At 43.5% G+C, this 223,854-nt stretch overlaps 5 protein-coding genes and 3 long non-coding RNA genes across 14 annotated transcripts in view; 4 read left to right on the top strand and 4 right to left on the bottom strand.

Annotated features, from left to right (window-relative positions):
• Positions 1-12,674: 12,674 nt before the first annotated feature.
• Positions 12,675-96,506, top strand: FOXK2 (forkhead box K2). The gene is made up of 9 exons (XM_053291899.1): positions 12,675-13,113; positions 51,683-51,877; positions 66,139-66,286; positions 68,501-68,647; positions 70,048-70,241; positions 78,683-78,858; positions 89,866-90,162; positions 90,473-90,682; positions 95,043-96,506. Exons 1-9 carry the CDS (start codon positions 12,728-12,730, stop codon positions 95,237-95,239), a joined length of 1,950 nt encoding a protein of 649 aa, XP_053147874.1. The 5' UTR covers positions 12,675-12,727; the 3' UTR covers positions 95,240-96,506.
• Positions 96,507-101,697: 5,191 nt separating this feature from the next.
• WDR45B (WD repeat domain 45B) lies at positions 101,698-124,513 on the bottom strand. 4 transcript variants are annotated; one of them, XM_053291900.1, is made up of 10 exons: positions 124,232-124,508; positions 115,073-115,147; positions 114,473-114,574; positions 113,053-113,140; positions 111,816-111,910; positions 107,455-107,645; positions 106,375-106,460; positions 104,525-104,626; positions 103,557-103,678; positions 101,698-103,071 (listed from the first exon to the last, which is right to left on the bottom strand). In XM_053291900.1, exons 1-10 carry the CDS (start codon positions 124,296-124,298, stop codon positions 102,965-102,967), a joined length of 1,035 nt encoding a protein of 344 aa, XP_053147875.1. In that variant the 5' UTR covers positions 124,299-124,508; the 3' UTR covers positions 101,698-102,964. The 4 variants fall into 4 exon arrangements, with proteins under 4 accessions (XP_053147875.1, XP_053147876.1, XP_053147878.1 ...); XM_053291901.1 differs by lacking the exon at positions 124,232-124,508 and adding an exon at positions 123,855-123,994; XM_053291903.1 differs by lacking the exon at positions 103,557-103,678 and having other exon boundaries at positions 124,232-124,513.
• Positions 124,514-127,748: 3,235 nt separating this feature from the next.
• RAB40B (RAB40B, member RAS oncogene family) lies at positions 127,749-166,812 on the bottom strand. The gene is made up of 6 exons (XM_053300612.1): positions 165,993-166,812; positions 138,306-138,366; positions 133,026-133,086; positions 132,307-132,384; positions 130,934-131,156; positions 127,749-128,835 (listed from the first exon to the last, which is right to left on the bottom strand). The coding sequence occupies exons 1-6, from the start codon at positions 166,132-166,134 to the stop codon at positions 128,564-128,566; spliced, it is 837 nt and encodes a 278-aa protein (XP_053156587.1). The 5' UTR covers positions 166,135-166,812; the 3' UTR covers positions 127,749-128,563.
• An 8,057-nt stretch (positions 166,813-174,869) lies between these two features.
• Positions 174,870-175,319, bottom strand: LOC128342898 (uncharacterized). The gene is made up of 2 exons (XR_008315241.1): positions 175,262-175,319; positions 174,870-175,153 (listed from the first exon to the last, which is right to left on the bottom strand). It is a non-coding gene; the product is annotated as an uncharacterized LOC128342898 (long non-coding RNA).
• Positions 175,320-177,067: 1,748 nt separating this feature from the next.
• Positions 177,068-183,254, top strand: LOC128345000 (uncharacterized). Its single transcript, XR_008316174.1, has 2 exons — positions 177,068-177,506; positions 180,280-183,254. It is a non-coding gene; the product is annotated as an uncharacterized LOC128345000 (long non-coding RNA).
• A 1,057-nt stretch (positions 183,255-184,311) lies between these two features.
• LOC128344999 (ketosamine-3-kinase-like) lies at positions 184,312-209,970 on the top strand. Of its 3 annotated transcripts, none has more exons than XM_053296210.1 (6): positions 184,312-184,452; positions 190,674-190,825; positions 191,554-191,645; positions 194,461-194,543; positions 195,637-195,759; positions 196,911-199,856. In XM_053296210.1, the coding sequence occupies exons 2-6, from the start codon at positions 190,683-190,685 to the stop codon at positions 197,247-197,249; spliced, it is 780 nt and encodes a 259-aa protein (XP_053152185.1). In that variant the 5' UTR covers positions 184,312-184,452; positions 190,674-190,682; the 3' UTR covers positions 197,250-199,856. The 3 variants fall into 3 exon arrangements, with proteins under 3 accessions (XP_053152185.1, XP_053152186.1, XP_053152184.1); XM_053296211.1 differs by lacking the exons at positions 184,312-184,452; positions 196,911-199,856 and adding exons at positions 188,573-188,864; positions 209,735-209,970; XM_053296209.1 differs by lacking the exon at positions 184,312-184,452 and adding an exon at positions 188,575-188,864.
• A 987-nt stretch (positions 209,971-210,957) lies between these two features.
• Positions 210,958-215,590, bottom strand: LOC128344311 (uncharacterized). The gene is made up of 2 exons (XR_008315782.1): positions 215,387-215,590; positions 210,958-211,535 (listed from the first exon to the last, which is right to left on the bottom strand). It is a non-coding gene; the product is annotated as an uncharacterized LOC128344311 (long non-coding RNA).
• Positions 215,591-223,464: 7,874 nt separating this feature from the next.
• Positions 223,465-223,854, top strand: part of ELAC2 (elaC ribonuclease Z 2) — a 29,637-nt gene continuing 29,247 nt past the window's right edge. The window contains exon 1 of one of the 2 annotated variants that reach the window (XM_053294198.1): positions 223,465-223,854. This exon is cut by the window's right edge and continues 8 nt beyond it. In XM_053294198.1, the coding sequence (XP_053150173.1) occupies positions 223,624-223,854 (231 nt within the window). In that variant the 5' untranslated portion in view covers positions 223,465-223,623. The other variant, XM_053294197.1, reaches the window with a different exon arrangement.

Raw genomic sequence — 223,854 nt, 5'->3', positions numbered from 1 at the left:
ACTGGGAGAGTTGAGCTGAAACTCTTTGAAGAACTGAATCACTCTCAAAGCAGCTGAAGGATCAGTCTGGAATTGAACCACCAGAACTGGATAGAAGGAGCAAGACCTGAGGTGAAGAAAGCCAGGCTCGCTACAGAAGCTGACTAATGGTGATGATAGACTCCAGGTAAGGACTCGGAGTTAGGGCACAGTATTATGTGCAGGTTAGTTGGATGCATTTTTAAAAATGTGTTTCTTATGCTCATTTGGCTGCTGTTTCTTTGTACTAAAAATTCCAAAAGAACTATTTAGAATTGAACTGTTTTAAAGTAAGATTTCTCTTTGAATTTAACAAACTCTAGCCTCTGTTTACCCCACCCCACACTTAGAAGCCTTTCCACCATACCTAGCTTTGAAGGAAACAAAGGTTTGGAAGGCTATGTTAATAGACAGTCTATTTTTAAAAAAGTCTACTTAGTCTAAAGTCTACTTAGTGGCAGTGGTGAAGCTTAAGATAATGGGGCTGATTGAGACCAGGCTGTGACAGCATTCAAATATATCTTCCTTGTGCCTCCAATATGATCTGTGCATCATCAGCAGTGTGCAAACACTCCAAACTAACTCCTGTAACTAATATGCTGGAGTCTTCTTCCAAAAGAGTGATTCTTTGCGACCTAAGTGTTGGAGCAGAATAGCTATTTCTGTGCAGCTATTTGGATGATAATAGTGAACTAAAAATATGCAAACATTATATGTAGTAATTTAGAGACAAATTCCTGTCTCCTCATGGTACTAGGTTTCTAGGAAAAGGTCCACTCTTTTTTGTAGATGCCTTTTGGTTCAGATTACATGCATCTTGTGGTGCTTGCAATCAAGAAATCAAGTTACAAATGCATATTATGCTTTTGAAGGCCTGGTTCTTTTTTTAGTGACAAAATAAATTTCCCAGAAAGACAAAGAATAATGCTTCAATCTTTAGGAGTCTCTATTATCTCTCTCTATCCTATTGGAAGGAAAACGTAAAATACTCTAAACCTTTAAATGGCTGACATCCAAACTGAGTTACTCAATATTACTACTCAGGAGCAGGCTTCCCTCTAAGGTACATGTGCACGGACCAACCCCCGGGCCCCTGCACAGCCGTTTCTGGCAGGCGCGCAGTCTCTGCTGCACCCACCACCGCTGCCCCGCTGCCCAGCACCCCATTTCCCCGGCCAGGAAGGGAAGCATTGCTCCATTTCCCCAGCTGGGCCACCACCACCACACCGCCTCCCTCCCTCCCCCCCCCGCCAGGCCTCAGCCTCTACCATTAGCCAGGGGAAGGAGCCCGGGGAGGATGGGTGGCAGCAGCTCCCCCTGCCCCTGGCAGCCCCGAGAGGCTGGGCTGGGGCAGGGCAAGGAGGAAGCCAGAGGAGGAGGGCGGGTGGTGGCTCCCCCCCACTGCTGGCAGTCCAGGGAGACCGGAGGTGGGGTATTAATTATTTCTGGGGGCCTGAGGAAATTAAAAAAAAAATTGATTCCTGGTGTGTGAGAGAGTTATATGTGCACATGAGAGAGTTGTGTGTGCACACTGCCTTGATAGTGCTGCCCAGAAAAAAACTCTTTCCGCTCACTGGTAATAAAAATTAGAGTGAACACTGTTCAGGAGTTACTCTAAAGGACTACTTAGTTTCATAAATAAATATGACTTCCATCAAGTCATATTTACTGTGGCACAAGCTTACAGTGATTAGATATATTAAGTGTTCTTTTCAATTGACAGCCAGTCAGCCAGATAGACATGAGTATAATGCGGGGGGGGGGGAGATGAACCATCAAGCCAAAAGACCACATAATATAAAACAGTCTGTGACATTTTAATGTACAAATGTAAGATAAGCACAGTGACCTTTCATCATATGTATGTTCTATACATATATATGTTTTATACGTTTATACATATACAGCTTTGCAGTGAAATCCCACAAGATTCTTTCTTTGTTTTCTGTAACAGATGAACTGGTGCCCATTTGTAAATTTTCCTTTTGTTATCACCTTTTTAAACTGCATGGTCTGTAGTTAACATCCCACCAGATCATATTAAAATAGTAATGATGAGCTGTCATTCTTCAATGGGCCCCAAGGTGGGTAATAATAGGTATACCAAACCATCTAGTTTGATTCCATCCCTCTATCCTTCACTCCTTTCCTTCAGGAACTATTTTCTAGTATACTACAGTACACCATTGTTGTTACAGGAGGCCAGATTTGATTAATAGTAAATTACAGAGCACTCCATTTCAGGCAACAGGTATACTGGAGTAGAGATTACTCCTGCATGTGAATAAAGAGCAGAAAAGTCACAGTGACCACATATCAGGTGTAATTTGTTTCAATTTTTGAAGACTTACCAGACCTGTCTTTTGTATTTAATGTTTTGAGTTTATGTAGATTAGAGAAATACTTTAGTTCCAGTTAATCTGAACTGCATTTCTTACCAATATTACGTTATGCTAGTGAATGCTTGGGTATTGGTTGTCATTGTGGGAGTATTATTGTAAAATAATATTTCAGAGGGCACAATAGCAACATACAAACGACTTTCTACTTAAAATATTGTTTGCTATTATTGTTTACATGGACCTTAGAAAATTAAGTCACACACAGCTTTGAATTTCATTTTTGAAATTGTTTCACTCTTGAGCATACATAATTTCCACATTAATAACCGGGGATGGCACATAAAACTGCTTTGAACTATTATTTTAAATTGCCTAGATTTCAAGTTGAGACTGTTCTGTAACCAGCCTTGTTTCAGCTGAATCACGTGATTTCTTGCCTTTGAAACATTTGCCAACTCGAAACAGCCTAACCTAGCCTCTGAAGCAGTCTCCTGAGGCATCGCAGGCACCAGTGCATCGATTTAACTGCCCTATACTCCAGTACCAATTGTTCTGCCTGCCCCACCCCCAAGGCCCTTTTCTGTATTTACAAACACTCTGCCTAGGTCACTGCCCAGACACTGAGGAGGATGATGTCATCTGGAAAGCACATGTCTTGCTGCAGCAACGAGGTTTTGTTCATTCTGCCCAGGAGGGAGCTGTCTGAAGTGCAGACTGAACTAGAAACAATTGAGATGGTATCTCGAAAGTTAAGTAGTTTCGTTGTATATTATTCAACGCTCCAAGACGACATAATTTAGTTAATCGGAGATTATTGCTCCGCACGTTGCCTCCTCCATAAGCTGCTTGCTGCCCGGAGAATTATGGGTAGGCATGGTTTGTAAACCAACTGCAGACATTTGTGTTGGACACAATAACTGGCAAGGATTTTTTCAAATGACTGGACTGGAATTTGCCCAATGTTCATAGCGAGAACCAACTGTACGCTTTTAATACTGAACACAGAACACTGACTTTAGAATACATTATACTCTGTAGTACATTTCATAATTAAAATGCCTATACATTTTGTGATTTAATCTTGGGTTTTCCCATGTATGTACATACATACAAAGTGAACACAAGCATTCTGTGTTAAGATCTTCCATGTTTTGATCCCATTATGGACTTCTTTGCCAATACCTATGCTTTTGAACTGTAATAATTTATAGGAAAGGAAACCATACAAAGTTATTATTATTCATTCAGTTTCAATACCGCCCCTCCAAAAATGACTCAGGGTGGTTTGCACAGAGAAATAATACATAAATAAGATGGATCCCTGTCCGCAAATGCCTCACAGTCTGAAAAGAAACATAAGACAGACACCAGCAACAGTCACTGGAAGTACTGTCCTGGAGGTGAATAGGGCCAGTTACTTTCCCCCTGCTAAATAAAAGAGAATCACCACGTTAAAAGGTGCCTCTTTGCCAAGTTAGCTGGGGTGGGGTGAAGTTGAGCTGTGTTAGCTTCTTCAGTTTCAGTGTTTCCCAAAGATCGGTATTTAAGCAAGGCTCGACCACCATGCTCACTAAAAAAGCAGGTAAATGACAAGATACAAGCCAATAGACAAGCATCGTCCCCCTCCCAAGAAGGTAAATTTATCAGGGAGGAATGCTGCTATCAGAAAACAATTACTGACTTATTTATTTTTACCCTAAGCTATGAAGGTACAGTGATTAATGACTGTAAGATATATGCAAAGATTAGGAAACATTAATGATTGCAAGAGATATGTAGATATTGGGAAAACATGCTTTATACTGGGAGTTAAACCTGCAATTTAAATACAGTATGCTACATACTGTCCTATAGGAAATGTCTGTTCATAATACAGCACTATCAGTATTGTGTTTGAATTTTTTGGGTTCTGACTCAAAGTACATTTACTAATTAATGCAGGGGTTCTCAAACTTGGGACCCTAGATGTTTGGGTTTTTTAAACTACAAATCCAATCATCCTTTGCCATCAGCAATTGTGGCAGGGGATGACTGGGTTTGCAGTCCAAAAAATCTGGGGACCCAAGTCTAAGAACCCCTTCACTGATCCTATTATTTTTAATAGGTTTTACAACTAAAGGGCTCAAGTTCATAGTCCAGCATTTGTAAGTGTAGGAAGTTCTGTTGTGACTGAATTTATTTAATTCCATGAAAATTGGTTTAAGATTGTAACATCAGGCTTCAGCACCAGAAATATTTACACAGATACTGTTCTCAGAGATTCAGCAACATATCTTCCATCTCAGTTGTATAACTGTAAAGTGCTCCTAAGCCCACTGAAATAAATGGTCTTAGGTGCATCTCTACAGAGGATCGAGCTGGGAGTGGGTATTTTTAGGATAGAGTAACCAGTGTATGAAACTACAGGAAAGATGGGGTATGTGTCCTTCAAACCAGGACCTCCAACAGTCAATCTCAAGTGCATTACCTCCAGTGCCGCCACTACCCTGGTTCCTTGACAATCCCAACTGACTGAGTGATATGAATCAAGGGCACCCTCTGGGCTCTGCACCAGCCTGAATATGGTCAGTTGACTTCCAAACTAAACCAGATCCGCCAGAGGTGTTGAGTTCTGATCAAGTTCCTTAGTTTGTGCAGTTAACTAGTAGGAGTAGCCACAGCAGACTCCTCTTGTCTATGCTTCACCTGACTTTCTCTTTGGACTTGACCAATGATCCATCCCTGACCACATCCCTGCCTTCTGGCCCTTGGATCCCAACTTATTTACTTTGGCCACAACCTTGCCCATTTGGACCTGCCCTTGTCTTGGCAGTCTACAACCAAGAGTAGAGCCCTCCTGGGCCTCACAACAACTGGATTGTTACTGTTCCTGGGTTAGCTAACATGCAAAATATTTTAATAATAAAAGTATGTGTCGCTGTATGCACACGTTAAGCTGTCCTATACTGAGTCAGACACCACTGGTTCCTGTAGATCAGTATTGTCTGCACTAATTATTTAGTCTACTGACTATGGCAGCTATTGGGCAGACTTTGAAAAAGAAAGGCCATATTTCTCTTTGGTGTTGGTTTGAAAAAAAATCTGGTCTATTATGGACACAATTTCTTTGCTGTTGAAAATTAATCAATCATATGATAAAAGTTTTTTATATTTTAGTAGATTGGTTCCTTTTCGGTCTTACATAGAGTATCACAAAATACCTTTTAATAAAGCTTCTTCTTTAAATTTTATCTATTCATTATAACAAGACCTATTGTTACCATTATCAGTGTAATAAGCATGTATCTTAACTTGAAACACAATCTTTTTCTCAATTCTAAAGATTATTTACTATGTAAATGAGCAGTTTATTTGTGGAAATTGTTTTCAATACGTATGTTTTTATTGACAAAAAACACTTAAATAAATAAATACAATTTTAAGTGTTGTGTACACTGACTGCAGGCAGAAGCTCTCCAGGATCTCAGGCACGGGTCTTTCCCAGTCTCACCAGAAGATGACGGGGACTGAACAAGGAATATTCCACAATTAAATCTCCACATAATAAAGTCCTGTAAACCAGCAATTATTAATAAGTAATATTAATATGTACATTTATAGACACTTATGACATTTATTGATGAGACTGAGTCCACCAGTACACAATTCCCAAGTTGACAGCTGCCCATCCCTAGAACTGAGATCTGATCTATGTTGCAAATTTTTGTCCAGGGTTCTTGCAAGATGAAAGTCCAGCTCAGAATGTATTGTTCTGCTCAACCTAGTAACAATTTCTAGTTGAGTCTGTTGTTATATAATGTACAAAATGCCTCTAATTTCCCATACACACAAATTGTAAAATGCAGGTGGGGGGAGGTACAGGAGGAGAAGGAGGAGGAAGAATGTTCCACACATAACACTTATGTTATGTTTAACACTTAAAGTAAAGGAACTCTACTTTAAAAGATCTCTAACCTGTACTACAGAGTACACTTCTAAGTGCAATCTGTAGGTCAGATTAGAGACCTTTTAAAGTGAGTTTAGCAGAGGAACACAATTATTGCAATGTGTTCACTATCTGAGTGTTATTTTGCTAAGGTCAAAGATGACATAATATGGCCATAATTGTTTGTCTAAACATTCTCATTTGCTCTCCTATCCTCTTCCCTTTTAAAATAATAAATAGCATTTATGGAAGATGTGCCATCTGGCTCTGAGTTGGATTTTTAAGCAAGAACCCTAGATAGATGTTTGCAACACAGACCAGATCTCAATGCTAGGGTTTGGTAGAGGTGAGCTAAGGAATCCCAAATACTTTTTATGAGACAAATTCCTTCCTTTCACATAAGGTGTTTTTTTTTTTTGTTTGTTTGTTTTTAATCTTTGGGCACACATCAGAACCTGCTAGAGCAAAATTAACCAGAGGAGCCTGGAAAGACCGGTCAACTGCAAAAGATTCACAGATTTGAATCTATATTTGTTGCAATTGGATATTTAATACCTTGATAGAAAATATACTATGTATTATATAGATATGTAAGATCTGCTGTTATTGCATGTGTACTGTATCTGTACTGATAATGTTGAAATTATATTTTATTTTAAATAATATGTACCAGTGAACTATAAAGACTTGCTCCATAATAGTGCAGATTATTTGCCCCTATCAAGAAAGCAATTCACACACATAAGCACACTAGTGTGTGGATCATCAATGTGATTATACATTTTATTTGTGCCCATGTCTCAATATTCATAAAACCATGTTGAACTGGTTGTATAAGAACATATGAGGAGCCTTGCTCAATCGGGCTAAGGTCCACTAGTTCAGCATCCTGTTTCCACAGTGGCCCGCAAGATGCCTTGGGAAGCTCATAAACAGGAGATGAAGGCAACAACCCTCTCCTCCTCCCCCCCCCCCCCCGCAACTGGAATTCTGAGGCATGGACCTGGAGGTAGCACATAGCCATCAAGACTAATTGCCATTGATAGACGTGTCCTCCTTCATCTTGTGTAATCCCTTTTTAAATCCATCTAAATTAGTGAACAACAATTTTGTGGCAGCAAATTCCAGAGATAAATTACGTTCTGTGTGAAGAACTACTTCCCTTTATCTGCCCTGAATCTCCTGCCAGTCAGTTTCTTTGGACGATTCCTGGTTCTAGTGATGTGAACGAGGGATAAAAACTTCTCTCTGGCGATCCTCTCCCCCCACCCGCCCCTCTCTACACACACACACACACACACACACACAGAGCGAGGGGGCATGTCTCACTATAGTTGCCTCTTTTCTAAATTAAAAAGCCCCAAATGCTGTAGCCTTTCTTTCCTGTCAAGGAAGGTGCTCCAGTCCTCCAATCATTTTGGTTGCCCTGTTCTGCACCTTTTCTGCCTCTATAATACCTTTTTTGAGATGTGTTAATCAAATTGGACATAGTAGTCTTTGTTCCAAATGGGAATGCAGCTGCATCCAGAACCAATAGCTGTTGCCCATGAGTATTATTGCAGCTGGATTGGGAGTACTGGATATTCTTGGAAGAGACATTAAATCCCTGAGTTAATGGAACTGTTACTGGAGAACCATAATCCTATTTTGGTTAAAATTTGTGTTTTCCTGTGTGGGTTTGGCCTCTCTTATAAAAATTGATTCGTTCAGGTTTAAGTGGCCCACCCTGATCAGTGGCAAATTAGCACATTATGGGTTCTCTACAGAGGAAATCCTTAAAATGGGTTATGACCAGGCCAGGAAGGAAATTAAGCAATGTATTATAGATATAGATCTCCAGGAGGAAGTTGCTCTTCTGCCTAAGAATGTTCATTTGGGGGAGCAAACATTTAGTTTTAACTCTGCAAGTTATCTGCGTCTTGTTATTGTCCCTAAATTTAGACGCGCTTTGACTTTAGCGTGATTGGATGTGCTTCCCTCCACTGTTTTGGAGGGTAGATTTAAAGGCATTCCTTTTCCTGCCTGCCTATGTCCCTGCAGAACAGGCCAAGTGGAGACCAGCGCACATTCTATTTTATTTGTATTATGATTTTTATAGGGATACCCGTTTAAGATTAATCTCCCCTTTATTGATTGATTTGATAGGGCATACCAATTATTTTTATTTGAAGTTTTTATTAGCCATTCCTGATGAGAATGTTATTAATAAAGTGGCCAGGTACTGTTATATAATTTGTAAAATCCAATCAGGCTTTTAAACGTTTTATCTTAGTGTGTGTGTGTGTGTGTGTGTGTGTGTGTATAATAATTTTTACTATGCTTTTTGTTACCACTATTCATCCTCATTTAAGATTTCTTTACTTCATGAGCTGAGCTTCAGTGAGGTGGGGCGGGGGCATTTTAAAATCTTGTCTCTGGGCCCACTCCAACCTTGCTACGCCCCTGCTATTTTGTATTATGATTTTTATAGGGATACCCATTTAGGATTAATCTCCCCTTTGTTGATTGATTTGATAGGGCATACCGATTATTTTTATTTGAAGTTTTTATTAGCCAATCCTGATGAGAATGTTATTAATAAAGTGGCCAGGTACTGTTATATAATTTGTAAAATCCAATCAGGCTTTTAAACGTTTTATCTTAATCTACTTGTATATATGTTCCTTGTCTTTGTGTGTTTGTTTCTTTTTCTTTTTGTATTCTGGTCTATGACCGTAATAAAGATTGGATGGATTTATATGGGAGATTACAAACATGGTGAAATGAACAGACCATGCATGAATACAGTATGTAATGAGAGGCAATAATGTAGATCTGTATGGTTTCTATCAACGAATTTATTTTTTATTTGTTGCATTTATATACCACCCCATATAAAATCTCAGGGCCATTTACAATCCAAAACAACAACCAAAACCTAAAAATCATATAAACAGATTAAAATTACTACAAATCAAACTTGGAAACATAATCAACTAAGAGCCTGATAAAATGGTTGTATTTTCACAAATCGTTTAAAAACAACCAGAGATGGGGAGATTATAATTTCATTTGAGAGTGTGTGCCAGAGCCTTGGGGCAACCCTAGAGAAGGCCCGGTTTTGGGTCGCCACCAAGTGAGCCAGTAGCAACCATAATTGCACCTCACCCAAAGATCTTATTAGGCGGTGGGGTTCTCAAAAAAGAAGGCACTTTCTTAAATACCCTGGGCTCAAATCATTCAGGGCTTTATAGGTAATAACCAACACTTTGTATTTTGCCCGGAAACTAATTGGCAGCCAGTGTAGTTCTTTTAAAATAGGAGTAATGTGGACTCTACGGGTGATTCTGTAGACCAAACTGGCTGCTGCATTCTGCACCACTTGCAGTTTCTGAACTACGTACAAAGGCAGCCCAGTGTAGAGTGCATTGTAGTAGTCAAGCCTAGAAGTTACCAGGAGCATTTCCAGGTGGGGCTTTTAGCTCGTTTCTCCTCTGGAATGGAGGGTGTGTGTTCATATATCGGCCAGATGTACCCTGAAGTCCCTGCAAGCTATCTGGGGGCACTCCAGACACGATTCAGGCTTTTCATTGCCCATTAGAGCATAGCCCAATGTATGTCCAAGGTAATAAATGCAGAGGAGAGCTAGTCTTGTGGTAGCAAGCATGACTTGTCCCCTTAGCTAAGCAGGGTCCACCCTGGTTGCATATGAAAGGGAGACTAGAAGTGTGAGCACAAGATATTAGGGATGTGCCCGAAAAGGCTTCGGCACCGGCGGGGGTACTACTTTAAGGGCGGGGGAGGGTGTTCTCACCCCCCCACACCGCATTTCCCCCTGCCGGCGCTCTCCAAATTTCAAGCCCTTCGGGGCGGCAGCGTTCCTCCCTGCCACCCCGTTCCCCCCGTCGTCCGGAAGTGGCCGGAAGTGGCGAGGGCGCATGCGCCCATCGTGCACGCGCGTGCCTTCCCGCCTGCCATGCGTGCGCACAACGGGTGCCCGCGCGCTTGCGACTTCCATCCACTTCCGGCCGACGGGGGGAACGGGGCGGCAGGGAGGAACGCTGCCGCCCCGAGGGGCTTGAAATTTGGAGAGCGCCGGCGGGGGAAACACGGCTGGGGTGTGTGAGTACACCCTCCCCCGCCCTTAAAGTAGTACCCCCGCCGGTGCCGAAGCACCGAATCCTGCCCCAGCGCCGAAACATTTCAGAGGCCTTTACAATGGCCTCCGAAACGTTTTGGGCACAAGCCTACAAGATATTTCCCTTGCGGGATGGAGCCACTCTGGGAAGAGCATCTAAGTTCGAAGTTCCTTCCCTGGCATCTCCAAGATAGGGCTGAGAGAGATTCCTGCCTGCAACCTTGGAGAAGCCCGCTGCCATTCTGTGTAGACAACACTGAGATAGATGGACCTATGGTCTGACTCAGTATATGGCAGCTTCCTATGTCCCTATGTTAAAACACACACACACACACACACACACTTTTTGCATCAGTTTTGGGGAGCAAGTCCAAACTCACAGTAAACCTGCAGTAAAGTCTGCTGTCTGGAAATGCTCCAGCATGTGTATCACTGGGTTAACAGAGAGGCAGAGTAGGCATTTGCCTATGGCGGCATAATTTCAAGAGCAGCAAATTTCCCCACCCCTCTCAGTGGGCAGCGGTGGCTGCAGCAAGGATGGAGTGATCGAGGAGAAAGTCCCCCCCCCCTTACCTTATTTTTTAAAAGGTAAACCTTTTTTGTTTAAGGTAAAAGGGCAGCAAAAGCCTTTTTCCGATGGGCGGCAAAAAGCTTAATCCACCCATGTATCACTGTTTTAAGGTTGTTGTCTCGAGAAATGGATGTAGCTGACGTTTCAGCTGAAGCTGATAAAATGTACTCCTGGCCACTGCCTCAACCTGAGATATCAAGAAGAGGTTGGGGTTTAGAAGTACTCCCAAGCTAGTACTGCTGGAATATTATTTGCAACTTGCTTCAACAGCCAAAAAGCACGATTGGTTTGAACAGCACTTAGCTAATTATGCTACACGCCTTATCAATGGCGCTTGCAGTTGTTGGTAGATCCCCACATGCCTTGAGGATATTTTATGATGACACTGCTTAAAAGTATGTCTCAACGGGGAGGAGAAACCAGGCCAAGGCTGCAAGCCAGATGTCTTGAGAAGTGTAAGTGGGAAATATAGCACTTGGAAGCAAATCAGAACCTTTGGGGTTAAAGTAACATGTTGACTTGTATAAGATGTGCAGGTGCAAAAGTTGTTTATGGCAGAGTATAAAAGATGGATGGCCTGCCAGACTGGGGGCAGCCACACCCAAAAGCTTTTGCTAGCAATGAAATAAAGCTTTGTTTGGAAAATTGATACTGGTGTCCGGTGAAAATACCTAACCAAGAGAGGAGCGACAGGGAGTAAATCTCACTATGCACCTGATCTTTCAGGGGGAGTGTAAACCCTTTCAGATCTAAACCACTTCCTGTTCCAATCTCCCACACCAAATACCTCTGTCTTGTTTAGGTTCAACTTCAGTTTGTTCTCCCCTCATCCAGCTGATTACCGATTCCAAGCAAGCATTTAGAGAGTTAAGCCATCTCCTGATAAAACTGATATGGAGAGAAATAGATCTGGGTATCAACAGCATATTGATAACACCTTGGCCTGCACCAAATCTCCTGACAATCTCTCAGTGGTTTCCTGTAGATGTTAAAAAGCGTTGGAGTGCGAATGTTCTGACTTATGTGGTCCGTGTATTGAATTAAATAGCAGCTACCCTTTTGCACATTAATAATACCCTTTTAGTTTACACAATTATGCTAAGTGTGAGGTAACATTAAGTATATTTTAGTTGGGTGTAAATACATATGAAGTTGATTACTACCATTATAGCACTGTCCTGTTGCTGAAATCCTGATGGGAAATCACCCCTAAAGGAACAAATGGGGAGAGTTTCTCCCCTGCTTTCCTGGTGTATGCAACGTGGATGAAGGATCGCGGACATTGGCATCTATATGGTTGGAAGCATGCACAGAGTTGCCCTACATTATTGTAGAGAATTTCCCACTCTTTGGTGGACAGTTTCTTCTAGCAAGGAGTCTAGCTGTGTGAGCAGCAGATTCCTCACAATCCGCTCCAAGGAAGTACACTCCAGCACGCGTTTTCTCGACGCCTAGCTGCCTGTCTGTCTCTTGTGCGGTACAATCTATCTTGTTGCCTTGTGCTGATCCCGGCGTAGTTTGCGATTGGCAGAAGGGGAATAGCTCCATGGGCGTGCAGTGCTCCCATTGGCTGAACCAAGCGCCCGTCTAGCTGGGGGCTGCGTGAGTGTGGGTTGCACCGTGGCGCTCGCTGCTGTGTCTGTCGGTGTCTGGGACCGGGCCGGTGGGCGGTGTGGGGAGGGGGGCGGGCGCGGGTGCGCGCGGGGGGGAGACCGTGGGGGGGCTGCTCGGTCCCGCGCGCTGCCTCGGCCAAGATGGCGGCAGGGACGGCAGCGGCGGCCGTGGCCCGGCTGGAGGGCCGCGAGTTCGAATACCTCATGAAGAAGCGCTCGGTGACCATCGGCCGCAACTCCTCGCAAGGCTCGGTGGACGTGAGCATGGGCCACTCCAGCTTCATTTCGCGGCGACACCTTGAGATTTTCACTGCCCCGCCCGCCCAGGCCCCAGCCACTGCCAACAGCAATGCCGGCCCCGCCTCAGCTCTCTCCGGCGATGGGACCGGGCCCCAGTCCCAAGCCGACTCCACCGCCGCTTCGTCTGGCGGCGGCGATTTCTATTTGCGCTGCCTTGGCAAGAACGGCGTATTTGTGGATGGAGTGTTCCAGCGCCGGGGGGCGCCACCGCTGCAGCTGCCCCGAGTGTGAGTGTGAGCCCGGCGGAAGGAGGGAGGGACGGACGGACGGACGGACACGCGCTCCGGGACCGGTCGCCGCCCCCGGCAGCTCCCGGCGTGTCAATGGGGGAGCGCGTGAGGAGGATGCAGGCATTTCAGGCCTCTCCAGGGGCTCCGAGGGAGGAGGGCACCACACCTCGCGACTCCTTCTAGTCACCGCACCCGGGCAAGGAGGCCTGTAGGGTGTCTGCAGCAAGTCGCGGCCCCAGAGCCCCGTTTCTTCGGCCAAGGTGGCCTAGGCAGCCCGCGTGGTCGCTCGCTGCTTTTCGTAGCCCTCGAGGCAAAGCTATTTGTGCCCCCAGCCCTCAGTAGAGACTTGAAAGGAACTCCTGTTGGGGTCCCCTAAGAACGTCCACATAAACTATACAGTTCTTAAGAACCACTTTTGTCATTATATGGAGCCCGGCAGAAACCTCCTTCGGTTTTAGGCTAGACACGATGCACACGACACTATCGATTTGTATTTTTCTGGTGCTACAGGGGCTCGGTTCCTACAAGGGAAAATGAGGCACTACTCTAAAGATAGGAGTGTCTCATGGCACAATGCGGAATGCCTCGTGGCAAAAATGTCATTGTGTTTTTAATTTTCGAAAGCGTGGGATGGTTATGAAATGTGCTGCTTCGAAAGCATGCTGTTGGTGAGGAAATTCTAATGTGCTATCATTTTTAAAAACTCAGCAGTTATTTTCAGAGGCTTAAAAAATTCGGGGGGAGGTGGAACCTTCCTTGTAACTAACACTTATAAAGGTTTATCTTAAGCCAGAATAATTTAGGCCCTTGTATGCATATTGCAACTGCTTAGTGTTGTGTTTGTTTCTAGTGCTATATTGTCAATATTGTAGAATGACTTGTTTGACCTCTAACAATTGTAACTTCCATTCATACTGATGGCAGTGACACACTTATTGCAAAAGAAGGGAAAGTAAATATTCTGCCCAATTCTGATTATGTATTTTTTTGAAACTCAAAATAATAGACTGGAGAAGCAAAGATTCGCTCTTTATTAGCATGATTGTTTGTTATCTCATTGCCATGTATTTTAATCTTAGAACGAATCAAGATTATCTTTAATGATATGACAGGTTGGTAACTCTTAATTTAAAATGTTTAAATGATCCTTGGGCTTGCTAGATGCTCCTGTTGACTTATAAGGAATCTGAATTCAGTTTTGAGCAAAATTCTCCCAACAGCCTAATTGGTCTGTGTTTTGACACTTGTCTGTCCCATTGTAACAATTTTGAGAGCATGCTCTACTTAATTTTGCAGCCTTTTGAGTGAGGATAGGTTTGCACAAAACTAATTAGTCTTCTGGGAATGCAAAAGAAGTAACATTTGGTTGAAATAGATTGTCCTGTGATTTCATTATCGTTTGTTGTTGTGCTGTCAGTGTACATGGTCTTTTACAGTGAAATACACTTCCAAATGTTGGATCTCTGAACCTAGAAATATAGGACGGTATCCAGACTAGTTAGTGGTGACTAAGGCCCCTGCATAGCCCACCTCTTGTGTGTCTTGACAATCAATGGAAGAATATTTATGTCAACTACATTGCGATTTCTTTTTAAAAGAGATATTGGGATAATTTGCAAAAATTAAAACTGATGGTGTTCTCAGTGTGCTGCTGAAAGGAGTATTCTTTTGAGAAAAACATGCTGATAGGCTTAGTGTGTAACTCTTGAAATTAAAGTTTGAATGCCTCAGGTGATCCCAAACACATTTACTTGGAATCAAGTCTGATTTCAATGGAACTTCCAAGTAAATGGCGTTAGAATAATAAATTAAGTCTGCCACTGTTAAGCTGGTGTGTGCTTAGTTGCAATTTGTTGTGAACAGCTCAGCTTGTGTGCAGTTTACTACAGTTATTGATCCTTATTCCCTTTTCTAAAGCTTTGTTATAAAGTTTTGCTGTGCTCATATTGCCCTGAGGATGACCAAAGACTTAACAAAACATTAAACAACATTTATAAAGTCCTAGATTGTCTCTGAGAATATTGTAAATAAGAAGGGATCTTAATCTTGTTTGTTTAATTTCAGAATTAGTGCTTAGGTAAGCTTGAGATCTGCTTACCTAGGGACCTGGGGTGAAATTCCACCCTCCTGAAGTCAGTCAGGAGCTTTGCCAGAGTTTCATCAGTGGTGTTTACATAGACTGTGCGGGGTGTGTGTGTGTGTCCTGTTTAACTGTAAGCAGTTTGCCCAGCTTTCATTTGTGCTCAACAGCTTTTAATGTGTTTAATATCCTGTTTCTGAAAGATGATGTGCAGAGCCTTAGTATTTTGGCAATTTTACCAAAATAATTATTCATTTTCAGTAAGAAAGTTGAGTGCACAAACTCAATTTGGTAAGTCAAATCCTTATCATAGTGGAAGGACATATGAAAAAGAGTAACCAACTTAGTTGTCTGGGAATGTGAGTAAATTGGTATAGAATAATCTTACAGTGTTTTATAAATCTAATGGTTATAAAACCATAGATATGGAGAGTTTTTATAAGTACAGCTTGATTCTTGCCTTGTTTTCTTCGATGTGATTCCTACTGATTTTAGTGGTTCTTATAGGCCATTTAAAAACTCCTGTAAAATACAAGGTATAGTGTTTTGCCACAGTATAGTACACACTTGGGAATCCCTCTGTAGGTGACAGCGGTTAAAGAACATTGCTAAGCCTGCTAGTCCTTTGAGAGGACTAACTGTATTCTTCAGTATAAAGACCACATTGAAATGTTACCATGACCCAGATAGCTGTAATTAACTGTATATTCTAAATATATAAATGATAGGACATTTACATTGGCATTTTATGTTACAGTTCATATGTGATGGATGTTTTGTTCTCACACTCTGTTGTTGTTTTGCCTTTTCTGATCTGACAGTCGGAGATTTGAAGTGAATAGCTTTATGTTGGTATAGTGATTGTCTCAATCACTAAAGACAGCAGTAAACATTTTTTACTTTTAATTCTGTGTTGCCAAAGAGTATTTTGAAATCTGGAGTTGTGCCATCTGCCCAAATATTAGTTGAATTTAATAGATAAGGTTGTCGATTGTGAATGGTATGTATTAAATTCTAGACTTACTAAATAATGTAGAAGTATAGCAAATAGTGGGTTGTCTTCATTTTAAACTGAGCAAACTTTGTCTCACATTGTAATTGCAGTTTGCTCCACAGGCAGCTCTTTGCTGTTGACTTGTGTGATGATGTTTCATCATGAGGAAACAGTTTGCAGCTTGTTGGGAAGTCTGACAAATCCCTTTTCACCAGCTGAGGGTTTTTTTAGACTAAATAAGAAGCCCAGGATAGTAATATGTCCAAATTAATTTCTGAGGACGATGAGAAGGGCTTAGTGATCGTAAGACTTGAAATAATACATAAATTGTTTTCTTCTGCATTTTGAGACTATACTATGCTACTAGCTTTTCTTTGAATGCAAAGAAATCCTCCATGGAGACTGAATTATGTAAATATTGGGAAATGTGAGAAGTGGTCATGAACTGTATGCATGTGGTGGAGGGCTTGTAGTTTATGGAGAGGTTATACTTTATCTGCCTCTTCTTTCTAAACAGTCAACATGAACATATGTAGAATGTATATCTACTATAGCACGTGATGAAGAGAAGTCTGTAGCACAAGAAGTAATGTTTTGTGGTTAAAACATCTAGACAAGACTAGCAAGCCTGCAAGTCTCGTGATGGCATAGAATCAGAGCTGAACTCCTGCTTTGCCGCCTCCTTTGTGGCAGCTATCTTGTAGGTTAAAAGCCAAACCACATCAAGAGTGGGCTGTGTATACAGAGCAGTGTGCACTAGAGTGGTGCTGTTTTATACTGTGGGCAAGATGTGTGGCATACTTGCCGAAAAGATTGGCCACCACTGCTTTAAACATTGATAATAGAAACATCAAAGGTTTCTTGGTTCTATAGAATTAATGTTTAGATATAATTTTTTTACTCCTAAATGCTAGCCTTTTAGTAGAAACAGGGAATTTGAAGTTGCAGTTTCCAAAATCGTATGTGCTTCTAAATGTTTTAAAAATAAGCATGCTTTTCTAAAAGAATAGCAAATAATGACTAGCAGTCATTGCATATTGGTTTTGATGACATGTTTCTGAAAAGATGTGTTGTTTCATTCAGGAGTAGTCATCAGTTTAAATATTTTTGTGTGTTGTTTTTTGTGTTAATTTAAGCAGTTCCCTACCAATAACTTCTTTTCAATAGAGAGGACTTTAAAGACATTATATTTAGAAATTTCCAGCTCAGAATATATCTTGTTAAAAAGTCTATCCTATTTTATTTAATCGAGTTCTTCTTTACTGAGTATAACTTCTAGTTTAACCTTTACCAGTGTTCTTGTTCACTATAGTGTAAACATCTCCAGAGTACAGTGGGATTGTTCATGAATTATTGGTGTCAGGATTGTATACAATGAATGAGGAGAGGAACTGGGCACTGATCCCAGTGAAACAAGTTGACTTAAACTAAATCTTATTACTTGACAGCTACAATGTTTAAAACTTGTTTGTACTGAGGTGAGATTTGTTTTAGTTTAGCACAGTATAAATTCAATATGAGTACAGAATATAATACAGTATAGTAATATGAGTTGTATGTTTTTCTTTTCTTTTGTATGTATGCTTTTCTGATTCAGTAACCAGTAGAACATCTTAGCTTTGTTTAAAAGGTTTGTTGAAGATGTAACTGATGTTGGAGACAAAATATATTACTTGAGAAATGGAAGAAGGCTTCAATTTACTGCTCCTCTCAGGGCCTGTATATACTTTACATGGGAGATTCATGATAAGTCTCCTGAGGTTGTTTTTTAAAAAAAAATTGATCTGGAGCTGTGGAGTGGATGCCAGTTTTTGTTTCCTGCTTAACAGGCAACTTTGCGGGAGGGCAATATTTGTTGGAGAATAATGGCACAAGGTGGAAAACAGCATGGGTTTAAAAAAAAACAAACCCAAGACACAGGCATACCCTGCTGCCTGATTGTGCATGCATGTGCCCATAAATAAAAAGTTGGGGAGATCAAGCATGTATCTCCTATGCATATGTAGTTTGGTCCTTGTCATATAAATAGGAAAAGAGCAGTACAGCAAAAAGCTTCAAATGCAGGAAGATAGAAACATTTCCCAGGCTAAGAATAGAAACAGCTTGTGAAAGTGCCTTGCTCTTGAATATTAGCCACCTATAGAAGGCAGTAGACAAGATACCAAACCATATGTGCAGTTTAAAAAAAGGGATCCCAACCTGTTGTGCTCCAAATATTGCTGAACTACATCTCCCATCATTCCCAGCTACAATTTATTGTGACTTGGGGTGATGGGAGTTGTAGTTGAGCAACATCTGGAGTACCACAGGTTGGGAACCCCTTGTTTAAAATATTAGGTGTTTTATTCAACACAAAACAGGCACCGAATAGGGATGTGCACAAACCTGTTCGGAGGCCCTTTTACGGCCCTTTTACGGGCCTCCGAACAAGTACGAACACTGGGAGGTTTGGAGGCGGGGGGCGGGTCGGACTTTAAGGGTGGGGGAGGGTGCACTTACCCCTCCCTCCACTTTTCCTCCACTGACACTCAGTTATGCAAGGCTCCTTCGGGGCAGCAGCATACCTCCCTGCCACCCTGTCCCCTCTTTGGCCAGAAGTGGCTGGGAGTAACTGGTGTGCATTAGGCACATGCGCTCCAGGTACTTCCAGCCTCATCTGGCCAAAGAGGGGATGGGGCGGCAGGGAGGTATGCTGCTGTCCTGAAGGAGCCTTGCATAACTGAGTGTCAGTGGAGGAAAAGTGGAGGGAGGGGTAAGTGCACCCTACCCCACCCTTAAAGTCCAGCACTTCCACCCCCACCTTCGAACTACTCCTGCCTGGTTCCGTGCCCATTCCTAGCACAGAATAGCATTGGTTTTCCTCAACCAGTGGTATAACCAGAATGTAAAACTTTTAAGAGGCAGGACAACATAGGGAAAACTGTTGCTGTGCATCAGTGAAAGAGTAAAAGTGGATTAATCATTTCTTGATACCTATTACATTTAATGGGAGATTCATGTTTGTTAATGTATATTGTCTGTATTCCACAAACTGTTTGTTCTCGTGCAATAACTATATCCTATACAGTTGCATATGTGGCTTTCATCTACACTCTATGAAGAGAATTGAAAGGTGTACAGTAGGGAAGTGCATGAACCTGTTTGGAGGCCCGTTTATGGGCCTCAGAACAGGTTCAAACACTGGGAGGTTTGAAGGTTTGGTGGTGGTGGGGATGACTTTAAGGCTAGGGTAAGGTGCACTCCCCCCCCCCCCAATTGCGTTTCCCCTACTGGCGCTTGCTGAAAAACTGATCTGGTGGGGCAGCAACATATCTCCATGCTGTCCTGTCTACTCTTCGGACCAGAAGTGACAGGAAGTAGCTTGTGCGCACACTACTTTCTGTCGCTTCCGGTCCGAGGAGTGGGGTGGTGATGTAAGTGCACCCTCCCCTGCCCTTAAAATTATCCCCCCGCCGTCTAACCGGCCCCCGCCAATTCCGTGCACATTCCTAGTGCACAGGAATAATTTTATGGTCCCAATGTGTTTCAAGTTAAGATTTTTTTTCTCCTCCCCTTCAGGGGCAGTTGAGCTAATTGCCCCTGAAGCTCTGCTTACATAAGAACAGCCCTGCTGGATCAGATCCAAGGCCCATCTAGTCTAGCATCCTGTTTAACACAGTGGCCCACCAGATGCCTCTGGAAGCCTACAGGCAGGAGTTGAGGGCATGCCCTCTCTCCTGCTGCTACTCCCCTGCAACTAGTACAGGTTGTTTAAGAAATTCTTCAGAAGAAAGTGTTTCAGCTGCCCCGAGGAAGAATTGCTTGACTTGAAATATATTGGGCCCAATAAACTGATTCTTGTGCATCTTTGTGGTCTCCTTTTCTTCATTTCCTGTATTGGTGCCTTTGCTCCCTCCCACCCTTTCAGTTTCCTTTCTTTTTCATCCACAGTCTGCCTTGATGATAAATTACAAAAGATCACCATAACTACTGTGCAAGTTTAAGCATATAGCTTGTTTTAGTTTAATTTGCAGAGACTTTGTGATTGGCAAAGGAGGGCTCTAAACAAAATACTGGACAGATAATTAGCCCACCCGGCCAATATTTTGAAACATTTCTTAGTTCTAACTTCTGTTTTTATGCACCTTCATTTTTGCTTGGATGAATAGGATTTTAACTTCTAGCTTATTTTTCTGTTGTAGTTTATGGTGTCTGAAAAAACTTTCCATATTAGCACATACTTAGTGTTACACATTGGGGGGGGGGGAATTGCTTGCGATACCAGAATCTGACATTTTGCAATTTAACAAAATAGATTATTTAAAAAGTGGAAGCCAAGCACAAGTAAAATTGCCCCAGTGCTTGTTAGTATAAACTAGTGCCAAGTTTGCCAATGGCACTGTAAATACATAAGCAAGATGTGCTTGCTTGTATACGAATATGGTGAATACTTGTTATATAGATAACAAATGAGTCTACTAATGCAAGATCAGTTGCTGTGAATTTGCTGACAAAAGAAATGTGTTTGATGTACATGGTACAGCAACCTTGCTGAAGAAGGAGAGTTGGTCTTGAAGCAGGCATGAATTGTCCCCTTTGCTAAGCAGGAGTCTGCCCTGGTTTGCATTTGAATGGGAGACATGCGAGGACTGTAAGATAGTTCCCTCAGGAGATGGGGTCGCTGTCGGAAGAGCAACTGCTCGCATGCAGAAGGTTCCAAGTTCCTTCCCTAGCACAATAGGGCTGAGAGAAACTCCTGCCTGCAACCTTGGAGAACCTGCAGACAATACTGAGTTAGATGGACCAGTGGTCTAACTTGGTATAAGGCAGCTTCCTGTGTTGCTAAGCTAAGCAAATCTGGGTCTCCATGGTGCCTGGATGGGAGGTGACCTGTATTTGCTGCCATGAATTCCATCATGGGAGAAGGCAGAATATAAACATAATAAAAGCAAAAGATTATGCCGGCGGCCATCACTCTGCTTGGGTTTTGTAGCAATTTCTGCAGATGTGTGTCATCTGATAGTTGTGAACAGAGCTTTTAGCCAAAAATGAGTGGAATTATAGTGGTAGCATGACTCTTCTTACTTTTGATCAATGAACCTCTTGGTTTATTTGATGAATACCTCTTCTTACTTTTGATCATTCCATGAGGCAATGCTTTTATTATTTGGGAGGAGGGTTGGTTTTAGCCTTTGCACTCTTCTCTCTTTCAAGTGGCTTTTGCCATTTTGTGTGACATAATGTAACAAAAAGATGCCCATGAATGTGACCACCTGAAAAAATGTGACTACCTGTGTGTTTTATATGTCTTGTCATCTATAGATTTAATTGTGTGAAAACAAACAAATCCTTGTGTTGGTCTCATAATGCATTTTGCCGATAGAAAGTGCAGCTTGGTCTGTTTAGAGTTTGGGCTGTTTAGGCTGTTCTAGTCAAGAAATTGTGCAGTGTGATCCTTAGAATGTTTATACAGAAATAAGCTACCCAGCATTCAGTACAGGGTGGACTGATTTAATCAAGATAGTTTAAAAAATCACATAAATTACCAAGAAAAAAGGCTGATTTAAATCACTGAGGTAAATGAAACATTTCCATTTATTATTTAGATACTCCAAAATAAAAGTGCATGCTGACTGGTTGTTATAATGAGAAAAACATGCTGAGCAGCATCCACAGTATTAGTTGGCTCAAGGTACTCCAGCAGAAGGCACTGTCCCTAAACCTCTTTTCCCTAGTGAGTCCTCCCAAAAGCTGTGGCTGAGAGTGCAGGGGACCTTCAGTATTGGCATGGGATGTGGGTGGGTGGGTGGGTGGGTGGGGCAGGGCTCCAGGGGAGAATTCTAGGAACTGCAAGGGAAATTGCTAGCAGAGACACTGCTCTGCTTGTGGTTTCTAGATTTCTCTGTCTCCCCAAGGTGTTCATGCTGTTGCTGAAGGTCCCTTGAGCCCTATTCATGGCTTTTCAAGGGGGCTCAGGGTAGGATGAAGAGGGGGTGGTGAAGGAGCTTTCCACTGGCACACCTTATGCTTGTTATACACTGGATGCTACCCATTAATGTTACATTGCTTCATTCTGAAAACCAGGAGTTCAATTTCTTAGTTGCTTTCTTTACATTTACCACATCTTTCTTCAAGTGAAGAGATTTCTTTAAAATCTTCCCAAAGGTTGGTTTATCTTACAATCTGCAGCCATGAAATATTTGTGTAGAAAGGTGTTGTTCATAATTAATGATGGAAAGTGCTGCTTCTTGTTTTTGTCTACCCCTTCTTCTTGGTCATATAACTGCCCTGCTAAGCGCCCCCCCCCCCCCCCAAAAAAAAAGAAGAGGAGGAGAAGAGCTGGTCTTGTGGTAGCAAGCCTGACTTGTCCCTTTAGCTAAGCAGGGTCTGCCCTGGTTGCATATGAATGGGAGACTAGAAGTGTGAGCACTGGAAGATATACTCCTCAGGAGATGGAGGCACTCTGGGAAGAGTAGGTTTCAAGTTCCCTCCCTGGCTTCTCCAAGATAGGGCTGAGAGAGATTCCTGCCTGCAACCTTGGAGAAACTGCTGCCAGTCTGTGAAGACAATACTGAGCTAGATAGACCAATGGTCTGACTCAGTATATGGCCGCTTACTATGTTGCTATGGATCAATGAATGGCACTTTTGCTGAAAAGAGTCCTTGGCCCCAGTATCAAACTGTAACATAAGTACATGAACTATTATGCTACATGACTGTCAAAGATGTTTCCTCCACAATTCTTTCATTTAGAAAGATAGGTTTTCAGAAACAGTTTTAAGATATTTTGGTTCACATAGATGTCAATGGAAGAAGAAGGTTAGTACAGGCAAGTCTCAGTGCTGCTGCAGCAGCCCTCTGAGCCTGCTGAAAAGGTATTTTGGCAAACGTGAGCTGTGCTGCAGGTGGCTACAGGGTGGGAAGAAGCCCAGAAATTGGGTAGAGGACCCCTTGTGCAATATTTCAGTTTCTGAGTCGCCTCCTTCCTCCTGCAGCTGTTCGTGATGCAGCCGATGTCATTCCCAAAGGTCTCTTGATGCTCAGCAATGTTTTTTTGGCAGGCTCGGGTGCTGCAGTAAGAGTTGCTTGCTCTAATTCAGGACTATGCAATTTTGGCCCTCCTGCAGATGTTGGACTGTAACTCCCGTAATCCCTGACTATTGGCCACTGTGGCTGGGAATGATAGGAGCTGTAGTCCAAAAACAGTTGGACAGCCAAAGGCATGCAGCCCTGCTCTATCTCTTCTTTTTGTTGTTGTCATTGGTATGTCATCATATATGTTTACATTGAAGTAAGATTTTAACCCAGGTTATTTTAAAGAGAGACACTTATTTGAGCGCTTAAAGTTCTTTGTAAGAACTTAAACAGATTTAAAATTCTAAAAAATCATGTTTGTATTTATAAAAACAAAATCATATTTAGCCATATCAGTTCAATTGGATTTACTTCGTAGTAAGTGTGCGTAGGATTGCAGTTCATTAGGTAATAATATAAGCCCATTACCGTAATATAAGCCCATTACAATCTGGTGACTGCTAATGCTGTTGATTGCTAATGGTTGTCTGCATTTTCTCTGCAGTAGTATTGTAGAGATGCCAGCAAATGCTATGTTCTAAACTAATTTTGGTTTTAGTATGAAACTTTGAATCAAAGCAGAAGTGAGTTACGTTCTTAGTATTCAGATTTTACTTAAGTTGCAGAATTATTCTTTCAGATCTGTAGATATTGCTAATCCTAATAAGCTGTAGATATTTACACCACAATTAGATTTGTCAGTTGAGGTCAAATAAAAATGCTTGACAACTGAGTGGAAAACAGATGTGCTAGGTAAAAACACAGTTGCATTTGTTTCCTAAAAAATGACAGTGTATCTGATTTAAAAAGAAAAAGAGACTTTGCTGTCTATTGCTATGTGATTCACTTCTAAACTTTAAAAGAGTAAATTCACTTAATGATGGGGTATATTGTAGCTGAAGAAAGCTTGAGCAGCCCTTGTCTAGTGATATACCCCTTGTTGTCAGCCAGTCATGTGTATTTGCTTTCAGATGTGAGCTTTTTGCACATCACCATAAATAATTTTGTTTTAAGTCTAGTGGCATACCAGAATGATATGCCACTAGAAGCAGATGGTAACAACTTGCTTCCATCTGACCTTGAGCAAGGAATTTCTTTCACTGGATTTTCAACTGCCTATTGTGAACCAGCCATTGGAACTTCTCAACTTTCAAATGGGTTGAATTCAAAAAATTCATAAGTTGGATGTTCATAACATGGAACATATATAGTTCCCAAGAATGACAACTTGGGTTTTTTGTGGGTTGGCATTTGTAAGAAATCCCAATATCATGGGTTTTCGCCTGCTATGCTTATTAGTTTGGGACACGACTGTGCTAGGAAACTGATCAAACAACGAATTTCTGACACCGATTTATAGACTGAAGTTGCTAAAATCCCAAAAGGTTTACACCTTGGAGATCAGCTTTTCAGCATGAAACCTGCTGCATATTTAAATAATACCACCTTTTCTAAGTTCAGGAGGGCACTATCTTTAGCTCGATTAAATGTGCTTCCTACAGCGGTGCTTTATGGGAGGTTCAGTGGGGGTTCCTTATGCATCCCGACTTTGTCCTTGTAGGTCTGGTGATATTGAGACTACTGAACATGTTATCTTATATTGTGACCTCTACAAGAATGATCATGCAACTCTTATTTTGCCTTATCTTGTGATGTTTCCTGGTCACTCAGACAAATTTCTCTTAAAATTTCTATTGTCAAATTTTAATTATAAGTACACCAACTCAGTGGCTAAATTCTGTTATATTTTATGTAAATTACGTTCTGCTGTGTGTGATAATGCTTCTGGTCAGTGACTGAAATAAAAAATGACTGGCACTTGTAAGTTTGGGACTTCCTTAACTTATTATATATTTTGAAAAGGTTGGTTTGTGCAAAATAAAGTCCTACTTCTCAATGACTTACAGATACCAAATTTTGCATACATAATCCTGCCACTGAAAATAGCTGAATGCACTACTTGTTACACTGGAATGTGCTTGGTGATTTAATGAAAAAAATAATTTAGAAGAAATTCTGAATACTTCCCAGTTACCTACAAATAACAAAGTTTGCATGAACAGCCCTGCCACTGAAATTAGCTCAATCCCCTTGTGCTGGGGGAAAGGTTTAAAAAATGTGTTCATTTTTTTTTTTTAGAAAAAAAATCTAAAATAATCATATTTTAAATGTTGCTGTTCTCAACAGATTTTCAACACTCAATCAGATCAATAATTCCAGAACAACATCATGCCCAACAGAAGCAGAAGATCTTTCTCAGATTCAAATTTACTATGATTCACATTTACCATATGTGGTGATTATTCAATTAAATGAATAGTATTTGAAATTGAAATCCTTCAAATGTTCAAACTGTTCTTTTTCTTTTGCAAGCACATTAATTTAAAAAACGCTTGACACAGACAGGTGGCCCTCAAATAGCAGGTTCGCCCATTCACGGGCCACCTCTCTACATAACAATTTACTGCAAGAGGTAGTTTTGATTATTTGTGGTTTTCTACCTGCCAACTAAATTGGTATACAGTTTAAATAGTCACTCTCTCCACTTCTCAGCTAGCCTGTGGGGATTTTTAAAGAAGCAGTGTGAGAGATGTAGACTCCTCCATCCTATCTCGCCGCTTGTGCTGCTTCCTTAAACCTCCCTATGTGTAAGCTGTGTGTCAGCTGAGAAGAGGGGAAAGTTACTTGTTTAAACTTTACTTTACATATTAGCCGATGCATGAGATGGTTTAACATTCAAATAGCCACTCTCCCTACACAGGCTGTTTCATCCTGGTCTTGTGGTAGAGCTGGTCTTGTGGTGGCAAGCATGACTTGTCCCCATAGCTAAGCAGGGTCTGCCCTGGTTGCATCTGAATGTGAGACTTGATGTGTGAGCACTGCAAGATATTCCCCTCAGGATGAAGCCGCTCTGGGAAGAGCAGAAGGTTGCACGTTCCCTCCCTGGCTTCTCCAAGATAGGGCTGAGAGAGATTCCTGCCTGGAACCTTGGAGAAGCCACTGCCAGTCTGTGAAGACAATACTGAGCTAGATAGACCAATGGTCTGACTCAGTATATGGCAGTTTCCTATGTTTCTATCTAGACTTGCTGAGATAGTGGATTGTTTAGCTTAAGGGACCTAACTCCATTGTTTGGGTTAGGTCAAGTGCTCCAATATCGTGGTTAATGTTACCCCACCGATATTAGATGGTCTCCTGGATTTCATTTCTTGAACTTTGCTAGCAGTGTAATCTAAGCAAAATTACTTTGCTTGTTCAACAGTGGGCCTCACTTGTATAATATGTTCTGGCATTTTGTTTGTATGTACAGATTTTTCTAACTTGGGGAGTGCCTTGTAACTTAGGGAGTAGCAGTTTCTCTTAATCCTAGAAAAACTGAACCAAATTAAAATTAAACTTGAACGTAGAATAGTTCAACATTTTTCCTGGTTGCCCAAGTTCATATGATTACTTGGACTACTAGGAGCCTTTGTAGTGAATCTGATATAGCTTGAGCCACATATTACATGTACTAGTACAACACACACCTTCTACATAGGAGGGGTGTGTGGTGTGTGGGGAACTGGCAGGACAGTTTAAAACAGGGTTCACCAGACTTAGTCCTAGATCAAATGAAGAAGCAAAAGAGAGCTTTTTCTTCATTACTGAGTAATTATAATCAGTCCTGATGCATCTTGCATTTAGAGGTTGAGCTTCAAGGGCAGAGAGTGCAATTTCAGGCATATTTGAGACTCAGCATCTCACGCTTCAGCACAGGAAGGCAAGGGTGATGGTCATAGTTTTACTTTCCCTGGAGCCCAAGTAGCAATTAATTGTCACAGCTGTTCAGAGGACCTTACTGCCTTAGGTAATTATTAATCTCTAATAGATATTGGGATTTCTCAATCCCTAATAGGTCTAAATCTAAATACATGAAACTAGTAAATTGCTAATTGCAGATAACCATTACAATATAAGAAGAGCTGTGCTGGATCAGCTCAAGGGTCCAGCATCCAGTTTTCAGCAGTGGTAGCCAGATAACTCCAGGCCCACAAGTAAGACATGAAGGCAGCAAACCTGCATCCAGACAAATGCAGAGTATTTGCATCTTCTTGAATTATTATCATAAAAGATAGTTCTTGTTATGATTTCCGTATTGCCTGCCTGGTTTGATGCAAGCTAATTCTCTTTTTGGTGGGGGCATAATTGAAAGCTGTTTTAAACTATGTTGTTGTTGTCGCAAAACTGCTCATCACTGTGTTGCTTGTTCAATTAGTTTTTGCTGTTAAACATGTATCAATAGTGCTCTGAAAAACATTACTGTTTTGTTTGACTGAGATGCCTATATCTACATATTGCAGTTGATCAATGTCAGTTGCAGTATTGGCATCAACGTGGAGGGAGCGAATTAATATGAAGTAAGGTATTGTTTCTAAGTTGCTAACCTTGATAGAGGAGGTTGCTATTTTTGTAAACTTGGTGGTGTTCAATTGCTATGTGGATTTGTGTCTTAAATACCTAGAGAGATGTTACTAAAGATGATAGCTTTAAGCTGTTCTAAATAAAGGCCAGATCTGATTCCCTGACACCCCCCCACCCTTTGATAGTATGGTCCAAGAGAAATGCTCTCAAACAGTTGGTTTTTTAAACTGGTGTCACTTTTCCTGTGGAAACAAAATATGAAATAGTTTAATTCAGTATTGGATTGTAGGGATGTACACAGCTGTTCATGTAGCCGCCGGCGGGGTGGGAAGCGGGGCAGGGTGGGAAGCGGTGTTCGAGCTCAGAGGCTGCAGGGAACAGTGCTGTGGCCGCACACAGCCTTCTGGAGAGTGGGCACTGCCAGCGAAGAAGGGGGGCGGGAACGAGCAATTACCTGCTTTTAAAGGGAACCACTCCCTGCCAAGCCAGTTCGAGCGTCGGCTCCCAAGCCAGTTCGAGCGTCGGCTCCCAAGCCAGTTCGAGCGTCGGCTCCCAAGCCAGTTCGAGCGTACAGGTGTCCATACTCTGGGCCAAAGAGTTGGTCCAGTTTATTCCACCAGAAAACACAAAGCTGAGCCAGGGCATAAACAAGTTAGTGAAGGCAAATAGCCTTTATGGCTGATTCCAGCCTGGACTGTCAGAAACATGCATCCAGGGCTATGGCTTCTGGAGCTGCCATGTGCAGGAGACTCTGGTTAAAAAATTGGCAGGCAGATTCCAAGTCTAAAATTACTCTAGCAGCTACTCTCTTCCTGGGAGCCAAATTTTTCGGGGAATCCTTGGATCCAGTAGTAGTTGAAACCAAGGACAAAAGGAAACTAATGCCATCACGATGTAAGGATTCTCAAAGACAGTTGAGTGTTCCTCCTCCTCCTCATCTTCCTTTCATCCCTACAGGGCCTTTACCTGGACTACAGGCAATCAGTTTCAAGATAATCAATACAGGGACAATGGTTCCTCCTTCTTCTGTCCAAATTGGTGACAATCTTGGAATCAGAGAGGCAGAGGTGCTCCCAGAGGCCAGCAAGGATGACAGTTTCCCCCTGCTTTCTCTCAATCAAACTGTATGCAATGATGCCCCCCTTGTCAGGACAGGCTTCTCCAGTTTTCACAGGTCTGGCCTGACACCACCTCAGACAGGTCGGAAAGGGAGGTTGTACAGGGCGGCTACGCAATAGACTTCACTTCACCTCACCCAGATTTTTTCTTGTAAACTCCCATTTCCAGAGACCAAAGAACACTGATGGATCAGGCCATTCTTCATCTTTTGGAGATCCAAGTAATAGAATCAGTGCCGTTGACCTCCTTATGTCAAGGCGTTTATTCCTTTTTATTTCTAGTCCCCAAGAAGGATGGGTCGTGGATAGCCATTCTAGATTTGAAGGGTCTCAATCGCTTCGTGTGCAAGACCACCTTCTGGATGGAGTCCCTGAGCTCAATCAAGGAGGCTGTCAAGCCGAAGGAGTTCCTCTCCTCAATCAACCTGTCTGAGGCCTACCTTCATGTTCCCATCCCGCACATTCCTGAGGTTTGCCTATGGACAGCACCATTACCTGTACAGGGCCTTGCCCTTTGGTCTCTGATCAGCTCTGGGGCTTTTCACCAAACTAATGGTGGCCTTGATCGCCCACGTTCGGCTCCATGGCATTCATGCCCACCTATATTGTTTGTTTGTTTTGTTTTGGCCCAAGGCCAGCATAAATACAAAAAAGAAAACAACAACAACAACAAAATACATAAAACAGTGATAACTTCAAATAATGTATACATGGCTAATTGCATTCAAATAAAACCGGTTAATCTGAAGTGCACAACCTGGCATCTCGTGCCTCAATCACTCTAAACTGAATCTTGCTTGCTATGGGGAAAAAAATTGGCTACTCTCCTGTAAACGTACTCTGGCTTAGCAGTAAGCAGAAAAAGAACCCTGTCCCCATCAGATGGGCAGTTAGAGTTATAATGAGTTAGTAATGAGGTGCCCACCTGTATTTGGACAATCTCCTCATTTGAGCATCGTCCAGAACACAAGCAACAAAGGATGTGCAGATGACTGTTCGCATCATATAACAGCATGACTTCGTGATCAATTTTCAGAAAAACCACCTGCGTCCATCTCGAACCAATACCTGGGCACGTACTTTGACACTCTGGAAACTTCCATGTCTCTTCTGTTGAAACACTGGCAGAAACTCGTTCTTCTGATGTCTCCTCTCCTATCCAGGCACAGGGCGGACCTGATGCTGCTGGCCCAGATCCTGGGCTCAATGATAGCTTGCATAGAGTGTATCCCGTTGGCACTCAAGGGTCCTTCAGTGGCATATTCTCCCCTTCCAGGAGGACATAATGGAATGACAACACATACAGATCTTATTGCTGAGCAAGGTTCGGAGGTCTTTCCTGTGGTGAAAGTCTGCAGCTATGGGGGCGGGTCTCCCCCTCGAGATCCTGGACAGGGTAGTGGTGACCACTGATGCCAGTCTGTCAGGATGGGGGGCCCATTGCCAGGGTCAGTATGCACAAGGCAGGTGGGAGGCTGCCAACCTACACCACAATATCAGTTGGCTCAAACTGAAGGCAGTGCAGCTTGCTCTTTTGCAGTTCCAGGTTCCGTTACAGAATTCATATGTCTTAGTCCACACTGACAATGTGATGTCAAAGTCACATGTCAACGATCAGGGCGACACAAGGTTGCTTTTGCTGATGAAGGAATCCAGTCTCCTCTTCGCCTGGGCAGAGGTGCATCATTTATCAATTCAGGCAGAACATCTCAGTGGCACAGCAAACCTATAGGCAGATTAGCTCAGCCGTCAGACTGTAGACCCTTCGGAGTGGGCTCATCACCCAGACGTCTTCACAGACATGACCGTCAACTTGGGGATAACAATTCTGGATCTTTTCGTGTCTCCCCACAATGTGCTAATAACCCGCTTTTAAACTAGGTTCCTATGTCACCAACTGGTGGAGTTAGATGCCCTTGTGCCACTTTGGCTGCGTGGTCTGCTATATGCCTTCCTTCCGATCAATTCATAAGGAAATTCATCCTGGAGAAGGTGGAGTTAGTTCTGGTGGCACCATGTTGGCCTTGTCGGCCATGGTTTTCGGACCTACTGATGTTCTCCATCCAGCCTCCTTGGAAACTTCCTCTTCACACAGACCTGTTGCCTCAGGGGCCACTAATACACCTAAACGCAGCATGTCTCCAGTTACACGCCTGGCTACTGAGTGTAAATGATTAGCAGATAGAGGGTATTTGGACACTGTCCAGAACACCATCCTGGCTTCTCGGATCTACCAGGCATCTTGAGCAGCCTTCTCCCATTGGAGTTGCAAGAAGTGCATCAGACCAGTGTCAGTTTTGGCCTTCCTACAGTACAGCCTAGAGTTGGGGCTTTGACCTAGTACCCTAAGACGTCAGATATCTGCTTTAGCCTCAGTTCTAGACATTTTTAGCCTGGGAACTAGGGATAGATTGGGTACCATCCACTGGGAACTAGGGATCTGTTGGTGTACTGTCCACCCTGCTGCCCAACTGACCACTAACTGAGCTGTCAGAGCCGGTCTCAGAGTTGGTGTTGGAGTCTCCCACACTTTTGGTCCTGGGGGACTTCAGCGTCCACTTTGGGGCTGGCTTGTCTGGTGCAACTCAGGAGTTCATAGCGGCCATGAAAACTATGGGCCTATCCCAATTAGTTTCTGAACCAACTCATGTTGTCGGCCACTCACTCAATTTGGTCTTCTGCTTGGATCAGGAAGGTGTTCCGTGGGTGGGGGATCCGGTGGTTCTCCCATTGTCATGGACAGAACACTACCTGGTTGTTTGGTTTCACATCCACAATTCCAGCCCTGCAAAGGTGGTGGACCTATTAGGATGATCTGTTGGAAAAGGCTGCTGGAGCCAGCAGGATTCCAAAAAGCCTTGGAGGGTTTTGACTTGGGTGTGGTCGGTGATTCTGTTGATGACCTGGAACAGGGAACTCAACAGAGCAGTAGACATGATTACTCCTAAGTGTCCCTTCTGACCTACTTCAAAAATGGCCCCTTGGTATACTGAGGAGTTTCAGGGGCTGAAGCGGTTGGGTAGGTGACTAGAATGCAAGTGGAGGAGAACTCAGTTCAAATCTGACAGGATTCAGCATGTGACCCATTTATGCGGTAGTGGTGCATACAGCAAAAAAAAAAAAAAAAGATTTTGTCTGCACGCATTGTGCCTGCAGGTTCACATTCTGCAGAACTATCCCGGATTGTGAGGAGTTCTGTTTTAAAACAGTTCCCGGAGTTGTTCTGCTGTCACACTTTTAATGGGTTCTTTGTGGACAAAATCTCCTGTATTCAGGCTGACTTAGACTCCACTATATCTGCAAGGTCTATGAAGGAGCTGTCCAGCAATCCCTCTTGCAGTATTAGGTTAGATCAGTTTCAATTTCTGACTCCTGAGGATGTGGACAAGCTGCTTGGGGTGGTGTGGCCTACCACTTGGTTTCTGGATCCTTGCCTGACTTGGCTGCTTCTATCTAGCAGGGAGATTGTTGGATGTGGCCTAGTTAATATCATAAATGCATTGCTGAGGGGAGGGTAAGGTGCCTCCTAGTCTGAAGGAGGTAATGGTTAGACTGCTTCTTAAGAAGCCTTCCCTGGATCCCTTAGCAGTGGATAGTTCTATTTCTGTCCATAAATAGATAGATAGCCAATCTCCAGTCTCCCTTGGTTGGGCAAGGAGATTGAGAGGGTGGTGGCCAACCAGCTCCATGCCATTTTGGAGGAAACCGATTATCTAGACCCATTTCAAACTTTAGAGCTGGCTATGGGGTTGAGACAACCTCTCCTCCTACAGGAGATGGGGAGTGTGACTCCTCTGGTTCTTTTAGATCTCTCGGCGGTGTTCAGTCGCCTGGGGAAGTTGGGTATAGGGGGCACTGCTTTGTGATGGTTCTGCTCCTGTCTCTTGGTATATTCCAGGTGTTGGAGCTTGGTTTGCTCTTCAAAACAGGAGCTGTTATATGGAGTCCCACAGGGCTCTATTCTGTCTCCAATGCTTTTTAATATCTACATGAAACCACTGGGTGAGATCATCAGAATATTTGGTGCTGGGTGCTATCAGTATGCTGATGACACCCAAATCTACTTCTCCTTTTCATCTTCATCATCTGGAAATGGCAGTCTTACTTTAAATGCCTGCCTACAGGCAGTAATGGGCTGGATGAGGACAAATTGAAGCTGAATCCTGAATTCCTGTACTGGATGGGGTTATGCTTCCCCGGAAGGAGCAGGTGCACAGCTTGGGAGTACTCCTGGACCCAGGCCTCACCCTGGTATCTCAGGTGGAGGCCATGACCCAGGAGTGCTTTCTGTCAGCTTCGGCTGATTCGACAGCTGTGCCCATTCCTTAAAGAGGATGACCTCAAAACAGTGGTGCATCAGCTGGTAATCTCCAGGCTCGACTATTGCAATGCACTCTACGTGGGGCTGCCTTTGTATGTAGTTCGCAAACTTCAGTTAGTTCAAAATGCAGCAGCCAGATTGGTCTCTAGGGCAACCAGAAGAGACCGTATTATGCCTGTTAGAGACCATATTATGCCTGTTTTGAAACACTCATACTGGCTGCCTGTCTGTTTGGCCTGGCCTTCCAGGATTTTTAATTTATTAATTGTTTTAACTGCTGTAAGTGTTCAGCCTGGTTCTCCAGGGTTTTTAATTGTTTAAATGTTTTAACTGTTAAAATAGTTTTATTCTGCTTTTATAGTTTTGATTTTAACTGTTAATTGATTTTGTTTTAATATTGATGTAAACTGTCCTGAGCCTTTTTTGGAAGAGCGGTGTATAAATCGAATAAATAAATAAATTTCCGTACCTGGGACTTCTAACTTACACCTGCATATTCGTTGTTTCCTGAGAGGAGCATCGAATCTGCCTCTTCCCCCAGTCCATAGATTCCCATCTTGGTATCTAAATAAAGTTTTGAACATTCTTACGTGATCTCCCTTCAGCCCATTGCGCAAAGTTCCTCTGAAGTTGCTTTCCTTTAAGGTTCTGTTTTTGGTGGCCATTACTTCGACCAAGCGGGTCCCTGAGCTTGCTGCTCAGAGTTTTGCATTGTTCAGGCGGATTCTGTGGGATTAAAATTAGATCCCACTTTTGTTCCAAAAATTAATTTGACTTTCCACAGAGTTCAGCAGGTGGTTCTTCCTTTTGTCCATCCAAGGGGGCGGGCTTGGCACACCTTGGGCATGCGCAGAGCTATCCGCATTTATATCAAATACACTAAGCAATTCAGAGAGTCCGATTCCTTTTTTATTTCTTTCCAGCCCTCGTCCTTGGGCTCCAAGGCTAACAAATAATCGCTTTTCGGATGGATCCGGGCATCTATTGCCTTGGCATACAAGTCCTTGCATTCCAGGGGGAACACCGTGCACGCCACCCGCAGTGCTTCTACTTCAGCAGCTTTTTTGGCTAATGCCCATCTTTCTGAGATTTGCAGAGCGACGACTTGATTGTCCATTACTCAATTCATAAAGCACTATAAGATTCTGTCTTCCCACGCAGCGCAAGCGGCTATGGGTTGCATGGTCCTGCAGCAGGTGGTCTAGGCCATCTGCTTCCCTCACTTTTTTCCATCTTAGTTTTCCACTTTGGCATGTCCCATCATTGAGGATGACCTCCCTCTAGCTGGAAAAAGAAACATTGGACTTAACATGGAGGGTTCTTTTTCAGCTATAGGGAGGTCATCCAGCCCACCTACAGATGGGTAAGGGTTGCCAGTTTGGATTGCTGTGTTGTGTTTAAGACTCCCAGGGAATCTATTTTTTTATCTGGTATTTTACCTTTGTTATTTCATAACTGTTGATCTCTAGTCTTTCTCTTCTCAACGGTCTCGGAACTGGGGCTTGAGGGAGAGCTGCATACTGGGTGACTAGCCTATCTAAATTTTCATTGGCCCTGTCTTGGAGCATGTGATGGATATTAACCCATCATTGAGGATGACCTATCTCTAGCTGAAAAAGAACCCTTCACAGTAAGTCCAATGTTTCTTTTGCCCCCATAATAGACTCGGAACTTTCTCCCATTGTATCTTTAAACTAGCATGGGCTAGTCATTAACTGGTCATCCATGTGGTCATTAATTGGTCATTCAGCTCCTGAATGAGCAACCTGAGAGGCTCAGGTTAAAGCTGGAAGTCTGCACTTCTCAGCAGAGGTGCCAAAAATCTTAAGTCTGGCCCTGATGAAGTCTTAAATATCTTCAGGCTCAGATTATCCTTCTCAGATTCTGCTTCCCTATCTGGTGAGCAGAAAGATTTAAATGGGCAGCTTCTTGACATGGAGTCACTGTTATGTTTCTCCTGACCTGTTTTTGGTGCTGGTTGCTGGAGGTACAGTAGTTGGTGTGGAAGGGACTGGTTCGTCAAAGGGCTCAGGCTGCAGTTAAGAGTGTTGGAACAGAAGACTCCTGACTGGCATACCTGGGTTCCAGTCTGGTGTTGGCGGCTGACTCATCCGCCCTGCTTGCTCCCTGCTTCTTAGGGTCATACTCTGAGCTACAGTTCAGCACAGGGGGTTATTGCAGCATCTGGACAAGTACCTCAGTCAAGAAACATAGACCCTGGGTGGCTGACCATGCTTCCTTCACTCTGTCTTTTTGGCAAGATCAGGGTGCAGTTGGGGGAGAACAGTCTTACCCTGTGCTTCTGATCTTCTCCCACAGAGACATCCAAGCAAGGATGTCAGATAAGCACCATGCCAGAAGGCATGGGTTTGAATGCATGGGACACTTTGATGTTGTTGTATTGCAGTTTCATGCTTTCTTCTGTGACTAGAAAAGATGCATGTGGGGAAGGGTGGGGCTGGAAGGTGTAGCTGCAGAGGGACAGAGCATAAGTGAATGGTTCAGGAGGTTAAAGACCAGTCACTGCTACATTACTTGCTATGTTGATTGAATTCTGCATTGATATACTTCTTCCCTATGTTGAGACCGGAATCACTTACATATTGTCAGTCAAATGCTATTCAAAGTGCTTCTAAATGTGTGAGAAAGGTATTCCTTCAGAGTTCCTTGTTCAATTATTTTATGCTGAGGGAGATATCCTAAGGGCAAAGGGAGAAGCAACAGAGAGATATCCTGTTGCTTCTAAACTTAGTATTTCTTGTCTAGCAAGAGCAGTGTGTTAACCAAGGATAAGAAGGGAAATGTCTTGTGTATTGCATTTGAATAGAGACATAATTTTGTATGATCTTGGTGAATGCCTGGCTAGAGTTAAGAAATATGTTGCATAAGAACAGGACTGCTGGATCAGGCCCAAGGCCTATCTAGTCCAGCATCCCATTTCATACAGTAGCTCACTAGATGCCTCCAAGAAGCCCACAAGCAAGAGGTGAGGGCATGCTCTCTCTCTTGCTGTTGCTCCCCTGCAACTGCTATTTAGTTATCTTTCCTCTGAGGCTGGAGGTAGCCTGTAGCCACCAGACTAGTAGCCATTGATGGACCTGTCTTCCCTGAATTTGTCTAAGCCCCGTTTTAAAGCCATCCAAGCTACTGGCCATCACCACATCATATTGCAGAGAATTCCCTAGATATATTGTGTTGTGTGAAAAAGTACTTCCTTTTGTTGGTCCTAAATTTCCTGGCCTTCAGTTTCATGGGATGCCCCTGGTTTTAGTGTTGTGTGAGAGGAAGAAAATTTTTTCTCTGTCCACTCTCTCTACTCCATGCATAATTGTATACACCTCTATAATGTCTCACCGTAATAGCCTCTTTTCCAGTCTAAAGAGCTCCAGATGCTGTTGCCCTGACTCTTAAAGAAGGTGCTTCAGGACCCTGATCACCTCGATTGCCCTCTTCTGTACTTTTTCTAGTTCTGCAATGTCTTCCTTAAGATATGATGACCAGAAATGCATACAGTATTCCAAATGTGGCCACACCATAGATTTGTATAAGGGCATAATGATATTAGCATTTTTATTTTCAGTCACCTTCCTAATGATTTCTAGCATGGAATTTGCCTTTTTCACAGCTGCCGCACACAGTCTACACGTTCAACAAGCTGTCTACCATGACCCCAAGAACTCTCTCCTGGTCAGTCACTGACTGCCCAGACCCCATCAGTGTACATAAGAAGTTGAGGTCACCTCCCAATGTGCATCACTTTATACTTGCTTACATTGAACCACATTTGCCATTTCATCACCCACTCACACAGTTTTGGATTTCACTACCCAAATTTAGTGTCATATGCAAATTTAGCCTTTTGCCTGGTTATCCCAACTTCTTGATCATTTATGAACAAGTTAAAGAGCATTGGTCCCAGTACAAGTCCTTGGGGGACCCCACTTCTTACTTCCCTCCATCTTGAATTCTGTCTATTTATTCCTGTCCTGTTTCCTGTCCTGTATGGACTAGTAATCCTCGTTACCAGTCCATACATGAAGCTGTCCCCTTATCCCCTGACTGCTAAGTTTACTCAAGAGGCTTTGGTGGGGAACTTTATCCCGTTGGAGGATCCATGACCTGCAACTGAGACAGAACTTTTTGACACTGGGCAGTACATTTTGCTCCAGAATGTCTTGATAGTCTTGAGATTTCATTGTTTCCTGCACAGACTCAAGGCACCCTGTGCCAGACGCAGCAAAGCAGCCCCAAAACATAACTGAGCCTCCTCCATGTTTCACAGTAGGTACAGTGTTCTTTTCTTAGAAGGCTTCATTATTTTGTCTGTGGACATTTGATCTCAAATTACGAATTTCTGTTGGGAGTGCATTCCATAGCCCAGGAGCAGCTACAGAGAAGGCCCGCCTCTGTGTCGCCACCAGATGAACCGCTGGCAACTGGAGACGGACCTCCTCAGATGACCTTAACGTGCAGTGGGGATCATGTAGAAGAAGGCGCTCTCTTAGATAACTCGGACCTAAGCCATTCAAGGCTTTAAAGGTAATAACCAGTACTTTGTATTTTGCCCGGAAACATATTGGCAGCCAGTGTAGCTGTTTCAAAACAGGCATCATATGGTCTCTCCGGGTTGAACCAGAGACCAATCTGGCTGTCCCATTCTGAACTAACTGAAGTTTCTGGACTATGTACAAAGGCAGCCCCACGTAGAGCGCATTGCAGTAGTCAAGCCGGGAGGTTACCAGCTGATGCACCACTGTTTTGAGGTCATCCTCTCCGAGGAATGGACGCAGCTGTCGAATCAGCCGAAGCTGATAGAAAGCACTCCTGGCCATGGCCTCCACCTGAGATACCAGGGTGAGGCCTGAGTCCAGGAGTACTCCCAAGCTGCGCACCTGCTCCTTCTGGGGGAGTGTAATCCCATCCAGCACAGGGAGATCTAACTCATCCCTCAGATTCTGAGCCCCCACAATGAGCACCTCCATCTTGCTTGTATTCAAGTTCAATTTGTTCTCCCTCATCCAGCCCATTACTGACTGTAGGCAGGCATTTAGAGAATGAGTGCAATTTCCTGAAGTAGATTTGGGTGTCATCAGCATACTGATAACACCTAGCACCAAACCTCCTGATGACCTCACCCAGCGGTTTCATGTAGATGTTAAAAAGCATTGGTGACAGAATGGAGCCCTGGGTGACTCCATATAACAGCTCCTGTTTTGAGGAGCAGCTGTCACCAAGCTCCACCATCTGTAATCCACCGGAGAGATAGGAACAGAACCACTGCAAAGCAGTGCCCCCTATCCCCAACTCCCCCAGGCAATCCAGAAGGATACCATGGTCGATGGTATCGAACGCTGCCGAGAGATCCAGGAGAACCAGCAGAGTCACATTCCCTCTGTCGATTCCCCGGTAAAGGTCTCAACCCCATAGCTAGCCCTAAAGCCAGTTTGAAATGGATCTAGATAATCAGTTTCCTCCAAGACTGCCTGGAGCTGGTCGGCCACCACCCTCTCAATCACCTTGCCCAACCAGGGGAGATTGGAGATTGGCCTGTAACTGTCCATCACTAAGGGATCCAAAGAAGTCTTCTTTAGAAGTGGTCTAATCAATCCCTCCTTCAAACAAGGGGGCACCCTACCCTCCCTCAGTGATGCGTTTATGATATTAACTAGGCCATCTCCAACAATCTCCCTGCTAGATAGAAGCAGCCAAGTCAGGCAAGGATCCAGAGAACAGGTGGTAGGCCTCACCGCCCCAAGCAGCTTGTCCACATCCTCAGGAGTCACAGATTGAAACTGATCCAAGCTAATACTGCAAGAGGGATTGCTGGACACCTCCTCCATAGACCCTGGAAAAAGAGTGGAGTCCAAGTCGGCCCGAATACAGATCTTGTTTGCAAAAAAACTATTAAAGGCATCACAGCAGAACGACCCCGGGGACTTATTTGAAGTAGAAGGAGCAGAATTCAAACTCCTCACAACCCGAGATAGCTCTGCTGAGCGCGAACCTGCAGCCGCAATGCGCGCAGACCAAAAGCTCTTTTTGGCCGCACACACCGCAACCACATAACTCTTCAAATGGGTGACATGCTGTATCCTGTCAGATTCGAACCGAGTAATCCTCCACTTGTGCTCTAGTCACCTACCCAACCGCTTCAGCCCCCGCAACTCCTCAGTATACCAAGGGGCCATTTTTGCAGCAGGTCAGAAGGGATGCTTAGGAGCAGTCATGTCTACTGCCCTGATGAGTTCCCTGTTCCAGGTTCCCACCAGGGCATCGACAGAATCACCGGCTGCACCAACGTCAAAATCCTCCAAGGCCTTTTGAAATCCCACTGGGTCCAGCAGCCTTTTCGGATGGACCATCCTAATAGGTTCACCACCCCTGCAGGGGTGGATTACGGCTGTGAGACCAACTTTAACCAGGTAGTGGTCCATCCATGACAATGGGGAAGCCACTGGATCCCCCACCCAAGGAACACCCCCCTGATCCGAACAAAAGACCAAATCGAGTGTGTGGCCGGCAACATGAGTTGGTTCAGAAACTAATTGGGATAGGCCCATAGTTGTCATGGCCGCTATGAACTCCTGGGCCACACCAGACAGGTCAGTCCCAAAGTGGATACTGAAGTCCTCCCAGCACTAAAAGTCTAGGAGACTCCAACACCAACTCCGTGACCAGCTCCATCAGCTCAGTTAGGGAGTCAGTTGGGCAGCAGGGTGGACGGTACACCAACAGAATCCCCAATCTATCCCTAGTTCCCAGCCGCAAAAATATGCACTCGATATAAGTCAGCTGTCTCACAGGGGCCCTGGTAAGGGAAATGGTATTCTTATGGACCATAGCCACTCCACCCCCACCCCCCGCCCACATCCTCTAGCCTGCTCCACGACAAAATAACCTGGTGCGAGAAGCTGAGCCCACACAGGACCACTCGCCTCCCCCAACCAGGTCTCAGTTATACATGCCAGGTCAAGCTCCCTCATCCACGATCAAATCGTGGACAATTTTGGTCTTATTCTGAACTGACCTGGCATTACAGAGGAGCAAGGCCAGACTGCGGGTCGTTGGGGCTGCTCCTTGAGGCCTGAGAGTTGACAGCGCAGTTGGAAGTGGAAACAGTCACTAAGTTACTACTTTCCCTTCCCCTGTAACGGCCAGCTGCTCTGTCTGTGCCAATTCTTCTATTCCCCACCACAACAGTAATAGCTGCCCCAGAAATGCTGGGTGCACTCCCAGCACCATCGCCCTCAAGAGAGCCCAAACACATATTTGATAAAGGCCAGGCCCAACCCAACCCCCCAGCTCTCAGTCCCACCCTTGAAGGCCCAGCCCCAAAGGCCGGCCCCCTTTGGCGGCCTGATGGCTACGCCTTTGGCGGGCCTCCCTGCTTTTGAGCCAACAAGCCTTGAGAGCCACACCTCTCACGTGTAGCTCCCAGAACAAGGCTCCAGGTGGATCTCCTCAACAGTCTGGGGGCTGGCAATCAGCCAGCTAGAACTTGGCAGCAGACAAGCAGGCTGCTCCCCGTCTGGGCTGGAAGCATCACAGGAGGCAGAGGGACCAGTTGGTAAGTCCCTGCAGGCACATGGAATGGCCTTTCAGCTCTTAGTCCCTGCAGGCAGATGGAATGGCCTTGCAGCTCCTTGTCACCTCTCGTAACTTATCCCACTGCCACAGAAGGCTGATCAGTGCCTAACGAGCAGCTGAGCTACTATCAGTTTTTAACAGCCTCTTGAGTTTTATGACAGGGCTTTTCAAACTCTGATCTTAAGCTTCCCCATTTAATCCTAGTCTGCCTCCCACTCAAACCCATCAACAAGCAATTGCATAGTCTGCTATGAAACCTTTGCACACAGTAATGTGCGTGTAGCTTACTATTATGAGCAATATCTGTTGATTGGGGCACTAAAAGTACATCAGCATTAGAAATGAGAACAGAGTAAAACATATCGGATCTCTCCTAAAACCACCAGCATTGGATCAAAGCAGCAGTTCATTCCAAATCAGATTGCATCAGGATGATGGGGGCAAATGGAGCAACAGTCATCCCCACAAATCCAATGTGAATCAGTGAAGATCTTCTACTAGGAGGCATTCAAACCACCTATGTCTTGGCTGGCAAGGGAAGGAAGATTCGATCTGCCTTAGAATCCTATTCTCTCTGGAACTTTGAGAATACACATTCCTTCTAGGCACACCCAAGAGTTTGAGAACTACTGCTTTGCAGTCCACAACATCAAGCAAAGAAGCATGAAGATATCTCACTTCTTTTCCTACCACACTTCCATATCAGCAGGTGGCCTGGTAGTGAAAGGCCCCAATATCCCTTGTCCTCTGAAGTAGGACTGATTCTTGCACACAGTTCTGTGAATTTCTATGCAAGGATCAACCTGAAGCACTCTAGGAAATCACAGTTAATGAACCAATTCCCTGAAAAAGGTAGATAGCATACTATCCTCTTTACATTATTATTTCTTGTTTACACAGTCAGGCAGGTGGTTTGTTTTATCCAGACACTGAGTCTGGACAAAGAGCCCCTGGTGGCGCAGTGGTAAAACTGCCGCGCTGTAACCAGAAGGTTACAAGTTCGATCCTGACCAGGGGCTCAAGGTTGACTCAGCCTTCCATCCTTCCGAGGTCGGTAAAATGAGTACCCGGAATGTTGGGGGCAATATGCTAAATCATTGTAAACCGCTTAGAGAGCTCTGGCTATAGAGCGGTATATAAATGTAAGTGCTATTGCTATTGCTATTGCTATTCCCAAAGACCTGGGATGGCTGAATTTTATTGTCAGTGTTGTTGCTGTTATTATAGATATTGTCACAGAATATAGGCTGTTCCGAGTAAAGTTGCTTTTTGTAATTGGCTGATGGTGATTTCTGTGGCCCCTATGGTGTTGAGGTGCTCTTCAAGTTGTTTTGGAATTGCACCTAGGGCACCAATTACCACTGGGATTATTTTGGTCTTTTTCTGCCACAGCCTTTCAATTTCAATTTGTAGATCTTTGTATTTTGTGATTTTTTCTATTTCTTTTTCTTCTATTCTGCTATCCCCTGGTATTGCTATGTCAATTATTTTGACTTGTTTTTCTTTCTTCTCGACTACAGTTATATCTGGTGTATTGTGTGGCAGATGTTTGTAGTCGGAAGTCCCATAATATTTTTACATCTTCATTTTCTACAACTTTTTCAATTTTATGGTCCCACCAATTTTTGGCTACAGGTAGCTTGTATTTTTTTTCAGATGTGCCAGTGTATCATCCCTGCTACCTTGTCATGCCTTTCTTTGTAGTCAGTCTGTGCAGTCTTTTTACAACAGCTGATTAGGTGGTCCACTGTTTCACCTATCTCCCGGCTTGACTACTGCAATGCGCTCTACGTGGGGCTGCCTTTGTACATAGTCCAGAAACTTCAGTTAGTTCAGAATGGGACAGCCAGATTGGTCTCTGGGGCAACCCGGAGAGACCATATTATGCCTGTTTTGAAACAGCTACACTGGCTGCCAATATGTTTCCGGGCAAAATACAAAGTACTGGTTATTACCTTTAAAGCCTTGAATGGCTTAGGTCCGAGTTATCTAAGAGAGCGTCTTCTTCTACATGATCCCCACCGCACGTTAAGGTCATCTGAGGAGGTCCGTCTCCAGTTGCCAGCGGTTTGTCTGGTGGTGACGCAGAGGCAGGCCTTCTCTGTAGCTGCTCCTGGGCTATGGAATGCACTCCCAACAGAAATTTGTAATTTGAGATCATTGCTGTCCTTCAAGAGAGCCCTTAAAACCTACCTATTTGGCCTGGCCTTCCAGAGTTTTAAATGATTAACTGTTTTAAACGGTTTTAAACTGTTGCCCTGATTTTCAGGGCTTTTAGCTGTTTTATTGGTTTTATTGTGTTTTAATAGTTTGATTTTAATTGTTAATTTGTTTTAATTGTTTTTATCATGTTGTGAACCGCCCTGAGCCATTTTGGAAGGGCGGTATATAAATCTAATTAAGTTTCAAAGGAGCTACTAAATATGTAGAGAAATGGTTCAAGTTCCCAACACAGGTTGAAGGAAATTATTTAATATAATGAACGTAGAAAATTACAGATCACCAGACTTCCGGTTCCGACGCTGACCGAGCAAGACGCTTCTCTTTGAGTATCCAAGTTCCGAGAGAAGACCTGCAGAAAGTAACTGGTGGGGGACTCTATAACTACCCCTCACCCCACCGGATTAAAGTGGGAGGTGTAGAAGACTCACCAGCCCGGAGAAGTCAGCTCCTGTTGTGAAGGGGCGTGGGGAAGCTGCAGTCTCTTCGCACCAGTCGAACGACAGGGCTAGAGTCAAGGAGAGTTCTGCAGTGTGGAGTTCAGGCTGCCTGAAAACCAAGCTCGGAAGCGTTGCAATTTCTACTAAATGCCAATGAGGTAACAAAGGAATTTATTAAGAATCTCATCTAAAAGAACAAGGAAAATAACTTGCGAGAGAGCCCTATCCAACAATGCTTCCTGGCTGCTTCTGGATGCCAAGGTGTGGTCGAGATACTATAACTCTATATAGAGAGTGACTAAAACTTTATAAGTATATCTACAGAGAAAAAGAGCTATACCTCTGCAGTATCTTTGGAAAAGAGGGATGTTTAATGCCAACTCTAACCTTTATGTTTTCAAACGGCTACCAATTCTGTTGAAGTAATTTAAAGTGAACTAATTTAGCCAAAGCTAGTCAAAGTTCCCTAAGACATTGTCAGTCTACAATTTTATTCTAAGTGTAAAGATTCGACGCTGGACAACACGGAGGTGATTACAGTGAACTTCTGGGCGTCTTGTGGTGCTTTGAAGAGCGTGAAGTATAGCTTCTACCTTCCTTTTGGTACAGCTGATTTTTTAGTGTGAGTCTACAAATATGAACTTGAGGAAACCTGTGACTATATAACAGAGTGAACAAACAGATACACTTTGAGTAAAGAAGAACTCAAAAAAGTTAAAGGGTGAATTGGATTCAAAGTGGAAACTATTCCTCCCCCTTTGAAGTTACAGGAGGAGTATATTGGCTAAAGAGTTAACCTTGTTGTAAACATCCAATTTGTTACTGTAGTCTTGTATATTAGAATGTCTAAGAATAAGAATACTCCAACTGGAACCCAAACCCATATGCCTAGAAAACTATCAGTGGGAACGATTCCCCAAGTGGAAAGGTCCACTGGTGAAATTTGGGAGTTACTTCAAGCTATTAATAGTAAACTAGATACAAATAATGAAGTAGTACAGTCTATGGTTAATGATATGCAAACTCTTAAAGAGGATATACAACAGATAAAAGCAGATTCACAGGTTTTAAAGCAAGATATGTTGCAGTTGAATAAGGAGGTACAAGTGATGAAACAAGGGATCACAGACAATTTAAACAAATGTAACAACTTGGAAGAAATAAGCAAGAGAACGATGGAGGATACTAAGTTAACTTCTAAAAAAGTAGAAGCTGTAAGCCAGGAGATAAAATAACTGGAAAAGGGAAAGGAAGAGTTAGCCGACCAATTTGCAATGTTGCAAATGGTGCAGAGGGAAAGAATGCTTAGAATAAGGGGAATTCCAGAAAGTACTACTCAAAATTTACTAGATGTTCTGACAAATGAATTAGCTAAACTCTTGCAGGTGGATATATCTAACATAGAAGGACTGGATGAAGATGCCTACAGAGTAAACAACACTTTTGCAGTCTCCCATAAAGTGTCCAGAGATTGCATAATCCAACTCAATTCCAAATCTACTCGAGATCGTATTATACAAGCCCATTTTCAAGATAAATCGAAAATTAACGGTCAAATTATAATGGTGATGAAAGAAATCCCAAGAAGATTTCTTATGAAACGAAAAGATTACAAAGATTTGACTGATATGTTAAAACAAAACAAAATCCCCTTTAGATGGGAGTTCCCTCAAGGGGTTACCTTTACTTTTAAAGATAAGAAACATAGACTAACCGAAGACTTAAAAGTAAAACAATTTCTTTGTAGGTATAGGAATGATCTTCAGATTTCAGACGACGTCCAAAAGACATAGGGCGCTAAATAAGGGAGGAATTAGCAATATAAACAAATAGTCAGTATGGAATTAAAACTCTTTTTTAAAAAAATGTAAATGGCTTAAACATAAAAACAAAACACCAAAAAATATTTCACGATTTGAGAAAAAGGAAACTGGATTTGATTTGCCTACAGGAAGTGCATATAAGAATGGAGAGATAGAAAGTATTTACAAAATAAAGCACTAGGTTAGCAATTTGAAACCCTAGACATTAAGAAAAAAAGGGGGCATAGTCTCTTATACAAAAGACCTTTTGGAGCCAAAATTGTTATATAAAGATGATTATGGAAGAGTATTGGTGGTAGAAATAAAGGTTGGAGATCCAAAGTACATAGTAGTGGGCATATATGCCCCCAATGAGGCAAAAGTAGAATTCTATAGAAAATTGAAAAACAGCTAACAGAGATAGATAGGCAACAGATTATATTAACGGGAGACTTTAATGGAATTGTCTCAACGCAGGCTGATAGAGAAAAAACAGATTTGAGGAAAAATGATGGGAAATCACCAAGAGTTTTTCTTCAATATGGTTGACATGACATATGGAGAATCAAAACTTAGATGTGAGGGAGTATACTTTCTTTTTAGATAGATATAAAACGCATATGAGAATAGATGATTTGGGCCAATGCAGACGTGTTGATAACAATTAAAGATATCGTTACATGAACTACTGGGGAGAGAATGTTTAACCTATAGGCAAGATCTTGGTTATTGTTAACAACACTTGTTCCAAGGATGAGATGGAAGTCCTTATTGTGTGTGTTTGTGAGTGTTTGTACTATTTGTGTTTGTCTTTTGATGTTGTGAAAATTGAATAAAAAGTATATGCAAAAAATAAATAAATTACAGATCACCAAATGCTCTTAATGGTTAGCCAGGGTATGGTTAATATGAAAAATGCTTAGCTGCACTGCTTCATGGGTGGTTGGGTTTAAGTGATATGTTGATCTTGTTGGACCACATGCTAACTGAGGTTGTCCAGGTGAGTGTGGAAGTAAGAGATTACAGATTAACTAGGCTTTAAACTGTTGTACAGTGCTGAGACTGTAAACAAGGCTACTTTCTTGTTGGATTGGCCATTGTAGCAGCCTGTGTTATTTGTAGATTCCTTTCATCTTTTGGCTGCTGAAGTAATTCACAAAAATAAATTATTCCACAAACTGAATAGTGGGGGGGGGGGGGTTGTGTGTTTTAAGAAAGTTGTTCTCTACAGAAGCTGGTGTAAATACGGGCCTGGTTTACATATAAGAGGAAGCCATGGTTTCTTGCTATGTGAACACTCCTGGGAGAGCCATGGGTTCTTGCACTTGCCCTTCTTTTTTTTCTTACTTGCAAATGAAAGGAGGAGAGTGAAAAATCCTGCACTCATATTAGAAAAAAAACTGTAGTTCCCTCTTGCATATGAACTTGGGGAACTGTGGTTTAACTGTGTCTGTTGAATAAACCAGGATATCAAACCATGATATGTTCTATCTGTAAGTAGCTAACAAACTGCAGGTCTCTGTGTAATAGGCAATTTGGCTTGTTTTTAATGTGGAAGCTCTATTTACCCCCTTGCTCACAAGCAAGGGGAAGGAAGTGGGGAGCGTAGGTGCCCATGGCTCTTCCAGACTCATTCATATCATGGGAAACTGAAGCTTCCGGTTGTGTGAACTGGGCCACTATGTCTAAATGAAACACTGAGTTTGGTTGTACATAACTTTTGAGAGCTGGAACAGATAAGTGTGAAATGGACTTGATGGTTATATTTGCAAATGAGTTAATGAGATTGAAAAAAAAAACCTGTTCATATTGCTGGGCAATGATAGCAAGGAAATGAATAGAATATATTTGGTATTCCTAACTGATTTCTCACTTCTAGTAGCCTGTGTTAGTAGATGGTGAAATGCAAGTTATCAAATGATGGAAAGATACATGTTCTTCCAAGTAGGTAGTATTGTGGCTTGAGGTACATACCTAGCCTTTGTTTTGGTATTTTATCTCTACTCTGTTGTATATGTGTATATAAATTAATAAACAAACTCAAATTTAATATTTCTGTTATATATGTCCTTTCAAACTCTACCTATAACTGATTGTAGTGCTTGCTGTTTACCTTAGCTGTTTCATAATAATACATGGAAAATGCAGCGTTTTAATATAGTACTAATTTGCAGGCAAATCATTAACCGATAGTATAAGTATTTGATAGTACTTGAATTGGTGCAATATGGTTGCACCATAGATTTGTATAAGGGCATTATAATAATAACATTTTTATTTTCAGTCCAGTGATCCCTAACATGGGATTTGCCTTTTTCACAGCTGCCACGCATTGAGTCGACACATTCCATGAGCTGTCCACCATGACCCCAAGATGTCTCTCCTGGTCAGTCACTGACAGCTCAGATCCCATCAATGTATATATGAAGTTGGGGGGTTTTGCCCAAAAATATTCATCACTTTACACTTGCTTACATTGAACCACATTTGCCGTTTTGTCACCCACTGACCCAGTTTGGAGTGAGCCTTTTGGAGTTCCTCACAATCTGTTTTGGATTTGACTTCACTATCTTAAATAGTTTAGTGGCATATGCAAATTTGGCCACTTCGCTGCTTAGCCCAATTTCTAGATCATTTATGAACATTTAAAGAGCACTGGTCCCAGTACAGATCTCTGGGGAACCCCACTTCTTACTTACTCCCATTGTGAAAGCTGTCCATTTATTCCTACTCTCTGTTTCCTGTCCTTCAACCAGTTACCAATCCACACATGGACCTGTCCCCTTATCCCTTGACTACTAAGTTTAGTCAGGAGCCTTCATGTTCCCTTCATGTTTCTAAAAACAATTTACTAAGTATCCTCCTTTTTAAGACCTTGGGAATGGGACCTGAATACTAATAGAAGAAAATGTTATCAGGACCTTGGTGGAAGCATGCAGAGCTGCTTGAGCTGTACTTGAATTAGTGCAATACTAGCCGACCCGCACAGAGCATCTTTATATTATATTATATTATATTATATTATATTATTATTTTATTTTTACATTTATATCCCACTCTTCCTCCAAGGAGCCCAGAGCGGTGTACTACATACTTGAGTTTCTCCTCACAACAACCCTGTGAAGTAGGTTAGGCTGAGAGAGAAGTGACTTGCCCAGAGTCACCCAGCTAGTATCATGGCTGAATGGGGATTTGAACTTGGGTCTCCCTGGTCCTAGTCCAGCACTCTAACCACTACACCACGCTGGCTCTTTGGAGCTGGCTTTTCCCTTCTCCCTCTTGCCCCACTCTCTCTTGCCCTCCCCCTCCCCGCACTGAGTTCTTTACCTCTGCTGCCACAGGCCTTACCGGGTGGCAGGCCGGAAAGGGCCCCGCTGCTGCTGCTGCTCCTCCTCCCAGGCGTCAAACAGGGAAGTTTTGCCACCAGGTTCCCTCCCACCCCGGCCTCCCACGGGTGCCTTGCCTCCACGGGCAAGCTGGGGCCACCACCACCACCTGGTCTCCGTGGCCCCCCGCCGCCTGGCCTCCGCGGGCAGGGCGGGCCGCTGGGCCAAATACCGGCTCCACGGCCCGCCACTTGCCTCCACAGTATACTCCCCCCCATCTTCTGCCCCAGGCCCCTCCCCCCAGGCCTTCTGCCCCAGGCCCCTCCCCCCAAGCCTTCTGCCACAGCTTCCTCCCCCCTCCGTTTTCTCCTCTTTCTCTCTCTCATTCGTGCTTCCCCACCCCGCTGCTTTTTAGCCTGCTTGTGTTTTCCCCACTGGCTGTTGCAGCCTCCTCCTTTCTCCAGTCCCTGGTGAGTCGGGCGGCCAAGCGTTCAGCCGGCTCCTTCCTGCACGGCCTTGCCTCTAGCGAGCGTCTTCCGAAGCAGCCAGCCATTTGTCTATGCTCAGCCAGGCTCCGCCACTTTCTCTCCCCACAGCTTCTCCCTCCCTTCTGCCCCAGTCCGTTCAGTTCTCCTCTCTGCTTGCCTGCTTTCCTTCCTTTCCTTTCCTCCCCAAGCGCCACTTCCCTACGTGGCCAACCGCTGCCCAGCCAATCTGCTGGGTTGCCGGGACGCATCCCCACAGAGGCACGTCTGCGAGAATTAATATAATAGATGGCCTAGATAGTGCTGTGTCCAAATCCCCCTAATCTACCTACCTGCACAGTATAGTAGAGAAGAGAAGCTGCCTAATGATGCAGTCTAATGCATAGTTGAGAGTAAGCCCCATTAAACACAATCAGGATAGAGATGCAAAGAATTATGCGGGAAATGTCTAATAGTCAAGCACAGCCTTTTTGGTAGGGTCACTCACTTGGAAACACAGGGCCATGCAGCTTTTTAAAAAGGGGTGGAAATTGTCCTGCTTATAGTATGAACTAATTTAAGAGCAGGAAATAATCCTATAGTGAAATTGGGGTAAATTGGCTTGATCTAAAAGAAATTGTGGTGTTAGATCAAAGTCACATAGGTTGTATAAGTTGCTGAAACAGCCATTTGTCAGTCCTAAGCAAGTGTAGACATGCAATCTGTTTCCACACAAATTATATTCATTCATGTTCTTAAGGTTGAAGATGAACTCTTGGAGACCACACAACCAGCCTGTGTTTAAAGATGCCAAATACCTAAAAAGTGCAGTGTTTCCATAGGCAGCGTTTCTTTTGTACTCTCAGACGATGGAGCCTCAAATTCCAGAAGCATTACATGGGCAGTTTTAATGAATTAGTGTCTGGTTTTCTTGCAGCTGATGTGACAAGCAGCTTTATAAGCTGTTTCCCATCGATCCTTGCTTTCCAGCTCTTTTGTGTCTCCTGCTTGGAGAAAAACGATGAAGAGCTTCGTTTCTACAGTAACTGCTGCCTGCAGGCAGATCTCTTTCAATATTCTTTTAGTTCATGCAAGGATGCTATGTTTGGTTTCTTTGGGGCTCTTCTCTGTGTTAGTCTTGGAGGTTTTAAATTTTACATGGTTTAATGTTGCAAAGGTTGGTGGGATTTGTACTTCTGATCAAAGGATGTTTCTTGGAATGGGCTAAGTCTGATGCTGTTACCAGTGATTCTTGATACTGCCGGCAGAAAAAATTATGCAAGCCAAAATTGTGGAATGGCACACTTGCAAAGTACATATTTTACCAAAGTAGTGTAGGGAGGGATGAAATGTCCTGTTTAGAGAGGAGCTAGTAGTTGTCTCGTTTTCAGTTTACATAAAACTACCAAACTGGAGCAAACCAAAGGTCCTTGTAATTCAGCATTTTGCTTCCAACAGTGGCTAGTCAATTGCCTCTGGCAGGCTCACAAGAAGAGTATGAAGGCAGCAGCGTCTCTGCCCGCCTCCCCCCCCCCCGCTGCACTTTAATCTGGTATATTGCTTCTGAACTTGTAGGTTCCACTTAATTCTAGTTAATATAGCTAAATAAAATCTCCAAGTTCAGAAGCATAATATAATGATCTATCCTTCATGAATTTGTCTAAACAAGTGACTGTGAATTTCATGAGTTAATTATGTATTGTATGATTACGGCGAATTTTTATATACAACTTTTCCACAAAAGTTCCCAAAGCTGTTTACATAGATATAAAATAAATAAAACGGCTCCCTGTCCCCAAAGGGCTCACAATCTAAAAAAGAAACATATGATAGTCATCAGCAACAGCTGCTGGAGGGATGCTGTGCTGGGGATGGATAGGGCCAGTTGCTCTCCCCCTGGTAAACAAAGAGAATAGCCACTTTTAAAAGGTACCTCTTAGTACAGTTAGCAGGGGCAGCCTTGTATGTAGAAGACATTTGGTCTGTCCTGAACCTACTGACCATCAGCTTCATTGGGTGACCCAGAGTTCTAGTATCATGAGACAGAGAAACATTAATCTTTATGCACACTGATTTGGTGAAACTTTGTGTCATTTCCCCATATTTGAACTGTCTTTTATAAACCCCAAATGCTTTAGCAGCCTCCTAGGGAAGCTCTTTAAACTCCTTGATCATTCTGGTTACCCTTTTTCTATACCTTAGCATTACAATGTGTCTTGGTGAGATCTCTTTTGGAGATATTTGCATAAGCATGCATTTTATGTATTGTTGAATAATTAATTTCCACATCCTTTGAAAGAATAAATCTTGAAATGCATTGGGAATAAAGAATATATCTTTCTATACAATGTTTTTTGTTGTTTTTCTTAGTCATTTTTTAGTCAGCTGTTGGATCCTCTGGATTGCCACAGAAGCAACTCCTGGTGATTGAAGGTAGCCCAACTGACTGTGTTTGAACAAGTTTTTTGGATTGCATTCATTCTTGAAAACTTTATCCACAAACATGCAATAAGGAAATCTGAATCCCCAGGGATTTGATTATATATGTCCTTGTTTATGTAATGTGGATTAAAAAAACAAACTATTTACATGGACCAATGGTACTAACTGATTTACATACAGTCCATATCACTGCTGTTAGTTTGCCAATTTTGGATTTTTTGTGTATTCAAGCTTACATATTAGGAGAGTTATTTTTACTGCATAGAGTTATACCATATGTTCTGTTCTTCCAGATAATATGCATTTCTTATTTTTCAGATGTACATTCAGGTTTCCCAGCACAAACATCAAGATAACATTTACAGCTTTATCCAATGAAAAGAGAGAAAAACAGGAGTCACCGCAGTCCCCAGTGAAACCTGTGCAGCCCCAGATCTCTCCGCTAACAATAAACATTCCAGACAACATGGCTCACCTGATCAGCCCTCTCCCTTCTCCCACAGGAACAATCAGGTATTTAAACATTGTAATACTGCATGCAGGATTAATATAGGACTGCAGAATTAATTTGAAGCCATGTATCCTCTGAAATGGTTTTACTTATGCAATACAGCTTGTGGCTCAGCTTAGCCTAGAAGTAAACTATAGCTTTGCATGTTTTCAATGACCACCTTATCACATTAGTCTGATTTTAAACTTAAAATACTATTCATGGCCAAGCTAGATGTGATGGCAGCAAGCCAATCTCTTCAAATGTGGTCTGCTCACATTCATATTGTATATAAAGCAGTGGTGGGAGAGTCCAGTTTTAAGAAGACAAACGTTGCAGGTGGATCGACACGAAACCCTCTCCACAGTCAGTTCTCCTGTCACCGCACCCCCAGTGCTTTTCTCCCAGTCAGACTAACTTCTTGTATTGAGGTCTGGCTGAGATAAAAAGACATCAATGGACAGCAAATAAGCTGTTGCTGTGAGGGAGGTTTCAGCACAGCCTCACCTGTATGCCTTTTTTGCTCATAAAAATGAACACCACTCTTTATATGTGATTGGGCAAAATGTGGATGTGTGGAAATTGTAGGTCTAAGAACATTGGATGAGCCAATGATTTCTATCTGCTGGGATACCTGGAAGTATTAGAATTTGTTCAAAAACCAGGGTAAATGATGGCCTAAATCTCCCAGTTGCAGATTTTATTCATGTGGTGTGCATATCTGAAGAGAGACCCATTCTGGAAAAAGAAATGTTCATGGACAAGTTAAACAGTTTAAACTTCGTTTTAATTAAAAGCCATAGAAAATAGATGTGTTTTGAGAGTCTTTTTAAAAGCTATCCGAGATGGAGAAGCTCTTGTTTTGTCAGGGAGTGTATTCCAAAGCCCTGGGTCAGCCACAGAAAAGGCCTGGTCCCGAGTTGCCACCAAACGATCCAGTGGCAACCATAACCTTACCTCCCCAGATCATCTTAATAGGCACAGGGTTTGTGACAAAGGAGGTGCTAATCCTGACTAGTACTTCTGCACAGAAATATTTGAATAGGAAAATTTTCTGGAAAATCTTACCATGCAAATTTTCCCCCTCATTTGCATTAACTTTTTTCTTTACAAAATGACTGTATACATTTTCCTGATGCCCTAAATAGATTGTGATCAGATTTGGCATGTTGTCTGACCTATTTTTATTGTTAAAAACTGCCTTCACCATATTTCCCCTCTCTATCTTAAATGTTTTTCTTCAAGTAATTGAATAGAAACTTTAGAAATGGAAAACTTTCCACAGAAAAATTAAGTATGGGAAAATTTTCTGTAGAAAAATTTCCACCCCACATCTCTGCTTCTGCAAGCCAGAAGAGGCTCAATTTTGTGTTGGGTGGGAGGGGTGATTTTCCCCTATACCCACCCCTTTTCTCTGCTGCCCCCTGCAGATCTACTTTTGAGGGCACAGGGGGCTGCAGAGGGAAGAGGGGAATAAGTGAACCCCTACCCCCTTTGCATGAGTTTGGGCTGCTACTCTTTGTGTGCAATGGTAAAACTAATTTAAATTTTGAACTAAAAAGAATGAGTTTAAGAATATTGTCTGTTTCAGCTTGCAGAAGCATTTTGTTGTAATGTGTGTTTTTGTTTTGGCATAAGCCACTTTAAATGTAAAATCCTAGAATTAGCTATGTTAAGGGGAAAGTAAAATGGCATTCTGCAGTCTTAATTGCTGATAGACAAAGGGAGCTTCAAAAGAGGTGTAAATATTATCAGACTAAACTTTACAGTGGGAATGCTTCTGATGTGATCTTTTTAAAGGTCCTGTGTGTCACACTTGTATCTAGGGATAGATGTGCAGGGAGTAAAACATAATGCAGTGTGAGGTCGGAATAGGAGTGCTGCTCTGATGTTCTTTCTCTACTGCAAAACTGGGGAAAGCAGCACTATAGATCTTGTCTTTGGAGGTGTAATTTTATAAAGAAAAGTGCTGGTTCTGACATGGGCAGAGGTTTTTGAGAGTGTACCAATGGGAGGGAAGGAGCAAGGTGGGAAACTGTTGCTGCAAGATATTTAGGGTTCTTATTGACTAGGTTGCTAACTGCAGCTCATTTACATCACTTTCACACAAGGAAAAGGAAAACATTTTGGGTAGCAAATTTCAAAATCAGTTGAGTCGCCATAGTCATAATGATGTTCAAAATATTGGAATTCACTTTAACTAGATTAAACGTAAAAGAAGGTAAAAGTATGAACTAGGCTGAAATTTTGCTTGAAATCATATGGTTTTAGGAATGCAACAGTATGTTTAACCTTTAAGACGTATCATCAAATTATAACTGTTTTAGTTGGTATAGTAGAGGGCTGCTCAACTTTGGTCCTTCTGCAAATGGCCTACAACTCCCATAATCCCTTGCTATTGGCCACTGCAGCTGGGGATTATGGGAGTTGTAGTCCAAAAAGGTTGGGGGGCAGGCAGAGTTGATCAGGCATGGTATAGAGTGACTTTTGTCCACATGCACAATCAGAAAACAGTGACAGTATTATTAATTGAGAAAAAAGCTAAAAGTATTGGTTGGAAGAATATTTATGTCTTAAACTATTGTTACATCAATTCTGGTAGGGCAGGGGGGGCTATTTTCAAACATTTCAAAATGTTAAATAACAACTTGCTAAGTCTTCAAAGTGCTAAATAACAGTATTTCCAAAAAGCATTTCCTAACTTTTTCACACAATGCATTCCTCACACAGCAGGTTTCATGTGATGTGCTATACTGTGTACACAAGCAAATTGCTGACAATTTTCACACCATTTGTGGCATTTCTGGTCAGCTGACTGTAGGCAAAAAGCACAGTGTAACATGCTTTCTGCATTTTTTGTTGAAGTGGGTTGTGGTTTTTGGTAATGCAGGTAAATAATAGCTGATTTGATGGGATACTGAGATGACAGAAATATAGCAGTCTTTTTATTTGTCCATTGATCAACTGCTCTCTAAATTTAGTCAAGAACAAAGTGGGAAAATAAGCTCATTTATATGAAAAGTGAAGAGGTGAGACATTTGACTTCATAGGGTTTTTTGCAAAGGGCAGATGACCTTGCATCCTGGAAACAAAAAAGCAAACAAAAAGCTGTTTTGCAGATTTCTTGGAAAAGCAGAATGTAGATGTCCATCAGTTTATGTTACCAAGGATCCCCGAAATGGTATAATTGAACTTTGAATGAACTGTGACCTATAACTAAATCATTGAAATCTGGTGAAGCATGACCAGGCAAATTCTATCAGCAGAATTCACATTGGGGTAGAAACTATTTGTGATAGCCAACTGTTCTTTGGGGCTGTTGTGTACTGGGGTGCCCATGATAATATTTTAAAGGTAACGTTAGAGACCCACTAACCTCTGTTATTGCACAAAATGTACATAATAAATGACTGGGCATACTGTTTTGATAAATTGGTTACTGTTGTCTTTGTTTTGCCTCCAGTATGATAGCTCCTCTACAAGACACTTCTTTTATAGTCTTAAAATTGGTGACAATAACCACTTTGAAAATGATTAGTAAATGAAGGCTGCAGTACACAAGTCAGGACCCAAAGTGAGTGGGGGTGTACGTCTTCTCTCTCTCTCACACTCACTCACTCACTCACTCACACACACTCTCTCTCTCTCACACACACACCCATACCCATTCATATTCTGTATGCATTCTGGACTTTTTAATTCTCCATTCATTCCCACTGTAGTTCATCACACCACCTGAAAAGACACTCCTGAAGTTTAGGAAATCTCCCAGAGTGACACTGAATGTGGCATGAGTGGCTGTAGCCAGAAAGATAAATAAAAAGCATCAGTGTGGTGCCGAAGGTGTAGTTGAGTCTTAATTAAATTACCTTTTTATACAAGTGTTATTACTTATTGGATGTTTTTAGTACATACTGTAATTTAATATGTGATACTGCTTGCTTGATTGAAGTAAAGCATGACCGGTTTCTGGTTTCTAAAAAATTGCATTGGTTATTTTTGGTATTGATACAAACATTCTTCTGTGCAACATTTAAAAATGTCCTTTCATATCAGAACAAAACACAAACAACATACATATCCCAAGAGAAGCAATTGTGACCATATACATCTTTTCCATGAGATAAGTGGCTGGAACTTCTGGATGTTATCCTCTACAAAAATGAATAAGGCAAAAGAAGACCCAGATATGCTAATTTCCCCCATGAAAGTTTGTTTCTAAGCCGCTTAGATTTCTCCTTAAAGTATAGTTTGCAGCACCTGTAGAGGGTAGAACTACATAAACATTTTTGAAATTGATTTTAGACAGTGATATGGGCAATCAAATGTGCCCCTGATTAATAGGGCAACACACTTTGGAGGAAAATTTATTTAATATAAGTATCTAAACAGATGTATGCTTTGTCAAGTATTCAGTTCTGTGTCAAGTTATACGTGTGATCCTACTGCAGTCAGTGAATATATGCATATGTGCCAGGGAGGATTGCAACTTGAGTGTGAATGTAAAGTTTGCCTACCCTTTCCCATATATATATATATATATATATATATATATATATATATATATATCCATTTGGTTTAATCCAGGCTGTAACTGCAAAATATGAATACCACCCATTAAAAACCACACCCATATTTAATGATCAGTCATGGCACCTAACAATGTTATCAGATAGGGATGTGCACCGGACTGGTCTTTAGCCATGGTAGAGGCCTCCGAACCGGTACGGATTGGGGCCGTCCGGCGGTGGGGGGCGGGGGGTATGGAGATTTAAGGGTGGGGGTAGTACTTACCCCTCCCGCCACTTTTCCCCCTCCCAGCGCTCAACTTCTTAGCAAAGTTTTTGGGGCGGCAGCGTTCCTCCCTGCCCCCGTCGTTGCCCGGCAAAAGGGGAAGTTGAGTGCACGCATGCGCCCATCGCCGCCATGTGTGCGCTGCACATGTCACACGTTGTGTGCGCACACAATGTGCAGCGATGGGCGTGCGCACGCCGCAACGGGCGCATGCGTGCACTCAACTTCCCCTTTTGCCGGGCAGTGACGGGGGCAGGAGCGGCAGGGAGGAATGCTGCCGCCCCAAAAACTTTGCTAAAAAGTCGAGCGCCAGAGGGGGAAAAGCGGCGGGAGGGGTTAGTACCGCACTTCCGTGGTTCCATGCACACCCCTATTATCAGAGCACAACCTGGAAACTGCATCTGTGTTTTCTTCCGAAGAAGAAACTTATCAAAAATGAGGGGACTGGTAAAAAGGAAGCTGAAAGGGAAAGTCAGGAGGATCAAATCACTTCAGAAAGCATGGAACTTATTCAAAACCACAATCATAATAGCTCAGTTGGAATGTATAACAAAAAGGAGGAAAAGTACCACCAAGTTCAGGAGGACACCAGCATAGCTAACAGGTAGAGTCAGGGAAGCTATAAAAGGGAAGAAGACTTCCTTCAGAAAATTTGAAGTCCTGCCCAAATGAAAAGAACATAAGCTCTGGTAAAGGAAATGAAGGAGTCAATAAAGGATGCAAAAAGAGAGTTTGGGGAGCATATAGCTAGAAGTGTCAAGCGGAATAACAAAAACTTCATTAAATGTATCAGAAGCACAAAACTGGCCAGGGAGGCTGTTGGACCCTTAGATGATATGGGTGTGAAAAGAACTTTTTCCTTATGGTGGATGGAGGTCATCAGCAACTTAGTACAGGTTATCAACCTTCACATGGCGCCAGAGAGGAATGGGTTAAACTTTTTCTAACCAAAACAGACTCTCTTCCAGCTAGTCCATGGGAGGCGCCAGAAACCCAGTTCCGTTCCTATCTGACTCCAAATCGGCAGTGATTATATCGAGTTCTGTTTCTTTGGGAATTTTGCAGGCTAGTCCGTGGATTGCTATCTCTTTCTTATTATTCTGTTTTCCAAGTGTGCAAGGGTGGGATGAGAGTCTTTTTTATTTTAACTACTAAAACCCAAACCATGTTTTTTCTTTTGCTCTTTCACTACCCTTACCTTCCCACTTCTTCCGAGTTATGGAGCCGGCAAACATGGGGGACATGCTAGTGGGTTCCCTCTTGGAAGATTCCCACACCAGCAAGGAGCACAGGCAAGAGAAAAAAGCCTCTCAGGGCTTCAGATGTTCCCGTTCCACTTCTCTCTTCCCCTGCCAATGTTTTCTTTAATTGTTTTCATCTGTGTGCGGAATGAGTTTTGTTCTGGGCGGCACTATCAAGGCAGTGTGTGCTCACATGCATTCAGAGTGGGGCCTTCCTGATTCAACCTGGTGGGATCTAAAATTGACTGAGTGGACATCAAGAAATGTGTGAGCTCACACACATGTGCACGCCTTAGAGAGAACACTGCCTCCAGCATTTCTGCCAGCATCCCGGCTACTGCCAAACAGCTGACTGCTGCAAGGGAGAGCCACTTGAAGCACAAAAGTCCAGGCATCTCAACAAGGAGAAAGGCACCAAACAATGCAAAAAGCTGCCCTTATTCTCCATGGTGAGGTTCAGTGAGAGGCTCCTGGTGCAGGCTGTCTACCTCAGCTTTCTCTCCAAGGCAGCTTGCTCCATGGGGCAGCTAACATCGGTGCCTTTTTAGCTCTGACAATCACCTTGGTGCCCACTCAGTAGGAGGAGGGAGCTGCGGCTATGCCGTTTTCACTCTCCATAGTCCCATTTTCCATCACAGTGGTGGCCTCACAGGCTAATCCAGTGCTAGATCAGGGCTCTAGATCGCTAGTCCCTGTTGTGGAAGCACTCCAAGAACTGCCTGGGGTTAAACCCATGGGGGTCTCCAGAACTCAAAACCAGGCCTCCACAACCATGAGTATGTGTCCTAGACGCATGAAAAATCCATTTACTGCAGATGTAGCAGACTGACTGAGGGAATTTATTGCCACAGAAAGCAAAGTGCTAGGGGCTATACCAGCCCAGCCTGTTCTTACTCAGCCATCCTCTCCTCCCAGGGCTAGACCCATGGGGAGTGATAACCGAGGGGCATCTTCTTCCTCCCCTTACTCCAGCCAGGCGAGAGGGTCTGTTCCTCTTACTGAAAGAGTACATTTCAGACCAAAATCCAGGGCCCCATGAGGGAAGAGGAAGGTAAACTGGGAACCTTCATCATCAGGGGGAATCTCTCCTCCCCCCAGAAGGCCAGCTCCTGGGCTTCAATTCCCTCCCTTCCTCCCCAACTGCCACCACAACCGGAGGCACCCCTGATACCAGGGTCTGCAGCACCACTCGCTTAGGAGTCATCACATGAATCTTCTGACCTTGATGAGGAGGGAGAGCTATCGGAGGAAGGCTCTAACCCACAGCCACCCACCCCTGCCCGTCTCTTTATGACATCAGATTTTGAAATACTGTTATCTAAAGCTAAGAGAGTTATCAAGGACGTGTCAGCAACAGAGAATTCCCAGGTCACTTCTGGATTAGACCTCTAGGTTTTCCCATCTGAACTAACACCTTCAGCCATGGTTCTGTTGCTGCCTTGGTTCAAAAACACTATGGTAGCAGAATGGAACACTCCAGTGTCTGCTAGACCTTCCACATCCTTTTCTTAAAAAGCTGTACAATCTCCTTTAAGAAATTATGGAATTGCTGGCGGTACCCAAGGTAGTCACGCCTGTGGCCCACTTAAATTCGGGGCAATTATGCATAGCAAGGGTGAAGAGCAATTGAAATCCACAGAGGATAAATAATGCAATGCCATATTAAAAAAAGGCTCATGAGGCATCAGCTGCAGTGATCAAAGCAGCCACTACAATTTTCATATTTGTACGTGCATCAATTTTCTGGTCAAAGGAGCTAGTTCAATATATATCTCCAGAAAACAAAAAATCACTGCAAGGGGTAAACAAGCTTGCTAAGGCAGCAGCTCTGATGGCTGACTCCAGTCTGGATTGCATACAGCACACTTCTAGAGCCATGGCATCAGGCGTAGCATTGCATCGAAGTCTGTGGTTAAAATCCTGGAACGCAGACTCTGAATCTAAGCTCAGTTTGGCAGCCACTCCCTCCACGGGGAGCAAACTATTTGGTGATTCCCTTGAACCCATCTTAGTGGAGACCAGGGACAAGAAAAAAGCCATGCCGGGGGCATAGGAACTCCCGTGAGCTTTCCATTTTAATAACAATTCCTTTCATTCGTACAGAACCTTTCCTAGAAACTCAGCACCAAGCTTCAGGGAACAAAGACCTATAGCCAACAGACAAGGTTGGTGCCCCCAGTGGCAACACTGACCTAGGGGATTATCTAGACCCTAACAATCTAGACAACTTACACCATACTCCTCCAACAAGGTAGTCAGAAATTTAATAGCTGTCTCCCCTTCCAGCTGTCCTGCCAGCTCTTTGACCTCGGGGAGCACTGCCAACAACCCACATAGCTCTACCTTACAATGCGAGGTCGTTCCAAAATAAGGCTGACCTCATCCATGATCTGATTATGGATGAAGTGGCCGACCTGCTATGTATAACCGAGACTTGGTTGGGGGAGGTTAGTGATCCAGTCTGGTCCCAGCTTCTCCCGCCAAGATACTCTGTAGAGGAGCAGGTAAAGGGATGTGGGCAGGGGAGGTGGAATGGCTGTTGTCTATAAGGATAACATCTGCCTTACCAGGGTCCCTGTTAGGGTATCAGACCATATTGAATGCATGTACTTAAGTTTGGGGACCAGGGATAGATTGGGACTTCTGTTGGTGTACCAATCACCCCGCTGCCCAATGGGATCCCTTACTGAGCTCACAGACTTGGTTGTGGAACTCACGTTGGAGTCTCCCAGACTTTTGGTACTGTGGGACTTCAATGATCATTTCAGGACCAATTTGTCCGGGGCAGCTCAGGAGTTCATAGCGGCCATGACAACTATGGGCCTATCCCAAGTAGTCTCTGGATCGACACATATTGCAGGTCACATGCTTGATTTGGTCTTTTACTCTGATCAGGTGGTGTTCCATGGGTGGGGACCCCTGTGATTTCCCCATTGTCATGGACGGACCACCATCTGGTTAAGGTTGGACTTACAACCAACTCCCACTTCTGCAGGGGCGAGGGGCCTATTAGAATGGTCCACCCAAAGAGGTTATTGGATCCAGTAGGATTCCAAGAAGCCTTGGAGGGATTCAGTGTTGTCTTTGCTGGTAATCCTGTTGATGCCCTGGTTGAGAATTGGAACAATTTGCTTACCAGGGCAGTAGACACGATTGCTCCCACACGCCCCCTCCGACCCACTTCAAAAATGGCCCCTTGGTATACGGAAGATCTACGGGGGCTGAAGCGGCAAGGTAGGTGACTGGAGTGCAAGTGGAGAAAGACTCGACTAGAATCTGACAGATTACGACATAGAGTACATTTAAAGATCTCTGCTCAGGCAATACATGCGGCAAAGAAGCAGTTCTTTTCTGCCCATATTGCCTTTGTGAGTTCATGTCCAGCAGAGTTGTTCAGGGTTGTGAGGGGACCAGTATCTGCTCCTCCTCCCTTGAACCAGAATTTGGAGTCATCAGTTACCTGCTGCGATGTATTTAAAGAGTTTTTTGCAGAAAAAATCTGTGATTCGAGCCGACCTAGATGGAGACTCCACAATTAATTTGATGTCTGAACTGGAGGTGTCCAACAACTCCTCTTATGTGATTCAACTGGATCAGTTTCAGTTTGTGACTCCTGAGGATGTGGACAAGCTGCTTGGAGTGATGAGGCCCAGCACTTGTTCTCTTGACCCTTGTCCAACATGGCTTGTTCTGTCTAGCAGGAAGGCTGTTGTAGGCGGCCTGGTGGAAATCATAAATGTTTCTCTGAGGGAGGGTAGGATGCCTCCTTGTCTTAAGGAGGCAATTATTAGACCTCTTCTAAAGAAGCCTGCATTAGATCCCACAGAGTTGAGCAATTATAGGCCTGTTTCCAACCTCCCATGGCTGGGCAAGGTAATTGAGAGGGTGGAGGCCTCTCAGTTCCAGGTGGTCTTGGAGGAAACTGATTATCTAGACCCATTTCAAACTGGCTTTTGGGTGGGCTATGGGGTGGATACTGCCTTGGTCAGCCTGATGGATGATCTCCAATTGGGAATGGACAGAGGAAGTGTGACTCTGTTGGTCCTTTTGGACCTCTTGGCGACTTTCGATAATATCGACTATAGTATCCTTCTGGAATGTCTGTTGGGGGTGGGAGGCACTGTTTTACATTGGTTCTGTTCCTATCTCTCGGATAGATTCCAGATGATGTCGATTGGAGATTGTTGCTCTTCAAAATCTGAGCTTAAGTATGGTGTCCCTCAAGGCTCCATACTCTTTCCGATGCTTTTTAACATCTCCATGAAACCGCTGGGAGAGATCATCAGGGGATTTGGAGCTGGGTGTTACCAGTATGCTGATGACACCCAGATCTACTTCTCCATGTCAACTTCTTCAGGAGTTGGCATAGCCTCCCTAAATGCCTGCCTGGAAGCAGTAATGGGCTGGATGAGGGAGAATAAACTGAAGCTGAATCCAGATAAGACGGGGGTACTTATTGTGCGGGGTCAGAACTCCAGAGATGATTTTGATCTACCTTTTCTAGATGTGGGTCACATTTTCCCAAAAGGAACAGGTTCTCAGTCTGGGAGTACTTCTGGATCCACACCTCTCCCTGGTTTCTCAGATTGAATTGGTGGCCAGGGGTGCTTTTTATCAGCTTCTGCTGATATACCAGCTGAGCCCGTTCCTTGAGAACAATGCCCTCAAAACAGTGGTACATCTGTTGGTGACCTCAAGATTGGACTTCTGTAATGTGCTGTACTTGGGGATGTCTTTGTATGTAGTCCGGAAACTTCAGTTGGTTCAGAATGCGGCAGCAAGGTTGGTCTCTGGGTCATCTTGGAGAGACCACATTACTACTTTGCTGATGGAGTTACACTGGCTGCCAGTAGGTTTCCGGGCAAAATACAAAGTGCTAGTTATAACTTATAAAGCCCTAAATGACTTAGGCCCTGAGTATTTAAGAGAGCGCCTTCTTCACTGTGAGCCCCACTGCCCATTGAGGTCATCTGAGGAGGTCCGTCTCCAGTTACCGCCAACTCGTCTGATGGCTACACAGAGACGGGCCTTCTCAGTTGCTGCCCCAAGATTGTGGAATGCGCTCCCTACTGAGATACGATCCTCCCCATCTCTGGCAATTTTTAAAAAACATCTTAAAAACCCATCTTTTTAACCAAACTTTCTCAGCCTTTTTAAATTTGTTGGTTTCAATTTTGTGATTGATTTTAAATTGTTGAATTATTTTAACTTTTTATATGTATTTTAATTGTCTTATGTTAACTGCCCAGAGATGAAAGCTTGGGTGGTATATAAATGTGATAGATAGATAAGACAGATAGATTAGATAGATAGATTAGATAAAACTTCCAGACGAAAACAATTACTCGGCCCTGGTCGGGAAGAGGCTCACACCACATTTCTTGCCTATGGCTGCAATAAAAGAACTACTACTACACTACATTCTTGAGCCTGATTAGCCTCCATTCCAGACAATTAGGTATTAGACACAATCCTAAACAGGTACGCCCTACTGTTGGAGGCTATCTCCCCCCCCCCCCCACACACACATTTCATTTCTACCTCCACATCCAGGAATCGGTCCAAACATCTGCAAATGAATATGGCAATTCAGCTTCTTTGACGTGGTCTCTGTGCTTTACATAAATGGGCTTTGCGCCTGCACAGAGATCACATTGGAGCTTCCAAGCTAGGGGAGGTATATAGGCGGCTGCGTGGGCTTCCCTCTTCAGTCTTTCTTCGTCCGCGATAGAAGACACATCGTTGAGCACTCCTTGCTAGAGCGTGCTGTTAAGTATCTACCCTTGCCGGTTTTTACCCTATATTTTGTTTAGTATTCCCCTTCATTAGTGTTTTTATTTTGTCCCCGGTACCCCCCACCAAAGTTTCCTTGGATTTTTGCCATTCCGTCGTGGCCCTCAGGCCCGCTGTGCTACTGTTTCCTTGGTCCTTCACTGGTCTGTGGCCAAAACTACAAACTTTAAGCATTGTGGTCGCTGCAGATCTAAGATCCCCTCGACCTACAGCCACAAACTTTGCCTTTTTTGTTTGGGCGAGGCCTATAAGGTTGGTTCTTGCCCACACTGTGTGGCCTTTACCAAACAGGCATGCAAGAATCGAACATTGCGTCTTTGTTCTTGGCTTTGGGAACAAGCCTTCAAGTGTTCGGGCTTGGACAAACCGCCTACTATGCAGGCCTCTTCGAGCGCTTCTCCTTTGGCCTGGGGCTTACAGCCCATTTCCTCCCCACCGGGGATCTCGGTGAACACACTAGAGGCCAATGTACCGGTTGATCCCATGGCTCGGTCTTCAACCTTGGTACCGAAGAATTCTGTGGCAGTGTCGATCTCGACAGTGGCACTCATTGAACCGCGCTCCGTCCAACCAGCCAAGAAGAAAATGAGAAAGAAGGCCCATCATGCGCCAGCGTAGCCCCCTAAGAAAAAGCATAGATTGACATATGATACCGATCCCATATGCTCCAGACGGAGACTATTCTAGATGCTGAGGTGGCTTATGCATTTAGTCCCCATGATCCCATTTACGGAGGGTAGAAATTAATGGATGGTTTTCACAGTGGGGGAAAGTAAGAAGTGGGGTTCCCCAGAGTTCTGTACTGGGACCAGTGCTCTTTAACTTACTAATAAATGATCTAGAAGTTGGGGTAAGCAGCGAGATGGCCAGATTTGCAAATGACACAAAACTATTTAGGGTACTGAAATCCAAAACAGATTTTGAGGAGCTCCAAAAGGATCTCTCCAAACTGCGGGAGTGGGTGACAAAATGACAAATGCAATTCAGTGTAAACAAGTGTAAAGTGATGCATATTGGGGCAAAAAACCCCAACTTCATATATACATTGATGGGATCCGAGTTGTCAGTGACTGACCAGAAGAAAGATCTTGGGGTCATGGTGGACAGCTCATTGAAAGTGCCGCAACTATGAAAAAGGCAATCCCATGCTAGGGATCATTAGGAAGGGAATTGAAAATAAAAATGCTAATGTCATAATGCCCTTATACAAATCTATGGTGCAGCCACATTTGGAGTACTGCATACATTTCTGGTCACTGTATCTTAAGGAAGACATTGCAGAACTGGAAAAGGTGCAGAAAAGGGCAAACAAGATGATCAGGGGCCTTGAGCACCTTTTTAATGAGTCAAAGCTACGGAATCTGGGGCTTTTTAGTTTGGAAAAGAGGCGACTTTGGGGAGGCATGACAGAGGTGCATAAAATTATGCATGGAGGAAAGAATAGGCAGAATAGAATAGGCAGAGACAATTACCACCACCCCCATAGCACTAGAACCAGGGGTCATCCCATGAAACTGAAGTCCAGGAATTTTATGACCAACAGAGGGAAGTACTTTTTCATACAGCACTTAATTAATCTATGGAATTCTCTGCTATGGGATGTGGTGATGGCCACTAGCTTGGATGGCTTTAAAAGGGGCTTGGACAAATTCATGGGGGATAAGTCTATCAATGGCAACTAGCCTCAGCTTCAGAAGCAAGATACCTCCAAATACCAGTTGCAGGGAGCAACAGCAAGAAAGAGGGCATGCCCTCACCTCTTGCCCGTGGGCTTCTCAGAGGCATCTGGTGTGCCACTTTGTGAAACAGGATTCTGGATTGGAGGGGCCTTGGGCCTGATCCAGCAGGGCAGTTCTTATGAGACACCTTATCTCACCATATCAATTGAGCTAGTTTTGTTACCCCATTTATTTGACTAAGCAGCTACTTAAAAGAGAAAAGTCCATGTGTGTCTAGTGCAAGATTCTGTGTGATGTGTTCATAATATCAAATCTGTCCTATTTGCATTTCACCCATGTTTCCCATTCTACCTATTGAACATTTTGAAGTCAATGAGTGCACAGCTGTGTCTGCCCTATGTTAGTTTAAAGCTGGTCTGTCCATCTTCAGTGGACATACTGTGTCCTTAAGTGAGATGCTGGGCTTTAAGTAACTTCTTCAAATGCTTAAATGCAAGTATGGTTCCTTCAGAGAAACTTCAATCAAAGTAAAATTAATTAAAATACTACTATGAATAACTGATAATTTCTTATTTAAAGAGGGCGTTTCCAGTGCAAAGCAGTTTCTGCAGCTACAAAAGGTGATGTTGAGATATTTTGCGCTACAAGGGAAAGCATGTATTTATGGTAGAAAATATGAGAGACCCTTAACTGTATGATTTATTTTTTGTGTAACCATAGTGCTTGATGTACAATGTGGTGGTGATATATCAGCAGGCTCTTCTTTTTATTCCACAGTGCTGCAAATTCCTGCCCATCTAGCCCCCGTGGTGCAGGTTCTTCAGGGTACAAAATGGGTCGTGTAATATCCTCTGACCTTCATCTAATGGCTGATAACTCACAGTCAGAAAATGACAAAGAAGCATCAGGTGGAGATAGCCCAAAGGTAAAATTTGATTAGAATCCTACTGCAGAATGAATCCTTGAGCTCAGTGTTACACAAATGGGAATGTTTTAATGGGTGGGGGGGGGGGAGACAAAGGTAGCATAACACAGATGTGACTTAACAATTAATAATGGAAGACAATTTAGATGTAGAAACATTTGTATGGATTTACACATCAGTAGCATGTCTGTTTTGGATTGGATCCACAGTAGTTTTCCCGCAAATTAGCAGCAATTGTCTCTCCCCTCTTGAGTAAATGGAAGGCACTTCTGTTTGCGGGGGGGGGGGGGGCGTTTTTGCTATTTTCTCCCCTTCCTGCTGTAGCCAATTGTGCCATCCTGTTCCGGAGGATTCTCCCTGCTAACTTGGCAAAAAGGCACCTTTTTACCATGGTGATTCTCTTTATTTAGAAGGGGGAGAGCAACTGGCTCTATCGACCCCCAGCACAGTACTTCCAGTGACTGTTGTTGGTGTCTATCTTATGTTTCTTTTAGATTGTGAGCCCTTTGGGGACAGGGATCCATCTTATTTATTTATTATTTCTCTGTGTAAACTGCCCTGAGCCATTTTTGGAAGGGCGGTATAGAAATTGAATTATTATTATTATTATTATTATTATTATTATTATTATTATTATTATTATTCTCAGTAGCAGATTTTCGGTGGATTGAGGTGGCTGCAGAGAGAAGGGATAGCTGCCAAAAAATGCACGCACACACACCTTCACAAACTGAAAAGTGCCTTCTGTTGGTGGGGGGGAATAAAAATTGTGGTCTTAAAGAATTTTTTTTTAATTTCAATCAGATTTTAAAATTTTAAATTTCTGTTTTTTATTTAAATTGGATTTTTATTTTTTAATTCATAAAAATAAGAACCTAATTCAAAGACACCGTCATGAATATTAATTATAACTTCTCATTATATTCTATGAACATGTTAAGAGCAGTATATGGAGATGAGAGATAATTGACCTCAATCGTATTCTGCAGGTGGTATACATCTAGTACATGCAGCACATACAGTCAAGCTCTTTCCCGCCCCCCCTCCCAAGTGCAAAGGCTAAAGTGGTCAGTAAATGAGTAGAGGATTTGGGGTGGGGGTGGAGTTGACCTGAGCGAGGAGGAGTCTGGATATACATGCATGGAATAGGGGAGGGGAACAGTAAGTGAAAACAAAAGTGAACAAAATCTAATTATGCAATCCTGAGAAAACATTTGGAGTGTATCCTCCATTGTAGAAGGGAAATGCCTGTCATGGCAGCAGGCTGTAAAGATACCCCATTTGGGAGTATTTAAATGAAGTTCTTGTATCTGTGGGTAAGATAGGCCTGCATGCAAAATGCAAACATTGCAACAAAGAAATGTAAAACCTGGTTGCCTGAATGAAACAACATTAAGAGAAGTGTGTACCTACCTTCCAAAAATGGAAACCAACATCTATCTCGGAATATGAATTAAGGTTATGTTAGACAACAAGAATATACTTTTACTAGAAAATGATTATTAAAGAGAATTTTCCTAACTAGTGATTTAAATCATTAAAATCGAGTCCTTCTGTGAAGTGATTTAAATCAATTTGATTTAAATCAAATCAACCATTAAAAAAAAAAAAAAAACTTAGAATCCAACCCGTTGTTTTTCTTAATTTTGGAGACAACCTAATGCCAAGAGAAGATGTCAAATGGGACCATCTTCTAATAGAACTGCTAAGACATTTAATTAAAAATTGCAAAAAAACATGGCCAAAGTGGAAGCCCTTTTTTCACTAGCTGGCATTGGGGTGTATTCCTGCCATATACTGCAAATCCTACCATATACTGCAACAGAATGTTGCCTTACTCAGCAATGATAAAGTTGTCTTACTGTATTAAAAATGTATGTAGCTTATGTTTTCTCTTGTGTATTGATAAAAAATCCTTCATATAATTTATGACCTCCATCTTTGCTTTTTAACCTTTCATATCTTTATTTTTCCTTATTGTATTATTTTTATATTAATATTTTTACTGTAATGTAGAAAATGCCGGAACATATTAAAATTAGTTTCAAATAGAAAAGGCATCAAATATAAATATATCTCCCATAACTGTCTGATATGTTCACACTTCCATAAGTAGTGTTCACAATTAAAGTTACGTTTTTTAATTTTACTAAATGATAAGCTGTTGTTGAATATTGTTGTGGAAATATTTTAATCTTCTGTTTCTTTTAATAGGATGACTCAAAGCCACCTTATTCCTATGCACAACTAATAGTACAAGCAATTACGATGGCACCTGATAAGCAACTTACACTAAATGGAATTTACACGCACATAACTAAAAACTATCCTTACTACAGAACAGCTGATAAGGGCTGGCAGGTAAAAGTAATAACGCATTGTTTTAAACAAAATTAATGAAATAAGACTCCAGTAGAATGCCTACATTGGCCACAATCTATTCCCCCCCCCCCCGATACGGTTATGTTTAACTTCTTGCAAAATAGATTTTGGAGGGTTTTAAAGAGTCAAAATATTAATTATCTCTTTACGGGGGCAGTATGCTATGTTAGCACCATTCTCTCTTTGTAGAGCAAAAGTTTTTAAACTAAAGCATACTTTGCACTTCACTTTCAATTACTTCTTGACTAAAGAATGCCATTCACCCTTCCACAAATAGTGACACAAGAGTTTTGGGGAGAGAAGGGTAAAAAGCAAGTGCTAAATCCAGAACTGAGAAATTGCAAAATGTCTAGTAGAAGAATATTGTATTTATATTGAAAAAACTAAACATGAATAGTGGTCCTATGTGTGGTATGTAAGCGATAATCTCTCCAAATGCTACTACCAGAAACCCCCAAACAGACTAACCTGTGCACCTTATCTGATAAAGCCAATTTGAATGTGCTTATTCTAGTCATCTTACTATAGTCTGACAATTATTAGGATGTTGCACAGTTTGGAATTTTCTGGCATAGACTAGAGAGTAGTGTAGCAGGTAGGAGAAGAGATGAGGCATTTTCTGTCAGGAATTTTAAAAATGGAGGACCATGGAATTGTAAAGAACTTGTTACTACCAAAGTCCATGGTCATCCTTGCATATTTGCTCACACTAGTTTAAACCTCTAGCAGTAGTTGCCTTCATATTTTCAATCTTTCCTCTGCAACTATACTGGAATTTAAGTTTAAAAAATCCCATATCTGATTCTGACAATACTGGAAGGCATTTCTGTATCTGTTCCAGGAGTGTAGTGTGATGTAGTGAAATAAAGTGGGGCAAGACCACGAAGACTTCAAAGGTATAGATTCAGATGAACACATATTAGTGAAGAGAAGCTCTAAGCTTGCGGTGGGAATGGGATTGAAGGAGAGAGACTCGATAGTGAAGGCACGGAGCAAGGTGAATCACTTGATTGAGGTATAGAGGAGAATCTGAAATACTTCAGGGAAGAGTCAGGGTAGGAAGAAACTTGAAAATCAAGAAAGCATGAGTTGAATTAAAGAGGGAAAAATGTGAAAACCATGTTTGTTTGTGGAAATACATTGTGTCACAGTTCATACTGTGTGTGTGTGTGTATGTGTGTGTGTGTGTGTGTGTCCGTCCGTGTCCCATGCCACCCACAACCAACAATTTCATACAATGAAAGATTACTTGAGTGCCAAACAAGTGTGTGGTGGCTGGAGTCTGATCTCTCAAATAATAAGAGACCTTTGTATTAGGCCACATTCCAGCTTGCTCCTGAAGAGATGGATGACTTCTATATATCTTTTATATCCCATAGAATTCAATACGTCACAATCTCTCTCTGAATCGTTATTTCATCAAAGTACCGCGTTCCCAGGAAGAACCAGGCAAAGGCTCCTTCTGGAGGATAGACCCTGCCTCTGAAAGCAAATTGATAGAGCAGGCTTTTAGGAAAAGGCGGCCGAGGGGAGTACCTTGCTTTAGAACCCCACTGGGACCTCTCTCTTCTAGGTAAGGAATTAAAGTTGGGGGCTTAAAAACAAACACTTTCAGAGGCTTCACCTTAAGTGTATATCAAGTTCTGTTGGGCATATAGGATAATCACAGTCTTTCTTAACTGATAATTTTAGCAAAAACATTGCTAAACTTTAAGATTTGTAACAGTAAGAAAGACTTTTCCCACATAGAGAAGAGGTGTTGTATGTGACTGGCTTGCACAAAGGAGCCATTAACATTTTTTCTTGAAGAGTATTTTTGGATTTTGTTTTGTGCTCTGGGTTAGATTACCATATTTGGGTCATGAACCATTTCATAAAATTGGCTAGCAGTACTGTTTCCACTTGTGGCCCTTTTAGATCCAGAATATCTTGCATTTCTCATCTAATTGTAGGCAGTGGCTGTTGCAAAGGGGAGGTACTGGTTTATACAATGCAAGTACTGCGCAGTCACAAATTTTGACATTCACAGATTGAATGTTTGCTCATAATATTGGAGCCGCACCTGCCAACTTGATCTCTTCCCTCACAGTGCTGTTCAGGGGTAATGTATAATAAGTGCATGTCCCCTTTACCCCAACTTGGTTATCATTTGGTAGCAACCAGTGAGCGAGCACACACCTCAACATGGCTTTTGACTAGATTTTCTTATTTTTGCCTTGGCCTGCAGTTTGATTCCTCTAGAGATGTGTACTCTGCATATACCTCTGGATCCAGTTGATGCCTTTTTTAAAAACTAGGAAAAACAGCTTCAGATTGTGGTATTTGGGAGGAGAGAAGCACGCCCTTTCTTCACTTGCTGTTCCTGTGCTCCAAATTGTTCCCTCCAACCAGATTTGTCCTCTTGAATGGTACATTGACACCTGAAAGGTCATTCTCCTCAGTGGTAGGGAGTGTAACCTGGATACTGGGTAGATCCTCCCACAGGGCCAATAGAAAACTTTACTTGCATCATATGCTGGGAGGAGCTACCCCCTTAGCTTTCAGTCTGATGCTCCTAATAGGACAAGCTCTGGGGCATAGAAAGAGAACATATGGATAAAAGAACAGAAAACAGTACAACAGTAAACAAGACTAATAACCTGAGGTAAGGAAAAACCCGCAAGGAATATGACTTAGAACTAGCAAAACACCCCAGGAGATACGGACCACCTGGAAAGGAAACTGCCCTAGAATTAGGATAGAGAAGAAGAATAGCGCCCCCCCCCCCAGCCGAAGTGAGGGAGGAGAGGATACACTCCCTACCACTGAGGAGAATGACCTTCCAGGTAAATGTCAACGTATCATTTTCTCAGTGGAGGACTGTATCCTGGATACTTGGACATTCTAAAGCCCCTAACTATAAGGTGGGACACGAAGCTGGATCTTCGGTAGACACCACCAACTGCAGGACACGGTGCCTGAAGGAGGCGTTCGCCAAAGTCAGTTGTTATCTTTTGTAATGCCTAATGACCATGGACAGTGAGGACCACATAGCCGCTCTACAAATATGAGCCACAGGCACCAACATAAAAAGGGCAGCAGAGGTCGCAACACTTCTAGTAGAATGAGCCATGATCCCCTTAGGAGGGGAAAGACCCTGGTTGGAATAGGCAAGGCGGATACATTGACATATTCAGTGTGCTAAGGTGGAGTTGGAAACTCTTTGACCCAAGGAACAGTCTCTAAACAAAAACGGATTCGGAACATCTGAAGGATTTAGTGCGTCTCGGATGTGAATTGCCCTACATATGTCCAGAGAGTGTCTCCCTTGGAGAAGAGGGTCTGTGACAGAATAAAGGAAGTATGAGCACTTGCGCTCTGTCAAATAGATAATTCATCTTTGGAGTGAAAGTAGGATCCGGTCAAAGGAAAACATAGGATAGACCAAGAACAGCTCCTTGCATACAGACAGCGCCCCCAGCTTGGGCACCCTTCACGAGGATGTGATAGAAATTAAGGCAACCTTGTAAGTTATGAATCTAATGGATGGGTTCAAAGGGGTCCTTGGTAAGGGCCTGTAGAACCAGATTGATGTCCCATGTGGGGAGTCTATGCACTTTGGGTGGGTTGAAATTAGAAGCCCCCCTCAGGAAACCTTTGATGTGGGGGTGAGAAGCAAGGCTGGGAGCCCCATGGCAGATCAGTACTGAGGAAATGGTGGCCACCTGGTGTGTTAAAGTATCTGTGCAAAGACCCATATTCAAGCCTTTTTGCAGGAAATAGACGCCTCCATGGGAGAGATTGCTTACACCAGTTAGCAAAGGCCTTCCAAGTGGCCTGTTAGATCTTTTTGGTGGACTTGCTTTTGAGAAGCCAGCAAGGTATCCTGAACGTCTGGGGCATAACTACACATCTTCAGAGAATCCCGCTCAACCTCCAGGCATAGAGCCTCATCCATTCTGGTTCCAGATGGAAAACCAGCTCCTGGCTGAGAAAATGGGGATCCGAACCCAGGAACAGCAGAGTCTCCCGTGATAGCACCAACAGGTCTGAGAACCATGAGTAGTGAGGCCAGTGTGGAGCTCCCAGGAACACTTACATGCGAAGAGTGTGTATTCGGCGGATCACCAGTGGTATTATAGAAACTCATAAAGCAGACTTTTTGGCCAGGGAGCTGTAAGAGCGCCCACCCCCTCCGCTCTCTGGGAGTGGTAACCGGACAGAAACAGAGGCAACTTGGCGTCTATTGGGGAGGCGAAGATATCAATGACTGGCTACCCGAACCATAGGGCTAAGAGATTGAATCCCTGAGGGCTAAGCGACCACTTGGTCTGGCCAACCTGAGTTCTCCTCAACCAGTCTACCATGGTGTTTAATTTCCCCTTTATGTGGTCTACAGCCGAATTCCCAGCAAGGTCAGTTCAATGTCTTTGGAAGCACCCCATACACAAATTTGGCTTTTCCTTCTGGATTTCACCTCATCCTGGTTTATATCTGAGTTCTAAAAATCCTGTATTTTAGCGAAATTTTTTACATTTACATGATAAGAGCAAATCATGCCTATGGAATGCAAAAAAAAAAATAAAAAAGCTGCTTAGCTGTCTTGCCTTCAACTCTTGAGACAAAGAGGTGAAAACCCAGTTTTCAGACTTTGCAATCTTTGCAGGAGGATTTGCAGTCCTGCAGAAAATGAGCATTTCCTTGCATGCAATACAAGCTGGGATGGGGGCTGCAAAAGCAGAGGCGATGCTGCAGGAGGGCTGACACATGCTGGGGATGTGTGTGTGTTGGGGTCGGGGTGGGGAATAGAAAGCCAAGGCTGATGGCTAACAGGCAGTCTGAGCCACAAACCAGTTAAGCAGAAGTGTGTGGGGGGGGGGGGCGGGGGGAGACTTCAACAGAGCTGGATCACAGAAGGTTCTTTAATTACTAAATCATTGAGGGGAAGGCGGGGCGGGGCGTCCTGCCTCCTCTTGGAAGCCATTGGCACAAGGAAAACATGGAAGCGAGCTGTGTGTGAACCTACACAAAAGAAAATTTGCAGTAGAGGGAGGGGCTGCTTCCCTAATGCTGCAAGTTTCATTCATAGTGGCTTCACTCAATGAATACTCCAAGAGCTGGAAGTCCTGTATGGGAAAGCTCAGAATTAGGATGTGCTTGTACTTTACAATGAGAATGAACTCCTGGAGTGCCAGGTGGATTGCCCACAAGTCCAGCCAATTGATGGTTTGCTGTTTTTCATTCTCTGACCACTTTCCCTGTACTATGAGATGCAGACACTGGGCTTCCCACCCCATCAGGCTGGCACCTGTGATTACTTGGACCTGAGATGTTGGAAGGAAATAGACCCCTTGAGTGTGGTAGGGGGTGTCCACCATGCAAGTGAGCCAATCGCCACCCTGGAAAGGTGCAGTATGCGACTGGATCTCTCCATTGTCCTGCCGTGGAAGGGAGTACCCACTGCAGTTGGCAGGAGTGAAATTAAGCCCAAGGAACCAACCTGATGATGGATATCAAGGAGCCTTGCAACTGACTCAATTTCAGGAAGCTTGCCCTCAGGCAGCATTAGAGAGCCTGGCGAGACTGGACTATTTTCTGCCTTCGAGGGGACGGTAGCGACACCATCCCTGTTAGAGTGTTCATCGTGGCCCCAAGGTGTAAAATGCTGGTTTGGGGCACCAATGAGCTTTTCTGTGTATTGACTATGAAGCCATGATTCCAGAGGCAGAGAGGGGTGTCCTATATATCTCTGAGGCTCTTTGATATAGAGGGTGACCTGATCAAGATGTTCTCCAAATACAGGTGGAGATTAATCCCCCTGGTCCTCAAGTGGTCCTTGAGAGACCAAAAGGAAGTGTTGGTATTGAAAGTTAACCCCGTCATACACGAAGAGCAGGTACCTTCTGTCCTGCGGATGAAATGGGATATACAAGTAGACCTCCTTGAGATCTGTTGATGTGAACCCCCCCCCCCCCTTCCTGGATAGTCATTAGAATGGACTGGACAGTCTCAATCTGGAAGCTCTTTCTCCTCAGGAAGCAGTTCACATACTTGAGGACCGGAGTTGTCCTCCATTCTCTGTTATTTTTGCGAACGATGAACAGGATGAAGTAAACTTATTCGTTTGACTGCCCATATAGCAGTAGCAATAGCACTTACATTTATATACCACTTTATAGCCGGAGCTCTCTAAGCGGTTTACAATGATTTAGCATATTGCCCCCAACATTCTGGGTACTCATTTTACCGACCTCGGAAGGATGGAAGGCTGAGTCAACCTTGAGCCCCTGGTCAGGATCGAACTTGTAACCTTCTGGTTACAGGGCGGCAGTTTTACCACTGCGCCACCAGGGGCTCCTACTTGGAAGAGATGCTGAATGGCCATAGACCTAGACTATGGCCATAGACATAGACCATAGACATAGGACATAGACTGTAAGAGATGCTGAATGGCCATAGACATCAATTTGTGTTTTGCTTTCCGTGAGAACTTGGATCTTGAGAACCTGTCCAGGGGAGGGGATCTGAGATCCAGTAAGTACCCCTGTGAAATGGTCTGGATAACCCAAGCATTTGTGGAGGCCTGGTGCCACTTGTGAACAAACTCTTGTAGCCCTCCACCCCTACTTGGAACATGGAGTCATTGGGGGTGGTTATGCCTGAATCCCTGTTTAGTTGGGATAGTGTTTTGGGAGCTCTTGTCACTGTTGTTCTGAAAGGAAAGTTGGGACTTAGACCAAGAAGGGCGGTCCTGCTCGGGCTGATGAGGACAGAAGGAAGACCATGTGCCCTTGAAGGGTGGGGCGAGGAGGCTTGCCCGTCCTTGGGTCCTCCTTTGTAGAGGCAGTAGGCATCACCTTTTTCTTGTCCTTTGTTTCCACAAGGACTGGTTCAAGAACTTCACCAAAGAGTTTTTCACATTTTAAGGCTGAATTGGCTAGATTGAGGTGTGGCTTTTGATCAACTCTCCAGTTTTTTAACCAGAGGATGTGGCACACAGAGACTTCAGATGCCAAAACCCTGATTGAGAGCTGCGTAGCATCAAGGGAGGAGTCAGCCTTCTCCAGTTTGGTTGAACCCTGCTTGAGTTTGAGAGAGTTATGTGGAACCAGGGGCAGAAGCTCCTTAATCCATAAGAAAGAAGCCCTGGCAAAAAAGTAGAATTTGCTATGGAGCTGCGCATGGAGGGAGTCATGGCCTCGTGGGACCTGCGGAGAGTCGCATCACTTTTTTTTTCCATCCTGGCCATCCCCATCTCTAGGTAAAATGTCTCCCACTCAGCCTGGATTATGTTGGGGGGAAACTGAGGGCAAGGGACCATTACTTCCTGAGTGTGGGCCCTTGAGAGTGCCTCTGGGTTCCCTCCAGGTTCTGTGGGGTTGGAATTAGAGTTGTCCTCCAAACCTAAAATTTTATGCGCCTTGTGTAGAACAGGAAAGTCACAAAGGGAGAAAAGGCATTGAGAAGAAGGTTGAGATGTATTTGCTTCATCTTCAGAGAGTTCCCTTTTCTCCCTGTCAGAAACAGAGTTCTTTGACTCCTAGTCTGGATCAGGATTCAGATGTGGATTAAGGGGAAGTGGGGACCTGGGATTCGGAGACACGTAGGGAGACAACAGTGGAGGGAGCTGATTGCCTTGTGTGAGCCTTTACCTCCTGTCTTGGGGAGGGGAAATGGGATAAGAACCGCTGGCCCTCCTATTACATTTTCCAGAACAGTGCCCCCTATCAGTCAGTGGATTGGCAGGCACTGGTGGTGTTTCCCACTCAGAGGCATTGGCAGGAAGAGCTGGGGTTCACAGCTTGCTGATCTCCTTTGCCACGAGTCTTCTGAGGAGGGCCTGGATATGGGCGGGGGTCTGTTCCTCTGCATCCTCCTCCCGTTCTCCCTCTTCCCAGTCAAGCACGCCCTTGCTGGGCCCAGAAAGCAGACTCACCGCAGTTTCACCGCTGTGATGCATTTCCTGCTGACTGGTGCTTTGTTTGGGCGCCAAGTTCATCACCATACCCTTGGATCACGTGTTGGGGGCAATCCCTTTGGTAGAAGGACTGTACAATCCTTGTTTCTTCGGCAGTGCCGCCACAGAAGAGCTCTGGCCAGACGGGGAATGTGGCCTCTTCTGCTCAGCCAAGCTTTTCCCCTGAGTCTTGCAGAGTGATTGGGTGTCCACAGGCATGGAGGGAGTTACAGTGGCAGTGGCTACGGCCTGCTGCTGCTCCTGTTTGTAAGTGGAGGCCTCCAGTGAGTCCTCAGAGAGGGAGGGAGAAACCTCCCTCTCGCAGCTGCCTGTGTGGGCTGCCATGCTCTTGTGGCCCTGTGTTGGAATGATCTGCTACTCTGTGCAGCAGACAAGCAGGCAGCCGCATCCGTCTCCTCTCTCCACGACTCACAGCTACTCAACACTGGGGATGGTTGTGAGGAAAGGGAAAATAAAGCAAAAGAGAGCAAAAAACAAGCACCAAGCAGCTGAGAAGGCCCCTGCTCTGAGTGAGACATGGTGAAGACTGGAAGCTAAGTGGGTAGATCCTCCGAGGATATGATGCAAGTAAAGTTTTCTATTGGCCCTGTCTCTGAGCAGGTGGGAGGAGCTACCCAGTATCCGGAATACACTCCCCCACTGAGGGAGAATTGTGAAAGCATTTTTGACACCTTCTTGGAACCCACAGGACTGAAAAACTATTTTGGGAGGGTGGGGGCATTTGAGAGTAGAGAAGTAACTAGCAGGAAAAGAGGCTATCCACCTCTTTCTCCCCCACCTTGCTTTTTTCTCTTCCCAATCACCTGATCCTAAAACCTTTTTTCATGTGTGCGTTGGGGCATGATGAGGAGAGCTGCAGGATTCTCTTACAAAAATTTGTATGTGATGTGTAGTTGATCCTCCAAACAAGATGCAGGTGTTTGTGTGTTCTGCTTTGGACACAGTATAATCTAGATGATTTAGGTGCTTACATGTATGGAAGGTGCATACAGCCTTAAGGCTAAGGGTTGGACTAGATGCCCAACTGGTCTTTCTCTGTCCTGTCCTAAGAATGTGACTTAAAATAGGTCTGCAAACTGCAGCTTCAGTTGGGATATATACAATGTGTGTGTATGTGTGGGTGTGTATGTTTCAATATAGTTATCTAAAATATTGCCAGTAGTTTAACTTGAAAGATGAGATTCCTATGTGTTATGCTTGCTACAGCTGACTAGTAGATATGTGTGGTTTTGGAGAAAGCTTGAGCAATGTTTATGTTTTGAAAACTCTTTGAATTAATAGCTTAATTTGTTCAAGTATTGGACTAGAATTTATGACTAGGCATTCATTTATTTGTGGATATGAAAAGTTACATGGTTTTCTAATTGAATACCACTAACCCCTGCCCTTACCCCAAGGCAAATATTGTTATGCAGGAATTTCTCTTAGAATGTGACAGAAGTTGCATACACTTGTAAAAATCCATTATTTAATAATGGATTGTTTAATAATGGTGGGCCACTGTGTGAAACTGGATGCTGGACTAGATGGGCCTTGGGCCTGATCCAGCAGGGCTGTTCTTATGTTCTAATAGCTAGGTATTAGTTCCAAAGTGGTATTTCTAGGTAAAGAAATATTTAAAAGAACTATTTGGATGTTGGAAAATCAAACAGTAATGGATATGACAAAGGAACCAAGATGAATGTGTCATGGGGGATGGGGTGGTGAGGGAGGTCCTGTATCTAATTATTCTGCAAGGCTTGTGGTTCTGTTACTTGAATAACTCAAGTAACCAAACTCATTTTCACTTGAGAGTGAATATTTTTCATTGCTTTTGTCCCATCCACCCCAACCCCCCACTTCTCATTCTGTGTTTCTAGAACAACCATTTAGTCTGCCCTTGAGTTGTCACTGCATTTAACTTGGTACAGAATCATGAATTTGTAGTACTGCTTAAGTAGCAGTTCAAGAGTTCCTCCTTGTGGAAACTGTGGGTATTGGATTGGAGGCAGATGATTAATCTTAACATTATTTTAACCCTCAGTCTACATGTTGCTGCTTTTGTTCTTTATTTACAGAAGTGCCCCAGCTTCTCCTAATCATTCTGGAGTGTTGTCTGCTCACTCAAGTGGTGTGCAGACCCCAGAGAGCCTGTCAAGGGAAGGGTCTCCTGTCCCAATGGATCCTGAGCCGAGCACTATCCAGCCAAAACTAGCAGTAATACAAGAAGCACGATTTGCACAGAGTGCCCCAGGTGAAATTTGTGTATAGTGAGTGAGTGTGTGTGTGTGTGTGTGTGTGTGTGAGAGAGAGAGACTTACTGACTGACTGACTGACTGACTACATTCTACTACATTATCCATCAATTGTGGTATAATGTAGGTTTTGCTTTGAAAGCCAGAACTGTTTTTCAGAAACAAATTATAAATGAAAAATAGTTCTTTTAAACATGCTATATTTTCTGAAAAACTAGTAGCCTCTTTGTTTTTGAATGTTTAGGTTGGATCACAGATGTATTAGTTGGAGTTGAAATGGACTTGTCATTCTGAAACTATACACTAAGGGCTTGTTCTGGTGTCTCAGGTGGCATGAGAGCTTCTGCAGTGAGACTCCATGCTACTTGGATGATGTTGGAAGTTCTGGATTGTTCCCATGCCAGAACTGCCTCAGCTTCAGCAGGAGCAATGCTAGCATGGGAAGGAACAACAGTGTGGTCTGTGGTTTCTGGCATTACTCCAGTAAGCAAGTGCTCACAACCTTAGTCTGTTTTGAGTGATCCCTGTTGATGTCTGAGAAGGGTACCCATGGAAGATACAGCAGCAGCTTGTGTGAGCAGATCCCATTGGGGATGTTAAAGTCTTTCCTTATGGAATCTGCCACTTGCATTCTTCACAAATGAGTTTCTCAGATTGTTACACTTCTCATGTGAGTAAACTACTCATATGTGCAAGTATATTCATATTTTGCAGCCCAGGTGTCCTATTTGAAATTTGTCAAGTTGCTACAGATCAGGGACTCTGCTGTCAAATCCTAAATATGTACCAGAGCTGCAGAAAAACCTGATCACAGAGAACAACTTAGTTCCATTTTAGAGACAAAAAACACTGAGGGAGAGAAATAAGTTATTGGCTTAAAGGCCAGCTGTTGAAATCATAGCAGAGAACTTGTTCAAGTTTACAACATATAAAAAGCAATTGCCTTGTACACTTCAATCATAAAGGCCAGTTTGGATGATGATTTCCAAGTGGCCTCACTCCCATGTGATTGGATTGAGGCCACTTGAATATCATAAGTGCATTGCTGAGGGAGGGTAAGGTGCCTCCATGCTTGGAGGAGGCAATAATTAGACCTTTTCTTCAGAAGCCTTCCCTGGATCCCTCGGCGATGGATAGTTATAGGCCAATCTCTAATCTCCCTTGGTTGGGCAAGGTGATCGAGAGGGTGGTGGCCGACCAGCTCCAGGCGGTTTTGGAGGAAACTGATTATCTAGACCCATTTCAAACTGGCATTAGAGCGGGCTATGGGGTTGGGACAGCCTTGGTCAGCCCCTACCTATACCAGGGAATCAACAGAGGAGTGTGACTCTGTTGGTTGTCTTGGATCTCTCGGCAGCGTTCGATACCATCAAACACGGTATCCTTTTGGGTTGCCTGGAGAAGTTGGGGATAGGAGGCACTGCTTTGCAGTGGTTCCGCTCCTATTGGGCAGATCCCAGAAGGTGGAACTTGGTGACAGTTGCTCCTCAAAATAGGAGCTGTTATATGGAGTCCCTCAGGGCTCCATTCTGTCACCAGTGCTTTTCAATATCTACATGAAACCGCTGGGTGAGGCCATCAGGAGGTTTGGTGCTGGATGTTATCAGTATGCTGATGACACCCAAATCTACTTCTCTCTTTTATCTGCTTCATCAGGAAATGGCATTCATTCCCTAAATGCCTGCCTACAGGCAGTAATGGGCTGGAAGAGGGAGAACAAATTGAAGCTGAATCCAAGCAAGATGGAGTTGCTCATTGTAGGGGTTCAGAATCTGAGGGATGAGTTAGATCTCCCTGTGCTGGATGGGGTTACACTCCCCCAGAAGGAGCAGGTACACAGCTTGGGGGTGCTCCTGAATCCAGACCTCACCTTGGTATCTCGGAGGCTGTGACCAGGAGTCCTTTTTATTAGCTTCAGCTGATTCGACAGCTGTGTCCATTCCTAGAGGAGGATGACCTCAGAACAGTGGTGCACCAGCTGGTAACCTCCAGGCTTGACTATTGTAATGCTCTCTACGTGGGGCTGCCTTTGTACGTAGTTTGGAAACTTCATTTAGTTCAAAATGCGGCAGCCAGGCTGGTCACTGGGGCAACTCGGTGAGACCATATTGTGCCTGTTTTGAAACAGCTGCACTAGCTGCCGGTATGTTTCCGGGCAAAATACCAAGTGCTGGTTATTACGGTACCTATAAAGCCCTGAACAGCTTAGGTCCAGGTTACCTTAGAGAGCTCCTTCTTCGGTCTGATCCCCACCACACGCTAAGATCATCTGAGGAGGGCCGGCTCATTTGGTGGTGCCCAGAGGCGGGCCTTCTCTGTAGCTGCTCCTAGATTGTGGAATGTGCTCCCTGCAGAAATCAATAATTTGAATTCTTTATTGGCATTTAGGAGAGCCCTAAAGACCTACCTGTTCGGCCTGGCCTTCCAGGGTTTTTAAATTGCTTTAAAGGGTTTTTAATATATTGGGTTTTTATAAGGTTTTGAATTGTTTTATTTTTTAGCTGCTTTATTGTATTTTAAATTTTCATTCCCGATCATTGATTGATTTTAACTGTTTTATCATATTTGTGAACCGCCCTGAGCTATTTTGTAATGGCGCTGTAGAAATCGAACAAATAAATAAATAAGATGTGAGTGCACATTTCTCCCCCTCAGTGTGCTGTTCACTAATCATATGGGGCCACCCCTCTACATGCACTTTAAATACTATTTTATAGGTGCATGTAGCAGGGTGACTTGGATGAACCCCACTTGATTAAGAAATGGCACCTGGGAGGGAGATGGGTGTGCTTGCTTCTTAATCACATGGGCCATTTGGAAATTATCGTCCAAACCAGACTTTATTATTGGAGACTACAAGGCAGTTATTAAAAAGAACATTCCCATTCATATTATATGGCTGAATGACTCTAGGAATCTACAGCTCCTCTTCTTTATCTTTTGCCTTTCTATGGCCTGCCCCTCCATCCGTTCCCTGCCTTCTTAAGACTCAGTCTCATTTTTAAATAATAAGATTGAAAGGATCCACTCCAATCTCACTATCTGTCTTGAACTCTGCTCCAGCTCTCTATCCTCATACACCTCCCCTGACCCTTTCTTCTGTCTCATTTGATGAGTCAACTGTCTTGTTTGTTCAATTTTAATTTTTATTGTTGTGCTTGTCTAGACCCATCACATGTTCCTTTGACCCTGTCCCCTCCCAGTTCTGGATTGCCATCTCCCCCCACCATTTCCCTGCTTTTGCACCACATTATCAACCTCTTGCCCCACCTCAGTTCACTCCCTACTGCTTTCAACCATGCAGCTATGTTGCCCATTCTAAAAAAACCTTAGCTGTCTGCTTTTTTTTTTTTTTTTGGCCATATTTTCTCCCTAGGTGATCTCATCATATCCCATGGCTTTCAGTACCACCAATGCACAGATTCAGCTCTACCTCTGCAATCCAGAACTTTCTCCCACCATCTAATCCTGCAGCTCCAAATGTGTGTCTTATATTTCCATTGGATGCTTTATTGGCAATCGCCCCGTGCTGCTACCACTTGTCATGGCCCCGTCTCAACCAGTCCTGAGACTTTTACATTTAATTTCTGCCACCAAGTAGACTTTTAGGTTTTCTCTGGCTGAGTCTACTACAACAACCTTTCTGTAGAGTGGTAAAGGGGTGGAGAAAATGGAGAGAAGCTACAGATACAAACAAGAAATCTTACTTTGAAATAGTTCAGTTTTAAACCAATAGCTCTCTTGAAAGGTTTAGTACAAAAACAGCAACTAAATGACCATAAGGAAGAAATGAAATGTGATCAAAATGTACCCAGACTGACCTGTCTAGCACTGGACCCTAACTCAGAGTCCTCTGCAGTCACCTCAGTTTTTCCAGCAACACTGTTTGTCCTTTGTTCAGTCTCAGATCCTGTTCTCCTTCACTGTTCTGGAGTTTCAGCCCCAAGACTGTTTCTTCTTGCTGCTGAATGATTTTAGCCATCAGAGAGTTTCTACTCTCTTCCAGTGATTGCTCAGCCCTTTCCATCCCCAGCTCTGATTCCTTCTAACTGTGCCAGCACTTCCTTCACTTGGACTCTTCAGTTTTGCACTTCTTCCTCCAACTTGTCCTGCACATAGACTCTTCTTTTCCAGCACCAAACTTGTACTCCCACTAAAGCTCTGCTGAAAGTAGCCTCCTTTTATAGACAAATTTCCCTCCCATTTTTCCAAACCATCCAATCAATATAACTTAAGCTCCCTACCATTTTTCCAAAAATAACCCGTGAAATCAAACCTCCACTTCGCTCCCAAATTTTTAACTGTCAAACTCTTCTCCCTCCAAAACCCAGCTGTAGAACAGGAGCTGTGAACTTCTGATCCCTGCATAGCTTTCTTAACACAGTGAATAGCAAGGCAATTGCAACCTAAAATCCTATATACAAAAGAAGAGGTTTAGGCCTCATTCCTTCACAGCAAGACCAGACTTCATCTTTCTTTTCAAGCCCTCTTCTCCTTATCTGTTGAAAGCCTCCTCATTCACCCTCTTGAAAATATGTATCATTTCTCCCTGTACAAAAATACAACCCTTGCTCTCTGTCCCCTTGACAAAAACTATGTTCCAAGCTGTGGTAATCCCTTGCCTTAACTACTTCAACTGTTTCTTCCTCTGGTCTCACCTCAGTCCTCTCACCTCTGTCCAGCATTCTGCTGTAAAAACAGTGTTACTACTCATTGCACTGACCATGTGATGCTCTTCCTTCAATCCCTGCACTAGCTTCCTGTACAAGCTTCTAGTTCTTAGTATAAAATCTGCTATGATCTTGCACTCTCTCTCTCTCCTGTCATATGCTAATACATCCCTACCTGTGACCTTCAGCTGTGCAAAGATATCCTGCTCCCTCCATCAACACTGCCATTTATGCAAGGTACTGCCTCCCAGAATAACTCAGTGATGCCACATATCCTTGAAATTGTACTGCAAAACCCACTTCTTTTTCATGGTCGTTGTGCATTTACATAAATGGGCCTAGACTTGTGCAGAGACTCTTGGAAAAATTCTAGAGCTCTATCCAAATGCTTTTACACCAGCCCTGCCCCTTCCCTTGTAGGGGAGATTTGGCTACACATGCCTAAAGAGTGTAGCTGGCAACTTCCTGCTAAGTTCATATCTTAGTCTTGGTAGCTCCCTCTGGCTCTAAATAAAAAGAGTTTGATTTTCAGACCTCAAGTCCTTGATATCAAGATTGGGCTTGAGTCCTCCTGCTTTGGGCTTGAAGTCTCAAAAGAACTGTAAAAGAGGAAAAAGAAGCATAAGTATTCATTAAACTCTTATGTCCAAATTATAGAATCCCACCTTCATCAGTATCTTTGGTACCACTGTATGAGCTGGTTTGTCAGTGCAGCAGCCATGAGGAGAAGCCCCCTGTCATGCTGAGTTTCAGAGGACGAAATTATCAATACTCCCTTCTCTGATTCACAGAGACCAGGACCTCAAAGTCCTGTGCCACCTCAGGATTACCTGCATCTTGGAGAAAACCTACTTGGAAATCAGCTAGCAACATCCAGATTCAACACTTGGAGATATACATTGGATAGATGGTTGAACTGATCTCCCTCTCCGTATAGAAGGGACAGATCTTTCCCATCAAGGCACTACTTTCTCTGTAGGAGACATATTGGGCCTATTTCCCCCAGAGATACTCTTCCAAGAACCAGTCTGACGTCACTAGGAATGTCATTACTCCCCATAATGAGGGTGGTGTTCCTGTTGTTCCTGCTAGTGGTGTGCGTGGTTTGGTTCGGAGGCCATTGGGAAAGCCGCCGGCCCGGCCCAGAATTCTGGCGGTTTGGAAGGGTGGGGGGGGTGTCGCTTCAACGGCGGGGTGGTAGTACTCTCCCCCCCCCCGGCCATTCTTCCCCCTCCGGCACTGGTGCTTTTAAGAATCTTCTTGGGGCGGCAGAGTTCCTCCCTGCCGCCTCTGCCCCCCTCGTTGTCCGTCAATGCCTTAAATGAAGAAGAGCTGGCGGAGCGCATGTGCCCTTTGTGGCGCGCGTGCCGCGAAGGGCACATGCGCTCTGCCAGCTCTTCTTCATTTAAGGCATTGACGGACAACGACGGGGGCAGGGGCGGCAGTGAGGAACTCTGCCGCCCCAAGAAGATTCTTAAAAGCACCAGCACCGGAGGGGCAAGAGCGGCGGGGGGGGAGTACTACCACCACCACCCTTAAAGAGACACCCCCGCAAGTGCCAGACCACGCTTCTGCCATACCATGCACACCACTAGTTTCTGCTCTCCATGGCCTGAATATAAATCTAGCTGGAATGAATGGAGAAAGCGCCAGTACTTTAGGGCTTATGATCCAAGCCAACATCCACTATTTCAAAACTTAAGTTCCTACCCCATCAATTTGGAGACTGTGTTCAATCTGCCCTCCCCACCACTGTGTGTGTGTCATTGACAACAGTACCACTAGTGTCTACAGTCACATCAGTCAGTACCAAAGCAAATTCATTGATTCCGTTTCTGCTGCCAGCTCCACCCAGTAGAACAGACCCCTGCTACTGTTCTACCAATATTACAAGTGCCACATGTGCTCCACCAACAGTGGCCCCTCTAATTTTTTTCATCTCTGTGCAAAATGAGTTTTGTTCTGGGCAGCAGTATCAAGGCAGTGTGTGTACACGTGCATTCATAGTGGGGCCTTCCTGTTTCAACCTGAACGGGTTCTAAAATGAACTGAGCGGACATCCAAAAACTTCTGAGCGCACGTGCAAAAACCTTAGAGGGAACAGTGTCCACCATTGTACCAAACACTTCTCCACAGACACATCTGGCCTTGCCAGTGCATTTAATTCCTGACTTGTTTATGTCATTAACCTCAGTGTGTGTACTTATTACTCCTCTTTTGGTACCATCATTTATCATTGTATCCTCACAGACCATACCAGTGTATACACTTGTTGATTCTGAACAACAGTCAACTGCTCTACTTCATCAAGAGATTCTGAATTAGACTCCATGTCTTTGGATGCTTTGGACTGGGCTACAGAACTACCCTGCAACCAGTGGCAGGATACATGTATTTTGCTTTTTATTCAATTACTTTTGAGTGTATGCGATATTGATAAAGAGGATGGCTATATTCCTTGGCCTCAAGGGCATAGCAAGGTTGGAGTGGGCCCTGGAACAAGATGGGCCCCGGCCCTCATTCCACTCTTATAGCATCTTCCAGAGGGCCACCACCTTCTAGTTAAAACTTACTAGACTAAAACTGTGAAACTTGTTCAATAGATTATTCTGGGCAATTACTGTGTCAGCTCTAGCTCCAAGGCCATTGCTAGAGCTGTCATCTTGCTCCAGCATGCTGCTCTCTAAAGGTAAATTGAAGATTAAGAACCTCCCCTTTGAAGGAGAGGGGTTCTGATGACACATTAGAAAAAGTGCATAAAACAAAATCTCTGGCACACTCACAGGTTCTTCAAAAGGTTTCATAAACCATACAGGCATTATTGCATCCATTCACAGTGACTGGACCCATCTCGGTCTTCTTCAAAACTTGCTTTCCAAAGACTTTTGTTGAAAGGGATATGCCAAAACTCCATCTATAAACAGTGAATGGCCCCAAAACCAGAGAGCTTTTTAAAAAGTCTTCACAACATATTTCCCTTCTCAGTCATTACCTTCAGGTGTGGGAAACCATTTATTAATGCCTTGTGTGTTTTCACTGTAATAAAATTAGGATATGTAATCAAATTCAACACTTTGCCACCCTTTGGAGTCCTTCAGTTTACAACACCATCCCCGCCTCTTTTCTTCAAGATGGAAATTGTCCTTCAGAAGAAGGTCATAGAGCATGTCCCGCAATCCTGTTCAACAAACAATTCCCAAAGATGTTCAGATAATCCTACAGCTCCCTTACACTGGAGATTGGATGGCATTGATGAATCTGAGGGACATTTACTTCCATATATCTACAGTGAACATTTTTAATTTGCTTGGGCCCACAAAATTTATCAGTGTCTCATCCTCCTGTTTTGAACTTTCAGCTGCCCAAAAGATATCCACAAAAGTCATGGCTGTGATAGTGTAACCTATGTGCTGGTGGGATATCAAAGTATATCCTAAGAAGACAAATTGGCACCTCCTCATGTCTTTGCAACCACTTGTCTCATACATGCTCATCACTTTCACCCTCCTTGTTACATTCCATCTTCATATCGTCAAAAGAAAGAATATAATCTATAGACTAAACAATATAGTTTATCAGAGCAGTTCTTGGCACCATGAGGGGCAGAACTTCCCCACCTGCTAATGCAGATGATAGGGAAAGGATGTTGCACTCTCTGGATCTGAGGAGGACTTTCATCTTCTGCATCAAACATGTCACTCCCTTCAGGACCAACAAGTTGCTCTTGATTTGCTACGGACTTCCAAAAAAAGGAAAAATGAGTTTACCCAGCATTTTGTCTGCTGCATTGTGGACATAACTCTTGTCTTACATTTTGACTTGTTTGCATAAAACCTTTCTACTTAGAGCACAATCTACTCAAATGGTAGCCACCTTCATTGCATTCCTTAGATGTCTCTTCAAGACCTTTACAAGACAGTTATGTGGGCTACAACTTTACAGAGCATTGTGTCCTAGATATTGGACACCCAACTGATGATGCATTTAGGTGTTTGGTACTCCAAGGACAACTTACTAGGACACTGCTCCCTATTTCTAGGTAAGACTACTTGCTAGTCTCCTATGCGTGTGAATGCATGGAAACCACAAAAGAGAAGGCAGGTTGTTTACCTAAGCATTCACAGAACCTACCATTCCATCCCCTATGCTAGTCTCCTCACTTGGTTTTTACTTGGCACCAGTTAAAAAGAACAGAAAGGACATGTGCACCGGACCTTCCCCTAAAAGGGGAAGGTGGCATTACAAAATTTGACCAAAGTTTTAGAATTTTTTGAAGGCTGCTCTGTGCAGGCACAGACCTATTAATGTGAATGAACAGATGAATACTCAACTTCAGTTACAGGTAAGTATCCTGTCCTTTCTGTGAAGTATTGGCCCTAATCCTCATACTAATGTACATGAAATAATCATGTATTCTTCACCATTTTGTCCCTGCCTCCCCTTTCCTTTCTCTGTTTCCCATGTGTCTGTGTTTCAACTGTGAGCCCTTTGGACAGGGACATTTCTTCATATTCTTAATAAAGTTGCATGCATAAAGTGGCACTACATAAACAAACATCAGAAGATAATATTTTATTTATTTATTTATTTTATTTGTCAGATTTGTACACTGTCTCTGGGCAGTTAACAACATCATAAAACAAGTTAAAACATACACAAAGATCTTAAAACAATTTAGGCAATCTAAAAAATAAAAACCAGATTAAAACTTAAAAATTTAAAAAGCTTGGATAAAGAGGTGGGTTTTCAAGTGCTTTTTAAAAATTGTCAGAGATCGGGAGGATCGTATTTCAGTAGGGAGCGCATTCCACAGTCTTGGGGCAGCAACCGAGAAGGCCCGTCCCCGTGCGGCCAACAGCCAAGCTGGCAGCAACTGGAGATGGACCTCTGTGAAATAATCACCTGAAACACAAGGCAAGATTTCTGTATTTTAGTAGTGGGGATTCAAAGACCTGCACTTGTATATATCGAAGTTGAGCTTGCCAAAAAAAGTGCATTAGGGAATCACATGATCTTTCCATACTTCATATTAATAACCAGAAATAGATGCTTCTAAGAAACAACCATTTGTAGTCTGCTCTGAATAACATGGGGAGTAAAAATAAAACTATCTGCCTTAGTATTGATCCTCATAGTTAATAAAGTAGCTAAACTCACTATCAGAAACCAGCCAGCCACACTTACATACGCCAGTCAACATTCTCACTGTGGTAGATAAATGGGCATTTGACTGTAACAGACCACTCCTGGTGGCTTATGCATTGATGCCTTTGCTTGGCAGTGTAACTGGGTGGACTCAGAAGTTCAGCAGTGATTCTTCCCTGGCTCCTAGTGTGTGCACATTTATACTTGATGATGCCCCATTTCCCTCTCCCAAGTCGTAGGGTGGATGGCCAAGCAGGTGGCATGTCAAGCAAGTGGGCAGCAACTGAATAGATGCTGTGGTGATGATGGCTGGCAGGATAATGTCTGAAGATGGCATTAGCCACTCCTTGCTGCTGTGTTTCCTGCCTCTTTCTGAGTTTGGAAAGAGGAAGGAAGCTGCTGGATCCCAGGACCTGCTCTAGCATGGCTGTCCTGCTGCTTTGACAGTTGGCCCTTCAGAACTGTCTCCTCCCCCAACCCCCAAGAATATTTGTTGCCACTACCAACACTCTCAAGAAGAAAGCGCCTTTGCTGCTCCAGCAGCAGTGATGCCAATAGCTCTTCTTCTGAGAGGCTGATGGCAACAGCTGGGTTCTGAATTGCCCTAGCATGGACATTCCATGGCTGGGAGAAGGGTGGTCTATCGGGAATTGACCAACAGTTGACCTGTGGATTTATCTTGTTCCTATCCTTGCTGTAAAGCAGAGTTGACAGTAAGCTCTGGCTGTGCAAATGTATAGTTTCACTTTGTCAGTGCTGGGAGTAAAAAATGAAGTTGAAAGAACTGCAAAGGAGAAGGCAAAGGTTTGTTTTAATACTGCGTGTTTTTAAAAAAATTCTGGTTCTGTTGTGTTAAGTATTGACATTTTGGCAGTACTTAATAAATATATATTTGTCAATTCTTTAAAAAATAACCATGTAGCTCCTCGGAGAAAGAGTGGGAATATAAGTGTACGTCTAAATAAATAAATAAATCACAGTTGACTTTTTGTGATGGAGCAATCACTTCTTGTCTGACATGACCGCTGAAGAGAGCCACAGTAATGTTCAGACCATCTGTATTGGTCCTTTGTGTAGCTGCAGGAGCTGTTGAAGGGACGGAATGGAATTTCCTCTTATTTTATATAAATATGTTCATAGTTCTATGGGAAGAGGATGATGCAATCAATTTCTCTCTCCCTTTCTTGTTAGGATCACCCCTATCTAGCCAGCCAGTTTTAATAACTGTACAGAGGCAGCTCCCACAAACGATGAAACCTGTCACGTACACTGTTGCAACTCCTGTGACAACTTCAACATCCCAGCAGCCTGTAGTACAGACAGTTCATGTTGTTCATCAGATACCAGCTGTGTCTGTCACAAATGTGACTGGATTAGCACCAGCAAATACTTACACTGTAGCTGGACAAGCAGTGGTCACGCAGGCGACAATGGTAGCCCAACCTAAGGGAGAACCTCAAGAAAATGGAGACCACAATGAAGTGAAAGGTGAGAGTTGGTTCTGTTCCCCATTAACCTTTGCACTAAAGCAGTCCAAGTATTTTTCTCTTCCTTATTTATTTATTTTATTTATTTATCAAATCTGTACATCACCCCAAACTTTTGTCTCTGGGCGGTTTACAATAGCAAAAAACCAGTTGAAAACATATTAACACACACACCCCCATGCAGGAAGCAAGAACTATTTTTATTTCATACTGATTTCTCTTAAATGCTAAAATTGACATTTGATTCACTAATTGTTGGTATGTTGTTTCAAACTTTTATCTAACCAGAACTTTTTTAATTTCTCCCCCAGTTAAAGTGGAGCCTATACCTGCAGTTAGCCATACAACCATAGGAGCTGCTAGTCGGATTATTCAGACATCTCAGACCACACCCTTACAGACGGTTACTCTAGTGCAACAGACACCTCTAGGTCAACACCAGCTACCAATAAAAACTGTAACACAGAATGGAACACACATAGTCCCCATCACCACAGCAATTCAAGGTCAGGCCAACACTGGTAAGCATTTGGTGTCTCCTTTGCCATAACTTCCTTTTATAAGAGTAAAATCCAGAGTAAGTGGATTACAGGAAATTGTTTTAGTATGCCGTCCTTTCCCTTTGGTGAACTTGAGCTGGGATCTAAATAACCGCTCAACAAATTCTGCTTGTTGAACAGAGCTTTGAGTTTTTCTATCTGGAAGACCCATGCCACATGGCAAGCTGCTTTTGAAACCAAAAGAGATTTTTCTGCCTAAAGTAATTCTTTGGATTGTTGATCTGTGTTACCTAAAGATTGCGTGGGGAGAAACTATAGCCCAGTAGCAGAGTACTTTGTATGCAAAAGGTTCTAGATTCACTCCCTAGCATCTTCAGTTAGGCCTGGGGAAATCCTCTGTCTGAAACCCTGGAGAGCCACTTCTGATCAGTTTAGACAGTACTAACCTAGATGCACCAATGGACTGTCTTGGTATAAGGCAGCTCCATAGGTGTGTGTGTCTCATTAAGATTCAAGCACCATCTAGTTGATAGATTAGATATGACAAAAAATATAGGAACATTAGGAAGCTGCCTTATACAGAATCAGACCAGCTCAGTATTGTCTACACAGACTGGCAGCAGCTTCTCCCAACGTTGCAGGCAGGAATCTCTCTCAACCCTATCTTGGAGATACTGCCAGGGAGGGAACTTGGAACCTTCTTCATGCAAGCGTGCAGGTTCTTTTCGCAGAGCAGCCCCATCTTATCCCCTAAGGGGAATATCCTACAGTGCTCACACATGTAGGCTCCCATTCAAATGCAAACCAGGGTAGACCCTGCTTAGCAAAGGGGACAGTTCATGCTTGCTACCACGTGCTTGCTGCCTTGGAAACAAGTCCTTAAGACATATTATAGCTATTTCGGTCTAAGATTGAATGTTAGTTGCATCCTGGCTAAGGTGTCTTGGAGCCTGTAAAGTAATTGTTAACACAGGTACTTTTAACAATGGCCTTTCCTAGTGGGCTCGTTATCTTTTTCTCATTTCTCCTAACACATTAACATTTGGGTCCTATGCACAGTTTTTTAAAGTAAGTTCCACTGCCCAACATGGTATGCTCTGTTATGGAGATGGTTCTGCAGGCTTGGAAGACAGCGAGGATGCTGCTGCTTGCACAGTCAAGCCAAATAGGAGACTGCTGGCAGCAGCCCCCTTGCTGCCTTCTGAACCCGCAGTGGGGTCTCCATAATACTCACGGTATTTGTAATCATGCACATCACATCAGCAACTATGTTCAAGGAAATTTACTATAAGAGTATAAAGCCTAAGTGAATTTGTCCGGTTACCTATCGAACAGAGCATGTTAGCCTTTCCCCATTCCATCAGTGGGGGTGGGGAAGCCAATGTACATGTGGAAGCTTCTTCTATCCACCCCCAGCACCGGACCTCCAGTGACTGTTTGCTGGTGTCTATCTGATGTTCTTTTAGATTGTGAGCCCTTTGGGGACAGGGAGCCATCTTATCTTATTTATTTAGTATTTCTCTGTGTGAACCACTTTGAGCCATTTTTGGAAGGGCGGTATAGAAATCAAATTATTATTATTATCATTAATTGGGGTGGCTGGAAGCTGTTTTGCTTGGGGTTTTTTGTTCACTTACTGCCAAAAGCACCCTGCATTGTGAACTTTGTGTAGCTTTTTTTTTTTTTTTTAAAGCAATAGTATAACATTTACTGCAGGGTGTAGCTGGCTGCATTGCTTTTCATTGAAGGAGTTACACAGCTGAACATGGTTCATTTCTCTATGTTGATAGAGAATGAGATCTTCTTTCTAATGAACCCTATTGCCTATTAAGATCATCTGGGGAGGTCCGGTTACGGTTCCTGCTGGCTTGTTTGGTGGCAGCGCAGGACTGGGAAGACCCTCAAGACACACCTGTTTTCTCAGGCTTTTAACTTAAATTAATTTAAACTATTTAATTGTTTTAATTCAAACTATTTAATTGTTTTTAGCTCATGAAATTGTTTTAACTTTTTTATTCTGTGAAATTGTTTTAATTATTTTTACTCTGTTTTATGTTTGTTGTGATTTAAATTGTGTACACCACTTAGAGATACACACATCAGGTGGTATATAAATATAAATAAATATTGCATATATGTTAGCCTAGTTATTTGGTAAACTGCTAAATTTGCTTAAATCTGTACTTCTACTTACTTTCTAATGCAGTGTTTATAGTTCAGTCAGATATTTAAAGAGATGGGGACCATCACTTGTATTTTCTGGTTAGCTTTAAGTTTAAATTTTTAATTCTATACACAATGGATGTAAGATTGCAATTTCTCAGGACAAAGTAACCCTTTCCTTTGTCAGTTACAAACCTATAAGAAGCATGGTTAGTTCAAGGTTTGTCTAGTTACAAAGCCTTTAATAAATGGAGTGTTTGTGCAAACAGAGGCCTGGTGAGCAGACTTAAAACATTCATTAATTAACTTTGAGCTGCACTTGTGGGAGCAAAATCTCAGAATTCCATGCACTTGCTTAGGCAAAGGCCATATTGTTGAAATCTACAAACGTTGCCAGAAACTCATTATAAAGGCATGTGGATTGTGGGTACAATAGCTTCAAGTCATTTTCTGGGGAAACCCTAGGATTCATTGACTACATTGATACAGCCTACCCCTTGTCAGGCATTCCTCAGCCCATTGTTAATTTTTAAAATTTATTTATTTTTACGTTTATATCCCTCTCTTCCTCCAAGTAGCCCAGAGTAGTGAACATGGTTGCTTATCCTCACAACAACCCCGTGAGGTAGGTTAGTCTGAGAAATAAGTGACTGGCCCAGAGTCACCCAGGGAGTTTCATGGCTAAATAGGGATTTGAACTCGGGTCTCTCTGGTCCTAGTCCAACACTCTGCCCATTACACCGCACTGGCTCAATGTGGAATATCCTTGCCCCTAATGTGTCACTAACCATTCCCCTAGTTACAACTATGCTCCATCAAAGTTCTTAGGGAAGGGTTCAAGAGTAATTAAGCCCCGATATAAATCCTGAGAGCTGGTGCATACATAACCTTATGCGGCCAGATTTCCAATACCCAGGCCAATAGGCAGAAGAATTACTGGAAGAGGACCTATGAAAATACATGCAAGTTTGAATCTCAGCTGTACTCTGTTCAGCCAGTGAGGAAGACCAATGCATCTGGCAGCACAGACTAATATTTGAGTTGCTGAAAGTGCGTTTGTAGCTTTACAGTGACCTGTTATGTCACGTGTTAAACCTGCCCATTAGAAAACAACTGCTTTGCATTTTTTGTACTATCTAACTGAAGAGTTTTAAGATGTGTGTATTGTTTTGGCTACTTTGTGTACATTTATAGTAGGGAGTGTTTGATTTATACTTAGAGTGTACATTTGGGCTGGGATGAGGAGCACTTTGCCGTTCCCCACCCCCCAGCTCTTGCTGCTGCTTAGAGCTGTTGTATTGTGGGAAAGAGGAGAAGTCAGGAGCTGCTCTTAATATGTAGCCCAATGGAGGAACAATCCTCCATCTGGTGGGCCTCTGTGTGAAACAGGATACTGGACTAGATAGGCCCTGGGCCTGATCTAGCAGGGCTGTTCTTGTGTTCTAATCCTGCCCCTTGCTGTGGTCTCCTGCTGCCAAGTTTTTCTTGATGGCAGCTTTCTTGAGAGTTATTTACTTTGGGCACCTTTAAGAACAAGCAGTAGCTACAGTCATCAGTGTTCCCTCTAAACGTAAGCATGCGTGCACTCACATTTTTTAAATGTCGGCTCATTTAATTTTAGATCCTGCCCAGGTTGAATCAGGAAGGCCCCACTCTTAATGCATGTGTGCACACTACCTTGATACTGCCACCCAGAACAAAACTGATTCCGCATGCAGATTAGATAGATAGATAGATAGTGAGAACACTCAGAAACCCGGTCACTTTATATATATATATATAGAGAGAGAGAGAGAGAGAGAGAGAGAGAGAGAGAACACTCAGAAACCCGGTCACTTTGGTTTTCTTTAATTGCATGTAAACTACTTTGAGAAGCCTTGACCTGAAAGGTGGTATGCAAATAAATTAAATAATATCTTTCATGTGTGTTTAAATTATTTAACAGTTTGGCTTGTCACCTTATCTTTTATGTTCGTTTTGCTTTTTGTTGAGTGTTCAGGTTATTCTTTGTTGGCCATATACTTCTGTTGGCCTAGTTGTGCAATAATTTGATGCTTTCTTTAGGGTCAGTTCTTTTATGTATGCTCCCCAAAGCTTAGTGTGATTCTAGAATGACAGGCTTTCTTAAAATGTTAGTGTTTCTTGTGGAATTAAGCTTACTCTTGTTTTGACTGTATGTGAATGTGTTTCTCCCCACCCACCCACCATTTTTCTACAGCTGCTGCAAGCCCCTTACACATGTTAGCCACCCATGCATCTGCGTCGGCATCTCTTCCAACGAAACGCCAGAATGGAGACCAGTCTGAACAGCAAGAATTGAAACGTATCAAAACAGAGGATGGGGAAAGCATAGTCATAGCTGTGAATGTGGAAACCCCCCCTGTGGCAGTGAATGAACAAGGCAGCCAGATCTAGGAACATAGAGGAATATTTCTTTTTAAAATAATGCTCCATGGTGCCAAAAGGAGACTTTGAAACACCTAAAATATTGAACATGTTCTCACACAGTGGGGAAAGGGGCCCTGTGATCAGACTTCAACTTTCAGCACTGAGAAAAACACAGGTGGCCTTAAAACTCCTTAATTTAAAACACAACAAAAACTGTCAAACATCTTGTTCCAGAGGCTGTGACCCTTCCCCCCACCCTCCTTGCCGTTCTGAAGTGACTCTTTATATGTTGAGAGATACAAAGTTGGAGAAGCTGCAACTTTAAAAACCTCTATTGGATTATTTTAACGATTGAGTATCTGATTATATCGTAGCATGATAAGCGCTTCATGTGACCGGATTTCAAACGATTGTATATTCCTCAAAGGGAACAGAGGCAAGGAGCCATTTCCTACATCTTGGCAGCTAGCCTTTCATAACGACCTACCCAATGCAGTTGTTGGTAGATATGCAGTATTTTGTTGTTCACATGTGAAATTAGAAATTTTTGATGTGTACTTTCATTTTCTTTTCAAAATAATGGGGTCTTTGACATTTCAAATCACTCCATTTCTACTCCAGAAACTTTGGAATCACACAATACTTTTCATGTGAAATTTTGTTTGGTAAAACTGAATGTAGGGTTTTTTAACCAATGGAATGATTTAATTTTGTCCTGTTAAAAGTTCAGATAAAGCTACTTTGTTACATCTGCAAATTTTCATATTTTAGCAGTTGCCTGATAAATTTAATCAAATTTTATTACCTTGTGTAGTGATCAAATGCTTCTTTGGGCTTGCATGTAACTGATTAGAAATTACAGTGTAAATGAGCCGTTAACTGACGTAAAGAACTGCTATGAATTTGACCAGAGCTGCACTTATCTGTTTCTCTTTCTTGCTACCTTTTTGCTGTTTGTTACTTTGTGTTGACTTGACTGTCCCTGGCATATTTTTCCAGTCTAAGGTAAAACCAGAGTCTCGCTTAATATTGTGTATGTTTAAAATGACAGACTGTTCTTCATTTAGAAAAGAGAAAATTCTTTATCACAAGTCCTTTTAAAAAAGAAAAATTATCTTGTCAGAGGTATATTCAATATTTTTAAGCATAAGCACCCACCAGTAGAAATTTAATCTGACGAGTTTATCCTTTAACTTTTGATGTCATACACAGACCTCCTGGGGTCTTCATTAAGAGTAGCTATTGTGGTTTTCTAACAGTGGCTACCATACTATAATAAATGTGTTTTTTTTAAGTGTGTGTTTTGCAGTTGAACATTTTAAAGGCTATCCCTCAGAGTTGTGATGATAGAATCCACCTAAAATTTCAGAACTGAACTGAAAGCTAGGGCTGCTCTTGTGTCTTTAATTCGCACACTATCTTGTCCCTTTGCATATTAAGGTGAGTTAAAGGTAAAGTCTGGGCTTTAACCTTTGATTTGTCCTTCTTTGGCAATACCATTATTTATATATTTTTTTATTTCAAGAAGAACCTGTATATTCATGATGGACTGAAATGGCTTGGAATGGCTTATATTTAGACAGTTTTTGGAACTCTGTTTATCTGAAGACCAAAAATGAGAAATCTGTACCAAGTATCATGTTAACCCACACAGTAGAGCTGTCACAGTGTCAATGCAGATAATACATATTAAAAGATTATGGAAAACTCGCTGTACACTAGCTGACTTTATAACAGCCACTATAAGATGGGCAAAACAATTCATGTAGCTACAGCATTCTTCTACTTATGCTGTGGTCACCTAATTCAACTATATTGAATTATTGGCAAAACATCTGGTTATAAACCTGATTCTTGAGTACTAGGCAAACAGCTGCAAGTTTTTGAATTTAAAAAAATCTGGTGAAATTCTCTTAAGTCAGTCAAAATTATTCACAGTTGAAGTTCTCTCACACATCCTCTACAGTCAGTATGGCTTGTAAGCTAAATAGAGAGACAAAATCCTAGAACAAGAGGTTAAGTCTCAACTGTTAAATTTTGAATCTGCCCCTAGTTCCATGGGAGAAGGGTCACTCCAAATAGGCTGTAAATTGGTTCCTGTTAAACACTGATCCAGTTATTTATTTATTTTATGCCCAGGGAATTACAGCAATCCTGTTCTGGGCCAAATTATTCTACACCATATGACTCTCCAGGATAGTTAGAGTAAAGTTAAATCTATCAAATTGCAATGATTAGGACTGTGTTGTGTATGTGAGATGAAGGCATTTTTAGGGCAAGTGCCCATTGGATTTAGGGGTTATACTCCTTTGTGCTTTCTGTACAGACATCATTCATGTGTGGCTCCTGTTAGAAGTTGGACAACACAGGTAATAAGGATTTGGCCCCACTCTTGCCCCCAAATGCAACATTTAGGGACAAGAAGTGAATTGCAACAATTCTGTTACATCAAAAAAAGTAAAGGGATTCACTTGGGTGTTAAACGAGCCACTCCTATACTCAGTGTTTGGGAGTGAGGAATGCATCTCCTTCCCCTCCCTACAATCTGAGACTGCAGCCTCTCATTTTGACTCTCAGAACTGTAGTGATTGTATCCTAAGTTCTTGTTCTATAAACAAAATATTCCATTCCACAGAAGGGATCCCTTACATTTGTGAATCAAAAACATATGATACAACCCAAGATTATCCCTTGCAAACAGAGTACTCCTACTCTGGATTATTTTTATGTGGAAAAGCCTTGGAAATGTGTTGTACACTGGTATTAAGAGACCATCCTGACAAAACTTTGTTTTTAGGCATGATCACTTGGCTGTAAGCTCTATTCAGGTATTAATAAGGTACAGTTAGCTGAGTGAAATACTCCCAGACTGTGTGCTGTGTCAAGTTTCAATGTGTTTGTGAATATTTGTGGTTATACATGCAGTGTGCACAGTTCTGCAAGGTACTCTTGTAATGGATGGGTTGCTGCTTGAACCACTCCTCTTGGCTCCCATTTGAAAAACAAAACAAAAATCACAGCAGTAGGGAAAATCTTTATTGTGGGTGAGTACTGATTGTACTGTACAACATGCAGTATTCATCTTCTGTAAACTTAAGTAGTTTGTACCAGTAAACCCTGAGACATATGTAATAAGTGCTTTGTACAGGATGAATGCACAAACAAAACGCGCTCTAACACTGGAAGCAAGATAAATGTAGCTTCTGTAGGACTGGAAACATGATTTTTAAACTGTCTACTAGTATTGGTGGTAAACAAATTGAAATATTTCAATCTTTGGACTGGAAATCTTGCTTTAAAGAAGGAATTTCTATAGTACCTTTATTTTAAGTTCCAGTATGCCTAATTCTGCACCTTTTTAAAAAAAAAAATTGTACACAGAAATACTAGACTTAAAGGAATGATGTATTGTGGATTTTAAAACTTGCTATAGCCTCTTCTATTGTAGCTGTCTGTTTCCTGTTCACATGGGACTCCTGTTCGAGAGTAATTCTAATGGAAATCTACTGTTATCAATGACAAGTCAGTTTAGGGATCCTTCAAACACTTGCGTAAAGTGGACTTGAGAATGCAACAGCAAGTAGTTTGTGTGCAGCAATGGCTTTCTAGCAGCAATTTAATTCACTCGAGTAAGTTGCTGTTGGGAAACAGTATAAGCTCTCTTGATACTTGATGTTCTCTTTGTAGCTGTGTTTACTCAGCTGCTGTGTGTGATGTAGCATAAAGTCTGTTAGCCAACCCTTAGAGGGATATGTAGCATGAAATATCACTTCGTCATTGCAGTGCTCTTCTTTAGTCTTGCATGCGACTTTGCTGTTGCTTTATATCAAAAGCACAAGTATTCCCAGTAATATTTAAATTGTGTGCAGTATTCACTACCATTACTTCAGTTGCTTACATTGGCCATATTTGCATGTAATATGAAACCTCAGTTAAAGGGGGCAAAGCTTGTCAGCCTGTCAAGCAGGAAAGTTACACAGGAGAATGCTCTCTTCCCACTCTGTCCCTTGTTCCCGCCCTTCCTGGCAAGCAGGAGAGAAAGGGGGTGGGATGGCAAGACAGGCACTAGGTACTTGGCTCTCTGAAAAGGACATACAGTTGAGGTGGTAACGTAAGCAGGGCAACCCCATGAAAGCATTGGGATGGCACCATATGGCAGGGCAGGGATAGCTGGGGTTGGGTTTAAAGCCCCAACCAGGAATTATTGAATGACCCTGCTCTCTCCCTGATTTATTTATTTATATATTTATTTTTGCACAATGATATTGGGGAAGTGGGGGCAGTCACTTCCTCTTGGGGGAATGTGTGGTCCCTAGGCTTACCCATGAGAAGGGTTGGGCATCAGCATTGTCCCCAGTGAGAGAAGCAATTCCTCTTCTCTGGCAATGGATACTGTTCCAGAGTGGACTACTCACTCATGAGAGGGTAAGGCCACTGGGCTTTCCCTTCACAACACATGAGAAGACCTGTCTGTGGGGACGGGTGTTGGCCTGTATCGCTGCTAATGTGTGATGTCCCTTCTGTGGATTGCTCTTATGAGAGTATCAAGCCATGGAGCGACACATGCTGCCCAACCTGCCCAGCCAGGTTGCTCTATACAAGCGAGCCACAGGGATGGGCACCCTGGCAACAGCTCTCCCTGTCTTGGTGGCTGCTGTGAAAAAGCTGTCGCAGCATGCCCTCTGCCAGCTCATCTGAACATATCTGTCTTTATTTTTGCCTGGAATGGCAACACCACTCTCCTGGGGCTGCTAGAAATTGAGTCTCCCCTCCTGCAATTCCCCATAGTGGCAGATCTGCATAGGGTGTTTGAAGGAGAGTAAAAATCTGTCCCTGGGCCTGGCGTTTCTGCACCCTGCTATGCCTGGACACATGGCGTACAAAAATCTCCTTTGGGTGCATGAAAGGCTTCCTTGGAGAGAAAGGGGTCACTGTGCAAAAGTTCTCAGGAAGAATGGGTTAAAGTACTTTATACCAGCTGGGCCTTTTACCCAACAAAGTGACCCCTCTGGTCCTAGGCTGTAGTCAGGCCAAGGATTGTTCCATCGGGGGGGAAAGAGAGAGAAGTGGGGTTCTTCTATAAGTGGTGCTGTAATCCCATATCTGCAGCCTTGACTCAGATAAATCTTATGCACAAGTGGGGGGCCCTTTTATTAGCTCAACTCATGAGCTTGCAGTCTGACAGAAGACCGAAGGTGGGCAAGCCTAAGTTGGTCTGCAGTAGACTGGCCCTTTCATGAGAGTGCTAGTCTCCTACTGACAAAGCAACCATGGGGGTAGGAGTGTGGTGTGGTCTCCATAGATTGCTTTGCTAGGTTGAGTCATCACTTCTCACTTTGGTCACCGAGCATGGGTGGGCCAGACCCAGATCCTTTACCTTCCCTCATAAACATATCCTTCCTAGCAAGTCATCATGTTCCCTTTCCTAAAGGAAAGGTCCTGTCAAGATTCTCCTCCCACCCCACTGCTAAAAATTGTGCTTGTGTGAGATAGGTGCTTCAGTTGCTACCAGAAGGCACAGCAAAGGGATTTAAATGCCCTTCGATTGCTGAGGGTGGGCAGGCCATTCTAAATAGCAATAGCACTTACATTTATATACCGCTCTATAGCCGCAGCTCTCTAAGCGGTTTACAATGATTTTTAGCATATTGCCCCCCAACATTCTGGGTACTCATTTTACCGACCTCAGAAGGATGGAAGGCTGAGCCAACCTTGAGCCCCTGGTCAGGATCGAACTTGTAACCTTCTGGTTACAGGGCAGCAGTTTTTTACCACTGCGCCACCAGGGACCTAAAGAAGCGCGATTGCATTCATCTCACCCCCCTTGCAGATCATGGCCAATGGCTACTGCCTACTGCCCTAGAGCCATGCCGACACCTTGCCCAGAGTCTGGCACCACAAGCATTGCAGAATTTGTTAGGATGTGGTCTTGTTGGACCAGGAAGAAGGAGGCATCATCTCATACTGCGTGTGAGATGGCAATGGAAAACCCCTCCTGTATTCTACCAAAGCCAACCTCAGGGCTGTGTGGTCACCAGGAGTCGATGGCACACTTTACCTTTAGGCCTTGACAATTACAGCAGCTGTACCTTGAACTTTATGGCATATCTAGTTCTGCACACTGGTATTTTGCCCTCAGTTTCCCAAGAAAATAAACTGTCTCTTTTTAAGATTTGGAGGTTGGGGGGAAGGTACACAGCATGCCTCGGCTATAGGCACTCGAGTTTCATCTCTTCCAAGGACAGCATAGAGAGGGCGTTTCTATGTTAACTACCCTATGATGGGTGGCCTTGGACATGCGAGAGAAGCTTTATGTCCAAGTTGCTCCGGTCGACGAGACTGCCTCTCACTTCAATCAGGCAAGTCTGCCATCATTACCTATGTTTAACCTTTCCAAATATGACCTGTTCTCTATTTAAGCAGTGACAATAAAACCAGGAATAGAAACTGACCATATAGACGTCCTTTTGATACCATAAAATGAATACAGTAAATTAGTCACTTTAATTAAAATATTACAAAAGGTGTGCAAAACAACTTCCATGATTAAATACACATTTAAAAGCAACATGCAAACTGACAAGCCTGAATACAGGTTTTAGTTAAATGATGAATTTGAATACCTTGCAACTTTGTGAACTAAGACTTCAATTAATTTTGAAGCACATGTGAAATTATCAAGGGAAGTAATAACCAAAGTTGTGCTTGTTGAAAGGGATGGTGGTGGTAATTTGAAATTAAGTGTCTACATACCTCCTTTTCCAAAACACCTGAAATGCAGTTGCATGCCTGATAACTTGCGGTTTAAATCGTGAGCAGCTTTGTTCCTACTGAACACATAGTAAGCTTGCTGAATGTGATAGGAAAGATCATCATTTTGCAGGCTAGGGAAGTACAGAACAGAATACTTCCTTTCAGTCATCACAGATTGCTTTTCTGTAGGCCCTTCACACAGCAAAAATGCAAACACACCAATGAGCAAAACTCAACTGTCTGGAATGATACGTTCATTATCAAGACAACCAACTATCAGCTTCACAACTCCCAACGTTATCCTATGCCACTTACTTCCTACCCTGCAGAATGTTTATTTGGGCCAACAGTATTTAATGCTGTTCATGGGATATATGGTTTGGCACCTCTGACAAATGACATTAACACAAATACATATTCATAACAGTATGGAAACAAGGACTTGAGCATTCTATCTATTCCTGAGCAAGTGCAACTCAGAGCAAACTTGCTACAATGCCTTTCTGTGTATTAGAAGGAGGAAAAAAGACATTTGTAAATGTAGAAGCTGCTGGTACAAATATTCCAAGTTGTCTGGCATGTCTCTCCCACCACCATGATGCTAGAACTCTAATTTTCATATCATTTTTAGGAGTTTGCTAACTGATTGACAGGTAACCAGCCTCCCTCTCCTTTCAGCCTTATGGTGTGGAAGGCACTAAGCTTCACAGATTAATTAGCGAGAGAGAAACTCAATAGGCACAGGCTATTGAAACATTTTTAAGGAAGTGGAAGGAACAGCCACCAAAACTAACATTTAAAACCAGCTGTTGACAGTAAACATATTAGTTTCCCGTCTTGTTCTGATCACATTAGCTCGGGCTTCTTAAGATCATCTGTCCCATCTTGAGCAGCACTGTCGACTGTGGGGTATTCAGAAGCAGTCTTTTCAGAGAGGGAGAATCATCCAAAGGGGGATCTGGACATTCTTCCCCCCTCCATATACTTCCTTCACTTCAGTCAAAGTTTGTCATCAGTCATTTCTAGGAACTGAGCGTAGACATCCCTGGAACATTCTCCTTTTTGGTTGAATAAAAATTTGTAGTAGCTGCCATCTGCACAGATTGCTGCAAGAAGAGAGAGATTCTTTTCATATTGGCAACTAGAGAGTCATGTGTTTACCTTTTGTTTCACAGAGCAGCTTCTGCTGTGCTATTGTGAGCACAGGAAGGAAAGGCACACTGCTTGAAAGTACTTGGCCAAAAGGGCTGTTTTTCTACACGACAGTTATGGCAAGGAACTAGTTAAGAAGTATAGCTTGACTAGATCTAGCCAAGTTCTATGGTTTGGCCTTGCCTCAGAAGCTTTCAATGGATTGCTTAGCTATTCTTCATATGCTGGGATTTCAAGAAGCAGTCAAGCTCTCAGTTTCCTTTGCATTTTCTACCTTTTCTATCTAGAACTAAACAACATTTAAATATATATTCCAGGTAAATAGGGTTAGAATGACTTTGTGAAAAGGGTGTTTTGGTGAGTAGAGCTGCCTAAATATAGGCTGTGTTTGGGGGCGATTCCCCCCGCCACCTGCTGCTATGCAGTTCTAGAACCTTACCTAGGACAGAATTCGGTTCTGTTCCAAAGGCACAGATGCAGGGAGAGCCTGAGGGAACTTGAAATTTGGAAAAACTCCACTTGGAACTGAAGTATTTGGGCAGGAAGCTGGCAGATGCTAAGCTGAAAGACAGAAAGAAAGCAGCCCCTTCAGTTCCAACTGAGGCTACAACTCCAAACATTAATGCTAGCAGCACCAGATCCCAGCAGCAGTTAATAAGGCTCCCAGCAGTTTCAAGGACTAGTTTATTGCCACTGATACATCCATTCTAATGGACAAGAAATAGAACTGCAAATACTTTGCAACGTAGAAACATTATAGATTTAGCTACATTGAATAGAAACAAGTAGCCAGCAGATTATTTGTAAGAATTTCAGGTACAAATCAAGAATATTAAATAAACTTGCTAAGGATACAACAGTTTTAAATTAAATTGCGTTAGATTAACTCATTCAGAACATTTGAAAAGCCAAGCCAATGCAAGTGCCATGTTCTGGTTTCTCTCCAGTGGGATTTCAAAGGTATTTTTGTTCTCTCTTACAGCATCTCCTCTTATTCAGTCAGAACTATGCTTTCATCTCTAAACAGATTTAAAGGTGTCATGCTGGAAATAACTACAAATCCCAAATTGCCTTTTGTGTAAGAATTCCTATATCCTACTACCAAGAAAACTATTGGGAGGGCCATAGCAGTTCAAATCTCGGATTGCGAGATGAAAGGGTTCTTGGGTAGCAAGGGGGAAGGATCTTTGCCTGAGATTTTGAAATCCAAGGCAGATTATGGGTTCTGGGTCAGACGCTGGACCAGACATCCATCTAAACTAGAATTCAGTCTCCTACAGTGGTCAGCTAGAGAAGTCTGGGAAGTTTACAGCCAAGCCATGGAGTATACCCATCTCTGTATGTGGAAGTTCCATTTCACTGTTGTGCCTAGCAGCCAACAACAGGCCTATCCTCCCAGTTTTTTACCTTGACTGCTTGTTCCTTTTAGGATCCTCCGCTGCAAATATGTGCACTGTGGCATGGTCACTTGACACACAGATGAGAGAAGCATCTTGGTTGAAGTTAATGCTGATGGACAAGTCAGAAACAGAGCTGTTTATATGAACACTGCAGGTGTAGGACAGATTGCTTTTTAAGAATTCTCTGTGTGTATTTCGAACTTTACAAAATACTCAAGGAAGCAGTTAGTATCACTGCTATTATTCTTCATGTAGTATATTCTTCAAAAAAATACTCCTACCTAGGAAGTTAGAACCTTTTACATAGGAAACTGCCATATACTGAGTCAGACCATTGGTCTATCTAGCTCAGTATTGTCTCCACAGACTGGCAGTGCCTTTTCCAAGGTAGCAGGCAGGAATCTCTCTCAGCCCTATCTTAGAGATGCCAGGGAGGGAACTTGGGAGCCTTCTGCTCTAACCAGAGCGGCTTCATCCCCTGAGGGGAAGATCTTGCAGTGCTCACACATCAAGTCTCCCATTCAGATGCAACCAGGGCAGACCCTGCTTAGCTATGGGGACAAGTTATGCTTGCTACCACAAGACCAGCTGTCCTCTCCAAATTTTAAAACTGCAGTTGCTTGGGAGATTATCTAAAGCAAAGGAATCTGCAGCAAAACGGCCAAGGCCAAATTAACAGACATCCAGCAAATTAAGCAGGCTAACCTTTATAAGCAAAAGCAGGCACAGAGGGGGAAATGAAAAAGCACACACCTTGGAAGCAAACAGAGAAAATACAATTCAAAAAGTGATTAGCAGATCACTAACAAGTGTGGCTCTGGGAAAGGACACATGAAGGTAGGGGAGGTGCAGACATTTATTGGTTAGTATCTTGCTTCCACAGTCAATATCAACCAAGCTGCAGGAACAAACAAACCTTAAATTTAAAGAGAAGTAATTTGGGGTGGGGAGAGAAGGATGCAGAGAGATTAAATCAAAAATCCTTACTGAGTTTAGAACAACGGATCCCAGTTTCCTCAAATTTGTGAGCTAAGAATACTGAAATGTATGTCTAACTTTGATATTTTTATTTTCTATCCCATGTACTTCTGTCTCCAAGCCTTAAAAGGAATCCATGCTTAACTTTAAACAAAATATTAAATCCCTTTTAAAGTGTACTACTGCTGACTGTATCTCCTTAAAGTTCACTCTCTTCAAAGATTTCAAACTTAACACTTCAAGCCCCGGAAAATCATCAAATACCCAGACTGTATATCTAGAGACTAGGCTGATGGATTACATGACATATTGAATTGGCTGTAGCAAGCCAGTCAACATGACCCAGTCCTCTTATACTGAAAGAAGATCAATATTCACATACAATAAAAGCCTTCCATATAGGCCAAGAGTGGACTTAGGTGGTTGAGTGCTTATCAGATTGGAAGCAAAACAGGAAGCAGGATGGTAATTTCTACCAAGTCAGGTGACTCCTTAAGTATGCAGAAATAATCAAGCTTGGAAAATAAAAGCAAAGCCCCCTCAAGACAGCCTGGTGCAGACTAAGCATGCTCAGTGGCCCCCAAAGCCATGGAACACGGAGGTGTCACCTGGGGGAAAAGAAACAGGAGAACACTGGAGGTAGGTAGGGAAACGAAGGCCTGCTTGAGCATTATGGCTGACTGAGGAGATGCAACATTTTGTTGTCACTCTCACTTGTGTCTCTTAATTGCAGAACCACAAGGAAGAAAGTTTAGAAGCATAACTTTGGATAGGTACACACCTCCCATTTGTACAAGAGCCACCCACTCGCCAATATCAAATGTAATGCAAGACAAAACATTATATCAGGGGCACACTCAACTCAAGCACAAACCTTACCAGTAGATATTGGCAGCCTGAGACCCTCTGCGCAGCTCCTGGATTAAATGCCCTGATGACGTATCAAATATTCTTATGAGAGTCCCCTTGAAAACCAAAACAAAACACTTTTTCAAAGCCATGCGGAAAGAGCCTTTTAGCATACAGCATTAGGCCTCTCAAGCACAACTCCCAACACATGGACATAGTTGCTTGCTTGAACAGGTTGTCTTTAGTTCTTTGACTACCACTGCACATCATTTGAACTTCTTTCTTGCCACGCATTATACTTTGCCTTAGTTTTCTCTTATTGTAGAAAGACTTGTTCAAAACTGAACACACACATTTGAAAATCCAATACTGTCCTTCTGGTGTGTCTGCATCAATATATCTGAGTTCAGTGCCAAGGAAATTACCATGGTGCGGGGGGGGGGGGGGGGGCGGACGACTATCTACTTTATTCTGAACCCAGAAATTCTATCCATTTGGAAAAAACTCACAAGCCATAAGAAAGCAGCAGGATGAGAAATTTAAGTGGCAACAGGAAGTTGGGGGATCAACTAGAAACAATGATGGTGGTTGGGTTATTGTTCAAGGGATAAACATCTCTTGGCCAATGTGTCACCACAACTATGATGGTTAGCAACCTTCATTAAAAATGTATAGTCAAGATTCTCAAAAAGCCATCCTATACCAAATATAACCGCTGCCCCCGGCATAAGAATATTTATATCACTTTTTCAGCAAGAGTTCTCAAAGCTGTTTATATGTAGTGGAAGGGATTTTTTTTAAAAAAAGAAAGATTCCCTGTACCATTGAGGCTGACAGGCTGGCTCTCGCTCTCACACAGCGACAGTTGCGGGAGGATTGCTATGCTGGACTGAAAAGGGACAATTGCTGTTCCCCTACTAGATATAAGAGGGCCATCCCCTTACAAAAAGGTGCATTTTTGTCCAGTTCTCTACATCTTATTAAATTCATTAATAAAAAATGACACCCACAGATTCTATGGAGACATCACTTGACACATTCACAATACTAAACTGCTAAGAACAGTTGTGTGGCTTTTCAGCCAATTGTGAAGCACACCCATTTGCTTACTTTTTCTGATGCTGTGGCAATTCTTGTTCCCTGCAAGTTTAGAGCAATACAGCTCAAGACTCCTTCATGAGCAGGTATATCTACAGGAGGTTTTTCTGTATTTGCAAGATCCACTATCTGCACATGTCCAGTATGTGTTCCAGGAAATGCAAGTAAGGAATTATTACTGTTTGGGCACAGGACGCAAAGACCTAAAATACAATTCAAAGCATTGAAAAGCAGCTCTGCTTATCATCAGATGTCTTCCCACGTGCCCCCAACCCTGATGCTTTGATAGTTCTTGGCAGCCTTTTCTAGGTAGACAAATATTTAGGCTTGAGAAGAAAATAAATTTGTGAACACCTGAAGTAGTAGTAAGCTAGGCAGATTCGTATATAAGCAAAGTTTATAACTAATACTGGCATGTCATCATGCAGCTAAATTTCCCTCACAAGAAGCTTCTAGGTGCCAGCTTCAGGAAGACGGAGGACAAGCTTTGTCAGTTAATGAAACTAGCAGGGGCAGAATGGCTCAGCAACAGAGCACTTGCTTGGCATTTAAGAAGGTCCAAGTTGTCTTTAAGGAGGGAAAAGAAGTATATGTGAAGTAGAGAGCAACAGAGAGCACAAGCATAAAGAAAGCAACAGAGTAAGCTATTTATTTGCCCTAAATACAGCCTTTACAATGGAAAAAGAAATACTGGACTTACTGTGAATAGTTCTTTTTCATAATGTGCAGGGGCCATCCTCAGGAATGGGTTGTTGACCTGACATGCTCAGGGACAGGATTTAACTTGCATAGCATTAGGTTCAGAGTCTTCTAGCCAGCAGAGGGTGCCAAAACCCCAGATCCAGAACAGTTGCAGCTTCAAACTTGGATAGTAGAAAGATAGACTCAAGAAGATAGAAGAACTTTAGTGAGGGAAATACCCTGACTACCTCCAGCACTCCCCAGGAGTCAAGTTCACCCAAAGAAAAAACCCTTCTTAGACAGAGAAAGATCCATGGGTGAGTTGGATGACCTCTGTACATTGTAAAAAAGAACCCTTCATGTTCAAAGTCCAAAGTTTCTTTTTCTACAGTGTAGGAGGTCATCCCTAGGAATGGAACATACCACAGCTGTGTCCAAGGGGGGGAGTGGATTAGTGCTGGAATACCTTTTCCCTGAGGTGAACAAGGAAAGGGCAAAAGGATGGTAAAATCTTTGTTGTGAGCCACACAGAGAACAATTTGTTATGGGGCAGCTAATAAAAAGTTTATGATTATTACTACTATTTAAAATAATATCCTTAGGCCTATACAATTTTATTTTTTATTTTTGGGAGGAAGATTTTATTTTTGGGAGGAAGGTAGGATCGATTTTTAGAACGTTCAAATCAGGCTTGGGAAGGCAAAGCTTTTTCCCTTGACTGAGAGAGCTCCTAGTTCCGAAATTCTACATGCAGAAGTCACAGCCACCAGGAAAAGTACCTTGTATGATAAGATTTTAAAGGGGAGTGAGCTTAGAGGTTCAAAGGGAGCTTGAGTGGGGTCATTGAGAACTTTGTTAAGGTTCCAAGATGGGATCTATGTATGGCAGGAAGAGGAGGATTGGATGTGCCTTGGAGAAAATATCTGATATGGAGATGAAGCGCTACTGAGCGGGAGATTTTTATAAGAGGAGAGCACAGAAGTTTGGCATTTTAATGTATTGGTTTGCGAACTTGATCAGGTCCCACCTGATGGTCAGGAAGTGTGGCATGCCTTCAGAGAGAGGGTCGATTTGGTTCCTCCAAGCCCAGCATTGAAAAGGCCACCCAGGTAGTTTGGTATAAGTGATTGGTAGAAGGTTAGTGGGCTGCCTAAATGGTATTTTGTACAGCATTGTAATACCCCTTTTTTGTGAATGCCAAGTGCTCAATTTCCACATGTGGAGTTGAAACCAGCTGGGATCTGGATGAATACCTGCCTATTATGAGATAGGGATGTGCAGAACCAGTTTGAATCAACCTGGGTTTGATTAGAACGGGCTCGGTTTAACCCCGAACTGGACTGCCCCCCCAAAAGGTGGCCAGTCAAAGTTCGATATGGACCCGTCCGACCTGGTTCGAGGGCTATGCTTGTATTTCTATCTATCTATCTATCTATCTATCGTATTTAAATACCGCCCCAAACCAAGGTCTCGGCAATAAACAAAACATTAAAATCAATTAAAATTTTAAAAACAGTTTAAAACAAATCAATACACAGTCTAAAATCCGGTGACGATTCCCCTTTACCAACAAAGGGGTGGGGGAATCCTTTAAAAAAGTGTTGTAAGGGCATCTGTGAGAGGACACCTTACTGGTTGCTGCAATCGCTCCTCTTAGCCTCACCGGGCCGGTTGCCTCCATGTATGCGTGGAGGCCAGAACTGGGCTGCTGCTGGCCCATGCGTCTGAAGGGGGAGGGGACTGCCAGTGGGGCTTAGAGGAGCCACTGCTGCAGAAGCCAGTAAGGGGTCCTCTTGCTGCCCCCATGGCTGCCCTTACAACACTTTTAAAGGATTTCCCCATCTCTTTGCTTGTAAACCAATTCCCCTTTACAAGCATAGCCTTCAAACCAGGTTGACCAACCAGACGGACTGCTGCCCTGTTTGATCGAACCAGCTCGTGGATAGGCAGTTCAGGTCAAATTCAGACTGAACTGCCTGAACTGGTTCCATGCACACCCCTATTCTAAGATTAATTTGTGTATTAAGGAGATTAATTTGTGTATCAAGGAGTGCTGTTGGTGGGGGGAGTAGAGCATACCAGCTGGCCAAGAGACAGTGGAGGCATCTGTGGTTTCTGCTTGGGGAGATAGGAACCTGGTGAAGCAGCATGGAAGGAGATAGTTGTCCAGAGAAGCAAATCGATCTGCTAGAGGGAGACCCACGTGGGGGGTGATAGCATCAGCCTTCCTGATGAAGGCTCCATTCCACTGGGTCCATTGACTGGTGGCTGGACGGTAGATTGGTTCTGCTACTTAGATGTTCTGTGGTTAGGGAAGCTAGATGAAGTTTCACCCAGTGGAAGAGCCAGTCTGATTCTGCCATCAGGGATCAAGATCTGGTGCCGCCCTGACTGTTTATGTGCGATTTTGCTGTGATGTCCATGTGAATGAGAAAATGTTGGTGATAAATGGAGTGGTAGGAAGTGCAACAGTGCCAGAATTCCAACCAATTGATGTTGTGGTGCTGTTCCACAGAGTACCACCTGCCCTGTGTGAACTGAGTGTTGCAGTGAGCTCACCAGCTAGCATCCAATATGTTGACTATCCCTCAGGAGCTTTTAATTGTTCATCCCTGTCATTAGTCATGACTGCACCAGATATCAATTGACCAATGGGGGTGTCAAGGAGCATAATCAAACCAACAACTGAGCATAGTGTCTTCAGGTAAACTGTTAAGCATTTTAGACTGAACGCCCATAGTTCTTGATTGTACCAGTGCATTCCCTTCTGCTACCATGGCATTTTGGAAGAGAGAGGGGAAAGGAGAAAGAAGGAAACACCTACTGCTAAGGTTGTAGTGGAGGGAGAAAGACTACAGTGAGTGACATCCTTAACTCTTGACTTTAGCCAGCAGCACTTCAGAGGTAAAGATGCAGGTGGAGAAAGGTAGCTGCTGAATAGAGTCTTCCTCAGATAGTTCTCCATTCTCTTTATCAGGGAGAGGAGCAGATTCCAGTTCCTCCAGAGAAGAGTCACTATAGTAAGATACAGGAATAAAAGGCTTTGCCGGAAATCTGAAAAGAGATGGGTCTCTTGGTAATGGTCTGGAGAAGGTCTTTTGTGTTCAGGGGCGAGGCATAAAATGACCATTCTCTATAGAGGGAATCGTGTTTCTATCAGGGTTAGACTCAAGTGATGAGGGGAGACATGGCCCTGTGGGAATATTGCCACTATTATCCCTCAGAGAGGCAGATGGACGAGCTTTGTTTCTGCAAAGGTCATCCTCTGTCCTCAGATTGTGGCTCCTCTGTGTGCTAGGAATCCATAGGTGGAAATGAAAAATAGAAGTACAAGAAAGCCAACAATACAAAAAGAAAAGGACCAATTACTCAAACTGAAAAAACTAAAAAAGCATTTTGTCTTTTTGGAAACATTCAAAAGGATTCGTTTCCCACTTGAGAGAAATAAGGGAGGAAGAAAGAAAGTTGAAAGGCAATGCAACAGCAGAGAAGATTTCCGAGACCTGCAGTCAGAACCAAGACAGGACTGAAAGTGGGGTTTTGGCACCGTCTATTGGCTGGAAGGAACACTGAGTCTGCTTTGCAATAAATCCTGTCATGAAGCATGCCAGGTTGACAACCCATTCTTAAGGAAAACCTCCTATGTTGTGGGGGCGGGCGGGGGGAGGACAAAAAACAAAAAATACTGCTACCTTTAGGGTTATAGCAGGTTTCAAAGACATGCAGCTGGTGAGGATTGTGCGTGAATGTGAAAACTTTAATCATAGAGTCCAAGACTACCACAATTCTGAAAGAGATAATGTAATACCACAAAACATTAACAATTAAAATGATTTAACACAATTAACAGATTCTATACATATAATTAACAGCCTAGATGAATAAATGTGTCTTCATAGCACCTTTAAAAGCTCTCAGAGATGGAGACGCTCTTATTTCTGCAGGGGGTGCATTCTAAAGCCTCAAGGTGGCAACAGAGAAGGCCCATCCCTGAGCAGACACCAGATTAGTGGTGGCAACTGCAGACAGACCTCCCCGAATGATCTCAGTAAGTGGGAGAGGGATCATAATAGAGAAGGTGTTCTCTTAAATATGTCTAGTTAAGTTGGGTCCAGCACCAAGTACACATTCTCCCGATTTAGCTGTGGCAATAGCAGGACCTTCAGCACTACTTTAATCTGACATTAGCACCAATATTCTTGACTGCAGAGGCACCTGCCTATTTCTTCAGTGCATGGCCCAAGACGTTACAGGAGAATCTTATCCTTTTGATATACAGGGTCTGATCCCAGCACACAAGCATCAGAAGTGTTCAAACAACAACAACAACTATTTATATACCGCTTTTCAGCAAAAGTTTTCAAAGCGGTTTACATAGAGAAACAACAAATAAATAAATCAGATGGCGCCCTGTCCCCAGAGGTCTCACAATCTAAAAAGAAACATAAGATAGAGACCAGCAACAGTCACTGGAGGTACTGTGCTGGGGGTGGATAGGGCCAGTTACTCTTCCCTTGCTAAATAAAGAGAATCACCACATTAAAAGGTGCCTCTTTGCCCAGTTCACAAATATCAAAGTTTAAAAGATTTCCACCCCCCAGCTGACATAAGGAGAGGGCACAGGAAATGCAATTGACTTGGACTTCTCAATTCCCGAGCTGCTCAGCTGTATCCAGAATTGCTCTTCTGCATCTCCTCCACCAGCATGGAGAAGTAAAAGCTATCCCTGAGATGGGAGCTTGTACATACCCCTGCCAGGGGATATGAGCAAGACTGAATGTAGATCAAAGGAGAAATGTGGGAAACAGATACTGCAAAGCAACGATGGTAGCTTCACAACATTCCTCCTTCCATAAAAAGCTGAGGCTATTGAACCAAGTGCACAGAAATAAAATGGCCCTCTGTGGAATAAACTGTGATCCAACTCACCTGTCTCTTCGCAGCTTGACTGCTTTGACTTCTGTGGAAAATTCTATTTCAATAACGGTCTTCTTTTTCAGATCATCCCAGATCATCACTGTAGTAGTGGAAATGCCCTTTATTAATCTTAAAGGCAACTGTCAACATTGCACAGCATTTCCAATGATGCCATTTTCGAAGTCTAACTCCATGAGGACTAGCTGCATCCCACAATACCTTGTTTGCATTGGCTCAGTTACAAAAGCAAAAGTGAAGCATTATTTCCCAAGTATGGGTCTTCAAAATCAGATGTACTAATTTTAACATTAAGCAACTTTTGGCTTTCCCTGCTCCAGTCTGAATTTGTCTGCCACACCATAACCAGCCCTTTGTAAGGCTTATGTGACCCCATTCTGTGACTTATTCCATTCTACCCCACTTCCTCAGCTACTACCACTAGCATTTTATTCCTACTGGAGGAGGCATTCTCTCATCCCTGCTTATCTAAAAAAACCTGTTTATCCTTTGACCAACTGGGAAAATACAAGTCACAGTGAATACCAAGAAACAGTAGGGCAGAGACTGGTCTAGTTACTTGCTGGTGTCAGAAGGCATAATTCCTCATTGCCCTCCTCTAGAACCAATTACATCATTTCCTACATTCAATTGCTCACTCTATCCCATCCGCCACCCCCCACCCAAAATCCAGGAAAATTAAATGGTTGAGATATAATTTAGAGTTCACCAAAAACCAAATAAGTTAAATAACTTAACTCCACATTAATGGTTCTATGTAGTTTCAAGTAGGCAATTCAGATTTCTTTTAGTATTTAGTGACTGAATATGGGGCAAGACAGGAAATAGTGGGATGCGTTCCTGTGACTCCAGGGGCGTAGCAAGGTTGGAGTGGGCCCAGAGACAAGATTTTAAAATGGGCCCCTCACTGATAAACACAAACACACTTCACAATATATAGTGCACTCACACTCACATCCCCATTATGAATACGGTGAATATCTAGTTCACATTGAATCTAGTTTTTTTACTGTCTGCTACTGTCGATCTCCAAGAGACTCAACATAATTCATAGGGGGTGCAACACGGGTGGGTGGGGAGTCATGTGACATGCCTCTGTGGGGCCCCAAGATGACTGTCTCCCTTTGCCTAATAGTAGTTACGCCCCTGTGTGACTCAATATCACAAGAAAAGTGATTGTGATAAGGGCATTTGGGAAGAGAGGGGTTCAACTTTTGCTGATGACATGATCAGGATATTTGCGGTGAGGTGGGGGGAGAACAGGCAGAAGGCAGCCAATGCATCTAGGAGTAGAGCAACAGCCAAGTTCATATTTATTCAAATTAAAAAAGCTACCCAGGCTGTCTTAGATAAAATGTGTTTGAACACCAGTCAACTTAAAACGACTTTTAAACCTTACCACTCAATACTGTACCTTTATTAGGTGGGTATTTGGGTTTTTTCCCTCCTCCAACCAAAGCCAAATAGTTGCAGCGAAACAACATTTCAACATGGCCAACGCCTCCTTCTAGAAATTCTGGAAGAGAAAAGGGTTTAAATAAATAAATTCGAACACATTCAATGCAACATCGTAGTGATGCCAGAACATTGCTGTAGAACAAGCATCATCTCTCTTAAGACTCATTAAAATGCAGTCTAGTTCAGGTTCCCACTCGGTGGCACTTCCCCCTGCCTCATTTCAAGAGAATGCTTCAGTTTCCAGCCATCAAACAAGGGTGCTCAGAGTTATCCTCCAGCTACACATGATGGCCAGAATATTATGGGTCAGGAAACTCTCCTGACACGAAACAATAAGTGGACACTGCCAACAGCTTTGAGCATCAGTATTCGAGTTTAGACAAGTGAAGTTTATATAAGTTGAAGCCCACAATCCTAGGTACGTTTACTTGAAAGGAAGACGCATTCAGCAAAATGTATTTTCAAGTAAACAAGCATAGGATTGTAATGCTCATGGATTATTAGAGATGAAGAGAATCACAGTAAAGCAATCATAGATATGGAGGAAGCATCTCACCTTGTTTCTCCTTCTCTTTGAGTGGATCAGCATTAAACACTCTAAATCCATTTTCCATCCCACATGCAAAGCACCCTAAACAAACAGAAAGAAAGGGATTACTACCCCAGACACCTATACAAGCTCCATTTCAATTAAGATTTCTACAAGAGGAAGTGTTCAGCTTCTTGACTATGCTGGAACACAAAGAGAGGCTTTTCTCTAGGTTTTGTTATTTATTTCTCAGAGGCCCTTCCTCCCAGAAACTAGGCATTACCCCCATTTTATCCTTACAGCAATCCTCTATGCATAAGTTAGGTCAAGTGAGCATGCAGCCCAAGGTCACCCAAGCAAGCTTCATAAAGCCAGATTGCATGGGTCCCAGCCCAACACTCTAATCATACAGACTGATGGACCAAACCACTCCTATTGTACCTTAAGAGGATGTGCAAGTCTCAAACAGCCCTGGAAGTCAGTACTAACCCTTATTTCCATGGGGCACCAAAGATGACAGGGAGTAACAGCAATAGGCCCAAGGCCTTGGCTAGAACTCAAATTTTATTTCACCCTAGGAGCCAGTCCCAAAGTTTAAGAGACAGACTGCCCATTGCTCCATGGGGTGTATATGCGCATGGACTTACTGCTTGCCTCCAGCAATGCCCTCCACTCCGGAGGTGGGGGGAGAGACCCACCACTTGCATTGCCATCGCCTTGCTTGCTCACATCCATCTGGCTCTGGCAGGTGATGAACCGACTGACCAGGAGGAGGGAGCAATCTGCCCCCACCTTGTTTACTCACTGCTCCTCCTCCTGGTTGCATCCATAGGCAGCTGTCATATACAGAGTCAGACCACTAGTCCATCTAGCTCAGGATTGTCTACACAGACTGGCAACAGCTTCCCCAATGTTGCAAGCAGGAGTCTCTCAGCCCTTTCTTGGAGATGCCAGGGAGGGAACTTGGAACCTTCTGCATGCAAGCATGCAGGTGCTCTTCCCAAAGTGGCCCCAGCCCCCAAGGGAAATATCTTACAGTGCTCACATGTAGTATCCTATTCAAATGCAAACCAGGGTGGACCCAGCTTAGCAGAGGAGACAATTCATGTTTCTTACCTCAAGACCAGCTCTCTTCCATCTATCACCTGGCTCAGACACCACTCTCAAATTTCCAGATGCGTGGTGAGCTGGTGCCTGGCACTGTTCCCTCTAAGATGCGCAGCTGCATGTGCACTCACACTCTCTAAGCACGCCGCGCAGAGATCTTTCAGAGCCGCTCACTTACCCTGGCCCTCTCAAAAAGTGCTGCTACCTCTGCGGCTGCTGCTCTCCCTGCACCACCTTTCCCCCATCGTCTCAGACTCTGGAGTCTGGTCCTTGCCTGGCTCCAGTTGCTTCTCCCACCCACCCCCTCCGCCATCTCTGTCTCTGCCTTTCCTGCCCACCATTGCTCCCAGCATTCTGTGTTCCTCGTAGAAACAGAAGAAGTCCAGAGTCAGATTATCTGCAGGCATTAATGACGCCCAGAAGGTATCATTAATGCCTGCAGATAATTTAAATCTAGACTTTTTCTATTTCTACAAGGAAGACAGAACGATCCTTTCTGACTCCAAATTCCAAACTTCCAGCTTTACTTTATGCCTATCTCAATATTTAACCCTCAATATTTCCCGAGACTTGGGAAATATTGAGAACTGAGTCCCTGCAGTTTTCTCTCACTCTTGTGTATCCGTCTTGCTTCCAGAGGCGCTCCCCCTGCCCCAGCTTGGTTGTTTTGAGTGAGCCACCCTCCCACCCTTGTCCAGCCAATCAGAGATGCCCGGGAGGGGAACATTTGGTCTTTCATGGCTGCCTGGTGTAGGTTCTGCATCTGAGGCATTTCTTCTGCACGTGCATTGGGGCTAGTGAACAGTTTTGCAGAGCGGCGGGTGCGCTAGGGGGATGGTGCATGCTCAGGTAAGGACTCTGCCCTTGGCTTGGCTGGTCTGAGGCATGGGGAGATCAGAGGTGGCTGCTGCAACCTTAGGTGTTAGGGAAAGGAGAAAGGCTCAAAAGAGCTTCTCCTCTGAATTTTTCCCTGTCACTGTCAGAGTTTCTCCCCCCAGGAAATACAGAGTACAGACTCTGCTCCTTCTTCCTGTGCTTTGAGTCTGTAGCCTTAAAAATAACCTTGGGTGGAGAGTGCTTTTGAACATGTGCAGAGCTACTCCTAACCGGAGAAAGCATTTTTTTAAAAAAATGTAAGAATAGTAGCCTTGAGTATATGCAAGCAGTCCGTTTTAAACAAAATGATCTGTTTCCCAGCCATTTGTAACATCACAATACGTTGTAAATAAAGAAGCATGCTGGGGAAAAAACCTAGTGCTATCTAAGCTGATGGGCTTATACCATCATATATGTTCCTTCTCTCCCTCCATCTCATTTCCTCATCTCCCTTTTGCCTCCTATGCTCCCACAGACTCTTCTCTTCACTTCCAATTGTGTGTTCCTCCCCGCACTCCCCATGGGATGAGCGAAGTATGCCGGGAGGTATACTCCCAGTAGGGTCACCCAAAGCGCGAAGATCATCCCAGCTGCCCAGCTAAAGCAAGTAGGCAACTATTTAGGGCAGCAGCGATATAGGAAGGTGCTGGAGAACATAAGAACAGCCCTGCTGGATCAGGCCCAAGGCCCATCTAGTCCAGCATCCTGTTTCGCACAGTGGCCCTCCAGATTCCGCTGGAAGCGACAGGCAGGAGTTGAGGGCATGCCCTTTCTCCTGCTGTTACTCCCCTGCAACTGGTACTCAGAGGCATCCTGCCTTTGAGGCTGGAGGTGGCCTTTAGCTCTCCAACTAGTAGCCAGACAATCACTGACAGTAGTAGTCAGACAATCACTTCAGTGACAACAACAAAGGCATCATTTCATATTGTGCGAGCGAAGGCAATGGTAAACCACTTGTGTATTTTACCAAGAAAACCACATGGATAGACAAAATTGAATGATTGTCGATGTAGTGCCGGATGATGGGCCCCTCAGGTCGGATGGTACTCAACATGCTACTGTGGAAGAGCTAAGGATCTCTCAGAGTACCAATAGTGTTTATGACGCGGTTAGAATAAAGACTTTTGGATGTCAAGTCCAGTCTGAAAGTGACAGAACATGCAAGCAAGATGTGCTGCTGGTGGTTGGAGACTGGAATGCCAACACTGGAAAAGGTAAGGAGGAAAACACAGTCGGACTGTATGGCCTAGTAAACAGAAATGAAGCAGGAGAATGACTTCTTAGTTTCTGCCAAGCCAATGATCTCTTCATTGCTAACACATTCTTCAAACAACCAAAGCGGCATCTATACACATGGACATCACCAGATGGAGTACACTGAAATCAGATAGATTATATTATTGGTCCAAGGAGGTGGAAGAGCTCAGTTATAACAGCAAAAACGTGGCCGGGGGCCAATTGTGGAACAGATCAGGAACTGCTCATGTGCAAGCTCCACGTCAAGCTAAAGAGGAAAAACAAAGCTATCCAGCTTCTACGATATGATCTTGAGAACGTACCCACCATTTTCAAGGAGAACATCAGGAACTACTTTGAAGTTCTGAACGCCATTGATAGGGAACCAGAGGAATTGTGGAATGGAATCAAAGAAGTTGTTAAGGACGAATGTGAAAAGAGACTGCCAAAGACCAAGAAACAAAAGAAAGCAAATGGATGTCAGAACAGACGATGAAAATTGCCAAGAAGAGGGGAGAAGCCAAAGTCAAGAAAAATAAAGACCTCAGGAAGAAATAGGGAATTTCAGAAAGCTGTTAGAAGAGACAAGGAAAAGTACTACAATAACATCTGTAAAGCCCTGGAGGATGGAAATAGACATGGAAAAGTAAGGCAAGTTTTCCAAAAGATCTCTGAACTCAGAGGGAGTTTCCAACCTCAAATTGGTATGTTAAGGGATGCCAAAGGACAGGTAGTAACCGATTCAGAGAAGATGAAACAGAGATGGAAGGAGTATACTGAAAATCTGTACAGCAGGGACATCAACATCCAAGATATTCTAGAAGATATTCCCTACTTGCAAGAACTTCTAGAATGGGAAGATGAAGTAAGATCAGCACTTCGGTCGTTACTAAGTCGGAAGGCTACAGGAATTGATGGAATAGCTACAAAAATATGGCAGGCAACAAAAGAAGAATCAGTCATGGTTCTAACCAAACTATGCCAGCAAATTTGGAGAACACAGTAGCCAACCGATTGGAAGACGTCAGTCTACATACCCATAGCAAAGAAAGGAGACTTAACAGATTGTGCAAACCATTGCACAATATCCTTAATTTCACATGCTAGCAAAATAATGCTCAGGATCATCCAATGCAGATTAGAGCCCTACGTGGAAAGGGAAATGCCAGATGTTCAAGCTGGTTTCAGAAAAGGCCGAGGAACAAGAGACATCATGGCTGATGCATGCTGGATAATTGAGAAAGCCAAAGAATACCAGAAAGAAGTCAATATGTGCTTTATTGACTACAGAAAAGCCTTCGATTGCACCGACCGTATCAAGTTGTGGAATATCCTTAGGAAAATGGGCATCCCAGAACATCTCATTGTTCTCATGAGAAACCTATACAGAGGACAGGAAGCCACAGTCCAGACGGAAGATGGTGAAGCAGACTGGTTCCAGATCAGCAAAGGAATAAGGCAAGGCTGTATACTTTCTCCTTCTTTATTCAACTTATATTCTGAACACATACTGAGAGAAGCTGGATTGGAAGATTATGAGTGCGGTTTTAAAGTTGGAGGAAGAAATATCAATAACCTGCACTACACTGAGGACACCATGCTGATAGCTGAGAATGTGGATGATCTGCAAGCTCTAGTAACGAAAGTCAAGAAGCACTGAAAAAAAATGGGACTATGACTAAATGTCAAGAAGACTAAACTAATGACAATGGGTACAGCAACCAGCCTCGGAATTGATAATGAAGACACTGAAGGAGTGGATAGCTTCTGCCTTTTAGGATCGGCCATCAACAGTAAAGGATCCAGCAGTCAAGAAATATGCCACAGACTAGCACTTGGTAGGGTTGCAGTGAAGGCCTTGGAAAGGATATTCAAATGCTGTGATATGTCTATACTTACAACGATTAGAATCGTTTGGACCATGGTTTTTCCTGTGACACTCTATGGATGCGAAAGCTGGACTTTGAAGAAGCAAGATAGAAAAAGCATTTACACTTTTGAACTTTGGTGCTGGAGAAGACTTTTGAGGATACCATGAACAGCCAGGAAAACAAATGGATCATAGAACAAATCAATCCAGAATTTTCACTTGAGGCACAAATGACCAAGCTCAAACTATCATACTTCGGACACATTATGTGAAAACCCAGCTCCCTTGAGAAGTCCATAATGCTGGGGAAAGTTGAAGGAAAGAGAAGAATAGGACGACCAGCAGAAAGGTGGATGGGCTCTATTACGACAGCAATGAATGCACCACTGACAGACCTTAAAGACCAAGTTGAAGACAGATCATCCTGGAGAGAATCTATGTGGTCGCTACGCTAAGAGTTGACACCGACTTTATGACACTTAATCAATCAAATACATTCATACATTTTGCTATATGAACACAAAAGTCATTATGACAGATGTGATTTGATCTTCAACAGTCCTGTACACGACATGCTTAAACTGAGAGTTCTTCCAGCCACACATTTATTCATTTTAGTCAATGCCAGTTTTTAAAGACACCACACACACACACCCCTACACCTTCCCTTCTCCATACCAGTGTTCCCTCTAAAAGGGATTCCCAGATGTTGTTGACTACAGCACCATGATCCCCAGCCAAAGGCCACTGCAGCTGGAGATGCTGGGATTTGTAGTCCAGAACATCTGGGGATCCCTGTTAGAGGGAACACTGCTCCCTACCTTTGCTAATTGCACATTATGTTTCTATTGATTTATTTTCCATGATTCTACAAACCAGTACATTTGCCTACAACAAATACCTTCCCTTTCAGCCAGTCCAAATATTCCTTTGCTATGCAACTGCACATAACTCATAGGTGAAAAATCAGAATGGCACTGAAAAACCTAACAGAATGTTTTGCTATCATCCATTCAAACTTCTACAACCAAAGGAGATAGATGTTTACTAATGGAAGGAGGAGTTCCAAAGATTCAAACAGGTGCCTGAAAACTGCAAGAGTATGCCATACATAGGCTGTAGGTGTCCACTCATGGTATAATAACCCATACAGTATATGCCATGCTAAGTCAACCTTGCAAAATATATGAGCATTTAACTAGCTTACAAGTAACAAATGATATGAAATACCCCTGCAAGTGACCACTCCTGCTAATCCCAAAGGCTGCTTCCAGATGCACTAATTACAGCAGCCCTCATCCACCCCACTGCTTCTGTGAGTCCTGCAAAGGATTCTTCAATAGGTAGTGCTGCCCACTGTAGACAAGTTCATTTTGCACTCATTTCTTTGCCTCTCTCAGCTTCTGCCTTTTAAGGTGCATCTTATATTCAATTTCTATGTTCCTAGTTTGACACAGAAGTACCACACTGGAAATGTAACAATCCCCCACCTCTAAAGCAGGGCTGCACAACTTCAGTCTTCCATCTGTTATTCAACTACAACTCCCATAATCCCCAGCCAGTGTCCAATAGTCAGGGATGATGGAGTTGTAGTTCTGCAACAGCTGCAGGGCTAAAGTTGAACAGCCCTGCTCTAAATAAAGTACAATGATGCACATGAGTCTGCACTAATGTTACTCCCATGGTGTCCATTCTACACATCTGCAATGCAGGTGAATAGGGAACAAGCACGGGCAGAGACTATGCATTACATAGCTTGAGATCATGGATAATCCTTGCAAAATGTCTCACAGTTGCTCCCTTACAACCTGACCCAATGCATATTTGTATTGGATCCAATATGAAGCAAACAAACAAGACCCACTGTTTCAATGGGCCTTACTCACAGGTAAATGTATACAGGACTGCACCAATACAGGCTGATCCTCTGCAAAGTTCAGTGTGTCTAAGTCTATTGATTTCAGTTACTTCCCTATCTGGAATCAGACTAATGTCAGTCCTTCCTTGCTATATTGCACTCACAACTCATCCAACAGTCTGGGCTTGCAACACCACTGTGAATGTCTGTGAATACACAAGTGATCCATGGTGAGCTTATGTTGCTGTCATGATCACAGCTAGAAAGAGTTGTTTTTAGCACAAACAGTGAAGTCATGCAGAATCAATGGAGGAAAGTTGGTCTTGTAGTAGCAAGCACGAATTGTCCCCTTTGCTAAGCAGGGTCCACCCTGATTGCAATTGAATGGGAGGCTACATGCAAGCACTGCAAGAAATTCCCCTTGGGGATGGGGCCACTCTGGGAAGTGCATGTTCCAAGTTCCCTCCCTGGCATCTTCAAGATAGGGTGAGAGGGACTCCTGCCTGCAAACTTGGAGAAGCTGCTACCCAATCTGGGTAGACAACAGTGAGCTAGATGGACCAATGGTCTGACTCGGTATGTGGCAGCTGCCTATGTTCCTATCTTTTTTCTAGAAAAATCTATACCTAGAAAATGGGGGGGGCCCCTAAGGTTAGTGATACAAGTTTAGACTTTTTCCACACATCTTTCAACCCTAAATTGCTAGTAGTAGATCCTCAAGTGACAGAACAGCATAGGACAGGCTATTTTGAAGAAGTTCCTATAAGGAAACAGATGCATCCTGATTTGCCTTACAGTAGTGACTCATATTTTATTAGTAACAAAAAAAGGGAGGAAGGAAAAAAAGAACAGTGGCTAGCTAAAGAGAATGTTTTTGCTAACTCACAAGGCAATTAGGATCACTTCACACATTACATTTTCAAGGTGCAATTATATACACTTTAAAGTGTGATTGTGACAAACATGCGTGTCATACAGGTATACTTGTCATGGCTGCTGCTCCCACAATTGGTCGATGGTCACAACTGAATGTTGTGCATACACTCTGTTGCAAGCAGGCTTACTTCAGTGTAATGTGTACAAATGCTCTACCAGGGGTGGGGAACTTTGGCACTCCAGCTGTTTTTGAACTACAACTCCCATCATCCCCAGCCACAATTATTGTGGCTGGGGATGGTGGGAGCTGTAGTTCAAAAACAGCTGGAGTGCCAAGGTTCCCCACCCCTGGCACTGAAGAACAGGAAAACACAGTAACACAGATGGGAGGCAACAATAAGCACAAGAGCATGCCTTCTCATACTGGGTCTTCTTAAGGCAATTCTGGGATAAACAAAATAACAAACCAAAGACAGACACTCAGTTTGCAAGTACAGTATAGGTACCAAACCAGGACAGGCACTTGTTTGGGACTAGCTTCCGTAACAGATAAAATGACAAAACACTTGCTACTGTTACTAACAAGGGATTATTGTAAGCATTAAAACTGAGTCCTGTTACAGGCCATAACACTGTGGAAAGTTCAACACAAGTTTCCTGCTGCCCTGCCAGTCTTCATGACTCTTGTATGCAAATTCACATCAATAAAAAAGCAGGCTCTTCTGAAATAGCTGCATTTTGATTAGGAATTCTTAAGTGAGTCTTAAGAACAGCAACTGGGTACACAGTGGGACAGAAGCAAATGTGATCCATCAAATTAGCAGTGCCTGGTTACCGGTCATTCTGGGATTGCATTTTGGAAGCCAAGTCTTACACCAGGGCCATACATCCCGTTCCAGCACCTGAGTTTTTTTGGTTTGTTTGTTTGTTTAGGTGAATAGTTAAATGCTGGCTAAACAGCTCAAAGCCCAGTCTGATAAACGTACCTAGCAGGACGCGTCTCAAGCTCACGATGTGCAGCTTCTTAATAGAAAGGCTAAATAAAGGGGGCCAGAAATAGGTCACGGGAGTATTGCTGTACAATAAGAGTCAAGGAGAGGATCGATGATGCATTTGATTGGGCAAGCTTTCTTGTTTTGAGACAAAGCCTCCGAGGCGGGTCCAGGAGAAGATGGGGCGAGACGGAATGGAAAGAAAAGAAGAAACATTCACCACCCCCACATAAGGAGACAGAGAAGGCGGGGGAGGGAGGAAGAGAGGACGCGGGCGAGGGCGCCTCCTCTCCCCGCTTCCGTCCACAGCGAGGGGAATCGAGTCCCCCTCCCCAATTCTCGCCGCCGCAGCCTCCCTGCGAATTACTCACCGTGGTCCTGGTTGAAACCGGCGAAGAGCAGCCCATTCCCGTGTGGGTTGGCCGGGAGCAGGTTCATGGCGCCAGCAGGCTCCGAAGAAGGCCGGGGGTCCTTCACAGCATCGGGGCGGGGGAGGGTCAAGAGGCCTGAGGGGGCGGCAGCGCCACGATCGCTTCCGGACTAGACAGGCAGCACGCCGAATACAGAGCACATCCACCAGGCTGATCCGCAGAGCGCCGCACTATCCAACGTCCGGCTCCTCCCTCCCGCTTTTCATTCCTGTCTCATTGCTCTTCGCTTTGCAGAGAGCAAGCCAGGGCACCAGATGGAGCGCCGAGCTAACGAATAGTCCGATTCTCACTTGTCTTGCGGCCTCTAGGAGAGGTTTTGCGAGGAGGGAACCGGCTCACAGAGACCGGTCACGTGGTGTGTTTGTTTCCTTTTCGCTGTTACAAAACAAGGCAACAATCGTAACCCCGCTCTTAGGGGATAAGAGTAAGACTCGCTGAATTCATTACTCAACATGGCGATAAGTTGCACCCGAACCTTATGCTGCATATTTTATTGATTTATATTTGTAACCTGCTTTTCTGACCACTATGCATAGGACTGAGCAGGAAAGCTATTTGATTTGTAGGCAGCTTTCAGCAGGGTGCTGTTCTCTAGGCTTGCCAGCTGTCAGTGCAGCTTTCCTTTTAAAAGCTCCCAAGTAGCAGGGTTCCCTAACCTCTTCCATACCGCCTGGACCGCCATATATAGTGTGAGAGACTCTCTTTTGTCCTGGCTGCTTGTGTCTCTTATAGAAAAGCATCCATTTGCAAACAGGAGAAAACAAAGGATAAGAAGGCAGCAGGATTAGAGCAAGCAGAGGTGCTAGGGGACTAATTAATCTCTTACAGAAGCACTTGTTTCAGTTCAGTCCCTGCTGCTCCCTAGTCCAAACAACCTTCAGCAGGTGTGCTTCCTCCAGCTCTTTCAAAAGCACTGACACATACTGCTTTAAGAAAGGGTGATCACATGCTAAGGGAGTTCTGCTAGAATAGTTGATCTTCAATAGGCATACAACCCACATGTCATAGGGGTCATGCCTTTCCATCATATATAAATTTAAAAATTGCTTGTCTCTCCCAGGTGAGCAGAGGTCTTCCACTCTCCGGACTGGATAGTGCATGGAAATAGGCCAGAAGGATAACACAAAACTGTCATTGGATAGCAAGTAGATAATAAGCCACTGCACTGATGTGGGGAAGTCTTTTGGGATTAGGTTTTCAGCACCTAAATGTTCACTAAGCAATTCCTTCTCTCCTGTATAACTGCTGCCAATATCTTGTCTGTTCTTTCCTTGATCAATGTGCTTGTACCTGAACTTGTCAATTCCTACTTCCTTTCTTGCAGCCCCAGCCCTTCTGGTAGCATTGAACTTGTAGATTAATATGGTGCAACCCATTCTGACACAGAGTTGAGTGTGCCTAAGTACACTTAATTCTATGGGTATTAAGGTATACCTAACTCCGCATATTTACTTTGTGTATTAGTATACCATAACATGACTTGATAGGGAAATAAATGAGAAAACTGTAACAGCACACCACTTATCAAAAACACATTATCAAAAAATTCTACAATATAAGCCATTTAAAATCAAAATATGAAGCATTTTAGAAATAGCAAAACAGAAAAGATACCCCCCAACTAAGTTATAAATGAATGATCAGCCTCATTCTCCACATAAGATCAAGTGGTTATTTTCAAGCTCCTTCCTGATGACCTCATAGTCTGAGCTGGATGGAGATCGTTCTGAAACCAAATCATGAATAAGTTGTAATGAAAGCTATTTTACTTTGAAGTCAGGTCTTCCAGATCGTAATAATGTATATTCCAACTTCAGTGCAAATTACAATGATAATTAAAACAAAAAACACAACACACAAGGACATCATATAATGTTCTTAGTGCCATCTGCTGACAATCTGCTGCAATCCGTGAATAACAGCCCCAGCCCCACCCCCACCCCCACCCCGACTAGAATAAAAGATTTTTTGTTCCACACTTCTTTTGTTCTGACTTGGGGGGAGGAGGACCATTTATTCACAGATTGCCATAGATGGCATCTATCTATATATATAATTCTCTAAGGCATACCCATAGCTAATCCCATGTGTGGCAGCTCTTGCAAGAGATCACGAGCAGAAGCACCATGGTGATTGGGCAGTGGAGATTCCATATGCAAATAGGGAAGAGGCACCCATGGCACCGTGGTGAATGGGCAGTGGGGATTCCATGTGCAGATAGGGAGGAGGAGCCTGTGATGCTTAAGGACAGTTGAAATGCAGCTGTTACTGGTCGGAAGATGTTCTTGATTGGAGAGGAGAGCTGGTCTTGTGGTAGCAAGCATGACTTGTCCCCATAGCTAAGCAGGGCCTGCCCTGGTTGCATATGAATAGATAGACCAATGGTCTGACTCAGTATATGGCAGTTTCCTATGTTCCTATGATTGTAGCAGAATCTCTCTCTCTCTCTCTATATATATATAGATAGATAGATAGACACACACACACACACTCTGTGTGTGTGTGTGTGTGTATAGTGAGAGAGAGAGTGTGTGTGGGTGGGGGTCTGCAAAGAGAGGGGTTGAGAGGGAGGAAAGAACCCCTTCAGGAGAAGGAGGCTGCCGTTGTGTGAATTAGATGAGGAAACAAGATGAACAAGATCTGTTAACTCAGGAAGGGAGAGAGAGAAAGAGATAAAAAGAAGGGAGAGGAAGAAATGGGGAGAGCAAGTGGAAGAGAGGGAAAGAGAAAGAAGGAAGGGCAAGGGATGGGCCTGAACCTGTCAGAGGCAAGGGCGTAGCTATAATTGAGCGAAAGGGTTCAAAGAACATGGGCCCCCAGCTCCTCAGGGCCCTCCAGCTCCATCCCTCCTTATTTTCTTCATTATCTCCCTCACTCTGCTGGGCCACCAGAGAGAGGGATAAACACGAGCCCCCTGCTCCCTAGCTACACCCCTGGGAACGAGCATCCATGTCAGCGCCTTTTGACACCAAGGAACGGCCCAGTCAACTGCTGCTGCTGCTGCTCCTGTGGAGGAGCAGGGCTCAGGTGAGGGTGGGGAGGTCTCTGGGGATAGGGGGCTGTAGCTTGGCCATTGGGCTCCAGCAACACTGCAGCCGTGACCAAGAGGCGTGAGGGGGATGGAGTAAAGGGATGGAGGAGTGACCATGACGGGTGAGGGGGATGGAAGCAACCAGATGGAGGAAGAGGAGCAGAAGTGTGGCTCAGGTGAGGGGGGCAGTGGCAGGGGGTGAGGGGAGCAATTAAGTACTAGCACACAGATGGTCTGCATGGGTTAAGCTAGTTAAGAATATTATACAACATCCTTGTAAGTTGTGTGGATTTTTTTGTTTGATTTATTGTTGCAATTTGCACTGAAGGTGGAATATATCACCATCTGGAAGAGTCCAGAGGTGTGAGAGTTCAGGGAAATGTTCAAAAGCTTGGAAAGAAAAAGAGGAAGACTTCACTGAAGGAACATGTTTTGCAGGGTTTAAGCAATTTATTTTTAAATAACACTGTCATTTCCTGATAAAGCAGCTTTTCAAACCACATTCTTCTTACCCCTGTGGCAAAAACAGTTGATGTCTTTGGCTTTTTCTCACTATATCACAAGAATATCTGATACAAAAATGTAGATTTACCAGAAAAATAAGCATATAAACCACAAATTAATCCCTAGAAGTAGTAAACAACATAGCAAAAACTTTATCAAATGTTTATACATGAATGAGACAAAATATTGTGCATATTACATATACACATTGGTAGCTCAAAATAGTGCTTCAAAATCACTGAGGAAACTGTACAAAACCAGAATCAGATGCTCTACTGCAACATCACTAGAATTGTTTCACTACTGGTATATCTTACAATGTATACAATACATTGTGGTTAAACTCTGCCTGAATCCACAGACTGACACTCATTCCTATCTAATTGCACTAATTGCAAATAAAGTTTTTGTGATTGAACAATATATAATGTAGCAATTTAAAATGAGTCACATCTGATATTTAGTGTCATTGAAAGCTCAGGTTTGTGATAAATTATTCCCTTTATAAAACACACAGTCTTCATGCACATCAAAAACTGATATATAAAAAACCCAACAGCAAAGTCTTGCATTCCTTTGTTTTCACTGAGTGCGACATACATCTGGAAGCAGCATTTTAAAAAACAAACAATTTTAAAAATTCCTTTATTCAGTTCATGTGATGCATACAACAGACCTAATTATTCAACAAGAGTCCTTGAGTTAAAGGCTCCAGCAACATTTTTCCAATAACAGGTTTAGGAGATTTTACAGCTGTTTCTGGTGCAGTGTTTTGGAGGGCTCTGGGGTGGACGGATAATTTTGGCTTTCTTCATACTGTTCCTTTTGTTGTTGTTGCTGGCAGTGAGGGAGTAGGAACGACCATGCATCATCCTAGCATTAAGACCATTGGCCATAGAGAATGATTTCAGATGGCTTCTTAAGGCAACAGGGAGTGGAAGTTTGTCAACAAGGTGCACAGGGGTGCATGAAACTATGGCACGGCAACAAAGATCTTGCAGGCTCAGGACTTAAACAAACAAACAAACAGAGTCAGAGATTAATTAGACGTAACAACATGGTTTTCAATAGCCAGATGGTGGCAGTGCACAACATCACTGAAGTCTGCAGTATTTTCAAAGCTCTATTTATTCATTTTTCCAGCCTCTCAAATTCTTTCCCAGCCCAAAGTTATCAATCCTTCCTATAACCATGACTTGCCTTTTAAAAATAAAGGCACGGTCTTGCAAGTTTGACTGTCTGGAGACTTCTACAAAGATTCAGCAAAGAGAAATATGGCAGAATCAGTTGAGAACCCTCATAAGGCCTGGGCTACTAAATCTATGAAACAATTTAAAACAATATTTAGATGGTACATCATTAATCTTTTTAGATATTACTGCATTTCTAGAAATCCTTCATGCACTTATCTCTAGTTTCATGTGTGCCTCAAGAGGCATGTTAAAGTATTTACAATTTCCCAGAAATTTTATTTCAGAGTTAGTCAGCAAGCACCCTCTTCACCTCAGCTTCTCTCCTGTCTCCAGGCACTTGTTAGAATTCTTTAGGAATGGCAATTCTCATCCCTTACCATTGTCTTATCTCAGAGAAGGAAAGGTAGATACACGTGCCCTGTCTGTATACAGTTCCAGTCTCACACAGATGCTATACTGTCTACCTGAAAAACAAGGGTACCCTGCTAATGAGGAGAGATTATGTGCTTGCCTCAAGTGGAGGATTGGCAAAGGAGGCACATTGGCTGCCTCTGCAGATGCACTGCCACCTTCAGCTGCCTCACTTACCCAAATATGTTGCTGCCCCAGAAACATTTTCCCCCACACGGTGCCTCAACCACCACTGCTGCTCCTGCTCCTCTGCCACATCCTACCTTCTGCCTGTTCAAAAGTCAGTGGGTGGGAAAGTTGAAGGGACAGAAATTGAAGACTCTGCCACTCTGACTTCCCCTATGCCCCTCTTTTTAAACAGGTAGAGAGCAGCATACAGTGAGCAAGAGGAGCAGAAGCAATAACTGCTGCTTTTTCTACCTGTTAAGATGGAAGGGAGTGGGGGCTCACTTTGCCTGCAAAGGCGGGACGGTACATTCTTGATCCAATCCTTGCAAAGCCTTTACAAGGGCTCTATGCAAGGAGGGGAACTGCTGGCAATCTTCTCTCCTCATGCACAGCACTTGCAAGGGCTACAATGGGAATTTCTAATGCAACTCCTGAAATGCCTTGCTCCATGTGAGGCTGCTGACAACCTTTCCTTTTCACATGGAGCCCTTGCAGAGGTTGAGCTGGGAACTCTGGTTCCAATTTTTCGAAGGCTTTGCTAAGGAGAAGAAACTGTGTGCTGGCAGCTTCTTGGTGCACTGGCCCATTTGCAAAAAGTAGTCAAGGCAACATGCAGAGGCTGTCAGCAAGCAGCCTATTCTCCTCAACCCCCACCCCCTTTAAAAATGCACCAAGAGGTAGGGAGGTGAGTCAGGCAACGTTTTTCCAGCTCGCCTCAGTTGCCCAAATACCTTGGGCCACCCTTGCTGCAAAGTTCCAGAGTTGCCAGAACCTAAGGGGTATACTCGTGGGTCAAATGGGCCGTAAGCCAGAATTTGGCTTTTTTAAGCTGCAAAACTGAGTGTTGCTAGTCAAGAGTCAGCCTTGGGAACTGTGATAAGCAGAATATGAAACAAGTGTTTGATGTGGGTTTGCCAACCACGGTTAAGGAAGCTGGTTAGGGTTAAACATGGTGCATGCTGGACTGTTGTATTGTTAAAAATGGTTAAAGTGGCCAGGTGAAAGGGAAGCAGAGTTAATGTTCCCCAAATGATGGTGTGCAGCTCTGCTGTAAAAACTTCAGCCCTCCAGCTGCCGTTGGATTATAACTCCCATTATCCCCAGCCATAGTGGACAATAGTTGTGGATGATGGGAGGTGTAGTGTATCCAAGAGCTGGAGGGCTCAGATTGTACAGCCCTGGTTTACAGGAATCTAGTATTAAGACCACACTAGGTCTCAGTAAAAGACTCAGCTAGGTTATTAAGAAAAAGCTCTTGTTAGAAAGTAATTTGTCTTCAGCTGAAGCCAAAATCTAAATATTAAGAATACATTATAGGAATAAATCATTACTCACCTTTGTTTGGCCTCCACAGCCGGTCCATTCCATGTCTCATTAACACAATCCTTGCGAGTTCAGTAAATGACTCTGTGATGTTGAAATTACAGAGTGGGCTTACTTCAAAGAAGGTCATGCTTAATTTTTCAGCATAGGCTTGTGCTTGCTCAGTAGACACTTGCCGTTTGAAGGCTAGATGCAGGCGGTTGCCAACCAGGATTTTGGGTACACCAGGAGCATGCTGAGTTAAGAGGAGCATCAAAATGTTAGTTGCCAAGTCACAAATCCTCTTCTTCTACAAAATACTACTGCAAATTATTATTTTTTTAAATTTATGGTACTAGTTTTTTATTCCTCATGTCCATGGTGCTCTAGGTGGTTTTGAATCATAGAACCAAGCACAACACATTAAAAGGAAAATATATAAACCAACACACTCCAAAAAACCAGTGGAGAAAAGAAGGGAATAAAAGGCAAGGTACAGCCAAATACATATGGCCACAGAATGTTAAAATCAAATTTCAAAATGAAACCTTCACAAGAGGTCTGTAAAAGCTTCCTGAAATGTAACTGCTTTTAGTAAGCTGCCCCCACAGCTCAGCCTGTCTGTAGCACCTTTTCCAACTTTTGCCGTTGGTAGCTGGGGCTGCTACTTGAGGAGGAGGAGCATTCCAGGAGCTTTGAGTTAACATCTACCTCTCTCCTGGGCATGGTTCTAGAGACTCTACCCCTACCACACTTAGGACAGGAAGGCCGTTCACACAACTGTTTGCCTGGAGTTGGGAAGAGCTGGGGGATGGCAAGATCCTACCCACCTTCCCCACACACAGTCCTTCCTGATCCGCATGCCACTGCTCATGTGCCCACATGATCGGCACTGTGGCAATCAGCACAACAATCTAGGGGCTGAGGGAAGGGCGCCCGGCCTCCAGATATCCCACAATAATATCCCATATTTTCCACAATTATGGAAATTCCTGAGGCTGGGCCGCTTCTTCCTCCGGCTTCTATGGTCATGATGGCTGCTGGCAGCCCATACACCCACACAACCAGGTCACGTGAGCACCCTCCGACCTCACTTTTAGCCTGGGTACAAAACCCGGGCTACCCAGTTGAAGAGCACCGAGATCTGGACCCGAGATCAAGATCCCAGCAGTCCTCATGATCAGCCTTACCCAGGCTAGCACTGCTCTATCCCAGTACAGCTGGTCGTGAGAATAACCTCAGAGTTTTTTGTTTTAAAGATTGTGAGCCCCTTGGAAACAAAAGTATTAATATGTAGGAAAAATTGTAAGCTACAGCCTATGGGATATAAAACAAACAATCAGTCAGACTTGCCTAATTCCAAACATTTTTTTAATATACTGTGCAATATTCTAACATGTGCCTACCTCATCTATTTCCTTTATCCATCTATCAATGCCATCAAATGACCAGCGATTTGTTATGTCATATACCAGTATCACACCCTGTATGAATAAAGAGCATTATATTAGCCTGAGGCATAGATGAGGAACACTTCTTTGTATGATCTTATGTGATCATCCTTTTATTTGACCTGGGAGTTATTCACATGTGGCTTCATGCTGTGGGTTAAATGTTGAGTGAAACCACTTAGAATTACACTCACGACATTGAGGGAAGCAGCCCCTCCCCTCATTGCATGCCTCCATTTTCAGAAAAAGTTGTTTAAAACCAGCATTTTAAAAACCAATAAATGCATCGAGTTAAACTAGAATTCAGAAGACAAAGCCCGATTTGTGTGTGGAGTGCTTCCTCCTCCACCTCCTCCTCCTCCTGCAATATGATTGGTTGGATAAAAAACCCAGAGCAAGCAGTGGGAACGCGCACAGGAGAAAGATAGCAGGGAATCCCCCAAATTAAACTGCTTCGAATCTGCTCCGAAGCAGATTCGCTCTTTGGATACCCTGGGGCATAAAGCCATGTGTGAATAACCTCCAGGAGGAGGAAACAGGACACCCAGGACTGAACAAGTCTCAACATTCTTCATGCCCCACATCTCAGCTCAACATTAAGGAATTTTCCTTAAAATCCAGGCATTTTATCTCAGTAATTTACATTCTTCAGAAATGACATATTCTGTGCTTACCTGAGCACCTCTGGAATAGGAACGAAATATGGTGCAGAATCTGCCTTGCCCAGACGTGTCCCTGAAGAAGATACAAACTATATTCATAAGCTATATTTCTGAAGAGTAAGGAGTTCATGGGCAGTGCAAATTAACCGATGTAAATCAATGCTTTCCCATCAATAACCCACCAATAGCAACCATGATTAATCTTTTTTTAATATGAAGTTATCCCCTCATACCTTGAAAATGGACACAAAGAGGAGAGGACATATTTTTTTCAAGTAGGATGGATAAAAATGAATGGGTAACATCCAGACTAGTATTTGCATGGAACTTGGAACTCTTCTGCTTGTGCAAGGGGCAAGTTTCATCAGTCCCTCCTTCTCACTACAGCCCCAGTGTCCCTTTAAAATATGCAGGTCCCTCAGGGCCACATATTTGGAAGGCATAGGGGACTACAGAGGGAAGGTGGAGAAGAGGCAAAAATCACCCTCCCACCACATGAGAAGAAAGTTTGACTTGTGACAGTATAAATAGAAGAGATCTCTGCCAATTGTGTGGGCGTGCAGCATGGCGGAGCATTGGTGAGCCTTGCTCATATGAGGGAAGGTAGGTATAGTCTTGCCTTCTCCCCAGTCCTCCCTAACCCTAGGGATTTGGGTTGTGTGCACAAACTTAGTGTATCTTTAAAAATAAGCTAGTTTATAAATGAGATCTATATTTAATACAAACATATTTCAATCTACAAGTATCTTTTCATGAGCTTCTGCTAAAGACACTACGTTAATGATTGCTGAAATGTAGGGCTGTCTGTCTACCAAATAGCATGGATATTTACTTTCCCCTCTCAGAGAGAAAGTGTTTTTCTCCCGAGCAAGTACCACCCCTTGTTTGGGGGAGGTTCCGGACACAAGTGATTTTGCTTAGACTCCTTGCATATGTACAGAGTGCCACACTGAAATCCATTGTTTTACCATTACTTCGCCTCCTGTTTCTAAGCAGATACAGTGCTGTGGTACAAAAGACATGTGGACACTGCATGGCACTATCTACTTTAAAACTACATTTTAGGTAATGATTGTTGATACACTACTTTTAATGACTGAAATACAAAATTAGTTCCAGTTACTTTTACAAAAATGTAAGTACTTAAAACTATCCCCTCGCCTCTCCCACTCTGACACTCCACTCACAGACACTCAGACACTCCACTCTCAGCCACCCCCACTCTCAGCCACCCCCTCTCCTTCACTCCCCAACTCTCAGCCACCCCACTTGCAGCCACCCCCTCTCCTCCACTACCCCCCCCCAGCTCATTCATCTGCGGGTGGGTGGCGAGGAGGGGGCGTAAGCGGGCAGGCAAATGGCGGGGGGGGAGTGAGAGTGGGTGGCTGATACCAAGCAATCAAGCAGGGGCTGGGGTGGGGGCAGGGAGCAACAAAGCCTTGGTGCACAGGTGCTCTGTGCGCGTTCAGCTAGTTTAAGCAGTTTCAACTACATTTTTAAATAACTATTTTCCTTCCTCTCTGGGGCTGAAAACTAAAAATATTTTAAACACAGTATCAAATAGGTCAAACAAAACAGTTTACTGGACTAGACATTTGCTCTACTCAAAACAATTTACTCAAATGATAATCCTATTTCCGGGACATTTGAGTCTTGAAAATATCAAAGCAAGCCTGCAAAAACGAAACTTCACGAAGGCCTTTCCAGCCCTTTTGTGCAACAGTTCTCTTCCTGAGATAGGCGGAACTACTAACATATTCTGAGTGCAGATAGCTCCCTTTGAAATGCTACATATTGAGCGTGCTCCTAGCAAACAGCTGTAGGAATTGAAGCGAGGAAGGTTTACTTGCCACACCCTCTGCTGGTAATTGCGTCCCTGCCTGTATTTTTCTTAGTGACTGATAAGGTATTTTTATTTGCATTCAGACATTCTCAATATGATAATAAATCATGCATTATTTAAATAGTTATTTTCCTAACAGATGAATAATTATTGCTGGTAGTTAAAAACAGTAGAATTATCAACAAAAGTAACTACTTTCATAAACTAGTTGTAATTATTGTTCAACTACATGAAGTTTAGGTTAACAAATAGTTTAATTATTCAGTGGTGTCGCGATGCCGGTGGCAGCCTGTATTCTAAACATGGCTGCTGTCTAGGGTTGCCATATTCTGGCTTTCTAAATCTGGGTACCTAATTTGCATATTATGTAAATTGGCTTGAAAATAACTTTAATGACTGCATGTTTTGCTCCATAACTCCATTTCCACAATGGTTACAGATTAGCTTTTTTTTTTGCTTTTTTTAAAAATGAAAGCTGAAATCCAGGCGAATCTGGGTGGGCTATGCAATCTGGGTGAGATGCTTAAAAACTGGATGAAACTCGGATTTTTGGGGGGCATGGCAAGTCTACCGCTGTCACAACCACACCACCAATTCCTTTCCCCCTTCCCCACTGCCCCAGGCCCCATAGCCTCCTTAGCTGCCGCCTCAGTATCGGCGTACTTCTCTGGTCACTGAGCTTCTGATCACATCCTCCTGCTGCTGCCACCACAGTAGCAGAGGCAGCTCTTAAAGCTCCAGAGCAACAACTTCTAAGCTTTGCCTAGTTGCCACGTGAAAAACATCACAGCCAGGAAAAATGTGCTGGGCCATGATGGTTTTTTTTAGTGCCAGCAGCCGAGCAAAGCTTAGGAGCTGTGCTGCAGCACCTAGAGTTTTAGAAGCTTGTTTTGTGGTAGCAAACATGACTTGTCCCCCAAGCTAAGCACAGTCCATTCTAGTTGCATTTGAATGGGAGACTACATGTGTGAGCACAGTAAGATATTCCCCTCGGGATGGAGCCACTCTGGGAAGAGCAGAAGGTTTCAAGTTCCCTCTCTGGCTTCTCCAAGATAGGGCTGAGAGAGATTCCTGCCTGCAACCTTGGAGAAGCCGCTGCCAGTCTGTGAAGACAATACTGAGCTAGATGGACCAATGGTCTGATTCAGTATACGGCAGCTTCCTAAGTCCCTATGTACTGTGGTGGCACCTAACACTTTTCCAAATTACATGCTGCAACATACTCGCAACATATCTGCTAAATGCCCCTCCATATTGCCTGTGTTTCCACATCGGTGTCACTGTGTTGCCGTTCACATTTCTCATGCCTTGATTTGAATTTTAATGATGCGCTTTTGCCCTACAATGTTGTAAATGTGCTGCAGGAAAGTAGATGTATTTCCCCGTATTTTATGCATTATGCATAGCCTTTCCCCGTATTTTATGCATTGTAGCATTTTGCACTATGGACAGTTCTTTGTCCCCTGCCTGTGCTTGCTTCCTCCACCCCCTCACCATGGGGAGAGAACAGGGAGAAATCTCAGCTTTCCCCTCCTTTCCTCCACACAGATCCCAAACCACACACCTTCCTCCTTCTCCACTTGCTTCCAACATAACTTGAGCTTGTCAACACAGAAGGGGAGGGGAGAGCAGCTGAGCAGATTTCTGAATCCAACCCTTTCCTGTGCACTTTTTGCTGAAGAGGAAGCCCACTGAACTAAATCATTAACTTCTGTGCAATCCCACTTGCTTAAGAGCATCCCCATCTCTTACAACTTTAAAAAAGGCAGTCAAGACACATTTGTTCACCCAGGCTTTTAATTAGATACTGTTCTAATTGTTTGATGGTTTTTAATAGTTTTAATATTTTAAATTGTAATGTTTTAACCTTTTTGTTTTTATTGTTTTGTTGTAAACAGCCCAGAGACTTGCATTTTGGGTGGTATACAAATATGTTAAATAAATAAATAAATAAATAAATAAATACTACAAGGCAAAGAGCAGGGAGAAAGAACAGTCACCTACTTAAAAGGAAGCCCATTGAACTTAATCATGATTCATTTACTTCTGTGCAATCCCAGAGCCCTCACTGGAGGAGCGCTCGCCTCCCTTCCTCCCCTTCCTTCATATTTATTTATTTGTCTGGAGGCATGCTGCCACCATCCTCCCTCCTCAGGAGAAGGCCCGTCAGGAGGGAAGCAGCAAGGACAGCAGCAGAGAGGAGAAAGGTGTCCCACCACTGCCGCAAGGCTCCCTGGCCCTAGTGAGGCTCCGCCTCAGGCACCAACTTAAGAGTGGTGGAGGCTGCTGCTGCTATGGCTGCCCCCAGCTGCTACGGTCGCTCCCAGCAGCCCTTGTGGGAGAGCTGAGGGGCCACTGGCTGCCACCACCACCATGGAAGAGAGCGCCCACCTGGGTGCGCCAGTCCCTCTCTTTCCGCCTTCCAGGCTCACCACAGGATTCCTTTTTGCTCATGACTCCATTGACCCAAATGGAGCAGGAGAAGGGGCAGATAAATGTGTTTCAATGAGAATATGAACGCTCCTGCCTGGAAAATACGTTCCAGTGGATGGAAAATATAAATGGCCACCAGCTTACAACAAAGCATTAAACAACCCTTTAATTTTGTTTTGAAACTGTTGCACTATTCCGTCACAGTTTGCAATGCATTAACCGTTGCAAATCTAGTAGGCCAGAAAACGCCCAGGAACCACAGTGATGGCTTCTAAACTTTGCCTGGCTGCTGCACACTATAAAAATGACACAGTCAGATAGAAGGTGCTAAGCCATGATGTCTTTATAGCACCAGTTGCCAGTCAAAGCTTTGGAACCATCACTGTGGCTCCTAAAGCCATTGGCAGGGAAAGGGAGGGGGAGAGAGGCAGCAAGCAAGTGACACCTGAAGGCAAGTGGTGCATGTTCTTAGGATGCATCTGCTCAATTGTAGCTGTGCTCCTGGAATTACTTGTAGTTTAATGACTATCCCTGATTGCATGTGGGCTGAATTATCAAAAGTTGTTTGTTTTTTTAAATCACAAACCAGTATTTTTAATTGTTAAAGCAACCACTTGGGGTGTGTGTGTGTATATACTCGGAAACTATGGTGAATTACAAATAGAAACTTTTATTTAAATTAGTCCTGGCAACTTAGTTCAGCAATTTAAACTGTCTTGCTTTAAATCAATTCACCCTGCTTCCAAAGAAATATAGTTTTCATCAGGATGCTCATCCTTCAACATCAGACTAATGCACTAGCAATACTGTAAAATGACAGACTTGCAATTTTGAGACAATCCCATGCAAAATAATTCACTCTATCAGAGATTTCTTTAAAATCAAAGTTTCCTAGCCAACTTTTAAAAAATTAATATGACTTATCTACATCCAAACTGTGCTGCTTTCAACATGAATTAACAGTTTTCAGTTTATGAGAACATAATCCAGAGTAAATGCATAATATAAATACTTACCAGAGCTGCAGCTTTATTCTGCGACCATCTAAAAGAATTGTTGTCGTCTTGTAATCAATACCTGTGTGGGGATGGGGGGGGGGAGGGGAGGCAAGGCAAAACTTTAAAGTAAAAAAACATATATTTTTTCAGTACATGAGACCACTGAAAAGAAAGAGAACATTTGTATGTTAATGAAATATGATAGTACTAAGATTCTCTTTAGAGTCCAATCCTCAAGCTCTCCTACAGATGAGGAAGATCAAAAAACATCCACAGATGCCCAGACTTTCAGAGGCTGAAGGCTTATTCAGATGAGGTAAAAGTATACATGATGTACTATAGTTTTGGTTTTGTGTAGGGATGTGCACGAACCGAGGTTCGTGCACAGGTTCGGCACTGCGGGGAGGGGAGTGGGATCTTTAAAAAAAACTAAAGGAGAGCAGGACCTGTTCTCCACCACAGCATGCAGTTTCCTGTGGCGATGGAGAGAACCCCCAAACACTTGGCTCAAGAATACCCATGCAGCACCAGCATGCACATGGCATCCCATACATGTATGGGTGCTATTTGCATGGTCAGCATGGTGTGGCAGAGAGCAGGTAAGGACCTACTCTCGCTCTCTCTCTTCTTTTAAGATCCCGCTCCCTGTTCCCCTCCATGCAGTGCCAAGCCTGTGCATGAACTGAGGTTCGTGAACATCCCTAGAGTCTGGCACTGGTTCACCTAGCTCAGTGCTTTCTACACTGATTGGCAATGGTTCTCCAGGATATTTCCCAGCTCTGCTATTTGGAAAAATTTTAAAAATATATATTTAATTTTTTAAAAAATTCATAATATAACATTTCCCAAAAAATGAAAATAAAATAACTTCATTACAAACAAAACCTAATGTAGAATACAAAGCATTCCAGTCACAAAGTTATGTAACTGTAGTATTTGTCATGTATCAATAGAGGATTTATCAAGTAAGCATTGCCAAATGAATTAACCAATATATTATTTGCTGTTCAAATGTCATTGGTTCAAAGAAAGAATATAGTCTCAAACAGCATAACCCTCTATGGCACTTCCTATCCCAACACATCCAGCCAAAAAGAACTTTGACTAGAAGGTGGTCTTGGGCAATCCTGTGTATTGCTGACATGAGTAATAAAGACAAACCATGTATTAAGGACCTGTTATCCGCCTTGGTTATTCCCTTAGCTATTCTTAGTTGTCTGTTTTTCCCTGCTAATGCAATTGCTCATATTCTAGCATACCATGCATTCAATGGCCCCATGTCACCTGTCCTCCATTGCAATGTAACTTCCATTCTAGCTGCTTCCAGAGGATGTATTATTAAATCTTTGTGGAGGAGGTCTGAATCTAGATGGTAGGAAATTGACAGTAGAGCTAGTTGGGGACGAGGGGGTCTGGAGAGATTTTTTTTGGTCTTGTAATGGTTGCTACTTCCTGAAAGACATCCTCCAAGTATTTTGCTACCACTGGGCATTCTTACCACATAGGAATGTAGGATTCCTTCAATCTGCACCCTCTCCAACACATGGAACCATTGGATTTATTTATATTGTGTAATTTCGGAGGGGATAAATACCATCAAATGGCTGATTTAAGTAGAGATGTGCACAAATTGATTTTTTCAATTCAATTTGTGCCCGAATTGAATCACCCCTGATTTGTTTTGTGCCCAAATCTGTCCCCCCAAATCACCCCAGATTCAATTTGGATTTGATTCAGATTCGGATTGATTCAGACCACTTATAAAGGTCCTGGGGACCAAATTTGGGTGGTAGGTAGGTCCCCATGGCTGCCACCTACCACACACATTTCAAGGCAATGGGATACTTGGTTGATGTGTGTGTGTGTGTGTTTTAAGTTTTTACTGATTTTGTATATTTCTGCCATAGGAAATAATGGGGATTCAAAGTCACCCTATCCTAACCTTAACATGGATCCCCAGCTTTCATTTAAAAAAAATTAAAGCCCTAAATGGCTTAGGCCCTGGGTATCTAAGAGAACGTCTTCTTCATTATGAGTCCCATTGCCCATTGAGGTCGTCCGGAAAGATCCATCTCCAGTTGCTGCCAGCTCAGGGCCACACGGGGACAGGCTTTCTCGGTTGCTGCCTCAAGACTGTGGAATGCGCTCCCTACTGAGATACGATCCTCCCCATCTCTGACAACTTTAAAAAAGCATTTGAAAACCCACCTCTTCACCCAAGCTTTTTCAGTTCTTTAAAATTTCAGTTTTAATTTGTGGGTGATTTCTAAATTGTTAAATTGTTTTAAGTTTTTTTTATAAGTTTTAACTTGTGTTAAGTAATTGTTATCGCTCAGAGATGAAAGTTCGGGTCAGTGTACAAATTTGATAGATAAATAAATAAATAAATACCTATGCTCTTTTCTCCCTTGTAGAAATGGAGCTATGGATCAAAATGTGCGGTCACTATTTTTCAATTGTTTGTATTCTTTGGTGTATAATAACTTTTCCCCAGAAGGAACAGGTGTGCAGTCTGGGGTGCTTTTGGATCCAAGCCTCTCCCTGGTGTCCCAGGTTGAGGCAGTGGCCAGAGGTACCTTCTATTAGCTTTGGCTGATACACCAGCTGCATCCATTTCTTGAGATAAACGACCTGTTGGTAACCTCTAGACTGGATTACTGCAATGCGCTCTATGTGGGGCTGCCTTTGTATGTAGTCTGGAAACTACAGCTGGTTCAGAATGCGGCAGCCAGGTTGGTCTCCAGGTCATCTTGGAGAGACCATATTTCTCCTGTATTGAAAGAGCTACACTGGCTACTGATAAGTTTCCGGGCAAAATACAAGGTGTTGGTTATAACCTATAAAGCCCTAAATGGCTTGGGCCCTGGGTATTTAAGAGAACGTCTTCTTCATTCTTCATTTCCATTGAGATCATCAGAAGAGGTCTGTCTGCAGTTGCCACTGGCTCGTCTCAGCTGCTGCCCCGGAGCTGTGGAACATGCTCCCTCCCCATCTCTGACAATTTTTTTTAAAAAATTAAAAACACATCTGTTCACCCAGGCTTTTAATTAAATACCATTTTAATAGTTTTAACATTGTTTTACAATATTGTTTTAAGGTTTTAAATTGTTGTAATATTTTAACCTTTTGCTGTCATTTATTTTAACCAATATTTTAATTTATCTGTTGACATTTATTTGTTTTAACTAATGTTTTAATTTTTCTGTTGTCATTTTTTGTTGTAAACCGCCCAGAGACATAAGTTTTGGGCGGTATAAAAGATATGTTAAATAAATAATGAATCCCTATGAGGATTCATTGCACATCTTCATTTCTTCAGTTCATTTTGACTGTCATTGGACAGTGCCAACTGTCATGTGCCAACTACACCCCCTGCGCACACACACACTTGCAAGGCAGGGGGGTACTCAGTTTAGATTCTTTGGTGTCTTCATTACACACCTTCATTTCTTCTGTTCATTTTGACCCCACTGCTTTGCAGGTAAAGGTAAAGTGTGCTGTCGAATTGGTGTCAACTCTTGGTGCCCACAGATCCCTGTGGTTGTCTTTGGTAGAATACAGGAGAGGTATACCATTGCCATCTCCCATTGCAGTATGAGATGATGCCTTTCAGCATCTTCCTATATCGCTGCTGCCCAATCTAGGTGTTTCCCATAGTCTGGGAAACATACCAGCAAGGATTCGAACCAGCAACCTCTGACTTGGTAGTCATGTCATTTCTGTGAATACCATGTGCCTACTCCCCAACCCGCAGGCTACTGGGTAACCAGTTTATATTTTAGGAATTTTTGAGATGTTTAGATTCTTTGTGTAATGAATTCTCACAGGGATTCATTATGAGGAAAGGTTATTAGACACCAAAAAGTCTAAACACTTGAAAAAATTCCTAGAACATAAACTGAGTAGTACCCCACTGCCATACAGGTGAGAGGGGGGTGTAGTTGGCACATGGCAGTTGACAGTTGGCATCTTCCAAATGAAGGTGTGTAATGAATCCTCATAGGGATTCATTGAGGAAAAGTTATTATATGCCAAAGAATCCAAACACTTGAAAAATAGTGATCACAAATTTTCTCCATAACTCCACTTCTACAAGGGCTAGAGCTTAGCTTTTTTTTTTTTTTTTTTTAATGAAAGCTGGGAATCTGGAGAAAATAATAGGAGGAATCAGAATCTTAAAGCAATTCAAACAGAATCTGGTGCGATTCGAGTTGGACCTGAATCTAGCCAATGGACCACAGGGGCGATTTGTTCAGTCTCCAAATCACCTGAATCAGCTAGATTTGGGGACAAATTGATTTGTACCCAAATCAGTTTGCGCATCCCTAGTTTTAAATGCATTTTTCTCTTAATTTGGATGACACAGATCTCCATGGCTGTTTGGACCATATTTTACTACAGCCCTGTGGTAAACATTTCATCCCTCATGTTTTTTACAAAAGAAATTGGTAGATTCTGGAACTAAAGGTCAGCTTTTAGCCTCTGGCTTATCTGCAAGCATTTCAAGGGCTGTTAAAGATCTTGTGGCTTGTTCTCAGATGGTGGGTTTTAGACCTGAAGTATGTGAGCTGGAATAACTGGAATTGTTGTATTAGAAGCAGGGGTGTACCCCACAGCCTCTGAGGGGCCCACCAAGGTTCTCTGTGACTCCTGATTTCTCTTTTGTCAGTTGGGAGGAGAGCAGCCGCAGCAGCAGAGAAAAGAAACAGCCCTGTCTTTCCCCAGCAGCAGCTGTCTCTGATTGGTCCTCCTCATCTTGAGCTTCTCCCCTGCTCAACAACAAGTTGCTGAACTAAGGACGAAACTTTGCTGCCTGGAAGCTAGCTGTTCAAGTGGAAAGGAAAGTCAAACAAACAACCCTATCTGTATGTGTTTTGTGTGTGGTTTTGTGTGTCCCCCCCTCGCTTCCCACATTTATGGTCTGTGTGTGATTCTGTCCCCAATTTAAAGCCTTCCTTTGTGTCTGTGTCTCCCCCCACCCAAGCCCTTGTTTGTGCCTGAGCTATTTTTAACTTTTTAAAAATGATTTTAAATGATTGGGTTCTTCCCTCTAAGTCCTCACCCATGTGATCTTCCCCTTGGAACTTGCAATGAGTCATTTTCCTCTCTGTGGAAAGGAAAGAGGGGGTGGTGGCAGGGGGTTTATTGGTTGGTTGGTGGTGGTTGTCGAAAATATATTCAATTGTTTTTCAACCAAACAAGTTCTAAAAAAATAATGTTCCCTGCTCCCTGAATGGCTCACAATACTTGAGATCTGGGGAAAGTGGAGCTAGCCTAGGCATCCTGGATTGTTTGCTAATTTTAAACTGGTTTACCTGAATATCCCTTCACCTGCCTTTTCCAAATGAAAAATATTATTGTTGTTGTTCTTATAAAACCCACCATACTACAGCCCTGACAAAAATTGTTAAGCTTGGAACACAAGCTTCCTTTGGAACCCACAGAAGGGAAGGAGAGCTGGGCTTGTGGTAGCAAGCATGAATTGTCCCCTTGTATCAACAAGCTGATATTGTTGTATTATTTGGTTATGCTGTTGTTTACACCTTGTAACTGTAGTCTCCTGTCCTCTGTGTAGAAGCCTTTTGTCTAGAAATAGCCTTTGTTAATGTAGGTGTCTGACATTCCACATCACCTTGCAGTATTTTTGTGTAATAAAGCCCAGAACTCACTTCCTTTCTCCTTTTCTAATATGAAAATGTATTCCTCTTTCCGTAAGCACAATCCTTTGCAAGAGGTATCTAGAATCCTGGGCAGATGCTCTCCAAAAGACAGATGAAAGAGTGTTTGCTCATTTACATTTGACCTTGCTCCAAACAGGTTTCATTTAATTAAGGCTCTTAATATGGATTAGCAATGTTTACGCAAGGGGCTAAACTGTATTAACTAATCTGCATTAAATTAACACTGCACAAGACTATCATGTTCTCTGGTTACTATTGGACCTGAACGCTGCTGGACTTCTGTATGAGGGAAGCTAATGGTGGCTGTCTTCCATAGTCATCGTTTTCCTTTTGGACTATAAGAAAAAAAGTTAAACACATTGCAAGAGGGTTGTCCTCCACCCCCACCATATAATTAGTGTGGCTCACTTCTAGTCCAGATTTTGGCAATGTTTCAGACTGCATTAAAAAAGCTAATGAAATAAAATCCAGATATTACTTTAACATGGTAACAGGTCTACATATGCTCTTTTGTCCCTTGTTTAATCCCTTGTAACAAGAAACTAATCATTTTGCTGCCAGCAAGCAAACATGCAGGTTATTAACTAAAACGTTTTGGCACACACTTTGAGCCCAAAATCAACTGCATGTGTAAGTTTAAATAAGTGAATGTCATTCAAATCATAGAATGCTATTGAGCTGGCAAACGGATTTCACCCTGACAAGTGACCATCCGCCATTCATTCATCTCCCAAAGGTATGGAGAATGACACTCAGTTCTGATCAGATGTTTCCACTCTAGTTATGCCCATCTGTCAAATTGAAGCTTTTATAACTGCAGAACACTTAATTATTTAGTTTGCAGAATGCAAATGAAACAACTAGAAGGATAAAACATTTTTGGTATTATAATCCAGCATTCATAGGATCTAGCAGCCTGATTCTCTGGCTTGGCTAGCAAAGGTCTGCCAGCATTAGCCCTGTTTAAATGACTAATGAGAGGAACAATGCCACATCCTGCAGAAACTGCTAAACTGGAAACAGTACAACAGGCCTTGCTAAAGGAAAACAGTGAGGTCATTCACACAATCAAAAACTGTGTTCTACTCGGGTTTGGGAGCTGTTTGTGCTCTCAGTTTTTGGTTGTGTGAAAGCAAGGTGAAGGAATATCAAAAGGACCTTTATATGTGCTTCATTGATTATACAAAGGCTTTTGATTGTGTTGATCATGATAAGCTCTGGAATTGCCTCAGAGAAATGGGAATATCATCACATCTCATCCAGCATGTACAGTCACTATACTCTGATCAAGAAGCCATGGTAAGAACGGCATATAGAGACACAGAGTGGTTCAAGATTGGGAAAGGCACTCGTCAAGGTTGCATCCTGTCTCCCATACTATTTAATATGTACGCAGAAATGGTTATGAGAAATGCACATTTTGAAGAAACTGCTATTGGAGTGAAAATCGGTGGTAGGAATATTAACAACCTTTGTTATGCAGATGATACGACAATGCTCGCAGAAAGCAAGAAAGATCTAGAATGGTTAATTTTAAAAATTAAAGAAGAAAGTGAAAAATTTGGATTGCACCTTAATATCAAGAAAACAAAGATATTGATGACTGCAGAGAATACACAAGTCAGAGTGAAGATCAATAATGAGATAATTGAGGTAGTAAAGGAATTTATTTTTCTTGGCTCTAAAATCGATCAATGTGGTGACTGTAGCCCTGAGATCAAGAGGCATATAGCATTTGGAAGAACCGCAATGATCAGTATGAGTAAAATTTGGAAGAGGAAAGATATTAGTTTCCTAACCAAATGCAGATGGGTTAATGCAATAATATTTCCAATAGCCACATATGGCTGTGAAACTTGGACTTTGAAGAAGGCAGATAGGAGAAGAATGGAGGCTTTTGAGATGTGGTGCTGGAGGCGATTGTTGCGTATTCCATGGACAGCAAGAATTACAAATAAGGAAGTTTTAGATCGAGTTAAACCAATAATATCGCTAGAAGCTAAGATTACCAAACATAGACTGACATATTTTGGTCATGTCATGCGAGCTGACTCACTCGAAAAGACAATTATGCTGGAATTGATCAGCAAGAGAAGGAGAAGGGGACGGCCTTGTACTCGATGGCTGGATAAAGTGACCGAGAGTCGGACACGACTGAATGGAGAGAGGGAGAGAGAGAGAGAGAGGAAAACCTGGGTAGAAGAAAACCTGGGTAGCTTTTCCTCCAACCTTTCTTCCACACAATCATGTCTACCCAGGTTTTCCTTTTACCTTACTTCCACACAACTGAAATTTGAGAGCACACACATCCCAGGGGGAACAGTTTTTGATTGTGTGAATGACCTCAGAGATTGTCATAATATGTTTCCCTCTCCTTGTTATTTAGGCTTGTTATTGGATGGGGTCACACTTCCTCAGAAGAAACAGGTATACAGTTTGGGAGTGCTTCTGGATCCAAACATCTCCCTGTTGTTCCAGGTTAAGGTGGTGGCCAGAGGTGCTTTCTATCAGCTTTGACTGATATGCCAGCTGTGTTTGCTTCTTGGGATAAATGACATCAGAACAGTAGTATATATGCTGGTAACCACCAGACTTGACTACTGCAATGCACTCTATGTGGGGCTGCCTTTGTACATAGTCTGGAAACTGCAGTTGGTACAGAATGCAGCAGCCAGGTTAGTCTCCAGGTCATTTTGGAGAGATCCTATTACTCCTATACTAAAATAACTACACTGCCTACTTTGTATTTTCTGGGCAAAATACAAAGTGCTGGTTATAACCAGCTTAGGCCCTAGGTATTTAAGAGAATGAGGCTATTCACACATACATGCAAAAACAGGCTAAGAACGCCCAGCACAATTTTGCATGCATGTTTGTCCCACCGGGATCAGGCAATCCTGGCGGCACTGTGGCAGCAAACCCACCTATGGAGCCTCCCTCTAAAACGAGGTTAAGAGAGCAAGAACTACCTTTATCACTGGTAGTGAAAAAGGGCTCAATGTTCTCTTCACCATAAGCCCCATTGCCCATTGAGATCATCCAGAGATGTTCACCTGCAGTTGCCACCAGCTTGTCTCGTGACTACACAGGGACGGGCCTTCTCTATTGCTGCCCTAAGACTCTGGAATGTGCTCCCTGCTGAAATAAGGAGGGGGGAAACCCATCTTGGATAACTTTTTAAAAGTCCTTAGTCTCATTTTTTTCCACCCAAGCTTTTTAACTTGACTGTGGTTTAAATTGTTTTTAAGGTTTTCATTTTTGTCTTAATTTTTTGTTGTTATAAACGACCCAGAGACAGAAATTTGGGGTGGTCTACAAGTTTGATACATAATAGAATAAATATTCTATGCACACATGCACATGCACACACATCTGACCAAAGATTTCAGCACATTAGCAGGTTTTTCTGCTCCATAGCACAAACCCTTAGCCTCCCTAAACCAGCACAAATATTTGTGTGCATAAAGGCATGGGATCCTTGATTCACATGAGTCCTGTGCAGGTTCAAAAATCCTAGGAGTTCCATGCAATGGGAGGCAAGTTGTTTTCATTATCCAAGTGCATGCAAACACACACCAATTCTGTTGGCCCAATGTAACTATAATCAGAGGACTGGACTGCCCTGATGCATTTAAGGAAACATGCTGAATACTAATCTGAACTAGCTGGGAAATACCTTGAAAATGTTGACACTAGGATCCTGGCAGCATCAACTCTCAGCTGCAGTATCTCATAGTGACCACTGTGGGGGGCATGTTTTAGGATAATGGATAAAAGTGCTGGACTCCTCCTCTCTTTGTTCTTCCAGTGTTAATCTCCATTTTGTCTCTCCAGAGATGGCTGCTTGTTTTGGTCTCTCCCTTCAGCCATGAGCTACAGCTGAAATTAAGCTGCAGGCTTTTGTTTGTAACCTTCTCTTTAAATAAATCCTTGTAGTTCTTCAGTACTAAAGAACTGTCTCAAGACCTCATGCTTTGCTGCTTTCTCACCAAACTGGTTTTGCCTTGCTCTTTGGGGACTGAACTGCCATTCTTCCCCTATAGAAAATGAATCTGTAACCATCAGCCAGTAACAGTCTCTCCTTCCCCCAAAGAGTTAACCAGAAGTGAAACCTGTCCTGACTGACAGGCTGGAGACAGTGGGGAAACCTAGGGAACAGCCAATCAGCCCACCATGTGGGTGAGACCTAGAGGGCCATGAGCAGGAAGAGAAGGGTTTCTTTGTGCAAATGAAGCTAAGCTGGGGTTGCAACCAGATGTGTGGCCATGGAAACGGCTGCAGAAAGGAGGACTGCAATTCTTGGAAGACAGGATTGCAGGGGCTTGAATTCTCAATCTTGGAGTTTGGGGTGAGGGAGCTTTTTGGCTTCTGGGAGTTTAGCCTAGGGAACAGTTTGTTAGTTTGCATTAGATTTTTTAATTTCCTTTTGTGTGCTCTCTATATCCTTGCAACTGGTCTAGGACTGTGTACCTGTAACATAACTAAGCTAAATAACATCCAAGGTGCTGCAAAAGACTCTGCAAGCTTTTAAAGGTGCTTTTGTATTTATCTACATCCCTGTTCCTTGCAACTGGGGTGCTTGTTGAAGTAATCTTGTAATTGCGGAGTGGTTCTTTTACCTGTAACTAAAAAGCTGAGAAAGCCTCAGATGGAAACAGTCTGTAGTATTTTAAATAATTTGTTTTTCTTTGTTTTGTTCTTTACAATTTTAACAAGCCTCTTGAGTGGATTTTTAACTCAGGAAACAGGGCTTATTCTGATGCAAAGCACATCTCAATTGGATCGTTCAGCAGTTCTACCAATTTTCTCACCACGTGCAAGCTTGCACATGGAAGGTTTTTGTATTTTTCTAATAGTAAGAGAAGGAGAGTCTCTCTGGAATTTCACCCAAGCCCAGGGGTGTGTGTGTGTGTGTGTGTGTGTGTGTGTGTGTGTGTGTGAGAGAGAGAGAGAGAGAGAGAGAGAGAGAGAGAGAGAGAGAGAGAGAGAACTCTTAATAATTTGGGTGTGGTGGCAGTGAATAAACTACGGGACGTACAGGAAAATTTAAGGGAAAATTTGTTCTGAAAGCATGGAGGGGATAATGCAGCGTTTTTCTCCCCTCATGTGGGCTTGCTCTAAGACAAAGGCCGGGTAAATCCATTACAACAACATAATAATATAAAGGCCCTTGAGATTTAAATTGCACTGGTTGACCAAAGTATTACTTTGTTGTCCCACACACTCTTTTAGAACAAGTGTTAAATTTCAGCTTCTTTCTATGATATCGTTTAGTAATGGACCTATGTTCTTAAAATACTGCATTTCAGCCTTTCATAAGCAATTTTAAAATTGTTTACTATAGGTTTTAGTACACTGATACCCAGTCCTAAAAACATTTCCTCAGAAATAGGTCCAAATTATTTCAGTTTGCTTAGAATCAGACTTTTCTAAGTGGAAGTTTTGTACTACTGGCAAGAGGTGTAGGCTTCAACTGTTTTAAATACATACCTTGCAGGTGGCATCAGATGTCAACCAGATGAGGCAATGACCGACAGCCCTGGGCCTTTGGGGCGGCAATGGGGCCCACACAGCCCACAGCTCCTGATCTGGCCCTTGCAGGCTTTGGAAGAGGAGGAGCAAGGTGAAAAGAAGTTGCCAGCAGCCTCCTCTCTTGACCACTTTAAAGCTCACAACATTCAGGTTGAGAATTGTGAGCACTGAACTACTAGCATCCTCTTCTACTTATCCCATGACACTTTAAAGTCTGCAAGGATCAGACTGAAATCTCCCAGCTCTCGATCCAACCTTTTCAAGCTTAAGAATTCCAAGGTCCTAAGGCAACCCTTGCAATATGTGAAAGGGGTACCAGGTGAAAGAAGAAGCCACCAGCAGCCGAGTTTTTTGGGTTTTTTAATGTCCAAATAGGGCTATTGTGCTGTAATACTCAGTGCATTCAGTTTCCTTTATCCTTTATTTTCCAACCAATCATGGAAAAATGGGAAACTCAGTCATTTGGGGGTATTCCGAGGCCCTTTTTAATGTGAGGCCCTAAGCAAATTTGCTACAGATCAATTGTACATATTTTTAACTGGCATTAATTGAGATATACGTATTTGCTACTTTCAAATATCAGACACAGATTTTATGAGCTAAATTATGTTGTTTTCTTCTCTCTCCTGGGCTCATATGCTGTTAGTCATTATCCCATTTTGAAGCATGATTCATTGCACCTATTTCAAAATTCTGCCACATTTGGCAATTATGCCGAGATGAGACAATCTGCATCTGCAAAAGACTGCAACATTCAAGACAGTATAAGAAGTGAGGCGCAAGTAGCTGTTTGGCTCATGTTGTAACTAGCAAAACCATTTTTAATGAAAAATAGTGTGTGTGCCCAGGCCTGTGCTCTGCTGCCAGAAGTTCAGCTGTTTTTATAACAGCAGTAAATCACCAGTTGTCAAGCTCCTTTATATTATTACTATTATTGTTGTTTCTATAATACCATCTGTGTTCATGGTGCTTCTTTATGAGAAGATGGTTTCTAATTCCTGCCTGCCCCAAAGGGGCTCACAATCTAAGAAGAGAGAAAGGGGAGAGAAGGGGAAAGGGGAATTTGCATTTCAATATATCACTCCCTCTTTGCAGATGTCTAGGAAGCGGTCTCTAAACACAGTAAGGAATTCTTCATGAGATTCATAAAGGTCCTCTTAGCACATGGTTTGAAAGCACATGATACATCAAATTGTTGAAGCTAAACAGATTTAAGGCTGGTGAGTGCTGGATCAGAGACCACCTGGTTCATATGGTCCAAGAAGAGGGTGTGTTTTAATTGATTAAAAAACTATTAATATAGAACCGTTGTTCAACTTCTCACATAATACCAGAAGGCATCCAACAAAATTAACACATACTAATTTTAAAATATAAAAAGATAAATGTTCTTTGTACTGTGCATAGTAGGGATGGCCAAGAGTACAAGTGAATTCAAAATAGGAGTAAAGAGATTACTGGAAGATAAGCATATTGGTATCGGTTATACAGGATACTCGATAAGCCTCTGTTATCAGTGGAATTTACTTTCAAGTAACCATGCATAGGATATCCAAATTTTAAACTGCTGAAGAATGAGCGTGGACAATAGGGAATGAGAACCCTATGCTGTTATACAGTTCCTTTAATAAGTGGCTTTGCCTGTTGTCAATTACGGCTGCAGCCATAACAACAGAGAGCCAGTGGTTAGTGTGTTGAATTAGGACCAGGGAGACCCAGATTCAAATTCTCACTTAGCCATGTAGCTCACTGTTTGACCCTTGGCCAGTCATCTATCTCATCCTAACCGACTTCACTGGGGTTTACATAAGGATAAAATGGGTATGGAGACCCACATATATGCTCCTTGGAAGAAAGATACCATTTCTATCCTATCTCATAGCCCTAATCAAGAAGCTAATCAAGTTAACCGCCCAGAGACGAAGGTTTGGGGTGGTGTACAAATTTGATAGACAGACAGACAAGCTGGAGCATCATCAATATACAATGTCACAGATGCTCATTAAGCCCTGCTAACTGGGCAAAGAGGCACCTTTTAACATGGTGATTCTATTTATTTAGCAGGGGGAGAGTAACTGGCCCTATCCAACCCAGTACAGTACTTCCAGTGACTGTTGCTGGTGTCTAACTTAAGTTTCTTTTTAGATTGTGAGCCCTTTGGGGACAGGGATCCATCTTATTTGTTTATTATTTCTCTGTGTAAACCGCCCTGAGCCATTTTTGGAAGGGCGGTATAGAAATTGAATGAACGGATGAATGAATTCCTGACAGGAGGAGAGAAGGGTTCAAAATCAAAGTTTCTAGTAGCATAACTATGGCCAGATAATAATCATTTTCCTAGGAGGCAACTGCACAGAAGGTGGAGTAAGATGCTCATCAGTATAATAAAATTTGATTTCCTGAGGTAGTTGGATCGTTCCTGGAGTGGCCGCTTCAAAGATAGTTCAGGGAGATGCCTTGGCCTTTGGCATACCACAGGGTGGCATCTTGTTCCCTTTGTTATTACATAAAACTGCTGAGAAATGTTCTCCAGGGTTTTGGAATGAGATGCCATCAATATGCAGAAAACCAGCTCTATTCTCCTTTTTCTCTGGAACCAGTGAGGCAGTTGAGGTTCTGAACCAGTCAATGTCTGAGACGGGTAATGCATCAGATGAGAGCCAATTAACTGAAGGTTAATCCAGATAAGACAGAGGTGCACCTGGTCCGTAGGACTGCTAATCTGGGAATAGGAATCCAAACTGTTATGGATCAGATAGCAACTAGCCTGCCCAGAGCACAATAACTGCTTTGAATGGCCCTGAAACATTCCAGTAACTGCACTTCTTTGAGCATCTGGTACATGTAAGCGTCTCACATTACAATTTCATATACACACATCCCCACTTATATATATATGAATTCATAATATAATAATATAGACATGTTTTTCTTTGGCCCAGTACATGTGACTAGATGTAGAAGTAGGCTGTCCTGTGGTGATCATGAGTAGGTGCCCATGGAGAGAGAGGAGAGCTAGTCTTGTGATAGCAAGCATGACTTGTCCCCTTAGCTAAGCAGGGTCCACCCTGGTTGCATATGAATGGGACACTAGAAGTGTGAGCACCATAAGATATTCCCCTCAGGGGATGAAGCCACTCTGGGAAGAGCAGAAGGTTTCAAGTTCCCTCCCTGGCTTCTCCAAGATAGGGCTGAGATATTCCTGCCTGCAACCTTAGAGAAGCTGCTGCTAGTCTGTGAAGACAATACTGAGCTAGATGGACCAATGGTCTGATTTTTCCAAGAAGTCAGCTTCCATATGGAAGCTGGCTTCCTATGTTCCTAAGAGGAGATGGGTGGCAACTGTAGATAGTCAACAGGACAGCTACCATCAGGGAGTGAGGTAGGGACAGGCTGAGTTACAGGACCTCAGACAGCTCCAAGCAGACAATTTGCTCCCATATTTCACACTCCTTGGCCATGATAGCCCCTCTCCGGTTCTGTCCCCTTGCTGTGGAGTGAAGAGCCTTATAGGGGCGGCTGTCTGGTCTGGAGCCTAGCGTTCCATTGCCTCTTCATAAATTTCTGCTGGGGTCATTACCTGTTTTGTTGTAATGCTCTTGGAGGCAAGGAGTCAGCTCTAGGATAGAATGTGGCTTGGGGACTGCTGTTTTTGGAGTTCCTGGCTTGTGTGTCTCAAGATGCTCCAAGCTGGGGTTAAGTGCTGAGGCCCAAGTCTAGTCTGTTCCTGGTCCTCCTGCCTTAGTGGGCTCCTTGTCCACTTGTCAGACAGACCACGTGTCAGTGGTCAGGAGACTGTTTGTAGTTGGAGTTATGACACAGTCATAATTTTCCATGTGTGTATATGTACACCAAAACAAAACATGCCTGCACATCCATTCCCACATTACAAAAAATTGATGTCTTTATAGCCTCAGGCTCTGACACAAGAGAAGAGCTTTCCAGATACATGAAGACTGCTGAAGAATTAATGTGAAAGTCATGCTTGAGTTAAATTTATTAGAAACAACTATGTATCAGGACAATTGGTTTTTAGAATGCTATTCCAACACAGCAACTACAGAATCACTTCAAGTTTGTATCATAAGAATATTTCAAAGATAGAAAATGCTTAAATGTTTTTTAAAAGGGGCAAACACGTCACACTCATTTTATTTCTGTTATATAGGGTGAATATTAAACTCAAGTATTGCTGTAGCTCCACAAGCCTCTGTTATAGTGGACTTCCACCTTCTTTGGATTAAACACTTAACAAGAACTGAATTACTTGTTTTAACACAGCCCCTCAGATAGTGTACTTAGTATGTAGTTAGTATGAAAGAAGAATTGGATATTAAATAAGACTTTGAGATACAAAGTTCCTTTTTACTTGTATCTTGTACTAAATTGTGCTACCAACTTCAGATCCCCTTTCTTCCCCCTCTTATTTATTTATTTATTTGCTAGATTTATATACCGCCCTTCCAAAATGCCTCAGGGCGGTTCACAACCTGCTAAAAACAATTAAAACAAATTAACAATTAAAATCAAACTATTAAAAAGCTAAAAGCCCTGAAAATCAGGGCAACAGTTTAAAACAATTAATCATTTAAAACTCTGGAAGGCCAGGCCAAATAAGTACATTTTAAGGGCTCTCTTGAAGGACATCAATGATCTCAAATTATGAATTTCTGCCGGGAGCGCATTTCATAGCCCAGGAGCAGCTAGAGAGAAGGCCTGCCTCTGCGTCACCACCAGACGAACTGGTGGCAACTGGAGACGGACCTCCTCAGATGACCTTAACGTGCGGTGGGGATAATGTAAGAGAAGGCGCTCTCTTAGATAACTCGGACCTAAGCCATTCAGGGCTTTAAAGGTAATAACCAGCACTTTGTATTTTGCCCGGAAACATATCGGCAGCCAGTGTAGCTGTTTCAAAACAGGCATAATATGGTCTCTCCGGGTTGCCCCAGAGACCAATCTGGCTGCCGCATTATGAACTAACAGTTTCCGGACTATGTACAAAGGCAGCCCCACGTAGAACGCATTGCAGTAGTCAAGCCTGGAGGTTACCAGCTGATGCACCACTGTTTTGAGGTCATCCTCTCCGAGGAATGGACGCAGCTGTCGAATCAGCTGAAGCTGATAGAAAACACTCCTGGCCATGGCCTTCACCTGAGATACCAGGGTGAGGCCTGAGTCCAGGAGTACTCCCAAGCTGCGCACCTGCTCCTTCTGGGGGAGTGTAACCCCATCCAGCACAGGGAGATCTAACTCATCCCTCAGTTTCTGAGCCCCCACAATGAGCACTTCCAACTTGCTTGGATTCAGCTTCAATTTGTTCTCCCTCATCCAGCCCATTACGGCCTGTAGGCAGGCATTTAGAGAATGAGTGCCATTTCCTGAAGATTAAAAGGAGAAGTAGATTTGGGTGTCATCAGCATACTGATAACACCCAGCACCAAATCTCCTGATGACCTCACCCAGCGGTTTCATGTAGATGTTAAAAAGCATTGGTGACAGAATGGAGCCCTGAGGGACTCCATATAACAGCTCCCGTTTTGAGGAGCAACTGTCACCAAGCTCCACTATCTGGAATCCAGAAGGATACCATGGTCGATGGTATCGAACGCCGCCAAGAGATCCAGAAGAACCAGCAGAGTCACACTCCCTCTGTCGATTCCCCGGTAAAGGTCATCCATCAGGTCGACCAAGGCTGTCTCAACCCCAAGCCAGTTTGAAATGGATCTAGATTTCTCCAAGACTGCCTGGAGCTGGTCGGCGACCACCCTCTCAATCACCTTGCCCAACCAAGGGAGATTGGAGATTGCCCTGTAACTGTCCATCACTAAGGGATCCAAAGAAGGCTTCTTTAGGAGTGGTCTAATCAATCCCTCCTTCAAACAAGGGGGCACCCTACCTTCCCTCAGTGATGCGTTTATGATATTAACTAGGCCATCTCCAACAATCTCCCTGCTAGATAGAAGCAGCCAAGTCAGGCAAGGATCCAGAGAACAGGTGGTAGGCCTCACCGCCCCAAGCAGCTTGTCCACATCCTCAGGAGTCGCAGATTGAAACTGATCCAATCTAATACTGCAAGAGGGATTGCTGGACACCTCCTCCATAGACCCTGCAAAAACAGTGGAGTCCAAGTCGGCCCGAATACAGGAGATCTTGTTTGTAAAACACCCATTAAAGGCATCACAGCAGAACGACCCCAAGGACTGATTTGAAGTAGAAGGAGCAGAAATAAAACTCCTCACAACCCGGGATAGCTCTGCTGAGCGCGAACCTGCAGCCGCAATGCGTGCAGACCAAAAGCTCTTTTTGCTGCACGCACATAACTCTTCAAATGGGTGACATGCTGTATCCTATCAGATTCTAACTGAGTTCTCCTCCACTTGCGCTCTAGTCACCTACCCAACCACTTCAGCCCCCGCAACTCCTCAGTATACCAAGGGGCCATTTTTGCAGCAGGTCTGAAGGGACGCTTAGGAGCAATCATGTCTACTGCCCTGATGAGTTCCCTGTTCCAGGTTCCCACCAGGGCATCGACAGAATCACCGGCTGCACCAACGTCAAAATCCTCCAAGGCCTTTTGAAATCCCACTGGGTCCAGCAGCCTTGTTGGACGGACCATCCTAATAGGTCCACCACCCCTGAAGGGGTGAATTGCGGCTGTGAGACCAACCTTAACCAGGTAGTGGTCCGTCCATGACAATGGGGAAACCACTGGATCACCCACCCACGGAACACCCCCCTGATCCAAACAAAAGACCAAATCGAATGTGTGGCCGGCAATGTGAGTTGGTTCATAAACTAATTGGGATAGGCCCATAGTTGTCATGGCCGCTATGAACTCCTGAGCCGCACCAGACAAGCCAGTCCCAAAGTGGATATTAAAGTCCCCCCAGCACTAAAAGTCTAGGAGACTCCAACACCAACTCCGTGAACAGCTCCATCAGCTCAGTTAGGGAGTCAGTTGGGCAGCAGGGTGGACGATACACCAACAGAATCCCCAATCTATCCCTAGTTCCCTGCTGCAAAAATACACACTCGATATAAGTCAGCTGTCTCACAGGGGCCCTGTTAAGTGAAATGGTATTCTTATGGACTACAGCCACTCCACCCCCGCCCACATCCTCTAGCCTGCTCCACGACAAAATAACCTGGTGGGAGAAGCTGAGCCAACAAGCCCCGAGAGCCACACCTCTCACGTGTAGCTCCCAGAACAAGGCTCCAGGTGGATCTCCTCAACAGTCTGGGGGCTGGCAACCAGCCAGCTAGAACTTGGCAGCAGACAAGCAGGCTGCTCCCCATCTGGGCTGGAAGCTCCACAGGAGGCAGTTGGTAAGTCCCTGCAGGCAGATGGAATGGCATTGCAGCTCCTTATCACCTCCCCTTAGCATTTGCAAGGAGATCATCTTGGTGGATGCCAGACACTCCACTCGCAACCACTGCTACTTGGAGCAGTGTCTTTTGCTTTTCAGGATTGCAGCCTGGCCACATGGAGAGGAACAGGCATTGCACAGGGAATGCAACTCCCCACAGAGGAGGGAAAGGTCTTATCTCAACCACTATCTCCCAACAGGGTGGCAGGGTGACTAAGACTGGAGCAACAAGGGTATCCCTACATGCGCTCTCCAACACCAACACCATTCAAACAATGACCATGCAGTCAGGTTCAGACATCATGTGTTGCTGCCACTGATCTATTACTCTTCGTGTGTCTGTCTGAGATTGCGAACCATGTCATAGGTCTTTCTTCCAGATGGTGCTCCACCTCATGTTGCCACAGTAAAAGCTTTTGTCACAATCATTATTTCATTACCAGGATAAGCAGATAAATCCCTTCTCCTCATCTTTGTCTCATACCTCAGGAGGTCGCAGGATGAAGGACAGAATCAATTCTTGGGCTCAGAGTCTGTGACTGTACTGCTCTCTGACCCCCTGTTGTGGGAGTGGAGCAGCCTACTTAGGGCTCATAAGCAGTCACATAACAGCTGGCTGCTATGGTGAATGAGGCAGTTAATTGGGGAGGAGGGTAGAAGGATGTGAAGGCCTCCTGGATGGCTAGGCCATCAAGCAAATGAGCATGGGGTGTGTGTAGCTAGATGAGATGGCTGGAGAAAAAAGATGAACCAGGTGACGTGGGGGCTACATTGGCTGCTGCAGTGCTTCCACTGGTTTAAGGGTGTCTGTTGTTGGCCTACAACTCCCATTATCCCCAGTCACAGGGCTAATAGCCAGGGATGCTGAGAGAGTTGTAGACCAACAATAGCTGGAGGGTTGCAGCTTGACACCTCTGCTCTGGTTGGCTGAAACACTGAAGTCTCTACTGGGACCTCTCCTAGCCTTTTCCATGGGAGATCACATCCACAGTTTACATCTGTGACCATTTGTCTATGAGCAAAGGAAGAAGTGTGTGGGATGACAAATGCCCCATTGGTGTTTTTCTTTTGTCTCCTGCTGTGGCTGAGTTGCAAGAGAGCTGCAGTATGGGTTAGAGTCCTTCTCTTTTGCTTCTGACATAGTTATTGCTGATCAGTCAGGCAAAAGGTGAGTCTGGATTTATCATTACCCCTCACTGATGTTAAACCTGGCTTGCCTGGTTCTCATGTTGGATCTCTGTACACTAAGCCACCAAAATTCTTACTTGCCCAAGAACAATTGGGATTCCTTTTGTGGCATGTCCCAGTTCCTTCTCTGACCAAAAAGGATAGTGTTTTTTGCAGATGGGACTTGAACAACCCTTGTCACAGGGTGGTTTGTGTGGTTGCTGTACATGCCTATCCCCTCTCAAGGGGGCTGTCCCCTTTGTGTAGTGTGGTCAAAGAGGTGGTTATTAACAGTGCACATCAGTGTAAATGGTATAAACAGGAGTCAGCTCCCAATGGGGTCTTGCTGCCTACACCACAGGCAGTAGAAAGTGCTAGGGCATCCTTTTGGTAGGCAGTTTCACATAATGGAAGCATGTATAGATTGAGGTCTTCCATGCCTGCTCCAACTGAGGGCATTGTCAGCATTTCACTCCAAGACTGGTGCTTACTATTAGTGCTGCCATGGACGCTGCGCGAGTGGCTAGCAGGGTTGTGTATTTCTGCTTTCCTCTCAGCTCCTTTTCACTCCTATCTTGTGCTAAACTGGAATAGAATAGAGAGAATTCTGCCGTTTTAGGCCAGGGTTGCTGGTTCACTGCCCTAATTAGAGTATAGGATTACTTGGACAATCTTTTAAAAGAGCTTTGTTTACTCTAATTGTATTGAAAGGAGGAGGATGCTTTCTCTGAAGAGTGAATTTCCCTTCTTAACTCTACCATACATTACTCAAGAGTTAAACCAGAAAAACCTGTCAATGCAGTCTAACATCTGATGACAATGCACTGCATTTAACATTTCTGCTAACGGTAAAAAAAAATTGCTACATAATTTGGCATAAGGCTCAAAAGCATGTCTCTCACACAAGCAAGGAATCACAATATTGAGGAGAAAATGATAAGCTTTTGCAGTGTTGTAAAACTGTACTCCTAAGTGATGGTTGACTTTTTTTTAAAAAGTGTTGAACCTACACACCAGTCTTTCTGACACATGCCCCAGCCACACTTTAGCCTTTGTACACGACTCCCACAAGTTTCTTTCCTGTTCCTACAGTGGGATATTCTGTCTCTATGAAGCAGCATTTCTTTTGCTTTGCTGCTGTCCTCCCTTCCTGCCTTTTAAAGAAATCTGACTACATGTGTTATCAGTGAAGGGAGTAAGATGCACAGCCTTCAGTGATCGTTTAAAAAAAACCCCACAACTAAGCCAAAACATCACAAAGTGGCAGGGCACTACTGATGGAGGACAGACTTATTACTCTGACTTCACCACCTACAAAAAGAAACCAGTAGATGAGTAGGAGAGGAGAGCAGAGCAGAGCCAGTCTTGTGGAGCCTAGCTAAGCAGGGTCCACCCTGGTTGCATATGAAAGGGAGACTAGAAGTGTAAGCACTCTAAGATATTCCCCTCAGGGGTTGGAGCCGCTCTGGGAAGAGCAGAAGGTTCCAAGTTCCCTCCCTGGCAGCATCTCCAAGATAGGACTGAGAGAGATTCCTGCCTGCAACCTTGGAGAAGCCACTGTCTGTCTGAAGACAATACTGAGCCGGATAGACCAATGGTCTGACTCAGTGTACGGCAGCTTCCTATGTTCCTATGTTGAGTGCTCCCATGCTACAGCTGTACAGCAGAGGAGGATAACACCTTCAAAGAACTATTTTTAAAAAGTAAATGATGTGGGCTGAAGGGGGCATTGCATTACTCATCACTAATTGCATCACAAACAATATTCAACAGGTGTCCATGATACTAATGTAACCCACAAGATTACTATTTCAGGCTTCAAGGAAGGGGATAAAAAAATCTCAGCAGCAGAAGCTAGATTTATAGCCAGGTTCAAAAATGGAATTTGGATATGTTCAATATTAAATGGGGGGGGGTTTAAGAGTATGTTTTATGGTTACTTTTTATACCTCATAATAACTACAGTATATACCCCCCCCCCTCTCTCTCACACACACACACACACATCTGAAACACAAGATGGTGAGATGACTGGCCCCTGCTCACAGAACAGAATCACTTCAACCACATACCACAGAGCAACTATAACTACAATTAATGCATTGAAGGAAGGATCATATTTTTCAAGATTCAAGACCATTTCCTTTTAGTATTGGGAAAATGTGAGGACTATGCAAGAAACAAGCTTGAGAGAAGTGGTATAGGCTGGGCACAGGACAAAAACTATGTATTGGGATCTATATACCACACCATTAACAATAAAGATCCATCAAACTGTACAAATATTTAATTTACCATATAAGCACATGGTAATCTATGATGTGTTTATATGGTAAGTTAAATATTTGAACAGTTTGATGGATCCTTATTGTTAATGGTTTTGTAGACTGGGCACAACCAATAAAGAACAAATGTGCATTTATTGTAATCAAGACAGAAAATTTGGTTAGTATAAAAACTTTGGCTTTCCCCCTGCATTATTAGCACAAAATGTTCCTGGTCATGATGGTGCCACTGCCAACTATTAAATAATGCAAATACCCTCTGTGTGCTGTTTGCCCTTCAAATGTTACCCTAAGGGAAGCCCCTTTCCTGTAAGCATCTCCTGTGCAGTGTGTGTGTGGGAGGATTAAGTGACCCAACTACATGAGTCCGTACTATGAAATCAGCATCTTGCCAGGGAAAGACCCATGCATTCAGCCTCTGCTCATGCAGTTTGGCCATTTAAATGTTATCCCAGCCACACAGGAACTGCTCATGGAAAAGGGCTCCCATGTGGCTAGCATAACTTGTAAACGGCCCTGGTGTTAATATTAAAAAAAACACACACCAATATTTGAATTACATGACAGTTGGCACCACCATGACCAGAAAAACTCTATACTAATAATGTAGGGAAAAGACCCAAGTTTTTATATTAACAAGCTGTTGTCTTGATTATGCCATTATACATTCAAGAGTAAACAATTGACTCAATTCCAACATCACATTTGTGATCTTCCAAAGCATGGCTTGGAGAACTGGGGAACGTGCCAATGGCTTATGTGCTCCTTCATCCCCCTCACTCTTGCTCACAAATTCCCTCCACCCTTTTCTAGTTTGCCTAATTAGAGTTTGCTGCGACATCCAAATTGGGCAGGGTATACAGCAGTTAGTATTAACCATCGTTCACCTCCAAACCATTATTTAAAACCATCATTTGAGATGGTTTTCAAACCATAGTTTGGAGGCAATCCTGCTTAGTAGTAACTGAAGCTTGCCCTATTTGGATCATATTCTGGTCAAGCAAACCAGAAGTGGGAGAAAGGAATCAGCACACAAGAGAGGGGGGGGGGAGTAAAAGAACCCAAGGTATGTTCTTGATTCTCCAAACTACTGCTAACATGACATCTACACAGAGCCAATGTGAGCCAGTCCTCTCTTAAAATCCTTCTCTCTTCTATGCTACTTAAATACAGAGAGATGACCTGGGTTAACTTTTCTATTGGGCTGTGTATACATGTACATTTATGCTGTCTTTGCACTACTGAAGGTAAGCACTTTCCTTGAAATGTCTTTCCCAAGCATCTCCACCATGCCCTTTCCCTCGCTCTATACCTCCAGGCCTTTGGCAAACAATAGGGAGTGGGTGCATCACATAAAATAATTACCAGTTCTGCCTTCAATAAACAGATGTAACAGATTTCAGTATTTAAATAGAACAGATAACACTTTTCCCAAGTATAAATCAAATGAAGAGTTTCCCTTTGAAAGAAGACTGGCATGATCAGCAAAATGCCAAACTAGCATGCAGGGCAACATTAAGCACATATTAGTCTAACCCCCACAATTTCCATTGACTTAAGTATTCATCATTAGCAGTTTTGTTATCCATGGTTGTAGGACAGAACAAAACCCCTGCAAATAATAAGGGCAACCTTATCTGCTGAATGAGTGGCAAGGTTTCTAGGGTTTCAGACAGGGGTCTTTCCCAGCCCTTTCAGGACATACCAGGGATTGAACTGGAGCCTTCTGTGTGCATGAGGTTGCCGGTTTGAATCCCTGCTGGTATGTTTCCCAGACTATAGGAAGCACCTATATTGGGCAACAGCGATACAGGAAGATGCTAAAAGACATCATCTCATACTGCGCGGGAGATGGCAATGGTAAACTCCTCAAAGAATGGTAAACTGCAAGGAAGCAAAGAAGCAGCACAAAATTTGATCCATTTCAAATAAACAAACACAGAGGAGTGTGTGAGAATTAAGGAGTGAGAGAAGAATCAATTTTCAATGGATAATTAAAATTCTTAATTTAAATTGGATTTTAATTGCAATTTAAATTAAATACAGTACTGTAATTATCAAAATTTTAAAAAATTGAATTTAATTAAAAATAAAATGTAATCAGAAAAAATAAACTTATAAAAGCGATAATTAGCATCTTATGAGGGTAGCACAATACTGCAAGAGGCTCCAGAAAATGGCTCCAAGAATGGCTCCTCAAGGCTTCCAATGGCTCCCTAAGGATACCAAAGGCTACCCAAGGCTGCCAAATGCTACCTAAAATGGCTTTTAGAAGAACAAAATATTCTAAGCATGAAGACCAAAGCACTCCCCCACCCTCCTCTCACAACCCATGAGCACATGCAGCAAGAGAACAACCATGGCACTTTCCAGATTACACCCTGCAACAGGGTCACATCATATCTGCGTACAGCAGGGTGCCATTCACATTTCCAATGCCTTGTTTTGAATTTAACTGCTGCAATATAGAGCTAGGACGTCGTATATCTGGCATTAAAAAGTTGCTGTTTTTTCAGGTTGTTATTTTCCACAAGACTGCTTCCCCTGCTGCTTATGTTCTGAATGCGACTTGCTTGAATAGAGGCATTTTGTTGCTGTTGAGCAGCTCATCTGGAAAGCGCCCATGTAAGGGCAGAACTGCAGTGCCAAAAACTGTGGATATGTGAAAACTGCAGATACATACTGCAGATATTGAGGTGGGTATATATTGCCCAACTGCGGATATGCCAAACCGCAAGTGCCAAAACTGCAGATAACAAGGGCCACCTGTACTGGCTTAGATAGGCCAATGGTCTCAGTAGAAAGCAGTTTGGTATACATATACTGGGGGATTATTCATCATTCAAAGAATGAATGAAGGGGGTTAGTCTTCATGGAGAGTTATTCATTCAAAGAGGAGCACAAGGGGGAGGGAGCAAAACTCACTGATGTTTCATCTTACCTCGCTATGCTCCATAGCTTTAAGCAATTCCCCCCCCCCGTCTTGTTCACTTCTGGTATCTATGTGGTTGCATTCCAGCACTCCAAGATATGTCCTGAGAACTGTTGGTGCACAGCTTGTATACATCCCAAGTGGAGTCACTAAGTATTATTTCACTTCCTTGTGATGTATCACATGATGTCTCAGCAAATATAAAGAATAATAATGGATCTGCTTCTAACCCAAGTCTCCAGCAGCCTGCTGCTTAAAACTGAGCCCTTTTCAACTGCCAGCAGATCTGAGGGAGTATTTCTTTGGGGCAAGTCAGCTGGATGGCAAGGGTTAGATTTCAAATGACAGACTGAATTTATTCACAAGTCATCCTTGGGCTACCCTGTGAAAATGTGAGTGGCATACCTGTGGAGAGCAACATAAAAATGTGCTGTGGAGAGAAGGGACAAGACAGGATACCACCCCCTGCCCCCATCTCTCGGAAAAGACTAGGGAGTTTTACTTACACACACACACACACACTCCAAAATGCTGTAGTTCCAAGCACATTTACAAGGGACTTACTTATGAGTAAAAGTGCTTGGAATCTGAATGCCAGTGTGCAATCCTGATCTTACTGAAGTCAATGAAAATATTTTATTGATGTTGATGGTGAAGCCTTAGTAAATAATAAATTCATTTAAAAGGAATTTGAACGACGAGTCAAATTCCAAGGAAGGAAATTTTTATTTTTTTTCTATATCAAGTTAAAAATTTGCAAATATTCAGGTTTACAGATTTATCTGACACAGTGTGGACCTCTCATTCCTTAACCAGTTAAATGAAGGAACAAAACTAAAAATAAATGTTCCAGTGTTAACGCCAAAAATACCCATCCTATCCATATCGGTTCTTCAGAAATGCTCAATAGTGCTATTACAGTCTTGTGCTAAACTACTACAACTTATTTTTAATCACTCATGCTCATAACCACTTTTGTTGTTTTTCTGGGATACACAAATGTCCTGCACTGGTCCATTTTGGTCATATTAGGCTAAAAAGAAGCGTCGTATTCACAGTTGTATAGAAGACAGGGAAAATCTTCACTCCCTATGTGCGAGGCTCTGAATTGTGCCACCCTTATGTTTAACCTCCAGTCACAAGAAGAAAACATGTTTACAGTCAAAAGAAGAAAAACCAGCTTTTTAAAAAAACTGTATATAGTCATACATTCGCAATAATAGAACAGACACAGCCACCTGCAAGAACTGAAAATGTGCTTCGTGGGGAAGGAAGGGTCTCTTCCTGAAGGAAGGGTCTCTTCCAGAAGAAATGTCCCATGGTTGTTCTAAGCAAACTGCTAAAAGCACAGATTTGCATAGCAAGCCTTTCCAATCTCTAGTTTTTGATTAACAAAAGGTGTTTCTTTGCGACTTCCAGGAGCAGCTCTGCAGCACAGACTCGCAGGCAAGGAACACAGAACCAAAATAGAGAATGATTCCGTTCCTCAAAGATGTGTGCAGCAGAATGTCACATCTCCACTTACCGGGCACCCTTTCTACTTTGATATGAATGTGAACACCATTGGCTTGATCTCAAGAGAACCAAACGGATGCAGAGATTCAGCATTATCAGATCTGCACTAATTAATCATGCTATATTTCCTATCTTCCAATCAGCTAGAATGCTTGAAATGACTTTAAGAAGCTCAAACCAAATAGTTCCTCATTGCCACTGCACTTACTCCTTAGGTTGTGTTTTCCTGTACCTATGGTTCCTAAGTTGGGCCTACTGAGTAATCTCTCATTTAAGTGCACCAAATGAGTCTCATTTGTGTCCATTACATCTACCTGACCCGATAAATGTCCAAAATAGACAATCCCTACTCAGGAAATCTTACGTGTACTTTATGTCTTGGGCACAGGGGCGTAGGAAGGTTGGAGTGGGCCCAGAGACAATATTTTAAAATGCCCCCCCCCCACTGAAGCTCAACTCATGAAGTAAAGAAATCTTAAATGAGGCTGAATAGTGGTAACAAAAAGCATAGTAAAATGTATATATAACCTATGTGCCACAATAGAACATCATTCTAAATTATTTTTAAAATTGTGGGCGATGCAAGTCATTTAATGGTACTAGAGAAAGTCATGCTGTTCTGGTAGCTCCAGGTCTTAATACTCACATTGGTTTTAGAGGATGAATACAACTGAAGGAAGCCCAGGCAGGTGTGCGCTGGGGTCAGTCATGTGACTTGCTTCTGGGGGCCCCCCAAGGCAGTGGGCCCCCAGACAACTGTCTCCCCTTGCCCTATTATAGTTACGCCCCTGCTTGGGCATGAACACTCTACCAGAGTGGCAGAGTAAATCTTTTGACACAGAAGTCACTTCTTAGTAATGCAAGAAGAGATGGCTGAAACTAGATTCTTAGTCATAATGCAAGGGGTCAGAAATATAATAAGCAAGGCAGGTGGCATGTTAGCCTGTAGTCAATGGACGCTCCTGTTAGTTCTTTGTTTCTAAAGAAACCAGAGCTCATGTCAGCTGGCAAAACAGGTTCCCTGTCATGGAAGCCATGCCCTTCAACTACCAATATGTGTGAGGTGGCTGTGGTGACTCAGTGATCAAGGAGGGCCATCCTCCATATGCACAAAAGCACTGTCCTATTCACCCGATCTACAAGTACAGGAAAGAAAGAGAAGTCCCTGTTCAAGATTGAGCTTGGCGCCGATGGGCGTACGCATACAGCGAGTTGCGACTTACCCATATTGTACCCATAGGGCGACTCCGTGGCTCCATCCTCCAGGCTAGCTAGGATCTCCCCTTTGCCCACGTCGCTGTCCCCCACCAGCAGGAATTTCAGCAAGAAGTCATAAGCTTTCACAGGGCTACCCACGTGGTTCATCCTCTTTCACCCCTTCCTGGTCTCACAGAAGTCTCTGCGGAGAATCAGCTCCCAGCAGCGCCCATGACCGGCACGGAGCGACCAGATGTGGTGGCACCAAAAGGGCGGCAGCAACAGCAGCAGCAGGAGATGAAGAGCGGCGGCAGCGGCACAGATGCCAAGGCATGTTCACACAACACACACACACACACACACACACACCCCAGTGGGGCACGTCACCAGAGGAATCGTCGGTATCTCGACACTCAGGCTGGCGCTGGCGGGCGAGGGCCAGGGGTGGGCGCGCTTCCCCACAGCCGCGAAAAGGGGCGAGGGGCTGTCAACGGCGCCGTCCGCCGCAGGGCACCCAAGCCGGCATGACGGTAGTGGGGTCGGCTTGCGCAGCCCAACAGCAGAGACCGAAGCCGAGCCGTGTCGTCGAACCAGGGCCAGAGGCAGCGAAAGAAGGCAAGGGAGGAGGAGTGGGAAGCGCCTGTCACGACCGGGGAGGGAGGAGTCGGTGGGGGCCAAGTGGCCACACTGGGATGGCGGGGGGCGCTGCTCCAGACAGAGCAGAGGTCGTCGAGGGGAGGCAGGGAGCCGCAGCGTCCCGACGAAGCAGCAGAGACCCCCGCGGACTCCTGTCACCACCACAGCACGTTGCGAGCCCGCCTCAAGCGCAACACCCAGTGACAGCCTCGCCCACCCGCCCCCACCCCCTGTTCCCATTGGGGCGCGGCTCCGGAGGTCACGCCTATCCCATCGCTGCTGTTTTTCATTGGTATAGCGGGACTCCCGGACCCCGCCCTCTCTAAAGCTATTAGTAAGCGCGAACCCACCTTTCGAGGCCCCGCAGCTCAGTTGCTGGGGTATTTCTTCGTCTTGTATTGGTTGGCTCCCGTGTCCGTCATAGTGGCGCAGGGGGGTGGGTGCGGAACGGCTGTGTTTATACCTCGGAGGATGAGGCATGTGCTGAGCAATTGAGCGTGGCCGCGGTTTGACTCAGCGCTGGGGCGCTACAGTTTCGATCCCAGCCAATACCAACCCTGGCTGGTGTGACAAGCTGCTGTGGCCGATTATTATAGCCAGAAAGAAAGAACGAACGAAGTCTCATAGAACAGGGAAAATTATGTCCTGTGCAATAGAATGGCCTCTGTGGGAAGTGGGAACTGCAGTGTAAAGAAGGAAATACGCCGATTAATACGCATAGATTAAGACTATGGGGTGGCGGGGGTGGGTGTCTTCTCCCCGGTGTTCTTCCTCCAGAGAGTTCAGGGTAATGTAGATGTAATTTGTCCACAAAACCACACTGCTGTGAGGATCATCTCTGACTTAGGAACATAGGAAACGTAGAAACATAGGAAACTGCCATATACTGAGTCAGACCATTGGTTCATCTAGCTCAGTATTGTCTTCACAGACTGGCAGCGGCTTCTCCAAGCTTGCAGCCAGGAATCTCTCTCAGCCCTAGAAAGGTGATACCACTTTACCACAAAACTGGAGACCAATAACCCTCACAAATATTGATTACAGAATCTTTGCCAAAATCCTAAATAATAGATTGGCGAAAGTGGCCCCTAAATTGGTCCACAGCTTGCAGACAAGCGCTATCTCGGGAAGAAAGATGACAGACTCACTGTGTCTGCTGAGAGAACTTTTTTACTCTATACAGAATGAAAGTTGGAAAGGTCACCTCCTCTTATTGGATCAAGTTAAGGCCTTTGACAAAGTGAACCACAATTATCTGTGGACATTGTTGAAAGCTAAAGGTATACCACCCCTATTCGTTACTTGGATACAGCTGCTCTATACGAATGCAAAGGTGACACCACAGATTAATAGATGGCGGGGCGACCCAATCATTTTGCAGTCGGGTGTTCGCCAAGGATGCCCACTGAGCCCATTACTTTATGTTTTTGCCCTGGATCCAATCCTGATCAGGATTCAGAGAGAACCCCATCTGCAAGGACTCTCGGTCTCTATCCCTCCGCCCTGTGAGATCTTCCCGGGAGGGAGGAGGAGGAAGAGTGATGGGATAGCTGAACCACCTGTCCACTCAGAAACACATTCTGAGTTTAGGGTAAAATTTGTAGCTCATGTCGATGATGTTACATTACTGTTATCGAATGAAAATGAAATCTCTGTAATACTAGACCTCTTCTGGGAATATGGCAAGATCTCAGACTCAGAATTAAATGCTGACAAAAGTATATTTGTTAAAATGGACCCCGGACGCCAGCAACTCTCATGCCTACCCATCTCTGAATGTAAAAGCGAAGGGGCCCCAGAGTCCAAACTGAAGTGGGTAGATACAGTAAACATTTTGGGGATTGAATATGGGATTAAGGAAAAAGTCAGGGGGGGGGGATTGGACAGATTGGGAAGAAAAAGTAATGCTTAAAATCACCATGTGGAAAAAATAGAGCCTTGCTATGTACCAGAAAGCGGTTTACATCCGGACTTACCTGACTACCCCGGTGCCTAACCTGGCGGTAGTCTATCCTCCCCTGCTCGATCTCCTTCGGAGAGTTGAAAGCCAGATCTTCCGTCTAGTATGGCACACAGCGTCCTTCCCTTTGACCCGTGCGGTAACATTTAAGGAGGTTGAGCGGGGAGGCCTAGCCCTACCTGCCCTGCAACCCTATTTTGTAACTGAATTCATGTCCTACAATTTTTGAAACTGGATTTTCATGAATGTCCATAATATGTCCAACCTCCTGCAAAAAACCTGGGTCTTGCTTTTCGCTCTGCGTTGGCGCAAGTCAGCATGGGGCATAGCATGGTGGGGGAAAGGATCTTTCAATGGTAATATCACACAAGTATTAAAAAGAGAACACCCAGACTACTTGAGAGATTTGTTATTCACACTTAAAAAATGGAAGGTTGAACCGGATCTATTTAAAGGATCCTCCTCAGTTAAGCAGCTAAGGAAAACAATTTATGGAGAGATTCTAGAAGTGAGTTTCTTAAAACCTGATTTAGAACGTAAACGTGACAAACACCGCACTTCACAGTACTTGTTGCAACCCGATCACCCTATCGCTCTCTTTAAGGAGAAAAAAGTCCCTTTCCATTTATGGGAAACAAGGTGGTGCTTATACCACCAAGTACTACCACTTAATGCAGCTAAGCCATGGCTCCCAGAGGACGAGCAAGAGTGTCCTAAAATCACCTGCAAACAGAAAGCTAGTGAGCTAGGTAAAACATTCAGGGAAACCCACTCACATTTCTTAAAAGAGTGTGTGGTAGCCAAAAGAGTGTGGCAGGGAGTAAGCAAGCTGTTAGAGTGGCCTGATTTGGAAAAACAGACTTGGATAGAACCAACCTCGGGTTTGAGCGATAGAACCTCTTTTCGAGGTCCCAGAAAGAAACCTTAAAGGAAACGGGACGGAACGGGTGCCCTCATACTAGGGAATTGGAATGTTCCCCTTCTCGTAATCAGGTTAGTAAACCTGTATGTCATTTATGCAATGCTCCTGCATAGGAATAGGGAGGGAAGATGCGACCAAGAGGTTCACACAGATGAGACAGTAAATCTCTTCTGGAAAAGTTTGTATGGTTATGTGCAAAAAGACAAGAGTATCTCTTCTAAACAGCAATGGGACAAATTATGGAAATGGATGTTGGACGTAAACCCCCCCCATTACCTGATGTGCCTTGTAATCCCCCACCCCTGAGTTACAGTACTACCTGCATATACTTCATAACCCTGTGGGTTTCCAAATCCTTGTGTGTAAATCTTTGTAGATATATCATGTACAAACAACCACTTTGTATATAATTGTGCTTTGGCAACATACTGTATGCTTTGGTAGTTTGTTGGTTCAATAAAAAAATCTTGTCCTATAAAAAATTCTTGTCCTATCTTGGAGAAGCCAGGAAGGGAACTTGAAACCTTCTGCTCTTCCCAGAGTGGCTTCATCTCCTGAGGGGAATATCTTGCAGTGCTCACACATCAAGTCTCCCATTCAGATGCAACCAGGGCAGACCCTGCTTAGCTATGGGGACAAGTCTTGGGGACAAGTGCTTGCTACCACAAGACCAGCTCTTCTTTCCTGACCTGCTCTCCTCTCCTAAGACTTGCCACTATTAGAGCCAGAATCCTGGATTAAAAGAATATTTGGTCTGCTCCAGCAAAGTTGTTTTTATAAATGACATCTAAAATTGTTTGACAGGCAGCAGGATACTCTTATCTGCGATATATTATTAGTTACTAAACCTATTTTGCTTTATTAGCAAAAGTGTCCTGTAAAACTTTTAAAGTTGTTTTAGCTTATTGACCTTGAACTGAACTGGACCGTTATATATATATTGTATCACTTTAAAGCAGGCACTGCAGGGCCATTTGAACACAGACACCTTATTTTGCCTCCTCCAACAGTGCTTTCCATGATTGTAAGAAAAGAACATATAGCAATAGCACTTACATTTATATACCACTCTATAGCTGGAAGCTCTCTAAGTGGTTTACAATGATTTAGCATATTGCCCCCAAACATTCTGGGTACTCATTTTACCGACCTCAGAAGGATGGAAGGCTGAGCCAACCTTGAGCCCTTGGTCAGGATTGAACTTGTAACCTTCTGGTTACAGGGTGGCAGTTTTACCACTGCGCCACCAGGCATATATGCATGTTAGGGGAAAACACTATGTACTATAAACCAGGATTCAGAGGATGGTCTTACAGTTAGGTTCAGGATCCAAATCAAGCAAATAAATATCCGTGTTACTCAGCTTTCTTGCATTTCCCCTACAATAAAATCTAACTCTTTTTGATGTAAATAAACTCATCTCAAGCCTAAGAACAATTTGACAATGAAAGGGGAATTATAAAATCTCTTTACACTGACGAGAGGGAAAGGATGAACCTATCTGTTGGGGATGGTTTAGGGCTAGGACATTTTGTGATTGCAGGCCTCCAAGTGGAATTCTCTGATAATCCTTTTAATGTGGCCACAATGCACTATAACCTTGCATGAATTGCAAATATTAAATCACTTTTTCTTCATCATATTAAAATCTCAGGCTATTAGTACTCAATAGTGAATAGTGCATTGTCCCCTGGGTATTATCTAGGTCTGTGAAAATATATCCAGAAGATTCCAGTCTATACATTATTTAAGTTAAGCAGTGGGTTTTTTTAAAGAACTAACATTATTAACCATGCACCTTGTGCCTCTCAAGATAGCAAACTTAAGTAAACAGATTTCATAAACTAAAACTGTTCACGTAAGCACTTTGTACTAGTTTGATTTGAACATTTTAAATAAAAATATAATAATGCAATTTCTGGTGTGCAAAACAGGAACAAAATAATAACTAATGACATGGTTACTATTGCACATGAAATGTATCTTCATAACACTTTTTAAATTTCTGTCAATGTTGTGCACCATTACATATTGCTTGCGTACTTCTCTCATGTTAGTAGTTTCTTTTCTAATAGGTCCTTACCTGAATGTCTACTTTTCAGTATCCTCCTGGGAATACAATAGATTGTTTCCTGAATAAAGTCCTCTTCCAATATTTTAGGAATTTTTTTTTTCCAGGATAATAGAGTCTATGGTAGTGTCTTCAGTGACAAATTAAGTTTTTGTCTGTGATCTAGTTCTGCAGGTGCATACACATACCTGATCACGTATACATGGAAACTGTACTATATATCCATGTCACCTGTTTTTCCTTTTTAATCTGGACAGCAACAGACTAAAATGTGTATTTAATTTTCTGCAGACATATGCCTGAAGGTAATATTCCATTCTATAAAGCCCATGCCCAAATATCACATTACTAGATTCCTCTCTCTTCTCTGATACCAATACGTATTGATTGTAATCTTAATGTCAGTAGTTACCAAATGGGGGGAGGGAGAGCTATGTTATACTTGAGGATATGCTTATGTTTGATCAAAATTTAAAATATAGTATCACTGGGAAATATTAATGATGATAAATTATCTTATAATATATAGAAATATATGCAAGTCAAATTATTATAAGAACTATAATCTTTTTATAGCTCATCTCTTTAGTTTCCGTGTTGGGTCACTTTATTGATATTTTAAAATTTCCAGCTATTGGATATTGTGATTTCCAAAACAATTGCAAACATGTAAAAATAGCTAGTATTAAAATTGCAAGTGTTTTTATTATTATTATTATTATTATTATTTTACATTTATATCCCGCTCTTCCTCCAAGGAGCCCAGAGCGGTATACTACATACTTGAGTTTCTCTTTCACAACAACCCTGTGAAGTAGGTTAGGCCGAGAGAGAAGTGACTGGCCCAGAGTCACCCAGCTAGTTTTATGGCTGAATGGGGATTTGAACTCGGGTCTCCCCGGTCCTAGTCCAGCACTCTAACCACTACACCATGCTGGCTCCTGTATCATTTTAGTGATACAGCAAAATAATTTGACAAGCAACTTGGCCTAAGCAAATATATTCTGAAGTTCCATTTATTTATAATAAAATAATTTCTAGTTTATTAATTTAATAATAGTTTATTAATTTAATTTTCTAATATAAATTTTAGCAATTTTAATTTAATTTTCTAAATTTAACATTTTCTAATTTTAATTTCTAGTTAATTAATTTAATTTTCTAGTTAATAGTATACTTAGGTCACAATTGTATTTTAAAACAACAACAACTGTTTGAATGTCAAAGGATTGAGTGTAAGCCTCTTACTGCCAGCAGAATCTGAGGTACACCTTCACCTTCTCAGGTACACTGGTGTAAATTCAGCTGGTGGAGGTCCCAAAATGGCTGGAGACATGGGTGGGGGGGGGGAGAAACATGCAGTCAGATCCAAAGACCATGTGTTTTATTTTGCCACTGACCAGTGTGTGTTACTCTCTATTTGCTCTCTACAGTCAACCCCATAAATGAGGCAGCAGAGGGTCAGACATATGCCACATGTCTCTACAGAGGGTTGTCGTTGTTGTTAAGCATAGAGGTCAAATAAGAAAATAATTAAAAATATATATGTTTGGAATGGCTGGCTATGGAACTCTGAAACCAGGCACAGTGGTAGCACAGGACAGCAGGACTCTATGTACTAAGTTTGAAGCTGATTGGTCAAGTGGTTTATTTTTAATATTTTTTTTAGACAGGGAGGGCATTTCACTATTTAAAATTTTCCATGTCGATCTTGTGCCAGGCTGCAATTAGCCACCGGGTGTCAAGCTTGTGCATGATTGACAGAGAAATAAAAGAACAAAAAAATGTGAAGCACCCTCCCTGTCTAAAACAATTATTAGAAATCAAACAATTGACCTATTGGCTTCAAATTTAATATACAGAGCCCTGCTCTCTTGTGCTACAACTGTGCCTGATTTCAGACTCCATGGTCAGCCCTTCCTAACTTACATTTTTTGTTTCTTGTTTTCCATTGACCTCTATGTTAAAAAAAAAAAAACTTGTGGCTGGCTAGAGACATGTGGCAGCCTTGTACAAGACCCACGACAAATTCATTTTTAAAAAGATGTCAGGTTTTTCAGGAAGGAAGAATTTTTAAAATGACAGAAATTACAAAAATAGAAATGAATGAATTAAAGTTGGTCCCAGGGCACAGGAAACAAGTTTGCCCAGAGTGCTAAGATGATATCATGTCATCAGACTCGCGGCAAAGTCACATCTCCATCTCATCTTGATCCACTTTATATGTGGGGTCTCTCCACGCATCAGAATCATACTCTGCAGAATGACAAGGTATCCCAGGAAAACATTTTTTGGACACAGATATGTTGAGTTAAGCTCCATTCATAAAGATAAAACCTGAATAATTCCACTTGCTATATGAACAGTAATTTGCTTTCTCAGTAATGAATTCAGGCTTAATCCTGCCCTCATATAAATGTATGTGTGCAAAAGTTTTGTAAAAGCCCTTTGTGAAAAAGCTCCTGGTGAGAGTGGGTCAGCCTATTCACGGCTCATAAACAATCATGTGACTACTAGCTGCCTTAGTGAATAAGGAGATTAGATTGGGAGGAGGCTGGAGGAATAATAAGGCTGCGGGATGGTCCCTCACAAAATAGATGGTTTTGCACAATTGCGTATTGCTTCCCCATGGGGGCTTGAACTCTTGCCTGGAGGAGGCCTGTGCATTTGCTATATATGCCTGCCCGCCCCTTCCCAAGGGGGCGAATTTCATTTGCTTTGTGTTGTGTGATCAAAAAGGTGGTTATTTGCAGTGCATGTATGTGTGAGCTTATGGAGGATTCAAACCCACCTACTGTATGTTGGGGCCTTGTCAGTTCTCTATTTCCAGACTTTTGCTACCTGCACCACAGTAGCTCAGGCAATAGGAGGTGCTGTGGTGTGGCATCCTTGCATAAGGCAGCTTGGGAGTTATTCACACATGGCTTCATGCTGTGGGGTATCAAGTAGACTCAAGAAGTGAATCTACTTTGCAGTAGATTTGAGGCATTTTAATTCAGGGGATTAAAAGGACCATTCACATAGCCGTCAGCTCCTTCCCGCATTCCCTGCAATCTTTCTCCTTTGTGCGTTCCCACTGCTTGCTCTGGGTTTTTTCAAGCTGGCCTCTCAAGGAATACTAGCTCCCCACACTTAACAGGGAAACGACATCTCTAGGCAGATTCTTGGGGATCGCCTTGATGTCTCTGGTGCAGGAGTGGCTGGGGGGCAGGGGGGAAGTAGGAGTCAGCCCCACGCAGGCCAGGCCCAGCAGGCAGGAGAGAAGGAACTGCCCCTTGGCAGAGATAGAAACAATGCCAATATACGTATGAATGGAACTTCTTAAATCACTTCATTAATATAAGTCACTTATTATAATAAAACACTGAATATACATGAATCACTTTGACAAGGTTTCGCAATAAGTCCTTGTTTCCCAATGAGCTTCCTCAGAAGTGAAAGAACAATTGTTGTGTCCCAAACATGATAAACTTTACATCCTCCCTGGTGTATAGAGTTCTTCAAAATATCCTCTAAAAATGTTTCTTCAATTCCTCCAAAGGGAGTGTAGGTTGTATCCAAACATTCTTAGATTTCACCAAGGGAGTTAAACAGAGTCCTTATAAATACAAAACACAAACCATACATAAAAGAAAACATTTACAAAACATGAGAGAAAACATTAGCAACATACTGAAATTCATATGTTTACATCAAAGATAATTACCCAAAAGGTGCAGCAGGTCACAAGCTGCAGCCCAAGCTGACACCCAGTCTTATCAAGCCTGATTGGATGAACTGACCAAGCTGTCTTACTCCAGTTTTATAACACTCTCAATCATTCTCAGCTGCTGAACCTCCTAATCAGCCACTCTCTGGCACTCATCACACTTAATTAGGGCACCACAATTACAAAAAACAGGATAAGTCTAAATTTGTGTTTAAACCATAAGGTGACAGGGAATTTAATCTGTGTATATAAAACGATTCTTGTCTGTTTAACCATCTTACTGCATCAACGTTACAGTATCTAAATTTTTCTTTTCTAAAGGTGGAAATCACCACAAATTTAAAATCATCAGGCTGATGACCAGCTAGCAAAAAATGTTCTGTGAGTGGTGCCTCTAATACTCCGTTATTTATTCTGTAGTAATGTTCTAAAATACGTTTTTTAACCGGATGTATGGTGCAGCCAACATATAGCTTTAAACATGGGCACATAATAACATATATGGCATAAGCAGAATTACAATTGGAGAAATCTTCCACAGGCTTAACATAATTGCCAGTAGGGTGTTGAAAGACTTTAGTGGGCAATGAACACTTGCACACAGCACACGTCCCACATTTGAAATGGCCCTTAACCCTTGACATAACTAACCTCTCCTGTGGCATATCAGAGTGTATCAAATAGTTAAACAAACTTTTATTTTCCCTGAAGCCAATCAGCGGTGGTTCCTCACAACCTGGAATAATATTAACCAATGGCCAATATCTGAGAACCACTTCTTTAATTTTATTACTTAGTAAAGAATAATTCAATCCACATGTAATTCTGCGTGGTATGGACTTATCTTTGGTCTGAAATAAACATCTCCTCTGAATGCTATCTGCACATAGTCTCACTCTCTTAATAATATGCCAAGGATAATCCCTATTCAGCAATTGTACCTCAAGCATCCTGTCAGATTTCTTATAATCAGAGTCCAGGGTGTTATTTCTTTTTAATCTGAGGAACTGCCCATAAAGTAAATTATCTTTTAAATAAGATGGATGAAATGATCTATAATGTAAATATGTATTACGGTCAGTCTCCTTGGTATACAATGATACAGAAATACGATGGTCAAATCCAATATGTACATAGACATCCAGAAATGAAACTCTGGATGAACTTATATGACTCTCAAATTTAATCATTTCATGAATGTGATTAATCCATTCAATAAACGCCTGGACCTTCTCTTTATCCGAAAAAATAATAAAAATGTCATCAATGAAACGCTTATACAAAAGCAAATTATCAAAAAATGGATTATTATCCTTATTGCAAATAATATGGGATTCCAATCTTCCCATGAAGAGATTAGCCAAAGATGGGGCAATAGGGCTACCCATCACCACACCCGGAATCTGCATAAAAAATTGTTGATTAAATCTAAAGTAATTCTTCTCTAAAACTATATCCAATATTGTAACAAAAACCAAGTGGGAGGATTTTTAACATGTCTGGAGTCAAATGTGTCTTCTGCCACTGACAGAGGGCTTCTGCCAGCACTGCAGCTCAGCCATGGCCTGGCATGGAGAGGCACACTTCCTCCTGCCAGCTGCTGGCAGAGTTTCCCTGGGAGAAGGCGGGGGCTGGAGCAAGATGACTCCCTCTCAGTGGAGATCATGCAGCGGCTGCTGCTGCCGCCTCCTCGGGCTGCTTGCTGGACCTCCTGCCCCCCTGCAGAAAGCTGCACTCCTTTCTGCCAGGCGTGGGGGTAAGAGCAAAACTGTGCAAGAGATGGAGCACGGGCGGTGGGGGGAGCCTTGCCTCCTGGGGATTGTCACCAGGGCTGGGTAGAGAAGGAACATGGGGCTCTGGAGGTATGGAACATGGCAGAGGGGAACCTGCAAAGAAGGCAGTCCTTTTCCTTTGGTTAACCCTTTCCCTGTCAAACTCAGATCAGTGAGTTTGGAAAGAAGCCGAATTATTGGCAATGGCCCCTCCACACATCTCAGAAAAGCGTCGGGACACAACAGAAGCCTCAGGGTTTGTTTGTTTTTGAAAGCCGCTGAAGATAGAGGATTTTTTTTAATGCCAGATGACATACTTCAGGCTAAGCCAGAATGCGCAGCCATAATTCGTGGAAAAACAGAGTCCTGTCTGTATTGGTCCCCGATAGCCCGCAGTGACTTCTGGATAAATGCTGCTAATATGTGGACTGGCACACTGAATTCCAGAGAAGATTCAAACTAACAGCCATGTGAGTAAAAGCTGCAGGTTTTTCTTGTGTGTGGTGTGTTTTCCTGTTACTGTTTGTGGGGGTCCAATCAGCATACTCCCCCATGATTGGTGCATGCTGTCAGTGTGGTCATGGAAGCTTGAGGAGTGGCTGGGGGTTGGGCCTTTCTTGGTTCCTTTCTTCAGCCCTTCTTTACTTCTCCAGTCTTGTGCCAGACTGGAAGGATCCTGACTGCATTAGGCTAGCTTAGCTGGATTTCCCATAATATTTAACTGGAGATAAGTGTATTTAAATGGTGGTTATATAATTGGTCTTTTCTGATGTCCTTTTCATGCCAACAACTCTACACACTGGAATGTTTCCTTTTTCCTGAGCTATCTTTCACTGATCTTTGACCTTCAGTTGGAATAAGCTTCTTGGAACATGTGCCCCTCCCAAGCCCAGATTTGTTATTGCAGTTTTTAAATGTTCTTTAGAATATGCTTGCACTTATTTAACCTATTAGATGTTCAAGAAGATCTAAGTAAGGGGTCTGCTGATATTCATTTTAGAATTAGCATTTTCCATCTGGGAACAAAACTAAATAATTGTTTAGTGGAGAGGATTAAAATATAATTCTAAAATCCAAACTTTTTATTTTTTGGTCTTTATCTAAAGCAACTCAAGATTAAGAACAGAAAATAGATGACCTATTTTCTTCTTAGAAGACATAGGCAACTTATGAATGTTGGATAAAATAAAAGAGGCAATTAGGCAGCAATTATTGCTGATGGATTTGTGCTGGATTGCATGTCTTATTCATTATTTCTGTAGAATTTTTAAGGTGCAGAGTTCTTAATGGCAATTGTCGTGGATTATGACAATACGTAGTCTTGTGGATTACGGCTCCAATTCTATGCATTTACTTAAGAATAAACTATTGAGCTCGGTGAGACTTATTTCTGAATAATCATGCTCAGATCAATTGGGCTGCATGCTATTAATAGTTTTATTGTAGATGGGCAACTGAGACAGAGGAACTGATTTGTCTGGGGCCATTCTGTGAGCTCATAGCCCAAGTGGGATTCACTGGAGAGTGTTCTCATATTATTGTGCTGGCAAAATAAAACTCTGGTGCTCTGTCTGACAAAAACAGGGGTGTGTATCAAGCATACTTTACCCCTTATGGTCTGTACAGAGTATGTGCAGAGTTGTCTCTCCATGCTGAATCAACCATGCTTTTTTCATGCACAATTTAATTATAGTTATCAGTTGTTTCTGTTTTAGCTGAACATGCAGAAAAGGCCAGATCTTATGCACCTTAATCTGGAAATGGGTTGGGTGGACCTTACTCCAAAGAAATGGATTGCAGGGTTCATGTTTTTGGGGCGATGATTGTGATCCTTGGTTGCACAGGGAAAGGGCTATCCTTTCTCAAAAACCAGCATGGTTTCTAATCTGTTATCAACTTCTTCCATAGATCTGAGAACTGATCTACAGGTTCAGAAAAAGTATGTGGTACAGCCTTTCTGAGACTGTACTTCAAAAAGAAATAGGGAATTGTATGGTGAATGCATTTCTATGTAAAAATGCACAGAAGCCTTGTTAAAATGCCTGCATTCTTCATGAACTATTTTTTTAAATCTACCCAGAGACCTTGAGTAAGAAAATAACACTCAAACACACTAGCATAAACATGCATAGAGTGGGACTTCCAATCTAAAAAGATATGAGATATTTTCCATTTATATATTGAAACCAGCAAATAAAGGCCAGCACATACCAATTACCTTATCTTTTCTGGCAGATATTGTCAGTCAGTATGCAGCTGCTGTCCTTTTTTATATTTGGTATGTACATATTAACTGATGACTCACCAAATAATTCCAGCCCAGGAAGCCAGCTGCTCTACAAAAATAAACCTTAATTAAACAGAAGGTTGACCACTAAGGGGGTGTCCCTGGAATGTCGGTGTGTGCCAGAAAGACATCCTCATTAGGGTGGAGAGAGGGAGGTGTTGGAATGTATGTCAAAAATTGGTTTTTGAAGCTCAGTACAGCAAGGAGTGATGTGGGCTCTGAGTGATGTGTAAGGCGGAGGGATTATTATGCACAGAGCAACTCTCAGATCCGTTCCTTACAGTTCAGATTATCTTTGTGGGGTTACCTCCCTCCCTTCCTGATGGGATGGCTTTAACTCATACTGAACAGACCTCATGAGACTGTAGTTGTACGGATGACAAGACAATCATATATGTGAAGTGCTTAGAACACTTCAAAGTGCTTTTTAAAATTTCTTGCATATATATCTGCCTTTCTACAAAAATAATCAAGCAGGCTAATAATATAAAGGCTAATAATTACGCCAAGATTCTTCTTGCTTTTGTTCTTCTTGTTCTCCTCCTCCTCCTCCTCCTCCTCCTCCACCACCACAGCTAATCAGTTATATTTACTAGTAACCAACAGTTATCGGTCCAAAAGCTTAATTTCATAGTAGATGATTTTTATAGAGCCTCGGGTCCTAGAATAAATATGAGTAAGTCAGAAATTATGTTTCAAAATGTTCCTCCTCAAGTACAATTAGCATGTACGAAGAGCTTAGGCTTGAAGATACAGAGAAAAGGAATTAGATACCTTGGGATATTTATTATGAGAAATCCTGATAAACTGTTAACTGAAAATTATTATCTGCTACTATTGACTCAAATTAAGTGAGATTTAAAGTATTGGAATAATAATAATAATATTTAACATTATATGGTAGAATAGCGGCTATAAAACTAAAAATTGTTCCTAAGATATTGTTTCTTTTTCAGAATCTTCCTATAGCGCCACCATCAGGAATATTAGCAAAGATAAGTAAAGAGTTGAAAATATTTGTTTTTAAAGCGACTAGACCCAGGGTACCTAGACAAATATATGCATGTAAGGTAAAGGATGGGGCCTGGGGCTCTCCAGAATTGAATATTTACTTTGATACATATTGTATTACACAACTTATACATATGCATCGTGACCCCCCGGTGAAGTGGGCAAACTTAGAGATAATGTTACAGGATAATTTACACAAATTGCCTTTGATAAATAATTTCGGTAAGGAGAAGAAAAAACAAAGTAACCCTATTATTAATACAATTGAGATGGTGTGGAAAAAATGCAAAATAAGTTGCTTCCAACAATGTCACCCTTATTAGAAATTAAGACATATATGTCTGCAAATATGTCCTGCTGTCAAATTTGAACATTTTGTAGTGAGTTTCGCTGCTCCAACCTGAGATTCGAAGGTGGCAGTGTTACGTCCGACTGTGGACGCTGTCATAACTGTGGTTTTGTGCTGTTTCTGAAACTGAAATCTGTGACCCAGACCCACTCAGTAATGCACCTGCTCCATGCCTGCCGTGCTTCTAGCTGGCCGCCTCTTTGAACACTTGCCCCACCCCTCCTTCTCCACACTATTCAAGCTCTTGCCTGGCAATAGGGACACTGCCTTGTCCTATCTCAAGCTTCTAAGCCTGTCAAGGGGGAAAGTTACACTGGGGGATGCCCACTTTCCACTGTGTCTCCTGTTCCCCTCTCTGGCAACCAGAAGACAAAGGGGACAGGATGGCAGGACGGGCACTATGTGTTTTGGTCGCCAAAAATAAAATGATAAAGAAGTATGTTCACAAGCACATGCAGTCACAGCGGCACCATAAACCAGGCAATCCAATTAGATTGCTGCAACGATAATATATGGCAGGGCAGTGACACCCGGGGTCGGGTTTAAAAGGCATCCCCACCCAGGAATTATTGAATGTGTCTGCTCTATTTTTTGTACAATAAAGTTGGGGGAAGGGGGACCCAGCCCCTTCTCCTTGGGTGCAAGCATGCACTCTATGGCATTACTCATGGGAAGAACCATCCTGGGGTACACAGGGATTGGGCAGAATAGTTAATAACGTGTAACAATGTCCCTTCTCCCAAGGACCACTCTCTCATGTGAGTGAAAGGCCATGAAGACATGCATGCGGGCCAGATGGAAGATGCTGCCCAGCATGGTTGCTTGATACAAGCAAGCCTTGGAGACGGGTCACGATGAAGCAGTCCAAGCAGTCCCTCTGCCTCTCTGGTCATCCATTGGCACATATCCATGTTTGCTTTTGCCTGGTACAGTGACCATACTTTCCTGGGATCTCTGATAATTGAGGCTCCCCTCTCCTGTGATTCCCTGCACAACGCCAGTTCAAACCCTAGTTTGCTCACATGGCACCACCTGGATACATGGAGCAGCCACTACTGCTTGGGAGTATGAAAGGGTTTCCTAAAGAGGAGGGATCACAGTATACAAGTTCTATTACTTACCAGAGAGAACAGGAGCCCTGCTCAAGCAGGACCCCCTTGATTTGGGTGACCTAATTAATGAGAGTGCAGTCTGCTGGAGGACCAAAGGTTAATGAGCCTCTGGTCCTCCCCAGTGGACTAACCCTCTCACAGTGATAATCCCTGGCCAGCAAGCAGACACAGGAACAGGAGTGTGCTTGGGTATTCTTGGGTTGCTTTGCCAGGGTCAGCCATTGCACAAGTATCCTTGGTCACAGTGGACCAAATCCCAAGATCCTTTGCCCTACTTCATATACATAGTCTCTCCTAGGAAGTCATCATGATCCCTTTCTAGAGTAACAGAAAAATAGTGCTCCTATGCACCACTTCCCCCCTGCCAGCCCGGTGCAAGAAATTGTGCTTGTGTAAGACTGTTTTTGTCCGGGGCTCTTATGAGGGTGGCTGTGCAATAGCTGGCAGGAGAAGGGCTTAAATGCCATTTAATACAATACAATACAATACAATACAATACAATACAATACAATACAATACAACAAATATTAATATACTGCTTTTCAACAGAAGTTCCCAAAGCGGTTTACACAGATATAAATAAATAAATACAATGGCTCCCTGCCCCCAAAGGGCTCACAATCCAACCCCCCCCCCCATAAAATAGACACCAGCAATAGCCACTGGAGGGATCCTGTGCTGGGGACAGATAGGGACAATCTGTCTCCCCCTGCTCAGTAAAGAGAATCACCACTTTTAAAAAGTGCTTCTTTGCTCAATTAGCAGAGGATTTAAAGGGATTTAAATGCTCTTTCCCTGCTGAGGATGGGTGGTCCATTCCAAAAAAGCATGATCACGCTTGGCATGCCCCCTTGAAGATCGTGGCCAATGGCTGCCACCCTGCAGCTGTTCTTCTGACGCCTTGCCCACAGTCTGGTGATGCGAGTGCTACAGACCTTGCTGGGATGCAGCCTCAGCAGACCAGGAAGAGGGAGAGGCTTCCCTACCCTGAAACTGGGGGTTGCTGGGCTAAGGTTGGACAAATGTCTGCGATGTGATTCACAGTTACAAAAATTAACGTTGGTTTCATCTACTCTCTGTTTGCTGTTATGTGTGAATAGGGCCAACATTTCCCAAGATTCTTCCACTGGTCTGTCTTTCCCATCCTCTGGTTGTATATTGATCATTATGAGGTCTTTGTAGTGACTTCTGGCTTTTTTTTCTGTTTTTGTTCTGAATATGGGGAAAACATATCGGATCTCTAGGTTAGCTAATTGCGGAAGTGCCAGTATCCTGTGGCTGGTGTCCAACCATTCCTGATCCATTTAAGTGGTGACTACTTGGCATTATGACAAGTATATTATTCCTGTCTTGTCGTATGGATTTCTTGTCCTGGTGGGGAATCATGTCATTTTCCTCTAACAGAGAAATTACATACATTTTCCAAATAAAATTTGTGATCTTGCATCCTCTCTCAAAATATCAATGAAAAGATTTATATTTGCCCATTGCATCCTCACGTAAAGTGTGGTGCTCACTTACATTAAAATCCAAGTATCCTTCACTAGAGCTGGTCTAGCTTTGGGAGGCTGTATCTCCCTCTTTTTAAAATTATTATTATTATTATTATTATTATTATTATTAATGTTGAAAGATATAAATATTTTGTTCTCACTTTAGTCAAACTTGCCTCACACACTGAAACTGATACATGGGTCTAGAGAAAGTTGTTCTACCTGACCTATATCATTAAAAGACTGAAACATTTGATATATGAAGGAAGAAGAAATGCTGCCAGGTTGTGCTTCCCAGAACAGTGGAACTAAACATCTGGGAATCATGGTTGATTCCCACCCCTACCCTCACCTTATACTCCCTACCAGCCACAAAGCCAATAGATTATTGGGGCAGCTTAAAGATGATCCAATTTATCGTAGTATAAGCTTTCATGGACTACATTCCACTTTACAGGTGCATGAATGTTATCCTCAGTTGGCAGGTATATGCATGGTATATACCTGCCAACAAATATATACCATATATCCTGGTATATATACCAGGCCTGCTCAGTTTCGGCCCTCCTGCAGATGTTGGCCTACAACTCCCATAATCCCTGGCTGTTGGCAACAGTGGCTGGGAATAATGGGAGTTATAGCGCAAAAACACTGGGCGGGGGGAGCTAAGTTGAGCAGGCCTGATATAGACAATGGGCAGTGCCAGCTCAAGTGCAAGCGCCTCTTGAAGTGATGCTAAGATGCCACTGGCCATGCCTCCTGATACTGACCCAGCTCCCTGCTGCTGACACAGTATCAGGGGGTGGTGCCAACCCCTTTCTCCCTCACATGCTCTGGCCTTCTGCATCTCCTGGGTGCCTTACCTTCTAGGCAGCCAGGTTTTTAAACTGAAGCTTAGTGGCAAGGCGGAAGCGGGGGGAGGCAGTGAGAAATGAGCTTCTTCTAACTGCATCAGCCAGTATGCTTTCTCTGTTGCTGTCTTTGCCCTGCGCTTTCCACCCACAGACTTGTGTGCTGTGACTGCTCTATTTTGGGAGCAAAGCGCAGTGCGCAAGCCTGTGGGTGGAAGGCATGGGGAGAAAAGAGTAAGAGAGACAGTCAAGTTGCCTCCCTTGCTTCCACCTTGCTGCCAATCTGCAATTAAAAACCCTGACTGCCCAGAAGGTAAGACAGGTGGGAGATGTGGAAGGGCAGTGTGCACAAGGGAGGCGAGGCTGGTGTCACCTCTGATGCTGGCGTTGGTGTTGGGGCTGGGCAGGCCAGCAGGTGGTGGGACAGCAAGGGAGGGTGGCAGCAGCAGGCAAGTGGGGTGACACCCGTGGGTGGCGGGGCAGAGGCATGGAATGTCTGCATTTGCCACCCAATGGTGCAAGCATTACCTGAGGCCTTTGCCTTACTTTGCCTCATGGATGAGCCACCTCTCCACAAAGCTGTAGAGCAAGAGAGAGAGAAAATGTAACCAGTGAGGCCAAATGGCCATGAAATGCAAGAAGTACAGTTTATAACAATTCTATGTAAATAAGATAAGCACTGTGGCAATTCACAGCTGCAGTAATTGTCAGTAACAAAATCCTGTTGCCAGACAAGTTTCCTCCACCTCCCTCTGTAAGCTCTGGCTTCTGATAAAAACAAGATGGAGTGAGGCATGGACAAGTATTTGGTGCTAGAAGGGATGTTTGCCTCTTTTTTGATCAAATAGCTGTGTCATGCAAATCCTGAACTGGTGCAAAAGCTAACTAGGAAAAGGTAATGTACTCACACCTTCATTCTTAATGAAGCCAGAATTCCTAATAGAGCAAAAAGATTCAAAAGACAAAGACTACCCCTAAAAGACAGAGAGAACACACCCTGGAATGCAATCAAGGTCAAGTAGTCTCAAATCAGTTACGTACATTCAGCACAATAGAACCCTTTTGTTCTGTGCTCTGTCTGAATAATAACTACCACACTCACACCTTCTCTAAGATCCTGTACTGGAACCTTCCCATTTATATTTGAATGTTTTCCCACCTTTGGAACTTTGCAGAGGGCAAAACCCTATACAAAGCCTCTTCTCTGGAACCTCAGATGGGCACTTTCCAGACTAGACCCTTCAATGGGGTCAGGACGTATCTCGGAAGTGTCTTCCACACTTCCTGATCATGACACTGCAGTCCCTACATAGACAGCAAGGTACCATTCACATTTCCAATGCCTTGTTTTGAATTTAATTGCTGCGATATAGAGCTAGGATGTCGTATATCCAGCATGAAAAAGTTGCTGGTTTTTTGGGTTGTTAGTTGCTGTGAGACTGCTCCCCCTGCTGATTACATTTTGAATGCAACTTGCCCAAATGGACTTTCCCAAATTTTGCTGATGATGAGCAGCTAGTCTGGAAAGCACCCTGCTGAAGTCTTTGTTGTAGGAGTTTGGTGGCACACACTGCCTTCCACTGCTCAAAGGTCCACACAGCTGAGCACCCACCTGTGTGCTCAAACACTTTCCCCTAAGCTGAGTGGTCTGCTGAGTGAAGGTCATGGAGCCTGAGTGAAGGTCAATAAACACTGTATGGTCTAGAAAGGGAATCGGAAGTGAAAGAGGTGGAACAACTTTTTACATCTAATTCTTCCAGACAAAACTTGGTTTTGTCTGGAAGGGAGTTGTTTATTCTTCTCTATCCCATAATCTACTTTATTTTTATATTTTATTTTTGCATTTATATACCGCCTTTCGTTAAAAAGATAACCCCAAGGCGGTTTACAAAAGTTAAAAACATACAATAAAAAGACAATAAAAATATCATGTTAAAAATATAAAAACATAAAAACAGGCATAAAAACAATACAACAAATAAAAACACAAAGAAGCTGCAGTAGAAAACGATCATGTAAAAGCCTGGGTAAAAAGCCAAGTCTTTAAAAGCTTTCTAAAAGCCGTGATGGAGTCCGAGGAACTTGAGTGTAAACGGCATTATAGTATGATTTAAATGTTGCTCAGGAAATATTTCAGTTTCTACGTATGACTGGAACTCAGTTGCCATTATTTTAAAACAAAACATTCTTGCTTCTGCACACACACACCCATCCCTGCAAAAACAAACAAACAACCCAGGCAGAGTGGCAACTTTCAGGACAGCAGCAGTGTGTCCTGGGACTTTTACACACATGGCTTTTAGCTTGCATCTCTTCCAGAATGGAGGGTGTTGGTTCACATTTGGGATGTGCATGGAACCGGTTAGCAGGCCTTTATGGGAGTAAAGGATTCGAACCAGTTTGAACAACTGATGGTTCCACCGATTTGAAGGTGGGGAGGATGACCTTAAGGGTGGGGGAGGGTGTACACCTCTCTCACCGCTTTTCCCCTGTCAGCACTCCATTGTAAACTGGTCTTGTGGGGCAGCAGCGTACCTCCCTGCCGCCCCGTCTCCTCATCGGACCAGAAGTAAGTGGAAGTACCTGGCGTGTGTGTGCATGTCTACTATCACAAATACTATCACAAATGGAAATTGTTTGGAAAGTTGTCCTCTCTTGCTGATTCTTTACTGCTGAATCACACTAAATCTTCTTACCTCTCTGCAACATATATTGTTCAATGATTTGTTCTTTTTAACTGTTCTGTTGTTTTATTATTTATTTAGCTCTTCCTCCAAGGAGCCCAGAGCGGTGTACTACATACTTAAGTTCCTCCTCACAACAACCCTGTGAAGTAGGTTAGGCTGAGAGAGAAGTGACTGGCCCAGAGTCACCCAGCTAGTATCATGGCTGAATGAGGATTTGAACTTGGGTCTCCCCGGTCCTAGTCCAGCACTCTAACCACTACACCACGCTGGCTGTCAAAGAAAATAACAGAATTAATAATTATATATAAAATGGACCTTTTGCAAAATAAGAATCAAGTGTTTTGGAAACTGAAGGACATGCATGTGTTGCACCCCGCAAAAAATCAGCAGTGTTTAATAAAAGTGTTATGGAGAGCTGCCAAAATACTTGCTAAAGATCATGTGCTAGAGATTACTCCCTTCACAACTTGAAAGCATACTCAGATGGCTTAGATTTAGAGATGGCTAAAAAGATGGATTTTCCTACAGTTTTACTGCAAGTTTATGGGTGAAATGAAGATTCTACATTAGTGATAGTTTGAGTATGGAACTGGAGTATGCTAGTTCTTTGTATTATCTTAGGTTGCCTAGAGAATGCATAGGCAAGTGAGTGATAGCAGGCTGGTTCAGATGAACCCCTGCCCGCTGCTGCTTCTATGAATACGAATACGATGAGTATTTATATACCGCTTTTCAACCAAAATTCCCAAAGTGGTTTATATACAGAAATTAATTAATTAAATAAATGGCTGCCTATCCCCAAAGGGCTCACCGTCTAAAAAAGAAACATAAGAAAGACACCAGCAACAGCCACTTGAGGGATGCTGTGCTGGGGTTGTATAGGGCCAGTTGCTCTCCCCCTGTTAAATCACGAGAATCACCACTTTTAAAAGGTGCCCCTTTGCTCAGTTAGACATGAAAGGGGTAATAATGTGAATTGCTTTACCTGCCCTGCAATACCCTATTTAAATAGAAGAGGTAGCAGGCTGTGATTCATCTGAACCAGTCGAGTGTGTGTGCAGAAACCATGATCAAATGGATGCTTCTGAAATACCCTACCCATAAAGGACATGGGCCAAAGCCCTATTCACATGTTGTGTTAAACACATGTGTATGCACACACAGTTATTTACACATCATGTCCAACAACATATGTTCAGTCGTACATGTCTGATCTGCAGAATGCTTGTATGTTTGAGCCATTTTGGAAGGGCGGTATATAAATCAAATAAATAAATAAATGTTTTGCAGTTCCATCCCATCTATTCAGCAACCTGCACATCGTGACCAACCACAGCAAACATTTGAACCATGAGAGGACTGGCGTACTCTATTCAGACCTTATGCTGCATGTGTGCTCAGGCGTCTGTACATATGTCCACTACTGACTGTATGTGCGTTCATTTAAATGTGAATCTAGGGTACAGATCCCTCTAATGCATGGCACAGATATTAAGTGTACTGTTGTAGGTATATTCAAGAGCTATATGTGCGCGCAGACCTGTATATACACAAACAGAATATAAGGCGTGAATGAACTTATAAGGTGTGCTGCAGAGGTCAAGCCTTTCAAATATCCCAGTTTCCGCAAAGGCATCATAATCATAAGAATGAAAACAAGCGGCTATTTGGCACATGAAGTCCCAGCAGGAGGCGCGCTTCCTGCTCTTGGGCGCTTGGTGTGAGGCCCCTTCCCTTCAATTGGCTGAGCCAGACCAGAGCGGCCTCCCTGAGTCACGTAACGTTGAGGGGCCTGGGATTGTGTGATTCTGAGCCCGCCAGTCTCTGTGCAGGGAGCCGGAGGGGAGGTTTACGACCGCGCTTTAGTGCCAAGCCCCTTCTCTATGCTCTTGGAGGGATGGAGGCGGCTCTGCGGCGGGAACTGGGCACCTCGGTGCTGCGGCGCGCGGGGCATTCGGGTGGGGGCTGTATCAGCCATGGCGAGAGCTTCCACACCGACCACGGTTGCGTCTACGTGAAAAGCAACTCCAAGGCCGAGGTAGCAGGGGAAGGGATTCGGGAGGGCGGCGGGGAATGATTGCTCTGCAAAGCGTTAGCAGGTCTTTGGGGTGTGTGCAATGGGGAGGGGTAATAAGGGATTGCTCCCCACCCCCGAAGATAGGGGTTTTTGTGCTTTTAACAGTTTGATACAGGCAGAAATTCAGCAGGTGAGGCTTTTTCCCAATAAGGCGGTGCAGTGATGGCAAAAGCTGTAGCTGTTGAATTTCTGCCTATCATCCTGCCAGAGGGAAAACAAGTGCCACTTGGGGCGTACCCGGCTGTGCAGGTGATGAGCACGTTACGTTAGTGGTGCCCTGAAGGTGTGTCTGTTTGTAGGCCTGCTAGAGGCAGTTTCTGGGACTGGAGAGTGTTTAGTTTCCAGATCTGCAGACCTTGCTGCTGCTGCCTCTGCAGAGCAGCAGCTGAAGGTTTGATGTCCTGGTTGTGAGAGAATTTGCAAGACATTTTGAAAGGGCTTGATTTGATTTGAAGTGGCCAGGAATTCATTTAAAATGCTTGGGTTTGCCCTTGATGAAACCATGTGAAATACTTAACAAGAGTGGGTTTAATCATGTGCAGAGTGGCTTTTATTCCACTACTGAGTGATTTATAACCAGTCTTTACACATCTGAGATTTGTAAAAAAGGTTTTCAGGTCAGAAAAAGTGGGCTGCCAGTCCTCGCAACCTCCTGCTCTTTTCATTTTAGAAAATGGCTACTAGCTTGAGACACAGAAAAAAAGTGGGTGGCAGAAGAGTGATAGCTGATATAACAAACAAATGGATAGACATGACTGGGCAGTTTGCTAAACAATAATAGCTGCTGTTTTCTACACTATTCCATGCTTGTCATCGGTAAAGACTAAGAGGGCAGGTTTGCTCAGAAATGGGTCAGATTTGTTTTGTATGCAGAAGCAAATATGCCTACAGTTCCATATATACATCCTCCTTTTGGGTTTTATGTTGGCTCCCCTTCCTAGTTACTGAGTTTCTTTGGTAAGTGCTGGGGGTAGGATAGTCTGTAAGTAAACAGCAGAACCCTGAACGATGTCCTTTGGCTTTCCATTCCTTATCCATTCCAAAGCTTCTGGCAGAACAGTTGAGGCCCTTTCATGTATTATGTCTCTAAGATGCACCAACTAAAAATGTATGTGAGGGAGAAAAACATGCGTTTTGAAGAATTCTAGGGAAGTTGCTGATTGTGCATAATTTGCCACATGTTTATGCTTTAAAAACACTTGTTGTTTTCTATAACTTATAAAAGGGTGCTGTGTATAAAGCAGCCCTTGGATTATCGGTTTGAATTTCTTTTTTTGGTCAGCCAGAAGCTGAAGACCAAATGACATTAAAAGGGCAGTCATGCTTGTTGTTTAACAACACTTTAACATTCACACATAAAATAGGGAATTGAAGAGGTGTCTGATTTTTACAACAGGATGGATGAGGGGAGCTGGAGGCTAAAACCTTGCCCTTTCCAACCTTACTTCCTAGCTTGTCATTTTATACACTTTCCTCCCAGCTTGGCTACCAAACCAGAAGAGATCTCATCCTATTTACTTACTGAGCTTCTGTTTCTTCATCTGAATGGTGAAGGAGGTTGGAAGCACAAAGGAGGTCGAAACACAGCCTTGGTGCTAACCTGATGTCTCCTTTTGTAGCCTGACTTATTAAACATAGTTTCTTCTTTTTGTAGTCCAAAAAAATATTTATTTTTCTTGTCAGGGAAAAGAAAGTGGTAGGAGTGAGAGAAATAGTAAAGTCTTTTTTAAAAAAGTATTTACAAAATATTTTTTCTTGTATGTTTGACAGGCCAGAAGAATGTTTGATGGAGAAATGGCAAGTTTGACAGCTATCTTGCAAACACACACAGTGAGAGTTCCTAAACCTATAAAAGTTGTTGATCTGCCAGAGGGTGGTGCTCTGTTTGTGATGGAGCATTTGGATATGAGAGGTCTGAACAGGTAAGCCATGGTTGTCTCTATTTATTTTTATTTTTGTATTAATCATTTTTACATATCCTTTTAAGGGGAAAATTCAACAAAGCAGTTTCATAAACAAAAATTAGCAATAATGCAAGAAGATGTTAACCTTGCAGGAGATCTATCAGAGCTGTCTCAGTGTCTTGTGATTAGTTGCTTGTTTTGAGGAAGAAAATGAGTATTATTGTACAGTTTCTTCTCCTGATGGAAAATGTCATTTCCCTTCAGTAGAAAATACGTTGCTCATCTCTCATTTAAATAATTGAATGCATTGCTGTGAAAATATTTCCCAGCTAACCAAGGGATCTGCTTTCCCCATATACTGCATAGAACAGGGGTGTAGCTGTAATTGAGTGGATGGGTTCAAAAAACCCAGGCCCCTGAGGGCCCCCCAGCTCCACCCCTCCCTGTTTTCTTCATTATCTCCCTCACTCTGAAGGGCCTCTGGGGAAAGGGGTAAATTTGGGCCCCCTCTCCCCTAGCTATGCCCCTGACATAGAAACAAGAAAGAGCCAGAAATCAGTACAAAAGCCTCATAAAATATGAAGGCTGGAATAATAAAGGACAATAATACAGCCATAGCAAGGATATGAAGCCACAGAACCTAAAATCGGTAGGAAACAGGCCAATAAATGGATCAACTTAATGTTAACCAAATACCAGCTGAAATAGGTCTTTGCTGCTCAGACTAACTTATTTTGGCTTCTTAGACATGCAGAAAAACTGGGAACACAGTTGGCTGATCTCCATCTTCACAATCAAAAGTTTGGAGAGAAGTGGAAGAAAGATGCAAACACTATTGGTAAAGTTTCGAGTTGTCTGTGACTTGATGAATCCCATTAATATAATGACTGTAACTGTTAAACTGAGTTCTTAATTATGCTTTCAACACCATAACAAAACCTTCAACCTAAAGGCCCATTTAGTTTGGTTTTCTGTTTTCAACAATAGCCAGCTGCATGCTTCAGCAAAAACTCCGGTTCATGCCCTGGTCATCTCATCTTAACTACTGCAGTCTCTTCCTTATTGGTCTTCCATTGGCTCATCTGAGTTCCCTCACCTCCACCCAACACTACTACTGTTCATCGCTCTCATTGCACTGGCCACGTCACCCCCACAACCCCTTCACTGGCATTCTGTCTATCTCCCGTTCCAGCACAAGCCTCTTCTTGTTCCCTTCGAAGCCCCCACAACCTTGCCCCTTCCTACTCCACCTTCACTACTCCACCTTCACCGCCATTCAAAGGTTTCCTTCCCTCATATGCCTTCTCCCTTGTTGCCCCACATGCTTGGGACTGCCTCCTGGAACATCTGCGCAGAACACTTCTAATTTCCTTCAAATCCCTTTTTGAAGCCTACTTTTTCTGTTGAGTCTTTGGCACAATGCCTTACTCCTTTCCCCCACTGTAACGAAAATAATAGCATGTTGTTCTCCCGCTTATCCTGCCTCCATTTCTCTTCTTTTCCTCTGTTTCCTTTGTCAGTATCTAGATTGTAAGCCCTCTGAAGTAGGAATAATTGTACAACACAGTATCCTAAGTTAGAACAGCCTAAATCCAACATTTGGTGCAACTCTGCCAGGCTTTTCTGTCCCCTTATTCTTTGTAAAGCTCAATGTATATGGATAGTGCCAGGGGCGTACCTACTATTAGGCAAGGGGAGGCGGTTGCCTGGGGGCCCCACTGCCTTGGGGGGCCCCCCAGAGACACCTCACATGACTCCCCATTGCCCCCTGCCCAGCCCCAGGTCCCCTCAGCCACGTGCCCTGTTCACCCTCTCTCCTGCTTGTCCTTCTGGCCAGCAATCTAAGTAGCAGACAAGCTGCCTGCAAAGAGCTCCTTTTCTCCCCGCCTCTCAGCTGATCGGCGGGTGGGCGGGGCTTCCAGGGAGGTCTCCTTGTAGGCTTCAGTGAAGCCTGAACTGGAGTAGGCTTGCAGGGAGGCCCCAAGGAAGCAAGCAAGCAAGCAAGGAGGCAGGCAGGCAGAGTGGGCCCCACAGCTCTCTGCAGCAGACCCTCTGCCCAGCCCAGCATTTGCCAGGTAGAATGTGAACTCCTTTTTGTGATCACCCCCCCCCCCCCGCCCATACATAGGGATCTGCTTGCCATAGGGCTTTGATATGGAGCGGGGAGAGACTGAGAAGTTTCTGAATATTTAATTTAAAACAGCTTGGAAAATTTGCTGGCTTAAAAAAAAAAACTACCTAGAGAGTCCTATAAGTGGCTTGTTTCATGGCAGAAAATTATAAAAACTTCTGGAACAAACAATATTATCTTCATTCATTCATTCATTCATAAATGCACTTACGTTCAAGTTGTTTTGCAACCCAGAAGGTCTGAGTGAGAACTGTGAAGCATGTGTGGTGCTTTTATTTTATTTTTCTTGCATGTGAACTGTTCCCCAATAACTCGCAGGGACTTTAGGGTCAATCTGGCCAGCATGTGAATGCAGCACCTCCATTCCAGAGGAGATGTGTGTTAAAGGGCTTTAAAAGCCTCCTGTGAAAAACCTGGAATTGAACTTTACTGAATTTGTTCAAAATTCTGAGAAAAAATACATAGGCTTACACTGCATGGTTGAAAGTCTCCTTTGCTAATCTGCAGCGATGGTCCCATTTTAATAATTAGTGTTTCTAGTGTGTTCTAGGCATTAAAAGTAGCACAAATATATAGTACTCAATGTATATCACTATATATTGTGAAGTGTGTGTGTATTCAGTGAAATGTATTTCTAGGCAGCATACTTATTTTGAAATATCAGACTTAAATCCTTGGGGGCCTGGGGTGTGCAGAGGCCATGGACTTTGAGGGGGGGCCCATTTTAAAATATCGTCTCTGGGCCCACTCCAACCTTGCTACGCCCCTGGATAGTGCTATATAAATAATAATAATAACTAGCTGTGCCAGGCACAGAACATCTGTGCCACGCTGCCTTTTTCTCCCCCTCCAGGCTGCTTCTTCTTTCCCCTACCCATTTCCCTCCCCACCACCACCACCCCGGCACTTTTTGGCTGGTCAGCCGGCCAGCCCGTGTCTTCTCCGCTCCACCCAGCTGACCGGGCTTTCTGGCCAGCTGCTTTTCAGCTGCCCGTCCCCACCCCTGCCATCTCCTACTGACCACCAGAGCTGTTGTCATTTCCCTGGCCGCCCATTGGTCGGCCACCCGCCATTAACTCCTGGGCCCGCCAGCTGGCTGACGCCATTTTCTTTCCCCCACCCATCCCCGTCGCTATCCGGCAGCTCTCTGAACTCTCGTGAGAGCTGCCATGCATGAGATTAGCGACAGGTACATTTAAGAGAATTAAATATATAGATTCTGGGCATCTCACAAATGGGGCATGGAGGCTCAATCTCTTTGTTGTAGCAGGTTGAATTTAACATTGAAGGCCAATCTGAACTTTGTGTGTTGTATAGCTTGATAAAATGTGATGAAGTAAAGATAGGAGGACTTGCAATCTCTATTGTAACTTCTTTAAATTACTATTTTGATGCTACTGGGGGTCTACAAAGAATTATAGTTCGGACTGAGGTTTTACAATAACATCAAAATAAAAGTTCTTATTTTTGGTCCACTATTCTGTTAAAAGAAATAAATCGTCTTTCTCTCTGTTTGTGCAAGGTAAAAGTGGGGGACAGACAGACATCCAGTTTGTGGAAAAGTTTGGGTTCCACACTGTCACTTGTTGTGGCTATCTTCCACAGGTGGGTTCTGTAGATTTCACCTCTTTGTGCTAACCTTTGCATAGGAAGCTGCCATATACTGAGTCAGACCATATGTCCGTCTAGCTCAGTATTGTCTACACGGACTGGCAGCGGCTTCTCCAAGGTTGCAGGCAGGAATCTCTCTCAGCCCTATCTTGGAGATGCTGCCAGGGAGAGAACTTGGAACCTAGATGCTCTTCTCAGAGCAGCTCCATCCCCCAAGGGGAATATCTTACAGTGCTCACACTTCTAGTCTCCCTTTCATATGCAACCAGGGCAGACCCTGCTTAGCTAAGGGGATAAGTCATGCTTGCTACCACAAAACCACCTTTCTGCATTGGGAAACTGAAAGAGTAAATATATTGGTTTTGTGACTTGCAGAGTTTCCACATGATTGAGAAAAAGACAATATGAGTCAGGTTTCTATAGGAAGAGTTTGGAGATCATTTGGAGATGTGTAACTGGGTGTCTGTGGCTTGTGTTGTGGGCACAGCTTGTGGTGGTGGCTAGGGATGTGCACAAATGGAGGTTTGTGCACTGGTTCGGCACCGCAGGGAGTGGGAGGGCAAGTGGGATATTAAGTAATAATAATGATAAAGGAGAGCAGGTCCTTACCTGTCTCCGCTGCTGCATGCAGCTTTCTGCTGCAGCGGTGGTTGTCCCAAATACCCATGCGTGGATGTGTGTGCTGGTACTGCGCAGGGGTACTTTGGACAAGCTCCGCCTCAGCTGGAAGCTGCATGCAGTGGCGGAGACAGGTAAGGACCTGCTCTCCTGATAGGAGCTTGAGAGCCCTGCATTCCTCTGTTCTTTTGTTTTTATTTTATTTTATTTTATTTTATTTTATTCTTATTTATTTATTTAATATTTATTTTGTATGAGATTTTTTAAAGAGAGCAAGAGTATCACTTTGTATGTATAGTCTATGATGGGTCTGACAGACCACTTAAACCTGTTTCAGTGCCATAGAAGTCAGTGAGACTAGATAGGCTTAAATACAAATGGTTTATGGATAGGCTGCCAGTTCATTCCAAGGATCAACTTCAGGGCATTGTCCATAGAGCCAAATCATTGTCAAACTTTTGTTTTGCAGGTAAATGACTGGCAAGAAGATTGGGTGACTTTCTTTGCCAAGCAGCGAATTCAGCCTCAGATGGACATGATTGAGAAGAATTCAGGAGACAGGGAAGCAAGAGAGCTTTGGGCCAATCTGCAGGTAGTGATAATTCCATGCGAGCCCTGGAAGGCATTTTTGCATTTGTGAAAGTGCTGTTGATTTTTATAATAACAGAGTTTCCACACCGATTAAATTGGCCCCATTCAGACCATCTAAGAACCATGGCTTATTAGCTAGGACTGCAAGTCAAGGGATACTATGTCTGTATGCTCCCTCCATCCCACTCCTCTTTCCTCCTTGCCTCAGGCACAGAATCCTGGCTTGTTAAACCACAATACTGTGTACAGTCTGAACCCAGAAGCTGTGGTTTAATGGTGGTTTACAAACCAGGATTTGATCTTGATTTCACATCTTGGTTTGTAAAGCAGCTGAGGAGGAAAGCAGAGGAGGGCGTGTGTGAACTTGGCATCCCTTCAGCTCATGTTTTCAGTTCAGCAAACCAAAGTCTGAACTGGACCATTTCCCACACAAAGCTTTTACCAACCTATCTTCTGTTGGTTGGTAGAAAGCAAGCTGTTCTTGTCAGCTGATGAGAAGAAATGAAATTGACAAGCAGTTCAGTTTTAGGCTCCTGTTGAGCTTAGTTGGAAATTTGAAAGTTGACTTAATAGGGCTTTAAAACTGACCTGCTTGGGCATATCTGTACCACACATCTAAACTGGTTTAGTCACTCTTGTTCCTAGAGAAGTCTGGGAACTGTAGTTCTGTTACAGGGAATGTTTTAAATGCTTTCTGTAGTTCTGTGCAAAGGAACAGTTAACTTTGAGTTCTCCTACCAAACCTAAATTCCCAGGTTCTTTGGGGGAAGTTGTATTTGTATTGGGGTGATACTTTGCATTGGCATTTATGAGATCCTGGCTGAGATTGATGTGTGTTTCATAGTATGAATGTATTTCATGTGTATATATTTCTTTCATTTAGGAATGTATAAGATTAGGCTGTTGCATGTTCTAGTGCTTTTAGGGGTTGGTAACTGATTAAAGAACAGAAAGCAGAGAGTGTTTATTTTATTTTTATTTATTGTTAAATTTATACCCTGCCTTTCATTAAGAAAATCCCAAGGCGGCTCACAATAAAATTTAAAAACAATATTATAAAAAAGACACATTAAAATATTAAGCTAAAAAAATATAAAAACAAATCTGATTTTTAAAAAAATTCCATTCACCTTGCTACTTTTTGTTTTTCAGTTGAAGATACCCAGTTTGTTCAATGATATCGAGATAATTCCTGCTCTGCTGCATGGGGATCTGTGGGGCGGAAATGTAGCTGAAGATGACTCTGGCCCCATTATCTTTGATCCTGCATCTTTTTATGGTCATTCTGAGTATGAGTTGGCAATTGCTGGGATGTTTGGTGGTTTCAGTGGTTCCTTTTATTCTGCCTACCACAGTAAAATCCCAAAAGCTCCAGGGTTTGAGAAACGGCTCAAGCTCTACCAGCTATTTCACTACATGAACCATTGGAATCACTTTGGAGGAGGATACAGGGGCTCCTCCATAAATATAATGAGAAATCTGGTGAAATGACTTGCCACCTGAGGATTTTATCCCCTTATTCTGGGAGGAAAATACACTTCTTGGTGTTTCAGCTGCACTGATGTGTATGATACATTACAATAGATACTGACCTTGCACCCTCTTCTCACAGCTTAAGTTCAAGCCCTGCTGTGTCCCAGGTTTGGTGTCCCTTTATTGCAGTTCATCAAAGAACGGTCCAAGGAAGTAACAGGACTTAGATTTGCACAGAAGAGTTCTTGCTCTTGAGATGGTGCTGCAAATCTCTCTCTGTAGATTGGGCTAAGGAAGATGCATCTTGGACGAGTAGCTCAGAACAATCTTTGTTACCAAAATATAAACAACAAATAAGGCATAGGATCAAGTCACATTTTGCCAACTATGTTAAAAGGAAATTGACACTCTTAGTGAATGGGAAGATGCCATTTTCTTCAAAATATTATATTAAGGTAATCCCAGCTTAATTTCAGTGGCCAGTAACAGTGGAATGTAGCAGCCCTGCCCAGCTATCTTTAATTGGAAGTATGTTCCACAGAATCTAATGGGACTAACTCCCAAGGAAGTATAGGTAGGATTGCAGCCTAAGTCTACAGTGAGCATTTTCAGTACGACTAGTGGCAAAACCCATGCCTGCAGCTGTTGGACTAGCCTGGAACTTTTGCATGTACTACAAGTTGTGGAGATCCCCCCACCCCCAAGTGATTATCTTTCTTCTGTTCTATAAACTTCCAGTCAGAACCCATTCCAAGTTACCAATGGCATTGTCTGTAACTGGCTCTTCATTGATTAGACTGGCTTTATTTACAGACACCTGTGCAAATTACATGTATCTCAGGTGTGCTTGTTTATAGCTGCTTGATGGAATCCATGGATTAATTCCTTGGTGCTCCCTTTTGCTGCACATAAATCCCCTTTTGCATGGGGTAAAAATTCCTGCTGGCAAAGTGATAATGCAGGAAAAATGCATCATTGAAGTATTTCCTCCCCTTGGGGATGTAAAGGTGTCTTGGTTAGGAGGCCTCTCCTTTTTGGCCATGGAGAACATAGCTTGTCCTCTGATGTATGCCTTTTGATTACGATTTCCAACTCTTTTTCTGGCAGGAATTCTATATCTAACCACTCAATTACAGATAAAATCACAAAAGATTAATCTTTCCCCATTACTGCATTGCCCTGTTGGGAAAAGCTTTACCTGTTGGTTTTTGGCCAGTCACAATACTATTAATGCACAGGAGGCTGGCCAGAGAAAAGTGGCCACCCTAGTTCTGATGTAGTTTCTACTGAAGCACCTCCCCTTGCCTAAAGGAGTCTTTTTCGTAGAACCTTCGTTTCAGAAGAAACTGAATCCCAAATCAGGCAAACAACTACCTTACTGATACTTTGCTTGTTTACAGTATAAGGCTGGATTCAGGTGGCAGCTTCTGCCATGCCAGAGATGTGATGTTCTAAATTGGAAATGGGGAAAGAAATACCTTCTAGGGGGCAGTGGGAAAGTTCTAACTTGCCCAGATTTTTTGGTGATAGTAGCTCTCTTCCCAAAAAAAGGGGGGGGGGACAGGGGACACACTACTCATGTACAGCATCCTAAGAGCATTCCTGCAAGCCCTTCCCCAGCACTGATGGACACAGAAGCCTCACCCCTGCACTAAACACAGTTACAGTGTTTGTCATGATGAGATTATTTCCGTGATTGGAAGGCTGGGGCACCCTAGTCTTCCAATCATGGAAAGAATCTCTTCACGCTTACAGTGTTTGTCTCTGCAGAGGTGAGGCGCCTGAGCACTGCAGGTCTGGGGCAGGGTTTGTGGGTGTGCTCTTGGGATGGACTCAAGTTCAGCATCCTTCCCCCCCCTCCCTTTTTTTAATGGCTGAAGGGGGCTAGTTACTCAGTTTGATACTGGAACCTATGTTAGTCGTGCTATGTGTAGATGGCAGGCATGTTGAATCTATGTGTCTGACACCCACAAAACCCTTGAAATCTGCAATTGTGTTTGGGAAAACATTACATCTTGTGGTAGCCATCTTATATAAATCAGTCAACACCCATTTCCACAATTATTAAGTCTTTATATTATAGCAGCCATAACACATTTTTGGGTCCAAGAGTTATGCAAACAGTGCTAAAGAGATCCAGAGCTACATGGAGATGTCAGGATGAAGTAATTACTGGACTAGGATGGAATTATATATCTGATAAAATGTTGTAACGGAGTCATACCATAAGGTTTTCTTCAACTTACTGAAGTTTGTTTTGAGGCAAGAAACTAGAACATTTTTCTTCTTTCAGCTGTTGTTTCCTGCCAATTCTTTAATATCTCTAGGTAGGTGAGAGGAAGGCATGGTTTTTAGTATGCATGTTTGTGCAGAACTCTGAATGCTTTCCATTGGCTTAAAACTAACAACACTACAGCATTTCATGAAACTTTTCTGAGTGTTTGGTTTTACACTGAAAAACAGTAAGATTTAAGCTACTTTATTTAACTTAGCATTGTGTGCTTTCCCCTCCTCCCTAACTTCAGTAGCAGTGTCACTGGCTACTAATTCTGGATTGGAAGAAAAGCGCCATTTATGTAGTTTATAGTCTATCCTGCTGTTCAAATAAAATATTTTTCTGATTAATTATCAGCTTTATTTTCTTTAGAAAGCATCTATCATGACTCCATGCCTGAGTGGCAATTACCACTGTGAGATATTTTTCCCTCCTCTTGCTTATAAAGTTTGAACATTCATAAATATACAACAGGTCCCACATGCTGTACTGTCATATTGAATACCATGAAGCTGTTCTCCCTTCTAATTACATATAGTTACATACCATCCAAAAGCAAGAGCTTATGCCATGTTTGCATATTTTATATGCAAGTTTCAGAGATGTAGGTGCCCAGCTTCCTCTGTTTGACTGCTGACTGCTTATTCCTCTTTTATATTTATCTATTAGCTAAGGCCTGTGGTCTCTTCTTTCCTCCTGTCTCAGAGTTATGGTTACTCTGATCCTTTAATGTCTTCCTTCCTTCCCTGCCTGAGCCTTTTTGGGGACAAGCTCTGTGCCTGGTCTCTTCCAGGAGCTTGAGGATGTAGGTCTGGCCTTAGATTGATGTAGCTTAGATACAAAATTACATTGTCCTGCAAGACCTTTCGAATTACTTGTTATAAATACCATCTGATACCATAAAAAGCCATGCTGTGCTCCATCTCCTACAAAGAGGAAAGTGCCTACAATAACGTAATATGAAGTCAGATCAGCACAAAATGTGCTTATCATTTTCACCAGCTGGGCTGCCTCTCCTAACTTGGGCCTTTCTTTCATGCTCCTTTGCTCTGCTAGGAACCAAAAGTGTTTGCTGGGTAATTAAATGTTGCCATGGGAGGAGGGCTTGCTGGGAGGCTGGGGTCTGTTCTTTTACCATCAGAATCTCCCTTGCTGAGCTGGGAGGTTTGTTTTTGCTGGCTGTCCTCCTCCCTTTGGCCTTGAGCAGAGACAACCATCATCTGCGGAGATCCTGCTGCTAGCTTCTGCCACAGTTCTGACTGCCCTGACAGGCTGCAGCTGCGGAGCTGTCAGTTCCATCAGCCAGGCTGCAGAAGTATGTGAGAGGTGGGGTCTGGGGGCTTCTGGCTTAAAAGGACTGGGGCAAGCCAGAGGCACAGCCTATAGTGCAGGTGGTGTTGGGCGGGCTGCCTGTAAACGGGCTGCCAAAGGGGGCCGGCCTTTGGGGTTGGGACAGAAGGCTGAGGCAAGCTATGGTGCTTTAAAAAATTCTCCGTTTATTTGCTAGATTTTATGCAGGTATGTGTTTTGGTGAATATGGAGTTGGGGGGGAGTATGTTCTCTGTCCCTGGGGTGCAGCGGTAGTGCCGGACCACCAGCGGCCCGTATGTGGCCGTGGCAGCCGCCCCACTAACCCCGCCCCCTGTGTCTGATGTCAGACACGGGACTAGCCACGTCTCCGCATCTGACGTCAGATGCGGGGGGGGCGGGGTCTGGCTCCCAAACGGAGCCTTGAGACTCGGTTCAGGAGTTGGAGTTTAACTCCTGAAGTGGCCGCGCAGCCCCTTTGGGAGTTGAACTAAAGCTGCTGCTGCTGCTTTCGCAGTGCAGCCAGGAGCGGCTCTTCCCTGCACGGCCCCTTCGGGAGTTAAACTAAGGCTGCCGCTGTGTTCACAGCGCAGCCAGGAGTGGCTCTTCTGGAAGAGCCACTCCTGGCTGTGCTGTGAACGCAGCAGCAGCCTTTTAACTCCTGAAGGGGCCGTGCAGGGAAGAGCCGCTCCTGGCTGCACTGTGAAAGCAGCAGCAGCAGCAGCAGCTTTAGTTCAACTCCCAAAGGGGCTGCGTGGCCCTCGCTCAGGAGCTAAACTAGCACCCCCACGTCTGATGTCAGACGCGGGGGGCGTGTTGGGGCCGTGAAGCACGGCCCCTGATTGGGCGTGGCCCCGGTTCTTTGAAGTCGTTCGCCCAGTGATAGCTCTGCCCCGGCTGGAGTGATTCCACTGGTGATGGGGAATAGAGGAAGATGTGGCATTGGCAGGGTAGCAGACCCTTACGGGGAAGGGAGATAGAAGTTTTATAGCTGTTACCCCTTCCAGCTTGACTGCCAGTTCTTTGACCTTAGGGAGCAGTACCAAACCCCCACAGAACCTCACCTTGCTTTCTCTGTAAAGGCGCATCTGGAACTTCCAGCCAATGGGGCAGCAGGGAGGTATTCTGCCACCCCAACTAGCTGTTACAAAAACAGATGTGGGCGGAAGCGATGGGAGGGGTAGGTGTACCCTCCCCCGCTCTTAAAGATAGACCCCCGCCGCCTTCATACTGATGGAAACACCAGTTCTTTGAACTGGTTCGGAGGCCCATAAAGGGCCTCCGAGCCGGTTCTGTGCACATCCCTACTATGGGCCTATCCCAAGTGGTCTTGGGACCAACACACATTGCTGGTCACACTCTTGATTTGTTTTTGTTTTTCTCCCTCTGATCAGGAAGGTGTTCCGTGGGTAGGGATTCCTGTGATTTCCCTATTCTCATGGATGGACCACTATCTAGATAAGGTCGGACTCACAGCCTCAACTCTTCTCTGCAGGGGTGAAGAACCTATTAGGATGGTCTGCCCAAAAAGGCTATTGGATCCCATAGGATTCCAAGAAGCCTTGGAAGGCTGATTCTGCCAGTGATCCTGTTGATACCCTGGTTCAGACTTGGAATAATGAACTTACTAGGGCAGTAGACATGATTTATCCTAAGCGCCCCTGTCATGGGCATACTGGAAGACTCCGAGGAGGAGTTGGAGATTGAGACAGAGCAAACAGCAGATGAGGGTGGGCAAGGACTAGAGCTTGCTAAGGAGAGTGGGTCTGCCGTACAGGGAATAGAAGAAGAATTATAACCAGGTGAGGCAGCTCTTGTGGAGGAGGCGCAACCAATCCCAGCTGTGGAGAGGCGCCGATCCAAAAGACAACAAGAGCTAAAAACTCACATGCGTAAAACAGGCAAAGCTGCTGACTCAGCAACTCTTAATTGACAGCACCGGGGGGCTCAGCCTGTTTAAGACACCTGTAACAGAACTTCGCTGCTGATAGCAACAACAGTTTCTTCCGTGCTACTTGGCTGCGTTCCTGTGTTTTTCCTTAAAGTGTTTAGACCTTGGACTGACTGACCTTGCCTCTGGATTTCGCTTTGGACCTTGTTGAATTTTGGATTGATGGACTGGTTTGGACAATTTATTCCCGTAGAAGTTTGTTATTCTCCTTATGCTTCTGGCTGCGTCTGGCTAAGCCCGGCAGATTTACGACAGCGCCCTATCTGATCTGCTTCTAAATTAGCCCCTTGGTATATGGAAGAACTATGGGGGCTGAAGTGGTAATTTAGAGAGCTCGAGAGCAAGTGGAGAAAGACTCAGCTCGAATCCAGCATTACAACACAGCGCGTTTGAAGATCTATGCTCTGGCAATGAGTGCAGCAAAGAAGCAGTTCTTTTCTGCCCGCATTGCTTCTGCAAGCTCACGTCCAGCTGAATTATCTAGGGCTGTGAGAGGGCTAGTACATGCCCCTCTTCCCCTGAATGAGTATTTGGATCAATCAGTTACCTGTTGTGACATTTTAAATGAGTTTTTCTCAGGTAAAATCTCTCATATTCGAGCTGAACTAGACTCTACATATCCTGCAGAGTCTACTGTGGAGGTGTCCAGCAGCTCCTCTTGTTGTGAGGTGAAACCTAAGTATGTAGTACACTGCTCTGGGCTCCTTGGAGGAAGAACAGGATAGAAAATATAAAATAAAAATTTAAAAAAATTGGATTGATTTCAAATTGTGACTCCCAAGGATGTGGACAAGATACTTGGGATACTGCACCTTACCACCTGTCCTCTTGACCCTTGGCCAGCATGGCTTATACAATCTAGCAGTGAGGTTATTGGAGAAGGTCTTGGTAAGATCATTAATGCTTCTCTGAGGGAGAGCAGGATGCCTCCTTGTCTTAAAGAGGCAACTATGAGACCACTCTTGAGAGGTCTGCATTGGATCCCTCAGAATTACGCCTGTCTCCAACCTCCCATGGTTGGGCAAAGTATGGAGTAGCACAAGGCTCCATACTGTCTTGAATGCTTTTTAACAACTACAAGAAACTGCTGGGAGAAATCCTCAGGGGATTTGGTACAGGGTGTTATCAGTATGCAGAAGACACCCAAATCTATTTCTCCATGTCAACTTCATCAGGAAATGGCCCAGTGTCCCTAAATGCCTGCCTGGAGGTGGTAATGGGCTGGATGAGGGAGAACAAACTGATGCTGAATACAAGCGATATGGAGATACTAATTGTGGGAGGTTGAAACTTAGGAAGTGGTTTAGATCTGCCTGTTCTGGATGGGTTTCCACTCCCCGGAAAGATTAGGTACATAGTCTGGAAGTACTTCTGGACCCAAATCTCTCCCTCATTTCCCAGGTTGAGGCAGTGGCCAGGTGTACTTTCTGTCAGCTTTGGCTGATTCGCCAGCTGCATCCATTTCTGATGATAAACAACCTAAAACAGTGGTGCTCATGCTGGTAACTTCCAGGCTTGACTACTGCAATGCACTCTACATTGGGTTGCCTTTGTACGTAGCTCAAAAACTGCAGTTAGAACAGAATGCAGCAATCGGATTGGTCTCCAGGCTGCCTGAAGGAATCATATTACACTCATTTTGAAAGAACTACACTGACTGCCAATAGGTTTCTGGGCAAAATACAAAGTGCTGGTCATTACCTATAAAGCCCTAAATACCCCTGCTAACTTGGCAAAAAGGCACCTTTTAATGTGGTGGTGCTCTTTATTTAGCAGAGAGAGAGTAACTGGCCCTATCCACACACACCCCAGCACAGTGCTTCCAGTGACTGTTGCTGGTGTCTATCTTGTTTCTTTTTAGATTGTGAGCCCTTTGGGGACAGGGATCCATTTTATTTATTTATTCTTTCTCTCTGTAAACCGCCCTGAGCCATTTTTGGAAGGGCGGTATAGAAATTGAACAAATAAATAAATAAATAAATAAATAAATGGCTTGGGTCCGAGGTATTTAAGATAATGCCTTCTTCGTCACCCCTACTACCTCTCAAGATCATCTGGGGAGGTCTGGTTATGGTTGCCATCAGCTCAGTTGGTGGCGACTCAAAACCAGGTCTTTTCTAAAGTTGCCCTGGGACTCTGGAACTCGCTTCCTAATGAAATCAGAGTTTCCCCGTCTCTGAATGTTTTTAAGAAGGAACTAAAGACGTACCTGTTTAGTCAGGCTTCTAGTTTATAGTTTTAAAGCTTCAGCTTATAGAGTTTTTAAAATTGCATTTTAAATTGTTTTAATTATGTTAATATTTTAACAGTTTTTATATTGTGAACTGCCCAGGGACTTGTGAAGCCCAGACATCTCCATGTTTACAGAGAAGTCCAGTTCAGTGGGCTTTCATGCCAACATTTAAGTTGCACAGGATTGCAACCCAAATGCCTGTCAGTACAACAGTTTATTAGTGTCATCCCCCCATTTGCAGTGTGTGCCCTCTGTGCCCTTTGGTTATTGGTCTCAAAGGATTACAGTATGCTTTGTCAGTCAAGTTGAACTATATAAGAGAGGCCATTCTTGGTGGAGGATTGGTGCCAGTAAATCCACGTCTATGTGCCCTCCATGCTGCACTGGTGTCTGTGCCACACTGCCCATCTCCTGTGGGATTTTAACAATTTGTGCAAATGCACTTTGCATTTAAATCCTGTTGATTAGCAACAGCAGCAATTGTGTCCAATTCAACAGAAAGGCCTTTGCTATAATTTCTGTCTACTAAAGAAACAAGTCAAAAACATGAAGAAATGTTTTTACTTTCAAGACCTTAACAACTGGTGTACTTTCCTAAAATGTTTCACTCTGTCCTGATCTTGCCCTGTTTCCCCTGGCTTCACTTTTAATCCAGATGGCCGCTTGATTCTTAAACAACAGTCTCACTTCACCTACCACTCTAAATGTGCACAGAGGCAAAGTGACCTTAACTTCCTTTTGATTGCTAATACTAATTGTGGGTGGTAATTGGGGGCTGTTTATCAGCGTATGCTTATAGAAAATGGGGGGATTGTGTTCAAAGGACAGCGACACAAGTAAATGTTGCCAAAGCTTCAAATTCTGTACCAGCTGTAAAAGACTGCTCCCTGTCATAGAGGTGGGGTGAATTTAGGACTGTCACTCTTAATTTTTATTTGAACTCTGAAATATAATCTGGTCTAGGTAGATTTCGATTTTAAATTAATGGGCGTCTGAGCTTTTTTTTAATCCCGAAGGCCCCTCTGTTGGAGAAGCTTCAGTTCTGGAGGTTGGGTACAGACTTTGCTTTGGAAGTTTAAAACGGGAAGCCAGTTCATTTTAGAATGGAAATGACAATAAGGATCAGCGGTGACTCAGAGGGAGAAACTATGAGAATAACCCATCTCATTATCAGGATAGGAACTGGGCTGGCCCAATAATCTTTGGTGCCCCCTGTCCTGGCTGCCGCTGAATCCTCTAATAGCTTCAGTGCATTGTGATCACATTATTACAACATGCTTTGGCAGTTAGAGGCCTCTCTGGCAGCCAAAGCAGCCAGCAGGCAGGAGGTGGTGGTGGGCACATGGGCGAGGCACAGAGCTGAGAGCACCTGCTGGGAGAAATGCCCTCCCACAGGCTTCTGCTCCAGTTCTGAGTGGGCTAGTCCTGCACCTTCCATACCCAAATGAATGGATTAGCTTACTCCGCACTCCAGTGAGTTGTACTGAAGCAGTTGGGAGCAGGTCTCTGTCTCCCTCTCACTCCCTCAGCTGGCAGTGGGCAGGGCTGACCTTAGGGCAGAGCAAGCAGGGTGATCACCCTGCGCCCTGCTTTTTAAACCCCCATTAAAATTAACTGGAAGGGCCCCCCGCACTGGCTGATTTGCCTCAGGCCCTGAACCCCATCAGGAGAGTCCTGGTGGTAGGTGGGTGGGCTGGCGGGCAGTGGCGGTGCCCTCTGCCCCGGCTGAGTTGGCTTGCTTTGCTTGTTGCCCTTGTTGCTGTGACAGTGGTGGGGCAGTAGGCAGGTACCCATAATAATAGTTTTGGCTCTCTGGGGCAGTGGCATGTGACCTGGGGCGCCCCTCCCCACTTGGCAACCTGTGTGACAGCCTAGTTCATCTAGTGAATAGGCCGGCTCTGGATGGGAAACTTCTGAGTCCAAATTAAGAACCATTTTTTTGACATTGTTCCCCTTCTGCCATGGGGTGAAAGTGAGAACTGAAAAATTCCAGGATTTTGACATTTCTGTGACCAGGTGTATCTCCTCCAAAAGAAGACAGCAGAAAAAGTAGATGTTCATGCCCTTTCTAACACAGTGCTTATTTTAAGGGGTGTGTGTGTGTGTGTGTTAAACAAAAGTTTTTAAATATTTAAAAGAGCAATGCAATGGGTCTGTGTACACATACGGCATGGGTTCTTCATGCAGCTGAATGGTAATCTGGGATGGGACATAGACAGAAGTGGAATTTTAAGTAGATTCACCTTTGCAGTGATCTGAGGAGTGTTTTAAAAGGAGATTTTAATCTGAAATTTCAAACTAGTTTTGATGTCCTCAATTGCCATAATTTAACAGCGGACTATATGGCAATAAGTCACTCTCTCAGGCATTCTCCCCCTTCCCATTCAACATCACAGGGTCTTGTTCCAATACCATCAAATCAATGCTTTATTTAAGCAAGACTGTAAAAAGGGTTTTAACCAACTAAAGTCAGAATTCGAACTACAGTTGTGCGATAAGGAAGAAAAACTCGTATCCAGGATGTATGGCCTATTACTATTGGAAGACACAAGAACGGAGGTAGTAAAAACCTCAATGATTAAATGGGTTCAGGAACTTGGTTATAAAATTGCCTTGGAAAAATGGGAAAAACTTTGGATAAAAGATATAAAATTTACTGCTTGTTCTAATCTAAAGGAAAATATTTTGAAAATGATGTACAGATGGCATCTTACGCCGCAAAAGCTGGCCGTAATCTATAAGAATATGTCAAATAAATGTTGGAAATGTAAGAAAGAAGAGGGTTCCTATATACATTTATGGTGGACATGCAATAAATCGAGAGGGTATAACTTCCAACAATTGGGACTTAATATATAACGAGCTTAAAAAAATATTCAAAATGACTTTTCCCAAGAGTCCAGAATCAATACTATTAGGTATTGATAACAATGCTCTCCCGAGGAAATATTGGACCCTCTTCATGTACTTAACAGCGGCAGCAAGACTGACATTTGCACGCAAATGGAAAGACAGTCAATGCCCGTCTAAAGAGGATTGGATTCTTAAAGTACTAGAATTGACAGAAATGGCAAAATTAACATCACTACTAAGAAATAAATTTGAAGAATTTAAAAAAGAATGGGACCCTCTTCTTGTCTATTTAAAAATATATCACAAAATGGATTTTTGTCAGGCTTTTGAGGGCTAACTACAAATGTTTCAAAAACACCCCAAAGTTGTTTTCTATATGAATTACTGGGGAGAGAATGTCTAATTTATAGGCAAGATCCGGTCATTGTTAACAACACTTGTTCCAATGATGAGATGGAAGTCTTTATTGTGTGTGTTTGTGAGTTTTTGTATCATTTGTGTTTGTCCTTTTGTGTTGTGAAAATTGAATAAAAAGTACAAGGCCAAAAAAAAACATCACAGGGTCTTAATGTACTTTTTTAGCATTGGCAAGACATTTTTAAAAATCACTACATTCAAAACTCCTCCCACCCCTTAGACTAGTTAGAAAGGGTGGGAATTCCTGTATCTGATGCTCCGTTTTGTTTTAGAGGAGATATGCTGCTGTCCTATGCTATACCAAAATATTTAACTTCTGAATTGATTTTCTATGGACAGCTCTCAGTTTCGTGGTAAAATGAGACAAAGATCAACATTCTACATGAACCCGGAATTCCCTTCTCAAGACTTTACTCTATTAATTCTTCTCTCTATTGGATGTAATCGGCATCTAGTCTTTTTCTATCTCTATGCTTCCAGCTTCCTGGATCACACACAGAAGGAATAAAAACCGAAAATCTTTACGATAATGAATTACATTGCTCGTAAGAGGACGTGACAGATGAATCTGTACCCAGGATAAAACATCTTAAATATAATTTTCAAAAATGCAATTTTTAATGTTTTGAAGATAATGAATTACGTTCCTGCCCATGTTCCCAAAGCACCAAAATATTTTAATGTTTTGTTCAGAAAAAACACATTTAAAACATCTTAAACATTACATTGCTGCAAAAGTCTCTTCTTCAAGTATGGACAACTGAGTGGCTACAAATGGGGACTGAGCATGAGCAATGATACGGAGGTAGTAGCAAAATCTGAGTGGCAGGGGATAAGAACACACTAGCTTGTCATAAAACCCTGCCATGTAGTATCACTTTGCCATATCCATCAACGAGTGGTACACTGTAGGGCTTTCTGATAGGCTAGTGTGTTATTCTTGCCTATCCCATCAGATTTCAGTACTTCCTCCTCCTCTTTCCTGATAAACTTCCGTGTCATTGCTCATGCTCAGTCTCCCTGTTTGTAACCACTAAGGATTTCCCTCCCGAGGCCAAGCAGTGCACAGGCGCAGTAGCAGCGCACTGAGACGTGCGTGGCAGATTGGCTAATTTTAAGCCAAATTGGTCTATTTCAAAGTCGTTTGGCTTTTAAAAAAATGGTTTGGCTATTTGGCTTATTTCTGGCTTTTTCACTAGGCCATGAAAAAGCCAAATAAGCCAGACCATTTCTTTGAGTTACCACGTGCTTCATGTCTCAGCGTGCCTCCGTGACGTCATCACGTTGTCATCAACGTGACACACACACACAGAGCAACTCCAAGTGTCTCACGCCTCTCCCTCTTTTTTTCCTGCAGCAGGCTCAGCTGAGAAATTGAACTAGTAAGAGAAGAAGGGAGGAGCTCACCCCCGTTCTGGCTTTTTTTGGCGTTTGGCTTAATTTGGCTTTTTTGGGCTATCTTTCAGATTTTCAATCTGGCTGCACGCCCAGTGGCCCGCCCTGAAGCCTCCGTGCCGGTTTGGATAGCCTGGCAGCTTCCGACCCGCACCCCCGCAGAACGGAGCCCCCAGGAATGAAGGCACCGGGCAGGGGTGTGCGCAAAGGGAGAGTGTGTGATTTTTAAAAAAATGATCTATCTTTCTCTGTATCGTGCTTTGCACTCTGCTCCAGTTATTCTATAAAGGGTTGCACATTATCCTGAGGCTTTGTTGTTGTTGGTTTTTTTTAAGTCGAGCAATGGCACACACGTTCCTTCTGCTGAGTCAAGCCCTTGGTCCACTTCGCTGCGTATTGTCTACTCGGCTGGCAGCAGCATGTCGCAGTCTCGGGGCCCAGGGGGCAAGGATCTTTGGCTGCTGCCAGCTCGGGCTGCCAGTCCTCTGGGACTGGCCTGGATGGACCCCCCCAGGAACCCGCACGATACCCTCCCAGTGACTCGTGAAGGCAACTCTGGAGGTGCTTAAGGGCTCGAGAGTGCAAGGGAGGGATCTTTAGGAACATAGGCAGCTGCCATAGACTACCGAGTCAATGTTGTCTACCCAGACTGGCAGCAGCGGCTTCTCCAAGGCTGCACTGCAGGATCCCCCAGCCCTGTCTTGGAGATGCTGCTGCCAGGGAGGGAATGTGGGAAGGGAACTTCTGCAAGCAGGCAGGCGGGTGCTCCTCCCAGAGCGGCCCCATCCCCTGAATCTCTTACAGTCGTGCGTGCGTGTGTGTACCTGTATCCCTCAGCCTGCAAGGAGCCATTAGCTGTCTGGATGGCCAGCAGGCTTCTGCAGCGAATGCAGCTCCCCAGGGGCGTAGCAAGGTTGGAGTGGGCCCAGAGACCAGATTTTAAAATGGGGATTAACTAACTGATGCAGTGTGGTCCCTTTGGAAATCTAGCATGTTTCCAAGCAACTTACTGAAGCAACTTTCTCTTAAGCACAACTCTGCTTCTAAGAGTTGTTCAGCTAAAGGGCACACAGACCAAGAATAGCTTGATCTTGGCTGAAACACACGCACACACATCCATACCACTCAGGCACTCTGTACACAGTTCTGCAGATCCACAATCACATTGAGTACCCAGAATGTTGGGGGGCAATATGTGAAATCATTGTAAACCGCTTAGAGAGCTTCCAGCTATAGAGCGGTATATAAATGTAAGTGCTATTGCTATTTATATATAATAAAGGAACAAAGGATCGAAGGTTCAAAGGTTTTAAGGTTGCAAGGTTCAAAATATCAAAGGTTCAAAGGTACAAAAGTTCAAAGGTTTGAAAGTTTATAGTTTCAAAAGTTCACATGTTCACATGTTCAATGGTTCAATGGTTTAAAGGTTCGAGGGTCTGAAGGTCCAAAGATCCGAAGGTTCAAAGATCCAAAGGTTCAAACGTTCAAGGGTTCGAAGGTTCGGAGGTACAACACACCTTGCATCCAGGATGACATGAGTAGGAGAGCAGGGGAGCCTTGCAGCTGAGACTACTCCGCAAGTGGGGCTGCCCCTTCTGCCAAGCCGACCCTCCCCCTTGTGTCTCTTTCTAGGGAGAGGGGCCAGTACTTGGCCAAAGAGCCTAGGACAGTCATCCCCAAACTGCGGCCCTCCAGATATTGCTGAACTACAACTTCCAGCATACCCAGCCACAAAAAATTGTGTCTAGGGATGCTGGGAGCTCTAGTTCAGCAACATCTGGAGGGCCACAGTTTGGGGATGCCTGGCCTAGGACCAGGGCAAGCTTCCTTGCAGGAACTTCCACAGCTTTCATTCATTGTGCACAGGTCTCCCTGCAGAGAGAAACATGCTTAAGGTCATTCACAGTCTACTTCAACACAGTATATCCAGCATTGTTTCAAAGAAATCAACTCACCCAGCATGTTAAATATATTACTTATTATTATTATTATTGAATTTCTATACCGCCCTTCCGAAAATGACTGAGGGCGGTTTACACAGAGAAATAATAAATAAATAAGATGGATCCCTGTCCCCAAAGGGCTCACAATCTAAAATATGCAGTGTTGGTGCTACAATGATGACTCAACATGGCTCTCAAAACATCCTTCTAGATATTCACCCACAATCCCGGGCCATGCACACGTCAAGCTGATCCGATTTGCATTTTTTCTCAGTACATAGTCTTTAGCTCTTTTATTTCAATTTCATTTACCTCTAAAGTATTTTGTGCACTACCCACCCCCCATACCTTACTGCTTCGGGGGCTCACAACATTAATATGAGACAATATAAAGTAAACCAATAAAATTCAAGTTAAGACTAAGCTAGAACCACTTTTTAAAGTTACAAAGCTTTCAGAGTTGTAAGAGTTGTTCAAAGGTAAAATGGTTCAAAGGTTCAATGGTTCAAAGGTTCAATGGTTCAAAGGTTTAAAGGTTCAATGGTTCAAAAATTCAATGGTTCAAAGGTAGAAAGGTTCAATGGGTGAAAGGTTCAAAGGTTCAATGGTTCAATGGTTCAAAGGTTCAATGGTTCAATGTTTCAAAGGTTCAAAAATTCAAATGTACAATAGTTCAATGGTTTAAAGGTTTAAAAGTTCCAAGGTTCAAAAGTTCGAAGATCCAATGGTTCAATGGTTCAAAGGTTCAATGGTTCAAAGGTTCAAGGGTTCAAAGGTTCAATGGTTCAAAGGTTCAATGGTTCAATGGTCCGACGGTTCAAAGGTTCAAGGGTTCGAAGTTTTGATACCTATGGTCAGGCTTGTGATCATGTCTGAACCACAGGGACTCCATCTTGGAGTCCTGTTAGCCTGACTCTGAGTATACTGTGGGAATCAGGTCAGTGCCTAATCAAGCTAGCTTTGCTGTATTAACAACAGGATGCTCTGTTCTTTGTCATGCCAGCCCACTAGGCTGGTTGGCACTATCTCTTTAGCTGTTTATTGCTTTCACTCCCTAGTGCTAGGCTCCAGTACTCTTGCTAGGGGGAGATGAGCTGATAAACTATTACCAATGTAGATACATTTTAGGACCCTTACAATGGTCCTGCTGTGAGCTTCAAGGTTCTGTATGATGATGGATCACCTCCTGTGATGGGATTGGTAGTTTGCTTGCATGTAGCAATCTGTATCAAGTATGCTTTGATGTTTTTCTCTTTACTATGTATAAAAGCTGTGGGCAGACTCCCCCCGGGGGTCCGTCTTGTCTTTGGGAGCTATCCCCTAGACAGCCACTTTGTTATTCTGCAGAATTCAATAAAGTTTATTTGAACTATAAAGTTTTCTCTTTCTTGGTAAAGCGAGAATTGGCAATCGTCTACCAAGTAGATAATAACCCATTGGCTAACAGTTTCAAAGGTTCAATGGTTCAGTGGTTCAATGGTTCAACGGTTCAAAGGTTCAAGGGTTCAAAGGTACAATGGTTCAGTGGTTCAATGGTTCAGAGCTTCAAAGGTTCGAAAGTTTAAAGATCCAATGGTTAAATGCTCTGAAGTTTCAAACGTTCAAGGGTTCAGAGATACAATGGTTCAATGGTTCAAAGGTTCAATGGTTCAAAGCTTCAAAGGTTCAAAAGTTCAAAGATCCAATGGTTCAATGGTCCGAAGTTTCAAACGTTCAAGGGTTCGAAGGTTCAGAGGTACAATGGTTCAAAGCTTCAAAGGTTCAATGGTTCAAAGGTTCCATGGTTCTAAGATTCAATGGTTCAAAGTTTCAATGGTTCAAAGGTTTAAAGGTTCAATAGTTCAAAGGTTCGATGGTTCAAAGGTTCAATGGTTCTAAGGTTCAATGGTTCAATGGTTCAAAGGTAGAAAGGTTCAACGGTTCAAAGGTTCAATGGTTCAAAGGTTCAAAAATTCAAATGTACAATAGTTCAATGATTTAAAGGTTTAAAAGTTACATGGTTCAAAAGTTTGAAGATCCAATGTTTCAATGGTCCAAAGGTTCAAAGTTTCAATGGTCAATGGTTCAAATGTTCAATGATTCAATGGTTCAAAGGTTCAGTGGTTCAAAGGTGCAACAGTTCAAAGGTTCAGTGGTTCAAAGGTTCAAGGGTTCAAAGGTTCAAGGGTTCAAAGGTACAATGGTTCAAAGGTTCAATGGTTTAATGGTTCAAAGGTTTGAAAGTTTAAAGTTTTGAAAGTTCACATGTTCACAGGTTCAAAGGGTCAAAAGTTCGAAGATCCAATGGTTCAATGGTCCGAAGGTGCAAACGAAGGTTTGGAGGTACAATGGTTCAAAGGTTCAATGGTTCAAAAGTTCAATGGTTCAACAGTTCAACGGTTCAATGGTTCAATGGTTCTAAGGTTCAATGGTTCAATTGTTCAAAGGTTTAAAGGGTCAATGGTTCAATGGTTCAAAGGTTCAAAAATTCAAAGGTACAATAGTTCAATGGTTTAAAGGTTTAAAAGTTCAAATATTTAAAATTTCATATGTTTAAAAGTTAGATTTAAAAGTTCAAAGGTTTAAAAGTTTGAAGGGTCAAAAGTTTGAAGAGTCAATAGTTCGAAAGTGAACTTTCCTAAAGGGCTGTCACTCTAAAAAGATCCATAAGTTGGGTACCAGGAACAGCCCCCCCCCCGGGATTTTGTTCTGGGGCTGGATAGGGCCAGTTGCTCTCCCCTTTAAATCCAGAGAATCATCACCATTTTTAAAGAGGTGTCTCTTTGCTCTGTTAGCAGGGGGCTGGTGTGTGCTTGCATGGAGGTATTAGATACAGGTTGCTCCAAAGGAGAAGAGATAAGGACGACTGGAGGATTCAGCTAACATGGTTCAATGGTTCAATGGTTCAAAGGTTCAATGGTTCAAAGGTTCAATGGTTCAATGCAGGGGCATAGTAAGGTTGGAGTGGGCCCAGAGATCAGATTCTGTGGGCCCACTCCAACCTTGCCCCCCCCCAATGCCCCCCCCCTCAAAGTCCAGGGCCTCCGCACACCCCAGTCTCCCAAGGATTTAAGTCTGATATTTCAAAATAAGTATACTGCCTAGAAATACATTTCACTGAATACACAGACACACACACACCACAATATATAGTGATATACATTGAATACTATATATTTGTGCTACTTTTAATGCCTTGAACACACTAGAAACACTAATTATTAAAATGGGACCCTTGCTGCAGATTAGCAAAGGAGACTTTCAACCATGCAGTGTAAGCCTATGTATGTTTTCTCAGAATTTTGAACAAATTCAGTAAAGTTTGATTGCAGGAGGTTTTTCACAGGAGGCTTTTAAAGCCCTTGAACACACATCTCCTCTGGAATGGAGGTGCTGCATTCACATGTTAGCCAGATTGACCCTAAAGTCCGTGCAAGTTATTGGGGAGCAGTTCACATGCAAGAAAAATAAAATAAAAGCACCACACATGCTTCACAGTTCTCACTCAGACCTTCTGGGTTGCAAAACAACTTGAGCATAAGTGCATTTATAAATGAATGAATAAATAAATAAATATAATATTGTTTGTTCCAGAAGTTTTTATAATTTTCTGCCATGAAACAAGCCACTTATAGGAATTTTTAGATAGTTTTTTTTTAAGCCAGCAAATTTTCCAAGCTGTTTTAAATTAAATATTCAGAGACTTCTCAGTCTCTTCTCTCCTCCATATCAAAGCCCTATGGCAAGTACATCCCTATATATGGGCGGAGGGGGGGTGACCACAAAAAGTTCACATTCTACCTGGCAAATGCTGGGCTGGGCAGAGGATCTGCTGCAGAGAGCTGTGGGGGCCACTCTGCCTGCTTCCTTCCTTGGGGCCTCCCTGCAAGCCTACTCCAGTTCAGGCTTCACTGAGGCCTACACGGAGACCTCCCTGGAAGCCCCGCCCACTCGCCGATCAGCTGATTGGCGGGGAGAAAAGGAGCTCTTTGCAGGCAGCTTGTCTGCTACTTAGATTGCAGGCCAGGAGGACAAGCAGGAGAGAGGGTGAACAGGGCAAGTGGCTGAGGGGACCTGGGGCTGGGCAGGGGGCAATGGGGAGTCATGTGAGGTGTCTCTGGGGGCCCCCCCAAGGCAGTGGGGCCCCCAGGCAACCGCCTCCCCTTGCCTAATAGTAGTTACGCCCCTGCAGTTTCCTCTTTATGGCAGGCTGGCTCCTTCTCCAGCCCTTCCCAAATCTTCACTCCACCCCTTCCCTTCTCGTCTGGTTAAAGACAGTCCCCAATCTCGGGGCTAAGAGACTTTGCACGGCTGAAGTGCGGCCCCGAGCCTGGAAAAACGGCAAAGGGCCCCCCGGTGTGCCCCCCCCATCCGTGCAGCTTGGGAGGAAACAGGACACTTTCCCAGGAGAATTCCCAAGTGCAGCATGTTTGTCAAGGTTTTGTCTCTGGGCCGCAGGAGTATCGTGGTGGACTCTGGCCACTGAGCATGCGCAGCAGGCGGCCTTTCTGCTTTGCAGGCGGCAGAGGTGGCAGACGGAGCGGGTCCAGCCCGTGATCCAGAAAGCAACCCTGCCTGGACCCCGAGCTGCGCGCGCAGCCTGTCTCTCATGCTAAGCGCAGCGGCAGCAGCAGCCGTGCAGGTTTCCCAAAGGGCTTTCCTTGGGTGACGCCCCCCACCCCCGCTGCTCTCCTCCTCCGGGCTCCCTCCCCTGCTGGCTCTGCTTTGCATTTGAATGGGAGATGCCTGGGGGCCCTGCGAGAGAGAGATCCCCCTGCAGGAATGATGGGCCCTAGATGCACAGTCCTAGACTAGCCTCGGCTTGGCCTGCAGGGGGACCCAGCTTCAGTGCCTGGCAGCTTCTCCGGGTAACTTGTGGGGCTGGGAGTGAGTCCTGCCTGAAACTTTGGAGAGCTGCTGCCAATCAGTGCAGACAGTCCTGAGCCAGATGGCCCAAGGTCCCGACTCAGTACAAGGCAGCTTCCTCTGGCTCTTTCCTGCACCATTCCCTTTCCCATCCTTCCCTATCTCTGTGTTCCCTGTTTGTGGCAATCTGCAGTAGGCGCTGCGGAAGATCCCATTGAGACATGGGCTAAGAAAGGTGTGTAATATGCAAGCACTGTCCCTCTAAGATGATGGGAAATGGGCAAAAATTATGGTTTTGCTGTGGGATGGTTCATTAAGAATTCTGGGCGTGGTGGGCATGCTGAGCCAGGGAAACAGGTAGTTGTGGTAGCTGACTTCCATCAACTGCTATAACTGTTTTGCCTTATTTGTGACGCAAAAGTGATTATGGAGCGCAAGGAAGAAGATAGACTGGAAGCGGTCGTGCACCGCACAAAGCTATATGTGTCATCTTTTCATGGACTGAGGCTGCATGGATGGCTTGGAGATGAGGCAAGTACATATAAACAATTCTCAGTGCTCCTCAGCTTATGAAGCATATATTTATCTGTCTGAGAATGGATGAGTGAACATGTGCTTGCCTCAACAACAGGTGATCGATGCCTACTTGGCCAGCATCACAAGACAGCTGGGCGAGAAGGTATGCAATGATGCGGTTTGCGCTGCAAGTATGTCGCCTATTGCAGAAACATCATCGATTGTGTTTCCCAACATGCATTATATGTGCTACCGAAATAGATGTTGGGATCATCTGCTAAGGGAACTGCAACAAGTTTTGATTAGGGATGTGCAGCCATGCCATGATGAATCCCACCTATGCAATGTGATGACTGATACTTCCCAAGACTGATTATTGCAATGGTATCCTGTCTTCAACAGGTCTTGGCAGTGAATGCTGTGGCAGCCACAGCATGTCTGAATGGTGAAATAGAGGAATTCAGTATGGAGAAGGTAGTATCAGAAGATCTTTCTTGATTTCCCAGTTTTACAATTCCACAGCTGCTGTGAAGGGCCAGTGCCAGAGCAAAACTTTCCTCCCATGCAGCCAGCATGGCTCAGCATGGCTCAACACTGCCCAAATTTTTTAGCTGGACTACTTTGCTGCTCCATGTGTTCCCTTATGTCGACCTGTCCAGCAGGGTGCCTAGAGAGTATGCAGATGTTCGTTAGGAGAACTGTATCATGGTGTGTCATTTTTCTGATTGATGCTCATTCATGTTTTATAAGGTTGGACTTCTAAAATGTGATACAGTTGTGATGCCGTTCAACAGTCAACAACACTGGATGGTTGTGGTAAGATGCGAATCTCTCTCTGCGAGCAGTTGTTATGAGGTGCAAAATGGCGTATGCTAGCCATTAGGGATGTGCATGGTCCGTAGTGGTCCGGACCGGCACCGAGGGAGGGTCTCCCTTTAAGGGCGGGGGGGTAGAACTTACCCCTCCCGCCGCACTTCTCCCTCCGGCGCTGTAGTGTTAAGCGAAGTTTTTGGGGCGGCAGCGTTCCTCGCTGCCGCCCCTGCCCCCGTCGTTGGTTGCAAAGCCTTTGGAAGCCTCTTAGAGCAGCACGTCGTTGGTTGCAAAGCCTTCGGAAGAGCAGCACGCATGCGCACGCGGTGGTGCGCGCGTGCCTGTTGCCGCTGTGCACACGTGCACCGCCTACGTCACACGCTGCGCCGGAGGGGGAAGTGCGGCGGGAGGGATAAGTTCTACCCCCCCCGCCCTTAAAGGGAGACCCCCCCTTGGTGCCGGATTGCCGGACCGGTCCGTGCACATCCCTACTAGCAGTAGGAAGACAGTGGAAGACAGACTAGTAAGTCAGAGGGCTAGAGGGTCAAGACATTGGTCATTCCTTCTCCACTGCTCTGATACTATCCCTTTGATATGTAGATTGCTAATCTCAGGGACTAACTTCCTTCCTCTCTCTCTCTTCCCTACCTGCCCTTCTACCTTGCAACATGGCAAGCCTCTCTCCCTGCACCATATGTGCAGAGAAGATGCAGAATCCATCTACATCCAGCTAGATAGATAGATTAGAGATCCTAACTCCTCACTTTCCTATCTAGAATGGAGTTCCTTAATAAATGCCTTATATATTGACTTGAAACTATGAACTGGCTCCAAGTTACTTTACTCTCAGCATACACGCATGCCTAACTAAATCTGCTGTGTTGTGCCTCTGTGCACTCTTCTATAATGAGAAAGGGATTCTCTCACCACAGAGAATTTCCAACAATTCAAAGGTTGCATCTCTCTTTCTAGAGCCTATCGCTACATTCCTAGCAATGTTCAAGGAACTGTCAAAGGGCGGATTAAAATATTGCATGCTAGCTATGTGCAAGGAACTGGCCAGGCCAGATTTTTTTTAAATCACGACAAGATACACAACCTGGCTAGGGATGAAGCACAGCAGCCAGTTCCAGATGCTCGAATGGTTCAAACAGCTTTACGGACTGGGTTGACTGTCTACTTATAAAGGGGGAACCTGTGAATCTACAGGACTAGCAGGAATGAGCAGTTGTCTGCACTTGGTTGTTCTTTGTTTATAACCTCCCATTGATCTCACAAGAATTTCATGCAGGAATGGCAAAATGAAGCGACTGTTGGGTTATCCACAATAGGTTGACTTCTGCCTGAATGTCCACCTGACAGTGCGAAATTACAATTAGCACTGAAAGGTGGGGGGGAGGGGTGCTCAACAATGAGATTTGAAGGAACGGTTTCAGCATCTCTCCGCTTCTCTATGTGCAGAATCTTCCTAAGGGCTGAACACATTGAAGAAACAGTAGGGTGGCAAACCTGTTTTCTGAGTCACAGTGTTCAGCAGGATGGTCACAACTGCGGCCCTCTGATTCTAAAGGTAAGCAAGACATGACAGGAGACACAGTATCCAGAGGACCCATAGTGTGGGAGCAGCAGGGCAACTTTTCCTCTGTGTTAAATATTTGCTTAGTTTGCAGAATCTTACCTTCAGAGTGAGGAAATCACATCTGTACAAACCGATATGGACAGCATGGTGCAGTTCAGGAAGGAAATAGCAATGGGTTTACTTCAAGAATCAGGTAAAATGCATGTTGGAAGCAACAGATTGTGGTTTCAAAGTGCACTTCTGATTGGCACCTTGTAAGTATATCGGCACCTTGTAAGTATATTCAACACATAACCTGTGTTGAAGGTGGAGTAAAAGTGTTCACCGCTCACTGCTCCTGCGACTACAGCAAGTACTTAAATATTGCTTTTCATCCCGAGTTCTGGAATCAGTATGCATAGTAAAACAAATCAAACATGAATAATATGACCCCCTATTGCCAAAGGACTCACAGGGATTTTGCACAAGTTGTGCCACTTAGCCATTGCAAAACAACCTGATACAGAAACCAAGGAATCACACACACGAGAAAGTGCAGAGGTAGAGTTGCGCCAAGAAGGTGGAAGTATGAGGATGAGGAGAGCAGTTCCTCAAATGGAGCCGGAGGCTTCCCCCCTAAGCAGCAATCTTGACCAGGCACCTGTAGGCAGTATCACTACTATCCAAGCAAGGGGCAGCTCTCTCTGCACTGAAAACATGTCATTGTTGTTGATGGGGGCAATCTTTGCACCAAAGTTACATAGAGCAATTTTTCCTGCAGACGTTCTGAGGAAATATTGCGTCATGTGCGGCAACAAAATCAATGGGGATGACAGAAATACGAAGAGAAGCGCCTGGGTAAGAGCAATGAACAGCAGTGTTATTATAGTTACAGAATGTAAATGATGGATGGCAGGGGCAGTTGTGGCATTGCTCCTGAATACAGAGGATAGCGACATCTGATATATCACCTCCCCCCACACCAACAATTCATCTTTTGAAGCATTTAATCAAGGCCACTAGTGAATGTAGGAATGGGCAGCATTACTCCTAACTTAGGCCCTCCAGAAATTTAGGAGTGCATGTCTGGCATGTGCTTGGACGATTCTGTTGTGCAGACAATGTATACTGTCGCCCTCTGAGAACTTCTTCTCCAAGCTTGTCTGTTCACGATTCACACTTGAGGTGTCATGCTTGCATGTGTGCAGCGGACTAGAAGTGCATGTAAGCCCGCCCCCTCTACTTGGCACCTTCTTAGTTCGAAGCTGAAGCAATACCACACCCTACGCTGTAAATACGCAACACTGCAGCATTGGGGCATGCAATAAATATGTGATCTCTTCAGTGTTGAAGGTGAAATGTCCATTGTGCAAGCACTACACGCACAATGGATGTGTGCCTGCTGGAGTGTCAGTCAATTTAAAAGAAAAGAAGGCTGAGAGTGGCACATGCCGGTGACCCAGCAAATCTGCTAGCAGTTCCTGCACCAATGATGTCTTGTCTCTGTGCTCTCCCTACCCAGTGCAGTGCTGATGACAATGAAGAATAAAGAACTAAGGGATTATTTAAAAATGTGTGTGTGTGTGTGTGTGTGTGTAACCCAAATCAGTGATTTATTGAGGTCAATAGAAATGGGCAGCTGTGTGGTCACATGCCCAGCTCCTACATAACGCAAAATAATGTCGAAACGGCAAGCAAAAGACTAAGCCTTAGCAACCACTCAACATTAAGAAGTTCGAAACGTTTGATGGATCGTTATAGTGTAGTGCAATCTGACAGGGAGAGGGGGAAGTGATGGCCTTGTGCATCAGAGATGCGGAGCGATCAGAAAAGCCTGCCTGCATGGTGCCATTTGATGGGGAGAGGGAAAAGTGATGGCCTCGTGCATTGGAGCTGCGGAGCCATCAGAAAAGCATGGCTGGCTGAAATCTGTGTGGGTTTGGTGGAATATGAGAGGGTGCTGAGCACTGAGAGTCCTTTAGAAAGGAGTACCATCTGAGCTGAGAAGGGAGGTGGAGAGTGTGAACTGCTGGGTCCCAGCCCAGGAGTGGAAGCATAGTCCCTGCAAACTAATGGGAACCCAGTGCAGGACTGGAACTCAGGAGCTGTGTGCGCAAAACAGCAGTACCTCTGATGCAGCTTCACGCAATGGGAGCTCCTCACCTGGAGATAGGTGGATGTGACAGATGTATTTAGCAACGGTGCACAGTGCATTAGGCTGTGGCATGTTCCCGCAGCACGAAATATTTTCTGCCCCTCCCATTCCAGGTCACTCAACACCTGTGCGGTGAGTAACCACACATCTAATAGCTGAACCTGTGTCCACAAAATATGTTGGTGGGCTGGTAGTTCAATCTGACAGGGAGAGGGGAAAGTGATGGCCTTGTGCATCAGAGCTGCGGAGCCATTAGAAAAGGAAAACTGTCAGGGAAAAATGACAGCCTCTTGCACCAGAGATGTAGACCCCTAAGAAAAGGGAAACCGACAGGGAAACCTAGTGCATCAGAAATGGGAACCCATCAGAAAAGCCTGCACGGTTGGGGCAAACTGACAGCGACAGGGAAAACTGACAGCCTAGATTTTTAATTTGATAACCAGAGCGGGTTGGTGAAATATGAGAGGGTGCTGATTCAGGACCTGTGCGTGGAAACAGCAGTGACTCTGCCACAGCAGCACACAATGACAGCTCCTCACCTGCTCATAAGGGGACATGACAGATGCAGTTAATTGTGGAGTACACAAGTCGCTTTACTAATTCTAAAGTTAACATGAAGTGGGGTGCAATCACTGAAAAGTCCCTCTCCCTAGTAGCCACCTGTCTCCCCTCTTTTGGCAGGGGTCATCGCTTTGTTCTTTTGGATGCCAGGTGGAGACCACTCCGGCTTTTTGAAACTGGTTTTAAAAAATGTTTTGTACTGTATTTTGTATTTTCTGTTTTATATTGTAATTTGTTTTGTGTCATGGGATTTAATTGGATGTTTTGATTGTGTTGTTGTGAGCCACCCAGAGAACAAATAAAGTTGTTGTTATTGCCAAAATTTTTTAAAAAAAATCCAAAGTTAACGTGGGTAAGAGCTTCTGACAGGCGTTGGAGAGACTGAGCATGCTCTCTTTTTGCCAGCATTCAAGATGTCAGTTGTTGATAGATTGACCTTCAGGGTAAGGTCTCTGGCTTCAACTGGAGAGACTGAGCATGCTCCCTTCTTGTTCTCTTCTTGCCAGTTCTCTAGGCCTTTCACAGAAATTAGCATTCGTCCTTGGGATGCACTATTGTAGTCATTCTTCTTTGTGTTTCAGAGTAATGTTGTTACATAATTGCACATCCAATCACATGTGATGTGATTGTATTCATGTTCATGTGATGTATTTTTGCAGAATCTGGATTGCATCTCTTTGATATTTTAATCAGAAATGAAAATCTGATAGGGGTTTTGGGCAGAAAACGAAAAGGAGCTTCATTTAACCATACTGAGCATGCTCCAATGCTTTAGAGCATGCTCAGATGTATAGTGTACCACTCATTGATGGATAGGGCAAAGTGATACTACAACTGTAGTATTCTTATCCCCTATCCCCTGCCACTCAGATTTTGCTAGTACTTCCGTGTCATTGCTCATGCTCAGTCCCCATTTGTAGCCACTCAGTTGCCCATACTTGAAGAAGAGACTTTTGCAGCAATGTAATGTTTAAGATGTTTTAAATGTTTTTTTTTTCTGAACAAAACATTAAAATATTTTGGTGCTTTGGGAACATGGGCAGGAACGTAATTCATTATCTTCAAAACATTAAAAATTACATTTTTGAAAATTATATTTAAGATGTTTTATCCTGGGTACAGATTCATCTGTCACGTCCTCTTACGAGCAATGTAATTCATTATCTTTGGGGCAGAAAATAAAATAGAGCTTCATTTGGGCTTCGTTTGACCGTACTGAGCATGCTCAGATGCACCGGGCAGGACTCGTCGAGGGGCAGGGGAGAGTGCTGCTACACTGGTCAGAGCTCGTCGAGGGGCAGGGTAAAGTACTGATACACCACTTCTGTCACTCGAAAACGGAAGATCAAATTATTGGACACTTCCTATCACATGTTACTACAGTGTTTCTGGCGATTGGCCGCCGGAAAGTAGAGCGTTACATGCGCATAGAGGCAGGGCGGTATTGGTGCGTGCTTGGTCAGGTGGGAGGAGGCAGGACTCTGCTACCGGAATTGCTGGCGTGCCGTCGCTAGCCCAGGAAAGGAGTCCGCGTGGGTCTTGCTGCTGGCCGTGGCAGGGCGCGCTTGCTGGATGTGGAGGCGGCTGCTCTGGGCGACGGTCAGGGCCATGTCTAGTGGCGGGGCTGTCCCCGGAGCCCGCCGTCAGCGCCCGCCAAAGGACCCGCTGCGGCATCTGCGCGCGCGGGAGAAGCGCCTGGGCACTGCGGGGACCTCGACGAGTGGAGGGGCCAGGACTGTCTTCGTTCAAGTGGTGGCTGCGGGGACGCGAGATGCAGGAGCTGCGGTCTATGTGTTCTCCGAG

The sequence above is a fragment of the Hemicordylus capensis genome, chromosome 2, assembly GCF_027244095.1.
Source record: "Hemicordylus capensis ecotype Gifberg chromosome 2, rHemCap1.1.pri, whole genome shotgun sequence".
NCBI lineage: Eukaryota > Metazoa > Chordata > Lepidosauria > Squamata > Cordylidae > Hemicordylus > Hemicordylus capensis.
This window is presented reverse-complemented; position numbering and strand designations above follow the sequence as displayed.

Bases quoted from the DNA above. Each gene is read 5' to 3' on its own strand.
- LOC128344999 (XM_053296209.1), top strand. From the start codon at position 188,724: ATGGAGGCGGCTCTGCGGCGGGAACTGGGCACCTCGGTGCTGCGGCGC. The intron at 191,646-194,460 runs GTAAAGTTTCGA...TGTTTGTGCAAG, and splicing joins GAAAGATGCAAACACTATTG to GTAAAAGTGGGGGACAGACA. The intron at 195,760-196,910 runs GTAGTGATAATT...TTTGTTTTTCAG, and splicing joins AGCTTTGGGCCAATCTGCAG to TTGAAGATACCCAGTTTGTT.
- WDR45B (XM_053291900.1), bottom strand. From the start codon at position 124,298: ATGAACCTGCTCCCGGCCAACCCACACGGGAATGGGCTGCTCTTCGCC. The intron at 107,646-111,815 runs GTAGCAGTATTT...ATTGTATTTTAG, and splicing joins AACCTGCTATAACCCTAAAG to GTCTTTGCGTCCTGTGCCCA. The intron at 103,679-104,524 runs GTAAAAAACTGG...TCTGTCTTTCAG, and splicing joins AAAAGGAACAAGCAGTCAAG to CTTAGCATCTGCCAGCTTCC.
- RAB40B (XM_053300612.1), bottom strand. From the start codon at position 166,134: ATGAACCACGTGGGTAGCCCTGTGAAAGCTTATGACTTCTTGCTGAAA. The intron at 132,385-133,025 runs GTAAGCACAGAA...TTATTCATACAG, and splicing joins CCTATTCCAGAGGTGCTCAG to GGTGTGATACTGGTATATGA. The intron at 128,836-130,933 runs GTGAGTAATGAT...TGTTTGTTTAAG, and splicing joins GCTGTGGAGGCCAAACAAAG to TCCTGAGCCTGCAAGATCTT.
- FOXK2 (XM_053291899.1), top strand. From the start codon at position 12,728: ATGGCGGCAGGGACGGCAGCGGCGGCCGTGGCCCGGCTGGAGGGCCGC. The intron at 66,287-68,500 runs GTAAAATTTGAT...TTCTTTTAATAG, and splicing joins CAGGTGGAGATAGCCCAAAG to GATGACTCAAAGCCACCTTA. The intron at 78,859-89,865 runs GTGAAATTTGTG...CTTTCTTGTTAG, and splicing joins ATTTGCACAGAGTGCCCCAG to GATCACCCCTATCTAGCCAG.